The sequence below is a fragment of the Manis pentadactyla genome, chromosome 8, assembly GCF_030020395.1.
Source record: "Manis pentadactyla isolate mManPen7 chromosome 8, mManPen7.hap1, whole genome shotgun sequence".
NCBI lineage: Eukaryota > Metazoa > Chordata > Mammalia > Pholidota > Manidae > Manis > Manis pentadactyla.
In genome coordinates, this window is record NC_080026.1 from 127,494,089 (window position 1) to 127,782,446 (window position 288,358).

Below are 288,358 nucleotides of genomic sequence, written 5' to 3' on the forward strand. Positions count from 1 at the left end.
AAGCAGGGTCTCAAAGAGATATCTGTATGCCCATGTTCATAGTAGCATTATTCTCAATAGCCAAAAGATGGAAGCAATCCAAATAACTACTGAGAAATGGATAAGCAAATGTGGTAGATACATATGCAATGGAATATTATTTAGTCTTAAAAAGGAAGAAAATATTGATACATGGAACAACATGGATAAACCTTGAGGACATTATGCTAAGTGAAATAAACCAGTCACAAAAGGACAAAATATTGTATGACTCCACTTATATGTGGGTACCTGGAGTAGTCAAATCACTGAGACAGAAAGTAGAATGGTAGCTGCCACAGGCTGGGGGAGGAGGGAATGGGGAGAGGCTTAATGAGAACAGAGTTACGGTTTTGCAAGATGAAGAGGTTCTGAAGATTGGCTACACGACAATATGAACATACATAACACTACGGAATTGTACACTTAGAAATCGTTAAGATGTTAAATTTTATGTTCTGTGCATTTGACCACTATTAAAAATAAAATAAAACAAATCACCATTGAGTGGGTTCAAATGTGAGTTAAGAACTTGGAAGAGAAGAAGAGTTCTCTCTGATGGTTGTGCAAGCTGTCTTACACAAGGGCACCTAGCCATGGGTTTGAAATCCAACCCACCCAGTTCTCCAAGCCAAGCAATCTAACTTGTTAAAAGGAAGGATAAAGGGTAGGAGAAAAGGAAGAGAGGGAAGGAGATACTAAGAGTGTAAAGTGGGTGGACGAAATAGGTGAGAGGGATAAAGAGGTATGAGATCTCAAACATAATATAAATTAGTCACAGGGAAGAAAGTACAGCATAGAGACTATAGTCAATTCTGTAACATCTGTGTATGTTGACAGATAGGAACTACACTATACAAATGGGGTGAGCATTTAATTATGTAGATAACTGTGGAGTCACAACGTTATAAACTTGGAACCAATATAATACGGTGCATCAACTATACTTCAATAAGAAAAAAAGAAAGTAAAAAATAGGGTTGGGAAGGGAGGAAAAGAGCAAGAGCAAGACAGTAGAGCCGGAGGTTAGGGGTCAGGGGTCGAGGGAAGAAAATGTCTGCCCAGTGGGGTGAATTTGTTCTCAGGACATATGCTCTAAAAGCGTCTGACTTCGTGAGAGAATAGCACAGGCTGGCTCTGAATAACTAGGCTCTGTGCTTCCCTTTCAAACTGCGGTAGGTACAGTAGGGCTGAATTTCACTTTAGAAGATTGAACAGAAAGAACTGGATCACCTTTTCCTAATTCTCTCACTCACCTCTGTTTCCAAATAGCAAATAACATCTGCTGGAAAATTCCACCATTTATCTCAGTTAAATCCTGAAGCCTTCTGAATGGAGACACTCTGGGACAGGCGAATTCATCAATATTAATATTTATTGAGCTTTTTCTTTGAGCCAGGGACTGTTTCAAGCACTTCATGTGTATAATATCACTTAATCCTGAAATATCCCAGATGAGGTAAATACTATTATTATCCAAATTTTCGATTTTATAGGTGAAGAATTTGAGATACAAGTTAAATAATAGCACAAGGTCAGACGGTGGGTAAGGAAAGTTCTGGAAATCCATGTCTGACTCTTTCTTAAATGACAGGCATGACTTTTCCCCATAAATAACCTTACCTTTCAGAACAGAAGTTAAATTAGAGTTGACATTCTTAAGACCACATCACTTTCTAAAGGAAGCTGGAGCCTCCTGAGCTCCCTAAGCCTGAAGGAAGTAAAACCAAAGAAAGGCAAAAACAGGGCCAGCCCACTTCCCAGCAGCCTCTCCCACAGGTTAAATCCACCCCAAGGCTTTCACATTCCTAATAACACTGAGATTCTTTCCGTCTCTGGCATATACCATGTTTTCTTCACTGTACATTTGCCCATACTTCCCTTCCACCGGGAAAACTTGGTCCTTGCCCTCCTTCTCCTGAATGCCCCTGCGTCATCCATCAAGCTAAATGTAAGTACCATCTTCTCCAGGAAGCCTTCCTGAAGTCACTTCTTCCCACCCTGCCAGAATGAAATTGATCCCTTTTTTGTGTCTGTCTCCTCCATTTAGGAAAGAGACTGTCTGCTAATGACTACCATTTAATAAGTGGTCACTGTTTCCATAAATTATTTCATTTAATCCTAAAAACAATCCGGTGATGTTGATATTCTCCCCTTCTTTTACAAATGAGGAAAAAGCCTTAGAGCAGGTATCTTCTCTAAGCTAATAAGGGATAACAAAAGATATAACTTATCTATATGGGACTGCAAAGCCAGTACACATAATCACCAGAGTGCAGAGTACTTCCCATGTCCAGATTTGTATTCCCTACAAACAACACAGTTGTTTGCAAATAACTGCTGTTTAGGACATGTTTGCTGAACTAATTTGAAGCTATTTGCTTACATGATAAATAAGTAAACCAACACACACAAATGAAAGCACAGTGTCTAAAAATTGTGAAACTTTACCCCTTTGGGGGCAAATTAAACTAATAAAAACAAAAGGGAAGAAGAGGGTATTTTCTAGGCCCATCTGGCTGCACCTAGTGCGTAAGGATCTGCTGATCATGAGGCAACAGTTCCCAGATGGTTTAGGTCATTGAGAGAAAAGGATGCAGACAGTTCATATACTGGAATAAATCAAGATGAGCAAATAGCATTGTCTGGAGAAGCTTGGACTTATTTCACACTGTTGCTATTTTTAGAGAAGAGAATTTGTTTTTAAAGTGATGGAGAGACTGAGGCTAAAGGGTTTAAAAGAAAGGAGGATGGGTTCATATGTAATACTTTCTCAGCCTCATAGATATGAAATTGGTTGAAGAACTGTTTCACCAGTGTCCCCTAACAATGATACACGAAGAATCTGGCAGAGCTGAAATTCTCCCAACAACTCTGAGAGCTTCACAATAAACATAACATAACAGCTAATATTTATAAAGTCCTTATTTTTTTTCCAGACTGTGTGTAATACACATTAAATGAGATAATGCGTGTTGAAAACAAAAACAAAAAACCTAGCATAGTGCCTGGCACTGAGTCCTCCTTCAATGAATGTCAGTAGTAGTCATCACATCTATTATTAACATTACCACCAGCAGTTCACTTACTCCTCACAACACTGAGGTACATACTATCATCCCCACTTTACATCTGAGGAACTAAGATTAGACAGACTGGATAACAAATTTAGGAACCTGGAAGGGCCAGAGCCCAAGGCCTATAAACCCTAGAGCGCAATAGGGGCTATTGTAGTAATAATGGTACCATTAATAGCACAGCTACTATAGGTGATCCTGAAGCCGAGCACTTCACAATCATTATCTTTAAATCTCATACCAACCCTACAAGGCATTATTACACTTTTTAATATGAGAAAATTGCATTTCAGCAAGATCATGCCCAAAGGCTCTCTGCTAATGAGTAGCAGACACCAGTGCTAAACTCAAATCTCCCTGACCCGAAAGACTTTTCCATGGCACTAGACTCTCTTTGGCCCCAAGCCGTGCTGTAGCACATCCCCTATGAAACCACTGTGGACTCTGTATCAGACCCCCACATGTTGGGCATCCACCATGTGGATTACACTTCGCAGGTGTTGTTGTGAAGAAGGCATACAGGAAGCCAGACACTCAGCGATATAATTTTCTATGCACGACTCCAAGTTCAAAAACTAATGCTTCCTATCAGGGATAGTCATGTGTTCAAGTGGCAAGCCTGGATAATAAAAGGTTCAGAGGAAAACTTGAGGCTCCCAAGAGAAACTATTCTGGGGAGGCTAATTTTTCAAAGAGGTTACTTTGAGGAATCAAATTTGATACATTTTCAACTCAGTGTGGACCTCCAGATAATGTGGGCTTCCCTAACTCAAAAGCTTCATAGACAACATACAAATCGCAGAGGATCTCCTCTCCTGGACACAGCTCTGTTGCGCTGCCCAGACTCAGGTATTGCATGGCTCAGATGAAAAACGTGTACTGCCCAGAAAAGAGCTAAAAAATACCAAAAGGATCAGAAGCCACAGTATCTGCCTTGACTTATTTTGGGGTCACCTATGTTACTGCGCTGTGCACGCTGCATGATAATATTTGCTGATTACAAGAACAAGTCACATGTTTCATTTGGGATTGATGTATCATCAGCATTGTAGGAAACAGGGCTGACCTTGCAAAAAAAATGTTTAATTTCAGTACAGTCTGTCAGTTCTTCCCAGGGTTTCACTGTCCCCAGTTTTCCCTTCCTCAGGAAAAAAAAAAATCTTTAAAACCATTTCATAGATAAAAATCGGTTTGGAGTTTTCCAGGGGTAACCTTGTCATTTTGGGCTTATTGGCTCTTACCCTGTTTCTTCAGAGCACTTGGGTCAGCTGTCTAATTTGGAAGGCTCTGCTGACACCTCAATGTATTAGTTCTAATTATTGCTTAAACCCCTCAAAAGAAGGTTCCTAGAAGGTAAGCCGACTTTCACAATCATTTCCCTGGTTTGAACTCAAAAAGAGATGTAAATATATGTTATTGGTAAATGAGTTGTGATTTTAATTACTGAAAAATGTTATTAATTCTGATAAGAATTATTCCAAAGATAACCAAGATAAAAGCTGTCAAAATTAATTAAGCACATATTCATTAAGTCCAAGGTAGCTTCAGTTTCTTTATTGCACAAATACAATTAACACTTAATCTGAATCTCGATAAGTTACATAATCATGTGACTCAAAATAAAGGGAGGATACAACCTTGGCCTTCTCCGTTTTACATGGGAAAACATTAATGACGCTGACATCGGAGACAATTAGACGGTGTCAGCCAATTGTTTTTAGCCAGCTTTCTCTCACATCTGTGGTGTCTACAAGCAAGAAGGCTCATTGTTTCCACGGGCCTCCTTCGGGCCTTGGCTTTTTGTGTAAACCGTCAATCTTTTGGCGAATATCAAAGCCGTGAGGAAATTAGAACAGACCAGCTCTGCTGCCCCACACTAAAGCTTAGCAGGGTGCATCCACTATGCTACTAATTAGGCAGTGACCAACAAAATAACCTGTCAATGTCCGCTAGCCATTTCCCACACACCTGCATTTCATACCCTAATAAGCATAGAGCACGAGAGAAAAAAGGATAACTGCTGAAGTGTGAAAAATGAACAAAATATAACAATGTTGCCATCCCCACCTATACTTCTGGCAATTACCACTTAACATTAGGGGGACTCAACATGTCTGAAGACTCACAATACAGTATCTGAAACTAAAACCCAGGGGGGAAGCCACACATTGAGACTATATTAAGGTTTGCTTCGAAAATATCACACTAAGAAGAAACTACAGTTGTGTACAAAACCCAGGAAACTGAAAATGACCATGATTTAGATTAGGGACCAGGAAGCTGACTTTTTAAAGACATTTTCCATTCAAACCATTGAAAGAGAAATGCGTACTATTCTCTTCATCATTTCCATCCGTTAGACAAAAATATATCATAGGACGGGGAATAGATTACTAGGTTGTCGTACTTTCCCTTATACCTCCTGACTCAGCAAATCTGTGAACACTGCCATTCGTTTGACCTACCATCTATTAATTAATTTCTTTTCCAGGTCTCTATTTTTTCCCATGGATTCTCACTGTAAATTCTGAAAGCAGCATTTATTTTTTCTAGTATTTTCAATCACACAGAAGGCTACGTGCCCTGCAGCTGAGCATATAAAAAGGTATGACATTAAATGGGTTGAAAACATTCCTACTTTGCCCTTGAGTTTTAAAATGTGTTTGAAAACTGTTATCATCCAAGTGTAGAAACAGGTTCCATTATGTCTTTAGCAACATTATTCTTAATAGATTTCAACTAGATCTCTTAAGACTCTTTCCAATTACTTGGGTCACAAAATCTCTTTAACATCTTTATTGATTCCAGTAATTCTGGACTCAAAAATATGTATTACCTCAAAAAACATTATTAAGGTACCAAACAAGAACAACAATTTAGTTATTGTGATTAAAATGAAAACAAAAATAACTTGACCCCTCTCAAATTAAAGGGTTAAGAAACAAACAAACTTGGCACAATACCTTTCTCCACTTTATTTTGCCTTAAACAAAGATTTTGTGGTACAGGTATCCATATGAGAGATTTCTTATGAAAAGGCTCCTGGCTTTTAAGACCATATATCCTTTGGAGCAGCTCCTTTTTGTGCCTAGGGATCCAGCTGAACTTTTTTTAAACAGAGAACAAGAGAAATGTAAGGACAAAACTGTTATGTGAAGAAACATCACCATCTCAATATGTGCCAAGGAATAGGCTATATTGTGAGAGCATCTTGATAGAACTACATACAATATAGACCAACATTCAAATGGTATTTGTTAGATACTTCTGAACACTACTTTCCTTTTCATTAGACTTTATCCAAAACCAGCATTTTCAATTATAAATAAAAACTTTCTCCACCTCTTCCTACTTGAACTCAAGTACAGAAGGCCCCTATTTAAAATGCAGCTCCGGAGCCGCCACCAGGCTGCCTGTTCAGCTGCCAGTGGCTTTTGTGTACAAAGATGTTAATTGGTCCTAATCCCCTCCTAGAAGCTGTTTTGGTAGCCTGACCTGGCACCCTGAAGAAGGACACCTTGGTGTGAAAAACTAAAGGGTCCATTGAGGAGGGAGTGAAAGGCAGCCAAGCATTCCAACACATTTTAATTTCAGGAATTAAAAAAGAGGAACATCATCATGGAGATCCTGGAGAAATCTTACAAAGCTTTAATAACAGTGAAGTAAGTCCTACAAACACCCAAGCTGCACGCACACACACACACGCACACACACACACACACACACACACGCACACACGCACACACACACAAAGAGAGAAGGAAGCTCCAGAGTGGCGGCAAAAGGAAATTCAGATTCTCAAATTCTCCATTTTATTACTTCAGTTTATAAGCTGGTTCTCTGAAATTGAAAGACCCGGACTTGACTAGCTGAGATATTTATTTTTTACATCCCAGTTTACCAAACTGATACGCTTGTGAAAAACGCTGCTCTGTTCAACCCCCACAAAGATTCTGCTAGAATATATGGTTGCGTTTGGTTGAAGTACAGTATGTATCTCAATAACTTCATTTAGATTTGTATTACAACTCTCAGTTTCTGGAAGAAAACGTGAGGCACAAGAGTAGTAATTCTTATGGCAAACTTTTAATTCACTGTACTACATGTCAAATAAACAATCTTTTCTTAACACGCTGTGAAATAGTATCTACACTAGGTACCAATTTAGAGAACATACATCTACACCCTGGGTGGCAAATTATGCTAATGGCATGCATGATCTACAGCTGTGGGGTTTTGAATTTTTTGACAGAGTTCACAGATCAACTTCATGGGTCAAAGGAGTTTGCCTTTCATCGGATAAAAGCAGAAAAATATGAAGGTTATGGATTACTAAAATTGTACCAAATGACAAACTTTCAGCCATGACCTAGTTTATATTTTAATCTCTCACACTGATTTTGAAGATAGTTGTGGTTTTGTTTTTTTTTTTTCCATTAGCACAACTGACACAGATAAGGGCAAGAGAGTCAGAGGGCTGCCTCTAGTTAGGACATTTGTGAGGTGTGTCATATAAATTGGAGTAGAATGTCACCAAAGCAGCTGAAGAGGCACAGAGAGGGAAGGGAAAGCTTTTCGGGCAGCGAGTGGTTATTCTTGGAGCAGAAGGAAGCATCCTGGTATGCTTTGGAAAAGCTGAAATTTGAGATGATCTAGCCTATGGAATAAGAGATTCCAATCACTGAGATGGAGTTTGTATAATATAATCAGAAATCAAGACAATCCTCAAAGTTTCAGCAGTCCTATTTGGATCATGAACGTCTTCCCCACAGACCACTTAACTTCTCCCGCTACATCTTTTTAGATATTCACCAACTGTAATAACTGTTGACCAGGCCAGAGCCCACTCTGAAGATGAGTGTTACACATGACCAAAATGTGGGCCTTACTAGTCACTGTCCCAAATGATGCCTTTGTCACTTAGCAAATAAGGGAGAACAAAGGCAGGACTTGAAAAGTCATGCACTTTCAAACTCAGTATCTATATTCTTGAATCTCCTCCAACTTCTTTTTCGTATTGGTGGAGACAGTCAATTAACATTCCATCACATCAGCCAACTTCTTAAAGACAGACCAGCCCTGAATAGCTGCCTCCTTTATATCCCTATTTTTACAAGTCTTAAAATCCATAAAGACTAGATCAATACCTAGTAGAGAAAAATCTGAGGAATATAAATAAAAACTGCAATGTCCCTTCCAATATAAAATCTCATTTAAAAGTTATTTCAGGGAGGCCTGCCATCAACCAGTGTCACTTCATCTGATTCACTGATACTTAGGTCAGAACGTAAATAACGTCTGCAAGTTCACAGAGTTCTTAAGTAGTGAAGTTTAAGTCATGTCTGTTTCCAAAACTCCCTTTCTTTTCACCACACCATGATGCCTCCCTAAATCATTTTAAAATCATACTAGGTAATCAGAGAGAAGTGAAGTATAAAGATGCTGGTCTCTTCAAATGTCTAGCATTCCCATAATCATATGGTAGGTGCTCAACAAATATTTGTTGAATTCAACGTTATAGGTCATTTCCCTTTCCTTATCTTCGAAGCCCAGGATAGAATTGTAATTATTTCCCATACTAAGCTAGGTGGCTCTAGACAAGTTCTTCACCCTATGAGCTTGTGAAATGGATAAATAACTGCCTTTCAGATTGTCATAAAAAGTAAATATGTGTAAAACATCTTGTACATATGAGGTCAGGGCCTGGGAAACAATAATCAGCAGTCTACCACCACCTGTTTCTGTAACTGAAGGTTTATTGGAGCACTGCCATACTCATTCATTTATACCCTATCTATGGTTGCATTCAGGCTGTAACAGCAGAGGTGAGTCCAACAGACACTGCATGGCCCACAAAGCCTAAAACATTTACTACCTGACCCTTGTACAGAAAAAGTTTCTCAAACCCTGAAGTAAGTAATCAATACATGTATGCTTCTTCACCCTTCCTTTCCTCTACATAGTGTGGTCACTTCCAGCTGAGTGAACTATATTTTTAAAATATGTTTTAAAGACCCAGGTAGCATAGTGTCAGCACCCAGTCCTACATATCCAGCCTGCATGTAATGGGACTTGCTTATAATACAAATCAGCAGAAGGAACCACCACAAGAGTTGGACACCCCTTAAAAGCACAGGCTGAAGGGGTGGCTTGTGCTTATATCTAAGATATAGGACTCAATTTGGCTGCCATTCATTTATCTAGGGCATTTCTTCCAAGTTACAGAAGAACTTCTTGAAGAAATGATATCTGAACTGAAATCTAGAGATGAAGAGTTAGCAGGGGAGAATAGAGGGAATAAGCATCTGAGGAAGTGGAAACAGCTTATACGAAGATTCTGAGGTGGGATGAATCCTACGAAATGGCCAGTGAGCCTGAAGCATAATGAACAATATAGAAAAAGGGAAAAATGAAGCTGGGAGGTAGTCAGGATGGAGTCACATGAGGCAGGAGCTTGTAAGCCTCAGTGAAGATTTTGCATTTTTGGCTAAGGCCTATGTGAGTTTAGAACCCCTTAAAGGATTTTAAGTAACATAATCCAATTCATATTTTAAGATCACTTTGGCTATTGCATAATGATTAAATGAATAGATGGGAAGGAATTGAAATAGGGAGCCTCTGTGACCGAGAAAAGGCTAAATTCCAGGTCTTCTAATTCTCAGTTAATTTTCTTTCACTACTCTGGGCTGTTATGGAGAAAGCAGCTCACATGTCATTGTATCTGGGTCTCCTCCAAGCTTGGACTAGTTACCCTGAAAGGGGCTTCAGGGATACTTAGCTATACGGACCAGTAATCTGAGTATGAAGATTTACAGGGCAAGGTGCTGGATAAAGATCTATCATAAGCCTCAGAAAATGAACCAAATGGGGGAAATATGGTTCAGATGTCCAAGGAATAAGAGAAAAGCTGGAGAATGTGTAGCTAAAACTCTGGCCTCAGAGAGTGAAATGTGGTTGCATCAAAAATAAGAGGAGGAGAAAGGCAGGCCAATGCAATGGCTCAATTCTTAATGCTGACAAACAAGTGAAGAATTTTCAAGTGGCGGAGAGAGCAGTTGTGTTCTCTAAAGTCCCAAGAGGACATAACAAGGGCCAGTGGTGGAAAGAAGAGAACAATATCCAAAGGGTGAAAGAAAGCAAGTGGAAGACATATTTTTAGCTCACTTTCTAACACAAAGTTTCCCAAAGAGACAACAGCCTGTTCCTGACAGGTTGATTCAAATCCCTCCTCTGTGTTCCAGATACCAAGCAGAGTGCTCGAGTAGGCTCCTTAGCACTGGATGTTTTTGGACCACTTGGCTAAATCAGGTGACTATACAAGTCCCCTCCAACAGGGGACTGGATGGTTGCCACAACACCTGAAAGTACCCATGTGTCAAGGTAAACCTTTCTTCTACTACTAACTACAAAAAGAAACAACCATAGCTATTTGTCAATGGTAGAAGTAAAGCCATCGGGAAAGTCAACCTTTGTTCTTTTTCACTATGAAATGTTTTTAAAAAATGACCTGTGTATACAGCCAGACTAGGAGGCTGACTTCCCATCTCCAGCTAAGGAACAGGTGCTGATATAGCTCAGGGATCAGGATGACCTGCTATGGCCTAGTCAGAGCCCCTAGTGTCACAGATGAATGTGACAGGGCTTACTTTCCAATAAGGATGCTAATACAGCTGTCCTTTTAGATTCCTGTAAAAATCTCAAATACCAAGGTTTTCAAAAACTTTGTGAAGTCTTAGGCAGAGACTACGATTAATTCTTTATTAGGCTTCACAAAGACTTAGGCATTGCTACTCAAACCTTACAGGTTAAAATTAATTCAGTCAAAATGTTCAGGGACTTATTTTCCTCTCACTTCAAATACCTGAGGAAACGGGCTGCCAGTGGAAAGCCCTGCATTGTTAGAGAATCCGAACCACGACATGCTTCCTGGGATCTGAAAATTAGCAGGAGCTCACCTTCCAGCTTCCTGTCCCAGTGTTTGCTTGCATTTTTTTCTCTCAAACAAGTGGATCTAGTTACATTTGTTTCACCTCTCAGATATTTTGGCAATTTTCCTTTTTGAACAGAAGAATTCAGTTCCTTTCTTAAGAGTCCAAGCAGGAAAGGGAGGTGAAAAAGTTAACTGAAAAAACTAACAGTGCTGGTACCATAATTACCCAAGGAATATAAAGCTCTATTCTCTCAGTGATGAAAAAGGGGAATTACACATGTAACTTCCATTAACATTAATGGGACTCACCTCCATAAATCCCTTAAGTATCAATGGGCGGAATGGACTCAGCATAGCTGTCAGCTCGGCGCTTTTACTCTTTCACGCATTTCTGTTATTTGATTAAAAGGCAAAAAGACGGGTGCTCTGCAAACTAGAAGCAGGTGAAGCTTCACTCTACTGAGTTCATTGTCACCTGCCTCTTCAGAGCCATTTTGGTGGAATGATTATAAAAATGGAGACCTTTATTTCATTCTTTCCTTGCTCATATTTTACCTGATGGAAACAGAACCTAACACACCGCATGGGTTTTTCTTACATGAGTTTTTCCTTAGTGTTGTGGGTTTGAGAGTTACTTCTGTTTCTGTCCTAGAATGCACTTATCAGCAAACCTCTGCTGAGAAACAGTTCTTAGCTGGATGTATTGCTGAGAACAGCCTAATGGTAGGAGACACTCTCATACCCAAATAATTAAGACACAAAGCAGCAAGTGTGAAGTATTGCTGCACCAGCACAAACTAAAATGTGGAGAAAGAAAAAGCTTCTTACCAGGGATGAGGGGAAATGTTATGGAAGAGGTGGTAATTGAACTAGGCCTTGAAGGCCAAGTTAAATAATCACTAACACAACCTTAGGACCAGAGATGAGTGCAGGAAACACTTAAAGAACAAACAAGGAGGCACAAAATAATGGTAAAGATGGTGGGTTTAATGCCAAATAAACCTGGCCTTGACTCCTGGGTCTGATTAGCTGTGTGACCACATCAAGCCTCAGTTTCCTCATCTATAAGGTGGGTATAATTACACCTACCTCATATATAAGGTTGTTGAGAAATGTAAATGAGGCAATTGTGGAATTTACTGAAAGTCTCAGCCTTACATTTGGTAATATTAGTAACTGACCATTAATTTGTTACTCTTAACATTGAAGTTTTTTGTCTTGAATAGCCTCCAAATTATTTAGCATTAATTGCCTCCGTAGAAGAAGTCTGCTGTGTTTCTGAGCCTCCCTGGGAATGATGTGAGTTGGACTAGATTCTAGTGAGGCTCATCTCCCCTCCCTTCAACATGCCCTGTTTCTAGCACTACCTCTCCCACCTTGATCACTACACCTCTCCTTACCTCAGATGCACATCCCTCTTCACAACCAATTTTCCCCATCCTGCTTAGCCCCGATCCACAGCTCCTGCCCAAAAAGCTGCTCTGAACCACCTGAACCCTAAGTGATCTCTGAAACTTCCCTGGTGAAAACCCTACTAAGTAAGTAGATTAGGAATCCTTATTGTCATTTATAGAGGAAATCACCAAGGTCCAGAGAGGTCAAATCATATGCCAACAATCCCCTGGCTAATATCGGGCAGAGGTGAGGCCAGAATCTTGGTGTTTTGATGCCTAGTCGCCATTTCTGGTGAGCACAATGCCTTAGTCCAATGACAAACCAACTATGATTATAGTATAATTTTTAAACAAGGTGAGAACGGTTAGGCACGGGACTGCTTTTCAGTCTTTTGGGCTTGGGCTTATCACTAAAAAATGACCATGGTTTTAAAACACCAGCTCAATGAACTGAATTAAATAACAAAACAGTTCTATCGATGCCCTACATTGAGCCACTGAGGGACAGCAGAAACAGAGCCATTCCTAGGACTCTACTTCTTGTACACAAATCTTTAGGATCAGCAACTAGGGAGACAGCTGGGAGTAGACCAGAAGCAGCTGCTGCTATAAAACATAGTTAAGGCTTCCTAAACTGAACTCCAAATCAAAGAAAAACAAGCTCCCAGATGCCTTTTAAACCTCACCTTTACTACTCCCTTTCAATTCTGGAGGGTAAGTTGGGCAGTTAAAAATTACCATGGATACCCTGCGTTAGGTTAGAAGATATTAGCTATGTGGCACTAATAGGGAGGGAAATAGACAGGTGGGAAGAGTCTGACCCTGTACAGACCTGGGTTCATATCTGGGCACTACAAATTTTTCACTATACGCCTTCGGGAAAGTTACATAATCTGAGCTCATTTTTCTCACCTCACCAGTAAAATGGTGTGTATATAATCTCCCTTAGAGATTCCCAAATTGGACCACAGCGTCAGCATCACCTGGGAACTTGATAGAACTATAAATCTTCAGACCCATCAAATGAGGATTCAATCCTCATGTAGTGGGCAATCTGTTTTCACAAGTTCTCCTAGTGATACTGAGGACTAATGGTTGACCTTACAGCAACTTTTTAGCCCTGGCTGTGCACTCTAATCATCTCAATGACCTTTAAAAATACTGATCCCTTGGTCCTACTCCCCAGAGATTCTGATATAATTAGTCTGAGACATGGGCCCCAGGTTCCTAAAATCCACCCCAACCACTGCTCTGGGTGATTCTAATAAGTAGTCAAGCTTTAAAACCTTTGCCTTAAATCAGTAACAATTAACTGATTTAAAATATCATTAGTAATTAGAATGCTTTGCACACAATAGACACTCAATACATGCAAGCTTCCCTCAATAGAAAATATCTTTTGATTCCATTTTGTTTTTGTTACAGTATCAGATGAGAAGGAAATAAACTAAAACACTCACAGTAGTTTTCCCTGAGGGACAGGATTACGGGTAACTTTAAAATTTTCTTTTCTGTATGCTTCCAAATTTTCCAAAGGTATTAATATGCATTACATTCATAACCATAAAATGAATGAAACTAAATTTTAATAGAGAAAGGAATCTTTCTTCTGAGGCTTCTGACTTATAAACGTGATCCTACAATTATCCCATCTCTGTCAATTAATCAATGGTGAAAGCACATCATTTTCACTTAAGAGATGGGAAAACTGAGTCATAGAAACAGGGGCTACCTGAGTGTATACTGAAGTCTGATGATAGTTAAGGTGAAATAACTAATATCAATGATCACAACTAATTTCTCTTTTCTGGACATCTTTCATATGTCTTGGAGAACAGTATTCTCTCTTAGGTGACACAGATGGGCACCTGAAGTTGCCAGTGCTGAAGCTGTTCAGATCTACTTCATTCCTAAGAACTATGATGAGCCTCCACTTCCAACTGATCCATGTAACACACCCTCACCCTTTCAAAAACAATTCCAACTGCACTCACAGATTGCTCCCACAACCAAAGAGGTGATCATTCACTACCTTGCAAACTTGGATTTGTAAGGACCACTGCAAAATGTGGTGTCATGGAAAAAGCAGCAGCCAGGAAGTCTGACTTTTGTTCTAGTCCCAACTCTATAGATAAGAGAGCAACGTAGCAACACCTACTATACATGCACTGTTTACTATGTACTAGGCACTAGGTTCAGCATTTGACGCACATGTACAAAATGCACCTAGGCTATAGTGGAGGTTCTCAAACTGTAGAATGCATCAAAATCACCTAGAGGACTTGTTAAAACACAGATTACTAAGCCTCAGCCCAGGGTTTCTGATTCATCAAGTTTGGGATGGGACCCAGGATTTGTATTTGTAACAAGTTCCCTAGTAATGCTGAAGCTACAACTCAACCAAACTTTGAGGACCACTGATTAGATCATCAATAGAGTGTTTTCCAGCTCTGACACCATGTCTGAACTCAAACCCCAATTCTTTCCCTATGGCCGCACAGTGAGACTGAGAACTGAACCCTGAACATTCTCAGTGTCCTAATCACAATCCCCTAGACCTCCACTTGGCCCAAGTGAGAGGTTTCTCTTTAGATGTGAATTCAGCAGTCAGTACAACAGCACCTGAGGCATGTGCCGTTGGGAAGGCACAAACCCAGGCCTATCTCCCCACACACATAGCAATTTTCTTAATAATAAATTCCTGATCATGAGAAGCAGAGCCACTAGTCAATCACAGACACACTCAACAAAGCACCCTAGCCCTTCATTAACGTCTGTCTTTTCAAACTACACAAAGGCTAATATTGTACATTAAAGCCTTTTCCTCCCACCACCGACAGAGGGCCTGGCCTGCTATGATAAAAAAAAAGAAAGCACAATACTGAAATGTGTTAGGACCTTAGAGTGCTTTAAAATTTACAAAGCATTACCACACCCACAGTTTCATTAGGGCCTCATAACAATACTCTAAAGTAACCATTATTATTCTGCTTTATAGCTGAGGAAACAAAGGCTCAGATAGGTTTAGTGATTTGGCTAAAGCCCCACAGTTACTAAGAAATAGAACTGGGGCTAGAACTCAGTTTTCCAGTCTCCCAGCCTAGGCATATTTCCACTGCCTCTTGATCCAAATTAGGGAAAAGTTCAAATTAAAATTTCTTTTCCTGACTCCCTTCTCCCTCAGCGTATTAGCAAGAATGAGTCACTATGGGTAACTAGACGAAGAACTCTTAATTGCAGGTCTCTGGAAGTGGAGAAGTTTAATTACATAGTTACTTATGTGATTTATCAACCAGTTTTGATCGTTGACAATTCTCTTTAAAGAATTCTTTTCCTCTAAATATTAAAATAATATATTTTTTAATCTGCCCTGGGATGCTTTGTTTTCATTCAAATAAAGAGATGACTGTTTCTTTTAAGTGTCATGATTTCTAGGCAATTGGTCTAATGTCAGACAGGCATTAATTCCTGGTAGATTTATCATAATCAGGTTTGAAACTACAGAGGACTTATCTAGAAACAAAATTCATTCTCTGGACAAAGCTAAGTAACAGAAACTTATCTGGAGAGATGGGGCCTTTCCTTAAGAAACCCTAAACCTTTCATCCACAACTCTCTTTGGGCAGGAATCTCATCCAAATACTACCCATCCTGAATGATGCTGGTATCAATTTGGTTTTTCCCTGGAGAGGGAAAAGCTGAAGGGCCATCATATCAAAGGAGAAGAAAATGTCAAAGTTCCCTGGTGTTACTGAGGCAGGCCAGGAATGAGGAATGAGCCTGATGTTCACAAAAGCAACATTGAGGGTTTGAATCCAGACTGGGTCTCCAGGACTCTGACCAACCTCTGGTGCGTGCTGGAGCAATGGTGCCGGTCTGCCTCCACATTCCCCAGGAGGGTCAGTTCCTGCTGTGCCTTGCCCCCCAGCCCCAGGAGGACCTGCTTGACATCATCGAGACTTCCTTCTATTTTCCACTTTACCAGGAAGCCATAGGTGTTATTGCTCAGAGAGGTTATTTACTTGTTAGAATAACACTGCTTATAAGTGGTGGACTCAAGATTCAAATCCAAGAAGAACCTTATTCCTTTATTTAGTCAATAAATACTGGTTAAAACTTTCCAAGTGCCAGGTGCTGAGCTAGATAGTGGGTAAAATAAAATGAGCTTTAAAAGTGCAGTGAGGAAAGGGGGAAAATTGGCTATGATTTCAGGCTCAGAAGAAGGTGGGGCTACATACAAACCTTCACAGAAAGATTGAACACAGAGGGCATATGAATACCAATTTCACTTCTAATTTATTTATTTATTTAGTCATCATTAATATTCAACTACATGAGAAACATTGTGGTTACTAGATTTCCCCCCATTATCAAGTCCCCATTACATACCCCATTACAGTCACTCTCCATCAGCGTAGTAAGATGCTGTAGAGTCACTACTTGTCTTCTCTGGGCTATACTGCCTTCCCCGTGCCCCCCCTACATTATGTGTGCTAATTGTAATGTCCCTATTCCCCTTAACAATTTCACTTCTTTATGCTAAAGCTACACCTACATGCAGAAAAGTTTCTGCTGGTGCAGCAAACAGCTTGTCCTTTCTCCTTTCTACTTCAGCCTCCTCAAAGGAGGCTGGGTTTGCCACAGCCCAAGCAGGGCATCCTCTACCTGGGGAGGAAAGTATACCCTAGGAAAGAATCAGGCTCTGGGATAGGTGGGTTGCTCTTCTGTACTCCAGAGCTCGCTTTAGAGCAGTCACTAATGGCATCCTGTAAAGCGGCAATTTACCAAATAGCAATTTAGGAAGTGGTCCTTGAAGAGTTAACACACCTCACTCCAGAGGTGCCTAACTGACTCCTTGCCCAGACAGTCTAAAAGGAGATCTGGTCCAGTGCACTACAGTTCTTGCAAGCTGCTCAAGGCATCTGCTGTCTTCATGTCTGGTACCAAAAAAGGAGATGCAGTGGCCTGGGGGACAAGGAGACAGAGTAGTAGCACTGGCTCTGACACTACAGTCAATCTGTAATAAATCCTTTCCCCTTCCTGTGCTTCAGTTTGCCCAGTTTACTCTGAAAGGAGGGCAATGAGACTTTAATTTCTAAGGATCCTTCTAACTCTAACAGCCTAAGACAATTGTTCTATTTGGGGGTCATAGATTCCTTTAAAAATCTGCTAAATGATTATCTCCTCACAAAACTGTGCCTGCAATTTTTTTAAATTCATGGAATTCCTAAAGTTCAAACTGATATTCCTAGACCAGTATGGGCTCTGGAGTCAGACATGTTTGAGATTAAACCCTGGAGATTTCCACCTTTCTCTCTCTTTCTCTTTCTCTCCTTTCCATGCAAAAGTCTCCTACCTTAGAGCCTCATCCAGAAAAATGGCACCCATAACACCTACCTTGCATTATTGCTTTGAGAATGAGAAATAATCATAGACCAGCATCTGCCCATAGAGGATGCTCAATAAAGGGCAACTAAGAAAAGATAATGGCACCTGTCACGAGTTAGCTTTCTTTCCTTCCCATTACTAGCACATACCTGTGTACTTCAGGTGTTGCATAAATGTTGTTATTCAACTCTCAATGCTCTCTTAAAATTCCCTTCTCCAGCCTCATACTCGACTGGACTCTTCCAAGTCTCCAAACATCTTGTTGTGCCCATATCCTACCCTACTCAACACTGTCACATTAATATTCCAGAAAACAACACTTACATTGTGATTTGTGCCACAGTTCACAAACTTTTAACAATCTACCACGTTTCTAAGCATTTCACTAAGGATTTTGTAAGTGAAATAACAATGGCAGCTCACTTTATCAAGCTCTTGGCTTATACCTAGCACTGATCAAGTGAATATGTTATTTCATTTAACCCTCTCAGTGGCTCTATAGGCAATTTAATATATAGAAGGCTGAGAGTATAATCTCTAAGGTTTGCTTGAATTTGACTCTGATTTTACCATTTACTAGCTATATAATCTTGGACAAACCATTTAATATCTCTGTTCCTCAGTCCTCATATGTGAAATGTCCTCACATGAAAATGGCTTATAAACATAGGCAAAAATCTCATGGACATAAACATGAGTAACTTCTTCATGAACATATCTCCCTGGGCAAGGGAAACAAAAGCAAAAATGAGCAAGTGGAACTATATCAAACTAAAAAGCTTCTGTACAGCAAAGGACACCATCAGTAGAACAAAAAGACACCCTACAGTATGGGAGAATATATTCATAAATGACATATCCGATAAAGGATTGACATCCAAAATATAAAAAGAGCTCACGTACCTCAACAAACCAAAAGCAAATAATCCAATTAAGAAATGGGCAGAGAAGCTGAACAGACAGTTCTCCAAAGAAGAAATCCAGATGGCCAACAGACACATGAAAAGATGCTCCACATCACTAATTATCAGAGAAATGCAAATTAAAACCACAATGAGATATCACCTCACACCAGTAAGGATGGCCACCATCCAAAAGACAAACAACAACAAATGTTGGCGAGGTTGCAGAGAAAGGGGAACCCTCCTACACTGCTGGTGGGAATGTAAATTAGTTCAACCACTGTGGAAAGCAATATGGAGGTTCCTCAAAATGCTCAAAATAGACTTACCATTTGACCCAGGAATTCCACTTCTAGGAATTTACCCTAAGAATGCAGCACTCAAGTTTGAAAAAGACAGATGCACCCCTATGTTTATCGCAGCACTATTTACAATAGCCAAGAAATGGAAGCAACCTAAGTGTCCATTAGTAGATGAATGGATAAAGAAGATGTGGTACATATACACAATGGAATATTATTCAGCCATAAGAAGAAAACAAATCCTACCATTTGTAACTACATGGATGGTTCTACAGGGTATTATGCTCAGTGAAATAAGCCAAGTGGAAAAAGACAAATACCAAATGATTTCACTCATCTGTGGAGTATAAGAACAAAAGAAAAACTGAAGGAACAAATCAGCAGCAGAATCACAGAACCCAAGAATGGACTAAAAGTTACCAAAGGGAAAGAGACTGGGGAGAATGGGAGGGTAGGAAGGGATAAGGGTGGGGAAGAAGAAAGGGGGAATTATGATTAGCATGTATAATGTGGGGGTTGGGGGACAGGGGAGGGCTGTGCAACACAGAGAAGACAAGTAGTGATTCTACATCTTACTATGCTGATGGACAGTGACTGTAATGGCGTTTGTGGGGGGGACTTGGGGTAGGGGAGAGCCTAGTAAACATAATGTTTCTCAAAAAATAAAAATAAAAAATAGATAAATATATAAAAATATGTGAAACCAAAAAAAAAAAAAAAAAAGTAATGGGCAGAGTAGCTGAACAGATAGTTCTCCAAAGAAGAAATTCAGATGGCCAACAGACATATGAAAAGATGCTCCACATCGCCAGTCATCAGAGAAATGAAAATTAAAACCACAATGAGATATCACCTCACACCAGTTAGGATGGCCAACATCCAAAAGACAAGCAACAACAAATGTTGGTGAGGATGTGGAGAAAGGGGAACTCTCCTACACAGTTGGTGGGAATGTAAATTAGTTCAACCATTGTGGAAAGCAGTATGGAGGTTCCTCAAAAAACTAAAAATAGAAATACCATTTGACCCAGGAATTCCACTCCTAGAAATTCACCCTAAGAATGCAGGAGCCCAGTTTGAAAAAGACATATGCACCCCTATGTTTATTGCAGCATTATTTACAATAGCCAAGAAATGGAAGCAACCTAAGTGTCCATCAGTAGATGAATGGATAAAGAAGATGTGGTACATATACACAATGGAATATTATGCAGCTGTAAGAAGAAAACAAATGCTACCTACTAGGAATTCAATAGATGTGTGATGATTATAAAATTGAACCATTCTCCTCCTCAGACATCATGAAAAGACAATTGCAACTGAACATCACCTATGAAGTATTCTAGTTAAACAGGTCTAATCTCTAGTTCACAGAAAATATGGAGGAGAGAAAAACAAGTTAAATGAAAGCATAAGGAAATAAACAAATCCACAATGCATTTCATTCAACAAGGCAGTTGGCCTGGACTTCCAACCAACATCATGGGGTGGAGGGGTGGGGAAAGAAATCAGACACTGCTTTAGATTAAAAGTAGCAAAAGTGATATAATAACCAAATATAATGCATGAACCCAGATTTGACCTGGATTAAAAAATAAAAAAATTCTAAGACATTACTGGGACAATTGGGGAAATTTAATACATAGTGGGTATTAAGTAATATTACAAAATTATTATTAATTTTCTTAGATGTGCTAATTGTATTGTAGTTGTGTAGGAGAATGTCCTGAGGACATTCTGAAGTATATGGTGAGTAAGTGTTATGATTTGTGCAACACAGTTTCAAATGGTTCAGGAGAGGGCAAATGGATAATGAAGTACGTAGAGAAAGTAAGAGTGATAAAACATATAAGAAAATGTTTTATAAAAGGTTTATTTTTGTGAGATGACTTATGAAATCAAAGGGACTCAAATACTCGGCCTTAATGAACTAACTTTGTGACTTAAGTAAGTCAACAAAATGTTAAAGTGCCTACTACATACCAAACCTAGGAATAACAATCCAGTTAAGACAAATTCAAAAGAACAGTCAGAACTCTCAATCTTTCTATATATTGTTAAATCTAAGAATAATAATTAAGGCACTTTAGTACATTTTTTTCATTTTGATATCCTTAATATACAATTACTTGAACAACATTATGGTTACTAGACTCCCCCCATTATCAAGTCCCCCCCACAAACCCCATTACAGTCACTGTCCATCAGCGTAGTAAGATGCTATAGAATCATTACAAGTCTTCTCTTGTATATACTGCCTTCCCCATGTCCCCAACCCCCTATATTATGTGTGCTAATGGTAATACATATTTTTTAAAATGCAGCTCAGCCAATCGTTCAGGCAAAAGGGCTGGGAATGGTGATCTTTAACTCTCACAACTCGAGAGAAAAGTTAGAAGCGAATCCAAGTGGTGAACATTAATAGTCATGGGATCACTATGTGGGCACCTTAAAATGTGAGGATACCATCCCTCTCCACTTCTTCTACTTTCTCTGCTGGCACCTGGATGGATCAATTTAATTCCAGGTGGGAAAAAGGAGACAACTTCGAGAGTCACTTGCTGCCATTTAAATTTGGGATCCTCTTTGGCACCTTGTTTTCAGTTGATTTAAGCAGGAGTAGTGAGTGATCAGCGCTCCATAACCTCCAATGCTGACATAAATGGCCTATGAGGTTAGGGCCATTCAGCATCTCCCTGCATCCCAACGTATCTCTACCTTATTCTTCATGTCTGATTACTGTTCCACATGCACCATCAGAGTACTGACTTAAAAGAACTGCTAAAGCTTCAAATGTTGCACTTAAGGTCCTGGCTCCAACCAGGGTTAATAGACTTCAGGCAATGAAAGAAAAGGACCCCAACTCAGGAAGAAAGCTGGAGGGTATAGCACATTTGACAATGGAGCAAAACTCAATAGTTAAATATAATATTCAGAGTGGTACTTCAGGGTTCAGGAGAAAAAATGTTTAACTTACAATCCTCAAATTCTGCATCTTTAAAATGGCTACGCTTTGCTTTCCTCATTGAATTCTTCTATTTCTCCTCATTTACTTATACATTGTTCAAAGAACAGAATGTGGGTGAAAACTGGGAAAAAGTGAGTTAACAGCAAAACACACTCCAGACACAAGGAGCAGTTTGTGGATAATCTGAAAATTATTTTAACATCCATGAAGATTGAACCATAAAGTATACACAATAAGATAAGACAAAGTCTGTTCATGAAAAGCCTTGTAAGCAATGCTAAGGAAATTGAGTTTGATCCTAGAGTCAATGGGATATCACTGGAGACTTTAGGCAGCAGCATAACTTGGACTACATCTACATTTGAGAAATAGCTCTGTGGCTGAAATATGGAGAATAGGTCCAAGGGGAGAAAAACTAGAGATAAATGAGACTTTCACAGTGATCTAGACACTGAGACAACGGTGGCCTACACTGGAGTGGAAATAATTGGAACAAGAAATAAATACCCTCTCCTCAGAGATTTAGAAGGTATATTTTAAAACCTACTATTGTCCCATTTTCACTGAGTTCTGTGCTGCCGCTTCTCACCCTGCAGGGAGAATTTCCCTTAGTCATGCAACATTTTCCTCTGAGAAACAGCTTGCTGATCTAAGAAGACCCTGGCTCCTAGATCACAGTCACAATATTATAACCACAGAGCTATGAGCTACTTGTCTCTAGCCTAGGTTTCCATGGTCTTAGGGAAGCTAGGTCAGCAGCTTTCATTAAATAACTAGAAAATGGAGCATTTCACATTAAACTTCAGTAGTTTTTGCTCCATTTGAAAATAGCATTTCTACATTCTAGGGAGGGAGGGAAAGTAAGCTCATTTCATTCTTTGGTAAATCCCAACTATTCTGTTCTTCATGAAGTGCCAAAACTCATCTTGAAAAACTAATAAATGACTCTCCAATACACAAACACTATTGGAACTAATAAATAAGTTGATCAGAGTTACAGAATGCAAGATCAATATAGAAAAGAAGCAGTTGGGTTCCTAGGTCAACTCCATCCCCAGCCCTGATAGAAGACCACCCTTCTGCCACCTCAACAGAAAGCTAGAGGGTTTTCCTTTTGTCTTCTGGATATAGTGAACCAGAAGGACTCTGAATTGGAAGACACAAGACACAACTAAAGGCAAAAAAGAATAAGTGAAAGTCTACATACTTGCCAGTGAGACTCCTACCCCTCCTTCCATAATTTACCACCAAAAATATCAGCCCATACCCCTTAGTTAGAAGAAGAAAACTTTTCTGTGAAGAATCTGACATAAAAGAAAGGACCTAACTATACTGATACTCAGGGGTCCCTAACAAAACATCCTTACCAGTGGTAAATCTTGATAGTCAACAAGCCCCAGCTATGCACAGAAAGCTTTTATTCAGGTTTTTCTGAAATATTAACAATCTAACAGAATAAAAGAGTTTAGAAAAAATTTCAAGTTATCATTATTATCCTCAGAGAGATAAGAAAAGACAGTCTATTCTTAAATAATTAAAAGATATTATATAAGCATTTAGAGCAACGCTGTCCAATAGAACATTCTGTGATGAAGGAAATTTCTCGATCTGTATTGTCCAATATGATAGCCTTTGGCTACATCTGACCACTGAGCACTTGAAATGCAGCTAATGTAGCTAAGGAACTGACTTTTAGTTACATTTAATTTTAATTTAAACAGCCACATGTTAATAGTGGATACCATACTGGACAGCACAGATTTAGAAAATTAAACACAGCTCTTAGATATTAAAAATCTAATAGCCAAAATGAAAGTCTTAGTGGTATATTAGAAGATAAAGTTGGCTGGACACTTTCTTAAATGCTTTGTAACATATTAATTCACCTAAGACACCAAGTAATTGAATAGGAAAGGAAGGATTTAAAAAAAATTAGATCAGCCAAGGAGATCTGATATACAGATAGTAAGAATTCCAGGAAAAAGAGGGAAAGAAATTATCAAAGACATAATTCAGGATAACTTCCCAATAAGGAATGAGTTTCAAACTGAAAAGGCCCACTGAGTACCATCACAATGGATATAAAAAGACCTATCCCAAGTGCATTTTTGTGAAATTTCAGAATAGCAGGACAAAGAAAAGATCCTAAAAACTTCCAGAAAAAATAACAGTCACATACGAAGGATCACAAATCAGAAGAGCATTGGATTTAACTGCAATACTGGAGGCTAGATGACAATAAAGCAGTATCTTCAAAATTCTGAGGAAAAAGCACTCCCAAACTAGAATTCTATATTCAGGTAAATAATCATGTAAGTATATGGGTAGAACAGAAGTACTTTCAGACATGCAAACTCTTAAAAAAAAAAAAACGGAAAGAAAGAAAAACCTCCAGGTACCATGTCTCCCGTAAGTGCTCTATTAAAACAAGGGCATAAATCATCAAAGAGGAAGACACAGAATAACAATAATGTTAAGTTTAACAGAGTATTGGAGGAGAGGAGCTTCGAGTGTGTAAAGATAAGTGGGAGGAATTAAGAAGTAAAGGAAAACATTCAAAAGAATAGGGGGCTTACTGCTTGGGAATGAGGGCTGGGGACTGCTGTTCCATGAAATAAGCCTTCAAAATGTACCTTTTCTTGCTTTGACAATAAATATTTAATTTTAAAGGTTAATCAATCCAGGAAAGAGAAGAAAAAACTGTGTTTTTGCAGTAACTTTGGGGAATTTATAACAATTTAAAATATAACTACTGCTTAACCCAGTAGTTCCACTTTTAGGAATATCAGTATAGATGTGCAAAGGCACAGGAATGTTCTTGGAAATGTGTTTGTAAAGTCAAAAAAAAAAGGAGGAAGAATACAAATTTCCATCAATAAGCAAATGGTTAAATAAGTTATGATACATCCATACTATGAACTATATACAGTCTTACGAAATAGGAGACCTAAGAGTAGTGACATAACAGATACACTCCAAGATACACTGTTAAAGAAGTCACAAAACAATATGTATACTATGAACCTAGTTATGTCGAGGAAAAAAAGGACCTTCACAAAATCTATGAGTAAGTGTGTGTGTTTCTTTAAATGTATTTTTAAAATGCTGTGGAGACACCAAACTGTTGAAAATGTGTCTCCTTCACTCTACCAATTTACAAGGCAGGTTCCCCTTTCTTATCCTGTCATGTACTCCACATCCAATATGTCAGTGAATTGTCCCAAAAAATCGCAGTTCTATAATTCTGCCCAGATGAAACTTACTCAGAAGTTGATATTACGGGCTAAAGACAAGATTCAGTTCAAAATGGAAAGTAAGGAGATAATCAACATGTGTTGAATTCATAGTTGAGCAGTTTGCGTCTATTGAAAAAGTAATATTTGTGTTTACAGATGAGTATCCTGATATTTGAAAGGGGTTGAGTAATCTAAGCTTACATGGCTAATAAAAAGCAGAGATAGAATCTAAAGTCCAAGTCTTCTTGGTGTGGCCATATTGTGGGAATATATGTGATGACTGGAGGCCTATTGTCCAAACCTTCCCTGAAGTCCTTGAAACAGCTCCCTGCTCTGCCACGATCTTTCCAGGCTAAGAAAACCTGCTGAGACAAAACTGGACCATTTCTTACTCAGAACCTAGAGTAGTGGCCACAAAGTCACTTATATTTGTCTCAGAAAACCTCTCCTATGACTATGACAGATATCACTGATCATCAGTACACTTTTCCACTGAGCTTGGATGAGGTCTCAGAATCTTTTCAACTTAGTACCCCTGGCTGCCACCACCAGTCAATCCAATTTAGCCCCAGAGCAGCAACTAATTTGCCATCCTCCCATTTGCCTCTGAACAGAGAAGTTCATTGTCTCTGAATAGGGATAGGAAGCTCTGAAAGAGAACCTTAAAGTGAAATACTGCTTCTGTTTACAAAGGAGTGCTGGCGTCCATGTGCTAACTTCCCCCTAGCCTCCATCACTTACCCACCTCCCATTCTCCCTACCTAGAACCTAATTTCAGACCTCAACCCCCTAACCTCAAGGTTCACTAACCTTTTACCCACTAACCTTTTACCCTGTCTGCAGCTCTCTGATGCAGTAACTCAGTTTTCCTCCCATCACCGACTCACCCCAAACTTCCTCTTTGCCTACAGAATAATGACTTTCAGCTTGGTATTCAAGACCTTTCTTGTTCTGGCTACTTCTCCAGCCTCATCTTTCACGGCTGCTCATTGTGTACCCCTACTTTCTTTCACTCCATTTATTTTTCCCTCTCGCCTCCCACTCCTCCCTGGGATGCCCTCGCTAAGGCCTGAAATACCTTCCTGATCATCTCACAATCCTACATTCCTTCTCTAAGGCTCTCTGCCCATCCCAGACAATAGGGCCCTCTCAGTCCCCTGTGCCTGCTCTCCAGAGCATCAGCTGGCACCTGGGACAGAAACTTAAACTAGCATTTAGCTCTTGCCTGGAATGGACTAAGTCTCACCCTTGGTGAAATAAACTGGATAACTTATTGGCTGCCTAGCTAACAAAGGGCAGTCATATCTAACAGATGAGAAGAAAGGAAAACAAAACTAAAACCTGGGCACTCACATCCCTCACATCCCTGTTCTCTCCGTCCAAGAGGTGGCCCCAGCCGGTGCTGTTTTCCAGAGCCCAGAGCTCTGGCCTGGAGGATGGACAGGCAGCCTCTGGCCCACCTCTCTGTCCTTTCTGGCCAGCCGAGCAGCTGGCATGAGAACCCCGGCAGGGCAGGCTGGGGTGCGGGAAGGGGGCTCCCGGGGTCGTGGCCGCCCCTGTCGGTGCCCGCTGCCCCATACACCTGGGTCACTGCTGACCCCTCCAGAGCCCGCCCTTCGAGGAAGGCATTTCCAGCGCTTACCTCGCTCGTGCCGGGCCACGGGCGCCACGGCTGTGCGGGCTCACCTTAGGTAGAAGCCGGTTGCCGGTTTTCCGCCTCACGCGACTGCGTCCCGGGCGGGCGTGGCTGGGGCGAACGGCGTGAGGCGCGGGGTTCTAGCGCTGGGCACGCGAAGCCCAGTCGTCCAGGGAGCGCAGCAGCCTCTGACGGCCGCAGGCTCCGCGCGCGCGGAGAGGGGCCGCGAGCACCTGCCGGCTCCCGCGGAGGCGCATGCTCCGTGGGCTCCTGGCGGGGGCCTTCCTGCCTCCGTCCAAGGCCTCCGCGGTGCTCACCGCTGCCGCCCCACCCTTGGAGCCAGTTCAGCCCCAACCCTTTTCCCTGTCTGGCTCAAGGAACATGGTTTCAAGGTTCCACTTGGACCCGATCTGAAAATTAGTGCCACCACCTGTCACCTCCAGTTGATTACTAAGGTCTGTTGATTTTATCTCAGAAAATGCCATGAACCCATCCTCTCTTCTTTTCTGCTGCTTAAGTGTCAACTGACACCCACCCATCTCGCCCCGCCCCTCCCCTCCACACAGACACACACACACACACACACACACACACACACACACACACACACACACACACACCTGTCATACTATCTTGTCCCTATTGGAATGAACTCACCAACTGATGTCTGCCTCAAAATCCTTGAGCTCTTGTTCTCATTATTACCTTCCCTGGGATTCTCCCCAAACTGCCAGAAAGATCTTTCACAATGCAGATCTTCAAAGATTCCATCATCTCCTTGGGAGAACCTTTCAGTGGCTTCCCATCAGCTTGGTAAGTCCAAGTGTCATTAACACGGCATACCAGGTCCTGCCTGCATTCCTACCTCTTCATCCACCACTGTCCTCAGTCATCCTATGCTGTAGCTCCACAGTCCTTCCTCTCCATTTCCATCTTTCAGCACGCTCTTTCCCATAACATTTGATCCAAGACGAATTCCCTGAAAATCAGGGAGATGAGCATGCAGGAGGTTTATTATGGAGTGCTCCAAGTTCAACAAGAGTGGAAGGGAAAGGAAGGAAACAGCACGGGGCAGGAGGAGAAGTCAAGCTCCCTGGAGTCTCAGCAGCACCTCAAGCAACAATTCAGGGAGTTTGGAAGATGGAATGGCCCTTCAAAACTATCCAAAGTTGGGGTGCAAGGGCCAGGTTTATCCCCATGTCTCTCAGTTATTGCAAGCACGAGGCATGAACTGGGGTGAGGTGGCTATCTTCAACTGAGGCAATTCCCAAAGGAGACTGACAGCTGGCTATCTACAAAGCCTTCAAAATAATAATGCATCATTTTAGGCTAAAAATGCTCTGCTTACTGATGGCTGTGGTGTCCAGAATAAAGGCAGAGAGAATAAATTCCAAAGACTGAATTCAACCATGATGCCAAGTCCTTCCTCAGCAAAGGACTCTAGACCAACCCCCTTACTCTATAAATAGGGAAACTGAGGCCAAAGAGAGTCTCAGATCATCAGCTACCACAGTTACAGTCTTATAATAAACAGCTACTGTTTGAATGTTTATACTAGGTGTGCCAGATGCTTTTCATGCTTTACCTAATTAGCTAATCATGAAAATTCTGTGAGGGAGCTGCTATTATTATCTTCATTTGACATATATGGAAGCAGGTGTGTACAGCAGCCCACTGAGTAATTTGTCCAAATTATGCAGCTATTAAGTGGTGACTAGGATTTGACAAAGTCACTCTGACTATAGAACCTGTAACAAGTAGCCACTGAGATGAATCACTTTTTCTTAGTGCAGCAAACCACTGTCCTGGGCCTTGTGAGACTCAGGAATGTGGGTGTGCTCTTGTTATTTCTAAGAATGGATACATTGCCACATAAAGTTTGCATTTATTTTCTATTTTTCAGGATAAGGGGATAAGTAAATGTGCTTCCAGACAGAAAACAAGTTTCCTATCAACAATAAATCAGAGAATGTGGAAGTAATCTTCAGCATCCATGAACATTCCATGCCAGTTTCTCTGGAATGGTGGCCATGCTTCCTTCCATGGCTCTGATGTCTCTCCAACAGAAACTTTCAGTTCTAACAGAGAAAGGTGAGGGCTTTCAACAAATCTGGAGGCCTCTTCTCCTGCCCTTCCCAAACTCCCAGGTCTGAAGGGGAGCAGCCTGCCCAGCAAAGTGGTCCCAGTTGGATTTATAAAAGACCTTCCCTGACACCTGAGAAACCACCAAAATCTATCCATCTTTCCTCTCCTGCTTCATCAAAATGAAACCTATTCATGTAAAAAGACCCCAAAATGTAAAGATTTCCCATTGTAGAAGTGGTGTTGAATTACAACGGCATGATGTGAAACTCTAAACTGTGTCAGAAAATGTGGATTAATTTGTTTAACAAACATTGTGTTCCCACCAAACAGCAGGCTCTGGGCCAGATGCTTGAGGTTGCAGTGTTTGAAGAGTTTGCCATTTAGCAGAGTAGTTCTCAAATGTTAGTGTGCATAAGAATCACTTGGGAAACTTGTTAATAATGCACATTCCTGAGCACCACCCTCAGAGTTTCTGATTCCTCAGATGGGGCTGAGGTTTAACAATCTGCATTTCAGTCAATCCCCAGTGATTCTGAAGCAAGTGGTCTTCAGTTGTATCTTGAGAAGCCCAGACTTGGATTTTAAGTTTTGATACTGATGCTTAACTTAAGTCACTTGAACTCAGGACTGCAGGGGGTTTGGAAGAAATGCTTGATTTCTAATTCCTTCAAGAAGCCTTAAAAAGATTTCTTGGAAAGGTTATCTGTGCAACTACAGCACACCAGTATGACACCACTTCTTTTCAAACAGGAGAAAAACATCGTGTCATCATGTGGCCTAAGGAGAGAAGAGTTTCACTGGGACAATTCAAGAAGTGTGTGTGTGTGCAAAAATTCATCAGCTGTATATTTAAGCTTGGTGTACTTTACCATATAGATGTTTACTTTCTAGATAGAAAATAAGTTTCAGATCAACTGTAAATCAGAGAATACGGAAGTAATTTCCAGCTTCCATGGCCATTCTATGCCAGTTTCTCTGGAATGATGGCCGTGCTCCTTCCATGGCTCTGATGTTTCTCTAACAGAAGCTTTCCATTCTGTTGGAACTGAAATGAATGTTATACCTCGAGTTTTTTAAATTAAGGAAGTGTAAGGTAAAGAGGGTGAGAGGTTTAAAGATGTCCTATGGAGGAGGAAGGAGTTGGGAACCGGAAGGAAAGAAAACAGGAAGAAATTCAGACTTCTTGATGAAGTCACCAAGTAAACCCTCAGCAGCTGGAGGAGAAAGAGGGCTGGAAATTGAAGTTGGCAGATGTGGATGCAAAGGGGCTTAAGAGTTCAGGCACCATGAGCCAGACAATTTGTGGTAGGAAAGAAGGAAGGAAGGGAGGAAGGGAGGAAGGGAAGGAGGGAGGGCGGAGAAGGAGAAAGAAGCAGAAAGAAGAGGGCCCTGGCCCTGAGGGGAGCTTATAGTCCTGTGGCTCTGACTAGCTATATAGCCTTCAGCAAGTCATTGATGGCACCAAGCTTGTAGGTGGCCATCTAAAATGAGCTGGACCACTGAAGTGAGGAGTGTAATAGGAATGGTGTGTGTGAAAGGCTACTTATAAACTATAAAGGGCTGTGAAATGCTATGTATTATGAATTATGAATACACTTTGGCTCAGGGCCAGGTGAAATGCAAGTGTTGGTATGAGTGTGTGTGTCCCAGTTCAGCTGCCCAAGTCACTTCCCACATCTTCCTGACACTTGACCACCAAACTCCGAGGACTTTGGTGAGAGGTTTTCTTTCTTTTTTTGTCTTCTCTGAGCTAACTTGGATGTTGCTTTGTGCAGGCCTGAGCATGAGATTCCTTTCAGCTCTCCCCCACCCAACACCCCACCCCAGCTGTTTTCCTTGACCTCAGGAGCCCCTTCCACCTTCTCCCAAGCAAGGCCAGCGTTTGTCACAGAGGCCACCTGCCTCCTCCTTGGCCCACCAGTGACCAGTTAGAGGCCAGAGGCCTCATCAGAGGCCTCCAGGGACCAAGGCAGCTTGCTCCAGGCCCTTGGAGAAGGAGGGGAAACTAGACAGGCAGTAAAATTAAATGGATTGTCTATAAATGTTTTTTTAATTAAGATTGTGATCTTTGTTCTATGCAGAAGAGTCTCTTTAAGAACAATTGCTTTGCCTGAGTGGCGGCCGAAGAGCTCAGCAGCTCTTTACCCAAAGCCAGTGAGGAAAGGGAGGGAAGAGCAGAGAGGAGACTGGGGTAACTGGCTCTTTCCCCTTTTGGGGAAAGTAAATCAAAAAGGAAAAAAAGGGATGCTGTTAAGAGATCTGCCTGGTGACTCCCCAGGCTGAGGCTTCTGGGGGAGGGGCGCTGAGCTTGTTGGGCACCTTGGAGCTGGAATTTTGTGTTTTGTTCCATAAAATTATGCCACCTTCTCACTCCCTTCTCCCCCTTGCTGCCCCAGCCAGCAGCTGTGAAACCACAGCCAGAGCCACCTACGTAGACCTTGGGGCCACCAGGACTGAGGAATCCAAAATACACAGAGGGGGAGAGAGAGAGAGAGAGTATGGAAGTCTCTAGATAGACAGAAAAGACAGAAAGGAAGGGGGAGGGAGAGGGTACAGGTAGGGGGAATGAGAGAGAAGCAGAGACAGAGACAGTCTGGGAAAAAGCGATGAAAGAGGGGAGAGACAAGGGGCCAAGCTGGAGAGCTGCAGGGCAGAGACTTTCAGAGGGTCTTTGAGAGAGAAACGAAGAAGAAAGGGGAAGAGGAGGGTAAGCAGCTTCCAGCAAAAGAAAGAAGGGAACAAGGACAGGGAGGGGAAGAGCCCGGAGGTGGTGTAGCTAAGGGATGTGTAGTGACTTTGAGAAACAAAAGTGGACCGTCTGGGGGCTGTAGTTGCCTCCAGCAAACTGCCAAGCTCTTGGCGAAGGTCCTAAACCCCGTAGCGCAGCAACCCACCCTCAGCTCGGAAACTCCGCTGTCCAGTCCTGCCGCCGCCGCCTCATTTCAGAAGCCTCAAACTTGTGATTCAGGCACAACACACTCAGACAGGATCAAGGGGCCGGGCTGTGTGGCCTCAAGGGAACTGTGGGTCCCTGCATCCCCCAGGTGTGTGCGCACTACGAAAAGGAGCGGCTGGGCCACTGGGCCTGGGGTGCAGCTGTGCCCGGGCCGCACGCTTTCAGAGGGTATGTCCTGGAGCATCCTCGCCAGCCCTCCTAGCTCCCCCAGTTTCTGTTTGCATCGAATACATCCATCACCACCGCAGAGGTACTGGGGGGCTGTGCAGGGAAGTTCTACAGGAATTAGTATCTATGTCATTCTCTTGCTTCCTCAAAGTTTCTCTCTGTCGGCGGAGAAACTTGTTCTAAATCGAAAGGAAGGAAAATCTTGCGCTGTGATTACCCAAATCCAAAAGACTGCTGATATTGAGATGCACCTGGAAAAGTCTAGAAACTAGGAGCGTTAGGAGGCAGGAACTTTAGAGTGTGTAGAGACGAGTTCCTAAATAAACCAAGAAACGAAGTGGGAGATCTAGGGGCAGGAACCTGAAGGTCTGACACCCACGAGACAAGAGTCGGCGAGTGAGGTAACTCAGAGAAGAGGAACCTACATTGGAGTCAGGCCTCTCTCGCGCGCGCGAAATACTCCCCAAACCTCACCCCAGGCGCTCAGGATACCAGCTGCAAGGCCCGGCACTGCCGGGGCTGCTACCCTCTAGCCCCAGGAGTCCCTGCGCCCACATTCATCATTTGCTTGGTTCTTCTTTTTCTTCTTTTGTTTTTGTTTTTTTATCCTTCAAATATAAGACAAAAATACACTCATTTATCATCATAGATATATATATTTCACTCTCACCACATAAATACAAAACATCCAAATATCCAAAACATTCAGAACAAAGTTAGTAGCCAGGATTCAGTGACACCTACCCCCGTTTGAATCGTTCATTATTTTCTTCACTATTTCCTTAAAAAAAAAAAAAAGGAAAAGGAAAGGAGCTTTTGACGTAAATAATTTACAATAAAATTACTATTTTAAAAATGCTCTGCGCTCGCTTCAGGTGGGAGAATACATTCTAGACACTGCGGCACCTCGCCGTCTGGGTCTGTGGTTTTGGTTAAATTGCGGGTGGCGGTGGCTGCGGGGACGACGGTGGTCGCTGCGCCGGTGAGGGCTGAGGCCGTGATTGCGTGGCGGTGCGGGGTTACCGACTTGGGCCCATGGAAAAGAAACCCTGGGGTTTGCTTTGGAGGAGGGTTGCAGAGGTGCGCCTTTCCTATCCACGCAGGGCGCTGATCTGGACACCGAGACGGCCGGCAGAGGAGGCTGGGTCGTCCTGCTGTCCCCAGCTGCGTCCCTACCTTCCAGTCCGCCGAGAATTGCCCTGAAATCCGGGCGTTTCCTGCGTGCTGGAACGGTTCTGTGAATCCGGGAGTCGGGGAAAGGATCAAATGGTCACGATTCATTTCCAAACCCAACACTGTGCCCGGAGCCACGCGTCTGGGAGACGCGCCGCCGACCGCAACACCGCCGGGAAGACCCTGTGGGCTCTTTCTCCTGGAGGAGCGTGGGGCTGCCGGCCACCGCCCGGAACAGCCTCGGAGAAAAGGTTTTAAATTTTCTTTCATTAGCGGCGCTGGGTTTCTTTTGTTTTTCCCTTTTGAATTCCTGTTTAAAGTCGTAACACCCAGAACTTTAATTTTGCATTGCCCTGCGGCTCATTCTTTATCCTGAATTTTCTCAAACCTTCCAAACTCCATTTTTTGAATATTTAAAAACTGGTTCCACTTCATCTTGTTTTACGTAGTAGCTGTTACTCTGGTTTTTTTGCTCGTTAGATCAACTTTATTACCACTATTGCCTACCCTGATGTTTGGTTTATTGTCTGCTGAGCTCGGGATGGTTGTGCTTGGAGTTGGTGTAAAGAAGAGACAACGCCGCAGGATTTGTCCAGCCAGCAAGCTGCGCGCGCACCGGCTCTCCCGAGAGGCCCGCAAAGTGGGGCCCAGGGGCTTCCAAAAGCCCTGGTTTTTCTGGCGAGAGGAAGGAACGTCCTTCTTTTTGGGCTAATGAAACCTGCCAGCCTTTTCAGCCCCTGGGGTCTGCGTGAAACTTTCCTCTTTCAAATATTCATAGGAATCAGTGGCAGCAGCAGCCGATCTAGAGCAGCTGTCCTGTGCTTTGGATTTATAACCAGTCTTTGCCCTCCAGGGCCAGGCATTGGTTGGGACATCAGGTTGGTTAACTCGGGCATTTCCCCCAATTCTTTGGATTCTCCTGCGTTCAGAAGGAAGTTGGGGCAGAGGGTTGACACGGAGGAAGGGTAGGGAAAAAAATAGCCCAAATGAAATATATTGGTAGCAGAGTCTGGTAGGGAAGGAGAACTGTCAGAGACCTCGAGGGAGGCTGGGCGTTGGGACTCCAGCGCAGGAGACTCGGGGCCTAAAGCGCATGAGTCCATAAATATCACCACAATAGATACTATAAATATAAATACAGGGAAATACTTAAAATCAGTCCAGCGCTTTTTTCTCGGCCCCTTCTTTATTGTTGGTCCTGGTGTAAGGCTCGAAGGCCGAGGAGCTCAGGTATCGCGCGGAGAGTTCTTGCAAATTCCCGGCCAACGAACCGGCCATTGTCAAAGGGGCGGAGGATAGGCGACTTGCGACCGAGCCAAGCAGTGAGGGCACCGGCAGGCTGAAGAGGCCGTGGCCGGCCGCCGGCGCGCCTGCATGCAGTCCCCCTGGCCCAGCCGGCCCGGCACCCGGGGCGCCACCCACGGGCGGCGGGTGCGGGGACGCGGCGCCGGCGGGACCTGGGGCAGCGGCAGCGGCTGCCGCTGCTGAGCCTGCGGCGGCGCCAGCGCCCAGGGCCGGCAAGCTGGGCCCGCGCAGCGCTGAGCCGAGAGCGCTGGTGGCACAAGGCGGCAGCAGCGCGGGCAGGCCAGGCGGCGACAGTAGGCGGCCCTGCTCCAGCAGCCGCAGCACGCTGCACGTGGCCGCGGTCTCCGAAACCACCGAGCGCAGCTCCGAGTCCTTGCCCTGGTCCTTCTTCTGCTTTGTGCGCCGATTCTGGAACCAGACCTTCACCTGCGCGCCCGTGCGCCGGGGAGGATGGGAGAGACAGGGGAAGACGGGCGTCAAAGGGTGCGGGCTCCGGGACCCTTCCCCAACCCCAGCCCTAGCCCCAGGGCAGTCCCACCCCGCAGAGGGAGAGATCCTCGCCTAGGAGTTGCCGAGCTAATCAGGACCACCATAAGGGGGACACAACTACGCTAGGCTACGAGTCCCCATCCTGGAAGCAGGTCCAAGCTGCCGAGGTTATAAATCACAAAGTACTAAAAATTATCACGACCCTAACTCAAGGAAGACCAAAAGGGATTACACTACGGGCCGCACTACCCGCAGTCCGACAATGGATCAGCGAGGCTAGAGAGCCCACATTTGCAGAAGAGACTGTGAAGCCTGGAGGATGCTATGTGGGGAGTGGGGAGTGGGAATGGGAAATACGGGTGAGTGGGAGGAGTGTTGCTCTGCCTTTCTGGACCCAGGTCCCTGGCCCAACGGGCTTGATTTTAGCTCCTGCAGCACTAGCCCTGCTGAAGGCTTCAAGAGGCTGCTTCTTTCTTGTTAGACTTGACCATCAACTAGCAGCAAGCAGGGATAGTGGGTGTGGAAGGAATAATTTGTGCAGGATGGACTTTATAGACAGAACTTTCCCCACCTCCTCTCACTGCCAGCCAGATTGGAGGGTCTGAGTGATACTCTTAATTTATTACTCTGCTGCTTTCTATCATGAACTGTAAAATCATGGGAGGAAGTCAGGAGACTGGGGTGGACTAAATTCTCTCCACCAACTTCCTCTTCTCCCTCTGCTCCTCTTCAGACCTAATTGGTGGCTCAGAATGAAATTTAGTAGCTATAAAGAAAGGTTATGCTGTCTAGACTTTGTAAACTAAGATGGGTAGTAACAGAGAGAATGGGGAAAAGCTACTATGCCAATTCAAACTCAAAAAGAACATCCAGTATGTTCTGTCCTCAGTTCTCAGCTTTCTACCCAGATATCACACCTAAAATTCTCCCCACCTGTTTCATGGTTGGCACAGGGAAAGGGACAGACCCTCAGAAAGTCTGCCTCACATGGGCCAAGTTAGTGCCATGCCCTGGCCAGGCCCAGGGCCTCCCCAAGGCAAAGCTCTCAGACCCTAAATGCCTCTGGGCCCAGAGCCCACATGGCCAGCTCCAGTAACATCTTATGGATTTCATGTAAGGGAAAAGACCTTAAGTACAGTTGGCAGCGCAAGCTCCCAGGGCCTCACATCTGCTTCCCATCCATACCTGACATCATTGGCACAGAAGACAGGGCCTTCTAGGAACCCAGAGTGGGTGTTTAGGTCTGGGACCCCCTCAGGGCATGGGAAGCCTTAAGGGGTAGGGCAGGCTGGTACGCACAGACAGATCTTGAGAATTTGCACCTTTCTAACCCCTAATTGTCACCCACAGCACTGAAGCAGGGGGCTTTGGCCCTTAGCCCTGGTCTTGCAGAATGGCCCTGGATGTTGTGTAAGGCTGGAATCCCTAAAAGGGGTGTGCCCAGAAACCTGGCCAAAATGGGGTGGCCAAAACAGGGGTAAACATCAGTTCCTTGTAGAGGCAAACATGGAATTCTCAATACTGGGGTCCAAAAATAATCCTGAAAGGACAGGGTTTGGGGCCTTCTGGGCTAGGCCAAGGTGGGCAGAGCATGGACCCTGGAAGATTAGGAAATGCAGGGGGATAGAGATGAGTTATGGAAGGAGAGAGAGCCTTAGGCCTCTCTTCCCCACCCTCCCTATCTTCTCCACCTCCTCTGGGAGAGGCTCTTTCCAGAGCCAAGCTAGTTGATGAGAAAGAGCTGGCTGGGGTGGTGGGAAGAGATGCTGGTGCAGAGTGTGTGCAGCCTGGCCACCTGGTACCTGGGTCTCGGAGAGGTTGAGCTGTCGGGCGAGCTCGGTCCTCTCGCGGCCTACCACGTATTGGCAGCGCTGGAACTCCATCTCCAACCGGTAGAGCTGCTCCGCGGTGAAGGACGTGCGTGTCCTCTTGGGCCGATCCAGGTCCAGGCCCTTGGGCAGGATGATCTCTCTGATGGACCCCTTGGCATCTGGGGAATGGGAGATGTCAGCCTCCAGAACCCTTCCGTCGCCCTCCACCCCCTGGTTGAAGCTGGCTTTGGGGACACAGTCGCCAGCAGCCTGCAGTCCAGAGGTGTCAGGGTGGGGGTGAGGGTGCAGCTGGGAAGCAAAGACTGTTTGAGAAGCGAGTGGGCTAACTCCACACTGCTGACGGGAAGGGGAACCAGATTTTGCCTTTGCAGAGCTCTCTGAACAGGGGAGGAGGGAAAAATCAATTCCAAATCTGCTGATGTTCCTTCTGGCCTGGGAGCTGCCTGGTGCGGGTCCTCTGTAGCTTGAGAATCTCAGAATGGACCAGTCCGGGGCCTGCGGGCCCGACCTTTGGTGCGTGAGAACCAGACCACGCTCCAGTGATCCCCACTCCCACCCCGGGGTCCCTCCAGAGCCCCGGCAGCGAAAATAGAGGAGACCGAGTCGGGCCTCCAGACCCCGGCGATCTGCTAGCGGGGGCAGTGCCCGGCCGCGGCCCGGCCTCGCCCTTGCTGCGGCCAGAGCCAAGCGCACACAGCGGAACGGAGCGGGGCCGAGCACCAAGGCGGCATCCACGGCCCCGCAACTCAGTATGGCTTCTCCCGGCGGCAGCGGCCAGCCGCGAGCGCGCGCCCGGGCCCTGGGCCCAGCGCGCCAACTGGCCAGGCCGACAGCTCACGATCAGCTGCTGCTCCCTGGCACCCACGCTCGCCTTGGGTGCGCTCGACCCCCAGGGCCCGGGACCCCGCACAAGCAGCCTCCCGGCAGGTCCTCCGGCCCGCAGGGCGCGCGCACATCCTCCGGGGTTCCCTGCTCTTTCCCCGTGTCGGAGGCCGCAGCCTTGAGCCTGGGCCCTCCCGACCAGCCCCGCGGCTCCCCCAGCCGCCCAGCCGGCGGGGCCCCTCGGGGTTTGGGGGGCCGGGACGCCTGGAGAGTGCGCGCCCCGAGTGCGAGTCCCCAGAGTCCGGCCAATCGCGGCAGACAGGGCGGTGGGGTGGGGGCGATAGCAACTTTCTCCGAAGTCCCACCTGCACCCCCTCCCCGCCAGCCTGGGTCAAGGCAGCGCGCGGGTCGGGCCCCGGAGTCAGCCCCAAACAACGCGCCCCGCAGCCCTGCCCCGTCCCTACCTCGGACCAGGATCCGGCGGCAGTAATCCGGGTCGGCGGCGGAATTTGATTTACTTTTGTTACAGTCTTCCACAGGGCCTGACGCCGAAAAGGCGCCCTGCGGCTCCTTCAGGAAGGCAGCGGGGAGGCTCCCCTCCGCGCCCTTGCCGTCCCGGCTCTCCCTGTGGGCGTTCTTCGACACCCGGGCAGCCTCTGCGTCCGAGTGGCACCGAACGTCCATTTTGTCTGGTTTCCCGAACATAGGATAGGCAAGAGCAACAACAACAAAAAAAAAAAAAAGAAGAAGAAAGAAAAAAAGAAAAAGAAAAAAGAGAGGGGAAAAAAGAGGGGGGAAAAGAGGCAGAGGGGGGAAACCCCCCTACAATGCAGCCTCTGCCGCCCAGCCCGAAGAGAGGCAGGCGGCAAGAATGAATGTCCCCGCGGGGAGGCTGCGGCGGCCGCGGGCGGGTCACAGGCGACCGGCGAGTGGCGCGCTCGCGGAGAGGCAGAGGGTCTGGTCCAGGATCCCGGTGGAGCAGCGGCGAGGCCACCTCGTCAGCGCCCGCGTCCTCTGAGCACGTCCAGTGTCCCCAGCCAGGCGATCAGGTAGCGAGCAGCGCAACTCCAAAATGCTGCGGCTCCCGCCTGTTACTGAGACGCGAGTTGTAGTTGTCCGACACCCGGGGGGACGCACACTCGCTGTTGCAATTGATTACGGGTAATTTCGCAGCCCCCACGTTTCGGTTACCTCATGAATACACTAAATTGTTTGGATAATATATCAGATCGTAATGGATGGTTTCTGTCCTTGTCCCCAATCAAGTAGGGGTTTAGCCAGTGAATAAACGGAAATGATTGGTCTTGCTTTCAGGAAACACACAATCAAAGACCACACTTCCATAAAAACTTTTGACAAGATTCATCCTGAATTGTTAGTACCATTAGCAGGCATTATTAACTTTCCCTTTGCCTTTGACCCTCCTGCTCACATACTGGCTAGAGGGGTTTTCTCCACACTCGACAGACAGAGCTGAATGGGGGTGGGGGGGGAATGAGGGTGGAGGGGACACACACACAGAAAAAAAAAAAACCTCACACACCCTGCAGCTGAAGAAAGCAGTAGCCTCTAGGGGGAAAAAAAGAAGGGAGGGAAGAGAAAAGTTTTCCCAAAAAGTATCTCCCCCACACTCTAAAACGCCAAGCCTTCCTCCCAAACAAGTCCTTCTGAACACACCTCGACGCTGACAGCCATCTTAAACTGCCACCTCTCTTCATTTAGTTCCAGTTGGATTTTTTCATGCCTGCACCTCCAGCAGCCCTGAGGCAGCCCATTCAAAGGGCAGCTTTGTACTCAGAGTCCAGAAGGAGAGAGAGGGGGGAGAGGGAGAGCCGAGAAAATCTCAACTGTGAGATCTGCTTCAAAAAAAAAAAAAAAAGTTTTCCCCTAGCTATTTCATTGTCTCTGCTACAATATCTTTGAGAAAAGCAACAGCCAGTAATCCAATAAGAGCATTGATTAGGCTACAATGATTCAATTCAAGCGCATGGCCTTGTGCAAGGAGCATGCTCCAGCCCTTCTCGTCACCTTGCCGGGGCAGAAGCCCTCTCCACGCCGCTCTCCCCATTCATTCCTTTATGGGAAATGCGGAGCAAAAGGAGTGAAAGATGGCAATTATCTAATTGGACTATTAACAAACAGTCCTCTGAGTGCGGCGGTCTGGCGTGGCTCCTGGGCGGGGGAAGGGCCGTGTTCCCTGCCCTCATTCACAAAGAGTGCAGGGGCTGGGGAGGAAAGGGGTTTTTTTTTTTTAAAGGGAGTTGGGGGAGATGAGAGAGGTGGGAGGTTTGGCTGAGAATTTTTCCACACAATTCCAAGAATGGGGGCGGAGGCGGGAGGGGAAGAGGAGGGGCTGCGGCAGGGGTCGCGGCGAACGGGTAGGAGGGAGAGAGGGAGAGAGGCAGCGGAGGGGTGGGGGCGAGTGTGTGCGGTGGGCTCCGAGGGGCCCCCGCTTGCGGCGCAGAGCGCTACGCCCGCCCCAAGCCCCTCCGCCGCCGCCCCAGCCCTGGCCGCCTCGCGCGACCCCGTCGAACCTGCCGGGACCGGAGGGCCCCCAGCCCAGCCGCCTGCCCTCCCACCCCCACCCCCACCCCGGAGACCCCCAGAAGAACCCCCTCTCAGTGCGATTCCGGAGGGCGACTCTGGCCCTGGAGGCAGATTTTGGGGTTTTACTTAATTTCCTTGTGTGTGTGTGTGTGTGTGTGTGTGTGTGTGTGTGTGTGTGTGTGTGTGTCCTGACTGCTGTCTGCAGGGCGGTGGGTTTCCCGTGTCCCTGGCAAACGGGTGGCCCTCCTCGCTCTGGGCCCACTGGTGGAGGGCACATTTGATTGCCCTTCTCCCGGACGGCGTGGTGGGGGCGGGTGCAGTGGAGAGGGAGAACGGTCCTCGAGGCCACCCTGTTCTGGGGATGTAGAGTGGGATTTAAACAAAATCCAGCCGACTCTTTCGCCAGTTGCTTCCTGCAGCTCTCAAACGCCCAGGCTGGCGCCTGAGGACCCTCTGCCCGGTCTTGGCTCCCATTCCGCTGCAGCCGGTGCGGATCCCTGGGCCAGGCAGCGTGTGGGGCCCTAGGTTCCCCGCAGTGCTTGGCCCTGGGGCCGCCGCGGATCCCAAATCCCGGTCCACCGGCTCTTCCCTGCCACCTGGCAGTGTGAGGGTCATACTCTTGGACAGCTGGCCCTAGTTGGGCCCTTGCCCCAACCGTTCTGGGTACCCAGCTCAGGAGGAATTGGGGTCCCTTCGCCCCCTCAGGAGACCTGCGGGTCGCAGAGAGTCCCAGACCTCAGCCATGGCCAGAATGGGGCCACCTCAGAGTGGCTCTTGGTCCCTGGCCGCACCCTCCACCTCAAAGCTCCTGCTGACACCTGTGGCACTGGGTCAAAGACCCAGAGGAAAGTTCTTAAAAACTGCTCAACCCATGACCTCTTTTTTTAAGTTGAGAAGGGGAACTGGCCAGGGAGGAAATTGCTGCCCTTAGAAAGGACTCACAGGTGGGCAGTAGAGGCCCCAGGTTGTCAGGGGCCTGCAAATCCCTGGCACCACAGGATATTCCCACCTGTGGACAAATCCCTAAGACTGATTTGAATTTGGGCCTCAGAGATGCTTGCCTCTCCCCTCTCTTGTAGAGGAATAACTGATACATTTTGTTGTAAGTGAGCAGTCACTTACTGGGCACATACTCATTTAATTTTCTTCCCAGGTTTGTTGACGAAAAAACAGGGGCTCAGGGAGGTTCAATAACTTGCCCAAGTCATAGAGTCAGCACCTGCAGAATATGAACTCAGTTCTGCCTGATTTCAAATCCTAGTCATGCTCTTCTTTAGCAGCCCTATAGGGCTCTGCCCCTTTCTGGTTCAAAACCTATCCCTGCTTCAAGTTTTTAGAATATCCAGGTCATCAGGATGTGTATCAGAGATACAAAGTAATGACCTCGATGATAATGCCAGGAATCCTGATTATTAGGCATCAATTTTCATGACTTTTATCCAAACAACACTAAATACAAATGGAAATATGAAATTCTTGTTTCTGATCATGCTATTTATTTCTAGCCATGGGCATTTCCTAGGAGTCTATCACCCTCTGGTATTAAACTGTCCTGGGCTAAGTAAAATGCAGTTTCCTGGGTCCAAACCTAATGAATGAATGTCTGAGAGCATGCATGTCTAGCCGCCACCCCAGGGGATCATTCCACAAGTTAAAGTTGAAGACCTTACCTTTTGAAAGTTGGATAAAGTTGGGGGAATCTGCCAACCTTACTGAGGGACCTTTTCTCCCCCACTTACTGGAAATGCAAATACTTACTGGAGAAGGGGGAAAAATGAGATGTTATAGGAAAACACCTAATTTAATCAAACAGCCATTTAACAAGAGCCTGGAGGTATCAGGACCTGGGGCAGGACATAGGTGGGTGCTAAAGCATACAGGACTCCTCTCTACAGCTTCAAGGACAAACCTTCACTAAGGGAACTCATTGGCCCTAGTCATGGCTCAAGGTTAGCAGCACAAGCCGTGTTGGAAACCAATGGCCCTCTATGTTCCAAGCCCTTGAAATAACCAAATTCAGTAAAGAAACCGCCACCCCATAACCTGGCTTTGGTTTTGCTTTTTGTTATGCATAGTACTGTGTGTGTGTGTGTGTGTGTGTGTGTGTGTGTGACTGGATTAAAATTCTATGGGCATCCATCCAGAAAAACCATGACAGGTTTCTGAGGGCACAGTGGAGGATGAAAGCCCTGGGATAGAAATTTCAGAAAAACAGCTGCTGCTCCCAGAAAAACTAAAGCTGTGTGTCCACTGGCAAAGAAAGGAAGGAGCTCAGTCAATTATCTGGATAATCTGAGACAATCCTGTACTACACAACATGTTTGGACACAGGGCTGCTCTAGGTAAAGTGTTTTATTCCCTTGACTAAATTTGCCTCCCTCCCCAGTACCCTTCCTGCCCCCATATCACTATGTGCAGGTGCACACAGACCCAGAATAGAACTGTAGAGCTGGAAGGTTTTATAGAGACCATCTATTCCATAACCTTCATTTGACTTGTCAGATGAGGAAAACGAGCCTAGAAAGACAAAGCAACTTGTTAAGGATTAGACAACTAGTTAGTGGGGGATTCTGTGCTACAACCTTGGTCTCCTGACTTAAAGCTAGATCCCCACCATCACCCAGTCTTCCCAGAACCTGAACAAGATGAATTCTCTCTTGGGGATTGGGTAAAATCACACCGTATAAATTAACTCAATCACAATCAGTGTCAGAGGTGTTTTTCATATTCCCTGCCTGTGCCCTGTCACTGCAACAGAAATCAGGATCAGAGACAGTACATGATGCTTTCCTTTTCCATCATCATTTTTATTTCAGAAAGATGTAGGAGGGGAAAACATGCCAGCAGAAAATTTGAGATCCTCTTAGATTATGAATGGTTTGGGGACAGCATAACTTAATTACCTGAGACATCATTTTGAAAAGAGCTGCATCAGAAAAGATGATACAACCAGAAATTAATTTTCTGTAACAATGAATCAGGGCACCTTTTAATAATGACTAATTAAAAACAAGAATATCTAGCCTTTATATAAAGATTTTCAACCCAATCAAGTTGCATATGGTGATGGGTTCAATCTCATCTAAATGCTGTTATCTCCATTTTATAGGAGGTAGTCTGGGCACTAGAGAAGCAAGTGAATTAGAACTGATACTGAATATTCAAGATGAAAAATAGTCATGCATCAAGACATTTCCTCCCCATTAGCTAAAGATAGAGTATTAACCAATGTGCAGAGAGGTAAATTCTGAATTAATCTGACTTCATTTCAAGGAAACAATCCCATTGGGCTCCATTTCAATTTTTGTATTTTGTACCTAGAAGCCAAGTTCCTTCGATTACTTTGTATATTTTGTACATAGTAGCAAAATACAATTTTTGATTTGGAAGGGACCTTGGAGTGATGTAATGAACAAACAGGGTTTTGGGGTCAGCCTGGCTTCTGCTTCGTACATTGCTATCCCAGCCCCACTATTTACTAGGTGTATGGCTTTAGGCTGATTGCTTTTTTTGTGACTTAGTAGCCTATCTGCAAAATAAGGTTAGGCCTAGTACCCACAAGGTTATTATGTAATATACACAAAGTGCTTAGAACATTGTTGACATATAATGAACACTATCAATAAATATCTACTATTAGTATCTTTCTTTGAGCATCTTTGAGCTAGCCCAGCACTGTATTAGATAGGAATCAAAAATAGCAAGAAGGAAGGGACAGCCAGGTAACTGAAAGGTCCATATAGTAGATGGCAAATCTGATTGGCTTCATACTGATTCAATACAGTATAACAGTAATCAATAGTATTTATTAAGGACTTACTGGCTGCTATCATCTCATTTAATTCTTATAACAGCCCTTTGAGAAAAGAAAAATTATGTATACCCATTGTGTTGGATTAAAAATGGCCATAAATCCTTTGCCATTCCTTCTTTCAAGAAGTGAAGTCTATTTCCACTTGATATATTTGGCTGGCTTCATGACATTCTTAGATCAGTTTGCCATCATAAAAATAGCAGAAGTGACACTGTGCCAGTTCTGGGGCTGGGTAACCTCTATTCTTGCTCTCTTAGAATTTAGCTGCCATGCCTTAAGAAAGCCAGTCTTCTCTGCTAGAAAATTGGGTTGTCCCAGCTGATAGCACCAACTTCCAGTTCTGGGACTAAGGCCATCTTGAATGTTCCAGCCAGGCTGAACTTGCAGCTAAATGCAACCTTATAAGGAATTCCCAACAATACCATGTGAGACAGGTATAAGCTATCCATGTTGAACCCTGTTCAAACAGAATCTTTAAAACATATATGGTTGTTGTTGTTTTAAGCTACTAAGCTTTGGATGTTTGTTATGCAGCAATGGTAACTGAAATACCCATATTATGGATGAGAAAGTGAGGACCAGTGAGGCTAAACAACTTGTCCATGATTTCACAGCTAGGAAGTGGTACAGTCTAGATTCAAGCCCAGGACCATCTCATACCCAAGTCCATGATCTTGACCAATGAGCTATATAGTGCCTCTTATGGAATTAACCGAATTTAAAAGAATAATTGATGTTTGTTTTTGTCCTTTGTCTATTTCAGGCATTACACAGTATAGGCTGGGCTAATAAGAGACATAGCATGTTACTCTTCAGACCACACAGAATAAAAGTGTTAGAGCTGGAAATGGGATAAAGGTGACCTTTGCCAAGATCTTCATTACTTTTTCAAAATCAAATGAGACCACTTCCCTGGAAGGTGAGTACAGAACCCTGAGTTTCTTTCTTTAAAAAAAAAAAAAATCCTAATGAACATGTTCTGCTCTCACCCTTAAAAAAACAGATACAGTAACACTTAGGGTAATGAATGGAAAATGACAACAGGTAGTTGTTTGGCTCTGAAATTCTGCAGGTAAGGCATTCTAAGAGAACAAAAAGAAAGGCTGATTTTATTACAGCGTTTTCTGGGTCACAGAGAACTTTGAGGTTTTTCCAGGAAACATGGCTTATAAATTTGTATCTTAATAATAGCAGTATATTTGTGTTTCAAAGCATCTTTAACCCCATCATTTTCTAAAATTCCTCACTTCCTGAAAAGCTGCTGGAGCCATTTATTCAGCAGGCTGGTACTGGCACCTACTCTGTGCAGGGCTCTAAGAACTCCCTGTATCAAAGCCGTGAGGTGTTTTGGTTTCAGTGTGCAGGAATGTTTGCGCATAAGTCATTTATTCTATAAACCTTACCCCATCTAGAAGAAAGCCACAACTGAAAAGGGATGGAGACAGGGCCATTGAGAAGTGAAAATGGTATATCACAGACTCTGTAAATTACAACTGGGGTGCTTTGCTCATAGGAGACCTTCTCAGTCCCTCATTCAGAGCCTACTTACTTTTATTTTAGACCTTCTTCCAATGAGCCTAATGCTCCTATTTCCTAGCTTGCAAAAGGTTAAGGGTAGCAAACGAGAAAGGAAAGTACTGCTTGAGGTACGAATCTTGGTGAGAGAGAGAGAAAACAAGCCAGTAACTCAAAAAATATCACAATCTCAGGGGACTTAGCTTGGACACAAGTAACTGCAAACTCAAGTGCTCTTGATGGAGGGCATGAGAGCCATAGAATGCAATGTGACACCGGATATTCAGGGAAGTGAGCTTCAAAAGATTAAAGTACATTTTTGTTTAAGAAGGCAGAGAAGCACATAAAATCTTTGAGAAACATTTGAATATAAAATAAACTTAGAAAAGCTACATATGTGTCACACCATGTCCCTTTACAATGAGAGAGAAGTCACTGTCATTTTGCAAGGCAAAAACCACACCTGTGTGGAAGCAGGGCAAGCAACATAGACTTCTTTCATTCACTACTTAAAGGTGGCTGAGGTGAGATATATTGAACAGGAATCTAGAGCTGAGTGTGAGCTCTATCAACCCCAGATAGTTTGTTAGATCCCTTCAACACAGGTGCAGACAGATGAAATGACTCATCCTAGGTCACTCAGCAAACCATTAGCTCAGGCAAGAAAAGGGAACCAAGAGGAAGAGAGTGCCTGGTACATGCTGAGCGTTCATTAGTATTTGCCAAAGGAGGAAAACAAAGTGTGAAGACTTTTAACTATTTGCTAGAAACATTTGTTCTAAGAGATGGCCAAGACTCTCAGCTAAGAAGAAGCAGAGAACTGTGGTAACGGGGCCACAGATAACTGTAGTTGACCCTGGAGCCCAACAGGATCCCAGGAGGCAGAAACTCTCTCCATGGAATGAAACAGTGGTCAGAACTAACACTCACCCGATGAGACGGTCAGGGATGACATTTACAAGAGGAAGATGTTAGAGTCAGATTGCGGAGCACCTCCTAATACTACAATTGCTTCTACAGCACTTTCCCTCTTCAAAAGCACTTTACAAACATTAATTAAACCAGCATGACTTCTGGAAGGGAAAATTGAGCCTTTGTAATCTGTCTGAATTCTTTGGAAAAGCTAATAAAATTAAGATACAGTGTTTGTGAAGAGGAACACAGAACTATAAACAGCTTTTGCTAAGGATTAAATGTCCAAGTGTGGTGGCGGCATTTGATAGCGTCAGAAGCTGTTTATAGCAACGTTATGCTATGCCACAATTCTTCCAACTGAAGACCAAGAAGGGGACACCCGAAGGAGCGGAGGCTTTCTCTGCAAGCAGCCGGGGTGTCTGCGGCTGGCTGTGGTCTCTTCCCCCAGGTTCCTTCTTCGCAGGCTTTTCTGAACCCTCGAGTACATGGAAAGAAGAGGAAACCTACTACCTACACCCACCAAGCTCTGTCTACCATCTCTATAGAAAAGGCCTTTTAGAGAGATGCAGGGGGCAGACACCCTTCCGGTGCCCTGTGCCAACCAGGGAACAAATATTGATGTTTAGGACAGTCAGCCCTCCATTCAAATATTTGGTCCTGCTGCCCAATAAACAAGCACTTAAAAAGATCCAGTTTTGAGGGTACAGTACCGCTCCCACTGCATTCTTAATCTAGACAAATTATTTTGCTTGTTTTTACATTTTGCCACATTTGTCATAAAAGGGAGATGTTTCTCTTGGTAAAGAAAAAAGAAGCAATCAGATGAAAATATACATAAGAGTGTTTTAATTTGCCATATAAGAAAGCGGATTCTCTGCTGGCCCTGATTTTGTCCTCTGCCATTAAGAGCAGACCCCAGTACTGGCTGCTCATTCAACCTACCCTTCATTCTTCAGTGGCTTGAAATCCCAGTGGCTCAAATGAGTGGGCCCACACCACTTCTCAGATGAATATATTTAGGGTTGAAGCAAAGACAATTATTTTATAGCTAGAGATGGAACCTCTAGGAAAAGCGGAATAAAATAAGTTCAGAGTTTGGGAGGCTGTGCTATTGCTCCAATACGGTCACTAAAAAGCTGAGTGACCACAGACAAGACCCTACTCCGTCTGGCCTTCACTTTCTTTTTTGCTGAAGAACCAGCAGGAGCTGGTGATCCCAGCTCTAACATTCTCAGATTCTGAGGCCAAACATGCTAAGCCTGGGAGAGTTGGGTCCTTAAACAGAGGCTACTTGTTTTACAGAGTCATCAGGCTGTCCGAATTATTTGACTGCTGCTGGGTATCTAGACAAGGTCCTAGGAAAGATGCAAATGAGTCGTAGGGAATGGTAACGCTGAGTATTTACCAATTTGCCAACATGGATTCCTTCAAGCAGAGATTGAAAACCTGAGCCAAATCCAGTCTGTGGTTTGTGCTTTGTTTGGTCCACATTGTGTTTCTTTTTTCAATTTCAGTTCATTTTCAGTGTTTTAAAAATAAGCGTATTTCATCTTAACACGTGAATGCCCAGTTTCTTTTAAAAAGTTAGATGCCCTGGTTGTACCTGGCTGATTTTTCCACATCAACAATTAGCTGGAGATAAGAAATGACCTCCCTACAGGATAGGGCCCATGCTCCCCAGTTCCCCACCAGGGTGGCCCCTTCATTCAGTTTACACTCTTGGGCTGGGAGGCATCCGAATCTAAGATGATGCAGGTAGTCTAGATGTGTCTGTCAAGCACCAGAAGCTGGGGGTGTGGGCTGCCATTTCTCCCAGGAGCTAACAAAGTTGGGGGGCCTCAGGGGCAGTCTCAGATTCTTACTTCTTGCTGTTCCTAGAAAACATCACACAAAACCGCCCGTTGGGGTTTGCGCCATCAGTGGAGTACTTAGAAACCTGGGTCACATCAGGGAAGCCCCAAGCTGGGGGAAGGGCCCTGAAACCCACTGAGTCTCATCCCTCTTCCTCCCCAATTTAGAGATGGTGCCATCAGGAGGCCAGGAAATATGAGAGAGCACGTGGAAGGCAGGCAGTGAAAACAGTGGGAATGGCCGCATCCACCCAGTGACTATGAGTTGATAAGAGCTTTTGCATTGACCCTCCCCGCTATCGAAGCCATTTTACAGATGAGGAAACTGAGGATCTGGCTGCCCAGAGTGACAGGGTTGTAGGAAGCAGAAATAGTCAGAAGACTTGCCCTTTTTTGTTGTTGTTCCTAGGCCTTTGTTCCCTCTCCTGCCCCCACAGAGTCTGGGGCAGAGACTGCAGCTGGTGTTTACTCTCCCAGATGGATGGCAGTGAGAGAACCCTGCGCCATGTCCGGGTTGCAAAGGCCAGTTCTTCAGCTCTGGGAGAAGAGCATAGAAGAAAGATAACGGCAATGAGTGACCTGAAGGCTCCCACCTCAGCCCTGCTTCAGCTCTGTGGGAAAGGAGGATTGAAAACAGTGAAACCAAATAAAAATGATTCTGGTTGTCTTCCCAGACCAACTTACTTGACTGGAAATTGAGCATTAGAGTTAGATGCTCTTTACAAAAAACATCTTTACTTGCCAGAAAGGGAAGGAGGGAAACAGTAGCATACTTGGGGCTGTATAGCACGGTGGCTAAAAAATGAAGAGGTGCCCAGATGCACCAGGACATTTGCTCTGGTGGGCATTTGGAGAACAGGAGAAGCGGAGTGTGCTGACAGCTGGAAAAAGCATGGTGCCAGGGAGGGAGAGAGGTGACAGCTGATCATGGGCAGCCCGGCAGGGCCTGTTGACAAACCTGAGGAGGTGGATAAGGGGAATGCAATCACAGCGACAAAAAAGAAGCTCAGAACATCTGCTGGCCTCTCCCTTGCCTCAGAACACTGGTGTTTTTGTGCAAATGAAAATGGGAGCCTCTCTGCTACAGACTCTCTGGCCAAGCCAGACTCCCCTCCCTGTCGCCCCTGAGTATATCACTTAGTCCCTCCTTCTTGCCTGTCTCCCCCTGAATCTGCCTATTTGCCTAGCACTCCTTCAAGCGATCTCTTTCCTCAGGTGACATTTTGTTTTCAGATATCCTACTTGGGAGTTCTAAAATTTTGCATTTTTGCCATCACTCACGATTTTAACTGAGCCTGCTATTACAAATACAAATAGCTAACACTAATACAGTATCCTAATGGCCTTATGTATATTAATTCACTTAAGCTTCACCATAACTCTATGAGGCAGGCCCATTTTATAGAGGGGGGAACTAAGACACGCTGACTCATCCGAGGCCAGCCAGCTAGTTAGTGATGATGTGTATGTTAGTCAGCTTGGGCTGCCAAACAAAATACCACAGACTGGGGCGCTTAAACAGCAGGAATTTATTTTCCCAGAGCCCTGGAGGATAAAAGTCTGAGCTCCAAGTGCCATCAAGGCTAGATTCTGGTGAGACCCCCCCTTCTTGGCATGTAAGCAGCCACATTCTTGCTATGTCCTCATATGGTCTTTCCTCTGTGCTCTTTAAGAAAGAGAGAAAGCTCTAGTGTCTCTTTTTCTTCTTATAAGGACACCAATCCTGTTGGATTAGAGCCCTACCCTATCACTTCATTTTAATTACCTCCCCTAAAGGCTCCATTTCCAAATATAGTCTCACTGGGGTTAGGGATTCAAAATATGAATTCGCGGATGGGGTGGGGTGGGGGGGACACAATTCAGTCCATAACAGTATGATGCGGGTTTTTTTTCCTCACTCATTCATTTCCAGACACTCTGTTGGGTGTTAAGTGGTTAGAGACACAGCAGTGAAAAAGGCAAACAGAGGCCTTGCTCATTAGACTATAAGCTCCTATAGTTTGTGGGAGAAAGGGGCAACACAAAAGGAACATGAAAACTCATTAATCAACTAGACGATTTTAGACAGTGGTAAGTGCTGTAAGGAAATAGTAATAGGATGAGTTATTGGAGCTATTTTGGCCAAGTATGTACACAACCAGGGTAAGAGTATCCCAGGTAGGAGGAAGACAGTGCAAATGTCCTGAGGTAGGACTGCACAGTGTGTTAGAGGAGCAGAAGGAAGGCTGGTAGGCCGAGCCAGGAGGAGGGTAGGAGACAAATTAGAAAGGACAATGGACCCAGTTCATAGGGAGCTTCACAGACTGTAGGAGTTTTGTATTTATTCTGAGCAATGGGCAGCCTTTTGAAGGTCTGCATTCTGATTTATGTTTAAAAAGACCCTTCAGCAGTGTAAAGAATGATTCATTGAAGTGTAAGAGTGCAGAGACCCCAACAAGGATACTCTTCACTGTTCACCCAACAAATATTTCCTGAACATCTGCATGCTAGGTAGTGTGCTGGCACCTGTTCTCAGGGAGCTTAAAGCCTCCTGCATTGCAGGAAGAGATTCCAGGACATGGTGGTCCCAGCCCTGGGAACTTCCAAACTTGCATTAAAATGTCAAATGAGTCAAGACGTCCCTGAGGGCTGAACTTTGTGGCCCAAGCTGCAAATGGGGAAGGAGTTCAGAAAAAAAGGAGGGCTGAGTGAGGAGAACTGGTGTGGAGCATGGCTTCTTAGATGTGGGACTCACCCAGCACTGAAGGATGGGTGTACCAGAGAAGGGGTGCCTTCCATCCAGGGGGTTAGGAGGAAAAACACACAGGTGCAGTGGAAAGATCAGTAGCAATAGCACCAGCTTATTTTGTGTGAAGGTTCATGCAACACCTATTCAGCAGAGCAGATCCCTGTCCCTGCAGAGCCCCAGGCTCTCAGTGGATGTGAATCCGACTAGACTCAGCTCCTACCATGGAGGGAATCCATCTAGCAAGGAGGATAAGACAGGCCCATGATGATCTACTACATGCCAGCAAGTGAGATGTTCCATTAGAAATTGGGGGAAAACTTTGAGGGACATGAGAGGAGTGTATATGGCTGTTACATATAGCAGTAACTGTGGACACATGGATGTATACCTCCTAGCTATATATGCATATAGAAAGAACACCTCATACTCCCCGAGTACCTCTGATTTATCCACATAAGGGTCTTTTGCAGTAGGAAGTATAACAGGTGTGATGGTTACTTATGTTTTCTATGTGAATAAATGCAGCTCTTTGTCAGTTAGGACCCAGCCAGGAAACCTGGAGCCACAGTCATGTGCATCCGTCTACCTGTGTTGCTCCTCCACTGTCTGGGAAGAGCTGCTGGGGAAATGCACCATAATATGGGCAATGGCAATGGAGAGAAGTGGCCAGACTCAGGACATAGTTACAAGGAATTGCTCTTGGACTGAATATGGATATGAAGGAAAGAGTGGAATCCAGAATGTTAAGATTTACAGAGGATAGAGGAAGCACAGGTCAAGGGGGAGGAGAAACAATTAGGATACAGCACAGTTTAGCTATCCAGGGGCTGCTTGATTCCAGGTATGCATTTCCTTCTCTAGGCCTCACTTTTCTCATCTATGAAATGAATATATTTAGACCCAATAATATTTAAAGTCCTTTGTGTCTCTAGCAACCTTTTAAGGTTGATAATAACATGTTATGCTCATGCATCTTATGATTTTGTAATGCCTCTCACTTTTTTTTTTTGTATAATTGAATTGTGGTTGACAGAATGCTTACACATAGACCACCTCCTCTGTTTTTGACTGAAGTCCTGCAGGAGAGGCTAATCATGGGGGATTAGCTCCAGCTCAGATGAGTAAATGGAGGTCCAGAGTGGAATATGCCATAGCTCTTATCATCTGGACCACATTTTGATCATATTTTATGTCTTGCCTTCTTCTGTTAGTTATCTTTCCCTGCACATTTGTACCCATAACTAGACTATACGTTCTTGAGAGCAGGGATCTCTTCCTTGAAGCTGTGACCAGTGTGGTGAGGTTATAGAGCTCAGGCTTCAGTCAAAGAAATAGCGACAGAAGGAAAGCAGCCCACATGATGGAGAAGCCACATTACGGCTTCTAAAGCCATAGGTAACTCTGATAAGGGATGTCGGAATTGGATATAAAGAGAGGAATGGGGCAAATAATGCCCAGTGCAACAATCAAGAAAGAGCTTAACTGATCAGAACCCATGACAGAGCATGCTAGGCACAATTTTTCTCTTACATGCCAAAGCTCTGATATTTGAAAACAAAATAAATGAAGCTTCCCTTGTCCATGATGACAAGTCTCCAGTGATTTAGGAGTAAAACATGACTGCAATATCCAGAGTGGACATTCTTTCCAATGACAGGGACAAGACTACACGGTTGGGTCCTGGATGGGCAGTGCTGCTTATTGTATATACTAACAGCAATGGTGACCACTAATGTTGAGGACTGAATATTTTACGTGCATCTTGTCATTTAAGCTTTCTAACACATAATAGAGCACTATTACTTCTATTTCCTGTGTTCCCACAAGTAAGGCAACAGCAGCTCAAGAGTGGTTAGCAGCTTGCTCAGAATCACTAAGAGAGCATGTGAGAGACTTGGTATTCAAACACAGGTCTGTCTGTCTCCAGAGCCCCAACTCTTGAGCATTTTGCCATCTCATCTCCTACAGTACCTTGCTTATTCTCTAATAGGACCTGTGCTCTAAACTGCTTCTCTACTAGCCCTGTTGAGGGTAGGTTTGCACAGATCCCATCAGTGGCACTGATAGAGACAAGAACTATTCATTCCCAACTGGAGTAAAGCAAATCAACATATGACCTTGGCCTCATTAACATGAGGCTTAATCGCCTCAGGTAGCCAGTCTTGGCCAATTACATTTTTATTATGAGCAACTGCTATATTTGTGCTACCTAGGTTACTCATAGCTAAATAGGACTAATAAGGTGATAGCAACTACTGGGAGCCAGGCTCTTGCCTTAAGTCCAAGGGCAAAACACAGTTTTCAGCATCCTAAATACTCCTTAGCTCTAGAATGAAAAAGTTTTTCTTCTAAATCCTTAAGACCTGCTTTAAGCTGCATAATATTTTCCAAGTGAAAACCCTTAGGACTGGTGGCCTGTGTAGGTGTATGTAAAGAGAGAGGCTTCTTATGGCAGATCAGCTTCCTTCCTGTTCTGTGGGCTTGTTGTACTTTTCTGGAAGATCTCAAGTATGACACAATAGCTCCAGAGAGTTAATGTTCATCAACATTTGTCATAAATGTTAGAAATCTTGACATGTCATAACATACATTATATATATTTACACACATACAAAATTTACATATATATTTAAAAAGAAGTAAACAGGAAACACCAGGGCCCAATTGAGAATAACAGATCTTGTGGTTTCTAACCTTTTGGTGTTTGATATTCAACAACACAATACTGCAAAACCTTTTAGGGTGTGCTATTCAATAGTACAAAACAAAAAAATAAGACAACTATAAATAAATCCTTTCTAACTAATTTAAATTATAGAGCTCATGCAGCTTGAGCAAACCCTCTTCCCTTAGCCATGGTGTGATTCTTCTTGATTGAGAATCTAGTTTCTGGGCTATTTCTCAAAGAATGAAATTACAAAACACAAGATAGCAGATTTTTTAAAAACTGTCGCCAGGTATCCCTGCTGGTTATGCAGTGGCTGGGTCAGAAACTCAGTCGGAAACTCTGCATAAGGAAGAGCAGAACAAATCCTCCTCGCCTAGGAGGCCAAACACAGCATTGTTTTAGTTCCGTAGGAGATAATGACAATAGAACAGAACATTGTCCCGGGTAATGGTCTCCTGCTGGTGGGGAAATGGGGAGGCAAAGTCGAGGTGCTCAGCAAAAATAAACAAGGGGCTGAACTACTACTACCTTCTTTTTAAAGCAAAAACTGTTCTCCGGGAACTGAGCCCCTCCCAGCAGCTTCCATTCTATCATAGGAGCCTTGGGTTTGGGGTGTTGCTGGGTGGGGGCAGGGTGCAGAGGCTAACTGAGCCGCAGGCTTCAGAGATGGGCTTTGGGGACCAGTTTGAATGTCCCCAGCCGCTGGGCAAAACAGGCTTTCCCTGAAAGCACTCCCTGCATCCTGCTTTAGGACCAGCAGAGCTCTCCCTCCCCCACGCCCTACCCTCACCCCGACCCATGTTATTACTGCTCTTCACACTGACAGACTTTCATTGGTAAAATTCTGCATTTGTTGAAGAGTAACCTTTATTTTGTAAGTGTTCATTGGGGATGCCTGAAGAATGAAACCGATAATCCATTTATTTGACACAGGAGGTTGGTACCTTCCATTTTTTTCTTTTTTCCTTGGGAAATAATATTAAGTGAAGGGGCTCTTTAATGGGTATCTTGAAGCAGAGTTTAAATCAGATAAAAATTTAAATACAATAAACATTTAAATAGAAATGATCTAAAATTTGAAAATTTGGAAAATAACAAATATCCTTTCATATTTGAAACAAATGAAAATTCAGGACCAAAGTCGTCCTTCGGCCAACTGAAGCCTTTGTAGAACACACAGCTCAAACTCTGCCACACAGATGGAAAACGGTCCGAATGCAAGCTGGCAGTATTCTTTTATTCCACAAACTTCTACAATCTCCATTAGGGCTGCATGGCATTGAAAAGTTGAGGTTCAATTCATCTTTGCTGTTAATGAGACATTTTACAATTGTATTTTCTTCTTGGGAAAAAATTTGAATTGGGTAAAACAAATGGGAAGTGGATATTTAAGAAAAAAACAAACTACTGCCTGGACTGGTGATTGATTTGCTTAGAATTCACTGGGCGAGCATTTAATTTCTTGATAACTGCCATCTCCCCTCCCATTCTAAATTTTCTCTCCTTGGGGCTGACATAGGACATAGAAACACAATCTGTGTTGCTGGAGTTCTCTTCATGTATTTCAACAAGAGAATTATTTATCAGCTGTGAGGTTGTCCCTCTAACTTTTCCTTTTCCTCTAAGACCAGGTTTTCCTACAAGGAAGGGTGCCAGATAAATTGTTACTAACAAGAACCAGGCATGTAGTGTTAGACACACAACTTTCTGATGTTTTGCACGGCCACTATATGTGCTTTTTAGTGTAACAGCAGAAAAGGATCTGGGCCTGAATACTTCTTGGAGGATGGCAATTCATATTTTTATTAGAGCAAATAATCAAATCAGATATTTCAAATTTAAAAGTATTCATTTGGGGAAAAAAACCCCAACTCGAGTTGTTTTGTCTTTAGTTCCTGGTATGTGATTATCTCATTTTTCTCCCTTACCTTTCTAGGTTGATAAGAGCTCCTTGGTTAACCGCTCCTCCAGTGGGTGATAAAAGGCATTCGTTAATTTTGAAGGTGCTTTGGAAATTTTGTCGGTAATGTAAATCACCATCATAGAAACCTCAAGTGGCCAAGAGAATCAATGGGGAGAGTAATAAGGAAGGAGAGCTAGTTTGAAGCACAGGAATAAAGTCCGGGGGTTGGGGAATAAAAAGTAGATAAGGACAGAAAAACTTTAATTTGAAGATTTAGTCTCTAAAGAACAAAATTAAAGTATAAGAATTTGGATGAGGCAGGCTCAGTTCCCGTTGTGACTAACAGTATGGGGAGAAACCAAAGCAAACGGTTAAGTCTCCAGGTACTCAGCGCTGGCCAAACAAAACGAGCTACAGAAAAGGGATGATATTTAGTAATAAATGGAAAGGTACATAGATACTTTGGACAATTCCTATTTCAGTGCCTCCTATTCCTCAACTTCTGAGTGAATTCATGCAAAATAAGGGACTGTTTTGAATTTTGGCCCCATAATCCATGAATCTGACCAGTAGTTTGTGCGTCTCCCTCACCTTGTAAGCATGCCCAGAATATTTGCTGAGTATTTGGATCCCAAGCCCAAAATCCAGTCCACCCAGATTTGGTGAGGGGTGCCTAAACTTGCATCACTTCAGGACTTGCCACAGAGCAGAGTTCTCCGGGAATGCAAATTTTCCAGCCAGACGAAGTTCTAGGCACCCAGAGATATGCTCAGCTCAAAGAACCTGGCAGGGAAACTGGTTGTGAAGGTCATGTTCCAACTCTTATTTTTCAGAGTCCCAGAAACTTAATGTTCAGTGTGAAATTTCTCTAAGAAAAAGTTCATGGGAATTATTTTAAAGTTTAAGGGAAGTCTGTTTGGTAAGGGTGGAAAGTTTTCAACTTCAGAGACAATTTCTTAAAAGGAAACACATTTCAATCACTTTAATATACACTTTAAAGGCAGTTTATGATAACTGCAGACCTCCAATGACTCAGGCTACCCTGAACTTGACAACTTGAAACATTCATCCCTGTATTCAGGAGAAGTCCTCCCAACAATTTTGAAAAATATTAAAAGTATGGAAGCAATTGTAAAATCACTTTCACCTGCGCAATATCCTTTTTCTAACTGTCTCCCAATTACATTGCTAGGGTTACAGACTTTCACAAACGCAGTTTCACTCCTGATAGTTGTGTGGCTGTAATTCCAGGCTGCTATTTATTTCACTCTATTGAAAGGTTACAGAGCTATCTTTCTCCCCTCTTCTTCCTGTTGCTTAAACCATCCAAGAAAATGTCAGGAAATTAAGTAAGAGGAAGGGAAAACAGGAGGTAGAATTTTCAAAGGACTGAAACCCACCACATGAGAAAAATTAAATTGACAATAGTTGTGGTTACCTCCCTGCTCCATGTCTTCCATCTGTGCAATGGGCTAACGTCCCTGCGCTGGGGATGTCTGAGGATGGAGGAAGAAGTTCTCAGCCGCTGCAGAGATGCTAATAGCCAGCTGTCTCCTGACTTAACCATATTTGAAAGCTTCCTAGCCTGTCTGAGAAAGCAGATCCAAATCACCCGGTGTCAATTTACCTTCCAGAAGCGACAGGACATGCACATGGGTCTGGGCAATGCTTACGTTTTTGGCTTATTGGCTTTATGGGGGTTCTTTGGGGAGCTCTCTGCGATAAACTGTAGAAGAGTAGAGGGCGGGAGGCCAGGAGAGGAGAGTCGCAGAGATAAGCAGGGTGACAGAAACCCTGGGAGGGAAAGGAAATGTCGGAGGCAGAGAACACAGCCAGACTTGGGATGGGGAAAGGCTGTGTCCTGAGCGAAAGGGTCCGGGCTGGGCTCTATTTGAGGGCGCTAGCGAGCCTGGGACGCGCGCTCCTCAGCCAAGCTGGGTCCCTTCGCCGCCGGTCACTGTTCCCTGTCTCCCCTTCTCTCCATTCCTTTCGGCAGACTTAGCCGGCGATCCTCACCTAGTCAGACTGAACCAGCGGGGACAGCCTGGGCCGGGTGGCACACCAGGTTGGGTAGGCTGGGTGCGTTTTACCGGAGGAGGCATTTGCAGGAGGGGAGGACACAGCGCCACCGGGGGCCTCCCTGAGCACCGCGGGCCGGGTACGGCGGGGCTGGTGCCCGGGAGTGAGACTGCAAGTCGGGCTTTGGGTTTTGTCTCTTGCTGCTGGCGGCCGAGCGCGAAACTCAATCGCGCTGGCCCGCCTGTCCCCTCGGTCGCGGCAGCCCATCCTCGGTGCAGGGGAAGCGCCCCCAGGCCTGGAGGCGAGGCGTTCCCCTGGTCCAGGCGCGGACCTGCACGTGCGGCCTGCCGCCAAGCCGGGGGAGAGGCTGGCTCCGCGCCTGGACTTTCCGCGCGCCGACGGCCCGGAGCGCAGAGGCCCTGCGGAGGGCTGGGATCCCCGCCTGCCCCGCGACCTCACCTCCGCGTCCAGCCCCGCCTCGGGCCGCGAGGCTGAAGGCGGAGCGCGGACTCCGTAGCGGCCGCGTCCCCCAGAGCCCAGAAGGGTCTTCTCGCCTTTTCTTCCCCCACCGGCGCCCTAAACTCCCGGAACCCCGCGAGGGAGGGGCGGAGAAGACAAAACAGTCGAAGCTCTCCCGCCCATGGCACCGGAGCAGCATCTCGGCGGAGCGCCAGTCCGGGAGGTGTCGTCCCCACCCCCGCCCCCGCCCGCGCCTTGCGGGGGTGGATGCCAGGCTGGGCCTCTTGACAGTTTCACGCCTACTTTATCATTTCTCCTTAGCTTTGCTCAGAGGTGGCTGCCTCCTCCCCGTGGATAAAAAAGGCCGCTCCTGCACCCAAAGGTAACCCTTGGGTGACCCTGGGAGAGGGGCGATCCAGCCTTGGTGCATGTCTGGGGCCAAGAGTTAGAGGTTTCTGTTGCATGAGAGAAACTCGGCGGCATTAAGGAGAATAAACTTCCAATAGGACTGGGCCTAAAATTAACTTAAAAAAATTGTAAAGAAAGGTTTCAAATTGTCCGGTTTGCCCGGTTTGCCTTTTTGCTTCAATTAAACATGTTAGGTAGGAATGATTTGTCTGTGGTACAGAGGGGATAAAAGGTGGCGATCGGATCGCTCTATATCGGCATCTAGTTTGCCTTCATTTCCTTCGTTTTTCCCACAGTTGTCTCAGAAGTGTCCATATAAAATATTTTCTGTAGACCCTTGCAATAAAATCGGGTTTTTCTATTTGGATGGTTCTACGTCACAGAAGGTCGACAGCGGCGCCCGGCTTTGCCAATGATTAACGGGAGGACATTTCCTACAATAAGGTTAGAGTCGTGCAGTGCCTACAAGCCACTAATTTCCATTCCTGTGTCATCAGCCTGTTGTTCAGTTTCTCCTAAGATACGACAATCATCATCACCACCATCATAAATAACAGGATGCAAACAGCTCTTTGCAAGTGGTAACTACCTCTTTTTGGAGGTGAGAAGCACACACGCGCGCGCGTGCGCGCCTACACACACACACCCTATGGACTTATGTTTTATTTTTGCCAGAGGAGCGCAGATAGCACAAGTTTAAAGAAAAAATGATCTATTTACAGACTTGTTAATGCCTCCCCAGAAATCCTGTTTATCGGCCCAATAGTTGTGACAGGGTTAGAAAAACCAGTTTAAACTGTTAATCGGCCACAGAAAGGGTCCCAGATTGACGCCTTTCACTTACCTTTGAAAAGCTATAAAAGCGAGACCGTACACTGGGATGAAATTAGCGACAAAATCATTACCTTGACTTCCCACAATAAATACAGCCTTAAAGAGGGGCATTGATGGTTTCAAATTACATAACGGTGGTTACAAGTTCTTCCACTGGGCTCACCGAAAGCAATTTTAAAGTGTGAATTCTTCAAAGAACAAACAGCTACTGGGATTCAAACACCGACGTGCAGCTGCCTTTTTATTTTATTTATGGTGAAGCGGGTATGAGGAAAAAAGGAAAAACAAAAACAAAAATCCCAGCAAAAGCAGGCCGAGCCCGTGAAGAATCATGTTCGGTTCACATTTCACCAAGGTTCCTGGGCTCACACTTGGCCCCAGAGCACGGAGGGCGCGACCGAAATTTCCTCCCGGGCGCGACTGGCCGTAGAGTTCCTAGTCCCGCGGGTGGGAATAGCCCCGCGCGTGTCACCTGGTCCTGGAACTTGGGATTTTAAACCCAGACACAGCCTCCTCTAGGCTGGGGATAAGGCATTTCCCAAACACAGCGCCGATTCCGGGGGGCTGGCCCTGGGGCTGGGTGCCAGCGGAAAAGGTCAGCCTCTTCCACCCCCACCCCTCTGGGATGGCGCCAACCTGGCTGAGGACCGGCCTCCGCCTTAGACGTTTCCTGGGACGGATTTCTACGTAAATCCGCTAGGCGACCGAATGCGGACGGCGCCCGTGGGGTGCTTTCCTTTGCTGTAAAAGACGGCGTTTTGGCCGGCTGAGGAGCTCCCCTTCAAACCGCATCTTCCAGGTAACCCCACCTTTGTGCGCACGGCCTGCAGAAAACTGACAGAACGCCCAGCAGCCCCAGTTTCCACGTCTCTAGGGCCAAGTCAATGATCGAAAAACAACCAGGTGGCGGCTGTCTTTACTCAGCAAAGACATTCAGGACTCCGCACAGACTGCTTCGCGCGGAAGGAAGGGAGAGTGCCCCCTTTAGCGTGTTAGGGAACGAGGGGTCTTTTGGGGGTTAGGAACACGCTAGGAGCAACTTTGCAGCGTACCCGAGAGGCTGGAGGGGAACGTGCTAGTCTGGTCGGCTGGCTGCGGCTCGGCCACATTCGCTGCGCAGCACTGCCCCCTGGCATCCGGCGCCGGAACTGCTCCTCCTGGGCTGCCAGGACAAACCTTTTTTCCTTTCCAGCCCGGCCCCTCCTATCCCTGAGGCCTTAAGAAAGACCTCAAGATAGCCCACAGCCTTCCTCCGCCCCTTCTAAGCACTCACCTCCCCAAAGAGGACCCAGGGCTCCAGCTGCCTGAGGCAGGCCTCCAGCGTGGCCCACGCCCTTCTTGATTCCAGCTCCCAAGTCCTGACTGGTGAGGGGACTAGAGATTTGGCGGGCTGCAAAGAGGCCTCGACTACAGGGCCAGGCTAGGGTCGGGGAGGTTTTTGCACACAGCGATTCATTTGGGCCTGCGAGCTGTCATTCTTTGAGGAAAACCAGCTCCCAGGGCATCTTTCCTTGACTGGGCTTTCTGGAAAAGAAAAGGAGACAAGTGGCAGAGCCCTGCCCCTCCTCGCACCCCGCAGTGGGAAGGGTAGGCAAGGTACCTGGTGCCTCACTCCAAGGTCGGAATCAGCAGGGTCGCTACCGCGGAAGGGCCCAGGGCCCAATCCAGCCCACCCCTTCCCATGGGTCGCGTCTCCTGCTGACTTCCTGCAGGTGCCTGAAGGAGGACTGCCCCCTTCATCAGCCAACCCCGGGCACTAGATTACAGTGTGGACAGATGAGCCCCAGCCTCAGGACACCTCCTGCCTTTCCCTCCCCAACTGGATGATTAGTCAAGCTTGGGGGCTGGGCTTGATGGAGAGAGAGGTATTAGAGCACTAGACTCCAGGGAAGCTCTTGGACTCCGGAACCAGATGGAGTTGGGGCTCCAACTTGGCCAATGGCTGTGTGACCTTTGAGTTAGTTGGCCTCTCTGTGCATCATTTTACTTGTTTGTTTATTAAGGGATGTTGTGAGAATTGAGGGAATGTCCTCATGGTGCTGGCATGTGCTCAGCCAAGTCATTGATGATTGTAGAAAGCCCCCAGCAAGCATCCTAGAGGGTAGGGCGTGTTGACCTCCAATTTTCAGGAAAGGCAGATACAGATCTGTCAGTCCCGCAGGCTGTGCAGGAGAGGCCCCAGCTGCTTCCACTTCCTGCGTCTTTGACAGAGGCTCCGACTAAGCAGGAGGGGAGGACTTGGCACACTTCCTTTACCTCTGGGACACTAGTCATCCTCACTTTCGATTGCGTCTGGCCAGGACAGAGATGAGAACCCTGGGCCTAACTAAGCCTTAACTGGCACAAGACACAGGGCTAAGAGCTCTGCTTTCACTATACCATTTCCTCTTCACAACACACGACAGAGTAGCTGTTTGTTTTAAAATAAACTTTTTATAGAACAGGGAATTGAGACTCAAGAGAGATTAGGTAACTTGCCCAAGATCGCACAACTAATAAGTGGCAGAGGAAGGATTTGAACCTCTTCTGGCTTCAGAGGTCAAGCTCTGAGCCACCGAAGATGTGTGGCATCAGAAAGGGCAAACTTTTCCTCACCGGTTTCCATCCATTCTAAGTGCTCTAAATTGCCATTTCCTCTTCCCTGCATTGTGCACCGGGGAGAAGCGGAGATGCGCTTCCGGAAATCAGAAATCAGGAGCCGTGGCGTGCATTTCCACTCGACCAAATAGTTCCAGGGGCGTCCTGAGACTCTTTGGTCGAATCCCATTTGATTTCTGGTTCCCTTGGCAGCTTCAGATCGAACTGACCCACCCAGGCACTGGGCCGGGCGCCGGGACAAGGTCGCGGGAAGAAACCTCTATTCTCCGCTTCTTGGAGGCTCAGCTCGCCATTTAAGATTGCAGTTGAGGCCACGCCTGCTGAGTCCCCGCGGAGACGTGGAGGGACCCAGAGCCGGGATACTTCGGGGCCCCTCCGAAGCCCACTCCGCGCAGCGACTCCCTTGCTTTTTTATATTAGACCGAAGCTGGCAAGGAAGGACCTGAGCCGAGTCTGCTGCGTGCTACTCCTGGGTTCGCGGTGCAGGGCACCCTCACAAGTAGGCCGTCAGTGCGTAGACTTGGCTTTGGGAATTCCGAGCCAGCTGCTCCCTAGAGCGGAGCTCCCCAGCCTTAAATACTTGGTGAGCGTCTACTGGGTGCCAGGCCTGCACCAGCCCTCTCCCCCAGTCACTGTCAATTTCGAGGCCTAGCCCAGGGCCCCCACTCTGTGCCCTAACCCCTGCCCTTCCTTGGGGTCGAGCGGAGGGCGCCCCAGCGCTTCCGGCAGTGAGCCTTCGGGTGGGGCGCCTGCATCAGCTCCTAGCTGGGGCGCAACATGCCGGCCCTGCACAGCCACGTCCACTGGCCGCAGGCGCCCCCTGGCGACAGGAAGCCGAGAACACGCCTCCCGTCTGTAGTCGCCCGCGCCAGCCAGGGCGCCCTCCCCTGCCTCGCCCACCCTCTCAGCTTCCACCAAGATGGCCAGACTTGTCCCCAGAGACCGTCAGAGAGTCGCTTGAGGCTTCCCATGCCTCAGGCGTGCCGCGTTCCAGCAGCGGGCCTGGGTCTCCCTGATCAAGGACCGCCCATGCCAGGTAATCATCCTCTTGCTCTGCCCGGCTTCAATCCTACACGGGGCCGTTGGCTGAGAGGCCAGCACTGTGGTTGAAAAAAAGAAAGAAAAACCACAAACCACCCACACAAGTTTAGAGGTGAAAGAGAAATGTAGACATCCGGATTAAAAAAAAATCCCCCACCTAAACCACCACAAACACTCGTGTCCACCACCTCTTGCCCGTATCTATGAACCAGAAGGGCAGGGATGCCTCAGCCTTCGCGGTTGTCACACTTCCGTGCCCACAGGCCATCAGTCCGCCTCTCTGTGTGAAGCAGCCTCTCTCCCTTGAAAACCCCGCTGGGCGGACGGGATGGAGAGAGAGGGGCTCCTCTGGAGCAGAATCAGGAGAAGGCTTCAAAAACCCAGCAAGCAGGCGGGAAGCCAGCACCACCCAAACACGCGCAGTTGTAGACCTGACACCTGCTGGGCTAAAGCTCTCAGCGACCCTTTGAGGGGTAATTGTTACCACACCCTCCTCCCCACTTTTTTTTTTTTTTTTTTTTTTTTTGCATCTGAGGAGACTGAGGAGCCGTTAATTAACTGGACCATAGTTGTAGAGCTACTAAATCAGAGCCTTGGAATTGGAATTCTGCTTTCTGGCCTTTAGCGGGATCTTAACTGGCCTGCTGGTCTGAGCCTCGGTGGGAGTGGGTTTCCGTCCAGAGGAAAGCGCCTGCGGGACGTGCTGGGTACTATTTATGGCTGGCTAGTCGGGTGCTAGGAACTCCATTATATCTTTGATGGTTAAAATTCTTGTAGCAGATCCATACAGCTTCTGATCCTGGAGGAACATGCAATTGTGACATTTTAGGGAATGTGGAGATGAAGGAGTTGGGACCCAGGACCCAGGACAGGCCCAGGAATATACTTGTTCTGTAAAACATTTTATAGAAAATTTCGAAAGTATACAATGGAAGAGACAATTTGATAATGATCCACCATGTACCCACCCCCAACCTGCGAGTAATAAACTGTTGGCCAATCTCTTTCCTCCCAACCCCCAACAGGCTCCTCCTCCTTCACCTCCCCCACCCCCACACCACATTCAGAAAGATTAGAGATTTGGAAGCAAAACCTGGACATCACAGTATTCAATCTGCAAGCATTTTCAGCATGTATTGCCAAAAGACCACCACACGCAAACCACGATGCCATCGACACAACAGCAATACCAAGATACTCGGAAAATTCACATTCCTAAATGTGGAACATCGAGTCATTTAGAATTTCATTTTAACCAAAATCCCTGATTAGAGCTTCCTGGTTTTCATGTCTGCTTCAGCTTTAGGGTCGAATGACCTGGATTGAATCTTGATTATGTTACTTAATAGCTGAATGGTGTAAATTACTAACCTCCTCTCTGAGCATCAGTTTTCTCTCCTGTTAGACTACTGTTACCGCACTCATTGTTTTAAAGATAAAAATAACATGTGTAAAGAGTTTGGCACAGGCCAGGGAACGGTGTCTTGATGATTTCTCGTAAAGGTAGATTTCAGTGAGACTTTAGCTAATTAAGGTTTGAAACTTGGGTTTGAGTTGGAGCATCACAGGTTTTCAAATAGCTCAATGACATGACTGGAGATGGAGACATTACTATGAGGTCAGCTTTGAATCCTGGGATGGCTGAACGCAAACTGAACCTTAGGTATGGAGGAAGCCCACATTGGTGAGAATAAGTAAGGCACTGGAGTTAGGAGCACAAGGTTCTCCCAGCCTAATAGTTTTCTTGTACTGGTCTTTCTCCCCTGTATTCCTGCACCCAGCATGGGCCCAGGCACTTGGGGGGTAGTGCTGCCTGCCAAATGAATGGTTGATTGGAACATCCCATTGTAACCTTACACAGGTTATTCCCTCTCCTGGGACATTTATACCTTTTCCCTTTGCTTATTAGCTCTGACCCTCTGAATAGGTCAAATTCCCATGTCATATGCTCTCAAAGGACCACACACCTTCTCTTCAAAGGACTTATCACCGTTAAAGCTGCATTTCTTCATGTGGTCATCAGATGGTCTTCCTGTACAGTCAGCCCCAGTAGGGCATGGGCCACGGCTCTTTTCTCATCACTGTATCCTCGGTACTTGCCACAGTGGATAATTGTTGAATGGCTACAAAATGGCTTTTTTTGTAGATAGATTCAGAAAGTAGTGTACCCCTACCACTTAAGCTAACTAGCAGTCATAGTAGGTCATTCACAATGCACTATTTCAGTGTGATCCCCAGGAAATCAGCCTTCAACAGTACGGCCAGGCAAGCTCTTCTGGAGGTGACAGACTAGAAAGCCGTACAGACGGATTTAAGATGCTTGAATCTGACAGATTATAGAATACATTGGAATCACACAGCAAGAAGGAAGAGGAAGGAGATAGGGCAGGTTAGCACAGATCTGATTAGGTGTAAGCAGGTGGGAGGGCCACCCCTGAATCCTGGGTTATGTAATACACAATGCTCACATGTTTCTCTCTCTCTTTCCATGCTAGCCTTCCCCCTTAATGATGTGGTTACAAGGAACCAAGGAAGAGTAACAGGACCCAACAGACGGAAGGTGCCTGAGGCAATGACCCACACTTTTACTGGTAGAGAGCCACAGGGGCCTGGCCCCAGCAGGAGCTCATCCATTAGCCTGCAGAACAGCTGTGGGTTTAGCTGTGCTCTTGGGCAGAACGCAATCAGGGCCATAATAGGTGTCATCAATGGGTGGCTGATTTAGGGGATAACAGCTGCCAGCCCTGGGGTGGCATTGCACCTTAGAACTTGGTCTTTTTATCTGTTTCTTTCTGTATTCTGCATTCTGGTTTGTGCTATCATACATTCCATTTATTCTATCCATCTTTAATATGTCATGCAGGTTACTGATTTACTCTCTGTCCACGTGAATTCTGCCTGTTTCACAAGCTCCTCGTTACTTATCATCTGGACTCAAGACAACCTGTGAATTTTGCTTCCTTTCTATAGTCTACTGACTTACTGTCTATACCTCACACTTAATGAGTTGAATCCATCCCCTTTGTTTTTCTTGTCTTCCATAACATGCCTTGAATAGTCTCAAATAACACAGCACTTACATATCACCTAACACATTTGTTAAATGCCCACTATTGCTAAGCATTATGCTAGGAGCCTTCGTAATGGAAAGTCACAGTCATATAATTCTCACAGTCATGTGAAATGTGATAAATGCCAGGAAGGGATGGGGGAAATGCACTGTCCTAAGAATGTGGGCTGAAACAATCAGGGAGAGCTTCCCAAAGGAAGTGGCATTTGAGCTGAGATCTGAAAGGCCAGCTCCATAGTGCTGGGTTGTCCGAAGTTCCTAATAAATAAATATCAAGGTAAATTGCTCCCGCCCCACTCCCAGCTTTGAGTCACATTTAGTCTATTTTCCATCTGACTTTCCCAGGGAACACTAACCCGTTCTAGTCCCCCAAATGCGCAAATGTTATGTTTTACCCAACAATAAAAACGAAATACACCTATTGGCAAAAGACACTGCAGAATAATGTTTAGGCTTATAAGTGGTTCTAACTGGAATGAACAGCCTATAATTAGACTTTAACAATCCAAGAGAGGAGTAATACGCACCCCATGGGACAGATTGGCGTCTTTTTCTTTAGTTCTGCAGGTTTGGTGGGTAGATTGGCCCCCGACTTGCCTCCTACAATAACTGTCCTACCGAGGTAAACATGTCACAGACAAGAACAATGAGATCACCAATAATATAACACTAATACTATAAACAAAAGAAACGCCACCTTCGGCTCTGGTGGAATGAAAAACACAACGTGGACCAACTAACAGAGCTATTTAAAAAACAAATTACTCACGGCCAAGCTTCTTAGCTCTCCGAACACAATTTTCCAGGAACCTTGGTGCAGGAGAAGTTTCTCCTGAAAGGGACCCACCTCTGCTGCTTCTTGCACGGCGCTTGCTTACAGATCTGAAGCTGTGGACAAAGAAGAAAATGCCCCACACAGACCCGCCTCAATGCTTATTCTCATTTATTCTTCCTAATTTTCTCCCAAATTGAGACATTTCTAGGGTCATAGGTCACTGTACATGGACAGTCTAAACACATCCCCATCACATTTTCCTGAGACCTCAGGCTTTGCCCAAATGCCAATGTCCTCTGACCACAGGCCACGCTTCTGTGATAAGGCCATTTTTCTTGAAGAATCGATAAATGGTAACAGGCTGTTAGTTGGAGTGGATTTTTAGAGATTACTCGGTCTATCTGCTTCATTTGTGGATGAGGACATAAACTCCAAGTGCAGCCTAGAAGATATGGAAAGCCTTGCCATAAAGAAAGTATAACACATCCTGTCAAATAAATAAAGGATGCAGACTGGGGTTTCAAGTAAGATCCTGGGCATTGTAATTGGCCTTTACTGCACAAATAACTCACCTGACCAAGGGACGAGGCCTCAGTTTGCTTAGAGGTGGTTTGACAAGAGGGACAGAGATAAAGATCAAGGCCAGTGTCTAGAAGTGGAATGAATATGTTTATAATAGGATGACGGGTGTTTATGGTTGAAGAGATATTACACTGGATAGGACATTTAAGCCAACCCCAACTGGCCCAAGAAATAGAAGGCCTTTATTGAATCACAGAACAAAAAAGTCCAGAGGAACGCTGATAGCAGGCACATCATCAGCTAGCCACTCTCCATCTCTTGGGTTTCTCATGGTGACAATACTGCTGCTAGACACTCCAGGCCAGCATCCTCCCAGGCTCAAGTGTTGTGAAAGAGGGTACCTATCTCCTAATGATCATAGCAGGACTCTCAGAGCTTCTGATGGGGCCATGTGCTCATGCCTCAACGAGTCACTGTGCCCAAGAGAAGACAAGGCTCCAAATGGTAGAGTCTGAGTCACACGGCCATTCCTGAGGCAGGTGAAACATGCAGACTGTATGTAGGGGAACATGATTCCTCTTAGGAAAACTGGGGTACCAGGAGAAAGCATACTGGGTGCTGGGTGGAAAAACAAAGACATCGACCACAAATGATAATCTGGACACAAGGTACTACTTCGAGCATCTGCCTTCCAGTGGCAGCACCAGGTCCTGTGGGTTCTAGAATCCAGAGGTTATCCAGAGATCCCCATATTCAGGCACAGTTACTTGATCAATATCAATGTCAAAGTGCCTTGGATTAACATTCTCCCTCCCTGAGCTAGTCTTGTAAAATAAATAGTTTGATTTCGGGACTATCAATTCTATAGATTTGTAATCTGGTTCTTGCTTCATCATAGACTTTTGGATGCTGGCAAGCCTCAGTTTCCTCATTTGTCTAATGGGAATAATATAACAAAAGTGAAAGCTTTTTATAAAACATCAAATACCACTAAGAGGACATGAAGGTTGCTGGGGAAGCTGGGGAGGGCAGGTTCCATGACCACGAAGCCCTTGGCATGGAGGTTCTAGGCCATTTCAGACGTGGCACCAGCTGATGTGAGGGTGAAAACCACAGTTGAAGGGGCCTGCTCATCTCTGAACCAAAATGCTGTATATGCACACCTCAAAGAGAATCTGAGTTTTTGACCAGGTGTGTGAAGAAAGAGAATGTAGAAGCACTCTTAATTCACAGCCTAGAACCCGGATGCCTCAGAGGGTGTCACCCACCCACCTTAGGTTTGAGTCCTGAATGCCCCATGAGGCCTGGGGAAAGGAGATGAGAGGCGGGGCAGCAGGTCCCTGTTGGTCCCTGTCACCTAACTGGTAAGTACTCGCAAGGCACCACCTCGGGACACCTGCCAGTGCTGGCCGGGGTGGGGGGCGCTGAGGCGCGGACTCAGAGCAGTGGTTGGTGTCACCTATCCACCCACCCATCAGACCCAAGGGATGTCTGTCTTTGGAAGCCTCTAGACTTTTCCAGGAGCAGCTGCCACTACTGAGCGGCCACATACTCTGCTGTTGTTCTCTGAGTGCAGGAACAGTGCACCCGGCCATGCTGTCAGGTCCACTTCTATGTTGACCTCCTGGCCTCCTTCAAGTCTGCAGCCCTCAATAGCAGCAGTCCGTGCTGAACCCCCAGACTGGAAAGTCTGGGCCAGTTCCCTCTGCCTCCCCGCTTGATATCTCCCTGGGTTCTGCTCATGGGCAGAATCAAATTAAATCAAAGACTCATGGCAGCAACCTTCTCTGCAGTCTGTCTCCACACACATTAAAAAAGAAAAAAAAAGGAAATTTCTGGAGGGGCAAAATAATCGTGAGAAGAAGGACTAAGTCACTGTGACATCCTTCATCTCCCGCCTGGAGAATCTGGTCACTTCATCCTTGCAGCAGAACTCCACATGGCCACATCCCCAACCCACACCGAGATGAGGGTCTGTAGTAAAATGGAAACACATGGAATCTAGTGGCGGGAAGTAATTTCCACTTTAATCCCCATGGCTGTACAACACAGTCTGTCACATATGTCTGTACATGCTCACCGGTAGCTTGGGGACTGTTGAAGAGGGTCTGCTTTTGGTTCTGGTTGGAAGAGCAGTTCCTGAGGCTATGAACCAGGCAGCGAGCATGCTGAGGCTCACCTTCGGGAGGGACCGCTCTCCGTGGAGTGTAAAGGCAGGTCTTCTGCTTTGGGAAACATTCGAATCTGAAATATTCATGGGAAACTCGCGGTGGAGGGTAGCTCTTCTGTAAATCTGCAAGTGCAGCATCATTCAGTCACTTTTCACAAAATAGGAGTGCAGCGAAGGTGCGAGGGGTTTTTATCTGATCCTTGGCCTTGGGGGAGGCAGAGAGCAGCATGCCCCTCCACCCTCCTCTGGTCAAATCCACGGAAGCCAACTCCAGCCTTGTTCTGTGCGCTCCCTCTGGTGGCAGTTACCAAAAGTAATCCAGCTCTGGGTTCTGCAGGGGGTGTGTGTGGGGTGTTAGTGATACAGAGACCTCCGCTGGAATTCAGTAGGAGGAAAGAACCTCCGTCCTTTCAGGGGTGGGCCAAAGGGTCTGCTGTTCCCCTTTGCAAGGTTTGGATTCTGAGAATTGGAATTTCTCCAGATGTCCTTGCCTTCTGATGTGCACATGTGTCATGGGATGAATGATTTGTGCAGAGGACTTGGAAATCTGCTCTGTGTCGCTTTGGCATTGGTATGCCTGTTTACCCTTTTCTAGATTGGTCTCAGCTTCTCAACCAGATTAGCGGCTTCTCTAGCACTGAGATGGCATTTCAGCCACATTTGAGGGATGCCCCTCCCTCCAGAATCTAGCAGGGGCTTTTCTGACTGGAGTGCTTCCCGAAGGAACTCTAGAGCTGGGGCAGGTCACGAGGTGAACCGCAGTGGGCCTCTGAGGCTGGCGCTGGGTGACTGACTGCATCAGCTGCCGGGCCTGCCCTGAATCTTTGTGCATTTTCATAGGTCTTGACAGAAGGTGACAGTTTTGACAGCTCATCAGCCCTGCCTGGACGCTCGTCCCCAGTCACTGCTCTCGGATCGCCAGCTCTGATTCCAAGTGCTGAGTTTTTCCGCTAATGCTTTTGGCTTGGGAGATGCGGGCCCGGAGCCGCTGGGTGGGAGCCTGAAGGCGGCAGGGGGCTTGGCAGAGAGACCTGCCCCAGGAGTAACCGAAACACACTCATGTCAACACAGATATGATTTACACTGAACACTTAAGAAATGCTCACAAAAGCAGGCTGTGGCACCAAGAGCACCAGACATGACAACACTAGGCCCGGGTGCCAGGCCTGGCTCTATGGCTGTGGGCTGGCCGCTGAAACTCTGAACCAACCCAGTTTTTGTTTTTGTATAATAATCTTGCTGGACATGTTTTCCAAAGATCCTTTTCCAGATCCACTATTATCTTCAGTATTTGTATATGTGTAAGTGGTTGATGATGTGTTCAGTAGCCTTGGGGCTACTTGTTACCACTTTCAAAGTGAGTTTCAAAACTCAAGAACCGGCACCTCAAGATTTCGGCCAATTTGTCTGTACCTTCGCTGTTGAGGCCATCGCCTGGACACCACTGCCCCCTTGTGGCAGCTAATCTAACTTTGCAGTTGGCGATGAATTCAATAGTTCACAAGGAACGCATGCCTGCAACTAGATCAGGTGATTTAATCATTCACTGCCTTAATGGCTTGCCTTTACCTGAAGACAGCAATTTAGAGGCAATCTTTAAATGGAATTATAGTCAGATTACCTAAATCCACTGGTAAATTGACTCACAGATTAAAATTTGCAAGCTTCTGAGAACTGGTATGCTCTTATCAGAATGGATTCGTTAAAAGAGGAAATGACATTAAGCCCAGGTGACACATGTAGGTATTAAAGATCCTGTTTGTGTGAATGAATGTTTTCTCTTTCTTCTTTTTATTGTGGTAAAAGTTACATAACATTAAAACCAACCATTTTAAATTGAACAATTCAGTGGCATTTAGTCCATTCACAGTGTTATGTAAACATATACTTCTGAAACACTACCATCATCATCATTCCAAAGAACATTCTTATAGCCATGTAGTTAGTCCCCAGTCCTCAACCCCCCTGGCACCAAGAAACTACCAATTTACTTTCTTGGACTGACTTATTATAGATATTACATAGAAATGTAATCATACAATATTTGTTCTTTTGTATCTGGCTTCTTTGCCACTTAGCATAAGGTTTTGGAGGTTAGTACTCATTATAACATGTATCAGTACTTCATTCCTTTTTATGGCTGAATAATATTCCATTCACCCATTGATGAACACTTGGGTTACTTCCATTCTTTGGCTACTGTGAATAGTGCTGCTATGAACATTCATGCACAACTATTTATTTGAGTCCCTGCTTTCAGTTCTTTTGAATATATACCTAGGAGTGGAATTTTGGGCCATAGAGTAACTCTGTTTCACTTTTTGATGCACCAGATCTTTAGAATGATGTATCATTAGGAGAGGAAGACAACATGCTCCAGGATCCACACTTCCTTGTTTTTTCTCCTTGGTCTGCTGCAAGCTTGTGGGCTGGATGCAGTGGCTTTGCTTGGGCTGGGGTGGGGGAATCTAGGTGACTCCACATGTCTCAGATAAACAGCTTCCAGAGAATGCTCTTTTTAAGGTGCATAGCAGAAGCCCAGGAGGTCAAACCAATCCATGCAAATACATTAAAATATTTCTCTGACATCACATTTGCTACCTTTTCATTGGTCAAGGTCACATGGCCAAGCCCAGTTTTAATGGAGAGGGGCTTGCTGCCTCTTTTGGGAGGCGCTGGAATGTCACATGATGGACGGTGTAAATGTATCATGGTATTACAAGCAAGGAGTAAGGGTCCTGAAGAAATTATATCCCCCACCATCCTGAATGAGGCTTGTTACCTCTTTGCAAGAGGTTGGGGTTATTTTAAATACTTAATTTACTTTTTCTATGGCATAGTTGCATTGTGTCAAAGGCATTCATGATCTTGATGCAAATGTGAACCCTCAAACTGCAGGGCCAGGCAGCCAAGCATCTCACCTGCCGGAAATGCCTCTGGGGAAGCTGGCTTGCACTGGGTGGAAGCCTTCAGCTTCCCTTAACCCAGGCTTTTTAAAGAACGTAAATCGATTAAGTGGCATAAATTATTCACCTCAAGGAACATTCTCAGAAATGAATAACAGGCTGGAGAAATCCCCAGCAGGGTGTTCATTCTTTTCAGTGTTTGGACCTTTGCTCACCTTCTGAATGGCTGGGCATTTCTAACTATTAAAAATTCAGATCTCAGCAAAGAATGAATCTAAGTTGTGCAGAGATTTCTATGCGACTCTAAGTTTCATTTCCAGCTATGATGAACTGGTATATGAGGCCTTTTCTGCAGGGCCAAGGGAAGGAGTGTGTGGACAACGTCTTGCTTGGTGTGAAGTACAGCAGGCCTCCTCCGTGGTGTGATCTCAGGGCTGTCAAAGGAGTCTATCCTCTGTTCAAAAAGGTCTTTTCTATCTGTTGGCTGAGATGTCAGAAATTCATTCCATTTCTAACAACCATTCTGAGGGCTTTGCTTCTTCGGAAGACTCTGTTCAGAATGCAAAATCTCAGGAGGGGGTTAAACAATACTTACAAACACCTATTACCTGGATGCATCCTCCCCCACAAGATAACTAATGCCTTACAAACTTGCTTTATTACTTTTTCCCTTTAAATAATTAATACATTTCAGAAATATATAACATTAGAAAAAAAGCATGAGTGCTTGCATTCCAGCCGTCAGAGATAATCTCTGGTAATGGGGTGGTGTACAGTCCTCCAGGTTTTTCTTTGGGCTCATGCTCACATGTATTGGCATCTTCTTTGTCAGCAGCATTTGACTGGGTTGACTGCTTGAGTTGTCCGCCTGACTTCTGATAGGACACCTCCCGTGATTTCCCACCCACAGCTCTGCTGCCCTACTTCGTGGCTTCTGCAGGATTCTCCTCTTTGCCCTGGTTTGTTGGAGTTCTCAGGGCTAAGCCATGGACCACCTTCTCTGCTCACTCCTTTACCACCCTGTGGGCCATCATGTGCCATCCACCTAACTATGGGTCTCCAGCCCCCTTCCCTCTTCCGAGCTCCAACCTAAATACCCAACTGCCTCCTGTGTTTTCACTTACGTGTCTTACAGGAAACCCAAACTTACTTTGAATGAAGCTGAGATATTGATCTCTGTCTTTCAAAATCTGCCACTTGGACCCAAAATGTCAAAAGGATCATAAGGCCCCACTTTCACATTCTATATTTGTATTGAAAATCAGGATGAAGTGAGCTTGGCCCTCTGTGCCCCCTGAGCTCACCTTAGGACACCTGTGTTACCATTTGACAGGTGTACTGCCCCAGTCAGACTTCCCACCTGGCACTGTCCCTGGAGCAGGTCACCTGGCACCAGAAGTGAGACCCCCTCAGGGCTCACTTCCTCCCCCAGCGGGTCAGTGAAAAGACAGCCAGTGGTGGTATTTCCTGTGGCCCAGTTCAGAACTGGGAGCCTCTATCCCCTGAATTGTGATTTGATATCTTCCTCTCCTTGCTCCACTCATTCAATTATCATATGCTGTCAATTCTGCCTGCAAATATAGCCTCATGTTATGATATCCACCTTTTATCCAATCTAAGATGTATGGCTGCCAGTAAATTGTTCATCTTACTAGAAAGTGCCAGTGGAATGTTTTCACCATGCAATTGCCTCACAATTGTTCCATGATTGATGGCAATTGTAAAGTGCTATCGATTGAAGAATACCTCTTGATTTCAAACAAGTATAAATGTGGAAAAAGATGTGGATCTTAGAGTCTGTGAAATAGAGAATCTTAAATCCATCTATTACCATCTCTGTCACCTCTGTTCTAGCATAAGCCTTCTTCCATCTGGATTTCCTATTTCCTTTCTCAGACCTCTCACATTTACCCCTCCTCAAGCCTGCTGTTCTCCCATTTATTTGTTAGGATGTCCTATTTACCTCCAATATATATCTGGATTCCAGTGACTACTCAGTATCTTCCTTGCTATGACCTTAGTTCAGGCCCCACCATCTCACCTGGACAACTGGTCTCCTTGCCCGCTCCGCCAAGCCAGAAGGCTCTTTCTAAAGAGTCAACCAGCCACATCACCCCTCGTCTCAAAACTCTCCAGACGTTTCCAGTTACACCCAGAATACATTTAATGGCTATCAAGGTCCTGCCCGATGGTCCCCTGTCTGCGGCTCCCCACCTGTCAACCTGCTCACTGTGTTCCAGCCACCTGGACATTTTGCCCTGCCTCAGGCATGCCAAGCTCATTTCCACCTCAGGGCTTTTGCACTTGCCATTCTGTGGGCTTCAAAAGCTCTCACCCCCGATCTTGCTCAGCTACCTCCTTCTCATCAGTGGGGGGTCGGCTGAAGTGTCGCTTCTGGGGGAAAGTTCTCCTCGAGACCAGCCTCCCTAAAGCTCCCTTCCCACCTCCATCCCCATTCCCCCTCCTACCAATTCACATTCTACTACAGTGAGTACCTGACAGTACCTGATTGATGTACGTATTTCTCTTTCTCCCCTCGCTAGAGCTCCTTCAGGACAGGAACTCTGTCTTGTCCACTGCTGCCACCTCAGTACCTACCTTAGTGCTTAGCACAGAGTAGGCAGTCAATAAATATTGATGAAATATTTGGTACATGGAATGTCTTATACCTATTTTCTCTTTTGTCCTGTATTGTTCCTCCTAAACGTGATCGCCAGACTTACCTTTTAAAAATGAAACTCCTGACCACATCCCTCCTCTATTTAAAGCCCATAACTTCCCACTCCGACACTGCTGTAATGCCTCAGCAGCATTCTATTATATCTCATCTTTTGTATTTTCATTTTCATTCATTTCAAAATGCTTTCTAATTCCCCTTGTGATTTCTTCCTTGACTTATAGATTATTTGGAAGTGTGTTATTTAGTTCCATATATTTGGGGATTTTCCAGATAGCTTGCTGTTACTGATTTTTAATTTAATTCAATGGTGACCAAAAACATACTTTGTATGACTTGGATCCTTTTACATTCATTGAGACTTGTTTTATGACCCCAAATATGATCGATCTCCATAAACATTCCATGTGCATGTGAAAAGAATATATTCTGCAAATATGGGGAGTACTGTTACAAATGTCAATCAATTTCATTGGTAGTGTTGTTCAAGTCTACTATACCCTTGTTATTTTTTGCATATTTATGTCAATTATTTAGAGAGGGATTTTAAGGCTTCCAACTATAGTACTGGATTTATTTACTTCTTGAATTTTATCAGTTTTTATTTCATGTATTTTGAAGCTCTGTCATTAGGGGCAGACCATTGAAGATTGTATATCATTCTGATTAATTGACCCATTTATCATTATGAAATGGCCTTCATTATCTCTGGTAATGTTCTTTGCTCTGAAATGTACTTTGTCTGACATTAACGTGGCACTGATAGAGTTTTCTTATGACCTGTGGTAACATGGTGCTCTTTCTCCATTCTCTTATCCTAACTATGTCTTTGTTTCAAGTGTGTTTTTTGTAGAGAGCATTCTAGTTAGGTCTTGCTTTTTAATGCAATCTGACAATCTATGTCACTTAATTGAGATTTTTAAACCATATATGTTTAATGATTAGGTTTAAGTCTATTATCTTGCTATTTATTTTTCATTTGTCTCATCTGTTGTTTTCTTTGTAGATCATGATCCTGATGCCCAATGTTGAATAAAATGCTGTCTAATTTTATTTTCTAGAGAGAGGATAAATCTTATCCCTTTTATTCCATCTTGAATGAACCTATTGACTGTCTTTGAGTTCATTAATTCTATCTTCTGTTGTGTCCATGACTTCAGTTAAAACCACCCAATAAGTTTTTTAAAAAACAACTATTTTTCAGGGCAATTTTAGGTTCACAGCACAACTGAATAGAATGTACAGAGGGTTCCCGTATGCCTTCTGCCCTAACACATGCACAGCCTCCCCTGCTATCAACATCCTGCACCAGAGTGGTATGTTTGTTACAATCAGTGAGCCTACATTGACACATCATTATCATCCAAAGTCCACAGTTTAACTTAGGGTTCACACTTGATGTTATATACATTCCATGGTTTTTGATAAATGTAAAATGACATGTATCCACCAAAAGTGTATGCTACAGAATAAATTCATTGTCCTAAAAATTGTGCTCTGCCTTTTCATCCATCCCTACCCCCTAACCTGCTGATCTGGGTAACCACTGATCTTTATACTGTTGCCATAGTTTTGCCTTTTCCAGAATGTCATGTAGTTGGTATTACATAGTCTGTAGCCATTTCAGATTGGCTTCTTTCACCCAGTGATATGCATTTAAGGCTTCTCCATGTCTTCATGGTTTTAGAGCTCATTTCTTTTTTTAATGCTGAATAGTATTCCATTGTCTAGATATACCAGCTTACTTATCCATTCACATACCAAAGGACATCTTGGCTGCTTCCAAGTTTTGGCAGTTATGAATAAAGCTGCTTAAAACATCCATGTGCAGTTTTTGTGTGGACATAAGTTTTCAGTTTCCCTGGGTAAGTACCAAGGAATGTGATTGCTGGATCATGTGGTGAGAGTATGTCTACTTTTGTAAGATAGCACCAAACCGTCTTCCCAAGTGGCTGTACCATTTTGCATTCCTCACAGCAATGACTGAGAGTTCCTGTTGCTCCACATTCTCATCAGCATTTGGTGTTGTCCGTGTTTCAGATTTTGGCCATTCTAAAAGGTGGTAGTGGTATCTCATTGTTTTAATTTACACTTTCCTAATGACAGTTGATGCTGAGCATCTTTTCATTGTGCTTGTTATCTGTATATACTCTTTGATGTGTCTATTCAGACCTTTTGCCCATTTTAAAAATCAGGCTTTCTTTTTCTTTTTCAAAAATTAAAAACATGTGTTTTATTTCATTTTCCAGCTTTATGGAGATACAATTGACATATAACATTGTATAACTTTAAGGTGTACAATATGTTGATTTGATATGTTTGCATTTTGCAAAATGACGTTCTTTTCTTATTGTTGAGTTTTAATCATTCTTTGTATATTTTGGATAACAGTGCTTTCTCAGATATGTTTTCTGTGAATGTTTTCTCCCAGTCTGTGGCTTGTCTTTTCATTTTCTTGGCCATCCAGTAAGTTTTTCATTTCACATATTTTAATTTTAAATTCTAGAAAATCCTTTTGGTTGGCTTTGATAGACTTATAGTTTTGCTGTTAAAATTTTTCACTCACCCATTTGTCAACTTTTTCTTCTATTTTCTTTGACAGATTACTTATATTTATGTTAATGTTCTTGTCTGCTAACTCAAACATCTGGATTATCAGTGGGTCTACTTTTTGTTTTTTTTTTTTCCCACTTGATTATGTCTATTAGTTTGTTACTGTGTGCGGAACCCACAGAATGGAAAGGGTGGCAAACTCCACACCCCAACATGCTAATAATAAAAACAACCACTGCCACAAAAAATAAGATCACCCCTTGAATTTGCACCATGCTTTAGAATCCCCAAAGCATTTTCATATGTATTTTATCTCTTGGCTTTCCTCACTCTGTCCCCCACCAGCCATGATAACTAATCACGGGCAATAATAAGAAGTCATCTCTACAGAGAGATTTTATGAAAGCTTTTGCCAAAGACTCAGAGACGTGAGTCTGTCTGCAAGGGGGTGACCTCAGCAGCAATCTCAGGATCTTGCTGCTCTCTCAGTAGGGTTGTGCACAGCTGTGTCCTTATAATCAATTCTACCCTTTGTCCTGGGCAATGGCTACCTGTACCTGCTAGAGGTTACATTTTCCAGCTGCCCTTGTGTCTGGGTAAGGCCACGACAACTTTCTCATCAACTGAATGCAAGCAGAAGTGTTGTGTGCAATTTCCATCTCACTGGCTTAAAAGAAAACCGATTATCCTGGCTCTCTCTCTTTCCCTTCCCTTGGCAGGAACAGAGGTGGGCCCCCAAGTCCAGTTTCAGGTGTGCAGGTGAGGACAGGGCACTACAGTGGTGTTTCTCAAACTTCAGTGTGCTTTACAATCACCTGGGGTTTGCTCAGTCTGCTGGCTCCCACCCCCAGAATTTCAAATTCTGTAGGTGTGGGGTGGGCCCAGGAACTTCCGTTTCTAACAAGTTCCATACTAACAATGTTGTGCTGTTGGTCCTGGGGCCACACTTTGAAAACCACTGCTAAAGGATATGGTGGAGCAATGAGATGGAAAGACTAGCCATGCAGTGACTGGGTGGCGCTGGACTGCTGCAGCCCCAACTCTTGCTTCTGGGATGCTATGTAAGAGATCAGTAAACTTCCGTTCCTTTTAAACCACGGTTATATTTTTGGGTCCTCTTGTTAAAGCAACTTAGCGTTTATCCCATCGAGGATATAGGGTGATTGCCAAGCAGGGAATAGTGATCTATAGACAGGATTCTGGCCAGTGATGGCCTTAAGGCCTTTCTGTTTGATCCGTGTGTCTCCCTTTCTCTGAAGGAATCATCCTTTTCCCTTAGGCCCTTGACCTAAGGAAGTGGCCACCTGACCCTCTGCCCAGCAATGCCACTGGATGAAAAGTGGAGCCCTAACCTAAGAGGTGCCCATCCTGGGGCTGGATGTGTGGGCACAGACACACTGGAGGCCAGGTTTTCATGCCTCTTCCCCACCTCCCCACTTTCTCTCCATCAGGGTCCTTTTGTATTAAGACTTTCTTTCTTCAATTCCCACACTCCCCCCTAAGTGGTTAAGCCTATAGGCTGCAAATATAAAGTGGGCTGTACAACTTGATTGTACCACAGCAGTTTGATTTTAGGAAACCAATGCCATGTTTAATGTAGGAGTGTAATTGGCTCCTCATTATTTTTAGAAGAATTGGTAGGTTCTTTGTGACTGAGAAACCCATCCCCTGAATGCTTGTCCTTTCTCAAGAGAAATAGAAACACACACACACACACACACACAAGGGAGAGAACATGGTGGCCACATCTCCCTGCAGGGCAGCCTGTGGCAGGAAAATTCACATGGGCCGGTGGTGCTGACCCTGCACCTGGAGACACCTTCCCAGGTCATGCGCTTCCTCCTGTGCCTGGATTAGAAGGTCTCGTGCTTGGCTGACAGAGTAACTGTGCACTGTGTCTGTGTACACCACATCTGCCTGGAATCAAGCAGCCCCCTGGGTCTCAGGAAATCAGGAGGTGGCTTGAAAGCTTGATTTTATTTTACTTACACCTTGTGTGCCTGTGTTCTCTACAAAAAAGTCACTCATTTAGAAACAAACAAAAACCCTTGCTGTTATTTCCAACTGCCACTACCTCCGCAACTAGAAAATTTGACCTCAGCCAGACCTATTGCACCGGTCTTCTCTCAGCCGGCCACGATTCTGCTTCTCCTTCGGCACCATCTGAGCTCTTCTCTCTCACGAGGTCTGCCTGGGCTACTCTGGCTCAGAGCCTCCTGCTTTCTTCTGACCACATGAGCCACATCGTATTTGTATCTCACTTCCAAATTCATCTCTTACTATATCTAAATGCATGAATCCATGTATCTACCTCCTGTCCTTCCATGGATTGTGGGGACCTTTACTGCCCTCACGTCATCCAGCCTCTAGTGGGCCTTCTGGGAATGCTTTTTTGGCGGCTTGACTGAAGTCCATCTGATGCCTCATTAGGAGAGGAATTTGGGCTTCAGAAAGAGGCAGGCCTCTCTGTAACCTGTCTCCCTTCCTCCTCAGGAAATGGGGCTGGATATTCTATAGAACTATAGGAAATTCCTCTCTCCTAAAAACAAAAGAAACTCAGATACCCTGGAAGAGGATCATGCAGTGGGGAGGGGTGGCTGGATCTCATGGCCCTGACTTTATGCACAGGAGTCCCCTTCTCTTGGCATCTTACCTGTTCCTGCCACTATCATCACACTGGCCCAAATGTGGACAAATGACTCTTGAGCACTGATAAAAACCCTAACTGAGAAATAGAGACACTGAATCACATACAACTAGATGATCTTGCTAGGGGCTAGAGCTCACTTATCTTTAGTTTGTCGCCCATCATAGGGTCTCTCTCTTTCCAACTTCCCATCTCCCTCCAGATGGTGCACAGCATCAAGGCTGATGAGTACATAGGCAGTTATTGTGTTATTCCCCACATTATTTTAGACATTTGAAATATGTCTTCTAAAAATACTTAAAAAGAGGAGTACAAATTCACTTTCTGACTTCCACCATCTAATACTTTCATCCATTAACACTGCCCCAAGCACAAAAAATAGCACTTAGAATTTAATACATAAAAAATAACAAATGACTCATGCATTTTTATCTTAAAAAGTTGATTTTTGACTTGAGTAAAGAATGATGGGAATACATTTATGTATTGTTCAAAAGTAATGGCCAGGTGAGACATGTCATGTTCATGGACTGGAAGGCTTAACAGAGTAAAGTTAAGCCTCCTCACATTGATCTATGGGTTTAATACAATTCCTATCAAAATCCCAGTAAGGTTTTATATAGACATAGATAAGATTATTAAAAAACTTATATAGAAAGGCCTTAAAGTAGTTAAAACAATCTTGAAAAAGAATAAGGTAGAAGGAATCACTGTACCTGAAACTAAGGCCTACTACCTAGCTTCAGTAATTAGTGTGGCATTAGTGGACATAGACACACTGATCAGTGGAACAGAACAGAGAACCCAGAAGTAGATTCACACAAATACAGTCAACAAATTTTTCACAAATGTGGAAGGAGGAGCCAAGATGGCGGCGTGAGTAGAGCAGCGGAAATCTCCTCCCAAAACCACATATATCTATGAAAATATAACAAAGACAACTCTTCCTAGAATAGAGACCAGAGGACACAGGACAACATCCAGACCACATCCGCACCTGCGAGAACCCAGCGCCTTGTGAAGGGGGTGAGATACAAGCCCCGCCTGGCGGGACCCAAGCGCTCCTCACCGCAGCTCCCTGGTGGGAGGAGAGGAGTCGGAGTGGGGAGGGAGAGGGAGCCCAGGACTGCTGAACACCCAGCCCTAGGCATCCACACTGGGAGTGCAGACACACAGTGCGTGGGGTGCTGGATACTAGGGAAACGGGACAGTAAAACCTGCGAGTGGGTCCCCGCAGCCGGTACCCTGGGGACAAAGAAAAGCGAGTGCCCTTTGAAAGCCTTAAAGGGACAGGGACCCCACAGCTGGACAGAAGCATCTCAGCACACTCAGCCCAGCAGATGGGAATCCCGGGGAACTCTGGGCTCCCTAACCCCCTGGGCGGCAGCGCAGCTCAGAGGCCCCTCAGGGTGATAAACAGCCTCCCACCCATTCCCCCTCCGGGCACGGCCCCATCACAGCAGAGCGGCAGCCTGAGGCCGACCACGCCCACAGCAGCCACCCGGGCCAGACCTAGAGGCCCCGTCTGCGTGCAGCTGCCCAGCACAAGCCGCTAGGGGTCGCCCTTCTCCCAGGAAAGGAGGGCCATAAACTAGCAAGAAGGGACGTTCTCCCAGCCGACACACACGCCAGCTCCCCACAACTACCTCTATCGCCATGAACAGGCAGAAGAATTTGATCCAGACCAGACTAACAGAGACAACCCCTGAGGAGCTTGGGGAGATAGATCTAACCAATCCTCCTGAAAAAGAATTCAAAATAAAGGTCATGACCATGCTGATGGAGCTGCAGAGAAAAATACAAGAGCTAACAAAGTAGGGAGGGAGACTACAGAAACAAATTTTTCACAAATGTGGAAAAAAATCCAACGGAGTAAAGATGGCCTTTTCAACAAATAGTGCTGGAGCAACTGAGTATCTATAGACAAATAAATGAACCTTGATCTAAATATCACCGCTTATGCAAAAAATTAACTCAAATGGATCACAGACTTACATGTAAACATAAAAGTATAAAACCTTTAGAAGAAAACCTTGGGGACCTAGAGTTCTTAGATTTGACCCTATCAAGGAAGCTGATACAGATGGGGGATCCAGGGAGACACAAGAAAATTGGCTTGTTCTAGGCTTGGAGATCTTGCCTTCTCTTTCTTTAGGTGAGTTAAAGAAGCAATGAAGCATCAGTTGCTTTCCCTTTCAAACTGAGAATTACATGGCCACATGCCTTCCCATCCCCACAACTCTGGGCTCTGCAGGATTAGAGGTCCTCCCTGAGGACACTTACCAGGGAAGCCAGCAAGGAGCCCACTGAATCATACCTTATGGCTGCTGCCTGGTATTTCAGGATCCTTGTATCCAGCAGCCAGCATGCAAGGAAAGGGGGTGACCATCTTGTTGAGGGCAATTGACTGGTCAGCAGAAGTAGGCAGGGCTGCTTTCATGCAATGCGAGCAGGGAAGAATGTGGGTGGAACCCAGATGACCCACTTGGGTGACTCTTGTAGTTCTTATCCAAATGCACCTGTGAATGGACAGACATGAGCAGCTCCAACCTGAAAAGGATATGGTTACCACGGCTCAGAGCCCCCCAGGAATGAGAACCTGGGTCATGCCATTGGGTAAGGCCCTGAGAGTGGTAGAAGAGGTAGCAGAAGGCTGGAGGAATTTCAGAGAGTGAAGGAAGGAGACAATGAGTACCAGCTGCAGCCCTGAGGCCAACTGCAGCAGAGCCTGTAATTTGCGCTACTGACCTCCCTCTTCAAGTTTGCCTTCAGGGATCAATGCCATTTGTAAGAACCAAGCAAGCTTATTATCCTTTTATTTATCATTCCTCAAATATATTTTAAATTGTTGCACTAGTCAACACATTGCCTTCTACTTGCATACCATCTCAGGTCACCACTGGCCAAAGTTGAACAATTGGACGGCCACCATGGGCCAAGATGTCTGCATACCATCTCCATACCAGCTGGGAACTGAGCAACTGTCTTGCCAATGGGTTTCAGGCCCAGGCATGTTCGCTATGGATTCAGTGTGACCAAAGGAATCAACAGCAAAACGTTCTTGGGGTGAAAGGGTTTATTACTCAGCTTGTTCTCTGGCAGTACATCGAGCACTATCATCTCTGCCTCCATGCCCCTCTGTCCACCCAGCCGTCCTCTGGGCCTCTGTCCTCAGCGCTGCCGTCACTCCAGCCTCTGCTCTGCTCTCCTGCAGCCTTGCAGCCCTGTCACGGTGTCGTGCCCAGGGCACTGGGCGGAGCTCTTTTTATAGAGTCAAATTGCCCATAGATGTGCAGTGGGCTAGTCAACCAGGGCCAGGTGAGAATCCTGACCACAGGAACTCTCATTTTATCCACACTTCACCCCTCCAGGGTTCTCTCCTCTCAATCTATGTGCCCTCAGTCCTCTGTAATGGTCCCTATGCAAGGAAGTTCAAACATCATTCTCCAGCCTCTCCAGCAAAAAGTCTTGCAGACATACAGGCTGGACTCGTGGCTCTGTCTCTGACCTCTGCCTCTTTGGTCTTAATGGCTGGAACTGCTGCTCTGGTTTCAGCTGTTGCCATAGCTCCAGTAAGATCCTATTGGACTTTCCATCTAATTTCCTTCCATCTACTCCTGCCCGTATTAAATCAACCCACATCTGGGTCCTTGTATCCCTCACGAGGCCCCTCAAATTCCTCCTGTGAGTAACAGTTCTTATTTCTTTCCAGACTCGTGTTGCTTCTGCCTCTCCTAAGTCTGCCACTGTACATGTCACCTCGCTTATGGGCTGCCCTAAGTGAGGGGAAAGAATGGCCACTAGAGACCCAAAGAGGGATGTGGGAGCCATTTGAAGCACATTATTTCTCATCCCAGTAGTGAAAATCTCTTCATGTGGGCCATAATTCTCTGGACTATTGATGACATTTCTTATGCCTAGTTCTTGTAACACCTGTTGGAGCTCAGCATACGTCTGCCATCTAACAGGAGAGGATGGTAGATCACCCGGATTGGGCCACACAGCAAGAAGTGCAGCAATAAGCCAATCGAGGAGGGGGTGACTCCGTGGGGTCTGATGCACATTTTGTAATCACTGCCTCAAGGCAGGCTGCACTGTCAGGGAAGCCAGCTTTCCCATCTCTGATCCCGACAGAACAATTCCATCCACCCCTAAGTCCCACAGACGTAGGAGCCAAGCTGATATTGACTCCGAGGGCTTCTACCTAAACCGGGAGCCCAAATCCACCGGCTCAGCCTGAGTATAGGGGCAAACCATAGAGTCCTCCACAACCTGGGGAAGGGACTGCTCCTCTCCTTGGGGAACTTTCAGCTGCTGGGTCTATTTTCTTTATAACCCCTGGGCGTGCTTTCAGTACAGGAGGAGCCAGTGCCTCCGGCACCATCCCTTCATCCTTCCCCAGCTCCTCCATTTCTGGGGCTGATGGCACCTTCCTCTCCACTCCCCCAAGTGCCTCCTCTGCTACTGTGCCTTGCAGCAATGCCAGCTCAGTCTTCAGAAGGTCTCTCACCTTCAGCTCAATGCTTCGCAGCTGATATTCTCATGCCACCTCCGCCTGTGCTTCCTTCAGGAGTGCGTCCTTTTCCTTGATGGCCTCTTCCTCCTTCAGAACACCTGGCAGCGCTGCCGTCTCATCTCCAATGGCACCTTGCTGCCAGCGCTCTCGGGCGGCATCCTCCTGCATCAAGGCCATCTCCGTCCTCAGGGAATCCACAAAGGTTTGCAGCTCGCATTCTGGTGCCGCTCCTCCCACATCAAGGCCACTTCCCTCCTCAGGGAATCTACTGAAGTTTGCAGCTCGCGTTCTCGCGCCGCCATTCCTTGGGTCTCCTCTGTAGACTTTTTTAATACTGTGAGAAGCAGGAAACCCACGGTCCCTGCTGCCTCACGGGCACCTCTGCTTCTCAAAGGACCTGCTTACTATATAAAGAGCCACCCCTACTGCCTCAGGTGTCACCTCCACTTGCCTCCAGTCCTGGGGTGGGGCCCAGTCCTCTAGGAGGCAAGCCACCTCAGACCACATACCCACTGGGGGACGATCCACTGTCTCCCCATTCACAGGGGCAGCCCGCTGAAGCACCCCTGCCATAAGGGCAGCCTGTCTTTTCCCTTGGTCAACAGTGAACCCTGCCAACTTTCGTCAATTGTCTTGCCAATGGGTTTCAGCCCCGGGCAAGTTCGCTATGGATTCAGTGTGACCACAGAAATCAACAGCAAAATGTTCTTGGGGTGAAAGGGTTTATTACCTGGCTTGTTCTCTGGTGGTAGGTCGAGCACTAGCATCTCTGCCTCTGCACCCCTCTGTCCGCACAGCCATCCTCTGGGCCTCTGTCCTCGGCGCTGCCACCACTCCAGCCTCTGCTCTGCTCTCCTGCAGCCTTGCAGCCCTGTCACGGTGTCGTGCCCAGGGCACTGGGCGGAGCTCTTTTTATAGAGTCAAATTGCCCACAGACGTGCAGTGGGCTAGTCAACCAGGGCCAGGTGAGAATCCTGGCCACAGGAACTCTCATTTTATCCACAGCAGCCCATCTGAAAGCCATCTGAAACTCTCTTAGAGCACTCCCGGTGCCCGCTCCTGTGGGCTGGATCCTCTGCAAAGCAGACATGCAGGTAGGGTCGGAAGAGCAAAAGCTTTACTGGGAAGTAAAGGAGAAGGAAGGAGCAGATGCGACGGGAGCCTGCAGATCGTGACGCAGAGCTGACAAAAGCTCCGGAAGGCCAGCGGGGAGCTCTGGAAGGAAGACTGCACGCTGCAAGAGTCCCGCACCGAGGGGAAATGGGGACGCTCTGTACCCCCACGTTGCCCAGTCATTGGACAGGGGTTTCCAGGACAAGAGGGCTTGAAAACTGAGGTAAACCCTGAAAGAAGGCAGAGCTGGTGGCCGCCAGGAACCATGCTCTTTGAAGCTGCACGGAGAATCCACGAAGGGGGATTCAAAGGTGCTCACATCTCCACATCTGCCCTGTGGGGCATGCTTTTCTCAGGGCAGAGAGATGGCACAGAAGGGGGTCCAACCGCATAAGCACATGTCAAACCCTACATATGCCGCATCTGCTAACAGCAGGGTGGCTCAGGTAAATCACGTGGCCTGGCCAAGGGGCGGGGGGCAGGAAGTATGCTCCACCCCCTTGAGGCCCTGGCCAAGGCGGGTATGCCCCAGGGGGTGAAGAGCAGGGACCAATAATTAGATCCAGATCGGATAAAGGCCCTTTGTGAACTGAGGTCCGGCCATTCTCGTTACCATTATTACTACCAGTCCCAGAGACTAGGTACACAGGAAGTGTCCTCAGGAAGGACAGTCACTTGACTAAAAAACAGAAGTTTGGTTTAGTCCCTGGAAGTCAAAACCGCAGCTTCAGGATGGGAAAAGCCAGAGCACAAAGCAGCCAGCGCATCTTCCCCGGGGTCCTGCAAGGGCAGCTCCCTGCTGACGGGGCAGCTGGCCGGGCACACATGGGCCTGTCGGATCAATAGCAATTTGGGGTGCTAGGCGGGGGCGTCATCTGAGTAACTCGGAAGTACTGAGCGCGCTGAGTGCAGGCTGCTTCCCGGGTCCTCGGGGGAGCGCACGCACCACCACTTAGCCTTGGAGCCCGGCCAAGGTCGGGCGCTCCTCAGCCCCCTCCTGGCGGGGCCTCCGAGCTCCTGCCTCCTGCGCCCGGGGCGCCAGTCCAGCGCTCCTGGGAGCATGGAGGCTGCGGGGCCGCCCCAGGCCGGCAGGTGCTACAGGGAAGCCCTGGAGAAGCTCTTCCCTCGCCTCTGCTTCCTCTGCTCCCTGGTGGCCTATGCGCTGATGGGTGCCGTGCTCTTCTCAGCCGTCGAGGGCGGCCAGGAGCTGGGGTCCGAGGACCCGGAGTTTGAGGAGTTCTTGGAGGAGCTCTGCGGCATCCTGAAATGCAACCGAACAGGTAGGCAGCTCACCGGGACACCAGGGGCCTTCTCCGTGGGCGGAGGCAGCCCCGGGGAGCAGAGGGCTGCCTGCCTTGCTGGGGGCTGGGCTGGGGGCGCCCTGCATGTATCCTCTGCATTCCTGGGCGACCTTAGGCAAGTGACTTCTCTCTGAGACTCATTCTGCTCCTCTGTCAAAAGAGGTAGAACAAGGACCTCTCAGGGTTGCTGTGAAGAATTTGGGAAAAGCACTGAGCATCCAATGGGTGCTCTGGAAAGACCGGCACCCTTTCGTTTGCCTCAGCTCCCAGCCCCACCCAGACCAGCAGTCTCCAGGGAGGATGGATTGCTGGAGATTTGGTGAGGTGGGCTAGGTGGGTGGGTGACCAGATCTGGGGCCAGGGGTTCCTAGGCTGGTCTCAGAACTATGCCTGCTTGGCCCCTGATTCGGTTTACAGGGACTAGAATTCAGCGAACAATCCCAACTGGGCTCGAAGCCCCAGAAGGAGCAGCCTGTCCCCCTACTCTCTCACTTCCGGTTTCAAACAGCCTTTCTATGGTCAGACTCAGGGAGGGGGAGGGATAGGTTGTAAGAAGCACTTGGGGGACTGGTTCTGCTCCCAGTTGCTCTCCCAACTTGCTGTGTGATCTGAGGCAGAGCCATTGCCTTCTCTGGGTCTTAGTGCACCAGACAGAAGGTGCCCACAATCTCAGGCCAATCACAGCGACCCTGTGGGAAGTAGATAGGACATATAGCCTCTTGGAAGACACAGGCACTTTATTCCTTAATACACTTCATTTGTATTTAGTTACTTATTTGTACTCTGCCATGTTCTTCAGAGTTGCAAAGATGTATTCAACAGAACAAAATAAAATAATAGAGTAAATAAATAAAAAACAGAAGAAAAACAGTCAAGCTCTGTCCCCCTGTACCGTGGGTCCTCAGTCAGGCTGCTCTCAGCCCCTGCCCCAGGCCCCAGCTTGCTTTGGAAGCAGGTGCTTTCAGCTGGGGCGACTGGAGGCTGGTCGTGGAGGCAGCGTCTCTCCTCTGTAGATGGTTCTCCTCCCCCTGCACCTGTACCAGGCAGACACAGGCCTACTCAGCGGACCCGGCAGCCGCCCTCTGCCATGGCGGCCGCTGGGGCCCTCTGAGCCATCACAGGGCTTAGGGTGTCAGCAAGTTCAGGGCTCTCCAAACCGGACCACAGGTGAGAATCACCCAGCAAGCTTGTCCAAAACACACATTTCCGGGCTCTTCTCCAAACCCACTTAGTCAGGATCCCTGGGCCTGGGTTGGGAATCTTATTTTTAAAGTTTCGCAGGTGATTCTGAGGCACAGAATAGTATGGGAACTCAGGGTGGTCCAGCCCCATTCTGTCCCAATTTCGTTGAAGATTGAAGTGCTCAGTGAGTAGCAGCTAAGGGCAGACCCTGTGCTGAATGCTTTCCACGTGTTCTCTCACCTAATCCTCACACCAACCCTACGAGGGTGATAGGAATTGTTCCCTTTTTACAGATTAGGAAACTGAGGCAGTGGGCATCAGGTGAAGCAACTTGCTCAAGGTCACAAACTAGAAAATGGAGCCAGGGATTCAACCCCAGGCATGCGGATTCCAGAGCCTGAGCTTTTCAACACCATGTCAAGTTGCCTCCCCAATGGGGAAACTGAGGTTCAGAAAGAAGTGTCTTGTTCATGGCTAGAGAAACTAGTCAGAGTCAGAGTTGGGCCTGTTACTAGTATGCTCGTTTGCAGGGTGAAGGAAATGGAGGCTCAGAAAGCCCCCTAAGGCTGCACAACGACTCCATGACTAAGCTTGGGCCAGACTCCAGGGGGCCTCTCCTTTGGGTGCTTGTCTCATGGGGTAATGGGGCCCCCTAATCTCCACAGGCCAGAGTAGGACCTAAACTGCAGAGACATTTAAAGCAGGGCTCCAAGAGCCAAGTGTGGTGCCAATGGGGGACACAGGGCAGGGGGCGTGCTGGTCCTGGGGAAGACTCCCCTGCACCTGGGTAGGCTGGTCTGGAGCGGCGGAACCCTCCCCCTCTCCCTGGTTGTCTCTTTTTCCAGTTGGGGAAGGCAGGAAACGGGATCTCGGGCTGGCCCTGCGGAAGGTGAAGCCCCAGTGGTTTAGCCCAGACTGGTCCTTCTTGAGCTCACTCTTTTTCTGCTGCACAGTGATCAGCACGGTGGGTAAGTCCAAGGGCAAGGGCGGGCCTGGGAGAGAGGCCTGGGGATGGGGAGGGGGAGGCTGGGGACTCTGGGTGGGGATGGTGCAACACTCAACTGATGTGGTATCAGAGATGGTTGGGCATGCCTACCCTGTGCCAGGCCTACCTTGGGTGGGCTGGCACTGTTCTCTGCTCAGGGGACACAGCAGAGAGCAGGCCCACCACTGGCTCATCAGTCACCTCTGTGTGAGTCATGATAACTCTGAGGTAACTGCTGTTTTTATTCCCACACTCCAGTGGGGTAACTGGGCAGAGGTAGGTCCACAATCTTTGCAAGGTCACGCAGCTCTTGGGCATCTGAGCCCAGCCTGTCAGGGTGTTAACCTGAAACTCCATTGCCACTCTCTATACACAATGTTTTGAGTGCGTGGCACGGGGGCTGAACTAGCTGGATGCCTCCCTGCCCTCACGGGGCTCCTAGTCTAATGGAGGGGAGGGGCGATGAGCAGCATGCCTCGCCTCCCCCTGAGGTGTGCTATGGTGCGTGCTAGAGGGGAGAGGCCTGGGGCTGTGGGGATGGGGATGCTGGGGAGTGGCTCCCCAATGCAAGTGACTTTTTTTTTAATTTTTAATTTTTATTCTTTATTAAGGTATCATTGATATACATACACTCTTATGAAGGTTTTACAAGAAAAATAATGTGGTTACTGGATTCACCCATATTTTCAAGTCCCCCTATACTTGTTCCTTTCTTATGGCCAAATAGTATTCCATTGTGTATATGTACCACATCTTCTTTATCCACCCATCTACTGATGGACACTTAGGGTGCTTCCAAATCTTGGCTATTGTAAATAGTGCTGCAATAAACATAGGGGTGCATCTGTCTTTTTGAATCTGAGAACTTGTTTTCTTTGGGTAAATTTCTAAGAGTAGAATTCCCAGGTCAAATGGTATTTCTATTTTTAGTTTTTTGGGGAACCCCCATACTGCTTTCCACAATGGGTGAACTCGCTTCCATTCCCACCCGCGGTGTAGGAGGGTTCCGGGGCAGAAGAGGAGGGAAACGCTGCAGAAGCAGTGGGCCTCCTGGGCTATGAGGTGGTACCAGGGCTGGTCCGGCACTTGGGCGCTGTGTCCCTGGGCCAGCATCAGAGGCCCCTGTGGTAACTAAGGCCCCCTGCTTCCCTCTCTGGTGGTAAAGCAGGGTGCTCCAGGTTGGAGGGGCCAAGCAAGGGCCAGCAGGAGCCTCCCCTGCTGGGGGAGGGGTCACAGGCATAGAGGGGGTAGACCTGCCCTCAGACACAGCCCATGAGCTCCAGGGTCAGTGTCTACCTGGGGTGTGGCCCATTGCTCAGCCCTTGCCCCTCCTGGACAGCAGAAAGGACTGTGGCCCTGTCTTCATTCAAGCGAGTACCAATCCCAGGGACAGCAGGGCCCACAAGAGTCACAAAGCCTGGGCCATGGCTGGACACACATCCTGAGGTCCTTAACACTTGGGGAACACAGTGGCTAGCTGTAGACTTGAGGCTGTCCACCTGGGGTCAGAGCCACGTGACCTCCAGTGAGCAATGTAGCCTTTCTGAGCCGTGTTCCCTCACCTGTAATTCCTCCCAGGCCTGCCTTTCACGGTCAGCATGAGGATCCGTTGACCACCATACACGTAAGTGGCAGTCAGGATGCCCTCAGCTGCCTCTAGCGAAAACCCATCCCAGCTGGCTTAAACTGCAAGGAAAACGTGTCATCTCCCAAGTACGATGTCCAGTGGAGGGCAACTCCAGGGCTGGTGCATGTGCAGCTCAGCCATGGCCTTGAGCCTCAGGTCCTCTCCGCCCTGCTTAGCAGATCACAAGATGGCCACCAAGCTCCACTTCCTGTCTGGGCATAATCGCATCTCACAGATGAGGAAGGGTAGGCCATCACAGTCAGCGAGGAGACTCTTCCTAGAAGCCCCCCACCAGTCCCAGGCATGGGGAATGAATTACCTGGATGACCTAGACCAATTGGGTCTGTCTTTAAATCAGGTGGGGAGAAGTGGCATTCCAGAAAGATGGGGGAATTGCTGCTGGGTGGACGAGTGTCCGCTGCATCAGTCTTTACAAATGAGCACATGTGTGTGTCCCAGGGCACCCCCATGGGGTTTCTTTTGGAACTGGCCTCATTCACCTGAATGCTGATCCAGGCTGGGACAGATAATGGGCAGAAAGAACAACAATAGCAGCTACACTACTGAGCATGTTCAAGTGCTGGTGGCAGCATGCTTTATATGCACTGCCTTGTTTAATTCTCTTGACAACCCTGCAAGATAGGTGCTGTGACCATCCCACTCCGCAGTGAACAAAGGCCCCCCGAGGGATGTCACGGCCAGAGAGGCGGAGGCAGGGCACAGGGGCCTTTTCATGGGAATGCACAGCTCGAGGGAATACTTTGGGGGAGCAACAGTTACAGGGGAGCGTCAACCATAAGGAAGATCCGGCAGAAGTGCAAGGGGAGGAGAATAGGGCTTAGTTTATTTGTTTTTCAAGAACTTTAGGGGATTGATCTAATGTGGAGTTTCTCAGCCTCGGCACTCCTGTCACCTTGGACGGGCTGATTCTGTGGGGTGGGGGCTGTCCTGGGCATCATAGGCTGTTAGCGGCACTCCTCGTCTCTACCCTCCCGATGCCCCCACCTCTTCCCCTGCTGTCTGTGGGGTGGGGGCTGTCCTGGGCATCATAAGCTGTTAGCGGCACTCCTTGTCTCTACCCTTCCGATGCCCCCACCTCTTCCCCTGCTGTCTCTACCAGTTTCAACAGCCAAAAATATCTCCAGACATTGCCTACTGTCCCCCAGGGGACAGAATTGCCCCCTGCTGAGAACCACTGATCTAATGCAATGGTTATCAAAGTGTGGTCCCCGGACCAGTGGAATGAACATCACCCAAGAACTTGTCAGAAATGCAGATTAATTCTCAGGCACCATCTTAGACCTACTGAGTGAGAACGGATGGATGTGGGGCCCAGAAATCTGTAATTTAACAAGTTCTCCCGGTGATTCTGAGGCATGGTAACGTTTAAGAAGCACTGACCTGATGCAAGGATTCTCAGCCTGGGCTGCGCATTAGAAAACTGGGCATCTTTTGCAAGCTCCCATGTGTGGACCCCACACCAATCAAGCCGGAATCTCTTGGGAGAGTCCCAGGCATCAGTATTTTCCAGTTTTCCAGATGATCCTAATGGGAGTCTCCAATGATCTAATGGAAATGAATTAGCTTGGTTTAAACCCCAAGAAAGCAATGCTATACTCACAGTACAGTCAACTGGGACATCAGGCTGTCTAGTAATTACAGCTGGAAGAGGATGCTGGGGAGGTGCTGTGTTGCCCATAATCGGTAATGGTGTTTGAGGTCCTGCTGGTAATACTCCCTCCTGCCCTCCATCTCTGGGTTACCTGATGCACCTGGCCTTGATGCTGACAAAGGGCGGTCTGGCAGGTGGGAGGCTGGTCAGTCCCCAGGCATTTCCACTGGGTCACACCCTTGGATTAGAAAGCAAAGTGCAGGGCTATTAAATGCTTGCAGGCTAAGTGGAGTGGATGATTGTATTGGAATATATGAATGCATTATAAGAAATGACATGATTGTCCATTATGCACTTCAGCATTCAGTAATTGGAATAGTTCGTACATTTCCTTTGTAGGGGCTGTGTGCTCTCTGACACTCTTCCTTGATCCATTTCTCAGGAATGGGGCATACCTTCTGGATAGTAAATACATACCACCCAGAGGCAGCTACAAAAATTGTGTTTATCCACTAAACTCACCTTTGCCAAGGAGGGCACTGGGGGGTGGGCAGGTACATTAGGGGAGGTCTTCAGGTGAGGGGTGCACACCCTTGTTGGCTGTGGGCTGTGTGACCTCACCCACCTGACTTCTCTGTTCCTTGTCCATTAAATATAGTAATAATGGTAGTTGCCAGAATTAGGGGTTTTGCTATGCAGAAAATTTTGATGCTGAAAGGTACAATACTCTAGAAATCCTGTAAGCAATGTGATATTCCTGGAGGCTGAGGGATTCCTACTGGGGAGCCTCTCCTGACTTTCCTAAGGATGCACAAGAACTGGGGGACTTATGCATTGTCTGGAAAACAAAGAGGCCCCCTGCCTGTAGACTCCTGTGGCGGCTGCTGACATCCCAGAGGGCTGACAACTCTGTCAGGCCCATGGCAAGCGTGGGCACAGGAATCTTTGCTGACACCCCGGGCCTGGCCTGCCTGGCCTCCTCTGGGACCCCATGGCCTCTCTGAGCTGCTGCCCCTGCAGGTGCCCTCCTCCCTCCTCTCTCCTACTCCACAGAATCTCTCTGCGCCCTCCTTCATGGCTAGAGTGACCGACTACTGCTATGGTCTTAGTACTGAAAGTCTCATGTTCTGGGAAATCCTTCAGTCCTGCGAAAATTGGGTGATTGGTCATCCTGTTCATGGCCCACCTCTGTCCCACCCCTGTCCTCCCCCTCTTCCTGAAGTTCCTGCCTCCGCAACTTCTCAGTGGTTCTGGGCTTTCACTGAAGCCTGGACAAGAGGCTAAGGCCACTTCTGTAATCTCCTTTCCCTGTGGGCAGGTCCAGAGCTGCGGGATACCTTCAGGGAAGGGGAAATAGAGGCATTGCAAGCCCTCAGCCCTCTTTCAGCTAGTCCCGCCCCACACACCACAGCTGGGTTTCTGATGGGAGGTTCAGCCAGTGCCTCCCACTCCTGTCCCTCCAGACACCTGTTGGTCCTTTCTGCATCCTGCCAGAACAGAGGAGAGCTGAGCTCAAGGCTTTGCTTCCTTGATGACTAGAAGCTCCTAGAGCATGGGATCTCTGCCTGTTTCTCCTTGTCCCCCCAACCCCATCCACAAGCTCCTGGCATAAAGTAGGCGCTCAGTAAATGTCAATCCAGGATGGCTGTCTTGTTCTAATCACTCACAGAACAGCCCTGTTAGTGACCTCCACCTGTAACTGCATGCTCACTAGTGTGGTTATTTGATTCATATCCACTTCTCCCACTAAACCAGAAGCTCAGCAAGGTTGGATTTCATATCTGCTTTGCTCATTGTTGTGTCCTAGTGCATACAGTAGGCACTCAATATGCACATGCAACATGATTGCATATACAGAGTCAACTGCCCCTGCCATCAAGTGGCACCTTGTGGAGCCAGCCAGGGTGGCATGGAGCATGCTGGGGTGGCTGAAAATTTATGAGAGCCTGTGAGGACTACCGGCCTCCCCCAGGACTCTGTGAGGTGGGCAACCGGCACGCTGCCGGCATGTTCCTGGAGGGCAGAGCTGGAGACCACAGTTTGCCACAGGGAGCTGCCGCCGTGGAGGAGGTTGGGGCTTAGCCAGCCTAGAAACTGCCCTCAAATTAATTTACATAAGTGGGCAGGATTTTTCTGTATTAATTATCCTTGATGACATCAAAAATTAAACATAGGCATTAAATATAAAAGCTTTTCCCTGTTTGCTGAAGTCTCTGAGCGTGCCCCTCCAGAAGATTGGACTGCCTGTGCCAGGGGGTTGGTGAGTCCCTGCCGCTGCCCTCTGTGGCACAGAGGTGGGGGTGGGGGCTCCCGACGGGCACGGAGGCCTCAGCCCGCCCTGCCCCGGGCCTGGCTGACCTGCTCTCACGGATTGGAAGGCTCTGCACCCTTCCACGCTCTGACCCAGTGGAGATGGTGCACCGGCCCTGGGGGTTTGACTCGTCCTCTGCTCTTCATCACATCTGCTCTTCATCGACCAGCTTGCTTCATTGCTCTGAGCCGCAGTTTCCCTGTCTGGGAACCATAATAACAATGCCTGCCTGTGCAGGGTGGTTACTACTAGCCCAGAGCAAGCGCTCAGCAGGCAGTTAAGGGCAAGGACACCAGCATTTAAGAGTCGCCTGCTATGTGGCGGGCACTGGTCTCGTGGTCCGTCCAGCTGCTCAGCACACAAAGCAGAGACCGTCAGCCCTTTTCTAAGGATAAGAAGCCTGAAAATGTGAGAGGTTGAGTTGCTTTCCACTAACTGGCAGAACTTGGGTTTGCACCCAGGTCGGTAAGAGTCTAGAGGCGGGGATCCCAGCCACTTCACTGGCATCCGGGAACGTGTTTGCTTAACCCACTAAACCACACTGGCTCTGAGGGCAGCGACTGCATGTGATTCACCTTCCATCTCTCTCCTGTCTCTAACGCTGCGCATGCTGCAGTACACGCTGTGGGCACACAGTAATTGCCCATCCTGTAGATACAAACCAGGAGGAGCAGATATCCCAGGGAGGACCGGGTTGCTTCCTAGAGGATGGGGGTGCCTTGGTGGAGGACAAAGGATGCAGTAGGTGTGACTGCAAAGCCATCCACGCCCTCTCCCTATGCTCCTCCTGTCCTCTAGGTGAGCAAGGCCCAGCCCCAGGTGGTCACTGCAAAATGAAAGGGAGCCAGCCTACACCCAAACATGAGCTTGTCCCCTGCCAAGGACATTTAGGGTCAAAGGTCTGGACATGAGTTGCTCTTTTCCTAAAGAGAAGCTGGGTTATCTGCCCCACCAGAGCAGACCTCACACCACACATGGCATTGGTGAATTCTTTAAGATGAATGTTTGCAAACACATTGTGTAAAATGCCCTGCCAAGGAGTGGAAATGACAGAGGTCTCTTTAAAACTTTTCACTGGGAAGGGGAAGATCAGATGACAGTCTCGGACTCTTGTCTTCTTTTCCAGGTTACGGCCATATCTACCCTGTCACCAGGCTCGGCAAATATTTGTGTATGCTCTACGCTCTCTTTGGCATCCCGTTGATGTTCCTGGTCCTCACAGACACGGGCGACATCCTGGCCACCATCTTATCCATGTGTTACAATCGGTTCAGAAAACTCCTGTTCCTGCCCTGTCCCCTTCCCAGTCGGTGCTCCCGACTGCCCTGCAGGAGAAGGCCTGACGCCACACGGGTGGATGAAGCCGTCCCAAGGATCGTCATCAATGCCCAGGAGCTCCCAGACCCCAAACCTGGCAGGTGTCCAGCCCCAAGCAGCAACACAGAGCTGTTTGAGACACTTCTTGCACAAAAGAAACTTCGTGCACAAAAGAAACAGAATAAACTGCAACCACCCCCGGTTGCTGTGGAGAGGAGTAGCTCCTGTCCTGAGCTGGGGTCCAGGAGACTCTCGTACTCCATCATCAGCAACCTGGATGAGGTGGGGCGGCAGGTGGAGAGGCTGGATGTCCCCCTGCCCATCATCGCCCTCTTCGTCTTTGCCTACATTTCCTGTGCAGCCGCCATCCTCCCCATCTGGGAGAAGCAGCTGGACTTCGAGGATGCTTTTTATTTCTGCTTTGTCACCCTGACCACCATAGGCTTTGGGGATACCGTTTTAGAACACCCTCACTTCTTCTTGTTCTTCTCCATTTATATCATCATCGGCATAGAGATCGTGTACATTGCTTTCAAGCTGGTGCAAAACAGGCTGATTCACATCTATAAAAATCTTATCCTGTTCTTTGCAAAAGGGAGGTTTTAGCACCCTGTTTAAAAGTGAAAGCTGTCCTGTGACTCATGTGACAGAGGCTGGCAGAGCGGGTTTCCTCACTTTGTGTCTTGGGGTAGAGTAGTTAGAACTGGCGGCACAGCAGCCTGTCACCTCACCCCTTGTGACTCGAAGACAAATCCTGCTTGAGGGCTGATTTGAGGTTCCAGGCCCTGCAGAAATGTGGCCAGTGCCTCTCATACCAGGACATTAGACAAAAATTATGACCATCTTGCAAAGCCGCAATTGCTCTGTCTTCAGTTTTCAAAAGCCCCACCTTGTACAGATGAAACCACCTTATGGAGGTCACTGGGTTTCATGCCATGGGGAGAAACATTACCTTTGTTCTTGCAATTTGTACTTTCAGCTAAATTAAAATCTTCCTGAACTGCTCCATTTCCCCTTGATGACAGAGCTAGTTTGAGCTCTGCTTTTTGTTTTCTTGCATGATTCTGTGAATGTGTGCACATGAGCCTAATCCCAGCCCATGAAAATACACTGATGCCACTGAGTGGAATTGTCACCTGTGTTCTCAGGGGCCTGGCTATCTCAGCTGCCAGATTCTCTGTAGACCAGTGTTCTCACGAGGTGGCCCATGATTGGCACCTTCTGAATGAGTTGCATGTGGAAGTGTTGATGTTTAAGTGAATGGTCTGTATGTGAAAGAGTTGGCACTCGGTGGGTGGGTGCACCCTGAGCTGTTCATGAATGAGCTGGGATGTGATTAGGCTGGTCCGTGTGTCAGATATTGTGAGTGCCCCACCCACAAGCCCTGTTACCCCACCTTCTTTTGCGTGGCATTTTCTCTGGTCACTGCAGTGTGGGTATGTGCAGGGCAGGCTAGAAGTGCCAAGGAGTTAATGCTCCTGGGAAGAGCCTTCAACCAGTAACTGATGGGAGTGCTGGCTGTGGCACACAGCTTCATGACCCTCTCGTGGGCTGACTCTGGGCCAAGTTCAAATGGTCTCCCCAGGTTCCTCAGTGGAACTGAGCCTTAGTTGCTCATGAGCACACCCTGCATTGGCCAGCTTCACCCCTGTCTCATTCCTCCACTCTTCTTGAGGTCACCATGAATAACCCACCTTCACACAAATCCTTGCCTCAGAGTCACTCCTGGGGAGTGTTACGTCCTCTCCTAGGTTGATACAGGTCAGTGTATGAACTAGTTGGCACATAGATGGAGCAGTACAAGAGCCTTACTATTTCTCTGGGTGGTTAATGAGAAATGTCTTATTTGACAGAATCGAAGTTTCTTGAATGACCCTTTGAGAGAATCCTGGAAAAATTAACCTGCTTCCTGTGACTAGCAAAATTAGTCCATCCTGGGAAATGGTGAACGTTGCCCCAGGGTATAAAAAAAAAATCGCAGACACCAATGAAAAGTGCCAGAAGGTTCCAATTTGAAAAGAAAGGAAGCCCCTGTCTTTTGAGGCTTCTCTGTTCTGTCCTGGGTTCTGGCCAGTGCCAAGGGCCAGCTTTCAGAGGGGTCTCAGGTCTTCCTTTCTGGAACTTTCCTCCTCTTCCCCACAACTATTAGGTGTTCTGTCCCTTCAGCTCTTTAAGACCTCCCTCAGGAAATGGAATTGATAAGGTGTGAGCAAGAACCACTGAAAGACACAAAGGCCTGTGAGTGTGATCTCAGGCAGCAGCCACCAGGACTAGGGTTTTGATGGAGTTTCTTGACACCCTTGAAGTCACAGTAGCCCATGTGGGTGCAGCAAAGCCCTGCAACCCAAAGGTCATCAAGGCTGACCCCACCCTCCCCAAGTGAGAGCAGGTGAGCAGATTGGAGGGCTATTAGAGATTCAGTCCAACAAATATTCAGTGAGTGCTTGCCATTTCCAGGCTCAGAGAGGATTCTCAAGGTGAGTCAGGTCCATTTGCAGAGACACAGAGGCCATTACAGGTGGTATTGAATCTCTCAGCCACTCTGTTCTTGAGGCAATGGCAAGTCCTGCTCAAAACCAGATGTAGAGTTTGTCCTGGATACATATTATGCAAGTTTAAGGTCATGGTCATTTGCTCATTTCATTGCTAGATGGGTATTCTGCAGTCCTGAGAAAATGGCCCAGCTGTCTTCCCACTCCTTATTTCTTGCCCCTCTACTCCACACACCCCATAATCTAGCCACCTTGAGCCATTTACTTTCACATCCCTGTGCAGGCATGTGACTCCATTCCCCCAAGCCTTTGCTGATGGTTCTCAACCTTGCCTGTAAAATTGTCCCCATTTTACAGATGAGGACACCGAGGCCACTGACACCCAAGGGGGCTTCATGAATTCATGTGTTGCCCTCCCCTCTTCCCCCCACAATTCAGAAGTCATTGATCTGAGGTGCCATCTGGAGGCACTGGGGTTCTTAAAAGGCCCCTAGGTGACCCCAGTGTGTGGTCAGATTTGAGAACCGGGTCCCTGGCTGCTCCCCCGGCCTGAATGCCCCTCTCCCTTCTAGGGTGGACAAAGACTTCCCTGTGACATTGAGGCCACATGTTGCCTCATCTGGGTAGTGCTCCCTGCCTCCTGGAAGCGGGCACTCCAGTCTCTCCCAGGTTCCCACCGCATCCCCTGTAACCCTGTCCTCTGTGACAGGACACATCCAGTTCCTCTCCCAACTCTGAGCTGTCCACATAAACTGTGCCTTTGCCACCACTGTTCTCGCTCCCTTTTAATCCTCCCAGTTCTGCTCCACACATGGGAGAGTATGTGCCACATGTGGGAGAGCTGCGGGCAGAACTTAGGTGCACAGAGATGCCAAGGAGAGCAGCCACCACTTACTGCACCTGCCTTCCTTACTGAGCACTCTTACTACACACCTACCACATCCAGGCCATGAGCCACGTCCTTTATGCAGACTCCATCTCACCGAATGCTCTCTGCAGCACTGAGGATTGTCCCCATTTTACAGATGAGGACACCGAGGCCAAGTAACTAGCTCAAGGACCCACTGCTGCTAAGTGAGGGAACCAGGATTCACACCCATGTCTAGTCTGACTCTAAATCAGTGGTTCTCAGTGGACCATCAGCCTCAGCACCCCTTGGGAATTTATTGGAAGTACAGATTCTCAGGCTCGACCCAAGACCTCCTTGATCAAAATGATGGAGAATGGGTGGGTAAGCAATATTTTAACAAGTCCTCCAGATGTTTCCGATGTTCGATTCTCAAGCCTGAAAGCCGCTGCTCTACCTCTGTATTCTCAGCCTCCCCGCCCATGGGTTCAGCCGCCTGCAGGAAGACAGGAGTAGAAGCCTTCGGCGGGGAGGCCTCCTGCAGACTGGAACGGACCCTGCCCCATTAAGAGCTAACCCTCTGTATTCTCCAGATTCAGGGTTTCCCACGGTGGTCAGAGGAGGTGCTTCCGGTCTGGCTGGTCAAAGTCCCCAGCGGGACTCAGCTCCATGAGACAGGCTCTGTCTCAGCCTGACCTGGGGAATTAGAGGACCTAGGGGTCGCCCAGGAACTCCTGGACTGGAGCCGGCAGAAAGCGACTGCATCTCCCAGTCACGGGGGCAGAAATGCCCTGCCCCCCACCCCCTCCCCACCCGCCGCAGTCTCTAACCTGGAGCCCAGCTTCGGTGGGAGCTGCTGATCGGCTGCTGTGATCCTGTCCAGTTGTTCACCAGCCCGGCACATGGTATTGTTAGGCCCTCTCTCCCTTTTCTAAACAGAAGAAACGGAAATTCAGGGCCATTAAGCTATTGCCTCAAGATAACACAGCAAAGAGATGGGGGAAGTCCTGGATGAAGAGGCCGCTGGAAAGCCCCAGTCCCATGGAGCCCGGGGGCTGCGAAAGCGGGCGCTGTCAAAGGGAGGGGCCTGGCCAGCGCTGCCATGTGAGTGGGGAGCTCGCGGGGTCGGGGAGCCCATGGAGGACTCGCTACTGCCTGGGCGCTAGGATGCTGTGGGGCAGCGAGGCTGCCCCGGGCCGACCAGCCGGACGCGCTTCTCCCAAGTGGCCACCAGGTGGCGCCACCAGACCGCGAGGGCTCGCTGCCCGAGGCCAGCAGGTGGCGCTCCGCTGCTCCGCGCCCTTGCAGCTCCTGGCCGCGCCGCTCCGGGGAAGAGCCCGGGAGCGGATGGATCCCGCCGTGGTCCGCCGGCAGGGACGCCTCTGAGAAAGGGCCTCGGGTCTCCGTTCCCCGCGGACACCCGAGAGAGCGGTACTGCGGACCCACGTCCTAGGAGCAGCCCTCTCGAGGGACACCCAGGACCCTTGTCCTCTCCATGGCCGTCCTAAAGGGGGCGCCTCGGGCCGCTGTCCCTTGTCCCTGACCCTCAAATCACGTCCTGCCAAGCTCATGGCAGTGCCCGAAATGTGACCACTTGAGTCCCAGCCACCTGACAGGTGGTGTCCTGTCAATAGCTCCGCTCTCAGCCTCCTTCCCTGACCCACCAGCCTCACCCGCAGAGCACCTTCCGGCAGATGGCCTGGGGCTTGCAAGAAAGACACCTGGAAGGTTCTGCGATGTGCAGATGCTCTGTTCCGCCTGAAATCCGCTGGGTTGGAGGCCCTGGGAGTGAAGCCCAGGAATGTCTGTGTTGTTGGGATGTGTTTGCTTTATGTTTTTAACGCTGCTGCCCAGTATTTCCCACCCGGTGGAGCTGAGAATCACTGTCCTGAGGTGGGGGGCAAGGGAGTGTTGAACCTCAGGCCACTGTGTGCCAGGCACTAGCGCCATAGCTGTAAGGAGAGCGCTTCTGATGTGCTGGGTGAAGGTACATCCATTCGAGGTGGTGACCCAGACCCTCTCCTTCCAACAGGAAACCAGTACGACAGCCGCATGACAAAGAGGCTGGGCTGGCCAGGTCCTCAGACTCCCACCCCCTCAGCCCCTGCCACCTCCCCACACCCAGCTGCCTTGAAGCCAGGATGCACCCTGGCTGTCAGTGGGCTGTGCAGGGTTGGGAGGTAGAGCAGCTTTGTTGTTACCACGGTGACTGATGCACGTCTGTTCAACAGAGAACTTTGGAAGTGACCTGGATGCAGGACAACAAAGGGCACCTCCATCTTGGATGCAAATTGTGGCTTCTTTTCATCTTCTTTGGCCCTTTATTGCTCTGCTTTTGTTCTTGCCATTTAGATCAGGGAATAAAACCCTTTCATTGCTATAAATTCAAAGCATAGGCAATTAAGGGACCTCTCTCAGTTTCAAGCCCCGTTAGTCTCTTTAAAAAGCAACTGTAGAAAAACAGAGATACCCACGCAAAGGTGGTGGTCAGCATCGCCCGTATGTTATTACCCAGCCAAGATTTATTGAGCCCCTACTATGTCCCAGGACCCAGGGGGGCACTGGGGATTCAGTGTGGCACAAAGCCAACCACGTCCATTCTCTCCCAGAGCTTCTGGTCAGGACCCCTGCTACATGCCTCAGTCTCCCCAGTGCACAACAAGGAGGCTGAAGTAGCCCAGGGGTTTTCACATGGTGCTTCCTGGAACCCAGTGAAGATCCCAATAACTTACCTCTGTTTTGGCCTGAGTAACTTTGCTTTGCTTTATATATTCTGCTTTCCTGTAACACTCTGTTGGAAGAAAGAAGTCCGTAACTTAAAAAACAACAAACAAAAAAGAGGGTGCGCTGGGGATGAGAACCGCTGGCCAAGGATCCCCTAAGGCTTTTGCAGGTGGGGTGTTCCATACAGCCAAGGAGACTGCGGAGTGTCTGGGTGCTGGGCCATGTGGAGACTGATTCACACCTCATACGGTAAGTTGCATTTAGGATGTACCCCTTCCTGGATGAAGCACATCCTGCCTGCATTTGAAATAAAGCAATAAACATTAAAATGAGGAAAGGGAGAAAATCCTCCTTTTAGACCCAGGGCTTCACTTCTGAGGCATCTGCTCTTCTCTGACTCTGGACCCCACCTGGCCTCCAGGCCCTGCCCTCACCCTGTCTCCTCACGGAAGTTCGGCTCAGCTAGCAGCCTGCAGGGACAGTGCTGTCCTCTGAGCCCCCTGCCCCACCGTGGCCTCCGCACAGCTGCCCTGTGATGACTGGGAGCCTGTTTCTGCCCAGCTGGACTGTGCGATCTCAGAAGGTGATGTTTGTTGGGGAAATGGTATTAGATGAGGTGCCGGGAGCCCAGCTGGGCCTGGCTCCTGCCCCCCACCCTGTGCCTTTCCTGGGCTTCTCCTGAGATGCAGCAGCTCCTAGTGGGTGGCATGCGGAGTGAGCCTCCTGCCCCTTTGTCCCCCCACCGGCAGCACAGGTGCCTTCCTTCCCCAACCAGTGACCAATGACAGCAGGCCCTGATTCCCAAGGCAACCTGAGTCTTTCCCAAAAACCATTTATACACTGTCTGGGAAGCAGATGGAGAGAGGGTGTGTTATTGACTGTCCCTTGTCTTGAGCAGCTGCAGGCATGGCAAAACCAGACAGTCTCCTTTAGAGCCACTGCCCCGCCTGAGCCCACTCAGGGCTCCAGCCAACATTTTCACAGCTAGCCTGAGGGTTCTTGTGTTTACTTCTTTAGGACGCTCGTTACCTTTCTCCCTGGGAGTCAGACTGATGCACAGCACAGAGATTCTGGACTGGGGAACAGCTTCCATCAGGACCCCAGGCCTTGGTAAGGTCGCCCCCATTGGGCGGTGCTGTTGGAACTTTGCTCTCTTGCTTCAACATCATGGGTTCCGGCCGGAGATCAGAGGCTCCCAGGGAGCGGAGGCCACATCTCCCACTGAGATCCGCATTGCCCCGGTGCACAGTGGGCCTGCAGTAGAGACAGGAGGGTGGACCAGCTGCTACTGGGTGGGTAGGATCAGTAGCCTCTTGGTCTCACCACAGCTGGGGAGCCCCATACTTCTGGGGACATGTGGAGTTGGGTGTCACAAGCATTCCAGGGCTGCCTTCCCAGCGCTCCCCCCTGGGGTGATGTGAGCTGCGGGTGGGGTGGGGGGAAGGACGCTGGTGGGTGGGCACGCCTTTTACAGCCCAACTCACCTTCTCATCCAGCTGCCACGGCCCAAGGATGCGCCCCAGAAGCTGGAACTGCTGGTGACACATTTGGAGGAAGTGCATCTTTGCCTATGAATCTCATCACAAATGGTTTTCATCAGGGGCCACGTTTGCCCCTGAGAAGTCTTCAAACAACCAGTGAAAGGGCAGGTTGCTGTGAAGCCCACACCCACAGGGCCTTTTCAGGTGTCAGTTCCTCCTGGAACTCCCCAGCTTCAGAGGGGAGCAGACACCATCCTCCAGATGCAGGCGGTCCTGCTGAGGGGGTGGCCACCCGGACGGGTCCCCAGGGTGCTGGTGGCTGGGGCAGGGTGCTGTGCAAGGCAGACAGCTCTGCCCTTCTGCGTGGGTGGGCGGTGGGCCCCCTTGCTGCAGGGTGTCCCTGTGCCTCAGGCCACTGTGGCCCGGCTTCCCTTGGTGCTGCACCGTTTCACTAAGGCCGAGGCCGGACAGTCACCCTTTCACACCCTCCATGAGTCCATCCCCGTCCTCCTCAAGCCTAGGCTTTGTCGTGGCAGCTGATTCTCCTTCCCTGGCTCTGACTGGCCCACCCTGCCTCGTCATGCCCCCACATCACAGCATCCCATCCTTTGCTCAGAGGCATCTCACATGTGCCCAGACCACCGTGGAGCTCTGTGGACTTGGATGTGGGATTTCTCCCAGTTCCAATGGTATACTGACTGGTGCCCAGCCCCCACTGAACTGCCGTCCCCACGAGGACAGCAGCAGAGGACGACTGGCTTGCCCCCGTTGCGTCCTCAGAGCCCAGCATGACCCCGGGCACGCAGCGGGTACCCAGTAAAAATGAATGCATGAACACAAGATGGGCCTTAATTATGGGCCCAGACGACAGGACGCAGGAAGGCCTACCAGAGGGGAGAGGAGACTTCAGTCAGGAGAGCCCTCGCTCTGTGCCAGGCACTCTGTCATCTGGGGAAGGTGCTGTTATTCTCCCCATTTCACTGATGAGGAAACTGAGGGGCCAGGAGGTGAAGTGACTTACACATCTGAGGTCAGGGCAGAGTGAGTGGCAGAGCCAGAAGGGATGCATCAGACAGTTTGTCTTTGGAGCTTTGTTGTGACTTGAGTACCCGGCACAGGTACTGCTCTGTCTTCTGCGGCCACAGGGCTTGGCTGCAGGTGCTGCTGTGATGGGGCCGAGCACCTGCGTCCTTAGGTGGACAAGGCATCAGTCTGTTATCGCTGTGTCCTCACTGTCTTCTTTCAGAAATCAAGGAAAGCAGTCCTGCTGGCTGTAATCGCACATGCCTTTGGCCTTTGCCTGTGATCTGGGCCCTGCTGCAGAGTCAGCCTCCGACACGCAGGGCCCAGGCTTGCCTCGTGGACTCTGCCACACAGTGTCGTCACTGAGGCCAGCACGCAGGAGCCCCTAGGCTAGTATTTGCTGAGGGAGACTCAGAGGGACTGACCTGCTCTCTCCCCACCTGCTGCCCAGACACCAGTAGGATCAGGCCCTGGGGTAGGGGTCAGAGGCCTGGTTGGTTGGCCCCCCACTATCTCTGCCCCGGCTTGGTGGTCATGTGGACGGGGGCTGCCTGGGGTCCCAGGTGGAGGGTTAGTGTGGATGTTCTCCCCACCCCACAAGAAAAACCCGCAGATGACCCCAGCGGCTTTGCAGAGCAGTGGATGCGGCGTGCAGTTCTCTCTAATGGAACTAGGAGCCTGCGGTCGAGTGTCACTGCCAGGCACACTGTAGTTCAGCAGACATTTGTTTTGCAGCACAGGGCATTGACTGAGGTTAAAGAAAAGAATATTCTGGCAATTGGCAAAACAGTAAGAAAGACTTATTCGAGACTATTGCAATAGGAGAGAGAGATCCACCTCCATCCCAAATACTGCACAGAGAGCCGAGGATTTATAGCCAAGGAGCAGAGTGAGTGGTCCGTGAACGGAAAGTCACTTAGACGAGATATGGGTGGAGGGATTCTTGATAAACCTACTTGACAGGATTTCTGCTGGAAGCGGATCAGGCTGATCAGTTTTCAAGAAAGAAGGGTGAGGAATTTGATCAGATAACAAGGATGGGGGAAGTTTTTGTTAACCTGACTTAGATTCTTGCCACAGCTTTACTAGACAGGTCCAAAAGCAATGCATCATTGCGAAGAGGGCTCCGAGGAACCTGCCTGAAGCCTGGGCAAGGGGCGTCTTCTCGCCGCCGTCCAGGCTGATTCCACTACTCTGAGTAGCGCCACGCCCAATGGTCTCGTCCTGCTTTCTCTCGTTTCTTCAAAGGTTTCTTCCTTTTGTCTCTCCTAGACAGACTTCTAGACGACACTGGCTGCTTCTGAATTGGAGCAAAGTTCAATGGAGGGCAGAAAATAAAAACATGTTTCTCTCTGAGGAAAACAACAATATTTTGGATTTTTAAAAGAAACAAAATTTATTTTCTAAGGAGAAAGGGGTGTTCCAGGCCAAGTTCTGAGTCTGTGAGACAACAGCAGAGTGTGGGGTTAGAGGCAGGAGTGGATGGGGTGCAGACTGGAGGAGAACGGGGTGATTATACATCTACCGTTTCTGTTCACCTAGGGTCCTTCCAGAACCTTCGAGGCCATGCTGACCAAGCCTTATGACCCCGGACAGGTGGTCAGGACACTCAAGGTGGGAACCAGCCCTATTGCTGTGAGGATTCTAGTACCTTCTCCTGGGCACTGTACCGGTTGAGGCAGGACAGTGGGAGTTATCACCTCTTGTTTAGGGGAAGAAGCACCCAGACTCAGGGGACAAGGGGTAGTGGCCACGGTCTTACAGCCGATGAATGGAAGAGGTGAATCCATCGAAACCCTCCCAACCACTGCCCTCTGTAGGAAACCCCTATGGAATGTTGAAATGGGATTTACCAACAAGGGAAAACTTGCTGTTCTTGGTCCCACTGTGCTGCTCCTAAGGGTTTCCTGAAGGTGGTAACTGCACAGGTATGAGAAGGTGTGAGGCAGGGACTGTTCCCGGTGGCGTTAGTTATCATGGACCAACAACACACATGTCCATCGAAAGGCCACACTCTCGTCTCCCTTCCCTTCCTTCCTTTTTATGTGCATGAAGGCCTTTGAAAAACCTCCAGAATAAGCAATAGATACTCACACAACTATATTGGAAAGCATTTTGGCATTGCCTGGGAAGGGTGAAGTTGTGTGTACCCCATGACCTGGCAGTTCCCCACCTATATGCGGACCCTGGAGGGGTTGGGATGCCCATCTTCATGGCAGAATTGCTAATAATAGCCCCAAATGGGACATAGCCCACTCTCCATCCATAGAATGAACATAGAAATTGTGATACAGTCACAGAAGGGAATACTAGGCAGCAGTGAACATGAATGACCATCAATTGTACATAATATGAATGAATCCCACCAATATTGTATAAAAGGAACCAGATAGAGAAAGAACGCCCACAGAATGAGTCCACTTACAAAAAGAAATAGGCAGACCTCAACTGTACTTTTAGGAGAGTACCATAGTGGTAAAATTATAAAGAAGAACGAGGAAAAGATAATCAGAGAAGCCAGGAGAAGGGAGGGTATCGTGACTGGGGAGGGGCACCCTGGGGCTCAGGGGCTTCTGGCGGGATTTTTGATCTTGACCTGGGTCAGGGCCAGTACAGGGCTAGTGCTGGAGGTTACTGTACAATTATTCTTTACACCTTAAAAGTATGTTTTGCACCCTCTTCTGTATGTACATTTCAGAATAAAAATATGAGAAAGCAGCAATAGAACCGTGTGGTAAATAACACTTCAAAAAATATGGAAAGGCATACAATTACTGGTGGAAAATAATCTTCAGTCTCCTATGCTCCCTTCTCCCCTATTGTTTTCACACCCTGGAACTGATTACTGTCAACACCCTTGTGGGTTAACCAACATACAACCAGAAGTGATTTGTCTGCATTTCACATCAACACATGTATGTGTAGCTTTTTAAATAAATTTGCTTGTTTTCCTAAATTGGATCAAAAGAGACCTGCTGTCCTATGAGCTTTGATTTCACTAAAGAATAATATTTCTTGGATATTTCTCTGTGGGAAACATTATACCATTTAATTTTCTAAAGCAGGTACTTGCTTTTCATTGCAAGGGTGACCACCACTTACTTTCACAGACCCCAGTGTGCAGACACTCAGGAGGTTTCCAGACTTTTCCTATTGCAGTTCTGAAGTCACGCAAGTGACTTGATATACAAATGTCTCAACTGATTTCCAACTGATTTCTCGTCCTTGCGGCTCTCCTCCCACATGGTGGGGTGGGGGTGGGGGGAGGGGCGGTGGCAAATGTCTGGGGTTGCAGATGACACTCTCTCCATCCTACCATTTTAAAGGAGTTCATTTTCTGCTCTCTGCAGAGGAATTAGGGGTGCAAAATCTGCACTTCAAAAATAAGACCCAGAAATCATCCTGGTGATAGACACTCAGCCTACCTGTGTGAAAAGGATGGACCAGAACCTTCTCAAAGGCTGCTAGAAAGGGGAAAGCTCTCCTATGTGTGTGTGTGTGTGTGTGTGTGTGCGCGCGCACATGTGCGTGAATGCACGCCTCTCCCTAAGGCATCCAAACACTTGTTTTGTAAGGAGACAGCATCTTCTACAACAAGACAAGAGTCAATAGAAATCCAATTGGAGATAATGACTGGATTTCTCTCCCGCCATAGAGATGGTGACAATGATTTCTCAGATGCTTTTTAGTTACAGACAAGTTTCTGAACAAAATAATTAGGTTTGGGTCTTTGCAGCCTGCCCTATTGGGCTATTGATTATCCACTAACATCTGCCTTGAGGATGTCTGGGTTTGTGGTTGGCATAGCAAGTGGGCGAAGACAGCTCTAAGCAGGGGATTATGGGAACCTCCACAGAACTGTACCCCAAGCATCCTCTGCTGCTGAGGACCACCATGGGCATCCCCAGAGTTCAAGTCCTCACACCTGTGTGACCTTGGGCAAAGCTCTGTCCCTCTCTGGGTGCTTTCTTATGTGAAAAACGCAATAGACTCAACAACCTCCAGGGCCCCTTCCAGCGCTGATGTTGTATCCTAGTGCTGTCCAATGGGGATACAGTGAGAGCTGCAACCTTGAGCCACACAGACAATTTAAAACTTTCTAGCAGCCACATTAAAAAAAAAGTAAAAAGCAACAGATGGAATTAGTTTTAATAACATATTTTATTTAACCCAATGTATCTAAAGTAGCATTATTGCAGCATGTAAAAAATACAGAAAATATTTAGTGAAATATTTCACATTTTTTGCACTAAGCCTTCAAAATTCAGTGTGCATTTTATACTTTACAGTGCACCCCAACTTGTCCAGGTTGCATTTCAAGGGCTCCAGGGCCACATGGGGCCAGTGACTACTGGATTGGACAGCACAGGTCTGCTTGGCCTATCCACTGTCCATCCAGAGGAGGCAACTGAGGCCCAGCCGACTGAGGCAGGATTGGCCTGGGGCTCCTTACTGTAAATCTGATGCTAGTTCTGTGGACCTACTCTGAGTAGTACTGTGCAAACTGCCTTGGGGAGACGGGGGAGGAATAAATCACTGCCTTTGCCATTAGGGGGATGGTCCAGTTGGAAAAAAATAAAAGAATGAGCCCTGGTAATGAACCTACTGGGGGAGTGTGCAGGCTGGCAGATGCTTAAGTTCCCACTTGGGTAATCATTCATTTGGGCATGAATCCGGTTAGTCGAGGAAGACCTCCGAGTGATAGTAGAATTAGAAGTGTGAGAACCGTAATTAGTGGTATTTTGTTTGATAGGTGGGACAGGGATAGAGTTGTTGTTAATGAGTTGTATAATAGTACTGTGAATATAGATAGTGTTATTATGATGTACATTAGGAGGTTTAGGATGGCAATGTCCGGGTTGTATACTATAATTATTGTTATTCAACCTATGTGAGCAATTGAGGAATATGCTTTAATTTTTCGGGACTATCCGGGACTTCTGGGCTCTTGGAGGTAGAAAAACCCAGTGTGGGCTGCAGTGGTTATGCTGGGCCTGAGAGAGCTTGAGATGGGTTCTGGGGCCAGGAACAAGACTTGGCAAGTCAGAGGGATGAGGAAAATGTGAATAATGTCTGTTGCTGGGGCACTAAGGAGGCCAGTCTTATTAGAGCAGAGGGCAGGAACTGGATTTTAGATGACCCTAAAAGCTAGGTAGGAGGGTTTAGATGTGGGCAGTAGGGAGCCACCTTGGATTCTTGAGCTGGGGAGGGGCTCACTGGAAGCAGCAGTTCATGGAGAGTCACTGTGGGTTGGAGGCAGCTCCTGGCACCAGGCAGGATGGTGAGGAGGCTGTTGGCGCAGGCGGTGGCGATGGGGATTAGAGAGGAAGGAGGAGCCAGTCTATGGAACTGGGGGAAGCCTGTGCTGTGGCCGTGGGCCTGCAGCTTTGATGGCGAAAACCTGGCCATATGATGACATCTCGGCATTTTCTTTTTGCTGGACCCCCCTGCCCAGGAGCTGGAAGGTCATTCTAGGTGGATGGATCTGCCTAAGGAAAGACTGCTCCAGGAAGGAGCAGAGCCGGGGCTGGGGCACTGGGATGGCTACAGGTAGCCGCTGGGGGAAGGGGCATGAATGATCCCATTATTTGAGGCTTTGACATGCAGAGACAGCAATCCCTTACGGCATCATGAACTAAGTGGGTATTTTAGTGAGCGGAATGGTAGGAAAATGTGTTTCAAGCCAGACCAGGTAGGAGGCTCAGACAGGTAGAAGGAAGAGGGTGGACACTGCAGGTGGAGGGAGTCACTTTTGTCAAGGCATGGAGGCCAGGCTGGTCATATAACACCATGAGGCTGGAGAGGAGACAGCCTGTTAGGGTGCAGGGCAACTCAGTGAGCTACCCTTGGATGCCGCCCACTGCTTACGTGGCCAGGGAACTTGAGTCAACCACAGCATTATTCAGTACTTACTCTGTGCCAGGGAGTATGAGGCTCTGGGGGGATGACATTGTGAGAAGACCCCAGAGGCCCTGCCCCGGCCTCAGGTTGCATGGGGGAAAGATGCAGAAGTCAGACATTAATCACAGTCACTTTAGTAAAATTGTGATTACAATGGTGCACCATGTTGCCCTTGCCTCTTATCTAAAACTGAGTTCCCTATTCTTATCTGGGCTCTCACATGGTTTCAGATGCCTCTATGCATTCCCAGGGTCCCAGCATTACAGCCTGAGGGGCCTTGGCCTGGAAGGCCCTGCCCAGCCTGGGCCAGGCAGTGGCCACACTCTGAGGTCACAGAGCCCCTGCCTTCCTCCTCCGGCCGCAGAGGGCTCCTTCCAGCCCAGGTTTTCTGCCTGGGGGCCCCTCATGCTCTATTCCTTCTGCCCATGGAGCTGTTCCTCTCCCTCTTTGGTTATCTTTCTCCTTCCTAGTCTCCCGTCTGTTCATACAAATGGAGCCTCACCCTGGAGGCAGGTTTAGGGACCTATCAATACAGTATGGGGGACATATGTACAGGCATCAGAGAAGAGTTGCTTAAGAATAAATATTTTTCCATCCATTTACTTTCAACCTTCCTGTGTCTTAGCCTGAGATACACAGACTAAGGGGGAATTCACTAGATACAGGGAGCAAGGGAAGGGAATTCGGGGCAGCAGCAACGGCCTGAGCAAAGGCTCCTGGCTGAGGAGCACAGGGTGTACGAACAGATGGGAGACTAGGAAGGAGAAAGATAACCAAAGAGGAGGAGGAATAGCTCCGCAGAGCAGGGGGTGCCCCCAGGCAGAGCACCTGGGCTGGAAGGAGCCCTATGTGGCTGGAGGAGGAAGGCAGGAGCTGAGTGGCCTCAGAGTGTGGCCACTGCCTGACCCAGGCTGTGACCCTGGGAATGCACACAGACATACAAAACCCTATGAGAGCCCAGATAAAAATAAGGGAACCCGGCTACCCAGAAAACGAATTAAGATACTATATGAAGAAGAACTTCCAATATCAACATCCTCTGGAAGAGTCATTCCAGAAGATGATCATGAAAAAACTTCAACAAAGATCTGGTGCTGTTGCAGTTGTAGCTGCATTCATCCCACTGGTTCCTGGACTTGCCATTGGAATGAAGAAGGAGATATCTAAGCTGGCCTGTGCATACAGTAAAATAACAAATTTGACTGGATCTATACTGTTGGAACTCAACCAAGAATTAGGAGAAGTGCAAGTTGCAGTGCTCCAAAATCTTGCTACTATAGACTATCTACTGTTAAAAGAACATATGGGATGTGAACAGTTCCCAGGAATGTGTTGTTTTAATTTGTCTGATTTTTTTCAAACTATTCAAATTCAGTTAGACAATATCCATCATATCATTGATAAGTTTTCACAAATGCCTAGGGTGCCTAACTGGTTTTCTTGGTTTCACTGGATATGGCTGGTAATTGTAGGTCTGCTTTTGTTATGTAGCTGTATTCCTATTATGTTAATGTGTGTAAGCAATTTAATCAGTAGTTTGTTAAAACCTATACATGCTTATGTTACTCTACAAGAAGATATGGCAAAGAAATCATCAATCTTCCCATGTTTTCTTCTGTCTGCTACTTCTATAGCTTTTCTTCTTCCTTCCTAATTACAACCCTTTAGTAGAATTCGTGCCTCATATAGAAAATTACTGAGTATCATAATTCTTCCAAGTGGTAAAGATACCTCAAGACAAATGCTGGGCATAGAAGCCACAGGGCATAAATCTGCAAAGAAGTAAAAAGCTAACCTTTTCAAACAATATTGCTTCTCTCTCACTTACCAACTTTACATTTCCCTGATGGCCCCGGAAGATGACTGGTTAGCCAGAGACGGGTAAGATTCCTCAAGGGAGGAACAACCTAAGACAGGCACAGTCGCAGGGGGGCCATCAGGTGAGAAATTGGGGATCAACAGAGGTGAAGCTTAGAACCTCACCCCCCGCTGTTTTGAGAGAAATCTTTTGCATCCGTGGATGTTCTGTTGCCCTTGTCTAGCTTGGATTAACACATAGTCTACAGGCACACACCTGATCATCTACATTTGCCCTCTTATAGCACTAAACTGTTTTCTACCTTTATCTTGCATCTACCTACCACTTCAGCATTTTATTAAAAAATAATAATAATAATAATAAGGGAGAAATGTGGGATTCACATATAAATCAAGTATAAAAATCAAACGAATAACACTTGAAACTCATGTAATGTAATACTGTGTGTCAACTACCCTTCAATAAAAAATAATAATTAAATTAAAAAAAAAAAAAATCAAACGAATAATCATAATTGACCTGATTGTTTATAGTTCATGATGCGTGATCAAAACCGAAAGTTTCTGTGATGACTGCCCTTGTACTGTTCACCATGTAAGAACTTATTCACTATGTAAGAACTTGTTCGTTATGCTTCAGAAGATCGGAGACTATTGAGAATTAGGCTTGGGGTTGATTAATGATTGTGCATTGAGTCCCCTATACAGAATTTTATTGTTGTTAACAACCGTATGATCGATAAATATGAGAGATGCCCTCTCAAAGAAAAACAAAAAAAAGCAAAAAAACAAAACAAAACAAAAAAAATAAGTGATGGAAATTGTGATGGAATCTTTACAATTTATCAAAGTGTGTTTGGACTCATAGACATAGAATCTTTGGCAAAAAAAAAACCCTCATTTTTTCCATGTTTGTTTTCATCTTTAATAGAGGTAGTCATTCTTATTAAAAAAAATAAGGGAACCCAATTGTACATCAGAGGCAAGGGCAACATGGCAAATGAGGATGGAGGGAGTGGTTGAGGCTGCACCAGGTGGGTCACATTGGGCCACACTGAAGACATGTGATGTCATCCCAGGTCATTGGAGGGTTCTAGACCAGGGAGTGGCATGACCACACTAGTGTTTTGGAGCTCTCTCCAGATGGTGACCTGGTGGACTGTGGGGGCCTGGGTGGCTGTTGGAGTAGCCATTGGGGGCGCCTGCATTAGTCCAGGTGAGAGTGGAGAATGAAGGCAGAAAGCTACAAAATGCTGCTCTTCACAGCTGGTGGGTTCCTCCGCAGCCTTCAATCACAGCAAAGGTCCTCAGACAGGCCGGTGATTCTGTTAAAGTGGCCAAACCCGGAGACCCACATTTCACAGATAATGCTGTATGAAGCCAGTTAATTCAGTGATTGAATTATTAAGTTAGAGCATCTGTGACTTAATTTCATTGGTGGTCAGCAAGGCATCCTTCAAGTAAATTGACATTTGCCTTGCCCCTCCCTTCTTAAGACCAGAACAGTAGATTTGGTTAAATTTTATACAGAAAATGTCCTTTTGCAGCATACAGAAGAACTCAGAAAAGAATGAAAATGGCATGCATTCTCCTCCTAATTGTAGCCTCCTTCTTTATATGTATGTTCAACAACTGATAGAACTGACTTCAAGGGAAAAATAAAACCCTCTCACTGAATGGGATAGATCCTGGCTCAGACCTTCCAGGGGCACTTGGAAAGAATGAAGTCTGCTACTGTTCAGGGTAAATAAACATCAGTTAAGCCGAGGTGGTTGATGGTATTGTTTTGATCTATGTCCACTGATTTTTTTTGGTCTAGGTGTTCAATGAATTGTTGAGAAAAAGGTGCTAAATCCCCCAATTTGGACTATAAAATTGTAATTTTTCTCCCATTAATTCTGTCTGGTTTTTGTTTCATATATTTTGAATCTTTGTTATCAGATGCATATATGTTATGATTCTTATGCCTGCCTATTGAATTGATTACTTTTATCATTATGAAAGCTCCTTATTTATATCCCTGTTTAAAGTTTTGTTGTGAAATCTGTTTGATCTGGTATTAACATAGTCACTTCAGCCTTCCGACATGGTTTTCATGGTTTATGTTTCCATCCATTTACTTTAAATCTTTGTATTTAAAGAGTGTCTCTTACAGAAAGCAAAGAGTTCAGACTATTATTTTAACCCATTCTGATAATTTCTATCTTTTAATTGTAGTGTCCAGTAACACTTAATATAGTTTTTGATATAGCTGGATTTCATCTGTCATTTTATTTTTTGTATTTTTTTGTTCAATTTCTCTGTTTTTCTGCTCATCAGTTTCTTCCTTTCTGCTTTTTAAAATAATCTGAATACCTTATAGAACCTCATTTAATTTTAATTTTCTTGTTATCTAATTCCTCTTTTTAGTACTTCTACTGTGGCTGTTCTAGTGATTACATGTATAAATGTTCATATACCTCCTTACTTTTTTACACTACATTTACAATTAATAATTGGTTTATTATTATTATCTTTCTCCTTCCTAGTCTCCCGTCTGTTCATACACATGGAGCCTCACCCTGGAGGCAGGTTTAGGGACCTATCAATACAGTATGGGGGACATATGTACAGGCATCAGGGAAGAGTTGCTTAAGAATAAATATTTTTCCATCCATTTACTTTCAACCTTCCTGTGTCTTAGCCTGAGACACACAGACTAAGGGGGAATTCACTAGATACAGGGAGCAAGGGAAGGGAATTCGGGGCAGCAGCAACAGCCTGAGCAAAGGCTCCTGGCTGAGGAGCACAGGGTGTACGAACAGATGGGAGACTAGGAAGGAGAAAGATAACCAAAGAGGAGGAGGAATAGCTCCGCAGAGCATGGGGGGCCCCCAGGCAGAGCACCTGGGCTGGAAGGAGCCCTATGTGGCTGGAGGAGGAAGGCAGGAGCTGAGTGGCCTCAGAGTGTGGCTGCTGCCTGACCCAGGCTGGGCAGGGCCTTCCAGGCCAAGGCCCCTCAGGCTGTAATGCTGCGACCCTGGGAATGCACACAGACATACACACCCAAGAAAAGGGTCTCCAATTCTTGAGATTCTGAGGATCTGGGATTCCATCTGCTCTCATTCCCATTCAGTCTGGCCTGAGACTGAGCACAGCCCGGCCTGCACTGGGGACACTGGCCCACGGATGGCCTAGGGGCTTAGCTCAGCCAGCTGTGTATTGAAAGCCTTTGCCTTTTCCAGGTGATCCATGGCTGACAGCCCCTTTGGGGAGGAACCTCATGTACAGATTGCTGAGTTGATCATCTGTCTCAGTTCTGAGCATACTATGTCACTGGTCCCTCTAGGTCATACTGCGACATACTATGTCAAGGCCCATCTCATGGTTTATTTCCACTTTTTTCACTTCTCCCTTCATCCCAGATCCCCATTCCCAGATGCTCCCCCACAAAGGCATCCACTCTGATGTGCTTAATAAGTCCCCTTGAACAGGAATGAAGCCTCCCAAACATGTAGTGGTGCTCTGTGTGCTGTTACTGAACCCACATGGAATCATTCGATAGAACGTTCTCTTTTCTTTCTCCTTTTGTGCTCAAGACTTTGTGGCATCTGTGTACAGAATGCAGGTAACCCAGTGGGTAGCTTCTAATGGCTGCATGGTGCCCCTCCACATGTCACTTACTCATCCCCTAGTCATGAGAACCGAGGTTGCCTCCACCTTGTTACTGCAGCGCATTTGCCTGACACCCAGACAGGGAGAGAGACCGCCGTATCAGAGGGTGCACTCGCTCAGTGCCACCAAGCACTCCCGGGTGTTTTCTGGAAAGGCTGCACCAGCCGCACTCCACCCCCAAGGAAAGGGGTTCCAATTCTTGAGATCTTGACCAGTAAGTGGCATTTACCCAGCTTTCTAATTCCTGCCAGTCTGGAGGATGCAGGGCTGTGTCTCACTGTTGTTTGAACTGGGATTCCTCTGATCACCAGCGTGTGAGACACTGAATGTCTCTTCCTGTGCTTGGGAGCCATTCAGCCGCCGCCTCTATGAGTGGCCTGCTCCACCCCGTGCCCGGCTGCCCACTGGCTGCTCCAGCTCCTTTCTCTACCTATGTATTAACTAGTATATCAGGTTTTACTAGTCTAGGAACCACTGTACATCTTCAGGATGCCTTTGTTTATTTCTGTTCTATTATTTTCATTTCATAAACTTAATGCCTGCGGGGGTTTGTTTTCTTTACTTCCAAGTTCTCCAGTCGGGGGCAGCACCTGAGAATTATCCTCAGGAACCACCTATGCCTTCCATGTCTTCAGCACTTGCGTTTTCCCAATGCCGGAGAACGCTTATAGAGTGGAGCATCTGCTATGTGAGGATCATTGCCCTTAACCCCCATAATGAATCTGTGAGGGGTGCCCCTTAGCACGCTTGAGTGACAGATGGGAAACTGAGGAACAAAGATGTAGTGTAACATGCATGCCCAAAGTCACATAACTTGTAAACGTGACTGAATCAGGATGATGTCTATAGCTTAAACCCATGATAGTTTGTCTCAAATAATGCCTGTTTCAAATGACTGCTATGTTCTAGATGGCTCCATGCCTTATCATTCCTAAATACTGAAATTCAGTGAAAAAAGTCAATGTTGGTGGTACCTTTGTATTTTCCCAGGCCCCAGTGTTTGAAAAGCGTGGGAGCAGGGCAAGGCACAGGGCTGGGTGGCTGAGCTTACCAGTGTGAGTCCCAGGGTGACAGATAAATATTGTGTTCACTGGGGGGCTTCCTTAAAGCTTGGTGGCCCCCTGCTGGGAAAAGAGACAGAACAGGACCTTCCTCTCCCGGCAAAGGTGGTTTTCTCTCTGGCTCCCATGGCTCTGTATCAGAAGGGACCCCTACTTGCCAGAGCACATCCTCTTCGCAGGTATTTAATGGGCACCGACTGTGTTGTGGAATCCCAGGGATGAGCAAAAGGAGTATCCCACTGCTGACACCTGAAGAGGTAGAAATAACTGACCACACTCACGGAGTGTTGTTCCTCTGGGATAGACATGTTCTGGAGGAAGTAATGGCTCCATGAGAGTTTATAACAGAAGGGCCTGTCTTACACTGGGAGTGGGGTCCACAAAGGATGGCTATCCCTAAGGAGTGACAAGGCTGGTAATGAAGAATGAGAAGGACATAAGCAGAGAGGAGGAAAAACTTTTCAGGCATGAGCACATTCCTAGAGCATGAAAAGGCCCTGAGGCAGAGAAAACTGGCTGGGGAGTGGGGAAGGAGGAAGGCAGGGGCTGAGGAGGGTGCGAGAAGGCTGTGGAATCCCGAAGACCCAGACCAGGCAGGGCCTCCCGGGCTGGCTCTTCAACCTGGAACACGGGACACTGCATACAGATGACTTCCCAAGCCAATGGAGAACCTCCATTTCTCTACGTCCTCCATTTAAAAATCAGTCTGGCTGAGATGGACCCAGGTACAGACATGAGGAAGCTCTTTTATCATCTCCCCTTTCAACAGTCTCCTGTCTCTCACTGGACAGAGGAGAGGCTCACCTCTCACTCAATCTGACTTTTATCATCTTACTGTATTACATTGTCCTGAGGCATAAAACATCCAGAGGTGATATTGGTGTCTTCTATAAAGACCCCCAAAATCTTCTCCCACCCATATAATTAAAGAATGTACTCCTAATATAATTTTTCTTTTTTATTTAATAATTATTTACCAAAATTCATATATGTATGATGCCTTTATCATATATATACTAATGATAATCATAACACAATCTTAAAGAGAATTTTAAAACTTAGAACCTTACAGCCATAAGAAAATTTTAAAAAGCTAATGCATATTGATATATTTGTTGCAATTCATATAACAGATAAACCACTAAATAAAGAATTTAAATGGTAAAAACATTACAGTGGGATAAAATTCTGTTGGAAGTGGAATGAAAACATAATTTGGAGGCATGAAGGGAACAATGTGAATTTTCTGGCTGTTAAAGAGAAACGAGTATGTATTTTTAAGTGTAATATGGTGGCTTTACATTCTTATATTCCACTGGGTACATTAAAAAGAGACTTATAATGGTTTTATATATAAAAGTCAATATACCCAAACTATTTAAATTTATAATAAAAAAACATTTTTCACGTCAACTTGAACACATAAGAAGGCAAAAATATTTTTAAAAAATTCTTCCTGGGGGTGTCAACAGACAGCTGGAAGATACTGCTGAAGGCCATGGTGCTCCAGGAGTGGTGGCAGAGATCAGGATGAAACACAGGAACTGGCAATTTCCCTGGCGCCATACTCAACTCACTGGCTGAGCCTGAGTTGTGTGGTTTCCTCTGGTCACTACTGTGGCTTTGCTACACGAATGTACAACTGCCCCGAGGGCGAGATTTTGTTTGGATCATTACTGTCCCCCTAGCATCAAGCATAGCTCCTGGCATGTAGGAAGCCCTCAACAGGTGTTTGTTGGGTGAGTGAATGGTGGACACTCACTGAGCTTTCACTTTGTGCCAGGCGCTGTGCTAAGGGATACCTGTGTCTCTTCCCTTTGAATCCTTGCAGCAATCCTGGCGTAAGTCCAATCAGCATCCCCATTTCAGAGATGGGGAAACTCAGGCACAGAGAGGATACATGATCTGCCCAAGTTCACCGATGCAGGAAGAAGCCGACTGGGTGCAAGCATCCTGACAAGAGCCCTCAACCATGATGCCTCTGGACCCCGGGGAGCACAGGAGCAGGGCCTGTGTCCTTGGGCCATGAAACTCCAGGCACTCTGGGGCATTCGGAAGGTGACACCCTTCACAGCCATCTGAAACAGCTCCCTGCCATCTGCTCTCTCCTAAGTGGCCTTCCTTCTCTCCTCCCTGCTTAATATTTAAGTTGCACACATCCTGGGACATCCTGGAGACCCCGTGTTACTGGCCAGCTTACGTATCCAACCATCTTTCTCACACATCAGGGGCAGCAATGGGAAGCACAGCGGGTGTCTGGAGGGAGTAAGGAGGTGGAGGGAGTGGGCACCCCACACATCATCCCCCTGCTCTAAGCAGCCTTCAGCCTGACAAAAAGCAAATATTAATGAAACAAGGCTGGCTGGCCTTCACTGCTAAGAGACTGAAGCAGGAACACATTTATTCTAAGCGACTTTTCAAGAAAATAGCTTCTGTTCCTCCCACCCACTAGAAAGGTCTCTAAAGCTCCAGTTATATCAGGGGCACATCTGTTTCTCTTTTGCTTAAAAAAAGGAAGGGATTTGGAAATCAAAGGCAGGCTCTTGCCCCTTGGTAGTGAGGATTATGGTGTAGATCAGCACAAACAGGCACTCTGTTTAAATTGTCTCTTAACCAGACTCCCCATGCAGCAGGCAGGGGAGAAGACTGCGGCACTCACGGCCTGGGGGGCTGCCCCCTGAGCCCTTTTACTAAGGCACCAAAGCATTCATCTAGTCTCCAGCGTCCCTTGCCCAGGGTGATGGGCTCCTGGTGGCTCCAAAGACCCAGGCCCATAGCTCTTACTTTCTGGGTCCTGCACTCAAGGGCCTGGGACCCTCACATCCCTTCTCCCACCGTGGGGTGACACTGAGATGTGTCTCCCTGTTGCCTGTTTCCACATCATCAGCTTGAGGGTACCTAAGGACCTGAGAGTCAGGGACTCCAAGTGGCACCCTGCAATCAGGCTTCAGAGGTGGGAGCAGGTAGGGGTGGCGGCCGTAGAGTGGCTTCCCTGGGAAAGAGAGGTCTGTCCCTGCGGCCCAACACCCTACGACCCTTTTCCAGTATCCTGATCCCAGAGCCAATTTCAGGGTCGGGAGGCTCAAAGAGCAGCCCCAGCCCCTCCTTGGACCCAGATGAAAGCACTAATCCCTGACTGTTCACGTCCGTCCCTGACCCTTAACCGCGGGACCCTTAACCCCTCACCCTGGAGCCTCTAGCTCCATCCTCTGCACCCGCGCTCTACAGGCACCCAGATCTCCAGGGCGTGCGGCCAAGTGCACGGGCGGTGAGGCGCTGAGCTGTGCCCCGCGGCTTTGGACGGGGCCACCCGGGGTGGCACGCAGGGCGGGGCAGGCCGGCGCGCCGATGGCCCCTCCCGCGGCGTGGGCGCTCCAGCGCCCCCACCCCACCCCACCCCGCGCCGGCCGTGACGTCAGAGCCGGACCCGCTAAACAGCGGCGGCTGCGGGCGCTGGGGTGGAGACTGCAACCCGGAGCCGCCCGGACGGCGGAGCCCCAGCGGCCAGGGCAGGCGGCCTCGGCGACCCCGAGGTAGGGCCGGGCACGGAGCTGGGGCAGAGCGGGGACCGGCGGGAGGCTGCGGCGCCCCCAAAGCACCGCGCGGGGCTTCGGGGCGGCCGGGGAACCCGGGGTGCGGGACGCGCAGTGCGCGGGGCGGCGCCTTCCGAGCGCCCAGTCGGAGAAGTGGGATTCTGGGGGCGGTGGAGAGCGGAGCAGCACCCCGCGGGCCCCAGGTCTGCGCCCCGACGGCGCTCGGCGGAGTTACCAGGGCCCAGGTGCTCACGAGGACGCCCCCGCCGCAGGTGAGCCTAGGGCGGGCCGCCGGGTCCTTCCTCCGCTTCCCGGGCGCGCGGCGGACAGACCGCCCCTTCTGCGGCCGGGCGCACACGGAGCTCTGCGGGCCGCGGAGCCCGCGCCCGCGCCGAGCCCGGAGCCATGGCCCTGGGCGAGCTTGCGCTGTGCCGCCGGCTGCTGGACAGCCGCCACTCGCGGAAGCTCATCCTGTTCATCGTGTTCCTCGCGCTGCTGCTGGACAACATGCTGCTCACCGTGGTGGGTACGTACGACTGGGCGTCCCCCCTCCCTAGGCACCCCGTCCCCGGGCGCCCCACTTTCCTGAGCGCGTCCAGGGGAGTAAACAAATACACTTTGCAACCGCCCCGCACCACCCGCCCCCACCCCAAGACGGCCGTGCCGGGGCTAGTAGGAGCCGCATTTGTGGCTTCGTCAAAAAATGTGACATCCGGTAAGACCCACAACTTGTGTTTCCTCCTGATAATTTCCTGCTTCCCCTGCCCTGTTTCACCGAGATGAAAAAGATTTGTATTAAAGACTAGCAATTCCGAGGGTTCAAAATAATGTTATAATAATCATTATGCTCCCAGAAAAGGTGGGGTAATAACTGAGTGTAACATCTAAAGGAGCAAGTCAACGTACCTCTCTCCAAAAATAAATAAATAAATGAATGACATTGAATATATTGTATCAGTGAATGACTTGAGATGGAAATATGTCAGGACCATTTCAAGAGCAATTTGAACAGCGTTGGTTTTAGCCTTTTTCCTGTAATTAATGAGTTTTTAAAAAACGAAATAATTGAAACCCACGTCTCTTAATTAGCCCTTTAACAGCAAAGTATTTGGCATACTTTTCCTTAAACATATCCAAATTTTTGATGAATACAATTTTTTTTTTAACTTGACCCATCAGAGGTGGGTTCCCTTTCCTCCATTTGCAGATCTCTCTCTCTGCCAGTTTTCCGAGCAGCAAATAGGTTTTCAGCCCAGGATTATCAGAGTTGGGTTCATCAGAGTTCAGTAATAAGGGCCTCACTTCTCCTTTCTGTTGAATGCTCTATTGTTACACACATGTCCAATGCTTCTATTACATTAAACAGGTTTTCTTTGCCTGTATGAACATCTCAGGAGTTCTTGATCTTCCAGGTTGTATGGAACAGTGTGCCTTCCCCTTCGATAGAAAAATGAAGTGGGTCTGTTGCAGGGTTTCCAAATTATTACTTCCTGCAGGTATATTTTTTTCTAAGACATGTAATGAAATTGAGCTGTTTCCTTGATTCATTCGTTTAAAGGTCTGAGTCTCTGAGAAGCCCTGGTTTGACCCCAGATCAGCAATGACTATGCTTCAGATCATATTTTGTTTTCCTGAAATATTCCTGCAAAGGACAAGGGTCTGGGGCTGGTCAGTTCTGAACAGGAGCTGACCTTGAGAGCGGGTGGAGCTCTCACAGCCTCCTGGGGCTTTGTTCTCTCTAGTGAGCTGAGCAATATGAAATTGTTCCAGTGTCAGTGTGGACATATGGCGCAGGGCTCCCACTCCTAGGGTAGACACACCATCTCTCTGGGCTTTGTTTGGCACTGATGTGACCATCAATTTGTTAGTATTTGTCCTGGGGAGGGTTTCAGTGCAACCACGACCTTCTGTCTGCTCTTGTCTGCAGTCCCCATCATCCCAAGTTACTTGTACAGCATTGAGCATGAGAAAAATGCTACAGAAACTCAGACTGCCACGCTAGGGCTCACAGCCTCCCCTTCAGGCAGCTTCCAGAGCATCTTCTCCTATTATGACAACTCCACCATGGTCACCGGGAACACCACCAGAGACCTTCGGGAGGGGCTGCTGCAGAAGGCCACCACACAGCACATGGTCACTAACGTGTCCTCTGCACCTCCTGACTGTCCCAGTGAGGACAAAGACCTCCTGAATGAAAATGTGCAGGTTGGCCTGCTGTTTGCCTCTAAAGCCACCGTCCAGCTCCTTACCAACCCATTCATAGGACTCTTGACCAACAGGTAGGTTGTATTATTTTGGCCAAAGAGTTTTATATTTAAATTGTTCCAAAGTCACTTCCCCCTGGGGTTTTATTTCTCATGCATCTATCAGAAACTGGAAAAACAAGGGTGGGTGAGCTGGGGAAAATCTGATTTCCTTCTCCTATCGTTTCTGCCCTTTGTTAATCATGGTTTCCCATTTGTTCCACCTTTTCATTGCCTCTGTTGCTTAAAAAGTAAGGAGATACTAAAAAAAAAACCCGAAGAGGGAGAACTTGGATTCTGTCTAAATACCAGATTTCCTAAGTACATTTGTCAGCATCATCCTCGGGCAGCAAGCCCGCTGCAGCCACCGGGGCCTTCATCACTGGCTTCCATGGGCCTTGTTGCTTCCTCTCCTCTTCCACCCCTGGTTGTGCAGTCCCGGAGGGAAACCCGTGCAGTTTCCTTTAGAACTGGTGCAGTAAAGGCTCAGGTAGATGGCTGGGCGGGGGACATGGGAAAAGACCCGTTGCCCTGCTGTGCAGAAGAAACTCTTAGCTGATGCTCAGGTCATGGGCAGTAGAACAGTTCTTCTCCAGCCAGTTAGGGATCTGGGCCCATATGCACAAAAGGAGAATTGAAACTTTTCTGGGTAATTCAAACTAGCCAATAGTGCCCAAACTAGTTTTATGTCTATCTGGATGTTGTGGGTATTTTTGGGCACACATTATTTTAAATGATTGTCTACATCTCCATTTTGGTGGCCATCCAACAAGTATTTGTTGTTCTACAGCTCAGGTGACCCAGCGTTGCCTGGTGTGTGGGGGCTCAAAGCATGGGACAGGGGGCTTGCAGTGAAGGGGAAGGGGCAGTCCCCGAAGGTGTCAGCTGCAAAGGGGAGCTGGAGCAGGGTGAGCGGCGGCAGTGAGTTGCCATACCAACGGTGTAGCCCCAAAGGCAGAAGTGGAAAAAAAGGGAGAGAGGAGAGCCAGAGTCCTACTAGCAAACAAGCCTAGAAGCATGAACAGAGACAAGGATTAGAGATGGAAGAGAGGATGTAGGAGGGGGCCAGGGCAGGGGGCTGGACAGGGCTAGGCTGCAAGAGGCTCCAAATGCTAGGCCGAGAGAGGAGTGGGGTTCTGTTGCAGGAGCAGTTGGGAGCCACTAGAGGTTCCAAAGCCAGGTTGAAGGTCAGGGAGTCAACCAGTTATAAGCAGGTTATTGTAGGCTGGGAGCAGGGACATCTTTATCTTTATGCAGGCTTTGGCCTTAGGAAAGGCCAACAGGTCTGGCTTCCTAACTTGTGGGGGCCCTTTGTTCAAATGTCATTAAGCATTTCAAGACGGTGACAACAGAATATAAAACTGAGCATGGAATGCTTCCCGGGCTGGGGGTCCAGAGTGATGAGGCCTAGGGAGGTGGCCGAGGCTTGGAGGGCACAGCAGACCAAGCCCTCCTCCAGTACCAGCTGCCCTCGGACACCCAGAGATTGCTGGTAATTGTACCTGTGGAAGTTCAAGCCCATTTTAAACTTTGCAATTTGATTTTCTATACTTAATAATGCCACAAGGTCAGTTTTAACAATCTAGCCTTCCAGTTCTGTATCAGGCAATATTATAAAGTGGCTGCATGAGATATGCTAAGCAAATTAACCCAGCAATGATGGGCTGACTGTGAGCCCACCCAGGAGCACCACTGTCAAGGTGACATTCAGCAGTTCCTCTGTTCTTAAAGAGGAAAACTAAACAAACCTCAATAGCTGCAGGGTTTTTTTTCTTTTTTCAGATTAAGAGAGCTTCCTAAAGTGCATCTGGTATAATTACAGAAAACGGCTCAGGGTTTTGTCTTCTGAGAAAGCCAACGGCTCAACTACTACATGGGAAAATTGAAGACATTATTGTAATAATGCCTTGCCAATCTGTTGAGTGTTAATTTACTAGGTGTATACAGTTGAAATACTTAGAAACTCAGCTGAAATGATGTTGAGTATCCCAAGCTTCCAAAAGCACATGGCAAATGAAAAGCTTTCAAGAAATCCCATCCTTGTTTTTAATGTTTTGCTTACATCACAGGGAAGACACTTGTTCAAAGCCAGTGTGACCTCGTCCCTCTTAAATACTCTGAAAGCTTTGATGTTGCGGCCACCCAAGAGTCATGTTTGGGGGTCTCCCAAAAAAGTCATCTTCCAAGAGAAACCTACTTTTGTTTTGTGGTTTGTGAAATTTAGTCTGTCCTTATGATGAGTAATCCACTTGGGAACTTACCTAGAATGAAATTTTAATCCCTCTTTGGTCCCCCCAGCTACCTAGCAAATTTCAAAATCATCTTCATCTTTTAGTGTGGCCTTGTAACGTGGAAATTCGAACTTTGATACCAATGTAGGTAGAATAATGGAGTGAACTCTGTTGTTCTAAATTATCATGGTTTGTAATTTTTCTAGTATTTCCCAAGCCTAGGACATATGAACTTGGGGACTGAACAGCATTTCTGGGTACTCCACAGCTCTGCTCAGAGAAACGACAAATACATTCCATTTCCCTCTACAGAATCTTCCCTTGTAAGCTATCGTCAAATGGTCTTTTGATGTAATTTGTGCCAATCACATCTTCAATTAACAAGATGTGTGACTCACATTTTCAGTGTTGTAAACAAGCCACAGTTTAAAAACAGCATTTTACAGTTGGTTAATATGTTTCTGATCAAAGAGTAGTTAAAAACCTCACATGACTCAGGTTTTCAGTGTTGTAAACAAGTGTGTTTAAAGCAGCATTTACAGCTGGTTAATATGTTTCTGATCAAACAGTAGTTAAGAATACGGAGCATGAGCACTTGAAAAGACTTTAGCAAAGGCTTTTGGGCCAGTCCTAGTATTTTGTAGGCAAAGGCGTTTGCTGCTCAGGAGGAGAATACACTTATTTGCCGACAGCAGCGGCAGGACTAAAGCTGTGCCTATAGACTCTCCGTCCAGTGTCTTCCTCCCTTTCCAAAACACAGTTTTTACCTCTGGCTACTAGGAATCAATAATGGAAGTCAAATCTGCCTTTCTTGCACCTACCTGGCTCTCTCTGGTTGTACCTGGCTGAGCAAGGAAAGGTCCAAACAGTGACTTGTTGATGGCTATTTCTAATCAGTGGGCAGGGAGTTTAAAAAAAAACAAAACAGTCTGGTGGTTTGGACATGGACCCTCCTTCACCTCCGTAGCCCCCCAAAAATGTCTTTCTCCAGCCCCTGATGTGAGCTGGTCTAGCTTCCCAGCATCTCTGTGGTGCTTCTGACAGTGGGAAACAGGAAGGCCTCTCATGCCTCCCAGAGTCATGGCGTAGCTTCCAAAGACAGGCGTGTTGGAGCCACTCCTTTCTAAGATCTCTTGCCATAAGGGGGACCACTTTGAAGTGGGCCATCCCACATTTCGGCGTCTGAACCCCCATAAGTCCAACCCGGACCCTCCTATTCATGGTCACAGTGCTGCAGTGTGAGAGGATGATTGACACAGGCTGCCTGTCTGTTGTTTTAAATATCTGATAAGAGATCTCATGCCAAATCCTGAAAATGAACATAATTCTTACGAAGTATGTACATGCTCATTTGGCTGCTAATGTGACACAAACAATTCCTGTTTCATTTACTCCTCTGGTACTACATTTTTACTGAAAAAGAAAAGTGAAAAACCAAGTAAGGGGCAAAGGACTCTTGATTTTGGCAAGTATGGTGATCAGTACCCAGATAACAGTTTCCAAAGCCTGTGGGGCACCATCATCAACTTGCTTTCTGTCTTTGAGGCTTGTGTGTCTTTATAATTCGAGTTTATCGGTTTCCTGACTGCACTTGCATGTAAAAGGGAGTAGAAGAAAAGACTGGCTGGCAATACCTGTTACTATTTGATCCAGGAAGGGAATTTTAGACAAATGTACACAGAAAAGGAATGTTCCAGGCAGGTAAACAAAGTGAAAACACCCTTACACGTAAAGAATGTGGCATCTTCGCTTAATGTGAGGCTCACATAGTAGTTGCATCGCTAAGAACCAAAAGATATTCCAAGCAAATGGGATGGCTGGGGAGAGGGTTCAGTCTGGGTGCTGGGGGCTGGCTCCCCTGGCTTCCTCCTTTGCTTGTCATTGTCTCAGTGGTCTGCTTTGTATCAAGCCAGTGTCAGTGGCTTAATTTATTTCCATAGTTACCTAGCATATTTGAAAGCCAATTATTTTCTCTCACAAATCTTAGCTAACATCTGAATGACAAGGAGGAAGCCACAGGGCATGAAATCTCTACAGAATCTACTGTGGTTATTTTTTCCTCAAGCTTCAGTGGGTTGGGCTTTGTAGGAAAAAGCAGTGACCTTTTCAGCTTCTCTGGGAACAGGGAAACCAGCTCTTGTGGGAAGGGGTCACTCGTCCTAGATGAGGCTGGGATGGTGTGACACAGTCTTCACTTATGAAATTAAAAGAAACTGGCTGTGGAAATGGTCATGTCTCCTGGGAGCAAAGTCCCTACTTGAGCTGTGTGTCAGAGAACAGGGGTCACACCCAGGAAAGTAAGAAATCCATTGGTTATGTGATGCCCTGCATGCAGGTGACTGCTAAAGAATACAGATGTAAGGGCTAAACCTATGCATTTTGTTTTATTTATGAAATGATCGACAACAAACTTCCTAGTATATTCTGGTAAATTTAAAATATGCCATTCACCGATGTTCACTTACTGTGCCACCTTTTAGGGATGTGTTGAGATAATTGAAAAAGGAGATGTCACCTCTTACCTGGTGAAAGTTTGTACCCTACTGGATCCGCTATTCTGTTCCTTGCTTTCATCATTTACTAGGCAGAGGGAACTGAGGTCTTAACAAGCTTGAGAGTGGAGCTTGCATTCATCTCTGTGGCAAAGATAAATGAGCTATTAGCATTAAAGAGAAAGTATGGCTTGTCAGTGATGATTTAGGGACACGGGGTTTCTCCACTGACTTTGTAGGTAAATATAATGAACATAACTTTTACGGCTTTGCACTTTTTTCTAGGGATTCAATATATGATTTTCTAAATCTTATTCTAATCGGATTAACTGTTCCCTGATGTTCTTTGGAGGAGGACCGTGGGCTGGGATGACTCACAAGAGGATGATAATGGGTGGTTAAAGGTTTGCCACCCCATATCTAGCTCTGCTTAGCAATACTTTAAGTCAGATGGCATTGTATTGAGACAAGAGGCCAACTCAGACTGTTGGGCAGGAGAAAGGGTGTTGGTGACCTGCCCACCACTCAGTGACCCTGAGCACGGAACATCCTCCTCCTGAGGTGGGTGTTCAGGAGCCAGAAGCTGCCCTTGTGCCGTCCTTGCCTGCCGTGGGGCTGAGCCCCAGGGGAAGGTGCTGCCCAAGGGTGTGGTGGGCACTGGAAAGTGCAGGGCACCCAGGTCTGGTAATGCGGGAGGAAGCAAGCTGCATGAGCCCAGTGGTATCCAAAGCGATGGGCTTGCCCTGCAACCATGGCTGAGCCTGTTCATCTCTCAGCCTCAGCTCCTTCGTCCAGCATGAGGGTTCGGACTGGCCAGCTTTTGAGTTTCCTTCCAGCTTTGCCACTTGGTTATTCTATATATGTTTTTTTCCAAATCTCAAAGGAATTAAACCGTGGCTGCATTGCTTTTAAAGAAAACACAGCACTTGGGTTTGATCCAAAAAGAATTTTCCATAAGCACACAGTCCTCTGGGTATGGAGCCCTCTGGCTTTAAATGAAATTGTAGACCATTCATTGCACTCACCCCATGTGAACCTCTGCTCCTGTGACTGGCATCCCTGCCAAGGTGTGCGCTAGCAGGACCTGGCACATGTTCAGCACTGAGGATATGCCCATTACCCTGAATTTAGGGAAAGTTAAATTCCCTGAGTCTCAGTGCAGCCATCTGAAAAATAGGGATAAAGCCGCTACCTCATGGAGGTGCCATGAGAATTGCAGGTGTCCCTGCATACTAGTTTCCTACTGACAATCTCAGGGAAAGCCAGAGCCTCTTGGCAAGAAGAGACCCACCCCAGCTGTGTCCTACCAGGTGACCTTGGCCAGTGGCTGGGCTGCAGACTGGGCACAGTGTTGCTGGTATTCTAAGAGCTTGGCAAATGCATTGTCTTCCAAGTAGTATGTTAAAAGGGGTGAGACGCCTATGCTTATTCCAGGATAGCTACAAGTTTGTTATATGTCTGTTCTTCCCCTACATGTATGTGCCATAGTTGCTGAGAAAAATAAACTGCCTGTGGCTTCTCTTTTCTGGGCCTTCTGGAAGTTTCCCCATTCAGTATCCAGCAGTGCTGTGCAGGACCTGGTGTTGTGAATGGATTTCTTTTGCCTAAATGAAGGAAAAGCATAGAGCAGTCAGCTCCAAGCTAGTTGAGACAAGAGAAGCTGCCATTTGAGGGCTGTCTTAGAGCCCTGGTATCTTTCCTAGCTTACCTGGTTGGCTTTGAGTCCCACGTGAATTACAAGCTCATCTCAGGTCACAGAAGAGGAATCTTTGCCTGGGTTTGTGGGAAAGCGACTGCCTGCAGAGTCTCATGATTTTGAGATGCTGTCTGTATCTTTGGTTCTTGATTTCTGGATACACTTGAAGCAGTTTAAAAACAAAGAGAATGACCAGTATGGAAAAGTTCTACTGAAAGCCACCTGGACTGCACAGAGGGGTCCCAAGTGAAATTAGCCCTAGGACTTTTGACATGTTAATTTCGTACCTTACTTTCCTCATCTGTAAAATGGGGAGGTGGTTGTGTGCCCTCATGAAATCATTGAGCTGATGGATGGAAGTGCTTGGAGAATTGAGTGTAACTTTAAATGAAGGTATTGTTGTGGTTTTTTAAAATTCAAGCCTGGAATACCAGAGCCCTTTCAGGCTGAACGACGGGGACTGTGGTTCTCACTTCTCTCTCTCCAGGATCCAGAGGATCTAGGGCTGCAGGGAGACAAAACCTGGAGATAATCAGAAGTGCTCTGGGTTGACGCAGCCCTCCTAGAGGGCAATAGCTCAGCCAGCATCGTGGGGGCGGGAAGTTGCCTTTATTCTCATGTCCCATCCCTATGACAGGGACCAATCTGTCTCTTTAAGCTGCAGAAACAGGAAAGAAGGTTCAGAGGAGGGAGGAAATGCAATTTCTGAACTACATTCTATGTTATAGGTACCCTGGTCATAGTTCACCATCCGATCTCATTTTATACTCACTCCAGTTCTGGGAGGTGGGCAGTGATCTCTCTGGGGGGTGAAGGAGAAACTTGCTCAGATTAAGGGCAGGGCTGGGTGTTCAGCCAGAAGGCCAGGGTCTTCCCACCACCCCTGTCTGCTTGGTGGCAGATCCCTGTATGCACAGTGGCCTTAGCATATTGAATTTTTGCACAGAAAAAGGGGTCTCTCTAGGCTGGCCTCGTTGGGGTCAACAAGACAAACTCGAAATCTTGCTTCCTAATGCGTCTTAGATGTAGTGTAGTGGGCTCTGCTGCCGGTTCAGTCACTGGATGACCTTTTACTAGAATCACTGGATTGCAGCTATCCCTTTGGGGAAGCTCTTGTGAAGACTATAATTAAAGAAATAATCTTTAAAAAATGATAGAAACAGGGACCATGCGTCTTGGATGTGTTCTGGGTTATTTGCCAATATTGTGTTAACATTTATTGCAGGGAAATTTCCGTTCAGAATGGCAATCCATAATTGTATTCACTTTCTAAGACAGTCAAACACCAAAAGGTCATGTAGGAAGCACCAACTATATGAATTTTTAGAAAAGCTGACCAAATACTAATCCGCCTAATCCCAAAAGGTAATCGAGAGACACGCAGCAGAAAGCCTTGGGAAAATAGAAAGCAGTCACCAGATTTTCCACGTGGTTCTGTTTTGCAGAATTGGCTATCCAATTCCAATGTTTACAGGATTCTGCATCATGTTTATATCGACAATTAGTAAGTGTCTGATGTTTTCCTTCTGCATGTAGATCGTGGGGTGGGCTCTAATGACCCTGAGCTGGCAATTGAGAATACAGTCTGAGCAGGGGGATTGGGCGGGGGAGGGGTTGTGTATTGGCAACAACGACAGGAAGGAGTCTACAGAGATCTTCATGGTTAATATGGAAATGCTCCACTGAGTTAAAGGAGGGCTTCAGGAACGCCCCGGGTTCAGTCACAGTGGCAGCAGACCTGCACTCATGCGGCCCGGGCCCTGTTCTCTCTGCAGTGTTCGCCTTCTCCAGCAGTTACGCGTTCCTGCTGATCGCCAGGTCACTGCAGGGCATTGGTTCCTCCTGCTCGTCCGTGGCTGGTAGGTGTGGAAATACCCGAGTTAAGTCAGTCTGCTGGGGGCTTCGGTCTGTCGGAGCAGCTGCCAGCATTACCCTGGCCGGTTACACAGTAAGATGGAATAATTTAGGGAATCTGGGGATTGTTAATGGTCGCTGGTGGTGGGTTCTTGGAGCAGATGCCACCTTCTTGGATTCTGCTTGGTCTTATATTTTTGTTCATTTGACAGGTTTGGAAGATCATGGGCCTCGGCTGGGGAGGGAAGATGGGTCCTGCATTATTCCTTTGGTGCTCCTGGAGCTTGGCTCTCCACCGTTTCTTTTCCTGTTTAGGGATGGGCATGCTGGCCAGCGTGTACACGGATGACCAAGAGCGAGGCCATGCCATGGGGATCGCCCTGGGAGGCCTGGCCATGGGGGTCTTAGGTGGGTGAGGTCCGCCGTGGAGGCAAACTGGGAGGAGGAGCCAGTTTGGAGAGGGATTGTCTTCCCTGCGTCCACTTCATGCCCACAGACCCCTCAGCTCTACCCCCAACACCACCTGCTTTCATGGAGCCTTTGAAAAGTGGTGGGACCTTCCTGATGGGGGAGGAGGTGGGCCCCGCCTGTACCCCCCCAACATGCTGGGTGACCCTGGACAGACAAACCCCAGGCCTCCCCAGGCCCAGATGTAAAATGAAGGCCTGAACAGGACAGTCTGCCAAGATGTCCCTCTCAAAGATTCTCTGAGCTGCCGTAACACCCAGGCACCTTCCCTCGTGCGGGTTGGCCCCCCCGCCCTGCTCACCTCCCGGCCAGGGGGCAGATATCTTGCCGAGAGGAGACTCCGGTGCTCTCCCTTCTGCGTTCCATCCCTGGCCTTCGTCTGGGCCAGCTGGTAGGGAATGAAGTCCTCACTGACCCGCTTTCCTGCACTCCATGTGCAGTTCTGGGGCCTGGGGCCTGGGGCCTATTTCTCTCTGATTCTTACTTTTGGGGTGACCCGTAGGGACTCTTAACCATGTCTCTGGGTGTAAAATGGCCTGGAGGTGCCAGGGTGACTTAGCACTACTGCATAGAATGGCTACCCCAACAAAGTAGAGAAATGTGAGAAGCACCTGGGCACCTCCAGTGGGGAGGGGGCACTTAGTCCTGGGGCCTGGCACTGGCCCTTCTGTCTCTGTTGTGCAGTGGGCCCCCCCTTTGGGAGTGTGCTGTATGAGTTCGTTGGGAAGACAGCTCCGTTCCTGGTGCTCGCTGCCCTGGTGCTCTTGGATGGAGGTGAGTGTCCACGTGGGCACCTGGGCTGTGGCCTCAGCTGGGGCCTCGGCATCCGTGCCGGCAGGTGTTCAAGGCCTTTTTTCTCTCTTGCAGCCATTCAGCTCTTTGTGCTCCAGCCGTCCCGCATACAGCCCGAGGTAAGCCACGGGAGAGGAGGGAGCTTGCTCGGTGGCCACGTGGACTCTTCTAATCCCTGTTTTTCACTGGACAGAGCCAGAAGGGGACGCCGCTCACCACCCTGCTGAAGGACCCATACATCCTCATTGCTGCAGGTGGGGCTCCTTCCAGGCTTCTGGTTCTTCTTAGCCAGGGGTTGTTGAGGTGGGTGGTGAGGGGCAACGTTCATTTTGCTGCTGGAAGCCCTGGGCTGTAGAAAAACATAAAGACAAAGAAGTTACCTGTCGTGAGAAATGGTTTCCTTCCTTTGGTAGTTTCTGACTCTCAACCATCCCTTTGTTGTGTTTCATTTGGGACAAAGCAGTCCGGGCCATGGAGATGCCCCGCTGCAGAGGTTTGTTCTGGGCTGAGCTTGTCCTCTGTGTTTGTGTCAGAGAACACCACTGTTTGGTCTTGAACTTCTGGGAAGATCTGTGGCCTCACTGCCGGCATCTTAGTTGGGCAGGCTGAGTCACCTTGGTGTGTATGAATAGGGACTGACAGAAGAGGGCCAGGGGCCGGAAGGGTGCCTCCCTTCCTGTGGAGAGGGCATTTTCTGCAGCAGCAGAAAGGCCAGCTGGAAAATACCCTTCAGCTAAAGGAGTCATTCCTTTGGGTTCTTGGCCTAGATGGGCTCCAAGGGAGCCCTGAGGTCCTGTAGTCCTTGGGGAGGGAAATGGCCTACGTTCATCCCAGGGACTGGCACCCCCAACACGGTTCCAGAGTCATAGGCCTGAGGCTGCCCAACAGGACCAGCCTTGTGCTGCCTGGGCCCGGAGGTTATGGTCAGACTGGAAGAGGGCAGCCCTGAAGTGTGGCATCAGACCCAGCTAGGGTTAGATTTGTCTAAGCGGGGTCACCGACCCTAGGAGGGCAGGGGAGCCTGAGGGAGCTGGGCTCATGCGCTGCCTGAGAGCATTCAGATTCACTCCTCCAAACCCAAGGCTGGTTTTGTTTAAGCCTCCGCTGCTGGATCTGCCCAGGAAAGCTCCTGTGTAGCCCTGGTCTAGACTCCTGCCTGTTGGCCAAAGGATTGTAAACCCCCTTCATGCAGGGACCTCTCTGTGCCCCCAGCGAGATGCAAGGAGCCTCCCAGAGCCTTCCAGAGCCTTCCAGAGCTGTGCGAGGTGGGTGTGAGGAGAGGCCCAGTGAGAGATGCGCCTCCCTGCCCCACAGGGCAGACATTTGGGCAAGCTGGGCAGCCCGGCCCTCCTGCTCAGGCTTTCTTGGACCCTCACTCTCTCACCCTGACTCCTGGGGGGAAATATGAAGACCCACCCAGCCCTGAAGGCCAGGCCATCAGCAGTTCCAGGTAGCCTCCACTTGGAGAGTTGGGGACCAGGCAGTGTCTCATTTGTTCTGGTGGGACCATAATTTATGAAGGTGACTGAGTGATGACATGAAGGCGTCAATGCTTTTGAAAGATTTTGTTATATTTCCCAAGAAAAGGGGCATGCCACGTCACCCAGGGCCCCACGGGGAAGCACCAGGTTTGGTCAGGAGGCAGAAAGGGTCCCGGGGAAGGCTTAGGCCAGAGTCTTTGTTGGGGTTTCCATGGAAAGGCCAGGCAGGGCAGGATGAACAGCTGACGACCGGCTAGTTTAAGGAATTCCGGCAGGCTTGGGGCCTGGGGCTTGTGCCCCTTGCTAGTACCTGGCCCTGCATGGACCCAGAGCCAAGGGGTACTGGGTGGCACTGAGAGTTAGAGAAGGAGGGAGTCCAGAGTACGGATCCTTGATTGCAGGGGAAGCGTAAGCCACCTTGGTTGTTTGGCCCTAATTAATAGATGGCAAATAGACAAACTCCAGAGTTAAGAAAACAGCAGGTGGGTGAGGGGACCCCAGGCATTTCAGCGCCATTTCTCTATTCTACCTTTAAATGTCACAGGGAATGAAGAGACCTTTCTTCACTACATGGGCCCCTTAATCATGATTCATTATGTTCCTCAAATGAGAGCACAGCACAGGAAGCTCCCAGATCAATGGGGAACAACTGTGTGTCATTTTCCAGATAGTTCTCCTTTTACTGAGGGTTCTGGTTAACAGAGTGATCATGGATATTTGCAAAGATGCCCTATATGTATAGTTGATAAAAAAAAAAATCCCTCAACAGAACATCTGTGCTGAATGCCCTGGATCTGGGGGCATCCCGGGGCATCATCAGAATGTGTGTTCACAGCACAGTAAGACAGAGGGGCAGGAGCCTCACCCCAGTCTGTGTGCAGCCTGGAAGTGGCCTGTGTGGCTGGGTGGCCCGGAGAAAGTTACTTTATTAATAAACTGGAAAGGTTAAAGCAAACGATCCTAAGACTCCCTCTAGTTCCAAACTTTATGACTCTGGGGTTCTGGTGGTTCAAATAATACTAAGAACAATAATCACAAAGAAAACCCCAACCCTCCTCACAGCCCCCTTGACCTGTTATTAATCTTTTTCTTACAGAAGTAGAAACTCTGGGTGTCTGAGCTGATCGTTCTGGCTGTGGGCACTTGGGGTTTAGCCGTGTTTGACAATGGTAGGGGACACTCGAGACCCAAACCAGAAGCACACTAACCCTCTGCCTCCCTTGAAGGATCCATCTGCTTTGCAAACATGGGGATTGCCATGCTGGAGCCAGCCCTGCCCATCTGGATGATGGAGACCATGTGTTCCCGCAAGTGGCAGCTGGGTAAGGACTGGGGCAGGTGCTTCTGATTCTGGAACTTTTCTTCCCAGGACGGGGTTCGTCTTTGGAGACTTGCCAAGCTGTAGGTATTGGGATGATAAAGTGATCATTTCTGTTTGACACTTCAAGGGTCAATGGTGAGCGTAGCAATGAGCTTTGGGGTCTATTTCGGCTCCAGTTTTCCTATCCTTCCTCAGGGACGCAGAATTAGCTGTCTAGGCGTCAGACCTGGACAGCAACGAGAAAGGAAAAACGCAGTCAGCATCTCCCCATGTTTCTGAACTGGACTAGTTACATTAAGTATCTGTGGATAGCAATTACCTTTATGTGAAAGAGGCTAACAACAAACTTAGTTTTTAAGAGAATGAGTTTTTAAAAGTATTTTTCATTTAGAAAATAGTACATGCTTATTATAAACAAAGGAAAGTATACAGATTGAGGAAGTAAACATTTAAAAACTCTCATGCTCATCTTTTCTCCTCTCCCAGCCCAGTCCTCTCTGATGTTCATTGTTAACAGCTCTGTGTGTCTTTTTCCAGATGGTTCTGCATTTATCATTCTGTGAGAAAGGCTTGAAAACCCAACAAGTGGAAACATGCTATTTACATCATTGTGTAACCTCTTGGTTTTCCGTGTTTCCATGTCAGAATGGGTAGATTTAGTTTTCAAAATTAATTAAATTTTAAATATTTTTTATCAAAGTTACATTTAATTTTTAACTTAAACAGCATCATAAGAATCATAATGGAAAAAAAGAAGTTCTTGCCTCTTACCTCCCACCTCCAGCACCCTTCCTCAGACTTGATCACTTTCAATTCTTTGTTATTTTTCTGCTAATCTTTTTATGTCTCTAAATAATATGTTTAATTTAAAATTTTCCAATTTCCAATATTGGCCACCAGCTTCCTAATGTAGTAGCTGAGGATTTAATGCCACTAGGACTCCACCTGAAAATGTCAAACAGACAGCTCACATGACTTTTCACCTGTTTTCCTAAACCTCTTTTACTGGGGGTCTGGTTGGTTGGAGGTTAGACCTGTACATTTTATCCTTTCAATTTCTTATCTGGCCTTTTCTTAGTTTCATTGATTTCGCCATTTTCTAAAATGTCTGTTGAATTTTTATCATCGCTGTCATCATATCTCAAATTTCAAGAGCCCCTTCCTATTTACTCTGAGTGGTTTTGTGTGTTTCTGGAGGGGGCCTGGGGGCTGTTGAAATAACACCCTCCCACACTAAGTAGGAAGACTCCGGTTCACTCCCCATTTCAGCCTCTCAGTCCTCCCTGGTCTTCACGCTGCCTTTGGTGCCTGGGCCTTTTCAGTTTAGTTTCTGTAAGGAAACTCTTCTGCAGGGGTGAGCAACCGAGGGCTGGGGGTGCAGTTGCCTGTCAGCGCTCTTCCCTGTTGACAACCTCAGCCCTCTGCCTGACATCCTGCGGACCTGCAGCCTTCAGTCCCCAGACCTTCTGGGGTGTGAGGCACAGAAGGTCTTGCCTCCTGCTGCCCTGTCCATGTGCAGGTGTCCCCGCTGCATCCCCACTGCTCTCCCTTGCCTTGCTCCTCCCTCCCTCTTACTGCTTTTGCTCTCATTTTGTCTGTCTTTGGCACAGAGGAGAGGGTCTGCAGTTTTCTTCTTTTATTAAAATTTAAGTGAAATGTGAGGTAGGAATGGAGAAAAACCTATAGATTCAAACCACCCTGTTGAACTGGAAGCATTCATTTAATTATTGTACATTGTTCTACTTTTAGGTTATACCACAAACTTTCAACCAGTCCCTATTAATGGACATTTGGGTTAGTTCCAGTTTTTGCCATTAGAAACCACACTGCAGTGAAATACCCTTTACATGTATTCCCACTCATGTTCAGAAGTATATCTGTAGGGCAAATTCCTAAAATTTAAGTGGGTGTTTGGTATTTCATAGCATTGCACCAATACAGCTATTATTGGTTTCTCAGTCTTTCCCTACTGAGTGTGGAAAAGGGAGTCTCATTTTGATTTATTTTTATAAGTTATTTATGAGTGAAATTGAGCATCTTTTCATATGTTTATTAGCCATAACTATTTCCTGTACTATGAATTTCTTACTAATATGCTTGACCCATTTTTTTTCTATGGAGTTCTTTTCTTGTTGATTTTAAGTGTTCTTTGTATATTAAGGCATTAATCATTTTATCAGATGTTCTGCAAATATTGTTGTTGCTTTATGTCTTTTGATTTTTTTTTTCTGCTACTCAGAACACCAAAATGCCACTGGCCAGGATTAGTGGTCTTCCTTTATGTCATTGTCCTATCAGGTCAAGCTCAGAAAGGCCTTTCCCATGCCAAGATTACTTTTTCACCTGTGTTCTCATCTTAAGAAATTTATGATTTGTTGTTTACATTAAAATCTTGGATTTACATGGAGTTATTTTTGTTCTAAGGCATATGGCAGGGATCTGGGTTCTGTATGCCAAGCCACTTGTCCTCAGACCTGTAGTCCTACGAGTCCATCTGATTTTCCCCACCTCCATCATGCTTGGGGTGACTGTGTGTCCTTGAGTCTATTTCTGGGTTTTTCTTTTCTGGTCCATTCGTCTGCTTGCATTCCTGGGTCGATACCCTCCTGTTCACTTAGTGTCACGTTAGAACAATGTTGTTTAATATCTGGGAAGCTAGTCCCTGCACACACACCTTATTCTTTTTGAGGATTTATTGATTATGCTTCCTAGAGATTTATTTTCTTTCCATAGTTCTTTCAACTTACATATTGATGTCTTCAGATGGAGACTGTCAGTTCTGAATTAAGCTGCCATTCTTAGTGCCCCATCCTTCCTTGGGTGGCGTTATAGTCCCTGTGTGGTGGCGTCTTTCCGACGCAGCTTCCGGGTTCAGATTTGTCCTCTTAGTCCTGCCTCGGTGTGGTTGGCCTGGCCTGGACCCCAGTCCTTTTGGTTCTGCATGGAATTGCTCTGCTCTTTCACCAAGTAATCCTTCATTAAAAGCCCCTGACAGTGGTTGGGGGTAAAGGGTATGAGTTTTCTTTCTGGGGAGATGAAGCATTCTGGAATTAGATAGTGGTGATGGATGCACAGCCCCGTGAATCTATGAAAAGCCACTGGGCAGTGCTAAAGACCTCAAAAGGCCAAATTCTATGTTTTGTGAATTAGGTCACAAAACAAAAAGCAAGAGCAAGCCCCATACAACGAAAGTCATTCAGGGGAGGAGGGAAGATTCTTGGAACTAAACTAAGGCTAGTTCTTAGAGAATTTAGCTCTGAGCCTCCTCTCAGTGGGGACAACAGAGGCAACCCACAGGCTCTCAAAGTCCTAAAGAAAGCATACCAAGTGACAGGAGGGATGGACTTTCTCTAACCCTGAGTTAGGGGGAGAGGAGATGCTCTTAGCCCTGCAGAAGCTGTTTTTTTCAGACTCTTTCCTGCTGGCCCCTGTGGAGATTGGGGCTTTGAGATGTTTTCAGGAGGTGCCTGGTCCCAATGTGCTACGAGGGAGCTCCTGGGCTGAGACGTGCCTCTGGCATTTCTGGTGTCTGCACAGTGCTAACTGCATGCGTCCTGGTGTGTGCAGGGCACTGAAAGTCATCTTTTTCTTCCTCTCCAGACATAGCCTGAGGCTTTCTTTGTAAGTCTTCACAGCCTGTCAGAGACTGTGGGCCATCTGAGTTAGAGAGGAGGCCTCAGGCTGCCTAGATTTCCTCAGATCATCTTCTGAGGCTTATCACCCCAGCCAGGTGTTAACCCAACCCCCTAACCATACCACCGGTGAGGACGTCCTTCCTTACCTCAAAGGCAGACTGGTGTTTCTTCAAGAGAATCACATTTCTATACCTATTTGCTGTGTTATCTCCAGTGTGGGGGAGACCCCCTACCTTCTGTGGTCTCTGCAGCCCAGGGCCCACTTCTCCCGGAGCCCTGCAGCCCCCTCCGAGCCTCAGTGAGAGGGTGCTGTGGATGACGCTGGAAGGCCTCGCCCGGTGGGGACCACAGCCTTTCCCCAGAGGCTTCCTGCTTGGTCCAGCGTGAGCTCTGTCCATGGAGAAAAACCATAAAATTTGACATCAAAGCAAAACAGCCTCATTTACTTTGGGTGACACGTGATTGCTCTTGTTGAACGCATTATTTTTTACCATAACCATTAGGGGAGGTGGAGGACGGCACATCATATTACAGAGGGTTTCCTTGTAAGCCCATCTCCCCAAACTCACTGTTTTGCCACTTGGGGGGAGGGGGTCCCTGCATTCCGGTTGGTGGAGAATCAAGTCTCTCTTTACCTCAAGTCCTGGGTCACATGACCTCTCCATGATGCCTGGAGGCACAGGGACTCAGAGTTCATGGTGAGGCCTACAAACCCCAAAAGGGAGGCTTCGACTCTGGGGGAACAGGCCCCCAACAAGAGTGAAGCAACACTCTTTCTTCTGGTTCTTTTTTTTTTTTTTTTTTTTGAGAGGGCATCTCTCATATTTATTGATCATACGGTTGTTAACAACAATAAAATTCTGTACAGGAGACTCAATGCACAATCATTAATCAACCCCAAGCCTAATTCTCAACAGTCTCCATTCTGAGGCATAACGAACAAGTTCTTACATGATGAACAAGTTCTTACATAGTGAATAAGTTCTTACATGGTGAACAGTGCAAGGGCAGTCATATCACAGAAACTTTCAGTTTTGATCACGCACCATGAACTATAAACAATCAGGTCAATTATGATTATTCGTTTGATTTTTATACTTGATTTATATGTGAATCCCACATTTCTCCCTTAGTATTATTATTTTTTTTTCAATAAAATGCTGAAGTGGTAGGTAGATGCAAGATAAAGGTATAAAACATAGTTTAGTGTTGTAAGAGAGCACATGTAGATGATCAGGTGTGTGCCTGTAGATTATGTGTTAATCCAAGCTAGACAAGGGCAACGAAACATCCACGGATGCAGAAGATTTCTCTCAAAACGGTGGGTGAGGTTTTAAGCCTCACCTCTGTTGATCCCCAATTTCTCACCTGATGACCCCCCTGCGACTGTGCCTGTCTTAGGTTGTTCCTCCCTTGAGGAATCTTACCCGTCTCTGGCTAACCAGTCATCTTCCGGGGCCATACAGGGAAATGTGAAGTTGGTAAGTGAGAGAGAAGCAATATTGTTTGAAAAGGTTAGCTTTTTTTTGCAGATTTATGCCCTGTGGCTTCTATGCCCAGCATTTGTCTTGAGGTATCTTTACCACTTGGAAGAATTATGATACTCGGTAATTTCGATATGAGGCACGAATTCTACTTAGGGGTTATAATTATGAAGGAAGAAGAGAAGCTATAGAAGTAGCAGGCAGAAGAAAACATGGGAAGATTGATTATTTCTTTGACATATCTTCTTGTAGTGTAACATAAGCGTGTATAGGTTTTAAATTACTAATTGTGTGCACACATCAACATAATAGGAATACAGCTACATAACCAAAGCAGACCTACAATTACCAGCCATCTCCAGTGAAACCAAGAAAACCACTTAGGCACCCTAGGCATTTGTGAAAACTTATCAATGATATGATGGATATTGTCTAACTGAATTTGAATATTTTGAGTCTTCTGGTTCTTTAATGGGATGTGGTAACACAGTGCAGGTGGAGGACAGGACACTACCTGCTTGGCAGGGGACCATTCTGTTCCCAGCCAGCTGTGACCCGGGGCGTGTCCTGTGTCAGCCTGGCTGGGTACCAAATGACAAGATGTGGTTGCGGGATGTGAGGCCTGCAGCCCTCGAGCTCCCCTAGGACAGGACACACAGGGACCATTGTCCCATGCGGGTTCCTGGCCAGCCCTGGTGGGGCTTCATCCGGAACTGGGAGGAGCCCAGGGACTTCCCACAGCTCCCATTTGCAGGTGATATGAATTTGGTGGGGGATAGTCATTTAGTTTATTGCAGATTCTAAAAGCTTCCCAGAGGCAGAAACGAGGCCTGAGAGGATAGGGTGAAATGGCTCTGGTGAGGATGTACAGCTCTGCCCTAGGATTGAAAATGGCTCGGTGAAGATGAGGTGGGGATCATGGTAGAAGCACAGGTCCAGCCCTCCAAGGCCTGTGAGGTTCAGTGGGAACTGAGGCTCCAGAGATGCTGGCTCGGGTGTGGATTGTCCTGGGAGCAGAGGTGTGGCTGACAGGCTGGACTGGAGCAAGTCCTTCAGAGTCATTCCACCCTTCTTTCCTTCCAGAAGCCAGTGGTCACGTGCTCTGCACCCAGCATGGAGCTGGACGAGGCCACTTCTGGGCACCATGTTTCAAGAGAGAAATAAGTTGAACTTGTACAGAGGGGTGACAGTAGGCGCCTTATCACTGGGGACCACCCAGGCCCTGGCAGTGCTGTGAGTGGGATGAGTCTTGCTATTGTCATGCTGGTTGCTGGGCTAGGGGAGGGGGTTGAAGCCAGCTGTTCTTGGCTGCTAAATGCAAACCAGGATTAGTGGGAGGCAGTGACGGGGAGGCCTAGAGCTTTGTGTAGACACCTGCCCTGTAGGAGGGGCCATCCCCAAAAGGGCACTCTGGCAGAGTGGTGGGCTTCCCAGTCCCGGGTCTCTGAGCAAAGGTAGATGGTCTCCTCTTGGGGCACCAGGTGGGCTGGTATGTAAGACAGGCTGAGGCTGAGTTCCGCTCTTGGCTCCATAGGTGGCATGAGGCCCAGGTAAGGCAGAGGGCATGGAAGCAGTGTCTGACTAGGAATTGGTAACTCAGAGTCTGAGGTCTGAAGAGCTCGTGGCCCTGTGTCCACCTTGGAAGTCAAAAGAGGAGGACTCTGGGCTCTGGACCGCACTGCCGTCTTTACCCCATGGGGCCACCTGCTGGACGGTAGGGCCTGCCTTCTTGGGATGGTAGCTTACCGCAACACTTGTAGTTCTGTGAGATGAATGTTCTCACCCAGATCTTTTATCTATAGAACAGCCAGCCACGTTCTCGGCACCTTCTGTGTGCCACCAGGCTGTGGGGAGGCAGATGGGCTGGCCTGTGTCCGCTTGGAGCTTACTGTGATTTGGGGATGGCTAGCGGGCCAGGTAAGAAGAGAGAGTCAGGTGGGGCTTGCATGAGGGACAGGGCATAGGTCAGCCTGGGAGGGCTATTTGCCAAGAGCCCCCTGTGTGCATGCAGAGTGCCATGTGAGCCTCAAAGCCTGCCTGTGAGGTGGGTCATAGGAACTGTCCTTCTTTCTTTGGCTCTGAGAGGTTAAAGTGACCCACGCCAGCCTCAGCCAGTAAGTGAAGCTGATGTGTATCCCTTATTTCATGCCTCGTAATCCAGTGCTTTTTGCTTGACGATCGTGAAATTGGAGACTGCTGCCTGAGGATATTTCCTGTCCATAGAAAATAAGGTGCACTGCCTCCCGGGTCACACGTGAGCTCGGCACCCCACTCGTGGGTCAGAGGACATGGCTGACCCATGGTTTCCTCTGGAGCACGTACGCACTCCCACTTTGAAGCTTTGCCCTCAGAGACGCATCACCCCATGCTTGGCTCCTGGAGTGAGGGCTCTCAGGGAGCAGGAATCTGGCCAGGTCCTCAGTGACCCCTTCCTTTGTCCCAAGATTATAATGGGAATCTGGGTAGAGTTCAGCCCATGAATAGGTTTTGGTTGGCTGGCACAGGGTTGGCCTGCAGGGGGTTTATGTTAAAAATTTTTTAATTGCCAATATTTAAAAGTCAAGAGAATTCACATAAGACTCTGGAGTTCAGCTTTTCTAGAAAAACTAGATCTTCCAATCTGAGACCTCCCTCCTATAGGGCCATAACTGTCTTGGAGAATGGCAGCTGCCTTCTTAGATGGGGTCTGGACCTCCCTCTCCATTTTCCTTGGTTTTTGTGACACTGAGGGTCAACTTCGATGGCTGTTTGTTATGGTGCTTGTGCTGTTATTTTATATCACACACACCACACACACACACACACACACACACACGTGCACACTTTGCTTGCTTCATTCATTTATGCCTCCCTGGCTCCCCCATAGACACTCATCCTGAGACAAGGTGTTCATGATTTCTTATGTCTTCAGACTGACTTCCAAGGTCAGGCTTAAATACCAGCTGCTTTGAGGAGCTTTGCCAACTGTAGGCTCTGGGTTCCCAGAGCACTTGAGCCTTTGTCACCTCCCTCACGTGGCCATGCCACCGGTCAGACGTCATCCATCCAAGTCCTTCCTTTGAAGACACTCTCAAGACCAGAACCACGATGTGGTCATTGTCTCTACTGCAGCGCAGAGCTGTGCTCCTCCTGTTACATCTGCTGAGTCTGATTACACTCACCAATTATTTGGCCAGTGATATTGCTAAGTGTGACAGACATGGTTTCCTAGAACATGAAATGAGATTATTCTTTATTATTATTTCCCAGATCAACAGTCAAGAATAATTTGGTTTTAGATTTAGCTCCTGGAGCCAGTCATTTTGAAGTCTCTGTTGTGCTGGAAGGCTCAGACTTTCTGGAGTTGGATGGCTTGCATTAGTGTTGACAGGGTGCAGTGGAAGGCTAGCCTGTCCTTGAAGAAGCAAGATCATGCTGTCTGTGTGCTGGTGACCTGCCTGGACAAGACAGGCCCCTGGGCCTGTGCATCTGAGTGGAGGGCACACCTGCTTGACCACCTAGCCCCTGCCACGCCTGTCTGACTTACCCAGTCATGTGATTGAGAACAAAGCAATTTTCACCATTCGTGGGCAAGCTTAGAATCCAACCTGGGTGATTTCAAGAAAAAAACACGAAAAGCATTGAAAGTATGAAAAGCTGTCTTTCAAAGAGATTGTCCTGTTGTCCTCGGAATGGGTGGGGACCAGAGAGAGCCAATGTGGGCAGACCCCTGATCCTGCCCTGACTCAGAGCAGTCAGAAGGTCAAGCAAGCACTTGCCACCAAGACCTGGAAATCAGCTCAGGCTTTTCCTGGGGCTTACAAGCTCCCTCTCCTGGGAGAACTTTACACCGGACAGGAACGTGTCAGTCACGTATGACTTGACCACAAAAAATAGCCACATAGACTTTTTTTTAACATAGAGAGATGTTTATAAAGCTCATTGAAAAAAGCAGGATGTAGAACAGTGGGTATAATCCCATTTTTGGGAAAAAACAAAACCCTGTGCGTACACATTAATTATGTGTATATATAAGCTTACAGCATAGACTGGTCATTATCTGAAGGGTGGGATTTGGGATAATTTTAACTTTTTTCTTTGTCTTTTTCAATGCCTTTGTCTTACTTCTGTCATACAAAATAGCGAAGGGGAGGGGTCGGGGCAGGTGCCCCCTGCTCAGAGCACGTGCGGGATTGCAGTTGCCTGTGTTGGTCCACGTGGGAAGCTTGCCACCAGGCAGAGGTGGAGGCGAGATGACGCAGTCGATAGAGGAATGAATTTCATGCCTGGAGTGTCTGAGCAGCTTTGTGAGGACGGATAAGCCGTGTGGGGTCCAGACGGGATCCATCAGCTGCCGGATATTAGCAGCCTGGGTGCGGGCCGCCCGGCTTCCTTTCCTCTGCTCTGATCACCATTGTGGTGCCTAACAATTATTAGTTTTTCTAACATTTGACTGATGTCAGTCCTGATAAGATGTCCTTTTCATAAATTTACAGGCGTTGCTTTCTTGCCGGCTAGTATCTCTTATCTCATTGGAACCAATGTTTTTGGGATACTCGCACACAAAATGGGGAGGTAAGACAGAATGAAAACAACACTTGTGCTGTTCTAATGATGTAATTCTCTTAAGAAAATTCTAATTAAAAAATTCTAATCCCACTTAGCTATGACAAATAACTGTTTTAGTTTCTGTGGAAAATTGGGGCTGGGAAAAAGATGGAATGGTAATTTATTGAATGTGCTTTTTTTTATATTTTTCGGTAGGTGGCTTTGTTCTCTTCTAGGAATGATAATTGTTGGAATCAGCATTTTATGTGTGAGTAAAAGAAACTATTTCACAAAAGGAAACTTTTGCTTTGGACAAGAATTGCTAAGAAATATTTGGTGGCAGTTTGAGAGTTGTTGATATTTAGTTTTATCACATCTTCCATTGTCCTCTTTGTATCATCTTAAAAATTTGGGACATGACTCTCCAAAGAATATGTATTTTCATTTTACATGAAAGTTATTTAGAATGCTTTACTACATGGTTTAGATTTCAACCCCCCACTGACCTCCATCATATTAAACATTATAATGTTTTGAACACTTTAGGACAACTAGCCTGAAACAGTAGTAAGCTATTTTTCTAGAATAAAACATCTTCTACCATGGCCAGTATCTACCCCAGATGAAGCCTTCTGGCCCTTGTCAAAAAATGGAGTGTGGACTTGGCTGATCCTCCATGATTTTCTGTGGCAGGTGACTAGCTTCTTGGGGAGGGGAGGCTCAGAAAACACATTTCAGCTTCAACTTTTAAAGATTTGGACGGTCCAGTTCTCCTCAAATCCCATTTTCCTCCTTCCTCCTATTACCTTCAGAATGGAACACAAATACCAGGCTAGAGAAAACATATTTTAAGGCTTTCTAAGATGATTTAGAGTTGGATATCATGTTATTTTAGCATAACGTTTATGTTCTCTTACAGATTCCATTTGCAAAAAACATTTATGGGCTCATAGCTCCCAACTTTGGAGTTGGTTTTGCAATTGGTAAGTCACACAGCCTTATGCCTAAATTTAAAACTTTGTTTCCCCATTACTAAGAAAGATTTTCTCTTACTCGAGTAGACTATAGTTACTCAACCTAAGATTCCTAGAAGCTTGAGAGGAGGCTGTGGACAGCCCAGCGCAAGTACAGCCTATATAGATCATTCATGGAAAGATACTGGCTTCCGCATACTAGTCATTTATTTCCCGAAAACTGGTTTTTTAAAAGCCTGATATTTACAGAAGCAAATGGATACTCCACTGCTGCGCTTGGCAAACAGGAGAATCCTACACTCAGAGTACATTTGTTTGGGCTCAGATCTGTGAACAGACCTTCTCATATGAGACCGGGGCACAAGGCTTCACATGAATGTTTTATAAGATTTGGTTCAGAAAAGGTGGGCAGATATACTGATGACTACCTGTGCTGCAGGAATTCTCACAGGCAAACGAGACCAGTCTTTGTAATGTGAGGAACATTAACTCATAATACCTTAGGAACAGTCTTGTTAATATTGGGGATGGATGGTATACACTTATTTCTCATTTATGATATACAGGTTGGTCATAAATACCAAATCTTACCACTGGATAAAGGCAGGAATTTAATTGAGTGGTACAGTAGGATGAAGGGACCTTTTCTGTACCCACCCAGACTGGGTTAGGGTTTCCTAGGATATGTAGGTCCTCTCAGAGCCTTCAAGGTTTCAGTCACAATTGTAATCCATTTTTCAACTCTTTGCTTGCCATCCAACTCTTAATGTTTGTTTTGTTCACCCACGTCCCTAGCACTCTGCACACATTAGATGATCAGCAGATACTAGTTGAGTGAAATACATTTCCCTTAACTTTCCACCTTTGTACTTGAGGTGCAGAGGGTACTGACATTTGGGTGCCCTGCTGCTGTGTTCACAGGCAGTGTCTCATTTTAGCCAGTCATTAGCACCCCCATTTCCTACATGGGAAACTGGTGCTGAGAGAAGGTGTGACTGCTCCCCCAGCCAGGGAATTGAACCCTGAACTCTGAACACAGGTACTCGTCTCTCTGCTACCTGACCTTGACTGTTCAAGAGACTGGACCGGTAATTGGTGATATTTTATCATTTTTCATTTCCTGAGTATGGCCAGGTGGTCCCTCAGATGCCTTCTCGTTCTGGTTCCTTCTGGCCCTCCCTTGTACTTTCCAACTTGAGTTCGCAGAGTCTAAGTGTGAGGCCACGGTGTGGGTGGAAGGAGACTGTGCCTCTCGTTGGGGGCAAGACAGGAGTGAACCAAACCATAGGGAATCAGCAAAGCACCAACAGCAAGCAGGTGAGGGGCCCACACAGCCAGTGACCAGCAACCCGGGGTGGCTGGCGGATGGCAGATGGAGACCAGAGGATGGGGTGCTCCCCCAGAAGGTAGGCCATTCGGACAGCAGAGGAGGCAAGGCAAGGCAGAGAGCGGGAAGATGGTGGCCTGGGCTCCGTTCCCAGCGTCAGCAGCCTTCAGTGTGTCCTCAGTGAAAGGTATGCGGTAGAGGGTCTTCCTCAAGACTTGCAAGTGGCGACAACAAAAGGGAGGAAGCGGCAGGGTTGCGAAATTAGGACGTAGTCCCTGCCATTCAGCCCATGTTTGGTTTCCATCAGTTTTCTATAGACTGTGTTCCCTACCTGTCCACAGGAATGGTAGACTCATCGATGATGCCCATCATGGGCTACCTGGTAGACCTGCGACACGTCTCTGTTTATGGGAGTGTGTATGCCATTGCAGATGTGGCATTTTGTATGGGATATGCTATAGGTAAGGATACTGGTTTTTCACAACAACCTTTTGTCTCAATGCATGATAGATGATGTCTACTGACAAGTATTATACCTTTGCATTTTTCTGCCAATGAGATGTTTGGAGAGAGCTTGATCTTATTCTGTTTCCTGAAAGGTCCTTCCATTGGTGGGGCTATCGCAAAAGCAATTGGATTTCCCTGGCTCATGACAATTATTGGAATAATTGATATTCTTTTTGCTCCTCTCTGCTTTTTTCTTCGAAGTCCACCTGCCAACGAAGAAAAACTGGTAAGAAGATCTTAGATGCAATGAAATGTTTCTTGATCATTGTAGCTTGGTCTTCTGGATAGTTTCTTCGTGGCTTAATTCTAAAATATACCTGCTCCTTTTGGGCAGAACTCTCCAAACATAAATGGTAAGAGTTCCTTTTTAGTTTGTACCACATAGGGCAGCTAACTTCTTTTACTGTATCGAGCATTAGGTTTACAAATGTGAAGAATAAATTATTTTGGTACATAGATGAGTAGTCAGTATTGCTTACATAAACCAAATATAAATGTGGGATAGTTCATTTTAATTTTCTGCAGTTCTTGAAAAATCTTGAACATAAATTTTTTACTTCCTGTGCTTACCTTAAGATTAGCCATTCTGGGTGTTGTTTGCTTTTCTCCCAGTCCTACCAGCTCATGAACATGTGTAACCTTTAAATTCGTAACTTCACAATCAGAGATATAGAATTGAGTGTAAAGTGTTGCTTTTCTGAAGTTTAAACCTATTGATTATAATTTGATTTTTGAAGTGCATCAGTCATTCTAACTTTTCTGATAAGCATTTATACCTCGTGGTGCTGGTGGCAGTGGTGGTGCTGATTTTTAAAACATTAAGTGGTGAGATACTCATCCAGCAGAAAGAAGAGTGCCTTAGATTAAGAACAAATAGGATGCAGAAGGCAAGGGGAAATGGTATTTTTGTGTTTGTGAATGGAACTGAGGTTCCCCTGTGCCGTTCTCTTGGGAATACGTCACAAGTTCTTAACAGTTGAACTGAAATGTACCTTTTTTTGGCATTTCTTACTGCCCTTTATGATTTTCCCCAGAGGGTGGATTTAAAGACAGACACAGACCCTAATGTTATGTGCAGTTTTTGCATTCATTTATTTATTTAATATATTTAAGAACTATATCCAGCATTGAGCACTGGGCTTGTGCCCTTTACTAGATAGGACTGAACTAGATAATCTTGAGTTACTCATGACCCATTTAACTTAGAGGAGTGGAAGGTGCACTGGAAATACTCTGACGGAAGCCACCCCTTCCTTCCTTTCTCTTGCTTGGACACCCTCCAGCCCTGAGCAGCCATAGGACTTTGTCGTGGTGCCTGGTAGGGGCTTTAGCTATTCCCAGCCTGGTGTGTAAATTCCCTGTCCATTGTTGTTTGGCTGACCCCAGAGCAGTACCTTCACCAAATCAGGGTCAGAAAATTCTCGGTGCAGCAGCTGGAAACTGGCAACCTGTTAGCAGCATGTCAATTTGATTAAGGCTGAATGAAGGCTATTTCCAACACTTGTTGACCAAAAAAACTTTTCCAAAACAAACACCCCTCCAAATGCTTCTGTTCCCCAGGAGACTGTTTAGGACCCTGGGGAGATAGAGGAGCTAGCCTGGGCCTCTGAGAGCCGGCCTGACGCTGGGGGAAATGACTGCATCTGCCTCACTGGGTGTTTGTGAAGATTAAAGGGATCCCAGTGCTAAGCCCTGCTGCCGGCTGGCGCACAGGAAATTCCCAGTTGTTACTATTTCCAATACCACCCGCTCTTCTTTCTTGCTTTTACTAACCCTCTGACTTGCTCTGTCAGGCCCCTGGTCCCCCAGCGCCCTCCCTTTCTTCTTTCTGGGAGGCAAGCACTCCCTTTGCCGTTCGGCCCGAGATCTGCTGGCCAGGCTTCCCGCGCTAGCGGCAGGCGGTAACGGCTCCTGTGTTACCCGTCTGTTGGCAGCAGCACGATGGCTTATCTGTGGTGCCAGAGGAACGGGGCGAGGTCGGAGGATGAGCGGGGATGAGCATGGCTGGCTGGCAATGCGATCCCCAAAAGGCCTGGTCGAATGTATAGACCTCAGTCCCTCTTTCCCCATTCAAACCAACGCTTTAATTCATTTTAAAAGAAAAATGCCAAAGGAAGTGGAAGAGATGATCCTGAGAGGCAAAGCAGTGAGAATTACAAGCTTCCCAAAAGCCACTTTGACTATAAAATGTCAAAATACTTAAGTGCCTAGCGAGATGAATCATTTAAAACTTGAGAAATTGTGCACCTCGCTGCCCATAATTGCAGGCATCACGCTGGATGCCATTTGACTGGCAGGGCGGTGATGGGTGGGTGGTGGCCAGCAGCCGCTGCCTCCTTACCACAGGCAGGGCGGGAAGAAACTGGGGCAACGGACCGTTCACGATGATAGGGGGCAGGCCAGTAGTGTGCCATGCTGCTCGTTTGAGAAACCCAGCCCAGACAAGTGCCGGCATCCGAGAGCAACAGGGACCAAATGCAGTGGGACCTGGGAGCCGGAATAAGGCCGACAAACCTTAGCGAATTAGCCTCTCAGCAGGCAGCCTTCTGATACCGAGGTGTTCGGATTTAGCCTATTTTATACCGAAAAATCCAACGCTGTTCTCACAGATCCCAAATCCTAGTCATGAACTTGTGAGTACTTGAACTCTTCTTTCACCTGGTATACTACATTTCTGTTTCTTTCATAATCAGTGTTACGATTCAGCTAGAGAAAAAACCTGTTTGTTACTTGTTTTCGTTGCAAGTATAGGAAATAGCGACACTGTCACTTGAGGAAAACCGTGTTCATTATAATTATATGCAGCCCATAATTCTCAAAATACCCTGTTGAGCATAGTTGTGTTATGGTATGGATGTGTTTTTTTAGGTTGAAGAACTGATTTTAAGAATAGGGCACATTTCTTAGATCTCACTCTTAAAAGAGTTTCCGGTTGTTGCCGACAGGCAAGTAGACGGCTTAGGACTGCAGCTTGCTTTTCCTGGGTGGCTCTGAGCTCTGGGAGTTGCTCTGTAGAGTGCTTTCAGCTACTCTGTTTCTGGATGCCGTGGGTCGGGCAAGGATCCCAGGGCCTCAAGCTAAGGAGACTAATTATGCTCTGCATATTCTAATATTCTCATTTATTAATGGAAACATGTCCCTTTGCAAGGCATTTATGTTGTGAATGTGCAAAACCATCACTTATTATCTTAAAGGTGTGTTAAAACTTCTCTAGCATGCAGGCCTGGTATCTTTCAAAGTCTCAAAGTCTGGAGCTCTTACCTTTAAGTGCTTTTGCTGTTTGAATATCCCAGGTTTGTATTTGCATTACTTTTACATTTCACTTGGTCTGACGTGTTTTCACTTCTTGGGAGATCCTAACTCTGTCTAAAGTGAAAGTAGGCATTTGGCAGGGGCTGGGGTTCAATGCCCAGTAACTGGGCCTTGCTCTGAATTCAGACAGCAGCCCCCTCTTTATCTCCTTTTCAGTGGAGAGTTGAACAAATCGCCCTCTCTGCAGTGCACGGGCTGCTGCTGGCTGCTCTCTGGGCCCCTCTGTGTCCCCATGCACCAGACGTACCCACTTGGTGCTGTTCATGTCTCTTTTCTTGACATGTTTGGAATATTACCGTGCCATCTGGCTTAATCATGTGTAACTTTTTACAAAAGTAAAACAATTGTAAAAAGTAAACCTTTTAAAGGAGGGTCAGAAGCTAGTAAGCTAGGTTTTAAAAGCAGCAAAACAATATTCCAAGAAAAATTATAATGTCAGACAATCGGCCTGACTGCACTTTTTCGAGTCCACATTCCATGTCCAGGGTCTGGTTCGGGGGCGGTGGTTACATCTGCATGTAGGCAGAGTCTGGTGTAATGGTGGATGAACTGAGACAGAAGGCAGTTGTGAACGAGGAGGAGTTGAGGCCATCCTCCCCACCTTGCTGCCCGTGGGCCGAGGGTCACGGCCCCCTAGCTGGTGGTCACGGCCTTGCAGTCTGGCCTATGAGTTGGTCTTTCCAGTTAGTCTCATTGTGCCTCATCCTCAGATCTCTGTGGTGGCCAGGCTGGCTTGCTTAGTGTCCCTGCCTTTCTTACTGTCCCACTTGGTAAATAATCCATGTTGTGCTCTTTCCCAGCTCCCTTACTTTGCAAATCCTTCTATCATCCAACGTTCATCTCAACCCCCGTCTCTTCCATACAGCTTTCCCTGAGCACTTAGCCCATAGTGAGCATTCCTCCTGTGACCCTGTGGTGCCTGTCAGTCCTCAGCAGTAAGGTAACGAAGTTGCTTGTACAGGACCCTAGGGCACTGACACACGCGCCTGGTAGGTGCCCAGGAAGCTGTCGCCAGTTGTGACTCTTGTAATCCTAGCTGATGCCATGTAACTCGGGCAGTGTTTCTTGTAGCACACCGATACCACTGTCAGGTGAGGGTAGGGACCTGGAAGTCCACCTTTCACCTGTGCCCCCTCCAGGTTATGATTCTGGGGCATGTTTCTTTGAGGATCATTAATCTAGGGAGAAGAGATGTTGAGCTCTTTGGGGTTAAGCTTCTGTGCAAGGACATTTCCATATGGGAGAATGGTCCTGGTGTACCATGTCTATTGCTTCAGTTACTTTTTAGAAAGTGTGCTCTTATATATGTGTATCAATTCACTTTGCAAGAAGTATAATACAAAATGGAGTTAAAAATGCCACTGACAATTTGAGCTGGCAGCCTTAGGTCAAGGAAGTCCTTATCTTAACATGTCACACAGGCAGATCATTTTAGAATTTCTTGGAAAATGATAAATGGGTTTAAGCACTGAGTGGAGTCATAGAAGCTTATCAAATCTGTGGGACAAGGACTGGGAGGAATAGCTGACAGACACAAGATAGGTTGCAATGGGCCAACATAAGATAAACTTTAATCCAGATAAATGTTGCCGTTTAGAGTTTCAAATCGCACAAAGTTATTGGGGGAATAGTTTACATGGAGGAAAACTCCAAAGGACATGCTGGATGAGAGAATCCATGCCCTCTGCACTCCTCTGCCTACCCCGTGGCACTCCAGGAGCTGACTTTGGCATAAGGCTGCCTGGCCTCACATCTGCCCCATTCTAGCTGTTGTGCACCCTCTGAGCCTATACAGAGGGTTATCAGCCTACCACCCAGGGCTGTTGGGAAGTTGAGGTACGGCACTGAAAATGCTTTGCATGGTCCTGGCAGTTGTATTATCAGGCTGTGTGCTTGGTCTGCACACTTTCAGGATGAATAATGATTCTGAGTGCTTATCAACTGAGGGTCAATTGGCTTAAAAAATTTTCAGTTTTAATAAGGCAGGGGACAAGATTTCTATGTTCATAGAATGTTTTTTTAAAATACATTTCAGCAAGAATATAGCCAGGATTTGAGGAGGTGCTCTGAAAATGCCACTTATGAAAAGATAAAGGGCCTTGTGGTATTTACTCTGGAAATCTAAGGGGCCAAGGTAATGGTTTTAAACCATTATAAGGGCAGTCAGTCTGTGAGGACAGCAGGAATCAGAGCTGGATCCACAACAGAAACAATGTAGATGGTACAGCCTCAAGTATATTTCTAACAAGAGGGCTTGTCTCATTAAACAGAGAGCACATCCTTATTAAGGCCGTTGCCATAATGAAGTCTATGAATAGAAGTTGGACTGGGTAACCTCCAGGATCCCCCAGCCTGACTCCAAGATTCTAAACACACACACGCACCCTGGCAGTTGCACCAGATGACTGGTTAATAGTGCTTGGTACTATGTATAGCTTTCAAACAAGTAATCATTAAAAATGGTAGGCTAAACCCATCTTATCTTTATGAAACAAGTTAATATATCTGTACTTTGTTCTTTTTTAGGCTATTCTCATGGATCACAACTGCCCTGTTAAAACAAAAATGTACACTCAGAATAACATCCAGTCGTATCCGATAGGTGATGATGAAGAATCTGAAAGTGACTGAGACCCTCAAAAGTCACTTAAGTATTTAATTGTATAAAGGTGTTTCTAGTGAAATGACTCCTCCTGAACTTAGGCATACCATCCATCCATCCCTGGTGAAAAAGTAAACCGACCAAAGTTTATCATTTCTTTTCCAAGGTTATGATCGATTGCCAATAGCCTTATAAAGAAAAAGCAGCTTTTCTAGGGGTTTTGTATAAATAGTGTTTAAAACTTTATTTTATGTATTTGGTTTTATTAATTATACAATATATTTTGAAGAAATAGATATAGTGTAAATCTATAAATATTTGAATCCAAATGAAATATAATTTTTAAACTTACATTCATGAACACTTGGGCAAAAGAGTCTTGTATTTTTTCTGAAGATTGGTAATGAGTGTTTAAAACTAAAGCACACGTTATATCCAAGGCACTTCCAACCATGAGAAAAACTAGAAGGAAGTCTGAAAAACAGAATCAAATTAGACAGCATATATTTTGTAGTGACACTGTTATTTAACTTGTAATTATTATCAATATATTTATGATTTAAAAGCTAGTTATCTCAAATGCAGAGGACGAGAACTTGAGTCAGTCTTTTGGATTTATCTGTAAATCTAGGCTAGCATTAGTTTTCTATGTCATCTTCTATGTCCACCTACCTGGAAACAGACGGTTAAAAATTATGTTTACCTGTCCTGTGGTTGGCAGCAAGCAGTAAAGCCAGTAAGTGAAAAAATAGTAAATGTTCTGAAAGCAGAGAAAAGCACCCAAACATATAGTTATGAACAACTAGCTTTGCCTTTGAAATATATACTTGTCTTACTGGATGAAAGAAACTGGGGATAGATGTACCTTATACTTGTCAAGGTTTAAGCATAAGATATATCAACATCTAGTTTGAGTTTTAGAAATGAAATTTAAGAGGTGAAGAGCTCTTATGAAGTAAAAAATCAGACTTATCTTTGACCTGTCTGGAGGGCATTCGAGTGATTTTTTAGGTATCTATTTTGAGTCGTCTGAAACTATTATTTCATAGACTTCTGTTAAAAGTTCACATCAATGTGAAAACATTTTAAAAGATGAAGGAACAAAATTGTCTTGAATCATGTTAGGAATAACAGGTGAAAATAACAGGGTGGTCAGGACACACCCCTTTGAGGCAGGAAAAAAACCAAATACCTAAAAACTTCTGCTACTCTGTCTCTTGCTGTGCAATGTAGTTTTTCCCAGCATGACAACATTGATGTGCCTTTTAATTTAACAGCAAATACTGTGTTAGTGAACTTTGTCGGTTTTTATCAAGCTTTGTATGAGATATGGAGTGTGAAGATAGTGTGGAATGTCTGAAATACTACTTGTGAATTGTTGATCTGTAATCATAAACAAAAAGTGCCTCATGCCAGTTCTTCAGCAAAATTGTGTTTCTGTTAACTTGGACAAGGAGCAAAGAACTTAAGAATAAGGACTCCTCACCTCATTATTTTCTAGTAGTAGCTAATACTTCTGTTTGTCTTATGAAACTCTTCTGTGGGGCTTTGAATGATTTGCAGCCTGGATTTCAAGTGCAGGGTGTTAGAAACAAGAAGCTTCCTACTCAAGTTATTTGCCCTGGGCAACTTGCCCAAGCCCAGTACTTTGAAAGGTGGCTCTGGAGGTGTTCTTGTATGGCTAAGGTAAAAAGGTGGGATTGTTCTCTACCTTCACAGGGGAGAGCCTTAAAAAATAACATGCTACAAACTCATTCTCTTAAGAGGGTTTGTGGCTCTCCCCGCACCCCCCATATAATTTATTCCTATTTTTGCCTTTAAGGCTTCAGTCTTCAGGAATGACTGGCAAAGGCATGCCTGCTGTTGATCTCTAGACAAAACATCATAGATGGTGTAAGTTTTTCAGAACTGTTTTGGGAGCAAAAGGTATCAGTAATTCTAAGGTCTCCTTTATGACTAATACTCTGGGGTTAGTGAGACTGTGAAAAGATAGGCTTTTTTCTTTTAATGTGTGTATTAGAGCAAAGAACATACAGCTCTCTGAACATTCATTTTTCTGAGCAGAGGTGGGTTTTAAGTCTGTACCTGGTAAAACAGATAAAAAAATTGAATGAGGTAGCAATGAGTATTTAATTCCTTCTGACTGCTAAGTGTATCTGCCTCTATCATGTTTTAGCTAGTTAATAAACCTTCTGAACATTACTGTGCCTGTCTGTATTCCTTTATAAACCAGACATTGTTAGGGTAAAATATATCAGAAGGTACTGTTTTGACTGTGGATCAGGTAAAATCTACTCCAGGTTAGTTTGAACCATACTTCATGGCTTTGCAAAATTTGTTTTAAATTGCAATATGTAACTAGACACATGTCAATGTGGAAAAAACCAGTAAGTTATTCTTGCATCTCCAAAGTTATTTTCCTGGCTGTTGTGAACAAATAACTATGTCTGATGAAACGAACTGTAATATCCAGCCCTTTGACACAGCGAAGGGCCCCTGGAAGTTCCAAAAAACTTACGGTGTGTATGAGTGTTATCTTTCAGAGATTAGAGCCCACATGTTAATCAGATCTTAAAGGAGAACCTCCCTCAGCCTCCTTTTTAGAGGAAAGCTATTACCTGAATTTAGAAATACTTCTTAAAATTAAAATGATTTTAAATTTATTCATTTTTAGGGAACTTAAGACTACTATTTTTATTACCTTACTATTAGTAAGAGCCAAGTATGTTCAGTCTGCTTTTAAAAAAATTGATATATTTAAATTTAGACCTTGACAGTAGCCTCAAATTTTTAGCTTGTGTTTTCTTCTCTCAAAAATCACAAAATGCCCCTATAGTTTTCACTAGTTCTGTTCTAAGCAGTTCTGATATTGAAGAAATCAGGCTTGATTTAAAGAAATGTAGCACATTCTGATTCCAAAACAATGATAGCATGTTGCTCAGCTTGTCTAACCTGGCCATTTACCTAAATAGCAATATAGAAAGTACTCTACATAGTCTAACTGCTAATAGATGGTAGACACAAATCTATAAGTCTTATATTTCACAGCTTAAAACAACAGTAAAAGCAAAATTTAATGTTTAGAAAATTTTCAAAATAGCAATTTTGCTAGCAAAAGTGGACTTTGTTACGCTTATTTGCATGGCCAAACTATACCAGGTAACAGTCCCAATGAAATGTAGTAAACACCTTTTTTAGATGTCATCAAATGAAGATATTCTTGTTTTCTGTGGTAGTGTTTATTTATTCATCTTATTTTTAAGCTATTGATAACATAGCATGGCAGCAGGATTACATCAGGAATGTAATATAATACAGCTGTTTCCATCGAGGCCTCACTGTACCTCAGTCTCCTAGGCTACTGGAGGGCTTCCCACTCACACTAAAGCACAACTCGGACGCCTCTACTGCCTCTCCCAGTATATATAAAAATATTGCACTACATTGAAGGTGTATTTTACAAATATTATTAGCAGCATTACTGAGTTTTCCATCATCGTAGTTCTACAGAGTTAAATACTTTAAAAACATGAGTAGATTTTTATGAAACCAAAGCTTTGCATTATTTCTACAGCTCTTTCAAATGCATCAGTTTCAGCAGCATGCTTGGATGTCACTAAAACGTCCATGGTACAATCCATAACACCAGCCACTTACAGACATTCCGCCTTCCAGGTTATCAATGGTAAGTTATGAAAGTTGGTTATTACAATGGGCAAACTGTTTCAAGCGTATGTTACAGAACATGTTAGCTTTCAGTGAATCTGGTATATAAAGACTTCTATAGCAGTCTGTTTTAAAATGCAAAGCATGCTTAAATAACTAATAAAAAGGGGGATATACACACATATATATTTGTTATAAACTTGGTCAGGAAAGGTATTTGGTTTCCTAGTATTTCACTTAATAAAATAGGAAAGAGAATTGGCTATTAACTTTTCTACCCTCAGAAAATGCTGTTATCACCCAGTAAGTCCTATGATTTATTTGAATAGCTTTTTACTTTTCCGAGGACTTTCACAGCTGCGGTATTGTTTTCCTCACAGTCCTGTGAGGTAGGTAGGTAGTTAGGAATAGGTATTGTTTATTCCTACTTCAGAGCAGGGGAGACGATGGCACACAAGCCCTTTTGTGGCTTGGCCATGGCTACACAGTTCATCAATGGCCAGGGAAAGAGCTTGAATTTAAACACTCTTGTGTAGAATCCTGGCTACAGACCTGGGCCAGAATCCTTACTGTTATACTGTGCCTTTTCCTGCCAGCCATGAAAGCTGTTCCCACTAGTTTAAAATTCGTGTCAGTTTTACTATGTATCAGTTATCATAGCAGTTACCTACAAAAGGGAAAAACATACATATCTATCTTATGGGCATCCACAAGGCCAAAACTTGCACAGTATACTAACAGAGGCCACACATAATTTCCCTCAGTCAGGTGTTACTGGGATCTACAAGATGGACTGAGTATCAGAGTAAAAATCTTCATTTTCACAGAACTGGTCCCAATTCCTATGTACTATACTATTAAAAAAAATTTTTTTTTAACCAGTGAAGATAGTCAGCATACAGAAGCATTCAGAACAATCACCACTCCTTTAAGCTTGCAGGATGTCAGGCAAAGCAGTAAATCCATTTGGCATGTTCCTCTCCTTCACAATATTGTCCTGCATGAAAATGTTTCCAAAACAGCCAAAACCAGTTATCAACATGGGCACTTTAAGAACAGGCCTCTGAAACTGTACCCTTGCACAAGCTTTATTTCCTTTGGGAGAACTAAGATGAATGATCACTGTAATGTTCAGAACTTCCATTTAAAAGGAAAACATCAACATTTTGAAAGATTCTATTTCAAAATTCTACTGATTACATCTTTTTAGTAATCTTGTTATCCTCTATGAAATTCTTGACAAACTGCATTCTTTCTCTAATTCTATTTTGTTTTTCAGTACAAGCTCCTCAAATTAATCATTGGATTCTCATTAAAACTGCACCAAAACTAGAAAGAAATTTCACAGAAGCAGGCAGTATTTTTTTTTCTACTAAGCCAGCATAACTGTCTAGAGCTGCAGCATTGCGTTTGTGTTAGTTACATTTGGCAAAAACACCCCAAAATAACAAAATATCAAGCAAGTAGACACAACTTTTATCACGCAAAGATTCAAAACCTGTTTCCTTGATGCTTGCTTTTGTCAATTTGGGCATGCAGCAAATCTGTTGTTACAACCATGATGGATATGAAATTATTTGACGAGTCTGGGCAGTATCTTATTTAACACTAATTCACAAACTAAGGAAGGAAAATAACACAATGAGACATCACACATAAACATGAAAAGTTAGCTTACCTAATGACATAAATAGAAAAAGTTAAAAATAAATTAGTAAAAATAAATTCCCAGTATAAACCCAAAAGGCATAGCTATCAATGCAATCAGAAACAACCAATCAGTGAGCTGGTCATGATTTTGCTGGAAAATCACCTTTTTCATTCTTGTCTTTACACAAGCAAATCACTGTGGAGAAGCAGGCCAAAGTGCATTCTAAGAGGGCTTAAACATGGTTGTATCTGTGGTACTGTAGGTACAACTCTCCCCAAATCACTTGTAAGTTAAATAGGCTGTTACACAGACTCAGATGGGCCAAATAAGTCATCTGACATGCTGCTGAATGGTTGAGAGTCTATCAGTTGGGTTATTTCATTATCAAGGTCTTCTTCTGTATCATCTGTGTACTTGTTCATTTTTTTGGAGTGGTCTAAAGACAGACTTTCTAAAGATTCGATATCTTCAATGCCTGCTCTGTAATGGATCATAAGAAGGGTTAGAGCTTGTAGTCTTTCACCTGATTTAGCCAAAGCAGCAGAAAGAAGTGATTTTTTCCTCGTATCAGTTGTCTCTTTCTCTTCTCTCACAAGGGAATTATTATGTTCCAACTCCTGATCAATTTCATTCTGTAGTTTATCCAGCATGAACTCTAGTTTCTGGATCCTTTCTTCTGTAGGCAAACCCCTATACAGATCACGACCAATTTCCTTTACTGCAATGAAAACACTGTCATCCAGACCACCCTCTTTTCTCACTAACTTTATTCCTGTGTTGTTTCCCCGCTTAGAAGGACTGTTTGGGCCACAGACCTCTGTGTCACTGCCTTCATTGTCAGATGTGTTAGGCGTGTGTTTTGGTGAAGGTTCTACGAGATCAGTTCCTGGTTCAGAAAGACGAGTTTTAGAGACTTGACGCAAATTTAACAAACGAGAGCTAGTGTTGATAATATGCCTTGTCAAACCTGTTGTTTTATTGACTGACTTGCTAGCTTCGGCATCAACGCGAGGAGGCAGGCCTAAGAAAGTTTCTTGTCCTTCCAGCCTGAAGTTTTTCAGGCTCTGGTCTATCCGCTTGTCAGCTGCTCCACAAAGAGGAGTCTCGGCTAGACACTTTTCCTGACATTTTTTATGGCAAACATAGGCACAGAACATACACTGGGAAGCAGCTTTAGTCCAGACTTTTTTCTTGCAGTAATCACACCAAGTTGGGTTCTGGAACTGAGTATCCTGGAAACTATGTTTATTTTCTGTTAAACTCATCTGTCCAACAAAGTGCTCCTCTTTAGGCAGGGCAGACACCTCTTCGACCAAATGGAGTTCTTTTTCTTTCTCTAAGTTAGTAACTGTATGGTGGTCTGGTTCGCCTTCTTTCAAATATTTGAAGTGAACAGTAATGTCACCAAAGCAAAACTTGTCATTGAATCCCTTTTGCATACTCAGATTGCGCAGCGCGGTTCTCGTGACCATAGCCTTAGGTGACGGGGCTTCCAGTCTGAATTTTGAAAGGTATTCCATATTTGATGTGGCTAGGCATCCTAGAGCCACCTCTTCCAGCTTTAGGCTGACGTGACCCAAACAGATGAGACCCCCTAACTTAAAAGGGTCCCTGCACCACAGTGCAATGTTTAAGTATCGGTGGCAGGCTTCTATGTCAAAGACACAGGTTGCTTTGGTTCTTGTCCATTTTCCTAGCTTATTACGATATGGAATTTCAGATGATTCCCATGTCTGAGGGTCATCCGAATTGTCCTTAGGAGGGCAGGAACTTTCTGAAGTAAAATCTTTTGCAAATTCTTGCTTTGCTAAAAATGGCTTAGATGCAGCTGCATCTTCTATGTGATCCATATTTTTCGCTTGCTTTTCAGCAGGTTTATCTGCAGGAGGAAGAGGCAGCACCTTTTCTGGCTTCTCAACGAGAACATCTAGTTCTGCCTGGTTTGGGACATCAGCAGAAGGCAGAGGAACTTTGACTTGTGGCCGTGGTGGCACGGGTGGTTTGACAGTGGATCCCTGGGTGGGTTTTGACACTGGTGCTGGATCTGTGGCATCAGAAGGTTTTAGGACTGAGGGTTTATTTCCTTCTTTGGGTGGAAGTTTTGGTGGTGGTGGGTGACTGCCTGCAAGTAATTTACGATTTAAAACTGGTGATACAGTTCCAACGGGCTTAAGAGAAAGTGTCGTTGGAGTACGCTTGGGGCTGTGACTTAATGCCTGAGCCTCATCTCTGAACTCATTTTGTACTCTGACATCACTTGCCAAGTCTTCAAATTCAGAATCCAGGTCTCTATTTTCAGCATCTGCTGCCAACCCAGTTGTTTCCTCTTCATAATTTGGCTGGCAGGAGCTGGACAGAAAGTTTTCCTCCAACTGTCCAAAGTTATCTTGCAGCCCTGCACCCTGACTCCTCTGGCCAACGGGCCTTTCATAAAAAACCAGCACCCGGCCACCAGCCTGCTTGATAAGCCTCAACACTTGCAGCGTAGATGTGATTTTCACACCTGTTTAGGATTTTAAAAGGGAAAGCTTGTGAATCACTACAGTAAAAATTACGTAAATTTGCTAAATGTAATTGCCATTAATTCATGATTATTTAACTAATGGAAAAGTAATAGGGAAACCTCCAAAATACATTACTGGCTTTAGGATGCATCAGTGTACTGATTCACAAACCCTGAGTGTGCTAATGTCCTAGAAACAATTACCTTTTCTAGAAACCAAATGATGACACAAAGTCCTGAGAAGGGTGTCAAGCTGCTAACTCCAAATTGCTTCCCGTTCCTTCCTAGGTTTAAATGACATTATTTCTCAGTTTGAATTGAGGAAGTGAGCAGAAATCTATTGAAAAGGAATTAATGGTTAAACCAGACTTAGGGTGATGGGCAAGTGATTCTACCGAAGGAATTTTTAAAGCTTTGTGGTAAAGGATTCAAGTCAAGAGACTAATGCTTAAAGTAAAGTTAGCAAAATACTATATTCTGAATAGTAGATTCTTTGTACAGATTCTTTTTATTAGCCTTATCCATCAACCTAATCCTTTTTAGGATCAGAAAGAACAAGGAAGACATAAACTGGTCAGTTACTATCTACTTCTATGTTGATCACAGTTCAAAACTACAGAAAGATGTACAGTACAAAATCTCTCTTCCACCTCTATCTCCCCCAGCCATACTGTCCCTTCCCAAGGGCAGTCGAGGCTACAGCTTCTAGTGTATTCTTCTAGAGATACTGTAGGTGTATCATTTAAAGGCTTTATTTGTTTCCTGCCCTTTTCCCACCCTCCCCAAACAGTACTTACCCAAGCTATCCCTTTCTGTAGGACTTAGAGATAGGTGAGAAGGGGTCTTTGCTTTCCAAAGGTCTTAGGGCCATCCTAAATAAATCAAAGTAATATCAGCCCCATCTAGTAACCTGACTCCAGAGCTCCCCAACCTATAGCCTCTCCTACTTCAGCTGCCCAAGCAAGGCTATGCTTTAGACCTGGTCATCACTTGGAACTTTTCCACATCAACATTCTTTCACTTGAAATTAATCTCTGACCACGGTCTTCTATTTTCCACCTCTCCCAATCCTGTCAGTAACTAAATCTGTTTGGTGGTGATTTCCAGGTCCAGTCATTCCTCATTTATTCTCATGGTCTGGCTGCTCTGATACCACTTGCTTTTCTCCCCAACCTTAGCCTCAAGATTTCAGTGATGTTCACATGAAGAATTTTAATGCTTTTGCCCCTGCCCTTTCCTCTTCAACTGTACCTACCATGCTTTTGATCACCAGCTTTGCTAGCCCCACCACCTCCCTCTTCTGCTCCTGAGCTCACCAGCTGGCTCTAGCCCCATGCTAGGCTGTCCATCTCCAGCGAAGAGTCAGTGCTCCTGCGGTGCTCCTCTGGTCTCTACAAACAACTAAGTCTCTGCAACACCAGCCTCCAACCTTTCCTATTCCCCGGATACCCACCCTTCCTACTCTTTTATCCTGTAGATGGTATCACCTCGTTTACTGAAAAGATCAACAAGCCACCTTTTCTCCCTGCCAATCATTTCTGGTAGTAACTGATCTCAGGAAGAAGGCCCCCTCACTTGTATTGGACTCTATTTTCCATTTCCTTCAGGACTCTGTTCAAGAAGTTACATTTGCTCATATTTTCATTCCCCTCCTTCTCCTTTAAAATCTTCCTTTTCCTTGGTTTTGTACTAATTTAGTTCTGATCCTCTCTCCTCTGCTTTCTTTTGTCCACCTATACCCGCCCCTGTAGGCAAAAGTTCCCATGGTTCTGTCATTAGTTTTTTCTGCCTTTTTGCTCTCTCCCTGGATGACAACCACTTCAGTAATTTCACCTATGAACTTTCTCCTGGGTTGGTCTCCCCTCTTCACTCTAGTCCTACATTCCCAACAACTTCCACACATGACCACCCAGATGTGCCACACTACAAACTCAGCACAGTAAAAACCGCTCTTTGGCCTTCTTATCCTCCTGTCTTCACCACTATGCCAATCAACTTGCCACCCTCCCTGTTAATCCAATTTGAATCCTGGAAATACCCAACTCCCTAGATATATTCAACTGTCAATTCCATCAGCGTTCCAGTTCATTTTCATCCCTTGTTCAGATACTCCTGATCACCAGCTTCAACTACAGTAATAAATAGCTCTTTACTCTGATCCCTCACTCAGACCTTGCCTGTTTTAATCACCAAACATACTGCTCCCCAGTTTTCCTAAAGCTGCGGCTCAAAAACCTTTAGCCTACAAACTCATCATGCTGAAATCCAGAACTTCCTAATGTGACTTTTCATGATTCATCCAGACTTAACTTCGACTGTTTCCCCCTAACCACATTCATGTCCCAGTAAAACTGTAGTTTGACATATGCATACATGAAAAGTCCATCTAATGATAGGTATAGTAGGCAAAAACTTAATTTTGTGACTTAACACCTGCCCTCATGTCATCTTTTCCCCACCACCAGGCACTTTGTGCAGACGGCCACTGTGTGTCTCTAGGACTGGCTGGACAAATCTGGATCCCTTTTCTTTGGAATACTTCAAATATATGCAAAAGTAGAAGAAACAGTAAAATGAACTCTCATCATAGAGTTCCAAATAGAAAACATTTTGCCAATCTTAACTCAGCTATCACCAATCCCATTACTAAATATTTAAAAAATTACTGTATAACCATATAAATGAATTATACCTATAAAAATGTATTACACCTACCCCTTATCTTAATTAAAAAAAAATTTTTAGATATGAAAGGATGACTTTTGCTTTCTCACTCTGCATATATTTATACTGATTTTTGATAGTAGGTATGTACTACTTGTGTAACTGAAAACAAAAACCTTTCCTTAAAAAACATGAAAAAGAAAAAAATCAATTCTGTTGTGTAGGTAAAACTAATACAGGATATATGTGGATATAAAAGCTTATAATAAATAGTAGTTTTTGGCTGAGGGAGAGTAACTGCTACATTTCTATTAAAACAACCATCTAATAGATGAGGTCTTCTTTTCGGCCTTGCTATCCTAAGTGTCAATGGACCAGCAGTAGCATCTTGGAGCTTGTCAGAAATACAGAATTTGGGACCCCTCTAGTCTACGGAACCAGAACCCACATTCTGAGTGACTGGAAAACACCAGAAAGTTTGAGAAGCACTGTTTATGTGACATGATCCATGTGATTTCCATGTGAAAATACTGACTGAGTTAGGCTGCCAGGTGTTTAACTAAGTAATTTTTATTTTCATGATGGATGTGAATCAAAGGCAGAGTTTCTTTGATATGCAACCAAGCATAACTGCTCCTTGATTTATAAGCTCATCTATCGTGTCATTGCTGTCTTAGCTGTTTTTTAAAACCATATTGCTTTTAAAACCTCAACTGTGACCAACATATGTTCAAGAAGTCTCTTAACAAGCCAAAAATGGGTGTGCAGGTACTAAAAAGGTCTGAAAATATTTCCTTCATTGGTGTGCACAGTGAATCCTACTGCTTATTCAGAAATATCCAAGCAAATAATCTGCCTTCAACAGAGAGTTTCTGTTGTTATCAATCCAACTGATAGGAAGCCAAGTGGGTGACACATTCTTCTGCTAGCCGTAGTCATTTGGCTGCACTCTGAATGACAACATATTAAGAAATGGCTGGCCAATCAGGGACAATATGGAGCCACAGGATAGTTGAGTTACTGAACGAGGATTATTAAGTCTCTCTTCTGTTCATTATCTAACCCTAAGAGATGGGGACACTAGTGCTAACACTGTCAGGTTTAGGCTCAGAGTAGTAATGCTGGTGGTCATACAAAAAAGTAACAGTTGACTGCCCTTTCTATCACATTCAGTAAAAAAACAGGACTAGGTGAGAAGGAAAGGAAAATCAGGTTATAGAAAAATGGTCTACTAGGGATGAAGCATTTTAAAGATCTATAAATTACGATTAAAATGGTATATATGTTTAAAATTTTAAGGCTTCCTTCAGATTTTTATTTACTGTTAAGTTATTTCTCTCCATGATTCAAGTAATGTCTTATAAAGAAAAAGGAAGAGAGGAAAACCCCCACATCCACTCTCTGGTTTCTCAGTAATCGTGAAGTATACTGCACAACAGTGTAGTTACCTCCAATAGCAATCAGTCGATCTCCCCGTTGAAGGTCTGCAATTGCAGCAGGCGAGTTTGGGGCCACAGTCTCAATTACGACATGCCCAGCATACCCGTCAGTTGACTGGACAAGACGAAGTGTAAGTCCAACGCTTTGTAAATTCCCCTTTATTAATTCAACCTTTGATAAAGAGAAGAAAACGAAAACAGGTTCAGTGGGTTCAGAGTAGTGGAGTGAGAAAACATTAAAACACTGAGAAGCACTGATTTTTGTACCATGGTGTCTATTACAGAAAAATAGAGCAGTAGGAAATCATTATTGTGACACAATAGATTAACATGCTCAGGCTGCACGTGTGGGCCATCAGGAGGATCAAGTGATTTCTCATCTGCTGTGTGTCTTACTAACGTCCATGCTCATTGCAGAAGGTTTGAAAACAGAATGGGAATCTGAAGAGAAAACCACTCCTAATGATACTATCTAAACTACTGTCAATGTTCTGTATTTTCTAATATATATATATATTTTAACACAAAATTGAGATCTCACAGTGAATATAATTCTGAATCTTGCTTTTCTGAGATATCATATAAATAATCTTGTATATTATTAGATAAGCTTTGGAACCTCCATTTTATAGTGCATCATTAAATTTTCTTTTTGAGGGAGAGGGAAAAAGTTCACCTTTATGTTTTATTAAGAGTTATTAATGAGATATCCTGTTTTAACTCATAAGGATCATTTTGTTTTCTAGAGGAATGCATCTAATTTACTAGGAGTATGTATCGCAGATTCTTGTCACCTGTGAATTAAAAAAAACAATACATGCTATCCATCCTTATTCAAATCACTGATTTTAAAAAAAAGGATAGCATGGTATATTCCTCTAGCAAGAATTCAACATGTGTTTATTAAGCTGAATTACACATCATTCTGATTATATTATCATTCAGCCCACATTTCTTAGTTCTTCTTCAAGGTTTTTCATGAGGGACTTTGACAAAGAACCTGCTAATATCCAAATATATCACTCTTGGTATTGCTTTAATAAACAAACTCCACTTAAAAATGTGAAATTCAATTCTACCTAAGGATGCTGGCTGGTAAAAGAGCTCTTACTGGAAGCTGTTAATATGGGTGTGAATCAATTTTGTAAAGTTGCTTTTAAATTAAGGGAAAATCTTAATCATAATATGTTCAAGAAATAGGAAAGGTAGTCTAGTCAAGTTTTTGATTTCCTAAATTTCTACAAACAAAAACAACATTTTTCCAAAGAACATTATTTGGGTTTAAACCTCCAAAAACATTTGTCCAACTCTTATCTTACAGTAAATAATCACCTTATAATGTTAAAAGTGTTGTTCAGGTAATAAAAGCTCTTAATAATACATAGCCTCAAATCCATGATCATAAATATATTCTTAATATACAGAATGCCAAAGCTAAAATTTAGAATGTAAACATTTCTTGTATCAGAAAGCTAATGGTAGCAAATGGGCAAAAAAGCTAAACTGTATGAGTCTGAGTCCTACAAATTTGAAAAACTAACACTTAAATTTGGAATGTTTTTTGTATTTTTGTTCCTAAAGTGTAACAGAGGTTGGGGGATGGGGTTGAGAAGGGAACTGAGCTATTTTCGGTCTACCAATCATATTATTTTCTTTGTTTTGCTTATTTCAAAAATAAGCAAAAGCACTTGATCCTTGAGGTGGACATTCCAGAATAGAAAAAGAGGTTTTCAATAGGAGTAATGAATAGGGACAAATACTAAATTACTTCATTTTCCACCCAATTTTTACTATTAGTATTTGCTATTAATTTCATACTTACACAGGGAACAGAACTTAATACACTGTGTCTTTCACCTCTTGTTAAAAGCTTGTTTTGTTTTCCTTTGAACTCACACTGCTGGCCTAATTTTGGAATTATAGTTTCAGCCTTCTCTAAAACAGAAACTTAAAACTTTAAATTCTGACAGTGATTTTAAAAGTTTAAACAGTGTAAGAACACCTATTAATTAAAAACCTGACAAAACAAAGCATTTAAAAATGAGTGTCCTATAAAATTTCATTTTAATGTATAATTTTATATAAGGCTTACAAGACTCTTATTTACTGTAAGTTATTTCACCTTATTTATATTTAACAATATAATATATACACATATATAATATACACTATTGAAGTGGTAAGAGCAAAAAATATAGATAAAATATAAAAGGTACCATAACTTTCGGAACAAACTCACATCTCCACCTATTTTTAAACAATAGTAAAAAATACATTACATTATATAATTCTCCATACACAAGTATCTGTATTTTAAAATTATATATATGACTATTAGATGTACCATGTACTATAAAATGCATGCCAAAACAGAACCTTCTAAAATGAAGAGGTAAAAATAAATAGAAATCCTAAATATTTTCCCTGTGGCTGGTGGAACATCTAACCTAACATGCTCTCCCTAAAATATGACATTATTACCCGAGAGGTTTTGGTTTCATAATAAGATTATGAAAAATTTAAAAATGTTTAATATATACAAAAGCACAGAGAGTGTAAAATGAACCCTGTGGCAGGTAATAAAATATGGTCATAAAATTACTCCTATCCTCATTATGTGAATCTTTTGCAATTATTATTTTTCAAACCTGCCATTAGAGGTAGAACCTGCTCTCTACCCACCTCTCAGCAACCAGTCTAACTAGAAAAAATAAGCAAAGCCACAGACGATCTGAACATTATCAGCCATGACTTAAATGGCATTTATAGAACATTATAAATGTTCTGCCAACCATGGCAGAATACACATTCTTTTGAAGTGCACATGGTAAGTTCATGAGGATGTGCTATGTCATAAAAACAATTGTTACTAAATGTAATGACTGAAATTCAAGATATCTTCTCTGAATGGAATTAAATTAGAAGTGAACAGTAAGATAACCAGGTAAAGCCCAAATATTTGGTAAATGAAACAAAACACTTCTAAATAAATAATGAAGAAATCAGAAGGAAAATTTCAAAATATTCTGAATGGACTAATGATGAAAATTCAAGCTATTGAAAAAATGTGTAGGAGCAACTAAAGCAGTGTTTGGAGAATTCACAGCTTTAAACGCTTATTTTGTGAAGAAACTCTAAAATTAATGATCTTAGTTCCTACCTTAAAAAATCAGAAACCTCAAAGTAGCAGATAAGAATAAAGAACAGAAATCAAATGAAATAGAAAGTAAAACAGAAAAATCATGAAAGCTGACTCAATGAAATGATCAGTAAAACTGATAAGCCTTGAGGCTAGACTGAGGATGAAAAGAAGAAAAGACATGTAGTACCAAAGTCAAAATAAGAGACGAGTATCTCTACAGAAGCTACAGACATGAAAAGAATAAGGCAATATTATGGACAAGTTTGTGCCAATGACATCTGATAACCTACAGGAATGGGACAAATTTCCTTGACAGATACAAATGACAAAAACTGACCCCAAAAGATGAAAACTTTGAATACCTTTGTATCTAATACAGCAAATTTACAAACCTCCTCACCAACCACACACACACACACACACACACACAAAAAAAAAACAAACCTGTAGGTCTAGATTGCTCCATTGGTGAATTCTTAAGGAAGAAATAACAATCTTACCTGGAATCTTTTCAAAATAAAGGAAGAGGGAACACCTCCCATCCAGCAATATATAAAAGGGATAATAATCATAACCAAGGAGATTTGATTCTAAGAATTCAAGATTGATTCAAGCTGCCAGGAATCAATCAATACAATTCACCATATTAAGAAAACAAAGGAAAAAATGACATAAATATTTCAAGAGCTGCAAAAAAGAAAAAAAAATTCAACATCTGCTCATGATAAAAAGGCCTTAGTAAACTACTAATATAAGGAAACATCCTAAGCCTGATTATGGGCATCTACAAAAAATCTACAAGTAACATAAATACTCAAGGAAAATACTCAATGTTTTCTACCTAAGACCCAGAATGAAGCAAGGATTTCTGCTCTTACCACTTCAATAGTGTATATTACAAATATATATGTATATGTATTATATAGTAAAATACAAATAATATATATTGTATAGTATAGTAAGTGTAAAAACATAAGAAAAAGGGAAGGTATAACCACTGGAAGTGAAGTCGAGAGAGACTCAGTTTCTTTGCAGATAACATAATCCTACACATGGATAATCCCAAGAAATCTATAAAACACATATTAAAATTAATAAGTGAAATTAAGTCAGTATAAAAAAGGCAGATGAGTTTCTATATATTAGTAACAAAATAGAAAATTACAAAATGAAACTCATTCTCAAAAGCATAAAAAAATTAGGATTAAATTTAATGAAAGGCCTGTATGCTGAAAACTATAAAATATTGAAAAGGGAAATTAAGAAGATCTAAATGAATGGTGAAAGGTATCATGTTCATGGATTGGAGAACTTACTATCGTTAAGATGCCACTTCTTCCCAAATTTATCTACAGACTCAATGTAGTTGCAACCAAAATTCTTACAGGCCTGTGGAGAGGTGAAGCACCTAGACTAACCCAAACCATCCTTTAATAGAACAGGACTAGAGGACTTACACTACCCGAGTCCAAGGCTTACTATATAATGCTAATCAAGACAGTACAGTATGGGTCTCAGGATGGACATATGGATTAACAGAACAAATCAGATAGACCCACACTTATATGGTCAATTGATTTTCGACAAAGGTGCTAGACTAATTCATAAGGAAAAAGATATGCTGGAATAACTAGATGTTTCGATGGAAAAAAAATGAACATACACCCTTAACTCACACACTATACAAAAATTTACCTAAAAAGGAAAATGTGCCTAAACTTAATGGCTAAAATTATTAAATGTAAAGAAGAAGGCAATATAGATAAAACCTGTCTGACACTGGGTTAGGCAAAGATATTCTTAAGCAGCACACAAGTAGTACAATCTATATAAGAACCAAATTATAAAATGGACTTCATAAAAACTTTGCTTTTTGAAAGATACTTAAAAGACAAGCCATAGACTAGTCCTGGAAAATATTTTCAAAACATTTATCTGAGAAAGGACTTGTATCCATAAATATATAAAGACATTTTATAACTAAACAATAAAAAGACTAACAACCCAATAAAACATGCACAAAATATTAGGGCAGACACTTCACAAAAGAAGATATACAAATGGTTAATAAGTCAGTGAAAGATGCTTAATCATTAGAGGAATATACATTAAAACCACAATGAGATACCACTACTGGATAGTAGATAATACCAGAATGGCTAAAATTAAAGATTCACAATATCAACTGTTGATGAGGATGTAAAGCAGCTGAACCTCTCATATATTGCTGGTGGGAATATAAAATGTTACAGCTACTTTGGAAAACAATTTGGCAATTTATTATCAAGTTAAACATATACTTACCATATGACCCAGCAATCCTCTTTTTAGGCATTTATCAGAGAGAAATGAAAACATGTCTACACAAAAAGGTATATGCAAATATTCACAAAGCATCACTCATAAATGAACTGACCAATCAAGAGATGGTCAACCGGTGAATTGATAATCAAACTGTTGTATATCTATACAATGGAAAACTACTCAACAACAACAAAAAATATCAATACAACATAATTCTCAAAGAAAAGTGAGTGAAAGGAGTCAAACACAAAAGATAATATGCTCTGTGATTCAATTATATGAAATTCTAAGAAAGACAAAATTACAAAAGTGACAGAAAGCAGATTGGTATTTGCCAATGACTGGGGGCCATGAGCTGTAGACCGAAGGCAAGTAGTACAAGGAAAATTTTCAAGGTGATGGGAAAAAAACTCTGTATGTTGATCAGGGTGAAGGTTACAAGGCGGTATACAATTACCAAAATTCACTAACTGTACACTTTGTGAATTTATTACATTTAAGTTATACCTTAATAAAGCAATTAAAAATAGTGAAGACAAAACCTGCAAATATGCCATTTTTGTCTAAAGATACTTAAATATACAGATCACTGATCATTCATTCAGATAGGCCTTAGTTTTCCAATTTACTTAACAATGTGGGATGAATTTTGATGGCCTTTAAATCAATCAGGAAGGAGAGCAGCATTTAGACAGTTTTTCCATTTAACTTATGTCAATGAAATGCATACTGACTCTTAACTACAGGTAACTGGAAACACTAGCCTCAGATAGAGGATTAAACCAGATATAAGAAGCAAGAATGGTGTGTATGAAAGGAAAAAAACACTTGAAAAATGTAACCCAAGTTTTTATTTACTGTTAAATGAAAAAGAATAAGAATAAACTTTAAAATTTTTATGTATTACTTCCATGTGGTTAAAAAAAATCAAATACATAGGACATAAAGAGCAACAATCTTCTGTTTCCAAGCTTCTCACTATAGCAAGCACCTTTAAACTCTTTGTTTTTAGTTGTGCAGGAATTACCTTTTTTCTCTAGATAATAGATCATTATTTCTTAATATATCAAATTTTAGACAATTTGTTGACTTCCAATCAAAATAGACAAGGATGTTAGTCCTTTCTTCTTCTCCCAAACAGTTACACCACTATTTTTAGTTCCTCTGCATCACCTTTTTATAACTTTAATCAATACACATACACACCTATTTCTTATTTCAGCAAATACAGACATCTCTCTTGGTATTAGGACTTCTATCCTTCCCTTCACCTTTTTTCTTTACACCTTCTGCTTTCTGAACTCTACCATCAAAGCTGATAACTATTATTATCTATTTTCTTATAATATTAGGCTATCAAGTTTGATTCTAAAAGCTAAAAATCAGCTTTACAATATTGTGACTATGTAAATATTTATTGCAAACCTGGGCACTGTTACATTTTCTATCTTGTATAGACTTGTTTCTCTTGGAGATTTTTTCTTCTTTCAACAACATACCTTTCACTTTAAATGTAGGATTTATATAAGTACTGCTTCTGCAACTAGCTCTTAAATCCATCTATCCATTTGCTTATCTATTAAATTATTTAGTGCCCAGTTCAGAGAAAGTTTTTCTTATTCCACCCTTTATCTCCTGTCAAAAAGAAGCCAGTTAGAAAATGTAAAATGAATGATTACATTAGAAAAATCTTCCTCTTGTAATTCCCTTAAAAAGAGGGACTGTTTAGATTTAAAAAAAGAAAAAACAAGACAAAGAAAGACTAAAGAAATGTGACAAACCAAGGTAATGCATGAATCTTGATCAGACTGTAGATTAGGAAAAAGGAGATGCTACAAAAAATATCTATGGGACATTAGGGACATTTTAATACAGACTGAAAATTAGGTGAAATTACGCAAATATTAATTTTCTTACATGTGTTAAAGGTCTTGTGTTACGTAAAATGTAAAGTGTTATATAAATGTTCATGTCATACTGAAATATTTAGGAGTGAAATACCCTTGCCTATGACTTTAGGCCATGTTAACTTCTTTGAATGTCATTGTTAAAATGATACCAAACCTAGATGTGGAGCTATGAAAAGGTTCAATTTATTTTTATTGTTATTAGTAAGACTTAGCACTACTGGTTAAAAACAGGGATGAAAAGGAGATTTATAAGCTATTCTTCAGCTGAGGAAACAAGGTAAACATTACAAAACAAGCATCAATTCAGGACATTAGGAGATTTAAATTTGATTACCTTATATCATTTCAACATTAATTTACTTTTACAGGATCAAAACTGAAAAGCTAAAATAATTTTATGATTATATGATTTTAAAAAGGGTACTAGAAAAGACAAAGTGCCTGATGTCAATTCACATTTAGAGAAAGAACAACAGCCAGTTCAAGCCCACCAGAATTATAATGGGCTCAAGCATGGTCTTTACTTCCAGAGTGGAAATTATTTTGATGTGGCAAATATCTACTTTTTCACAAAATTTTAAGTTTTCACAGTTAGAAAGTATCCTCTATGCAGCAGACTAGGCCTATCAAATGAAAGGAAAAAGGAAGGAGCCAAGAAAGAAACAGCAGGGAGAGAACAATTGTTTCTTAAGGACAAATTAAAGCACAGTGAAGAAAAAATGTACATGGAACAACATTATATTTTCCTTTGGGTTGCTGATCATGAAATCTTGGTATTTAAAAAGAAAAAGAGGGAATGAAAGTAGAGGCAAAGTCTGTGATAACATATAGGAGGGGAGGCCTTCAGTCCATTTCAACAATCATCATGTAATAACTTCTCCTTTCTCACAAGAAACTTTCTGGTGATTTCATTGAATACCAGATGCCAGGTCACTCTGTTTATGGTTACATGGCACAAATTGCTGCCAGGCTAGGAAGCACCAGCTTACTGTCCACCTCAATTAGAAGCAACAAGGCTGTTGAAGATATAGGGCCATTTTTCATATTTTTCAATCTATTACCTTTAAAAATCACAACTTAAATCAATGATCCCACTAACTCTGTTATTGCCATGCTAACCACTCACAAGGAGAAGCATATGTTGTTTTACTCATTCCTCCCCTCTCTCTCTTTCTTTCCCACACACACACAAAGACACTTGAGTGTAAAGTAACACAAGAAACATTTAGCTCAATTCTGAAGTGAGTTCTAATAGTGAGAGCACTATTATTCAATTTCTGCTTATAAAACACATTTCAATAAATTATAACTCTGAGACGTTAATAAAACAATCTTTATAGGTTCTAGAAGGAAAAAGGAAACATATGAAAAGAAAGAAAATACTGAGCATCTGAAGGATCACTGTAGAGATCTAACCTACTTTTAAAGGATAGGTAGTTTGGACAGCACAGAAGAAACAAACTGAAGTATTTCATGGGACCCTTACACTACTGATAATCATACATGTTGATTCCAAGGACTCAAACCCTCAATCACCTTCCCTTCAGGTCCATCATTCTAACAGAAAAAAAGAAGGTACTATTATTTATTACCTGTTTTCTTTGAAACTGTCTCACAATTTGGATATACATGATCACATAGTCTTTTTCATAGAAAGTATAACTCTTCAAACAAACATGGTAAATGTCTTGTTTTATCTCTTGACATAAAAATTATCAACTCTCACAGAACTTTTCAAAGACCTGTCATTAAAGTTTAACCAGTTCATAAAGGTCTAAATCAAACAAGTTTAAATCTTAAACATGTAAGCCAGATAAATGAAAAAGCATGTCAGGTTAAGAAAAGAGCTACTGCAGAAGTAAATTTTCACATCTCCCATTCCAAATGATGACAAAATTATTTAAAAAAAAAACCAATTATTAAAGTGTCATATTTGAATATAGGAAGTTAATTCCAAATTCTCCTGCATGGATTTTACATGTAAAGATTTTGTCAGCAGAATGCCTACATTTTCAATCATCACCTCTTAATGGATAGTTAAAAAACAATGATATCAGCCTCTCCTCAGCATGAGGGCATTTTTAAAACTCTTTATTGAAGAAAAAATGCCATAGCTGGGATGCCTTGTCTTCAGTGTTCAGTTTGAATTATGACTATAATGTTTACTAATTTCGTGATCTTAGGCAGGTGGTTTAGCCTCTGTGAGCTTTATCTATAAAAGGGAGATAATACTAATATCTACAACACTGGGTTGTTGTCAAGATTTAATGAAAAATTATAGGAATAAATGTCTACCACAATCCAGGCATTTCTGTTCTTTCTCCTCACGTGGATTAGGAAGACTTCTTGAGTGAAATAAAACTGACGTCTCATAATCTGCAAAAAAGAATGCAGGCCTGGACTTCTGGCCACCTGGTGCCTGAAGCAACTGCATGATAAATTAGGACTGCATCCTTTGGTCGCCTCATCTAAGAGACAACAAAAATCTAGAAATTTTGCTGAAAAAGTAAGGACCATTATATGAATACAACTTAACTAAGAGATCTAAAGAATAAAAAAAAAAGGACCATTGCCCAGGTTCAAAGGCTACTAGGAAAGTAATCATATCTAAATGATTACCCTGCAATACACTTAGGTTTCTTCTTCTCTTTCTCTTCTCAAATCTGATTGAAGTCTCCATTAATGCTTTGATTTGAAACTAATTTAAATTTTATACAACCATTCCAATGAAAAAAAAGCTCTGAAAAGTATGCAAAGTCTGAGGTGGTTGTGGAACACTCCTGCCCTTTTTAATTTGTCAAACAGAAACTGATTCTGAGTCGTGAAGTCAACCCTCCGCTCCATAGATTATCACCACACTTCTACAGGGTGATTTACATTTTACTAAGGAAGTGGGAGACCTTAGGGATAAATTATTTGTTTTTCATAACTTTTTATCTTGAAATAATTTCAAACTTACACAAGTTGCAAAAATAGTACAAAGGATTTCTATGTATCCTGAATCCAGAGTTCTCAACTGTTAACACTTTGCCGTATTTGTTTCTTTCTGTGTGCATAGTTTCCTGAACAACATGAAAACAAGTTGCAGCCACAATACCACCTTACCCCTAAATATCTGTGATTTTTCTAAAAGGACAATTTCTTATATAACTATAGTACAATTATCAAAGTCAGAAAATTAACACTGATATTTATACTATTATCTAATCTACAGACTTTATTCTAGCTGGAATGTAATTATGAAATAGGTACGGACAGACTTACTCTTGCATATTTTGCAAGGACTTAGATCAGCAGGGGTCAGTAAACTATAGCCTGTGGGCTGTTTTTTTTTTTTTATTACTTTTTTTTATTGAAGGGTAGTTGACAACAGTATTACATTACATTAGTTTCAGGTGTACAACACAGTGATTCAACATTTATATACATGATAATGATAATTCTAGGTACCAGCTATCACCATACCAAGTTGTTACAATATTTTGACTATATTCCTTATGCTATACATTACATCCCGGTTACTTATTTATTTTACAATTGGAAGTGTGTTTTTATATATATATATATATATATATATATATATATATATATATATATATATTTTTTTTTTGTGAGGGCATCTCTCATATTTATTGATCAAATAGTTGTTAACAACAATAAATTTCTGTATAGGGGGGTCAATACTCAATGCACAATCATTAATCCACCCCAAGCCTAATTTTCGTCAGTCTCCAATCTTCTGATGCATAACGAACAAATTCTTACATGGAGAACAAATTCTTACATAGTGAATAAGTTACATGGTGAACAGTGCAAGGGCAGTCATCACAGAAGCTTTCGGTTTTGTTCATGCATTATGAACTATACACAGTCAGTTCAAATATGAATATTCATTTGATTTTTAAACTTGATTTATATGTGGATACCACATTTCTCTATTATTATTATTTTTAATAAAATGCTGAAGTGGTAGGTAGATACCAGATAAAGGTAGAAAACAGAGTTTAGTGTTGTAAGAGAGCAAATGTAGATGATCAGGTGTGTGCCTGTAGACTATGTGTTAATCCGAGCTAGATGAGGGCAATAAACATCCATGTATGTAGAAGATTTCTCTCAGAACATGAGGGGGGAGGTCCTAAGCCTCACCTCTGCTGCTCCCCATTTTCTCACCAGATGGCCCCCTGCGACTGTGCCTGTCTTAGGTTGTTCCTCCCTTGAGGAATCTTACCCATCTCTGGCTAACCAGTCATCTTCCGGGGCCATACAGGGAAATGTTAAGTTGGTAAGTGAGAGAGAAGCCTTATTGTTTGAAAAGGTTAGCTTTTTACTTCTTTGCATATTTATGCCCTGTGGCTTCTATGCCCAGCATTTGTCTTGAGGTGTCTTTACCACTTGGAAGAATTATGATACTCGGTAAATTCGACATGTGGCACGAGTTCTATTTAAAGGTTGTGATTAGGTAGGAAGAAGAAAAGCTATAGAAGTAGCAGGCAGAAGAAAACCTGGGAAGACTGATTATTTCTTTGACATATCTTCTTGTAGAGTAACTTCAGCATGGATAGGTTTTAAACTACTAATTAAATTGTGCACACACATTAACATAATAGGTATATAGTTACCTAACCAAAGTATACCTGTAATTACCAGCCATCTCCAGTGAAACCAAGAAAACCAGTTAGGCACCTTAGGCATTTGTGAAAACTTATCTATGATATGGTGGATATTGTCCGACTGAACTTAAGCAGTCTGAGAGAATTCAGATAAACTAGAACACCCCATTCCTGGGGACTGTTCATATCCCATATGTTCTTTTAACAATAAATAGTCTGTGGTTGTAAGATTTTGGAGCGCTACAATTGGCACTTCTCCTAATTCTTAGTTTAGTACCAACAGTATAGATCCAGTCCAATTTTTTGTTTTACTGTATGCACAGGCCAGCTTAGCTATCTCCTTCATCATTCCCATGGCAAGTCCAGGAACTGGTGGGATGAGTGCATCTACATCTGTGGCAGTGCATGGATCTTTGTTGGAGTTTTTTTTTTTGCTGATCATCTTCTGTCATGAGTCTTCCCGACAGTGCTGATGTTGGAAGTTCTTTTTCATATCGTATCTTAGTTCATTTTCGGGGTAGCCAAATTAGGCTTTGATCCTCTGTATAAACACAAACAGACCCTTTGCCTACACTTTTATATGCCCTTTATATCATTGTGTAGAACTCATTAGAGGTCACCACATAGGAACTGCTTTTTTTTTTTTTTTTAATCATTAATCTACACTTACATGACGAATACTTTGTTTACTAGGCTCTCCCCTATACCAGGTCCCCCCTATATACTCCTTTACAGTCACTGTCCATCAGCGTAGCAAACTGTTGTAGAATCACTACTTGTCTTCTCTGTGTTGTACAGCCCTCCCCTTTCTCCCACCCCGCTATGGATGCTAATCTTAATACCCCTCTTTTTCTGCCCCCCTTATCCCTCCCTACCCTCCCATCCTCCCCAGTCCCTTTCCCTTTGGTACCAGTTAGTCCATTCTTGAGTTCTGTGATTCTGTTGCTGTTTTGTTCCTTCAGTTTTTCCTTTGTTCTTATATTCCACAGATGAGTGAAATCATTTGGTATTTCTCTTTCTCTGCTTGGCTTGTTTCACTGAGCATAATACCCTCCAGCTCCATCCATGTTGCTGAAAATGGTTGGATTTGCCTTTTTCTTATGGCTGAGTAGGATTCCATTGTGTATATGTACCACATCTTCTTTATCCATTCATCTATCGATGGACATTTAGGTTGCTTCCAATTCTTGGCTATTGTAAATAGTGCTGCGATAAACATAGGGGTACATTGGTCTTTCTCATGCTTGATTGCTGCATTCTTAGGGTAAATTCCTAGGAGTGCAATTCCTGGGTCAAATGGTATGTCTGTTTTGAGCATTTTGATGTACCTCCATACTGCTTTCCACAATGGTTGAACAAGTTTACATTCCCACCAGCAGTGTAGGAGGGTTCCCCTTTCTCCACAGCCTCGCCAACATTTGTTGTTGTTTGTCTTTTGGATGGCAGCCATCCTTACTGGTGTGAGGTGATACCTCATTGTAGTTTTAATTTGCATTTCTCTGATAATTAGCGATGTGGAGCATCTTTTCATGTGTCTGTTGGCCATCTGTATTTCTTTTTTGGAGAACCATCTGTTCAGTTCCTTTGCCCATTTTTTAATTGGGTTATTTGTTTTTTGTTTGTTGAGGCGTGTGAGCTCTTTATATATTCTGGACGTCAAGCCTTTATCGGATGTGTCATTTTCAAATATATTCTCCCATACTGTAGGGTTCCTTTTTGTTCTATTGATGGTGTCTTTTGCTGTACAGAAGCTTTTCAGCTTAATATAGTCCCACTTGTTCATTTTTGCTGTTGTTTTCCTTGCCCGGGGAGATATGTTCAAGAAGAGGTCACTCATGTTTATGTCTAAGAGGTTTTTGCCTATGTTTTCTTCCAAGAGTTTAATGGTTTCGTGACTTACATTCAGGTCTTTGATCCATTTTGAGTTTACTTTTGTATATGGGGTTAGACAATGGTCCAGTTTCATTCTCCTACATGTAACTGTCCAGTTTTGCCAGCACCATCTGTTGAAGAGACTGTCATTTCGCCATTGTATGTCCATGGCTCCTTTATCAAATATTAATTGACCATATATGTCTGGGTTAATGTCTGGATTGTCTAGTCTGTTCCATTGGTCTGTGGCTCTGTTCTTGTGCCAGTACCAAATTGTCTTGATTACTATGGATTTATAGTAGAGCTTGAAGTTGGGGAGTGAGATCCCCCCTACTTTATTCTTCTTTCTGAGGATTGCTTTGGCTATTCGGGGTCTTTGGTGGTTCCATATGAATTTTTGAATTATTTGTTCCAGTTCATTGAAGAATGTTGCTGGTAGTTTCATAGGGATTGCATCAAATCTGTATATTGCTTTGGGCAGGATGGCCATTTTGACGATATTAATTCTTCCTAGCCATGAGCATGGGATGCGTTTCCATCTGTTAGTGTCCCCTTTAATTTCTTTTAAGAGTGACTTGTAGTTCTCAGAATATAAGTCTTTCACTTCTTTGGTTAGGTTTATTCCTAGGTATTTTATTTTTTTTGATGCAATTGTGAATGGAGTTGTTTTCCTGATTTCTCTTTCTGTTGGTTCATTGTTGGTATATAGGAATGCCACAGATTTCTGTGTGTTGATTTTGTATCCTGCAACATTGCTGTATTCCGATATCAGTTCTAGTAGTTCTGGGGTGGAGTCTTTAGGGTTTTTTATGTACAGTGTCATGTCATCTGCAAATAGTGACAGTTTAACTTCTTCTTTGCCAATCTGGATTCCTTGTATTTTTTTGTTTTGTCTGATTGCCGTGGCTAAGACCTCCAGTACTATGTTAAACAACAGTGGGGAGAGTGGGCATCCCTGTCTAGTTCCCGATCTCAGCGGAAATGCTTTCAGCTTCTCGCTGTTCAATATAATGTTGGCTGTGGGTTTTTCATAGATGGCCTTTATTATGTTGAGGTACTTGCCCTCTATTCCCATTTTGCTGAGAGTTTTTATCATGAATGGATGTTGAACTTTGTCAAATGCTTTTTCAGCATCTATGGAGATGATCTTGTGGTTTTTGTCTTTCTTTTTGTTGATGTGGTGGATGATATTGATGGACTTTCGAATGTTGTGCCATCCTTGCATCCCTGGGATGAATCCCACTTGGTCATGGTGTACGATGGTTTTGATGTATTTTTGAATTCGGTTTGCTAAAATTTTGTTGAGTATTTTTGCGTCTACGTTCATCAGGGATATTGGTCTGTAGTTTTCTTTTTTGGTGGGGTCTTTGCCTGGTTTTGGTATTAGGGTGATGTTAGCTTCATAGAATGAGTTTGGGAGTATCCCCTCCTCTTCTATTTCTCGGAAAACTTTAAGGAGAATGGGTATTATGTCTTCCCTGTATGTCTGATAAAATTCCGAGGTAAATCCATCTGGCCCGGGGGTTTTGTTCTTTGGTAGTTTTTTGATTACCTCTTCAATTTCGTTGCTGGTAATTGGTCTGTTTAGATTTTCTGTTTCTTTTTGGGTCAGTCTTGGAAGGTTGTATTTTTCTAGGAAGTTGTCCATTTCTCCTAGGTTTCCCAGCTTGTTAGCATATAGGTTTTCATAGTAGTCTCTAATAATTCTTTGTATTTCTGCGGGGTCCGTCGTGATTTTTCCTTTCTCGTTTCTGATACTGTTGATTTGTGTTGACTCTCTTTTCCTCTTAATAAGTCTGGCTAGAGGCTTATCTATTTTGTTTATTTTCTCCAAGAACCAGCTCTTGGTTTCATTGATTTTTGCTATTGTTTTATTCTTCTCAATTTTATTTATTTCTTCTCTGATCTTTATTATGTCCCTCCTTCTGCTGACCTTAGGCCTCATTTGTTGTTCTTTTTCCAATTTCGATAGTTGTGACATTAGACCGTTCATTTGGGATTGCTCTTCCTTTTTTAAATATGCTTGGATTGCTATATACTTTCCTCTTAAGACTGCTTTTGCTGTGTCCCACAGAAGTTGGGGCTTAGTGTTGTTGTTGTCATTTGTTTCCATATATTGCTGGATCTCCATTTTGATTTGGTCATTGATCCACTGATTATTTAGGAGCGTGTTGTTTAGCCTCCATGTGTTCGTGAGCCTTTTTGCTTTCTTTGAACAGTTTATTTCTAGTTTAATGCCTTTGTGGTCTGAAAAGTTGGTTGGTAGGGTTTCAATCTTTTGGAATTTACTGAGGCTCTTTTTGTGGCCTAGTATGTGGTCTATTCTGGAGAATGTTCCATGTGCACTTGAGAAGAATGTGTATCCTGTTGCTTTTGGATGTAGAGTTCTGTAGATGTCTATTAGGTCCATCTGTTCTAGTGTGTTGTTCAGTGCCTCTGTGTCCTTACTTATTTTCTGTCTGGTGGATCTGTCCTTTGGAGTGAGTGGTGTGTTGAAGTCTCCTAGAATGAATGCATTGCATTCTATTTCCTCCTTTAGTTCTATTAATATTTGTTTCAGGTATGTTGGTGCTCCTGTATTGGGTGCATATATATTTATAATGGTTATATCCTCTTGATGGACTGAGCCCTTTATCATTATGTAATGTCCTTCTTTGTCTTTTGTTACTTTCTTTATTTTGAAGTCTGTTTTGTCTGATACCAGAATTGCAACACCTGCTTTCTTCTCTCTGTTGTTTGCTTGAAATATCTTTTTCCATCCCTTGACTTTAAGTCTGTGCGCGTCTTTGGGTTTGAGGTGAGTCTCTTGTAAGCAGCATATGGATGGATCTTGCTTTTTTATCCATTCTATTACTCTGTGTCTTTTGATTGGTGCATTCAGTCCATTTACATTTAGGGTGATTATTGAAAGGTATGAATTTATTGCCATTGCAGGCTTTAAGTTTGTGGTTACCAAAGGTTTAGGGTTAGCTTCTTTACTATCTTACTGTCTAACTTAACTCGCTTGTTGAGCTATTATAAACACAATCTGATGATTCTTTATTTCTCTCCCTTCTTATTCCTCCTCCTCCCTTCTTCATATGTTGGGTGTTTTGTTGTGTGCTCTTTTTAGGAGTGCTCCCGTCTAGAGCAGTCCCTGTAGGATGCCCTGTAGAGGTGGTTTGTGGTAGGCAAATTCCCTCAACTTTTGCTTGTCTGGGAATTGTTTAATCCCTCCTTCATATTTAAATGATATTCGTGCTGGATACAGTAGTCTTGGTTCGAGGCCCTTCTGTTTCATTGCATTAAGTATATCATGCCATTCTCTTCTGGCCTGTAGGGTTTCTGTTGAGAAGTCTGATGATAGCCTGATGGGTTTTCCTTTGTAGGTAACCTTTTTTTTCTCTCTGGCTGCCTGTAATACTTTGTCCTTGTCTTTGATCTTTGCCATTTTAATTATTATATGTCTTGGTGTTGCCCTCCTTGGATCCCTTGTCATGGGAGTTCTGTGTACCTCTGTGGTCTGAGAGGCCATTTCTTCCCCTAGTTTGGGGAAATTTTCAGCAATTATTTCTTCAAAGACATTTTCTATCCCCTTTTCTCTCTCTACTTCTTCTGGGATACCTATAATTCTTATATTGTTCCTTTTCGTTTGGTCACTCAGCTCTCTTAAAATTCTTTCATTCCTGGATATCCTTTTATCTCTCTCTGCATCAGCTTCTCTGCGTTCCTGTTCTCTGTTTTCTAGTCTATTAATGGTCTCTTGCATCTCATCCATTCTGTTTTGAAGTCCTTCCAGAGCTTGTTTTATTTCTGAATTCTCCTTCCTTAGTTCTTGCATATTTCTCTGCAAGTCCATCAGCATGGTTATGACTTTTGTTTTGAATTCTTTTTCAGGAAGACTGGCTAAATCTATCTCCCCAGATTCCTTCTCAGGGGAAGATGTAGCAGATGCCGAAGCTGTCTGGGTTAGTCTTGTCTGGATCATATTTTTTTGCCTTTTCATGTTGAGAGGTGCTATTGACTGTCAGATGGGAGGGCCAAAATTTTCACTTGCTACTGGCCTTTCTTTACTGGGACAGCTGCGACCTCTAGTGGCTTGTGTTGGGTAATTGCGTGTAGACTGGGTCTTTGTGTCTTGCCTGGCCGGAAGGGAGAAATTTCCCTTTCTGTGGGCGGAATTTGTCTCAGGCTGCTTCTCTGCTTTCGCAGCGCCCGGTGGGGTAATGGATGGGGGGGCTGCTTGACTGTTTGCCTCCGTGAGGGGTCTCAGAGCTGTTGCCCAGGGGGTTAGTGCGCCCGGTTTTCCCTGGAATTTCCAGCTGCTGTACTGTGACCTGGGTTGTTTCCGTCAAGCTGTTAAGTCCCTGCCCCTTTAAGACTTTCAAAAAGCCCCCGCTTTTCTTTGTCACAGGGGCATCAGCTTCGGCACCCGCTCAGAGGTCTTACCCCCTGTTCTCCCAGTATCCAGGGCCCCCTGGACACGTACTGTGTCTGCGCTCTGGCCCGGATGGCTGGGGCTGGGTGCTCGGCAGTCCTGGGCTCCGTCTCCCTCCCGCTCTGCCTATTCTTCTCCCGCCGGGAGCTGGGGGGAGGGGTGCTCGGGTCCCGCGGGGCCGGGGCTTGTATCTCACCCCTTTCACCAGTCGCTGGGTTCTCGCTGGTGTAGCTGCAGTCTGGCCACTGTCCTGCGTCTTCTGGTCTCTCTTTTAGGGCTAGTTGTGTTTGTTGTATTTTCAAAAGTATATATGTTTTTGGGAGGAGATTCCCACTGTCCTACTCACGCCACCATGTTGGCTCCGCCTCTGTGGGCTGTTTTTAAAGAAGTTTTACTGGAAAAGAGTGATGCTCAATTGTTCATGTACTGTCTCTGGCTGCTTTAGAGTTAAAACAGCAGAGTTGAGCAGTTGTGACAGAGACTGGCCCATAAAGTCTAAAATATTTACTTTCTGGCCCTTTATAGAAAAACTGTGCCAACCAGGACTTAATACATGAGCATGAATATACACACACTGACACAGATTTCTTTACATCAAAAAATTGAAAAATGTCTAAATGTTCATTAATGTGATTGGTTAAATAAATTATGCTACATAGTAAAATATCATGCAGATATAAAAACCATGAAATGTATATGGAGATAAAAATATGGCCTTAGTATATTGTTAAGTAGGAAAAAAGGCAGGTTATAAAATACATGACCTCATTTTACTCTGTAAAAAACCATAAAATACCCTATGAATAGTATATATGCTTATGTCTACAAAGTTCTAAAAAGTTAACAGTAGTTTCCCTGGGTTAGGGGAATTAGGGTTGACTTTTGCAGTTTTCTTTATAGCTTTCTGAATTAAAAAAAAATACATAGGCAAAAAAATATATAGCTCACACTAATTTCCAAACATACACCATTTTTATCTTATAACAACTGCTGATTTTATTGTTAAAATATGCACATTCCTTAAATTTCACAAACAATTATATCATCACAAAAATTAAAACTCTGCATGATTATCTACTTTGCACTGGTTTCCTATACTTAGGCTTCTGATAACATTCTTAGTGTTGACCAATTTATAAAAGAGAATTCACACATCATTCATCTAGAAAATAAGCTACCTGTTTATATTCTAAGAACTGCTTGATAACCTTTAATGAAGTAAAATGAATTACCCAGAAGTTGTCTTATTTACAGTGATTAATAAAACATTTTTATCTTTTCCAGTACAGAACATACTATTTATATATAAACAGCTTTCAAATATAACCACCTATTTGTCTAGTACAATCCAGTATCAATGTAAATCAACAATGGGAAACACAGCTGTCCTCAAGCCCACTTTTAACTCTATTCATGTTCAATATTTATGTGGAAAAACACACCTTATAGAAATACTAAATTGATTGATTTAACAGGACATATGAATTGTGTTGTTGCCACTCTTTCCACTTGTCTGTCTGAAGATAATAAAACTTTGAGGCTAGTTTTACTTTTGGCCTATTCATTTTAAAGTACCTTCAGTTTAACTGAATGGGACTTCATTTACAGTAAAATGCAAAAGTGAGTACCCAGAGATCTCAAGTAGTTTAGTACCATGAACTACTTCCTAAATGTTCTGAAACTGTTATTAATTTTTCTGTGCTATGACATTAACATTCTTTATTCCAAAGAAGTTCTTAATTATCTTAAGTGTTCCTGCACTTTAAATGTTTGTCCATGCTTTATCCTCAGATGAGATGGGCAACACCTACCTGATCTCCATCCTTCTTATAATAGCCCTTAATATACTTGCTCATGTACTTAAAAGTCACTATTTGGCCTTCCTGTCTTAAAAAAAACAACAACATCCCATGGCTGAAGAAGCTACTCCCCTGTCGTCCTCACCCGTGTCACAGCATGGATTTAAAAGGGTTTGGGGAACAGGGGATTTATAAGGAAATGCAAAATACCAGATAGCACTGAAAGCCTAGGAGCAAAGGGGGTGGCACCTAGGTCAACTTCAACAGTAATAGTTACCATTAGAGTTATTAGGTGCCAGATACTGTGGGAAGTGTTTTACAGACACTTACCTCTTATGCTGTTATGTTATCTCTGTTTTAGAAATTATGAAGTAACTGGCTTATAGGCAGAGAACGAGAGTGGAAGAACTTTGGATTGAACCCACCAGTGGTGGCAATGATATAGTAATTAAGAACACCAGCTCTGCAGTCACACTGCCTGGATATGTAGACTCTCTTTACCACCTGCAGGCTGGATAAATTAGGTTAAGTTACTTTCCCTCTTTGTGCCTCAGTTTCCTCATCTATGAAATGGAGATGCTAACAGTGCCTCTTCTCATGGGGTTGTTAGGAGAATTAAATGGTTAAAGCATATAAAGTCCTAAAATCATGACTGGCACAAAGAAATTGCTCATTATCTTTGTGCTCCTAAGTACCACTGGACTTGAATGTGTGGGGACAGGTAGTTCTATCTTATTCCAGGATTTCTGATAACACTTCTCTAGCACTTTCCCTGAATTGTGTACTTCCTTGTTCTGCATCCTGCCACTGAATATATGGCTCAGAGAATGAACTAAGTGGGTTTCTATGAGAAGGTGCTACTTTGCCTTGAGTAGGATGTTCCAGTTCACGACAAAGTAAGGATGGAGTGAGTCAGTTTTACTTAGAGTCCTGAGAAACAGAATCCAAAACCAATGCTTAAGTTTTACTAAACATATTTCCCTAACTTGTTCTCAGGAGCTTTTTTTTTTTTTTTGAGAGGGCATCTCTCATATTTATTGATCAAATGGTTGTTAACAACAATAAAATTCTGTACAGGGGACTCAATGCACAATAATTAATCAACCCCAAGCCTAATTCTCAACAGTCTCCAATCTTCTGAAGCATAACGAACAAGTTCTTACATGGTGAACAAATTCTTACATAGTGAATAAGTTCTTACATGGTGAACAGTGCAAGGGTAGTCATCACAGAAACTTTCTCAGAGGCTTCTTTTAAAAAAAAATTATTCTGACTACTTTTTCGTGACAACATTCTGCTTCTCTATCCTATTTGAAGAAAGAGACCTAGAAAACAGAGCATATACCCCAATAAAGTGTTCAACTTATCAGGTAAGATATTAAAACTTTAAATAACAGCACTGCAAATATAAAAGCAAAAACAAAAAGAGTAGATCAAAGCAGCACATGGAAAAAATTCCATCTCTTGCCTGACCTTTGATAATCACTATACCTCAAGCCCAACCTGTCTGGAATGAGATCTCTCTCTTCTTCCTCCCCCCGCCTCACGGCTCTGGTCTTTCTGGCTTTCTCTCTCTCTCTCCAAAACCTCTCCACTTCCAGTGCTATCCAAGCCACAGTGCTTCCATTTTCCATTTTCAGTGACACCACTATAGTTCAGACTTTCTTTACCCTTCATCTCTACTGTTTCAAGTCTTTTTCTTGTCAAATCTTCCTTGTCTTTACCTATTTGCTGCCAGATTTAGTAAACATAATACTACCTATTATATGCTGGGTACTGTGCTAGACATTTTAATATACAGAATCTAATTTATCCTTTAAAGAACCATGTGAAGCACTATTAGTCCCATTTTATAGAGGAATAAAATACTTGTGGATGAGATAGGATCTTGAGTAAGATCATGCTGCCAGTAAGTGACTCAAATTCAGAGCCAAGTTTGCCTAAAGTAAGATTTCTGATGAGATCACTTTCATTCTCGTACTGTTTTGGATAGTAACAGCCACGCTTCTTAGGCCTGTATTTAAAGCATTTTTATTACATGGCCCAACACTTTTATTCTTGTTATGCTTAGTCTTCCTACACTACCATATCCTTGAGCCAACCTGGACAACTCACTTATGCTAAACATACTCAAACATTTCTCACTCTTTATTTGGGTTTACCCCGTATCTTCCACATGGAAATGCCCTCCCTATCATCTTAAAATCCTGCATATACTCTGAGGCTTGGTTCAAATGTTACCTCCTTAACATATCCTTTCCCAGTTTTCCAAAAAGACTGTGATCTTACTTTCAATAGACCCTCACAGTACTTTATTCTGAAACTCTCGTAGAACATTCATATGCCAATAGACTGATGCTCATCATACTGTTGAACTAATTTTCTCACTGTTTATCTTCTTTGAAAGAAAGGACCATCCTCTCATTGCCTTACACTTCATACTCAGTTTCCTCTTTCTCACGAGCACAGTGCCTTACACTGATTTGATTTGGAAAGCTGATGTTTCTATGTTCTAACCTAGGGTCCTGCTCTTTTCACAGTATTTCACAATCATTAATCGCACCTAGAAAATGTGAGACACAGAGCTGCATCCCTTATTTTTAATGAAGATGAACTTTAAGAGTTGAAATGCCACACAGGATTTACTACTAAAACTCAGTTATTTAGCTTAAGAAGCCAAATTATGGAACATTGTTTATGGTTAAAATTCCATTGAGTCCCTACTGTATTTGCAAATATTATCAAATTTAACAAAGCCAGAGCTTTCATAAAAACTGACATTTTCAAAAAAGCTTTAATGTTTTTCTTCCTTTTGATAAGGTTAGGACTGCAAATGGCAAATGGTTAAACAGGAGCACCAAAATATTATCTGCAAGGCATCTGGCCTTAAACAAACACACCTGAATGCCAACTCTGAAGCATCTAGCCTAATGTATTTATAAATTTATCTGCCTCAGATGTTTTTACTGGAAAACACAGGTCTTTAGGGAGCTCTTTTAGATTCTTTGCATCTACATTCAACAATTCATGGATAGATCTTGACAGATAGCATTCAGCAAGACTTCTAAAATTTTCCAAAACTAAAAGGAAAGTGACACAAGCAAAATTTTAGATCAGTCATTTTAGTTAGGAATACTGAACTATGTAAAATAGACTAAGAAGTTCTTTTGGTGTTTTTAATAAGGCCATTATACCACTATGTACCATTCAAACCTGGCTTTTTACAGGAGTATTGAGCAGTAAATCTCATTTTGTGGACCCCTTCAACCTAAACATTTTTATTTGGTTAAAATATACATCAGAGATAGCCCTGAAGGAAGAAAAGAGATGGGCATGTGATTAAGTACACTGCAACCTGCAAGTCTGGAAGAAAAAAGGACTGAAGGTAAATGAAGGTTCATGGCCAGACAGCCAGGTTCAGTCTTCCCAGAAACATCTACTGAATATCCACTAAATGCAAAGGATGTTGTGGGCAAAAACATCCATGGTATCTGCTATTGTAAAGGAAGGTAGGGGTGGAGATAATACCCAGCAAATGATGATGCAAATACAAATGTGAATTCCCAACTGTGATAAATATTTCCAAGGAGTTTCATGCTCATTACAGAAGGTTTCCCCAAAGAATGATGATTGGTTGGTATATCAGTAAGGGTCTGATAAAGAACAGAAAATGCCTAAGTATTTGAAACACAGGGACTTTTAAAACGGGGGAATGGCTACTCAGTGATGGATGGACTGAGAACCAGACAGGAGACAGTAAAGCAACCCAGATATTAGCAACAGTCAGAAGTTACCACCAACCTCAGGCTGAAGGACAGAGGGAAGAAGTGGCTTTCCTAGAAGCCAGGGGCTGGAGCATCAAGCCTAAGTTGGAAGCAGAGTGGGCCTGTCCTGTGAGTAGCATGGAGCCAAGGAGGGGAAATGCTAGCTGCCACACATGTTGTCTAAAGCAGAGAAGAGGAAGAATACCCTGGTTTCCCCAGTCCACTTCCATTTCCCACCAGAGTGTCACACTGGTCAAACCCAGCTACAAGTCAGCTGACACAGAGTCTTGGAAATCCAGCCAGCAAAGGTCAGGCTCTCATGACATAGTGCAGGGGAAGGGCCCAAGAATGTATCTGAGAGCAAATAAGCTAAGGTCTGGCAGGAGCAGAGATGTGAAGAATGGTGACAGGTACAGGTATGCATGGGGAGAAATGTGCTGCGGAAGAGTACACACAGACAAGGTTGTATAGTGAACACAGTATGGCAAGTGTGAAGGACTAAAAGACGGCCAGCCTGAAGTAGGATGGGAAGGTATTAGGGCTTGAGAAACAGACAGAGGCCAGGCCAGAGATGGCTTTGGAGGCCACATCAAGGAATCTGTCCTTATTTTAAGAACTATAAGAAACCATTGAGAGATTTAAGGATGCAATTGATAGGATCAGATTTGTATTTCAAAACCATCACTTATACTCCCTACTCCTCCCAGGACATTGAACGATTGTAACATGCCAGGAATTCTACCAAGTGTAGGAGACAGAGAATGAAAAGAATTTAGCATACATGTGCCCCTGCAGAGTCTAGCACCAAGTATGCAGTGTGCGGCATTACCATTAAAAACCTTTTAATATCCCTCTTTCAGCATTTATCACATTATTGTCAGGGACATAAGATTTATGTTCACAGCCTCACAGACTTAGTTCCTTGCTCAGTGCATTTGTTGACCATCCTATTGTTTACTTTTTGTATTTATATGCTTCCATTAATCATTCACCCACCTTTGTCTTTTCAGCTGAAGAACACTTTATTTTTTCCCATCCATTTATCTTTATATGGCTATCTCACTTCCATGTTAGTTTTAGTTTCTATCTTATCCAGCTGTTATAAACTTCTTATATTATAGAAACTAGAAATGCACAAATAGTGAAGTTTCTCTGTGAGGATTTCATGGTTTTTAAGTAAGTGTATTCTTTTTGTGACATCCACTCTCATGAAAAGCTGAATTTCTTGTTTTGCAGTCACAATGACATATTGTCTATTTCTTTAAGGATCCTACATCTCGTATTGTTTTAAGTATAGTTTGGAATTCTTTTTTATGTACTTTCCTGAGAGCTCTTTATTTTGTTCCTCTTAACTTGGCACAACTTAGAAAAGATTAGTACTGTGTGCAAATCTGAGTATTGTATATTCCTTCTTCTAGGACTGTACTGTATACAGTACCTACCAGCCACCTGTGGCTGCTGAGTACTTCTAATGTGGCTGCATGACTTGTGATGCTGTAACTGTAAAATATGCACCAGATTTCAAAGACTTTATGTGGTTTAAAACCAAAAACTCCTGAATTTTTATGTTGATTACATGTTGAAATGACAGTTTTGGGTATATGGGTCAAATAAAACATTATAAAATTAAGTTCATTTGTGTATTTTTACTCTTCAAAACATGGCTACCATAAAATTTACAATTACCTAAGTGGTGTACATTTTACTTCTACTGGGTAGTGCTGCTTTTAGATTATTCATGGAAACAGATCAAAGTCCTGGACAAAGTCATCCAGGATATTACACCTGGTCATCTTTACCCAGTTTCTCATACCCTATCTGTGACAAAATATTCTAGTAATTAGATGATTTGGGAATGTTTGGTATGACCTTCATCAAAAGCCTTCTGAAAGTTGAAAGTACATTTATACTATTTCCATTTCCTCCATATGCTTGGTTAGCATTGCCACACTAGACGTGAACAATTTCCTTATATACTATATTTTTTTCCAACTGACTACCCTCCTTCTACCAAGTGTTTCCTATATTCAGTTGCTCTAATCTTTACTCTAAAAGTACAAGAAAGTTCACTAGGCTCTATAGTAAGATGGATTGCCTCTGAACCAGGTCTGTGTTGGGCAACTGAACATGGGTGATCTTAATATAAACCAAGCCCTTCCATTCAAATTTCATCTCCCCACAATTTCAGAGCACTCCTTGCCTCTGCTCTAAAATGATTCCACTCTTATTACTCCCAAACTGTCTCTTAATTATTAAAATACCATTCATAGACCAGTTTTTGTTAGAGGTAGTGGAATTTAATGGAGTAATTATAGATTCTATATGCAAAAGACTGGCTCTTTGTATATGGGAAAAGTACTTTGTAGACTCGAAAGCATTACGTAATGTTACATACTTGGTTTGTATGTCTCTTTTCCTACACTGACAGTAGTTCTTAGAGAATAGCCATCATTTCCTCAACTGTCTTTTTAATTGTAAGAGTATGTTTAAAAAGAAAATTGAAGGGCAACTGATAAAAATTATCTTTCAGAACCAAATCCTTTCCAAAAAGGAGATTTCAATTGGGAAGCAGCAGTGAGAGAAGGAAAAGTCCCATTTAAGTCAAACAGAAGGATAAAGTTCAGAATACAGAAGATGAATTTTTCTGACCTCATAATTGTGAGTATGGCTGACCCTACTGAAAGCTCTTCTCCTAGTAGCTGCCGATTCCAAGTTGCCAGCTGACACCATGTAACTCTGGAAGGAATATACTCATTCTGATTAAGAGTTCCAAATTATCATTTATGGATTCTTCCCAACTGTTAGCTGAAAGCTCTTCAGGGATTTATTACTTCTTATTTTCCAGGAAAATCTGAAATACCATGATTCCTTATTCCTTTAACCAGTTCCTTCTGGTACCTGCATATTAGGCTACATAAGACATGATGTGCTTCTGCTTCTATTTATACTGAACACATGACTGTTTCAGCATTTCTCCTGCCCATCTACTATATATCCAGGGTCCCAGAAGATTCTTTTCTAATGCCTTCTCCATTTCAAAACAGAATGCTTCCTCTTACTTCCTCTAATAGTGACATATTTATGCCAATGCACTGACTTAACAGTTACTTGGATTTTTAACCTTCTATCTCAAATTTCAGAAGAAAAGACTTATCTCTTTAGAAGGACAACTGCTATCAAATGTCTGAATGCAGAGTGTGGTAGGCTGGAAGGCGAAGGAGTAGGGTCAGCAACAGAAAATGTACATTAAAAAGCTTGTTTTTAAAATTAAAACTCCTTTCATCCTTCTGTTCAGAATAGAAAACAGGGAGAGGACTTGACAAAACAGCTGGGTGCCAACTGGCCCCACTAACTTTTGCTCTATCCCAGAACTCCCCGGTTCAGAGGTGCCACAGTTCATTTTCCTGGTGCCTCCTCTTCTCCCAAATAACCTCAGCACTCCACGTTGCACAAAGAGTAAACGTGGAGTAGCCAATGTATGGATAAATGATAGAAGAAAAGACATGGATGGCACAGGCAGGATAATTCAAATAGGCAAAGAGAGGGTCACTTACTGATAACCTATTTTGTGTCAGGAAAGTTACAGCCGTGGGTGGTCAGTGGGGAGGAGACTCCTACTGTGGGAGACTGAAACTCCGAAGCTCTCTTTAAAACCATGTGTTTATGTGACACTTATGTGGTCTGTTTGCTTTACAATGTACATAATAATGATTACGTGCACTTTAGTAGGCTTAATATGTCAGATTAATTTCATTGTGAATTTTATTTGATAAGCACTATAAATTCCAGGGATATATCATTGTTTTCATAGTTTCCTACTGAAATATCATGACCTGAAACTTTTTTTAACTCTGAAAACTCCGTAAATGTGTTCCTTAGTGAAGGGGAAGCAAATCATCACATAGCTGCATACTGCAACAGGCTGAAATAAATCACAGACTGTCTTATCTCTGTTGGTGTAGATTAACATAGTTTTAGTGCTGACTCTGTCATCTCTTCCAGACGTTTCCCTAGTTTTTGTTTAAGCCTAATACCTTATTTATTTGCACCTCAGCTATCATATTTCATGAGATTCTCATGAGGAATCTTTCCTTATTTCTTATTTTTAAAGACCACCACCACAAGTACCCAATTTCTCCTATGAGCTCTTTTATTCTGCAAATAAGCTAATAGCAAATAAGCTAATAAGCAAGCACTGATCTGAATGTCTGATTTTGCTCCAAAGTTCCTTGGATCTTTAATAAAGTAGAAAGTAGGCTCTACACAGGCTATTTGTTAAATTATTCTTTTCAATTATTCCCTTATATCCCAATTTAAGAAAACTCCCCCTAAAAATAAAAAGTCATCAAATAGACTTGAATTTTTTCTTGGGACTGGCTGCCTAAAAGGCATTCATAACTCTTTTCCCTTGCCTTTTACTTCTCTAGAGTCTGAAAAACTAAAATGATTCCCCATACTGCCTAGCTATTGGGGGACCATGTGACTCACTTCTAGCTAATGAGATCTTAAGTGGAGGTCCCTGGGAGGAGATTACAGGAAAGCATTCAAAAAGGACAAAACTTGGCTGACATGTGTCTTTGGCATGTCGCAGACCTCACCCTTTTTATTGAGAGGTGGATACTAAGGGTGCATAGACATCTTTCAACTGTAAGGACAAAAACCCCACTCTAAGGATGTGGAGGAGAAAGCAAACAGAAAGCCAGGCTACTTGATTACAGTATTGTTGAGCTGCCATACTGAGACACACAAGGGCTTGTCGACGAGGCAAGTTAAGTCTTATTCGTTAGATTTTGCTAATACTTGCAGTTAAGCATTATAATTATTCCATGCCCATCCCCCAACGTTTGTGTAAATATTACAAATCTAAAGTTTTCTATTATTGATCTTCCCCTATTAACAGCATGATATGGTACATGCTATTACTCAAAGGCACATTTAAAATATGGAAGGAATAAAGTTCATTCTGCATAATCATTGAAATTAGTGGATAACTTCACTGAATGAATTTCAGCATTTAAAAAACAGATTTAAGGCTGGGTTATATTTATACAGATGGCTTCTAAACTCATCAAATATTTTAGCATACTCATTTTTTAATGATGCCTTTTCTATCCAAATTTGCAATATATCCCAAATTATCAAATCCTATTCTGCAATATTTTATGTAGTCTTGAAAAACATTCTTATTCTCTTCCCTAGAGTTATTTCAGACACGCTTAATTCAATGTCTGGAGACACTTCACTGCTGCTGACATTTTTGACACCAGATGTAATTAGTAATGCAGAATTCTTTCTTCAAAACTACCTATGACAAATGCTAATATCTAAAATTATAACTCAAGATTAAAGTCTTACTAACCTTTACTATAAAATATTAAAGCTGTCTAACCTCATATCTTTGCAAATATAATAAAGGAAACTGAAAATGCCAATAGCAATGGCTAGTTATGAACATTTCATAACCAGACAAAACAATGCTTTTTCATGTATTTATGTTTTTCAGAACTATAAAACTTCTTATTTTCTTCCCCTGAGAAGTTGTTTCAAATTGCTTGAGGCTTAACTTAAAAGAAAGGGCACAAACAACCAACAAAGAAAGCGGGGGTCTTTCTTTCTAAAAACCATTATTTTGACATTTTATTCCCATGCTCAAAATCTTCAATAGCTCCTTACTACTTTCATAAATTCAGACTCTCTGGGTTCAACCCATCTTCCCTCTTCAGCTTTACTTCTCCTTATTTTCCCACTCTGATCAAAATTACTCTATTTGAAGAGTTTCACACTGCTCAGTTTTTACGCAATGACAGTCACAACAGTTATTACATAAAGAAATTCAAAAGAATTTAGAAGTCAAAGAAACATCCATAAAAATACCACATAACCATTAAAAGTCATGTTCTTCAAGAGCATGGTGATATGTTAATGAATATACTTTTAAAAGTGAGAATTGTGACTATTTAAAAAATGCTACAGAGAAAAACAGGCTGTTCTAGAAATACCAAAAAGCATGTTACTACTACTTCCCCTGCACTGTCGTGTAAGTACCGCATATTACTACTACTATAGAACAGCTGGGTAGTCGATTTTGAAAGTACCTATTTATCAGTATTATGAAGACATATTAGAGAAATGGTTTTCTTAAATACTGGCTATAAATAATAATCACAAGATCGGCTATACTGCCACCAAGAGTTATATGTGACAGAAACAGCTAAATACCTAAGCTATTAAATACATTTTAAAAGAATACATACAACTATAATTTATTCCTTCAAAACACTAGTAACATGCTATGTAGATCTTATCTTTAAAAGAGCAGAAGTAACTCCAGAGAGGTTTGGAAAGTTCTAGGAAGCACTCTTGGAATTTTATTTATTATTATCAAACCTATAATATTTCAGTATATGCTTAGTAAATGAAATAATTTTTTTTAAATAAAAACAAAAGGTTGTATGTTCCTTTGGGGCATAGGCCTTTTTTTCTATTTCAGCCATAAAATTCTGAGATCCTGTTTCCATTGTGAAACTGCATAGGTTTAATAAAGAAACCCTGTTGACAACATTTTGATACATGATCTAGATCTTTAATGCAATAGATTAATGCAAATTCCAAGAAGCATGTACTAATTGCTATTAAAACTGCTATGCATAATATTCAGAAAATCTCAACTATGGAAACAATAACAACTGACCATTTTTATTCACTTAAGAACCCAAAGAACTCAGCAAGTCCAGTTAAAACATTGAGAGAAGCACTGGTTTTATTTTTAAATGTAGCATTTAAAATATTTTAAAAGTCTTTATGTTTTTTTCCCAAAGTCTTGCAATTTAGATGAGTCTCTTTTGAGACATATCAAAACAAGAAACCAGAATTCTATGTCCTTTAATATCAAAAGTATATCCCAAATCCATTCTTGGTTTTCCATTTCCCTATACACCACCTAGGTAAAGTAATCAACCTTCTCCTAAATGCCTCCTCACTCATCTGTCTTTAGGTTTACTTTTGTCCTCCTATAATCCTTTTTCTATACAGGCAGAAAATTTTTTACAAAATGTTCACAAGATCATGTCACTCTTCACCTTAAAGCTCTCCGACCACAAATAATAAAATTCAAACTCCTTATCATGCCATACAAGATTAAGCATGACACTTGACCTTTATCATGCTCCTGTGACATTAGCTTTCTTGCTGTTCCTCAAACACACCAAGTGCATTCCTCTCACTTGCCTTCACACATCTGCTGTTCTCTTTGCATGAAATGCCTTCCATACCATCAAGTCCCCAAACTCTCCACATGGTTCACTCATCTTCATGATGCAAATGTCATGTCCAGTATAAGGTATCAGATTTAGCAAATAAAAACAGGGGACATTACTTATACTAAAAAAATTATTCACTGCTTATCGGAAATTCAAATTTAACTGGGCATCCTGCTCCAGCATCACAAGCTGACAAGCCTGCTCCAGTGTCCTCTCTTTAGGGGCTTTCCCTATGATCACCAGAACTAAAGTCTCCTTTGCTATAACTTGTAACTTCCTCATCATAACCTTGTTTCTTCATAGCACCTGTCAATCTCTGGAAATTACTTCATTCACTTCTTTGATTTCCTCACTCACTGCTATGTATGTCCAACCTCCATCCTGTAACGTGTAGTTCACCTCCCCCGCCTTCTATCCCTCACACCTAACTTCTATCCCACGTTAGCACCACAAACACAGTCTTTTCTTGTCTTTGAAGTTTCCCCAGCATCTAACACAGTGCCTAGTACAAAGTAAATGCCCATAAAATATCTGTTGAATGAATGAATGCTCTCAATTTAAATACTTTCTAAGGTGTTTAGTATTATTTCATTCTGACTCCGCAACAGAAATAATGTTAAAGTTCTGGAAGGACTAGTCAGACTAGGTTTCTCATGCAAGCAAGCCATCTGAATACTATAGTTTTATGTGATTCATTTAATTATTAATGTTGTACTGCAACAAGACAATGAAGAGCTGTTGGTAATTATTTGCACACGGCCAAAAATAACTCTAGGAATATAGAAGTATTAATAAAAACATGCTTATAGAATAAAAACATTATATAGATATAAAACTGCAAATCCATTTTACCGTCTTAATAGAACTTCGCTGTTTTTCTTCCCAAACACCACTGCTCAACTCAAGTGTACAATGAATAGTTGCCTCTCTGTCATAGGATCCAAAAATGAGTAACCTGCAGTATAAAAACAAAACAAGGAGACTATTACATCAGTTATATGCACTAAATTTTTCTTTCTGGTCATTATACCAAGAAGTAGTAAATTTTTACATTACTATTATAATTTTGGTAACAGAAAAAAAAAATTAAACACTTGGTACACCCTCTAGTGGAAAAGTGAAGTAAAGCTAAAATTACGTGAAGTTCAAGAACAAGCTATTTTTCAGCAGCTAAATCAAATAAAAGTAATACCTATTCATAAGTTAAACAAATTGATCAGATATCCATACATAGTATAGTATCAAGAGCTAGAGCTTCAAATCAGACTACTGAATTTAAAAAATAAGCTGCAGAGTGATACACTATAAAAAGCACATGATGGGCATAGAAGCTACAGGGCATAAATATGCAAAGAAATAAAAAGCTAACCATTTCAAACAATAAGGCTTCTCTCTCACTTACCAACTTTACATTTCCCTGTATGGCCCCGGAAGATGACTGGTTAGCCAGAGACGGGTAAGATTCCTCAAGGGAGGAACAACCTAAGACAGGCACAGTCGCAGGGGGGTCATCAGGTGAGAAACTGGGGATCAGCAGAGGTGAGGCTTAGAACCTCACCCCCCCGTTCTGAGAGAAATCTTCTGCATACGTAGATGTTTTATTGCCCTTGTCTAGCTTGGATTAACACATAGTCTACAGACACACACCTGATCATCTACATTTGCTCTCTTACAACACTAAACTATGTTTTCTACCTTTATCTTGTATCTACCTACCACTTCAGCATTTTATTAAAAATAATAATAATAAAGAGAGAAATATGGTATCCACATATAAATCAAGTATAAAAACCAAATGAGTATTCATATTTGAACTGACTGTTTATAGTTCATAATGCATGAGCAAAACCGAAAGTTTCTGTGATGACTGCCCTTGTACTACTGTTCACTATGTAACTTATTCATTATGTAAGAATTCGTTCTCCATGTAAGAACTTGTTTGTTATGCCTCAGAAGATTGGAGACTGACAAAAATTAGGCTTGGGGTGGATTAATGATTGTGCATTGAGCATTGACTCCCCTATACAGAATTTTATTGTTGTTAACAACCATTTGATCAATAAATATGTGAGATGCCCTCACAAAAAAAAAAAAGGACAGACTTCCAATGGTAAAATAAATAAGTAACCGGGATGTAATGTATAGCATAAGGAATATAGTCAAGATATTGTAACAGCTTGGTAGGGTGATAGCTGTAACCTAGAATTATGTATATAAATGTTTTATCACTGTGTTGTACACTTGAAACTAATGTAATGTAATACTGTGCGTCAACTACCCTTCAATAAAAATTATCTAAAAAAAAAAAAAGCACATGAACATAAAATAGTACAAGACAGTTGCTTATGAATACACACACACTTCTCATCTACTAATGTGACTTTAGGCAAATTATTTAACTTCTCTAAACCTATCTCTTCCTTTGGAAAATTCACAGCAAAAATAGTACTTACCTCTTAGAGCTGTTGTGAAAAGACAATACATACACGTCACTTAGCACAGTACCTAGCAAACGGTAAGTGCTCAATATCTGTTATTTCTACTGTCTGAAAACGATTGTCAAGGAATAACTGCATCACCTTATTTTGCTGTTTAACTGAAAAGGAAACTTCAGATGCCATCTTAAGATGATATAAAGCAGTTATATCACTGAAGGGAAAAAATGTTGCCCACATGTCCAACTTTTATATTACCTATCTTCTAAATTGAAACACAAGTCTGCCAGTATGTTTTATTTAGGAGGGGTAAGCTTAGGAATAGCTTTAATATTAATCAACATTTTTGACTGCTACTCTATTATCTCTATGGGAAGATTATGGGTGTAGGAGTGAGATAATGAAAGAAAAGTAGATAAACCATATTAGACTAATATGAGAAAATTATGCCCTAAGGTTGGAGACCTCAAGCAAATCATGTCCATATCTCACAAACTGAAAATCCTGAATAAACTGACGGTAAGAAAAATCCTCAAGCTTAAATAATTTTTAATGTCAAAAGGAAATTTTCTTTTTATTTTGGTATCATTAGTCTACAATTACATCAGGAACATTATGTTTACTAGACTCCCCCATCACTAAGTTCCCCCCACATACCCCATTGCAGTCACTGTCCATCAGCGTAGTAAGGTGCTGTAGAATCACTACTTGTCTTCTCTGTGTTGCACAGCCCTCCCCGTGCCCCCTCCCCCACATTATACATGCTAATCATAATGCCCCGTTTCTTTCCCCCCAACCTTATCCCTCCCTTTCCACCCATCCTCTCCAGTCCTTTTCCCCTTGGTAACTGTTAGTCCATTCTTGGGTTCTGTGAGTCTGCTGCTGTTTTGTTCCTTCAGTTTTTTCTTTGTTCTTATACTCCACAGATGAGTGAAATCATTTGATACTTATCTTTCTCCGCCTGGCTTATTTCACTGAGCATAATACCCTCTAGCTCCATCCATGTTGTTGCAAATGGTCGGATTTGTTTTCTTCTTATGGCTGAATAATATTCCAGTGTGTATATGTACCACCTCTTCTTTATCCATTCATCTACTGATGGACACTTAGGTTGCTTCCATTTCTTGGCTATTGTAAATAGTGCTGCGATAAACATAGGGGTGCATCTGTCTTTTTCAAACTGGGTTGCTGCATTCTTAAGGTAAATTCCTAGGAGTGGAATTCCTGGGTCAAATAGTATTTCTATTTTGAATTTTTTGAGGAACCTCCATATTGATTTCCACAATGGTTGAACTAATTTACATTCCCACCAGCAGTATAGGAAGGAGGGTTCCCCTTTCTCCACAACCTCGCCAACATTTGTTGTTGTTTGCCTTTTGGATGGTGGTGATCCTTACTGGTGTGAGGTGATATCTCATTGTGGTTTTATTAAAAGGAAATTTAATCTTAGTGCTTAACAACCTGTTGCCAAAAACATTAGAAGATTCATACTTATAAAATACTAGGTTTAGATAGAATTTTCATTCATCAAAGCTCTGCTGCCACCATCTGTTCAAAAGAGCAAACTACTTAGGGCCTTTACTGTCACGCAGAAAAGGCTAAAAACTAACTAGTGTTCCCAAACTCCTAACAGATACACACTCTCAGGATTTAGGAATAAGAAAGCACAATTCTTAAAATCCTCCCCTGAGATCATAAGTTATTCTATATTTTTCATAACAACTCTTCTATGTTGTTAAAAAACATTAAGTAAGATTTAACAAAACTTAATTCACAATGAATGAGTCACACACCTAAATCTAAGAGAAGAGAACATCAAAGCAAACTTTTGTGACCTTGGATTAGGCAACAGTTTCTAAGGACAGGACATACCAAAGCGTAAGTACCAAAAGAAAAAAAAAAAAAAACAGATAAATGGGACTTCACTGACAATACAACCTTTGTGTTTCAAAGGACACCATCAGGTAATTGAAAAGACATCATAGAATGCGAGAGAATATTTGCAAATCATATATCCCCTGAGGGTCTAGTATATCCAATTTAAAAATGGACAAAGGATATGAGCAGACGTTTCTCCAAAGAAGATATGCAAAGATCCAATAAGCACATGAAAATATGCTCAATGTCATTAGCCATCAGGGAAATGCAAATCAAAACTACAATGAGGTACAGATAATACTTCACACCCACTAGATGGTTAATAAAAAAAGAGGCAGTATATTATACTCCTGTCTATATTCCTCCCCCTCAGAAACCATCCCCACCCAGGACTCAGCTCTCTGCCCATGACAAAGACTTCCAAACTTAATCTCTAGTTCTGCTCTAGTTCTGAAAGCCCAAGTTCCCAGAACACTTCTACAGGGAAATCTAACCATGCCCTACTACTTAAGAAACATGAATCAAATAAATCCATCTCCCTCTGCAACAAGCACCTCTATTTCTTCCTTTAGTCCTGAAAGGCAGAAGCTATGTTTTACCCTTTCTATCCTCCAATATATAAAAAATAATCAGTACTTGATGACCAAAGGCAATGATACCACAATTCTCCTAGACTCAAATCCTTAACATCCTTTGCCTCCCCCACCTACACCCAGCCACATACTCCGTCACTCACAGAACCTTGTCCTACTTACCATTTGTGCCTTCCTTCCTGTTCCTACTAATTCATGCCTTTCAAGCACTTAATCTCCTCTTACCTCCTTACCTTTAACCTACAATAATTAGTCTCTGGGGCTTCACTCTTTCTTGGTGAATCCACTCTATAAATAGCAATCTTCTGAAAACAAGTGTTTCTTAATGTCACCTTCAGACACTTTCAACAACTTCCCTCTGATTAAAAGAATCTTGTCTTCTGCCAGCAAATTTAAATTTGGCTCTAAATTTTCACATACACAGCTACACTTCATTCAGATAAGGTCCCTGAAAATACCTGACAAATTCTCAGGTTAATCTTACTGGCTCTTTTTCTAATTCTCTAAAGCCTGCCACTCATCTGTGTACCTGTACTGGAGGACACACTCCTATTCATGAGGCGTCCACAGCAGCTTCATCTCCAAAACACTCTCTCCTCACACTGATTCCCGCAGTACTGCCGACCTTGAACAACATGTCTGAACTGTGGGTCTACTTTTACACAAATTTTTTCTGATAAATGCAAGTCTCCAAAAAATTCTCTGATGTAACAATTTGAAAAACCATTTTATTTTCTCTAGCTCACTTGGCTGTAAGAACACAGTATATAACACACACATAAATGTGTGCTGACTCTTTGGTATTGGTAAGGCTTCGGTCAATGCAGGCTACCAGCGGTTAGTTTGGGGAACCAGAAATTACACATGCATTTCAAGTGCAGCCTAAGCCCTGGGTTATTCAAGGCTCAACTCTACTTACTAAGTCTCATTGCAAATCAGACACCCCTGCACAGCTGGCTTGTCGATGCATTTGCTTTCGTCTGTTAGCCCCAAGTACATTGAAGCCTAAAGCACAGGTGTTGGACACCACACTCCTCTGCTTGCCACAGCACAGACTGCCTTTGCTGTCGGAGGCTGCAGGATGGTCGGGTGGCAGTGGCTGCAGCAGAGGTAGCAGCGGCGGCGGCAGCAGCAGTAGCAGCGGTGACAGTAGCAGCAGCAGCGGCAGTGACAGCAGCAGCGGCAGGGGCAGCTGACATTTCCCACCCGGTGGCTCTACATTTATTACCTCCCTCAATTCTCACAAGTACTCTGAGACACAGGGAATATTACCCTAGTTTATAGACCAGAAAACTGGTTGGGTCATCTGCCCAGGATCACAGAAGTAATGAACGAAGAGTCTGGGCTGCATAAACTGAGACAATGAGTTCACGAAGTTTGACAGGAAAAGGAAAAAGGCAGCTACGTTTTGGTTAAAATCAGGAGTCCCACCTCCACCTACAGATAAAATGCCCAAGAAGCCTGCCTGGCAAGCTACAGCATAATGGAGCAAATGGGGAAACTTAAAGATACAGTAAGGTTTTTGAATGCTTACCTTCTGACCACAGTTCATTTCACAGTTCACTTTGTTGCGGGCATTATATGTAAGTATGTAACATGCCAACATCACACGGAAAACATTTCGGAGTTTGACATTTTAAAGCAGAGCTTTGGTTTTATGTCAGCTCGGTTCCTACTTAATTTGTTTTAATTCTTTTTACAATTCAAACACCAGGAGAATTGAACCAGTTGTGCTGCTTTGTGAAATGGCAGTGGAGGTGCATAATTACAAAAGAAACAGTACTATATGCCAGATGACGACCTTAGGGAAGAGGGGCTGACCCTATTTACTGCAACAATTTGAAAAAAACTGTTGCATTTAGTCATCAAAATGATACTTCATTATTAATTTCTACATCCCAAGATTCATGTTTAAAAGAATGACTCACCTTCAAATAGGTAAAAAACAATTTCCAGTATGTATATAATTCTAACATAGTATGAAACCTTTCAGAAACAAAATTTTCTTCATATTAAAAAAGTAAAAAAAAAAAGAGGATATGAAGATTTAAAAAAGAAACAAAAGACAAAGAAAACCACCTGTAGGCATAGCCAAAGAGCCAAAAGTCAGAGATAAAGTCAGAACTTGGAAAGCAGCTACAGAATAATGACATGCTACACCTGGACGAGGAATAATGAGACTAACTGTTCACTTCCCAACAGAATACGGGATTAACATAATAAAGTGCTGGTGGAAAATAACTTGTCAACTTAGACTTCTCCGTCAGGAAAACTATCCTTCAAAACTAAAAGAAAAATAAATTTCCAGATAAACAAAAACTGATTTTGTTGCCAGCAGACCTAAATAACAAGAAATGCTAAAGGAAGGTCTTTAGGCTGAAGGGAAAGGATACCAGACGACAATTTTGAATTATGGGAAGGAATGAAGAGCAACAGAAATGGAGAATATACAGTAAACTAACCAGACCAAAAAAAATCAGTAAAGGTCCAGAAGATTTTTGGCAAGGCAGACTTTACTTTGTGTCAACTGTTTACCAGTATCATGTCCCAACTTTGCACTGTTCTGATATGCAAGGTTTTGGTTAGCACAGTGCATTGGGGAGTAAGAACTGCCTGTATTTATTTTGTACAGTCTTGGGTTTTGGAAGCATGTTAATGCTGTGCATAGTCAAAAATAAAATTCAATAAGGACGGAAAGGCAGGGGTGGTAGGGAGACTGACACTGAAAATGAAGTAAAACAAAGCCAACTATAATTCAGATGAGTCATGTAATCACACAGAGGACAAATTAATCTAATTTATGAATGTAGTACTTGACCATATGCCCTCAGTGTTAGGTAGAGCGGGAGGGAACTGCAAATAAATCCTGAATTCCCTTTAGTCAGTATGTTTTATGTACTTGTATGGACAATTCTGAAACTGAGATGCATTACAGGATTGAGCAAATGATTAAAAAAGCTGATGTTATTGGGAGGCAGGGTCCAAGGGACATAAAACTATGAAAGGGGAAAGAACCAAGGCAAGGAACAACCCTAGGAAGATGGATTTGAATTGGAAGAATTGGGTGAACTTGTGATTTCTAAATTATGTATGTGTTGTATGTATGTATATATGTATAAATGCCTATACATACATGTATTTCCTAACTGTACACTGGAGGGGCCTATAAATATATGAAGAAGCAATGGACACATCCAAAACACAGATCTTAATTTCTAGTATCATTTTCTACTAAAAGGAACCAGGGCCCTTTAGAAAAGCAGCTGATGCTAGGACTGTGGCAGAGAAGGTACAAAATCAACCTGGAACAGCCTGTTATAGGTTCATTAGTGAACCTATGATAAGGATGAAGACCTCAAAAAAAAAAAGAAAAGGAAGGCAAGGTTACATCCCAAGCATATAGGAGTCAGTTTGAAGGGGTTCCTAGTGGCCAAATCAGGGACAATTTAGGCAACAAAATAATTGAGGATAATAAAGAATTATAACCATTGGAAAAAAATAGGAATCCAAGAGTCCATGTTGATAACAGACAATTGGGGAATAAGAAGACTTTCGGTAATAGAGTAGGATGTAGGAGATCAACTGCTGTGGCTTTCTGTATTTTTGTTAACATTTAAAAATGTTTTGAGTGAGATATTTTTGGAACCCAGGAAAGCAAAACAACACACCAAAAGCTGCTGAGAAAACACAGACTTTAGAACAGTGTGACTCAGTGAAGAAATGACCTTAATTTGAATCTCCTTCCATCTGTATTTAGGACAGGCTATCCTAAATATACTATTTAGGGTACGGAACTCTCACACAACAAAACTTTATGAACTTTGCCTTCACTGACCATAATCTTTGTTTTCTTATGTAACTGGAAGATAAAACCAGCCATACACACACACAAAAGAAAATTCATCCATGACACCATTTAGGGTCTTTTATATAAAGATGTATATAACAAATCCCAATTTGGTACCAGAATTTCTCTCCCACTGAAGACCATGTACAGTTTATCAGAAAATAAAAGCTAAGTAATCTATCAAGTTTCCTTTGCTGCTAGAAAACTGATCTTTTCTTTATATAGTTGTTTTTGATCTAATTTATCTTCTCTTTAACTGTATATGGGCATATATTTTCCTCAAAATACCTCAAATCCTTTACGACAGAAGATGGACTATATAAATTTAAAAATAGTAATCTTAATGTGTTCACAACACTAATGTGAAATAATTTAGTCTTTTAATGGCAGTACTACAAATACAACAATTGAGTTCATCCATGGTTAAAAAATCAGCTTTAGTCAATGCAAAAGAAAATGCAACTGTCCAGAATGACTGTGTTTTTAAAAAATGTGACAAAAGTGTTAGAACCAATTTTAAAAAATGAAATCATGTCTTCACCCCCAAGCTTTTAACTGGGAGATTCAAGATTGGATTTCAGATAATTAGAAAAGACAGACATATAATCAAATACATAGCCTCACCAGCAACACTAAGGCAAAATAATTAGTTTTTTAAATTCCTAGCACAAGTACCTCTTTATTAACATCATAAATATCCTATTAAACAAATATCTGTTTGAAGGAACGAATCAATGAATCTCTCAAGGCTACCTTTGCAGGTTTGGGGATGAATGGACGAGTAGGTGGATAGGAATTAACAAGAGGAGAGTCAAGAAATTTTGCCTAAAGCTGCCCTTCAAAAGTTTAAAAGTTGCTATGATTATTTTGGAAAAGGCAATTCAACAGCATGATTCTGATACCTGTGAATCTACAAAAAAATTCACTGAAAGAAAGAAAGAAAGCATCAGTTCAAGATTTCCTTAGGCACAGGCCATCTGAAAAATATCCTTCTAAATATTAATATGACAAGCCCAAATTATAATTAGATATTTAATACTCATGTTTACCATAGCATATTAGCTTAGCCATGTCAAATTTATACTTGTGTAGAGCCATGTTTTATTTTATATGTCATTTTACTGGACAATACCTTCTATAAAATTTATAGTACATTTAATCTTTCTTTGGTAAAATAATTCCTTTTCAACCAGACTTTCTGACATAATGGTGCACAATATTGAGTCACTCCAAGACTTAAAAAAATATTTATCATATTATAAATATACTCAAAATTAACCTATTAGCAAAGACACAAATATATTAGGTATAATATATAACCTGTCTACTTCGGCACTTTTATTATGAGCTAGAAATGATAAGTACCTAATAAGTGGTACAAACAAGTGTCGCAGAAATGAAGCCTAAGGACAATATACTTGTACTTGGAATGATGATGAGGCATGTTAAGGAGGTAGCTTTTGAGGTAAACCAGAAGGCTGGGTTTAAGGAGCAGAAAATGGGATAGGGCCTTCGGCCTGGAGAACAGTGGGTGATAAACACAAAGAGCTTGGTACTTTAACACAGTGAAGGTAGGGAATGGTGAACTGCGGTCCATGGTCCAAATCCAGCCCACTGCTTGTTTTCGTACGACCCATCAGCTACTGATAGTTTTTACATTTTTAAATAGTTGAAAAAAATAAAAAGAAGAGTACTTCATGACACAGGAAAATTATGAAATTCATATTGTCTAAGTTTTATGGGCACATAGCCATGCCCATTCATTTACCTATTGTCTATCTACAATTGCCTTCACACTAGGAGACAGAGTTGAGTAGCCGCAATGCAGATGATGTGATTCATAAAGCCTGAAACATTTACTATCTGGCCCTTCGGAGAGAAAGTTTGCCAGCTTCTTCCCTTACGAAGGCCTAAGTGGCTGAAGCACTGAGTGAGGGGCTGGACCGAGAAAGAAGCTAGAGAGGTAAGCGTGGCATGTAGCCATAGCAAGGATTTGGGTCCTAAGAGTAGTGGGAAGGCCCTTAAAGAATTTAGAGTAGGCTAGGAAAGTGACAAATAGGTTTACAGTTTGAAAAGCTCATTATGGTTGTTATGTTGGTAATAGTTTTAGGAGGGAAGTAAACAGTTCAAGGAAAGTACGAACACAGCTTAGACTACGGGGGGCTGGCAAACTAAAATGAGGAGGATGGGCAATATGATTTCTGAGGTCCTTTCCAGCTCTAAAATCTGAAGAACCACAGGGGTTTCCAAGCCTGGTTTTGCAACTTTCCAGTTATTTCCAATTACCACAAACAATTCTCAAAAATGTTGCTATGATATGAACATCTCTCTAATAGGTAGTAAACCAGAAATATGCCCAACAGAACATCATGCATCTAAAAAGTTTGGGAATCACTGAAGTAAATCTCACACAAACATACACATGCACACACCCCATCCCCACCATTAGAATGTTTTGCAAGCTGGAAAGAACTATTTTATGAAATTTACTATTAAAAAACTTACAGAACAATATAAATTAATACAAAGTGAGAACACACACAAATATTGATTGAGTGTGCTTCACTGCACTTTCTTTCCCATAATGTAGTAATGAAAAAAACAAAGAACATACCTGCTACATTCTAACAACGTAACTTTAAGGCGACCTTCAGTAAGTGCCCATTGTTGTATATGGATATGCTCTTCTTCATCTTCTTCAAATCCTTGCAAGGTTTGGAATGGAAAAAATGGCTTAAACCTGACAAAAGTAAAAATAAGTCTAAATTTCTGAATGATAAGCAACATAGCTTAAAGCATAATAACAAAATTAGCTACAGAAAAACACCACAAAACAAAAACACCTAATACTGCATGTGCCCTATACAACCAAAGCTTACCACACTCCCACATGACTGGCAGCAAATGGCACCTTCTCTACGACACCCACACCTCCTGTTTCTTTGGCATGCCCTCACTGACAAGGCAGGACACTTAGAACAAAGAAAACGAAAACCTGGAGACCACAAGTATGCCCTGAAATGGGTGGGACAGGACACAGAATCTTTCTGGACAATATGGGAAAGAGTGTTCCTACAGTACAAGATCAAATGCAGATGTACTTTTTATGGAAACAATCTAATTGACAGTGATTAGGGCATGATAATGATAATAATAATAGCACTAACATCAATAACAATTAACATCAGCAAATATTCATCAGAGTTATTTACTTTTTGCTGGACAGTGTGCTGAAAGGTTTATACCGCTTTGTAGTATTTAACGCTCACAATCCTGAGAGGGCAGTATTTACTAGCTTCCCTTTCCAGATTAAGAGAATGAGGCTTAGAAATGTTAAAGAATTTGTTTAACTTGACACAGTGAGTGGCAAAACCTGAATTCAAGCTAGTCTGACTCCATCAAAGCCCAAACTACATAACACTTTGGTTACCTATGAATTATTCAGGTCTTTATGTGCTCATCGTTAATACCCTGGTCTTCATAGAAAAGCTTGCGTTGACTGTCAACTGCAAGCTTTAAAAAGTTTTAATATGAGCCACAATTCATATCCTCCATTAAAGCAAAGGACAAAGAAAATGAGAGAAAATTGGGCCTGAAGGCCTACAGTTTTCAATTCATTGTATATACTGTCACTAGACATAACATTTGTCTGCTCAAAGAGCTTTAAAGGTTTCTCACTAACCACACACACAAAAAGATAGTCATAAGTTCTTGATTTCACATTAAGGTCCACCATAATTAATTTTCCAATGGTATTTTTTTCTTGTCAGAAACCTTCCTAAGATGTATACACAGTAACCTCATGTACCAAGAAGATATCATGCATGTTCCTGCTTTCAGGCCTTTTGCACCAATTGGAGGTTTACCCTACTCCTCAAAGCCAACCCAAATCCTGAACACTTTACATATTGGACTTTAGGTCCTACATCATAGCAGACCACACACACTGCTTTCACTCCTCTTTATCTTGTAGTCACTTAAATTCCTGTGCATGTATGCTTTTGAAATCTCAAATGTGACTAGGTCCCACAACTGACTGAACCCCTCACACACACTAACAGGACTGAAGTATGTGTTGAGATGATTTATAAAAATCCAACACTAAAAATGAAATATTCACTTAGAAAATACTAACAGCCGACTACAATTTATACTAATAGACAGAAATACTGTTTTTGGTTTCCCAGTGAACAGGATGAAAGGAAAAACCTTTAGGGAAAGATAAGCAGATATACAGATAAAACTCACTGCTTTTTCCAGCTTCTGAACTAGATGGAAAACAGAAAGCCCCCTTCAGTTCCTTAGTTTGTATTTAAAGTCATTTGATCTCAGACAAATTGGCACCACATTTTTGAAAAGAAAAAAATTAGGAAATAAATCTGCCATGCTAATACAATGAATGTTGTAGCTGAGTGCTTATAACAGACACACCTTTATGGCTCCTGAAGAATATATAACTGTCACTCTGTAAAAAATTACAAATATCACTATACTATATATACAAGCAACTTTGAGAAGAAGAATCTAAGTTTGCTAAATCACAGCTGCTCTCTGATCAACTCCTGTTAAGTATAAAGTTAAAATTCACTAAAAAAAAGTCTCACAGGTGTGTGACTCCCACGTTATGGAACAGATCTAACTTGGTTTATTAATGCTTTGAAGGGAGGTTGCTAAAAGTGTTTATGCCCAAAAATATGTTAAAATCAGGAAAATGTGTTCCACTGAAAAATAACACATGAAACAGAGGGATAAGGCTATTTGTTCAGCAAGCTAATAAATAGAACCCACACATTCACATTCTCTAAGAACACTTGGTTTTTCAAAACTTCCAAATCCAAGCCTTTAAGTATGCCCAACCCATAAATGAATCCAAACAATGAAGCAGTGTATTTTTATCCCTTCCTTTTATCTTCCTGTCCTACCACATTATCCTTCCTCAGAATTTATTAGCCTTTACCGTCTGCTAGCCTATCAACTTAGAAATGTTATGTTTTCTCATTCAAATTCCCAGAAAACTAGGCTTCTTTAACAAGCTACCTATACTTTCAACCATAGAAAACTTAAAAAAAACCAATCCAGGAAGATTGAATTCTAGGATGACAGCATGAGGAACTCCACTGATTCACACTCCCTGGGGAAGCTGGTGAAAAATATTAGAACAAAAACAAAACAGAAATACATTTAAAGCTTGTGAAATGGTCCTAAGGACAAACAGCATATGAAGAAACTTCTAATCAAGAAAATCTATAAACATTTGGTAAGAAAGGTAAGAGTCTGTGGTATGTGAACCAAGATCACTCCCTCCAACAAGGTCACCAAGGAAGAGATTTCACTCCAGCCTGCTGCTTCTAGGAACACCGGCTGCCTTACTCTCAGTTCCCAGTCAGAGGGGTTTCTTTTCCTTGGGAGGAAAAGGACATCAGTGTTTCTCATTCAGCCCTCAGCTACCCATCACTGAGTCTAAATTCTGGGTAAGTGCAGTCAAGAGATGAGAACTCCCAGCCTCCACTCGTGGAACCTCAGGCACAGAGCACTAGAATCCTGGGGCCCGGATCATCCTGGCTCATGGTGCAGCGGTTCTATGCCAAGAGAGGCAAGCCAAGAGGACCTCAGGCTGCTGCCACTTCCTATCCCACCTACTGCCCAGCTCCCGGAGTAGGAGTGACTCACAGAGAAGCTAGCCAATGTCCCCACCCCTAGCCCTGGCTCCAAGATTTTGTTAAGAGGGTGGAAACAGAGGAAAAGTCAGGCCATAAAACAGCTCCTAATCTCTTCCCACCCAAAGGAATGAACTTCATTTACAACAGAATATGAGAAGCTCAAATCCAAGGGTGCTCTTGGGAACAGTGGAGGTTGTGCTAGAAGCCAACTGGAGGAGAGTCATGATAAAATGAAGATACAGCCTACAATAAAGGCAGCCTAGTTTACAACAGAGAACCAGGACATAAGGCAAGTGGGAGGAACTCTCCTAGTGTTAGAACAAATATTAAACACTGACTTCAGAAACTCTTCCTTCAAAATGAGCCATAATTTAATTGGAATAGTTGGGAGAACAATATGGGCCCCAGGGACTTGCTGAAAACCACAGATACAATGTCAGGGAGGTAGACTTCACTGAAATAATCTGGACAATCACTAAAAAACAAAAAAATAATAAGCCCTGGGAGAGGGGGACGAGTAACCAGAGTTACCATATATTAACTAAAATATCTGGATTCCAACAAAAATTATGAGTGACAGAAAGAAACAGGAAAGCATGACCCAAAGAGCAGAAAGAAAGCAGGCAGCATGCTGCCAGTGAGAGTGACCAGGTGCCAATTTAACAGAACAGATTTTAAAATTATCAATATATTCACAAAAAACTGTTTAAAAGCATGATTAAAGAAGTAAAAGGAGGTATTATGGCAATGTCATATCAAATTGAGAATAAGGGTAAAGATACAGGATTATAAAAAGAGAACCAAGTGGGAATTCTGTAGTTGAAAAGTATAACTGAAATAACAAATTCACCAAAAGGGCTCTCAACTGTAGGTAGGAAACAGCAGAAGAAAAAAGTTAGTGAATTTTTGAAGACAGAGTAACAGAGGTCATGCCAGCCAAAAAAACAGAGAGGAAAAAGAATGAAGAAAAATGAATTGGGCCTTAGAGAAACGTGGGATTCTCTTATGTTTACCAACACACACATAATGGGAAAGTCAGTGGAAGGAGAAAGAAGGGATGAGAGAAAAAGGAGCAAAAATATTCAAAGAAATAATTGAAACCCCCAAACCACAAATTATATGATTCTATTCTTAAGATATCCAGAATAGAGAAATGTACAGAGACAGAAAGTAGATTAGTGGCTGCTGCTTGGGTTTGGAGGCAGTACATGGGTTAGGAAGATGATAGAAGGGTATATAGGGTTTTCTTCCACCTCTCCCAGAAATGCAGTCATAACAGGTCAGACAGGAATTTTCTGGTCAGTGCGAATGAGGTAATCTGTCACATGGGCCCTTCTCCATCCTGCCCCCCAACCCTAAAAAGAAGATGAGATAATCTCATGATAAAACCACTTGCTCTTCCCACTAAAGGAAGGTGACTGGGCCTGAAACAATTCTTTGTTTTCTTTTGCTAATAATATTCCTTCCCCCACTCTCCAGCCTACAAAAATCTTCCATTTTGTGCAACTCCTTGTGGCATCTCTCTACTTGCTAGTGGGATGCTGGGTAGATTCAAGAATCCCTTAATAAAGCCAATTAGATCTTCAAATTTTCTGTTAAATTTTGTTTTTAACATAACTATAAAGCACTTCTTTGTTTTTGTAATACTTAGAATAACCCCAAAGCTGGGCATTAGCACACCGTACATAGACAGTCTTAGAAGTCTCACAAGTACTATAAACTGAAGCCAAAATTGGAACCTGTGTTAGTCTGCTGGGGCTGCCATAACAGAGTACCACAGACTGGGTGGTCAAAAAATGAATTTTATTTTCACACAGTTCATTTCACACAGATAAGGAAATAAGTTCAAAGAGAACAAAGAGCCTGTTGGAGACTGCATCCATTATTACACAGTCACATGGAGATATATGCCAACAAAATGAGGGCATAAAGCAAGAAAGAAAAAGGGAGCCAGAAAACAGTGGATTCAAGTCACAGAGGCAATACAGGTGTGTGGCAAGCCAAGAGAGGGGTCTAGTTTAGAGCAGGTGATGAAAGAGACCTCCAAGAAATAAGGTGATAATAGGATAAGCATAAGGAATGAGAAGGGAGAGGTAATTTTTCAATTAAATCTTGAAAATTTGGTTAAGGCAACTAGGTAAGCAAATAAAAAATAATTCAAACTTGACTCTAGGGACATACTGCTTTGAATGGCACAAAAATTTTGAAACTAGAATCTAGAGAAGGAAACATAAACCTGCATATTAGGGAGCTCTGCAATAAAAAAATATGTATACATAATAACAATGTAAATACACAGACCAATCAAGGAAGACTTAACTCTGAATAGAACATGAATGTTATCAATTATATATAAATAAGGAAGTGGTTCAATGAATGGATTGAAAGTGATATAGGGAGATTGAGAGAGATTGAGAAAAAGCAAACGGTAAAGTGAGAGAAGGTATCACTTTGCTAAAGCCTCATCTAGTTGAGTAGGAAGTCATCAATAAACGGTATGTAAAATAGCTGAATCAAGAACAGACAGCTGTAGGACACTGTTGAGAAATACAGAGGTAACACCATAATTTATTAGCATAGCTTGATTGTGTTCTTACCCTGTAAAAGGTATTACATTTATTAATTCTAACAATTCTATGAGACAGGTACTGTAATTAATCTCCATTTTGAAGATGGGGAAACTGAGACACAGAGAGGTTAAATAACTTGCTCAGGTTACACAGCTTAGTTAAATGGTAGACCCAAGATAAGAATCTAAACTGTCAGTCTCCAAAATTTGTGTTCTTAAATCACTGCATCTTAAAAATGGTTAAAAGCAAGGATTTATAAATGGTTGCTTCTGAACAGTGTGACTTATGGGAGGAAAAGTAGAAGGTCTAGGAAAGTAACTGCTAATTTTCACTAAAATCCTTCTGTTATAGTTGATTTTTAAATTATGTACATTAACTAAAATGAAAAGACAGACAATATCAAATATTGAAGAGGATGTAAAACTACTAGTGTGGACTATTATAATTACTCTGAAAACTGTGACCATTTATAAATCCTTGCTTTTAACCATTTTTAAGAGGCAGTGATTAAGAACACAAATTTTGGAGACTGACAGTTTAGATTCTTATCTTGGGTCTACCACTTAACTAAGCTGTTAACCTGAGCAAGTTATTTAACCTCTCTCTGTCTCAGTTTCCTCATCTTCAAAATGGAGATTAATTACAGTACCTATCTCATAGAATTGTTAGAATTAATAAATGTAATGCCTTTTACAGGGTAAGAACACAATCAAGCTATGCTAATAAATTATGGTGTTACCTCTGTATTTACTAAACCTGAACAGATGTGTAATCTATGACCTAGCAATCCTACTCTTAGACATAGCCAATAGAAATGTGCATAAGCATTCACCAAAAGACGTGTGTAAGAATATTCATAACAGCACTATCCAACTGCCCATCAATAGAAGGGATAAATGAGGTATGTTTACATGGTGGAATATTCCACAGCAAACACGATGAACTACAACTATACACAGTAACATGGATTAATCTCACAAACATACTGTTAGGTCAAAACAACGAGTGTCATACTGTATGGCTCAATTTATACAAAGTTCAAAGAAGGGCAAAAATTCCCAAAACACAATGGTGGTAGAAGTCAGGATGGTAGTTACTGTTATGCAGAGCAGGGAGGGTGGTGACTGGGTGACACAAAAGGGACTTCCTTGTTGCTGGTATTCTATTGCTTGTTCTGAATGCTGTTCTGTCACTTTGTAAAAATTCACTGAACTGAATTTTTATGCTTAGTACACTTTTTAAGTGGTGAGTTATATTTGGTAGAAGCTTTAAAAAAATGTTTAACTTAAAAATGTGCATTACTTTGGTAATATTTTAAATAGATATATTTAAATTTCACACCTACAAGAGAAGCCAAGCCTTCTTCTCATATGCGGATCTGAGCAAATCTTTTTTAGCATCTAAAATATGTTTTGCTCTGACTGAGATGTTTCTTCAAGACTGCTCTATAAGCACCCTGAATGCCAGCTGGTGACATCTCTATCACATGACAGCAGTAAAACTGTTTGCAAACACTGTGATCTTTAGAGAAAAAGGGTTTACTACAAACCCAATGGAAAAATATTCTGAGTCAAAATGTACTCTTGACTTCAGCACTGGCTTATGTGTTGTCAACAAAGTAATACATCTGCTAGAGTTTTCATCAATGAAAGGGAAAGCTTTCTAACAATTACATGTGGTAAAAAAAGGACATAGCCATCTCAGTCATTGCCCTCTACCTGTACAAATACTCAGGCAGAGGTTAGGTGAGGCTTTGTCAAGGAAAGGGTAGTTTTGTAAAAAGAACACAAAATTGAGAATTATACAGATTATCCCAATTCCTAGAGATCTGTTTCAAAATAATCAGGGGAGGGGAGTGTGGGGAGATACAGATGCTCAAAAGTGGCCACAAGTTAATGACTATCTGGCTACAGATAATGGGGTTTCACTGACTATTCTCTTCAGAGTAAGTTTGAAATTTTCCCTAATGAAGAATTAGAAGAAGAGGTTTGTTCTCTACAAAAACAACTTCGGTTCTCTCTTCCTGTTTCCTTTCTCTTCTATACTTTCTTTAGCAACATCATTTGCTCTCACTGCTTCTGTAAGTCCCATATATTGATGCCTAAAAGTAAATTAAACACCTTTTCTTCAAACTGGCTCCTCCTCTCCTGTATTCTCTTATTGGCACCACCAATTTCATAGACACTTGGAACCCAAAGTTAACCTTTTATGCCTCCCCTTCCCATAAGCTGTCAGTCCTACCTTCATTCCCCTCCATCATAGTGCAAAAATGTCTCTTTTTCTGTTCTTTTGTGTTTCTCTATTGGCCTGGCTCAGGTTTTCATTGATTATGAGAGTGCTGTGATTTCTGAAATAGTTTCCTCAAGAAGAGTCTTTAAATGAAAAAAGCCTCTGTCTTGGCTTTTCTTTAATAAAAAGTTACCTCTCAGGACTATTACAAAGATAGAATTCGCATGTGTGAAGCACCTAGTAGAGTTCCTGGAATGTAATAGGCACACACATCGTGACTGGCTTCCTCTGTACAATCAAGTCTTATCAAACTGGCTTCCTCATTGAATCCCTAAAGATATCACACAATGTAATGTCCTAGTTCTGTTCCTTTACTACTTTTTCTACCTATTCTGTACTTCCTTCTCATCCCCCTGTGTCTAAAGCCACACTGCCCTTTAGCTGTCACCTCAAATGTCATCTTAATTTTCTATATTGGTGAACCATGAACCTAAATTTCAAATTTTCAATTTTACTCAAACCAATTAGTATTACATTAAAAAGACAATTCATTCACCAAGCTCCTCCACACTTAACCAAGGTTAGTAATGCCTTATTATTTCTCCTGAGAGCCTGCTGGTAATGTTCTGATCTCAGAAGCAGCCCCACCTGGTTAAGTTCCTTCTCACTATTTAAGTTCTACCGCAAAGTCACCTCCTCTCTAACCTGTTCCCCTTCCTCCACCATCTGGTATTCCTTCCTCATTTGGGAATATGTATAAAGCACTTTATACGTATTTCTATTATGCCACTAATCACACTGTTTACTTAGCTGTCTCTCTCTAGTTCTCCGCACACCATGCCTTTCTCCCAACTAAATTGTGAGTTGCCTGAGGAAAAGAATACACATGACAGGTAGTATAGCGGTGTGCTTTAGAGCAGAGTATGCCTCTCTACCTTAGGTATCACTTTTCTACCTGTCTGCGTCATTAAGCTTTATAACTAAGGTTTGCATTAAACTAAATAAAATAAGAAGCTGACCTAAGGAAACCCATAGAGAATTGTTCTGTTTATGGAATTCCTTGGTATGCACTATGCTGACAAAGTCTATCCTTGAGAAAATGATTTTAATTTCTGTATTCCAAAGGAGAAAAAAGGATTCCTGAATAGTTACTAAAAAGAATAAGAATAACCAATACTGTTAACAAACTTTCACCCTCATCTATATGCCCTCTACCTAATATGAAATGTTCACTTTTATCTAAACCCCTAATTCTGCATAGAATAATCAAGATCCAAAATGCTTCATGGTTTTCTGAAGCAGTTCTATATATCCACTGAACAGAAGAGTGATAGTAGAGGTTGCAGGCCCTTCATAATAGAACTCAATAGCTGGTGGCTCAAAGGTGAGTCAATGTTAATTGATACATTATACACCAGAGAGAAAGTATCGAATAAGACAAGATGCTCTAGGAACCAACGTACAATCTTGACCATGTCAAATAAATCTCTTATCTTTCTATGTTCATCACAACTCACAACATGAGAGTCCCTTATATTGTGAGAGGCCTATAATCAATCAAATCGAAATTCTCAGCTTCTACAAAGCTTAAAAAAAGTTTAAGCTATCCACAAATCCAAACACCTATTCCTCTCTACCAGTTCCCCCAATACATGCCTTTGAAAAAGAGAATGTAAAAATTACTTTATATGTTTCTAGCACATCTGTAAATTACAATACTTTCATATACAGCCTTGACTCTCATGACTCAAAACCATGTATGGCATTATTAAGTCTTATTGTATACATGAAGAATTAAGGATGAGTAAGTTCAAGTGACTATCTATGATCACATGGTAAATGGTACAATCAAAACTGCAACAGATCCACTTAACCCTATGCCCCTTACAACACCAAGGTGTACAAGCAATACTATAAATCAACTGTAAATAATGTATGTATCTGATATTCAATAAAGTTGACTCAGAAAGTGAGGCAATAGGGTTACCTCCTTTACATGTGGTAAAAATAAATAAACTTCAGGTTAGAGAAGCAGTTCTCAAATATTTTGTTCATAGGACCCCTATACATTTTTAAAAGTCATTAAGGACTCCAAAGAGTTGTTGGTTATGTGTGTTATATCTATTGATAGTTACCATGTTAGAGATTAAAAATGGTAACACTTTTATACAGAAGAATACAGGAGCTCACATTTCTTTAACAGCCAGGGTGGTGATGTCATCACACATCATGTAACTCCAGGAAAACACCATTATACATGCATGAGACAATGAGAGTGAAAAAGGCAAATAACATTTATGTAATATTTTGAAAATAGTTTTGACTTGGTAGATATATCCTCCAAGGGTCTTGGAGATCCAAAGGAATCCCCAGATCACAGTTTGAAAACTGAGTTAGACAATAACAAATCTCATGGCAATTTTAAAATTCTAAGTTGTAACCCATTATTTTACTCTAAGCACACTCTTTCTCAGTATGAACTTTTAAAAATCTTGAATGAAGGACTTTTATTTATTCCCTCTTAGCACTAATTCTCTTTGCAGTACATAGTGCCCTGGTCAGAGATGGCATCAAACATTTACTGAGTAAACTGAATCTCTTCTGAGGTCTAGTGGATGGGGGAAGAGAAAATATCTTAAGGCAAAATCATCACCTCCCTACTATGGTAAAGAGCTAACAAGGGAATATATAATACAGAGGTCTAGTCTATAATTGTTAATTATGCACCAGATCAGTGAGATTAAGTTTTAATGTTTTCTTTTTCAGTCCAAGGAAAAGGATAATCAGTTAGATGTATTAGACAGACAAAAAATCCACAGCAGACGCAAAGTAAGGAACAGCAAAAGATCATGAACAAGAGAAATGAGGAGAAAGTTAATACTTTAAGGTTGTAACTGTCTAGCTTTCTCCTTGTTTTTCTCTATCCAGATAAAAGGAACAATGTATCTTAAGTTCAAATTATTTTAATATTATTTGTGTCTCTGCTTCTCTCAGTTCATAATTACTTAACTGAAACTGGAACGTATTAAATGAAAATATTTTCAAGATGATTTATGCCTGCACATTTTAAAGAAATTCCTACATTAGGTCTTAGGTCTATGCAGAAAGATCAGAGAAGTTAATAATAATGCTACCTTACATTTACATAATTCTTTTCCAAGAACTTTAAAAACTTTAATTTTTATTTCACTCAGTTTCAAAAATAACAATTTACATGACTTACCCAAGGATATACTAAATCAACAAAGCAATAATAATTCCAAAAATAAGAAAAATTCCTCACCATTTAATCGTATTATTTCAGGGCAAGAGGCTGAGTTACTTTCAAGAGAAACCTTATGAGCACAGAGTATCCTCAAGGCTGCAAAACTATTACGATAGAGTCTGGTCTAACCCATGCTTGTTGGCTGGCATGAATTATCAGAATAACTGAGTCCAAATTCTAACTCTACAGTACTAAAAAATTCAAATATTTTGAATAATTTACTCAAATATTTTAAGTAAGCAATTTACTTAAAATTGGCCTATAATTTAGATAAATCATATTCATGGGCTTTATTCACAGACTAACACTGTCATGAACTACACTTCACTCATCTCAAAATATCTAAACTGATTTCATTTGTACTATCTACAACTTCAACATTGTTAAACAAACGGACATACATTTTGCTACAAACATTTAAACTCTTCCCATGTCAAGTTTGCAAATCTAGTCCTGATTAAAATCCAAAGTTAAATATTGAGAACAATAACATCTCTAAATGTTAAAAGACCAGACATCACCTGTCCTAGATTTTCCACAAATATTATACTTAATAATGGTGAGACAAAAATAAGATTTTTATTGCATTATAAAAATAATTACCATACAATGAAATTAACTATAAGAGAATAGCTCTTATTTCGGCCATACAAAGTTTCACAGAACTGAAAGTTGTGAATTATTTATTTGCTTGCCCAAATAACGAGGGTAGGAAGACACTGTAGTCAGCAATCACAATCCTCAGTAATAAGTATGATATAATCTAGTATGCATGAAGGACTATTATGTGAAAAGGACAAGTTAGCATACAACACAAACTCCAGATGCACTATTTAGTAGATACTGATGTCTGCATGAAACAGTCAAATCTATAAACAGAACATTTTTCAAAATAACAGATTCCTGCAGCCAGCTACTAAGCAGAAATTGGTACCTTAAGAAATAATATTGCTACTTAAAAATTTGCCACAAAAAATAATAGTCACTTATAATTGCAGATTACACAGGTAGGCTATGGAGTTGATCCTAGCAGAAACACCATTTCTAAACATACTTAGACAACAAATTCTTGTTTAACTGGCACATACCTTACTAATGAACCAAGTACACTTAACGGGTACTTAACACAAAAGAACCCAACTAAAACATTTTTACTGTGCTAATCACAGCATTTTTGTTGTGCAGTACATACCAACAAGAACTAATTGTGCTGCCCAATGGGAAATTTTCTAGCTCTTTTGTTAAGTTATGCAAATCAAAGCACAGATATTTCAGTACTCCACCCACCATATCATCTGCTCCATTCTTCCTACAATACATGAAGAATTCATGGGCATAAATATCCAATGTGCTGGTTAGAGAAGAAAGAAACACATGTTCTAAAGCACTCTGCTGATTTCACAAAAATTGTTAATTATGCACCAGATCAGTGAGATTAAGTTTTAATGTTTTCTATTTCAGTCCAAGGAAAAGGATAATCTAGTTGATTGACACTGGCCTTTCCATGTGAAATTAAAAACCTTCTCTGACACTCCAGAGAAGATATAGTAAGTAAAAGCAAAAAAAACAAGATGCTAACAGAGGGGTAACCACCTATGATTCTGTTCTTATAAATAACAAGAATACATTTAGAAAACAAAAAAATGAAAGAATAGTCCCCAAATTTAATACTTTTCTGTAAGAAAAAGATATTACAGGAGATTTTTCACTTTGATATTTCATATTTTGTTCGAATTTTTAAAATGAGCTTACTGATCATGTGAAAGGCTTAAAAATTTTATTGGGTCACCGAGCAAATATCTGACATACATCAAGTAATGTATGTGACATAACTCTAGCAAAATGTCTAATTGTAAGATAATCACTAAGCATGCATATTCAATTAGTTACCAAAGGAAAGATGCATTTATTCAATAGGTATCATACATGTGACACTTATTATCTCCTATTAAATAGATAATACTTCCATTTCCATTTTACAGATATGGAAACTAGGAAGCTCTACTTAGCACCTACAATTCTACTAATCTAAAGATATATTAATTAACACATACCTCCTTTTTCCCTGGGACAAATATAGTAAGTATGTGGTTTTATTCAAGTCTGAGTTATTTGGCATGAGAGATTTTGAGACCACCCTGTAAAACCTATGCTAACTACCAGGTAGTTGCTTTATGACTTTGCAGTGAAGTATGATGTCTTTTAAAGTCATACCAAAAGCACTCGGAGGTCATATGACTCTAAGAAGGAAAAAAAGGGAATTAAGAGCACTTGTTTCCTAGGGCCACTGTTTTCTGAGAAAATGAAGCCCATGATGAGAAGAAATGTTGGGTCAGTATTTAACTTCTAAACAATATATTTAGTGGTAGAAACTCTAACTTGAAATGTCAGATATTAGTGAACAACAGATTCAGTAAGTCTCAGCCTGCTGTAGGGAATCTTACTAAAAGAAAAAGAGAGAGGGAGAGAGAGATAGGTTATGAGAGGTTTTTTAGAAATGTCTTTGAGCCATGCAAATCCTACATACATTCTAAGAAGGCCAGCAACATTATAAACCACTTAATATTTATTTTAGCATATTAAGATTCGTTATATTTATGGCAACAAAGTTGTATCCTTCTGTCTGTGTTTACTAGTCAATCTGTAGTCTAAGGACTCTAAGAAGGGTTTTGAGGGGGCTGTAAATTTTAAGAAACTAAAGGAAAATTTGTTCACGCATTTTTCTGCATAGCTTTCAAAAAAGGTAAGACCCTCAAAGAAAGTTTAGAAGTACTTTGAATGTAAATTTATACATGCTCCTTTTTTGGTAGGCATTTAAGCATAGTTTTCTGTTTTTTTATTTAACAGTTTAGAGCAGGGGCTAGCAAACCTTTTTTATAATGGGACAGATAATAAATACTTTAGAATCTGTGGATGCAGATAGTGTGCTGCATATTTTTTTTTAAAAACTTTAAAGTTTACAAATATAAAAACCATTCTTATATTATAGGATGGACACCAGCTTGTTTGCAAACCCCTGGGTTAGAGTAATTGTTGGTTTATCTCTGCAGAAATAACACAGCATAGGCTTTGGGAGTTTTTTTTTTTTTTAAGGACTTAGACAAACTGACTAACCCCCTCTGAATCTCAAGTTTTCACATATGCAACAATGAGATGCCAACCTCTCCCACACAATAGTTTTAACCATTAAGTGAGATAGCAAGTGTATGGAACTGCCCATACAGTACCTGGCATATATAGTCAGCAAACTGAGTTTATTATCCTTGCCTCTGCCTCATATGACACATCGTTAGTATCTGTAAGTCAATATTAAGTGTGTGTTTGATCAGGCATGCTCCTCCAATACAATCTACATTATAATGATCTGCTTTGGCTATTTCCAGTAACAAACTGGGTCTCTCCCTGATAGCCAACAGACCTGTACATTACTGATTAGAATCTAACAGTCTCTGGCACAAGAACAGACCCATAGATAAATGGAACAGAACAGAGAGCTCAGAAATAAACTCACACACATATGATCAATTTATATAAATAAAAATGAACATGAAGCAATATAAGTATAAATATATAATGATAAAGGAGCCATGAATATACAATGGGGAAAAGATAATCTCTTCAATAAATGGTGTTAGGAAAACTGAACAGCTACATGCAAGAGAATGAAATTGGATCACTGTTTAACTCCACATATAAAAGTAAACTCGAAATGGATTAAATACCTAAATATAAGAATGAAACCATAAAACTCTTAGGAGAAAAGATAGGCAAAAATCTCTAGACCATAAGCACAAGCAATTGTTTTCTGGATATCTGCCCTGGCAAGGGAAACAAAAAAAATGAACTAGTGGGATTATATCAAACTAAAAAGCTTCTGTACAGCAAAAGACACAATCAACAAAACAAAAAGGCAAGCTACAGTGTGGGAAAATATGTTTATAAATGATTTATCCAATAAGGGGTTAACATCCAAAATATATAAAGAACTCATATGCCTCAACACCAAAAACAACCCAATTAATAAACAGGCAGAGGATCCAAATAGACATTTTTCCAAAAAAGAAATATAGATGGCTAACAGGCAGATGAAAAGATGCTCCACATTGTTAATCATCAGGAAAATGCAAATGAAAACCACAATGAGATATCACCTCATACCAGTCAGAATGGCCACTATGCAAAAAACAAGAAATAACAAGTGTTGGTGAGGATGTGGAGAAAAGGGAACCCTCTATACTGTTGATGGGAATGTAAATTGGTGTAGCCACCGTGGAAAGCAGTATGGAGGTTCGTCAAAAAACTAAAAACAGAAATACCATACAACCCAGTAATTCCACTTCAAGGAATTTACCCAAAGAAAACAGAATCAATAATTTGAAAAGATATATGCACCCCTACGTTTACTGCCATATTGTTCACAATAGCCAAGATATGGAAACAACCAAAATGTCCAGCTATAAATGAATAGAAAAAGAAGATGTGATACATATACACAATGGAATATTATTCGGCCGCAAAAAAGAATTCCTGCCATTTGTAACAACATGGACGGACCTACAGAGTATTAAGCTAGGTGAAATAAGTCAGGTGAAGAAAGAAATACCATATAATTTCACTTATATGTGGAATCTAAAAACAAAATAGCAGCAGACTCACAAACATTGGGAAGTGACTGGTGGTTACCATGCAGAAGTGGTTGGGGTGGGTGGGTAATTGTTAAACCACTGTGTTGTATACTTGAAACCAATATAATATTATGTATCAACTATACTTCGGTAAAAAAATACACCTTAAAAAGAAAAGGAATCTTCACTATGTAAGAATTTGTTCACCATGTAAGAACTTGTTCGTTATGCTTCAGAAGATTGGAGACTGATGAGAATTAGGCTTGGGGTGGATTAATGATTGTGCATTGAGCATTGAGTCCCCTATACAGAATTTTATTGTTGTTAACAACCATTTGATCAATAAATATGAGAGATGCCCTCTCAAAAAAAATTTAAAAAAAGGAATCTTAACAGTCTGCTCATAATTAGACTCTTCTCCCTTCAATATGTAAATTGAACTTCTAGAGCAAAAGTTTAATTTACCAACACATCTAAAGTGTTTTAAATGCCAAAACCACAGTAATTCAAAGCAACATAAGAAAACCCAACTTGAAATAGAACTAGCACTAAACTGGAGTATACTTAAGTGTACCAAGGAACCTAAGGTCAAAAATGCTACACAACACAAAGTAATCAGGTGTTTGCCTTAGCAGATACACTGATCTCTTTTCCTGCTTCTCACAAAACTGGTTTTAAATATATCCAAATGTCATATAATGAGTTTTAACTGTTCTTCCCCAGAAAGATGAAGCAGCTTGAACTATGTTTTAAGTATTTTTATCACCTTCACCATACTTCCACAAGACTAGGGATGACAGTCTTCAGAAAACAGTTATTGAAAATAAATGACTATTTAAAAAATAACTTATTTATCTTAGCTACTTTATTACATTGTTACTCCAAAACAACTAGAGACATACACTAATGTCCCTGTCTCTACTCTCCTGAAGTATCAAAGGTTACATTTCATACTAACATCAGTAAGTCAAACTGATTCCTACAGTCACTAAGGAATTCTAGTAGCTCTTTTAAAGTATTTCCCAGCTAAGTAAAGTCAGCTTTTAAAAGATGTCCACGTATAGAAAGAGAGGTATAAAAAAATAAGTGAATACAGTGTATTACATTTAATTTTACAAATGATTTTGTCACCTTTCAGCAGATATACTTTTAAAGTTTTTAAGACATGGATTACTCAAAACCATCTTTACCTCAAATAATCAGTAAAATTAAAAAGCTATAATATAATTAACATTACGAGTAAATGTTAAACTCCATCTCTCATCTCAGAAGACGAAGGAAGAAATAACTCACTAACAAACCACAGTACAGAGTATAAGATTTTCCAGACAAAGCCTAAGTTAGTTTTCTGAAAATAATGGTATATCTAGAGAAGATAGAGATAAACATGAAGATGTTAAAAGGCTCTACCTAACTAAATACATCCCTGTCCTTGTCTTTAGTAGGAATGAATAGTGATCCTCCTTGATCTCCAGGCACTAATGATATTGAAAATCTCCATGAATATATATCAGAATGTTTTTCAGGAGTAAAAGAATAAAACAGTTATGACAAAAATAGTCATGTTCAGAAGACATTCCATGAAACTGAAAAGTGAACTTTCCCCCAAATATTTCCATACTCACTCATAAATTCAAATAGTGTCAATAAGCAGATGATCCCTTATTTGCAGATGAGAGAAGTAAATGTTCAGTTAATTAATGACCCACCTCACACTAAAGCAAAAATCCACCAAACTGAAGTGGAAAGCAGCCACTATTTACTTACTATCACTATACTGCAGAGAAATGGAAAACGTTTCAAGGGTTTTTAAAAATTTTTCTGGTAAAGAATGTTTTTGTAAAATTCAATGTTATCTTGACAATGTCTTTCAGAAAATAAAGTTGCTTAATTAAAGTCCCTTCAAAGATACAATATTTAAAGAGGGTTAAAAATTATCACCCTCTACTACCCAGCTATGAATTCTTCCTATTTTCAATGATTACAGTAATGCTCCCCACATAGTAAGGGTCTCTGAAATTCATATGCTGCCAGACAGGCAAATACCATTAGGAAGTGTAGCAAGTAGATGCAGACTATAAACTATGCCTAAGAGCTTCCTGCAGCTGCTACTAGACTCCATCTCTTCATCCTATTACTGCTATGAAGAAATGCAGGCCTGGTAATACAAGATCTTCCAATTTTTCCTAAAAGAAGTCAGAAACCCAAATCATGCAAAATCTTCTGTTTTAAATGTTGGCAGCTAAAAGACAAACAAACAAAAGAACAACCCACAGTGTGGGCCAAATAAAAAGTACCTGCAAACTGAATTTGGCCTTTTAGTTTGTAACCAGTGCTAGCTACACATCAGTTAACACTCCAGAAACAGCAGGATTAGTAAGAGTCTCAAACCTAACCCACCAGGACTATTAAATATATTTCATGCTGATGATGGATTCTCCATGTAGTCAATAACATTAGTGCTACTCTTGGAGACTAATTTTGGGGCTAAATTTTTAAAAATACTCTTAGTTTGCTATTTTAAAGTATACATTTTAAGAAAAAAATCAAAACAACATTGAGGTGGCCAAATTTAGAATTACATTAGTAAAATTAGAATAATAATATGTAGAAAATGCATACATATTATACTTCATTTAAAAAATATATTGTAATGTTTTTACAAACTGTGTTCATTGGAGAAAATGAAATGTCAGTCAGCTGGATCCTTAGAAAGCAAACAGCTGAACTGCAAATCCCTAGATGAGACATCAGGCAGTCCTGACTGGTCACCTTCATTTTAGCAACAAGAAAATGGAAAAACAAATGAAGGGAGAAGGAAGTGACAATGTAAATTGGCAAAATATTTGTTATATAATAATCAAAAGTGCCAAAGGATCCCAAGGCTCAGTACAATTTTCTTTACTGCTTTTGCCCTACTAAGCAGCGTAGATGGCTAAAAGGGACAAATTAACAAGACCTACTAGGGAACACAATCTGCTGGATTAAAAATGAAATGGTATGGAAGGCAGCACCGAAAGATTTAACCTTATGATTTAACTTCAAAGGATCCTCTCTCACAATTCCCAATTTAAGAAAAAAAAAAAATCTGTCTAGTCACATTCTTCTCAGAGTTCTCAGTTAATTTGGAAAGATAACTCCACACACACACACACACACACACACACACACATATATATATATATATATATATATATCGATGGCATACTTAAAAAAAAAATCCCTTAAGAACAAGGTATAGTTTAAGAAAAAGGCTAGCTTGGCTTTATCAGAGCAGTATTTAACCACTTGAGAGCTGTGTGACATTAAGCAAGTTATTTAACTCCTCTGAGCACTACTCCCTCTTCTATAAAAAAGGGTAAACTACTTTCTCTTTATGAGAATTGTTGATACATCTTAAATGTATTTTAATTCACTTTCTTAGCTGAAACCTGAATCTACCCTACAACTTCAGTAGTTTAAAACTCTTGTGGCAGAACAGCTACACCGACAAGAGAACTCAACACTTTGCAAAGCAGCCCTTTTCATCCTCACATTTCCACCACTAAACTAAAATCAGCTTCCTAGTTACGTCAATCCCACTGACGACATCCTACTTTAAATCTTACTAAGTACAGGTAACTCAATTCTCACTGCACTCTAAGGTCCAAGAGGGTTAGGACTGTTAGTATTGAAGTTCCAAAGCATGGAAGGATGATAAGCACATAGTAGGTGTACAACAGATATTTGAATATTGAGTGCTACATTGTGTGAAATATTTACTGACCGATCATTGAAATGCCCTCTAATATGAAGAGCACAAATGTGTACATTTATAGAGGTGATCATTTATGTTTAAGGTTTAAAGGCTGAAATAGCATACATAAACCCATGCTATGTTATTTTAAAAATTCCTTGGTATATAGTAAATGAAAGCAATTTTGCTGTATTTTAAATGGTGGTGATGGTCAGTGATACAGATGATAAATTTCCTTCAAAGAAATAAACCTATTAATTCCTCCATAACTCCTACGCATGCTTTCGTTCAGATTTGCCTGAATTTCAAGTCTACATTAAAAAAAAAAAACTCTCAAAGTGATCTGCAACCTCACTGCCACTAGCTATTCTGCAAACAACGCCCCCAAATTAACTTGGCCACTTTTTTTAAATCTGAAAGTTACCCCAAAAACATCAGAATTGAAGTTATGACAGAATATCAAAATCTGTAACAACTTTTTTTCATGACTTTCTAACACACTGCTATAAATAAATATCTCACTGCTAAAACACTGGATCTCATTTATAATTTAGTCACTTATAGTCCAGAGCTTAAACAGTAGGTTTCATAAAGTATGTTCTACTTCACAGAACAGGAAACCAAACACAGTGAACAACCAGGTCATCATCCTCTGCAAATCTATGGAAATATTTCCATTATAAAGTAAAATTCTCCTGCCACTCAGCAGTTTTAAGCTGTCACTCTGTGCTGTTAGCCTAAATGAAACATAATTAGGAAGGTAAATCTGCCACATACCCAAGTCAATAATCCATCCCAAATCCAAACGTAAAACATTTCTGGATTATCTGGGTCACTGATGCCTGAGACTATGGTAGAAAAGAGTGATCTAGAAATAAACAACTTCCACTAAAGGGCACTAGGTAAGGCAAATACCAGATTGACATAATTTTATAATAAAGGACAAAATTCAAAAGGGTCAAACATTTTAAGGAACACAAAATTAAAAGCAGGCAGGGAAGTGAAGTTAAAAATTCAGCTGTTTTAGAAGAAATAGCCATGTATGACCCTTTCCACTGCAACAAGCCTTCCCAGATCAAAGTGGCTGATGCCTCTAGCCTTTCCTTTCCCTTTCCACTTCTTCTGTGATATTAAAAAAAAATCCTGTATTAATCAAAACAGTACATATCATTAAAATACTATTTGCAGGGCGATTTCAGGTACTGTGTGATGATCTTACAGCCACAGAGGGTTGACACATGAGGGACAGGGTCTGGGGCTGTGCTACAGAACCCACCCCCAAAGGGCAGATGACATTAACACAAAATGTATAGAGAACTACAGTATGTATAGGCTCCCAACTCCTTCCCTTTATACTTAATACTTTGCTGTGGGGAAGTATTCCTCTGCAACAGATATTACCTTTGCTCTGAAAGTTGCCAAGGCAACACAGCAAAAGTAGCCGGCAGCTGCGAAACAGAACAGCTCTGGGCTATTAGCACTTTCCATGCCTGTACTTTGAGTCAGGAACAATTTCTCAACGTGGCCAAGGTGATGCGGCAGAGCCGTCCTCAATGCAGCAACCATATGTAGGAATAGTTTCTCAACAGTCCCAGAGCCGACTGCTGGGGATTAGTGTGGACTTCCCTTCCATTTTCAATGCGGTTTCTACCCAGGCTGACAGCACCTTGAGAGCCCCCAACATACGAAAAGGTTTGTAGCTCATGTTAATGCCCTTTGGAAGCAAAGAAGGTGTGCACTACTTGCCTGTATCTAGAGCCCTGTCCAGGGTTGGGAGAGCCCTGGACAAGCGGGGGCTGGGGATAAGCCTTTGCCCTTCCCACTCCACGCAGGCTGCAGCATCCCGCCCAGGCCCGGATTCCCAGCACCTAGGCCCCTGCGCCTGTGGGATACCCTTCCCCCACCTCCCTCTCACCTGATCTTGTAACTCGGGAGGGTGTGCTTGCGCTTGATGACTTTCTTGAGCTGGTTGACAATGATGGAGGTGAGCTGGGGCATGGGTCGTCCTTCAAACTGGGAGCGCACTTCGAAGTCAATCAGCGGGTCCTCCACGAAGGAGAAGAACCAGTGGGTGAAGGGCACACGAGTGAAGACCAAACGCAGCCTCCCCACCACCCGGGACAGCTTGACGAACAGGTAGGCGGACTTGCCGAAGACCAAGTCCACGTCTATGGCCAAGTGGAAGCCCCCGTTGTATTCCACCTCCGCTTCGAAGGCCAGCTCCTCCGGGGAGGTGGCGGGCAGCGCCTCCCCCTCGGGGCCGTCGGGCTCCCCGTTGGCCGAGGGCACCACCGGCCGAACGAGCCGGACGGTCTTGATAAAGGGCACAGCCTCGCCCAGGAACACGTCCCGCAGGCTCAGCCCCTCCAGCAGGCGCCCGGCCGTCTTGGTCTGCAGCAGCTCCTCGAATTCCACCTTGATCTTCTTGGTGACCCAGCGGCGGGCCAGCGCGGTGTCCCGCAGCTCCCGGAACAGGAACAGGATGGTGGCGTTGAGGAAGTAGCAGGTCTCCCGCGTCGGCGGGGTGGGAGTCTCGGGGGCCGGGGTCGGAGTCGCACCGCCCTCGGGGGACCCGCCTGAGGGTTCCTCACCCCCGCCGCCGCCATAAAGGTACTCCCTCAGCGCCAGGCCCGGCACCGGCTTGATGTAGCGGAAGTCGTCGCCCGAGCTGGCTGCCTCTTCTAGCGGCGGCTCCGGCTGTTTGCGGTAGAGCAGCAAGAACTGGGCGAGGAGCGTGAGGAAGGAGCCCAGCACCGCCGACGCCAGGATCATGAGCAGCAGCCCCATCCCGCCACCGCCTCCGCCCGGGCCGCCCCGACCCCTGCACCCTAGCCTACGGCGCCGCTTTCTTCACGCCGTCGCCTCCGCTGCCTCCATCTTGAGGACATCGGGCGACGGGATCACGGCGAGCGGCACCCCGGGCCTGGTCTGGCTGCTCCGGCCGGTGCGATTCGGCACCCGAGCCTGCGGCGGCCCGAAGCTCCACCGACACTCGCGGAGGTAGCTGCTGTGGCGGCAGCGGCGGCGGCTGCCGAGGGGGCGGAACGGCGCGTCTCTCACTCACTCTGGCCTTCGCTCATTGGACGAACGGCAAGTGACGTCACGAGCGTACTCGCTCCCGACGGCGACGCCTGGCAGCCGAGGCCCGAGCGCGCGTACGCGGGTCCTCATTCACCTGGGCGCCCTTCCAGCCCCGCCCCCCACGCCTATATTCCACTCTCCGGCGGTCCACGTGGCTGTCACTTCTGTTGGGATCTGGGAGGATAACTGGGGACACCGGGAGGAGAGAGCGTGGCGCGTTCTTGATCCCAGTCATCCCGTTACCTTCTAGTGCGCCCACCCGCCCTCGCTGGCCGCCGTCGGCGTCTGTTACCTCTGCTGCAGTGTGGCTCCTCCACCGCGCCCCTGAGAGATGGGCGGGCGGCGGCTTTCCCCGCGGGGCAGCGCGGCAGAGGACAAGAGCTGGCCGTTCGGTGACTTCCCAAGCTGAGACAGGACTGAACTGCCTCAGAGACCGCCGTTGCCGACCATCCACCCGACAGACAGAGGCTCTGCTTCCGCGGAGGGTGGGCCCTGGGAAGGAGGGACAGAGAAAAAAGGCCTTAAAATGCGGACTAACTTTACCACCTACGTGGGTATTCGAGATTTAAATGAGAAGTAAGTAAAAGAGCCGGGTCAAGGAATGATGAGTGAAATGAATTTGCCAAATTATCCTAAGATGAATAGTGGCTCACTGTAAAAACTCTTAAGTGAGTTAAGTCCCTGTATTACCACATAACGTCTGAAAGGCAGTTATTGTTAGTTCCCACCCATTTTACAGATGCAAACAGTGGCGCAGAGAGGCAAAGGAAGTTGTCTAGGGTCACACCGTGGAGCCTGATTTGTCTAAAACGAAGCCCCAAGCTCTGGGTCACTGCCCTGTACCATGATTCCTAGATTGCTAGAGTTGGAAGGGGGCCTACTGGTGCCCTGGTGCACAAGAAAGAGGAGTTGGAAAGGGCAGTCAGGAAAGGCTTCAGGGAATTTTGCACAGCGTAGCACCTTAACCAAAGCTATAGCATTAAGTAGGCCAGGCTGCCCAGCAACAATGCTACTCCTCATGCCCTCTTGATACTTGGTTGATACGTCATAAATGCTATGTCCCATCAACCACATGGACACCACAACAGTTCTGTCCCCAGCATTACAGAGGTCACATATTCCCCAAGTCAAAGTCAGGCTGATTCTGGCTGGCCCTAAGGGACCAAGGCAGGGCTCCTCTTTAGCCCTGAAAGACCTGCAAACCAGTGATCGTCTTGAATCTGGGTGATTCTAGAACAAAAACAGTTTGGCCCCATTCTGACCCTCCTGGAGCAGGTGCAGAACTTTGCAACCAGGTCTATCTGATCTTACTTACCCATGCCCAGACCAGAATGGCTCTGCCTTATGAAAACATAAGACAGATGCCTGCTGAGGAACCAGGCTCAAACCCCATATTCTACATCCTGTGGAAGACCAAAGCCTGGCCAGGATTTCTGGCAATCCTGGAAACTTTTCTTGTGATCCCCTCTGGCTCCTGGCCTCTGCTTCTGGGGCTCAGTACCACACTATTTCAACCCAAATGGGAAATGGAGAGCCTTTCTGAATTTTCCCCAAAAACCTTTACATAACTCGCATGCACCATTATAGTAAATGTCACAGAAGCTGGAAGTGAGGTGCAGCAAAGGAATAGCTCCTCACATTACTGATACAATTCCTCAAACTGTATATTGACCCATCCTTTCTCTTAAAATAATGTTCAACCAACTCTCCTCCCCACAAGGAAGAGTGATCTTTACGGGAGTGAGTCCTCAGTGTCATGCTCCACCTTGAGGCCTCCTCCCTCTGGGGCTGTCCTCATGCCTTTTCCCCACTCCTCAGATCACTCTAGGAATCACAAATCTTCTCAATTCATTATACAGTCCTTCGGTTCCCCAGAGAAGCCCATCCTTTCAGCCACACACCCCAAATCCACGAAAGATAACCAGCACACCTTTTTGGGAAGATAAAAATATTTTCCCTTATGTTAAAAATAGCTAACATTTATTGAACACTTACAATAATAACAGTAATATTTAGAGAGAATTGATTATGTGCCAGACACAGCATTAAGCATTTTGTGTGCTTATCCCATTTAAAAACCAAAATGTCTGTGAGTGTTAGTTCTGTCCCTCCACCCTGCCCAGGCCTGGGGTAGCTGTTCCAGCCCCCAGCTGGCTGACCCCATCACAGCCCCCTTGACCAATTCACTCTGAGTTTCAACCTGCAAATATCCCTGGGCCTGGGGGATTTGCTTCTGCCTTTCTCTGGGTCACTGAGCTAACCCAGGCTTCTTCCTCAGCACTATAGCCAATTGGAGTTGGAAAATTCCTTGATATGGGGGTGGGGGGTGGGGGGAGGCTGTGCACTGAAGGGGGTGATTCTGTGTTAATAGAAGCTTATTGTTTTTAATGGCATTTCCTGGAAGAATATAAATTCAGCAACCTTTAAAAAATTATTAGTGCTGCTTCATAGAAACTCAAAAGTCTGTGAACCTTTGACCCCAGCTATGAAAATCCATGATTTTGCAAGGTTTCAGAAGGAAGAAGTTGTACTTAGCCTGCCTGTTGACCTTTTAATGAGTTTTAAGTGACATCATCAAAACTAAGCTGCCCCAACAGTCTTCATGGGAAGTACCCATTTCAAGGGAAAAGACAGTTAACTACTGCAAGATGGGGTGCATGTAAGACTAGCATTCTCACCAACCAAAGAGAGGCATGGACCACTTCTTCAGTTAAAGTCTGAATCTTTCTTGGTGACCACCAAATAAGAGGAGATAGCCAAAAGCCATGTGAATTTGGAGAGTTTGTGAGTACCATGAAACAAATTTGATAAAAATTATATGCAATGATGCAAATATCACAAAATATGGAGAAAAGTAGGGAGAATTTTAGAATGATTGCCTAACTATTTTGTGAATTGTCAGAATTCAAGTCCAACAACTAGTTTTGAGCATCCAGTGTGTGCCAGGCTCCAGGGATACTGAATGAATAGCACAGAGTTCCTGCCCTCAGGAGTGCCAGGCACAGGTAGAGACAGACACATAACTTCAAGTCCAACAACTAGTTTTGAGCATCCAGTGTGTGCCAGGCTCCAGGGATACTGAATGAATAGCACAGAGTTCCTGCCCTCAGGAGTGCCAGGCACAGGTGGAGACAGACACATACCTACGTGATTGATGTTAAGATAATACCTGATGTATTGTGGGAACAGAGCCTGGTTCGGGGGCAGGGACAGTTGATTACAAGGAACAGAAACTGCTTCAAGTGAATTTAACTGAAATTGGACTCATGTTAAGGACACTGGGCTATTTCCAGGAACTCAGCTGCGGAACTTTCGGAAGCCTGTAACTGGGGGGACTGTTTCTCTCTCATTCCCTCTGGCCCTGCTCCCACCCAGTATCCTGTTACTACCTCTCTCTGCAAAACTGCCATTTTCCTCCATAAGGCTCTTGGTTCCTATAGCCCTGTAACCTCAGCATGCAGGCAGCTTTGGAAGGCATCAACTCTGCACCCAAATCTCGAGTCCCATGTTTCTGGGGCCTAATGTGACCTGCTATTTCAATTGCAAGTGCTGGGAGAGAAACCCAGGACCGACTCGACTAATCTAATCATTTGCGCCCAAAGAGCTTGCCTCTTGTGGCTGCTAGTGGGTGAGGCAACCTCTCCAAGGAAGGGGAGAGGATTGAGAAAGAGCACAGATGGCCAATTCTAGTTCAACAGGGCCTGAAGGATTCATTCTGACTGGAGAAGGCTGGAAGCTTCTTGGGGCAAATGCAATTTTTCATTGGCCTTTGACGATTAGAACAGCATTCTAATCAGGAGGAGGCCAAAGCTTAGAAGTTAGAAATCTAATAGTTTACCAAAATATGAGGGGACTAGGATGACATAAAGGTGGTATAAATAGGGTCAGTGCAGGGAGGAGGGAAGAGAGATGAAGGGAAGGCAGTAAAGTAGGCTTGAATTCACATCCTCAAAGGAGGGTCTGAATGTCTAGGCACGTTAGGATTCTATTTTGTAGTTGTTGTAGAGTCTCCAAAGGTTTTAAGCCAAGACCAGGCATGGCATTAACCCTTTTGCTTCCATTAACACCTCCTACAAAACCTAAGCCCTGGATGAGTCCAGCTATCTACCTCCTCCCTTCCGCTTTTATAAATTCATGGTCTTTGTTTTCACTTGGGCCCTCAAGGAGAAACATTTTTCTTCATCACCGTAGCCAGTATCTACTGATGCCAATGCTGTCTTAATTGGTTCAGAACTCAGATAAGGAAGAGGAATGTTACTGATTAATCTCTAAAAAACTCTACATTATTTTGTATGCCTAAGTAACTAAACAGTATTAAAACAATTTATTCTTTGTGTTTCCCTTTCTTGTTTTTATTTGGTTTTTTTCTGGCTAGTATTCCTCTACTAGTCCATACAACTTGGAGTGATTCCATGATTCTTGGCCCTTCTCTTTTTTTACTTTACATCCTTTACCTGGATAATGACATCCATTCCAAAGGCTTCAACACACACCTCTCCAGCATTCTCACCTTCTTCCTTAATAAGAGAACTCCCATTTTGTGACAAACAGCAATGAACCTAGATAAAATACTCTTATCCTCCAGTCTCCCTTACGCTTAGGTGAGTCCACATGATGGCTTTCTGATTTATAAGAAGTACTGTATAAGACCTTTAGAAAGTCTGTTAAAGGAAATGGACTCAGCTGGCAGCTACACTATTTTGCTCTCCCCTCTTGTTCCTCCTTCCAGCTGTCTGGAATACAGTCCAGATTTTTGGAGCTCCAGCAGCTATTTTGGGCTTTGAGGTAACTTTGATGATGGAAGTCATATGCTGAAGATGGGCAGAACAGACAGACACCTGGATCCCTGATGACTTCTTAGAGCTACCATAGGAGTCCTGGGTTTTCTGGTATATTTAGTCAAATCTAATCCTAATTGTTTCACTGTACAACCATCCTTATCAAACTGGCTCCTCCTCTCTGTATTCCCAATTGTTCTCCCAGCTCTCCAAACTTTGCTTGCCCTTCTTACTTCTCCACATTCTTTTAATGCTATCCCTATCACTTAAAGCCTTATTTCAGGCCCTCTTCTTTTCTCTTGCAATGACTTAAATCTTCAGTTACCTCCTACCTAGTCACTCTGCCTGTCTTGCCTCTATTATCATTCTCTACACTGTTGATAGAGTGATCTTTCTTTAGTACAAATCTGATCTTTTCACTTCATTGCTAAAAATTCTTCAATGGCACCCACAACCCTATCAATAATAATGGCTATCATACATCAAGAGCACAGTAAATGGGAAGCACTGTGGTAAGTACTTCATAAGCATTTACATTCTCACAGTTGTCCTTTGGGGTAGGTACTATCCTCTCCATTTTATAGATAAGGAAATAGACATTTAATGCAGATAAATAACCTGCCACAGGCCACTGAGTTAATAAGTGGAGGAGAAGCCATTGAAAAAGCTCTAACCCCAAAGCCTCTCATTTCAGAACAATATTCCTTTAAGATATCATCCAAACTGCTAATCATGGCAAACTATACCTTTTGTGATCTGGGCTTTGCTTACAATTCAGCCTCTTCTCTCACTACTCCAGAAGTAGATTTTGATGATATTATTGATGATTTGCTCCCATTAAAACCAGGGAAGTAAAATTACAGTAAACCCTATTTGGGATACGAAAAATATTTAAACTAAAGGTGAACTTGAATGTACTTATTTTTCAAATTTTCAACTACCTTAATGTTCTGAAATAAATTAGGCACTAAAAAATATTAAAATGTAGATACAGGGATTCAGTGTTCCTTTCTGTCTCAGGTTCTAATATTTCTTGGCATGGCACTGTCAGAACCTGTCTTTGTTTAAAATCTTGGTATTTTGTTTATCATATATTTTATGTTAATTTTTTTAGACATTACATTAAATGTTGTTCTGATAATGGGGCTTTTGGCGCCCCCTTAAATTTTGTGCCTAGGGTAAGAGCCTTACTCACTTTACCCTAATCCCAGCTCTGCCCAGCAACCATATGGAACCATTTGCAGCTCCCTGAACACAAAATGAGCTGTCTTACTTCCCTTGTTTTTGTTATTCTTGCCTAGCACACAGTGGGTACTCCATAAATATCTGTGGATTTTTGTTAATGAATGCTTTCCTTCAGACCTTGACACCCTTTGGTCCCTCCCCCTCCCCCCATCATGGCCTGAACAGCTACTACTTGTTTTTTTTTAAAGACTGGAGTGTCACCTCTACCAGGAAGCTTCCCCTGACTGTCCATGCCCTTGTCTCTCCTGACCTCCTCTAAGCTTGGGTTAGGAGCTTCTCCATTGTTCTCTGGGACCTCTCAGGTCACCTTGGAAATAGCATTTCTTACCATGTGCTAAGGTTCCCTGTTACTTTCTCTGAATCACAAGTCCTAAGAGCTCTTCGACAGCAAAGACCATGGATTTCTTGTCTGATTCCTCAGTCCCCAAAGCACCTGCTAGGGAGCATGTGCATAGGATGGCTGGATGGAGGAGTGGATGAGACCTGTGTTAAGGCAGTCAACTGCAAAGGGAGTCTGCAGAGAAGAAGAGCAAGACTTCTGAGGAAATTGCTAGAATCCAGACAAGAGCTGCTCAGGGACTAAACTAAGGCAGTGGCTGTAGGTTGGATTTAAGAGATATTTAGAGGAAAAAAATCAATGAAATTTGTTGGAAATTAAATGGATGGTGAAGAACTCAAAGGCAACTGAGGCTTTGCAGTGAGCAGGAAGATAGGGGTTCTGTGAACAAAGAGAAGAGAGCAAACTGTAGGCCCATCACCCACCCCTGGGCATTGACCCAAAGAAGGTAGAGTATACCCATATCTGATTCTAACTAGACAGGTGAGGCCTTAATTAGCATTTCCATTCCTCCCTAATTGTTCTCTAAGCCATTCCACTTCCTCTGTACCCCTGACCTTACTCTAGTCTTCTTCAAAGTCATCTCTTACTAATTACTGCCACTGCCTCCTAACTAGTCTACCCACCTCCAACTTTCCTCTTCTTACTTTTCACCACTCTGCAGCCAAGGCAAATTAAGCCACTTCCTGCTTGAAATCTTTCAACAGATCCCTATTGGCTTGTGGATAAAGTGAACAATCCCTCTGCCTTTGACATCTAACCCTTGCCTAACTCTCACTCCATCATTCAATGCTCTTGCTGCTCATGGCTGAGCTCCAAGCTTCCTGAACTTCTTGTGGTTCCTCCTTTGCCTTCCTATTTCTCTTATCTTCAGACCTGTGCACCTGCAATGTCTTCCACCTGAAATTCCCCCTGCCTTCTCTTTGCAGCAACCACTATCCTTCAGAAGAATCTGAGAAAAGCAAGTTATTGAGCCTAAAGAAAAGCGACATTTCCCAACCAGACTTGCAGAAGGAAGTTGCCAATGAAATATAAGTGGAAGTTGTTGTGTGGGAGCTCTCTAAAGGATTCTATCATGCTCCATTTCTTTGTTGTCCTTTCCTCACCCTCCTCTCTTCCTGGAATACAGATGTGATTGCTGGAGCTACACTGGCCATCTTATAATCATGTGATAATATTGAGGATAGATGTCACACAATAAAGACGGTTATTTAGAAAAAAAAAAGAAGCTTGGGATGCTGATGACATTGTAGGTGCCCACAACCTTGCAATCCCCACCTCTGGAGTTATTTTACATTAGAGAAAAATGTCTCTTAAGCTGTCAAGCTATTTCTCAGGTCTCTGTTACTAGCAGCTGAATGCAGTCCTGATACAGATTCATCACACTTTTTGTCATTACTTGAACAACATGTGTCTTGTAAACTACAGTGTTTCTCAGTCCTCAGCACAGGTCTTGGCACATAGTAAACCCAACTGAAATTTATTCCATGAATGAATATATTTACATGACATATTCTCCACTTTTGATGAGAAAGAGGCACCTTATTCTTCTCCTGCACCTTTGAGATTATGTGTTTGAAGAGCCTAAGGAAGAGGGATAGCTGGCGCCAGAATGCCCCTGGGCTGGGGGAAGAGGCACTCCTGTTGTCTGTGCTCCCAATGAAGCAGGAAAAGGTAAGTGTGGGGGAGAATAACAAATTTCAGCAGCAAGGGGCTTGGACACGGTAAGATCTGCTAGTGATCCGGACCTACTCTGTGGACATCAGTTATCTGCTGGGGTCTCTGCACACTCACTACTTCTCTTCTCCATTTATACACACTTCTTAGGTGATCTAATCCAGTTTCATGGCTTTAAATACTATCCATATGCTTATGCTTCCAAATGTATTCAGTCTGGACCTCTCCCCTGAGCTCCTCCAGGAAACCCATATATTCAACAACTGATCAGACCTCTCCACTTGGGTGTAAAAGGACTTCACCATGGTCAAAACTGAGCTAATATTCGCCCCGCCCTAGTTTCCAGGGCAGTTCTCTGCATTAATTAATGGCGCCTCTGGTCTTCCAGTTGCTTGTTCTGTCCTTGACTCCTTCCTTTCTCTCTTATCTACATTCATTCTGTCAACAAATCCTGTTGTCTCTATGTTTTAAATATATTTGGAATTTACTTCTTACCATATTCACCATCCTGCTTCGGCCTGGATTAGTTGAGTGGTCTCTTAATTAGCCTGTCTGCTTCTGCCCTTGCTGCCACAGTGTCTTTTCTGACACAGAAACCACAGAGGTTGTGTTAAAGCCCAAGTCTGATCATGTCAGTCATCTGCCCAAAACCACCAGGGGTTCCTGTGGAGAGCAGAATAGTGTCCCCTTCCCAAGATGTCCATGTCCTAATCCCAGAATTTATGAGTATGTTATGTTACACGTCAGAGGGGGATTAATATTCAGATGGAAATAAGGTTGCTAATCAACTGACCTTAAGATAGGAAGATTATTCTGGATTATCCAGTTGTGCCCAATACAGGTACTAGAGTACTTGAAAGTGGAGGAGGAAGGCAGAGGATGATCAGAGAGATGCGATGTGAGACTCAATCCACTGTTGCAGGCTCTGAAGATGGAGGGGCTAAGAGCAAGTAATGTGGGCAGCCTCTAGAAGCTGGTGAAGGCCAAGAGATGAATTCTCCCCTAGAGTGTCTAGAAAGGGATGCAGCCCTGCCAACACCTTGATTTCAATCTAGTAAGATCTGCTAGAAGTTGGGCTTTTGACCTCCAGAACTGTAGTATAATAAATGTGTGTTGTTTTTAAGCCACTAAGTAATTTGGTAAATCTGATAATTTGGTAATTTGTTATAGAAGCCACAGCGACTAATGCAGGTCCTCCTCTTAGGCAAGACAAAAGCCAAAGTTCAGCAGTGAAGTACAAGGTTCCAAATGGCCTGTTACTTCTCAGGCCTCATTCCCACTTTCTGCCTCATTCACTCTTCAGCCACATCACTCTCCTGCTTCAGCCACACAGGTTTGTAGAATGAATGCATGATTTCAAAACTTAATTTTCCAGATGGAAGAGAAGAGAGGTGACTTGTCCCTGACCCTCCAGCAGGGACTTGAATCCAGGCCTTCTGCCCCCCAGCTACCAGTAGGTTCCTATTTCTATAGTGCTGAGCTTTCCCTTCAGCTTCCTTCCCCAATGAAGTCTTGTGGTTAAATCTGGCCACCTACCAGAGTGTTTAAATTCCCTTCCAGTGAGGAAACTTCACGTTGACCACATTATTCCATCACCATGTGAAACGCAGTGACAGGAACATTTTCCCCTTAAAAGGCAGAGGCAGAAATTTCCAGGACATCAGATTGTACTGATCAAGACAGGCAAATTCCTCAGGGGGAAGAACAGGCCTGGCTTTCCTTCATCAAGGAGATTTACTCTTTGGATTCCTGTTTATAACTTGGGTAGTAGAGCAAGCTACACCCAAACCTGGACACACTGCTAAGCACTGTTGGCAACATCAATCTGAGTGCAAATGGCCTCCCATTCCTTGCTGACCTGGCATTTATGTTTCCAGATGAGAAGGTTTGATTGGTTAGCTTTCAGCCACTCAGTGGAGGGCCTCCACTGGACATCTGCACTGAGTCACCTCAGAGCCGCTTAGCTTCCCTTGTGTTCAGCTGATATGTGCTCTAGGCTGCTCTGGGACTGATAGCTGCTCCTGTCAGCTCTGACGGCCACTATGAGCACAGAGATGGCATCCTCCACAAAGCTGTGGGTATTAGCCTGGCAGGTAAAGCAGGCCTAAGAGGTTGTTGGGACTTTTTGTCTGCCTACCAGTCCTTTCTTTTGGGAACTCCCCCTCTGAGTTATTCTCCTGGGGTTCTCAATTCCAGGTGCCAACCCCAGGCCTCACAGATATGTGCGTGCCCCCTGCCTGGCCAATTTATAGTAACCAATAGTTTTGACAACGATTGTTCTAGAAAGAGCGGACATGACACTGAATAGGGCGCATCAGAATCCAACCCCAAGAAGAATACATGGACTGTAGGAAGTAAACTGTCTTTCTGCTGGAGTGGTTAACCTTGGGAGAACATGAATCTGGAGTTGCCCAGTGGAGAATGCTTGTTTGTGTAGGACACTAAGCAGAATCAAGCAAAGATGAGAAGTGAACAGAGATGGTTCTTGAAGTGGTGAGGCCCTAGTTCAAGGGCTGCAGAAGCTTAAGATATGTGGGGTCAGAGCCAGAGTACAGTCTAAATGTTTAAAAATTATAAATGAAGATGTTAAACAAAATTTGTCTTCTGCTTCTACACTGACAAACGTAGCTTCTTAATGGCAAAAATGTTTTGAATTGGAAAACTACAGCTTTTTACGACTGAAAATTGGCAAAATATCAGACAATTGAATTTAATTATTATTGTGTATGTGCTACTGATGGCCCAGAAACATTTGGATGAGTGACAAAATAAAGGCTTATGTTATAAATTATCATATATTCCATAAAATTTATTTTTTGCTTTCATGCCAGCAAAAAACCACCAGTTATGTGATTATAATCAAAACGTACACATAATTTATGTGCCACTGATAATAATGATCTAAAGGGTTAAAAATAACATGTAATTATATTCAAAGAATATCAAACTTGAATATAGGTCCTTCAAAAATGTAAATGGAAGTAAATGTATAAATTAAGAATGGACTATTTCAGAAGAAAATTTACTTTTTAAAGCACGAAGAATGTTAACATTAAATAAAATTGTTTAAATAAAGTAGCAGTTTTTATTTGACATTTCAAAAATGGAATTAAATCTTAATATTTTTACAAAAATAAAACTTTGCAATTCTAGTATATCAACTTAGTTGCTGATATAAATAATCAGTATCACACTTCATTCATGTTATGCCTAGACTTATAAATACATTTAAGATAGTAAGAGTTGTTTAAAATTATAGGGTGTTTCTCACTGCCCATGTGCACTTTTTTTTATAATTATGCTGATTTATGAGTACTTTAGGAGCTAGAAATGGAACACAAAGAAAAAAGATGTTCAGCATTAGAAGGAATGGTGCTGTGCTATACAAAAATCCAATTCATGTTGAGAAGGAATTGACAAGTTAATTAACTCACCTTTTCTGTTCCTAAGGGCTCCTACCGCTTCAGTCCTCTCTGCGCTCTGAAGCAGTGTCCATCTCTGATGTTGGCAGCAGCAACTTAGAAACCTTCATGCATTTGGGACCCATAGCCTTCAGTTTGAGGATACAAGGCAAAAAAAAAAAATGTGGAAAAGATTTCCTTGGGACCTGAGCAGTGTTGGTCCCAAGAGTAGATATTTAGGATTAGGGGTAGTGATATGCCAGTGCTGAGCATCAGATCTCAAGTGACAGAGGCACACATGTTCGTTAATGTGTGTGTGTGCACATTCACACACACACACACGTGATAATGTGAGGTCCTCTAGGGCAGGGGACTCTCTTCGCTCTCTCAGGTCTAAGAACAGTATGGAAAGAAGTCCCTGGATGATTGACTGATGCTTAATTGGGGTATTTGCACTGTGACATGAACTTCTGCTTAACTCCCAAATAATCCCTGGGATGAATGGGAACTTAGAAGGCAATTTTGAGCTAAGGAAATGTACAACGCCTCTTTACTATACTGTCCCTTCATCAAAAGAGTGGGGTTCCTTAGCTAGACATATGCATTCCGACTATACACTTTTGCTAAGCAGCGGTACAACCATAATCGTTAAATAGCAAAATACTTAGCAATCAAATATTTTAATTCTTTATTTCCCAATTGATAGCAGAGTTTCAGGGACGTACTTTGCCAAGTAACCTGACAATAAACATATCAAAATAAAACAGAATAATGAAAGAAGAATAAGATACAGAACTGCAGAAAATGCCAACACTATTCTTTAAACATCAGGAAAAATATCACCAGGATATATTGCTCATAAGTGTTACCTCTTTTTAAAATAGAGGTATAATTAATGGGCACCCTATTATGGGATAAGCCCTCAAATAAAAATGGAGGCAGGCATAAAATTCCCATTTTACAGAGAGGAATTGGAGGCACAGAAAGGCTAAGCAGCTTGCACAGGGTTACATAGCTGCTAAGTAGTGTGTATTCCAAGCCAGGTTCATCTGTGTCCAGATTCTGACCTGGTGAGCACCATGGCTTACTGGCCCTTTGCTTCCTACCACCTCGTATCCAGAGAACCATATATTCAACATTAGCAAAGAAAAACTTAGTAGGATCCCTGGCTGAATATCTTTCTTCTTCTTACTCTTCAGGTTCCTCCAAAATACAAGCCTTATTACAACTGTGCAGTTAATAAGCATGTGTTAAGTGTTGGGTTATAAGATGTTGCAAAGCAACACTTACTGACCTACCACTTCCTATTGGGTAAAGGCCTGACCACTGAAATTTGGAGTCCTTCTTCCCCCTAATTACGAAATGCAGACTTGCTTCATCTTACTTTTGAAGACGATAAAGTTTTACAAGATTATTGCAAGCTGAAAAAGTGCCAGCAGGGCTTTGACACAACATATCGTAGTGCTATGAAGATACTGGCAATATCTTTGTTTTGTGAATGTCTTTATAATTAATGAGATTTTTAAAGAATTTATTGAGATATTTTTCACACGCCATAAAATTCCATTCCATTCCATTCCATAACATTAAAAAAAATATACTGTTGACTAGTTTTTAGTATATTCAAAGTTGTGTCACCATCATCACCATCTAATTCTAGAACATTTTCAACACCCTAAAAAGAAACCCATACCCATTAGCAGTCGCTCCCCATTTCCTCCCACCCTACCTCAGGTAAGCACTGATCACTGTCTGTCTCTGTATTTGCCCTATCTGGATATTTTGTGTAAAAAGAATCACATAATATGTGATCTTTTGTTACTGACTTCTTGCACGTTGCATGTTTTCCAGGTTCATCATGTTATAATATGTATCAATACTTGTTTGTGGCCAAATAATGTTCTATTGTATGGATCTATAATTTGTTTATGCCTTTATCAGTGTTAGACATTTAGGTGGTTTCCACTTTTTAGCTATGATGAATACTGCTGCTATGAACATTTGTGTACAAGTTTTCATGTGGACATATGTTTTCACTTCTCTTGGATATATATCTAGGTGTACAATTGCTGGGTCATGTGGTAACCCGTGTTTAACCTTTTGAGGAAACTGCTAGAGTTGTTTCAAAGCAGTTGCACCATTTTACATTCCCAACAGCAGTGTATGAGGGTTCCAATTTTTCCATTTGTTCACCAACCCTCGTCTTGATTTTAGTCATCCTAATGGGTGTGAAGTAGTATCTCAGTGTGTTGTTGATGTGCATTTCCCTAATATCTAATGATGATCTTCTTTGGAGAAATGTCTATTCAATTACTTTGCCTGTTTTCAAATTGGGCCATTTGTCTTTTTATGACTAAATTCTAAGTGTTCTTTGTATATTCCAAAGTCCTTTCTCAGGTATATGATTTGCAAGTATTTTCTCCCATTCTGTGAGTTGTCTTTTCACTTTCTTGATGGTGTCTTTTGAAGCACAAAAGTTTTTAATTTTGATGAAGTCAAATGTATCTGTTTTTCTTTTGTTGCTTGTGCTTTTGGTGTCATAGCTAAGAAACCATTGCCTAACCCAAGTTCATAAAGACTTACACTTGTTTTCTTCCATGAATTTTATAGTTTGAGCTCTTAGTTTAGGTCTACAATCCATCTTGAATTGATTTTTGTGTATGGTGTGACAACTTTGTTCTTTTGCATGCAGATATCCAATTGTCAGACCATTTGTTGAAAAGATTGTCCTTTCCCACAGAATTCTCTTTTGCTCTTTTCAAAAATCAATTGACTACAAATGTGTGAATTTATTTCTGGACTCTAAATTCTATTCTATCAATCTATTTGTCCATCCTTATGCTCATACAACCCTGTCTTAATTACTGTAGCTTTGCAGTAGATTTTGAAATCAGGAAGTGTGAGTCCTCCAGCTTTGATCTCTTTCAAGATCGTTTTGGCTATTCTGGGTCCCTGGCATTTTCATGTGAATTTTAGGATCGGCTTATCAATTTCTGCCAAAAAGGCAACTGGGATCTTGATAGGGATTTCACTGAATTTGTAGATCAATTTGGGGAGAATTGACACCTTTTCAATGTTAAGTCTATTGATCCATGGATATGGGATGGTTTCCCATTTATTTAGATATTTGATTTCTTTCAGTAATGCTTTGTACTTTTCAGGGTATGAGTCTTGTTCTTTGTTGAAATTTTCCTAAGTATTTTATTACTTCTGTGCTATTATAAATGGAATTGTTTTCTTCATTTCACTTTGAGGTTACTCATTACTAGCATACAGAGATACAACTGTATTTTTTTGATTGTAGTATCATTGATACACAATTTTATGATGGTTTCACATACACAAAGCAGTGGTTCAACATTCACCCATATCATCAAGACTTCACCCCCTCCACTGCGGTCGCTGTCTATCAACGTTATAGAGTCATTAGCTATATTCTCCATGTTGTATTACCATCCCAATGACCAACCTGTGTTGTGATTGCGAATTATAGTGCCTCTTAATCCCCTTCTCCCTCTCCAGCCATCCTCCCCAACCCTTCCCCTTTGGTAACCACTAGTCCCCTCTTGGTGTCTATGAGTCTACTGCTTTTTTCGTCCCTCCTGTTTCACTTTGTTTTTATACTCCACAAATGAGTGAAATCATTTGGTATTTTTCTTTCTCTATGTGACTTATTTCACTAAGCATAATACCCTCTAGATCCATCTATGCTGTTGTAAATGGCAGGATTTATTTTCTTTTTATGGCTGAATAATATCCCATTTTGTATATGTACCACATCTTCTTTATCCATTCCTCTATTGATGGGCATTTAGGTTGTTCCATATCTTGGCTATTGTAAGTAGTGCAGCAATAAACATAAGGGTGCATATGTCTTTTCAAATCAGAGATCTTGTTTTCTTCGGGTAAATTCCTAGGAGTGAAATACCTGGGTCAAATGTTATTTCTATTTTTAGTTTTTTGAGGAACTTCCATGTTGCTTTCCACAATGGTTGAACAAATTTACATTCCCACCAATAGTGTAGGAGGGTTCCCCTTTCTCTGCATCCTCATTGGTATTTGTTGTTTCTTGTCTTTTGGAAAGTGGCCATACTAACAGGTGTGACTCTCATTGTGGTTTTAATTTGCATTTCCCTGATGATTAGTGATGTGGATCATCTTTTCATGTGCCTGATGGCCATCCGTATTTCTTCTTTGGAGAAGTGTCTGTTCAGGTCCTCTGCCCGTTTTCTAATTGGGTTATTTGTTTTTTGGGTGTTGAGGCATATGAATTCTTTATATATTTTAGATGTTAATCCCTTATCAGATAAATCATTGACAAATATATTCTCCCATACTGTAGGATGCCTTTTTGTCCTGCTAATGGTGTCCTTTGCTGTACAGAAACTTTTTAGTTTGACATAGCACCACTTAATTCATTTTTAATTTTGTTTCCCTTGTCCAAAGAGATGTGTTCAGGAAAAAGTTGCTCATGTTTATATTCAAGAGATTTTTTGCCTATGTTTTTTATGGTTTCATGACTTACATTCACGTATTTAATCCATTTTGAGTTTACTTTTGTATATGGAGTTAGACAATAATCCAGTTTCATTCTCTTACATGTAGCTGTCCAGTTTTGCCAACACCAGTTGTTGAAGACGCTGTCATTTCCGCATTGTATATTCATGGCTCTTTTATTGTATATTAATTAACCATATATATGTGGGTTTATATTTGGGCTCTCTATTCTGTTTCATTGATCTATGGTTCTTGTGCCAGTGCCAAATTGTTTTGATTACGGTGGCTTTGTAGCAGTGCTTGAATTCAGGGAGGTAACTCATGTTTAACCTTTTGAGGAAACTGCTAGAATTGTTTCAAAGCAGTTGCACTATTTTACATTTCCAACAGCAGTGTATGAGGGTTCCAATTTTTCCATTTGTTCACCAATACTCGTCTTGATTTTAGTCATCCTAATGAGTGTGTAGTATCTCAGTGTGTTGTTGATGTGCATTTCCCTAATATCTAATGATGATCTTCTTTGGAGAAATGTCTATTCAATTACTTTGCCCCTCCCAGCCCCAACTTTGTTCTTCTTTCTCGGGATTGCTTTGGCTATTTGGGGTCTTTTGTGGTTCCATAAAAATTTTAGAACTATTTGTTCTAGTTCATTGAAGAATGCTGTTGGTATTTTGATGGGGATTGCACTGAATCTGTAGATTGCTTCGGGGAGGATGACCATTTTGACAATAGTATTCCTCCTATCCATGAGCATGGGATGTTAAAGTGTTATAGAGTCATTAGCTGTATTCTCTGTGCTGTACTACCATCCCAATGATGGTGTCTTCTGATTTTTCTATATTGATTTTGTATCCTCCTAAACTGATTAACTTGTTTATTAATTCAAATGGTTTTTAGTACATTCATTGTGATTTGCTATATATGCAATCATGTCAGTTACAAATAGGGATAGTTTTACTTCTTCCTTTCCAGTCTTGATGGCTTTTATTACTTTTTGTTGCCTACTTGCTTGGGCTAGAATATCTAGTACACTGTTGAGTAGATGTGACAAGAGCAGACATCCTTTTTTTCTTTCTGATCTTTGGAGAAAGCAGTTAGTCTTTCCCCATTAAATATGTTAGTTGTGGGTTTTTGGTAGCTTCCCTTTATCAGACTGAGGAAGTTCATTTTTATTACTAGTGTGTTTAAACCTTTAGTATTCACTTCCATATCTCTAGGAATGTGTTTGTACTGCTACTTTTAATTTTTTCAGTTAGGCATTATCCTTTAAGGTCTTAATATGCAAGAAGAGGAATTAGCTCTTTTCTTCCCCCACATTCCTGTTGACACATTAAAGTTACATTCTACTTTTGATTAGGTCAATATTCAGTTTTAATATTACTGAGATCATGTGTAACTGTTCAGAGTTGTGTAGTAAACTAAGATCATTTTTCCTTTTCTGTATAACTTTTATGTTCTTTAGAGGTAATTGTCTTTGTTTTATCATTTTCTTGGTTTTCTAAGTGTTTAATACTAATACAACCCCAATCTCCCTGCCAGTTTTCTCCATTGCCTCTCAGTACATTCATTCCCATTGTCTCCTTGCAAGTATCTCTTCCAGAGTCTTCTGATGACCTCTGATCTGAACTAGTCACTCACTGCCTCTGGTACTTGGGTATCCAGACCCTCCCTCCACCACCATCTTGGAATCCCTTCACCTCTCTCCTACTTTGGATCTCCATTTTCCTATCTTTCATGTATTCCTTTTTCTTATTTATTCCCCCATTTTGATGAAGCATTTTCTAGTATCTTCCAAAAAAGAGTGTGTGGGAGGTAAAAATTTTGAGCACTTGCTTGTATGAAAATGTCCTTATTTTGTTGTCATACTTGATTAATAATTCCACTGGGTAGAGAAATATTCCTTCAGAATTTTGAAGATATTGCTCCACTGCCTTGTAGTGATATTTAGAAGTCTGAGGTCATTTTTATTCTGTCCCTTTGCATGTGGCCTGCATGCCCCACTTACTAGCTTGTAGTATCATCTCATTGTTCCTGAAGTTCTGGAATGTCACAGTGACGGTCCTCAGTAAGAGTGTTTTCACCCTGTGCTCGTCACTCACAGGCTTTCAACCAAAAGCATAGCCTTCAGTTGGCTGCTTCTTCACCTTCTGTTTTCTCTTCCTGGAACTCCGATTAATCCGAGGTTGGATCACCTTGTTTGCTCTGCTAATTTTCTTCCCCCTTTTTTATAAGTTTCCAATTTTTTTTTTTTTGCTTTGTTTCCTAGGAGTTGTTCCTTAAAATTTTATTTTACAAACATTCTGCTAAGTTTTTAATTTCTGATGCAATGCTTTAAATTTCCCAGAGATTTTCTTTTTTTGTTCTTGGAATGTTCCTCCTCCCCTATTGTAACAGAATCCGGTTCTTGTATCATGGATTCAGTATCTGCTAACTCTCTGAGTTAGGATAATTTTTTTTTTTTTTTTATTGAAGGGTAGTTGACAACAGTATTACATTACATTAGTTTCAGGTGTACAACACAGTGATTCAACATGTATATACATGATAATTCTAGGTACCAGCTATCACCATACCAAGTTGTTACAATATTTTGACTATATTCCTTATGCTATACATTACATCCCGGTTACTTATTTACTTTACAATTGGAAGTGTGTTTATATATATATATTTTGTGAGGGCATCTCTCATATTTATTGATCAAATAGGTGTTAACCACAATAAATTTCTGTATAGGGGGGTCAATACTCAATGCACAATCATTAATCCACCCCAAGCCTAATTTTCGTCAGTCTCCAATCTTCTGATGCATAACGAACAAATTCTTACATGGAGAACAAATTCTTACATAGTGAATAAGTTACATGGTGAACAGTGCAAGGGCAGTCATCACAGAAGCTTTCGGTTTTGTTCATGCATTATGAACTTTACACAATAATTTTTGATATTGTCTTCTCTTTGCATAGTTTCTTCTCAGCTGCTTTTTTACTGATTTTTGTTTTGGTCTCTACTTTTATATGAAAGTAGTCAGTTATTTGCACATATTTAAGAGAGGTGGGCCAAAATCATAAGAAATCCACTAAAAGAGCCCCCAAATGGGATCTTTCTGTATGTTGGTGGGCTTGTAGATTTTGAGCTTTGCTATAGAATGGTCTGAGTCTTAGGGTAATTGCTTATCTTGTACCTTTAGATATTTCCTCTTGAACAAGTCAGATTTGTCACAGAACGCCTTTGATTCTCCTGCCTTGAAGGTAAAGACCAGAATGTCAGGGTTCTGGAAACTGTATGAGGACAGAAATCAGGAAGAGTCTCATACACTGGTAGGCAAACATTTATGAATTTTCCATGTTTTTGCTGCAGCACTTCTGCCCTCAGCTGTTTTGTTTATTAGAATACATGAATGGAATATGAAATGTCATGGCGGGAAATTGTCCTTGGTCAGAGACAACTGGCTCTTCTTCCTTAAGAAAGGGATCCAGCCCAGACCTCTGAGGTGACTGAAGAACATGGAAGAAGCATTTGCTCAGCTAAGCAATTTTGTGGATTAAACTTCTCATCTTCTGCCAGGGGGAGAGAGGGGCAGTCACCGGGAATGTGGAGTGGGAGAAGGGAATCTATTTCACAAACAGCTTTCAACCAGTCCTCATTTCCATCTCCTCCCTCCTCCCTCATTTTAAAGGTACTTGGTGCCTCCATGTCCTGACTCTTTAGAATTTTCTCCACATCCCGCTATATCATGTTGGCTCTCACCTTTACCCATTGCCAGTTTAGGATTTGGCTTCCTTGTGTCTCTTAAATCAATTAACGCTCATCCATCTGCTTTCTAGAATTTTGATGCTGTCCCCTACCCTAGTTTCCCAGTCCTTGTGGGCTTAGGTCTTACAAAAAATTCCCTTAATGTAGTTTTGAGTGAGGCTTTAAGGGGAGGGGAAATTAGAATCTTAGACTATTCATCCACTATTGTTACCTGGGAATCGATAACCATCTATTTTAAAAATACCAAATTACAAGGTGAATGGATGTCTTCTCAGATTCCTTTTTGCTTTGGATGCCAATACTCTGTCTTCTCCCAACTTATATCTTAAATCTCTATTTATTTTGGTTTTCTTTTCTGCCTCTTCTTTTCCTCCCTGGCCCCTAAATGATAGGAACCTCCAGATTTTGGCCCTCAGTCCTCATCTCTGGCCTTTTCATCCTTCAGGTCTTCAAAAGCTATTATCTCAGAGTGGCCTTCCCACACCAGGGTTTCGAAGATGCTCTCCAAAGCCATTTCTCTGTCTTACCTCCCTGATTATTTCTTTCATAGCACTCATCACTATCTGAAATTATGTTTATTAATTTGTTTTTCTCTGTCTCTTCTACCAGACTGAAAACTCCATGAGGGCAGGAACAGTATCTGTCTTGTTCACTGCTGTATCAAACACCCCCTGCCTGAAACATAACAGGTTCTCAGGAATACTATCTGAATTAATGAGTGAGATCTGACCTCTCCCTATATTTCCTCCCCTTCATCTTACATGTCTTCCCTCTCTGTTCTTATACTCACCATGCCTAACGTTACATCAGCAGTCCCCTGAATACTGAGACTTTATGCTACAGGGCCTTGGCATAAGCAGTTTTCATAATGGAATGCCCTTGCCTTCCTGCCAGACTCCCCCTTGTTCTTGAAGACTCTGTAAGAGTTCCTAAGAGCTCTGACACTCCTTCCTTGGACCTCACTGTTCTAGTACGTAATTCCATTCTTGACTCTGTGACTCCACAGGGTCCTTTGCTAATATGTCTGTCCCTCCAACTAGACAGTAACTCTTGAGGGCAGGGACTGCATCTTATCTGTTTTTAGAACTCCAGGCCCAGAAAGTCAAAGAATCCAAAGGAATGATTTGACTGCATTTGGTATAGTGAACTCCCATGGATAAAAGAGCACATTCAAAGTTTACAACCATTAACCCTGGAAAGCACAGCTGTGGGCATGTTTTCCTTACACAGACTGAAGAGCCACTTTGACAATTATTGAATTTATTGACAAGTACTGGTATTTTAAGAGCCTTCTTGGGCTTTATACATACCTATTTAAAACAAATTCATTTGCATGCCTGAATGCATTGATCAAATAAACCAATGGTTGTCAAAATTCCCCTTTTCCTGGAGCTCTATAGGAATTGACCAAAATGCTCATTCAACCCCCAGGAAATTCTGTTCTCATTTGCACTAAGCCTGCTTGCCTCACACCACACTTGCGCTCATTACATCCTCGGACACCTTTGGATCAATAGGTGGAAGACGCTCATGTGTTTCAGATGTTTTTACTCTCATTGTCTCACTTACTGGCCCAGACCAAAATATCTTTGGGCTGAAAACAATTCGAGAGTTGGCTACGAACATCAATCTTGCCTGTATTTAGTAATTCCCATCAGAGTGAGAGTATTTAAGATATAGGCTGATGAGTGTACAGTCCTTTCCACAAAACTGCTTAGCTGGGCAGACCTTTCTTCTCTCATGTTCTTCAGTTACCTTAAAGGTCTCGGGGAGGAGAGGGTGTCCGGGCTGGATCCCTTTCTTAAAGCAGAGCCAGGTGTCTTTGACCAAGGACAATTTCCCACCATGACATTTCATACTCCATTCATATATTCTAATAAACAAACCTGACACATTTCCAATGCAATATGAAGGTTAGGAATCTTCTGCTTTGAAACTATTCCATGCCTCTCTACTTTGCAAAAGATCCTTCAAAAGATTTCATATTACTTTTAATCACAAAGCCACTAAATGAACTTGCATTACGTGCCCTCTCCCCCATTTCACAGTTCAGAGGTCACAAGTAAAGCTTGAATGAACTGCACTTAATTTGTGAAATCAAGAATCCTCTTACCTTCTACTTTAGTCATAAACCTTAGCTTTCCTAACTGTTTTTTCTACTCTCAAAACAGCAAAATTTCAGAAGAGACTTTAGAGATACAATCTTTTAGAAGGAACAGAAAGGAACAAAGATCCATTTAGGAAAATCCTAGTTGAAGAGAAGGAGAGGAAGGGCCTGAGCTGAACGCCCTCCATTCTGCAACACGAAGTCACCTCTTCCTCCTCCCAGATCTTCCTTTCTGCCCCAGACGATGCCCTTCTAATCTTCTGTCTCCTCAGACTCCTCTCTCTGGTGTAACTGCTTCATATTACTGAGGAGGAAAAGCAGGTAAAAAGCTGTCCATTAGATTCTCTTTCTGTTCTAAACATGAAGTTAATCTATTGGAACAAAAACATTATTGATTTTTTTTTATTCTAGTCTTCTCCTGAAACAACAAATGTGTGCTACTATTCGTAAAATATTTGCCTTATTTTGGACTCAGATCTTAATTTTTTAAAATTCCTGTTTATTATGGTTTCATAACAAGGGGCTGCTTTTGGCCAAGTGGCACAGGAGATATTTGGAGGCTGAAGGACGTTGCCTATGCTTTTGATCAGCAAAGCAAAGCCTTAAACCAAACAGAAATCCAAGCCAGGCAAGGGTGCGACAGAGCAAGACAAATGGATTCTGGGGACAGTCTCATTCCTTGAACTTCACTCAACAGTCAAGAAGAATTTGTTCAGTGCGTACTAAGAACTGGTCATTGAGCTTGAGCTAGAACCAGAAGGGAATAAGCCGGGCACTGCACTTCACATGTGGAGCCTATGGTTGAGGGAGAGGCAGGCAGAGATAAAAGAAAGTGATGCAAATGAATGTATAATCACAAGCGATACTGAAGGTTACAGTGGAGAGGTACCTGGCATGATGAGGGCGAATAACTCAAGCAATTAGGCCCAGGGGCCAGAGAAGGCTTCTCTGGGGAAGGCATATTTTCCCAGGAAATGAAGGGTGAGTAGGTGTTTAACTAGATGAAGCTGATGGGAATGGGGACATGGGGGATATTCCAGGCAAAGGGAACATTGCATGTACATGTTCATTATGCCATCTAGGCAGAAACCCATAAAATGTAAATTACAGGCATATAGACACACGAAGACTGCAGACTCATTGAAGAATGAGTTGTTAGGCAGTATGGTCTTCTGTTTTGGCATCTGTAGGTACGAGAGGCTGCATGAGGCTTTCCCCCTGGGCTCCAACCCCATGACTCTCCCTAAGAGGCTCCTGGACTCCCAGGCCTTGTGGTGTGCCCTCAGGGACCTCCCTGGGTCAGCATCCCCTGGGGTGCATGAGGGTGCTCTAAGCAAACAAAAAGGAGCCTAAGCAGGCAGAAAACAGTAGATTTTGTCAGAAAGAAAATCCATTCTGTAAAGGAGAGCTATGTTGTTTTCTTTTACCTTGTCTCTAAAGGGAAAAGGTGGGGTGCTTGAGACACCAGGAAACGCCCACCTGAGATCTTCCCATCTGAGGTCTGCCAGTCCTCCTGTGAAGGCCACCTGGAGGAGTAAGTTTACCACCCAGGAGCCACTATCAATGTGGGGAAAAATAGAGGACATGAGTTGGGGGCACTTGGCTTCTCCCCAGGACACTTTCTAGCCATTCCCGATGGGCCACTCCTTCCTGTGTGTCCCTGGAGCCCGGGGTGCCCCCCCCCCCCACAGCCTGCTGTGTAATGCTTTGCCCACCTGTCTCCCCCTCTGGTCATTGGCTCCTCAAGGGACGGTGTGTTTTCAGTTTTTGTTCTGTGCCTAGCACCTGGCATTTACGTGAGAAACATTCCATAAATATTGACTAAAGGAATGAGTATGTGGACCTTATAAATTTACACTCTGCTTTAGTCGCCATGTTGAGGCTGAACCATGCTGCTTAGAAATAGGTGAGTGGAATTAAATGAAGGAACTGTTCACACTGCCTTGAACACAGTAGGTGCTCAATGGTGACTTATCAAATGGGTGGTTATAAATGTCTCCACATTAATGCCCTGGTACGTCTATGCAGCACAATTTATTTCTTAATGGCATTGATTTTGTAACAAAGCAGCACTTGGGGTAGCATTCATGCATCTCTAAGCCAGTTATTTCAGTAAGGCAGAGATCTTCCAGCTACCATTCTCTTTGTATGAAAGAGTATATACTTTTGCCCTTCGATTAGAGATAGGATATAGGTTTTTTTTGTCCTATCCCCGACCCTTGTAGGATAACTGGTTCCCCTATTTGTGCATGTGTGTGTGTGTGTGTGTGTGTGTGTGTGTGTGTGTGTGTGTGTGTTGTGGAAACAAAGGCTGAAAGTCGTTCAGTAGGGGCAGCTGATGTCCTGTATCTCTTTCTTGCATAATGAGTCCTGTCAGTTAAAGCTTCATAGGGTGGGAGAGGATGGCTGCTTGCCAGGATGGTCTGTGACATTTGGATAAACAAATATCAATATTTATCAGAGCCGCTCTGGTGCACTTCCTCAGCTGCTGGAACAGGGAGCCCTCCCTGTGCTTCTGTACAGTTTTCTCTGTATGAGATAAATGTTTGGGGCCATTAAGGGAAAAAAAATGTTTGTACTCCGCTCCCTAGTTACCTAGGCTAATTTACTTCACTAGGAGGCCTTGTAGTTCTTTAATAATATACAAACACAAACCAAGGGAAGAAATTGCCTTGTTAATTGACTTTTGTGATGCTAATCTAGGGCTCACTGGCTTTAAACATTACCCAGCAACTGTGCTTGTCCCACACACTTTAGACAAAGGAGAAAGCCACCCAGCACAAATGCTTGAAATATTGCCTCTGGGCTTTATAAATAGACTTTCACCTCCGCTGGTTCTCTTTAGGAATCTGGAGGTAGAGGATCCAAAGAAAAGAGACAAAGAGATGGAGACAGATTCACCTATCCTACATTCAACAGCCAGACATGATACATATGAAGCCAGGCTATGCTCGCCCCGCTGGGCTGTGTATGACGTTGCCAGGCTCCCTACCCCAGCCCAGATGGCCCCCAGAGCTTGATTATAAACAGTACTATCAGGCTGAATTGACTGTCCAATTAGGAGCAAAGTTCAACAGTCTTTAGAAACCAAAATCTCCCCTTCTGACATCCCTAGACTAGGCTTCTGTCCCGTTATCTCTGATCATTGCCTATGTAGAAGACATGGAAGGTAGGTCAGTTCATTCAGAATGAACTGGGAGGTAGTAGAGTTGAGTGATGAGGTTTCCCAGGAGAGCCTTGATGGTCCAATGGCTCTGAATTTGAATCCTACTCATTCTCTCTCCCCCTGCAATCACCAGTCACTCACCCTCTACAAGTTCGGAGCTGGAATTTCAAGTTCGGGTATGTGACCTTGGCATTAGCAAGCTCATCCTCCTCCTTTGAGGCTACTGAGTTTGCCTGGATGACAAACCTGGCCCCTCCTTGAAGAAGCCACTCACCCATGGCGTGGGCAGCCATGTATATTTTACTACAGATTTCACAGGGTAAACAAACAGGAGACTTTAGTTGCCCCACAGTATACACCTTAATGTTCCTGCTTAATTTTTCTATTCTCCCCACGGTCCTCATTGATTGCTTTGCTTCTGGGACTTTACCTCTCCGACCTTGCCCTTTGGGGTCTTCTAATTCCTCTTATTCTTGCCTTTCTTGATTAAAAGTATAAAAGAAAGAAAATCTGATCTGGTGTGTAAAGCTTGAGGTTTTGTTTTTCTGTTTCTGTAAAATGGGGATGATAATTCCTACCTCATACTGTGAGAGGGAGAATTAAATGGTAGGTAAGTAAATATAACTTGAAAGCACTGTTTTTCCAACATGCCCCATGAAATCAGTTTAATAGGATGCCACTATAATTTTAAAAATGAAGTAAGATAAAACAGAATAGAAAATATTGGACAACATTGCTTTTAGTAAGGGCATGCTTTGTTCTGTGAATCTTTTCTTTCAATTATATATGTATGTACACAGGTATGTGACCACTGGTGGATCTAAAATGGGTGTTTTATTATAGGTTATGGTAAACAATGTTTGAAGTATTTGTCATAAAAATTCATCTTCATGGGCCTGGGAAGGTCATCTCTGAAGTAGTCACAAAAATCCTAGTGTTGAAAAGATCAGAAACCCCTGATCTGGCCCCCAGCCAGGAGGCAATGACATCTCACCATGGACACGTTCTGGCTGCCCAGGGACTTAACTTCTGTTCACAGATATTTTTGTTAGGCTCCCATCGCATTTGTAAAAAATTTTGAAGTATTATTATGATTTGAAAATCAGGGGAGCAGACATCACAATCTAGATTTTCTGCTTCTCTGGCAATTAGATTTGGCCATGCCCGGGTATCTCCCTTGCAGTCTCTGTCCCACCTGCACCCTCATTTGTCTCGTGCCTGGGCCGCGGAAGCACAGTAGCCTTACTCCTTGAACTGGAGCTCTTTCCATCTAAGGCTGAATGTTTATTTTAAAGAATCACAAAGCTGGAACGTATCGAAGGTTCCTTTGGTCCAAACCGTCATTTGTGGACAGAGGACAAGGGCCAGGGAGGAAGAAGTGATTCACAGGGATCATCAGTCACATGACTGGGAAAAGCACCTTGGTCTCCACCCCTTTGGGTCAGTACCCTTATTCAGCTCTTGGGAAAAAATGACCACTGTCCTCATAAAAATGGGGACTTCCTTAAAGGATGTGTTTGATTCACCTCAAAGCTCATGGGCCCTCGCTTTTCCCTTCTGTCTCAGCCAAGGCAAATGTTTACTTTGCAGAAGCGAAATTAGATCCAGGGTGGTTCCTGCTTGTTTTCAAAGTATTTAAGTGCTTCTCTCTTTGCCCTCCGTAACTTTTCTGTGTGGCCTTGCTATGGCTGCAGCCACTCTGAGTGCAACTTTTGCTGGCAGAAGACACCCTGACAAAGTCACCTGAGTGGACATTTGGAAGGGACACGTAACTCCAATGTTGTCTGACTATTTGTTTCACCCCGTTTTAGCTGAAGGACAGAGAAAACCAGCTTGGGGTGCATTTTTTGTTAAGCGTGGCCATAAGCAATGCCAGCATCATCAGGCTGACATCTGTGCAGTTGCCCGATCACCTGAGAGAAGGTGCAGGGTGGCCCTCATAGGGCCGTTCTCAGAGGGCAAAGATACCCTGCACTGGGCACAGAGCCAGGAGCTTGACAGATATTTTAGTTGTTTTTAATTTTTAAAAATTTATTTTGCATTATAAAACTAGTCAAACATACACAAAAGCACAAGAATAGTATAATGCACCTCCATCATTCAGATTCAACATTTATCAAGATCTTGCTATGTATGCTTCCTAACCCCCCTTAACTTTTACTTTGACATCTAATTTATATACAGTAAAATATATGGATCTTAAGTGTATAGTTTGATGAGTTTTTGAATTTGTAATATTTTGAAATAATTTCATATTTAGAAAAAGTTGCACAAAGAATTCCCTTGTACTCTTCAATAACACTCCCCAAATGCTGACAAATTTCCACATTTGTTTTATCATACTGTACACACACACACACACAATTATTTTTCTGAACACCCACATTATTATTAGTTTTCTGAACCACTGCAGGCTGATGAGTTTTGCCAAATATGTTTGCCCCTGTAATCATCACTCACATCAAGTTATGCAACATTTCAGTAATTCCAGAAAGTTCCTGGTATTCTTTTCCACTTCTCACTTTCTTTCATTTCATTTTCATTTCAATTCTCATTCTCATTTTCATCACCAGACATTAATTTTACTTACTCTTGAACTTGATGTAAATGGAATCATCCCCCACTTTACTCTTGCTAAATTACTTTAAAGCCACTCTCAGATCCCATGTTATTTCATCTCTACATCCTTTGTAAATATCTCTAAAAATTATGGGCATTTTCTTAGATAATCACAATGCCAACGGGATTGTGCAAAAAGTCTTCATAACAAGCTACTGTGATTATCTCCATTTTCCAGGTGAGTGTACAGCCTCAGGAAGGTGGAAATCCTTGCCCTAGGTCACCCAGGAAGTTGCTGGTAGAGAAGGCAGTCTTCCTTCAGAGCCTGTACTTTGCTCTGATCTCTGCTGTTAACCCCAGTGCAGGGCCCCTGAAGAGTTTCACTGACTCTGGGGACTGGAAGGGCTGGCACCTCTGTGGACCCTTTCTTGCAGTTCCTCTCAGCTGGGCCCCCACAGCACATGACAGTCCAGAAATGCACTCACGGTGACCCCTGGAGCACCCTGCCCACATGCACATTCACACTGGCAAGTGTTAGGAATGCTGCCTGCAGTCTCTGGCTGCCTGTCTTAAAAGACAGAAGAAAGGAAATATTTGGTCATACCAGTGACTGAACAGACTAGATGGCAGATGTGTTTTGAAGGCCGTTTGAAGCTCTCCTTTCATCAAGATCTAGACCTGGGATAGGTGCTGAGTCAAGTTAAACAATCAAAATGCAGAAAAGATACATGTCTTTATATTTGCAAACGAGTTCTAATCATACACAAATTCAAACTTATAGAAAAAAAAAGCAATCTGTTCTTCCAGGAAACAGGTAGAAACAAATCTAAAGGAATATTCCCCTCCAGGTCCCCTGCTGTGCTCACAGAACTCACCTGGGATGAGTGATTTATGAACCTGAATCAACTGCTAGTAATCACAATTTTATCCAATCTCATAAATTATAGGGTCCTTGTAGCAACTAGGTAAGTCAAATACTTAAGTATGTTCACAAATCAAACCTCATAGCCTTCCCAGAGAACATATTTGTTTGGTAAAAAAAAAAATCCTTCTTGCTTGTTTCTAAAACAGAGCTGGATGGAGCTATTTAACCGGAAATAGAGTTTCAGCAAAAATGTATTTCCCATTTACCTAGAAATAGAATCCTCCCCCTTTCCCACTAGCTTCTCTGCTCTGCACATGATGGGGCCATTGACTCTTACAAGGTTTTCAAGCAGTGCTTCCTTTCTAGCCACAGAGATCACAAGAAGGCCCTCATGGATAGAGGCACGGGGGTGGGGGACTCCAGCATCCCTCCCTCGCTCCTAATCTGGTCCCTTTGTAACCTGTTGTATGTACCAAACTTCTGTGTAAGTTTGCCTTTGGAAACAGCTGGCCTCATCGATCTTCTCTTTCCTTATCATGTAAGATACTGAGAAGTCACCAGGAGCATGAGGGCAGTTCCCTAGATTCTCAGCGTCCCTCCCAGACCTGGGAGGGGGCCTTGGGGTTCTGCAGCTGTGGATTCTGGTTTATGCCTGTGGACTTGTCACAATGGTGCTGTTTTCTCCCCTCTTCCTTCCCCAAAGACTTCTTGGTGTTCCAAGAAGGAAAGTGTGATTTTAAGTGGGATACAGCAATACATGCAGGTTTGAGAGGACTTTAAAAGTTCTTTATCTGCTCCTCCTCATCTTTATTATTATTGCAAAGATATGTGCTTATTGGAAAAATTATTTAAAAAACACAGCAAAGCAGGAAGAAGACAAAGCCTTTATCAGCTATTTCCTGGAGACAAGAATATATTTTAACATAGTTTAGATCATACAGTACGCACAACTTTGTGTCCTACTTTTTTTTTTCTACTTTTTTTTTTACAGAACATTTCCCACACATTTTTGCTGACTGTATAATATCCCGTTGCAGGATTGTACCAAAATTTCCAAGCAGTGGGACTCTGCCAGACAATTTTCTTTTCTATGAAAATTGCTTTAAACTTTGCCTGACCTTTTCCCAGGGAACCACTCTTTTCTCTCTCTCTCTCTGCGACATGAATGAAGGAATTCTTCATTTTGCACAGAGTCCTTGCTCATGATGAAGCCTACCACAAAGAAGACCAGCTAAGAATGGATTATTAATCTGAACACAAAGACTGTTCATGTGGAGCAGGGCGAGTACAAGTCTGAGGTCTGTGGCCCAGTGAAGTGCTCTGAGTTCTCCCTGTTAGTGGTGCAGGAGCGCCGCTGAACTCCTGCTTCTTGGCAATAAACCACTTCCTCGAAGCAGTTTCAGGAGAGCTCACTGCCTCTCATCTCATCAGTCGTATGTGTGTTTCAGGCTCTCGATGCCTTCCCCAGACCTTTCTTATTCCCTCCAAAGGACCCTGAGAAAGTTCCCTTCCTCTCCCTGGGCCATCAGAAACCACCTCTAATATACAGCACTATAGGATGTGATGCCCAGAAAGAATGACAGAAACATTTGTTGGATGCCATCTGCACCAGGCAGTGTGCCAGGGAATTATACATATGAGATTTCATTTAATCCTCGTGGTCGCCTTGTGAGGCAGGAATTGTTTTCTTTGCTTTGCAAATGAGGAAAACGAGACTCAGAGAGAGAACTTGAATTACTTGCTCAAGGTCCCCTAGCAGCGGGAGCAAAAGTAGGACTAGAACCCAGGAGCCTGCCTTGACCCCCTTGTCTTGCACCCCAGACCTTTGGCCATGATTTCAGTTGCATGACTTCTCCTCTCTGACCTGGCAGGGATCTCTTCCTCCACCCTCGCCATGCTTCTGCCCCCACTAAAGGCAGGAAGGCCTTCATCTGCCCGCCCCTGGCAGGAGGGACCAGCAAGGCCTCCTCCCAGGCCTTCTCAGCACAAAGCAGCAGAGCACCTTGGCCCTGCAAGAGGCCTCGTGATCTCCCCAGAACCTGATGGTGCTCAGAGAAATGGGGCAGGGAGAACTCTGTGGATACAGGGCCTTTTTATTTTATATCATTTCACAAACACAATGAAAAAAAAATCCTGCTGATAAGACTGCCAGCTCAGCAGGCCTAGGCAAGCAGCTCCAAGGAAATGTAAAGCATCGTGGCATACCTTGAGATTGATGACAACTCAGGAACAATGACAGGCCAGCAGAAATTAATCAGGAGAGTTGCCTTTTACTAAAGGAAGCGGATCAGGAGAGAAAGCAAGTGCAAAGTCACAGCCTTGTGGATCACTCCTGTTGGCTTTGTGCTTGTTTCTCTTGGGGCCCCCATGGCTCCCTGGAATGGAGGAAACAGCCAAGTGGTTCCCCAGGACGCTTAAGTGCTCGCAGCATAAATTCATAAATTAAAACAAAACCCTTCGACTCTCAGCATTATTAAGTAGTAAGACAGAAATGGGCTAAATGACCTCCCAAGACCCCGCCAACGCCTTTCCTCCCCCACGGGGAATTGCACTGTCTGCCAAGTGCCAAGGAGGGCCTTCCTCTGGTCCAGGGGTGATAAACACTCTACGGTCCTATGCCCTGCCCTCCAGGCCTCCCTGGAAAGGCACAGTGCCTTCTGGCCAGAAGAGGCCCCTTCCTTTCTAATCTTGGCCTGGCACTGGCAGCTCGAACCTGGGCTGATGGACCATGGCCAGCCTCTGAATCACTATCTGTCATCTCCCAGAATGGGCTGACCTCATGCTGATCTGCACATCGTGGCCTTATTATCTCTCCCCTTGCCAGGCAGCTGCCTGCAGTGAGGCACCTGGTGAGTGAGTGGGCTGCCGTCCACAGCGGGGGTGCAGCAGCAAAGCCAGGCTCGGCCCAGCGCTGCATCTGCAGGCCACTAGCTTCCTCCTGCGGGTCCCAACACAACAGAGTTTCATCCTCTCCAGCCATGTTTATTCTCCAGCTGCACTAGGCTCTCTGGGAACTTGCCTCTTGGGTTGTAGTAGAGAGCAGAGGGATGGTCAGGTTTGGTGAGAATATTGGGACTGCAGAGAAATTGCCATCCTGAAACCACAGACGGGTAGGAGTTGGCAGGGACATCAGCCCACTTCTGTCTTACCACTTAATGCTGAAAGCTGGAGGGTTTTGTTTTAATTTATGAAGGGTATGAACCTCTTAGTACCATGAGAGTAACTGAAGAGGCAACATGGCAACCAAATTATCAGGCGCCAAACTAGTAGTTACAGATTGGGTGTGTTGACTGAACAATAGCTTGAGTAGGGAAAAAAATGCCCACTCTGAGCTCATGTTGCCTTCACTTCCTTCCTTTGGCATTTCTTTGCTATAGATTATATCTTGAAACTTTTCCAGTTCAAGACTGATTGGCATCAGTTTTTTTCTTGGACAAATGGGCCCCACTTAGTCTGGGGCCCAACATTTTGGAGTTTCCTGTTGCTGACATCTTGGGAAAAGACTTTCACAATTGGGTTTTTTAATTCTTCTGTAAGGATTCTAAATACTAGGATGAAGGTACTAAAGCCTTAGACAGTGTGCTCAGCACTCTATATCGTTTAATCCTTATAGGACTGAGCTTGGCAAAGTTGTGTGACCCTAGGTCACTATCCTAGTTACAAACTGATCATGCCTACCTCTAAGTCCTGGGTCAGTCACTCCACCACCTGGCCTCTCAGCTTTACCAGTAACTCACAGTCCACAAATGACTGCTAGCCTTGTATAACATGCTTTAAACAAAACCATTTTATAGAAGTTTTTTGCACAGATTATCAATTGATCTGCACAACAGCTCTGTGGGGTATTGTGGACATTTTTATTATGACTTGTCAGCATCCTTTACCCTCTTTCTCAGCTCTGCTTCCCTTTTGCAAGGAACTGCACTTTTTCATTCCCAAGAATTGGGTCCAGGGGCATACCAATAGATCCTGCCCCCCAACAAAAGAAAAAACAAATCAAACAAACAAACAAGAAAACAGGACCAATCCCAAGGATGTATATGTGAACCAAGCTGAACTAACCAGAGTTCTCAGGGACATTTGCACTCTGAGCTGGAGGAACAAACCTTTTCCTCTTGGGTGGTAACTGCGCATGTGTGAGCCCAGAGCTGAGGGGTAGCATGTTCAAGCCTTGTGGAGAAAGCAGGTTTGGGGAATGAGTCCAGAGGCCGAGGGGAGATAAAGAATCTTGAGGTGTTGGAGACCATGCTTTGATTCCTCCCGCCCTTCCTGCTAATATGATTCTTGCTTTTGTTTAAGTCAGTTTGAGTTAACTTTCTAAGACAGACATTCAAAGAGCTCTCACTGAGAGGCCAGCAAGAGCAGTTTCTGGGGCAGTGACCAGGAGCATATTGGTTGTTTTTAGATGATATGTAAGGGAAATGCCCCTGTGGGTGATATGCAAAAAATCATCTATCTCTGCTTGATGCAAATGACAGAAAACTCCAACTGAAACTTGTTTAGACAACAAAGTAGATACAATAGCTAATGTAATTAAGAAGTCCAGAGGAAAGGCCGCCTTCCTCTGATGCTTGATCCAGACTCTAATGGTATCCCTGGAGTCATTTCTTTACCCCTCCACCCTGCCTTCCTGGGGTTTCACAGAAAGACCTCAGTAGGCTTTAGGCTCCAGCCTTCCCCTTCTGGTAGCAGCATGCCTCAGTTTCAGACCATCAGAGAAAGACAGGATGTTTTTTACCACAGATTTTTGCACAAGTGCTGGCATTTACTCTTCCTTGCTGGCTCAGGCTGCATCAGATGCCCATCCTTGAATCAGCCACTGGTCCGGGGGGTGGATGTGTTGTGGGGGAGAGGGTGGGAAGCAATTCTGTTCACATTCCATGGCAGAGAATGGAGGAGGGAGAATTCTCTAAAGGAAGATCGAATACTTTTGGGGAGAGAAGCAGGGATTAGATGTGATGGACACGTCAACACGTGTCCACTGCAGCCCTTCTTGCTGAGGCCACTGTGTATACGGACTTAGGCTGGGACTGGCTGAGATGCTGCGCACAGGTCAGCTCACGCAGAGACAAGCTGAAATGGTTTTAAAAACAACTGCAGAGGAATGGCACTTTGGGGTGATCTGTAGCAGCTGGTGCTCACTTTGCCAAGGGATGCTCCGTGTCCTAGGTGGCCATCTGGGGACCTTGCAGATGATGTGTGACCCAGCCTTACTCCTGACCCCACGTATGCATGTGGTAGAGCAGTTTACTTAACTTGAGCTCTCTGACATGCCTGACTGCATTGCCCGTGGAAGTCAAGGCCATGTCTTCTCTCCTGCTCTCCTCACCCTCTGCACTTCACCTCCCTGAGCCGGGCACTAACTAGCTGTACCCAGGCCTGTCTGTTCTCGGTAGATGGTGGGCCCCTCGGGGACAGGTGTCAGGGACCATGTTTGTGAACCCTGCCTGCTAACAGCTGAGGCTCCTTCAATGTCTGTTGAGTCAAAATCTTTTTGGGCTTAAGCTAATTATTTGTCTTAAATTCTGGCCAGCTAAACTGAGTCCCCTGACTGTGTGATAATTAGGAAGATACAGCTCCAAAATATGGTTCAGGGTTCTCCCTTCCGGAAATCTGACCTTTCCAAATGCCTGAACAGCTGTTTCTTTTGCATTATGTATAACAGTGAATAATCAGAGGCAACCTAATATCCATTAGTAGGGTACCTCTCTGATTCAACATTAGGCAGCTTTTTTAAAAATATGAGTTAGAATCACATGTTTTCTCATGGAAAGATGTCCAGGATACATGTTCAAGTGACAAAACAAATTACAAAACAGTATGTAGCACAACCCCCCTCACTCCCCAACCCCGACTGACAGGCTACACTCCAAACTGAGCAGTGATTCCCTTTGGAGAATGGGGATGGGGAAGGGTACTTTGATTTTTTACTTCATTTCTATGCTGTTTGTTATCTTTCAGTCAGTATGTATTATCTTTGCAATTAAAAAAGATTAAAATTTAAAAACTAAAATAACTCTAAAATAAATATAAGCATTGTAGTGGGCGTGGTGGATGGGTGCTCACCACTTCTGACTCTCCCAGTGTCCCTTCCCAACTGAAGAAGCCAGAAACTGAAAAACTACATTTCCCAGAATCCCTAGTAGATAGGATTCTGGGTATGACTTAGATTTAGTCCATCAGAGGCAGCTGGAAGGTAGATGTGAAGCAGAGGCTGCTCTGAGGCTGCTTGTGTGACAAGTGCATGGGGCTCGATGGGGACAGTGTCAGCAGCAGTCTCCACGTGCCTTCCCCTGCTGTGTTGGCGGTAGGGTGCAGAGCATTGTTTGTTGGTCTCGATTCAGGCGGCCGTGGTGCAGTTCAGCAGGTAGCTTCCTGGTGGTAGAAGTCAGCTGCTCCCTTGTGGCCTGCTGCTGCTCTGTGACTGGGAATCGTAGCTTTTTTTTCAGTCCATCCTGTAATTCTATCAACTGTAATAAAACCCTTTCTGGGGATACAGTGGGATTTTTCCCTTGACAGACATATGGAAACCAGGAAAAAGCAGCACAACCTTTCTTTGGGTTCAAAGCCCACTGATACCTTTGGGAAGCATGAGAGAATTGGTCGTTTCTTTCAAATTAAGCTCACTAGGGAGGCTGGACTAAACTTCTGAAAATTTCATCCTCATAATTTATGACATCTAATGGCACAATCTTGAAGAGTCAGGAGTGTGGTTTTTGAGCCTCCCAAATCACCTCTTTTCTCTCCTACGGATACACCGTTTCTCTATCTCTGGTCATCTCATGATTATCACGAAGAGCCACTTTGCAAGACTAGTCCTTTTAGGCAAAACCCTAGGCCAAATACAAATGGAAACACAAGAAACAAACCCTAAGGAAATGAGCAAGGGTGTAGTCTACTTGTCTAGGTGGTATTAGCAATAGTTCCCTTTGACATGAGAATGAAGGGTGCCTCATATTTTTCCTTTGCTCTGTCTCTTTTTTTGAATACCCATTTGATATACAATTTTTGAAGATAGCCCTAGAAGTTACCAAAGTTTATCTCAGAGACTTGAGCCCAGAATGCTGTTTTCTGATGGGGTTCCCCTGGCAGCCCTAGGCTGAGTCCCAAAGCTTGAATGAAATTGGAAATGGGAAGTATCACTTGTCATCTGGCCAAGTCCCCAGAGTCATAGTACTTCCTAGTACCCTCTTACCAGCTCCACTTCGCCTTGCCCTGTCCACCACCACCTTCATCCTATCAGCTCTGTTTCCTACAACCCTGTGAGGCTGACTGAGCAGGTAACATCAGCCTCACTTCAAAGATGGGGAAGCTAAAGCACAGAGAGTTTAAGGGACTTGCTCAGGGTAACTCAGAAGCAGCAGGTCTTCAATTAAAGTTTCTAATTTAAAAGCTGGTGTGTTTTCTAAAGGCCATATGGCCACTTGCATTTTATTCTTTATGGTCTTACCACATTGTCCCCACTTCTCCCTATGATTCTGGGGTCAGTATTTAAGTAACCCATGGGCATTTTGCAAACAGGCATGGCCTCAGCCTGGGCTGCTTGGCCTCTGGCTGCAAATCGGGCAACTCTCCAAAGTTAATAGCACCCATTGGTAGCTGTCACTCTCTGCCACTCCTCCCTTCTCTGGGTGAACACCCACTGGATTCTGGGGTGAGAGAGATAGAGAGCTTCAGGCAGATAACTCTCTGTGACCACTGGATGTCAGTACTGATCTATGCCTGATAACTAAACCTTCCTGGGTGGGCACAGCCACCAGCACCAGGATTTAAAATGGAACAGGAGAGGCATGTTGATGAAAAGCATAGTGTACGGTGACTACTTACTGCAATAAACAGTTGGGATTCTGCAGCCCCATCTCTGATGGGCTCTTGGGTTCCTCCTTTAGCTAAGTTGCTGGATCTACCTCTTCTGGACTTGATCTATCAAGAGCGAGTGAACAGCCAGCCCACTAAGCAGAGGCTATCTGCTTAGTACAAAGACTGTGCAACTGCAGGTGTTATCAAGAGTGTGTGAAGGAAAGAGATTAAGTGGTTGTCTTTGAAGTGAGGAAAATTGGGAAGGGGGAGCCTTGTAGAACCATGTGATTCTTTAATCTATGTGAATGTGTAGACTGAATAAAAATAAAAGCAGAAAAGAGTTATGAAGAAGCCATTAACTGTAGAGGAAGGGGAAGGAAGGGAATGTAGGCTGGATGTCTGGCCTGGCCACAGTGGCCTTGGCTGTGATTGTTAGCAACTTAGCAACAGGGACCAGCGGCTTTCCTTGTATTAACTCAATCTCTCCTCTTTGGGTCCCACAGCAGCCCACGAGGTGCTACTAGATGAGGAAATGAAGTATAGAGAGGTTAAGTGACCTGTCCAAGGGGCCCATGGTGGAAGTGGGCTCCCTGCCCAGGCCTGTCTGATTCCAGAGCTTGTGCTCTTAACTGCTGTTATGTTGCCTCCCTCACCTTCACCCCAAGGTCTAGAGGTGTCTTGTCCAAGATCACGCAGTGTTCGGGGCTAGGAAAGTGGAATAAGACTAAGAACTAGGTTTCCTGACTGTCTCAAATGTTTTTCCCATGGTGCCTCTGGGTCTAATCCAGATGTCTGTGTCAGAACTGGGGAAGGTGGGCCTAGGACCTTGCATCCTGGGGCATGGCCCAGATGGCTGAGCAGCCTTGTAGAGGGAGAGGAGGGGGGATCAACAGCCCACATGGCACAGCTCTGAACCAGCCCCAACATATAACTCACACTTCCTGGCATCATCCCTGCTTTTCTTCATGTAGCCTATACCCCTCAACTTATTCTGATCCCCAAACAGATGGTCCTTGTTTCCCCATCCCTCCTCCTCTGCCCCAGGGAGCTGCTTTTGATCAAAGCAGCCTCCCAGGCCCCTCAATCTGGTGCACCTATTGTCAGGGACCTTTTTCTCATAGACGGAATCCTAGAACAAGGGCCGCACAGACGGAAGGACCCCTGCGACTGATAGCCAAGCACATGTTGGCCTAGCCACTCGGGGCACAGACATGACACAAGAAAGTCCTGAGGGATATATAATGTTTTGGAGCCCAGAAACCTTTGCTGTGGGTCATCTCCAGACTAAGCATAACCAAGAGGGTACATTTAGGTACCTTTGTGGGCTTTGGAAATATAAGGAAAAATAGAAATATTTATTTAAAATGTATTTTTAATAGAATTTAATTTTTAGAGCAATTTTAAGTTCACAGCAAAATTGAGTATAAAGTATAGAGAGTTCCCATTTACCCCCTGGCCCCACACACACATAGTCTCCACCACAAACAACCGTCCACAGCAGAGCGAGCATACCTTTGTTACTTACAACCTATGAATCTATATCGACACCTCATTGACACCCCAAGTCCATAGTTCACACTAAGAATCACTCATGGTGGTGTGCATTCTATGGGTTTGGACAAATGTATAATGATGTGTATCTCCATCATATACCATACAGAGTAGTTTCACTGTCCTAAATATCCTCTGCATTCTGCCTACTTTTCCCTCCCTCCTAACTCCTGGCAACCACATTCAACAACTCATTTGGATAAACACCATTTGGATAAACATTACTGGCTAAGAATACATTTAGTTTTGTGAGACACTTCCAGACTGTCCTCCAAAGGGGCTGTACTCTGTTCATTCCCACCAGTAATGGATGAGAGTTTCTGTTGCTTCACATCATTCCCAGCATTGGGTGTTGCCAGTGTTTTGGATTTCATCCATTTCAACAGGTGTGTAGTGGTAGCTCACTGTTGTTTTAATTTGCATTTCCCTGGTGACATATGACGTGGAGCATGGTTTCATAGGCTTTTTTACTATTTCTATCTTCTTTGGTGAGGTCATTCAGATCTCTTTCCAATTTTTAAATCAGGTTGTTTGTTTCCTTGTTGAATGTGTACTGTAGGTAACAGTCCTTTACTGGATATGTTTTTTTGCAACTACTTTATCCCAGCCTGTGGCTTGTCTGCTCATTCTCTTGGCATTGTCTTTTGCAGTTTTTAATTTCGATGAAATCCAGTTTGAAAATTATTTCTTTTATGGGTCATGTCTTTGGTGTACCTAAACAGAAATCACCAACCCGAAGTCATCTCTGTTTTCTCCTATGTTATCTTCTAGAAGTTTCATAGTTTTGCATTTATAGTTAGATCTATGATCCACTTAGGGCTAATTTTTGTGTAAGGTCTGCGTCTACACTCTTTTTGTTTTTGTTTTTTTGCATATGGATGTCCAGTTGTTCCAGCACCGTTTATTGAAAAGACTGCTTTTTCTGTTCCATTGGTTCCATATGCCTTTATTCCTTTGTCATAAGATATTTTTTTTTTGGATACTACTATCTAGGTTCTAGAAATAAAGCACAGCAGAAAATGGGCTTTCTCCCTGTCCATGGGAGTTGATGTCTGGTGCTTAAGCCTAGCAGGAAGGTGCTTGGAGTAGTGACTCTGGATATGTAAGTTCCTGTCACCATTTTTGTGTCCCCAGGCTGGTAAGGCCTGGGCCACTTGGGGTTATAGCCATAAGAAACCAAGGACCTCACCTTCAGCTGTAGGTAGGGGCTAATTTGCTGGGGTCCTCTGCTGACATTTGACCCCAGGCCCCTGTGATTGCTGGGTGAGTGTGGGGGCTTTCTCACTGTTTATATGGGAAGCTCTGGGATTCTTAGAAAGAAGGAAGACCCTGGAGCAAAGCCTCCTAGGGGTTGTTTGCCCACCATCTTGGGCGTGGAAGAAGCCATGCTGGAATCTGTTCTCCACCTGTCAGGGGTTGAAGGCCAGGCTGGAGCGGAGCACATGATTCAAGTGGTGGGTCCCAGAGGGAAGAGGAGCCCCTCAGTCCCCCAGCTGGTGATAGGTGGAAGGCCCAGTTTTCCTTACCTGTTGAATGGCCAGTTGATGCTGGAGCACCTCGTCTGTCAAGCTCTAGGCTCTGGTTCCTAAGGGAAGCTGTGTTTGGGGTGTGGCCTGAGCAGCAGCATTGGCTGACCTCATTCCAGTGAGTGAGGTGGGCAGCCCCTCAGCTCACCTTTGATGGGATGCCAGTGATTTAAAGAAGTCCCAGACAGCAGATGGGCGAGGTCCTGGGGGAAGGAGAGGTTACTTTTATCTTTAAGCAAACAAAAATCTCTGCCCAAATTACAGCTTTGAATCCGGAGGTGTGAAAACACCGCTGAGGTAAGTGACAAGATTTATAGAGAGGCTGGGCACCTTGTAAATTCCCCCTCATCCCAGGAGAAGCTCTTAGGACGTGGTGAAGAGGACCTTATGGGAGTATAAGTATGTGGATATGGATGTGGTTGAGTGTTAAGTGTGTGTGGCAGGTGGACTGAGAAAGGCATACAGGGATGAACCCAATGAGTTGAGAAAGACGTAAAAGGCCACGTAACACTACAGCATGTGTGCATGTTACACTACATAATATCTTGCTGTGATAAGGACATTGTCCCCAGCCCACGTGCCTGAATTGGCTTTAAAGGGCTCCAGCCGGTGTCTCAGCCTCCCCACTGTAGCCACCATCCTTCCTGCACAGACTCATCGGCCTACAGCACTACCTCCGTCTCAGAACTCCCAGATCTTCCGGGACGGACTTCTTCCCCGCAAGGACCACAGGCCTTGTGCACGTGGCCACAGCCTCCCTTGCCACCTTTCCGGTTTTCTTCTTCCAGCCACACGTACACGCCGTCCCCCCACCCCCGACTCATGCTCACTTCAGTCCCCACACTTTGGCTCCTGTTTCTGCCGGTCTGCAATTCTCTCACCTTCCTGTCAACCTATCCACATTCTCCTGTCTTTTTTTTTAAAACAGCTTTATTGAGATATAATTCACACCATACGATTCATCTATTTAAGTGTAAGGTTCATTGGTTTCGGTGTATGCACAGATATATGCAACCGTTTCACAGTTAGTTTGTTAATGTTTTCATCACTCTGAAAAGAAACCCCGCACGTACCCTTTAGCTGTCACCTCCTAATCCCCAGCCCCATGCTGCCAGACCTAGGCGGCCAGTAATCTACTTCCTTTCTCTATAGATTGCCTTGATCTGGATATTTCACATGGATAGAATTGTATATGTGACCTTCTATGACTGGCCTCTTTGACTTAACGTAATATTTTTGAGGTTCCATATTGTAGCACAGATCAATACTTCATTCCTTTTAGTGACCGAATAATATTCTAATTCTCCCTATCTTTCAAGGCTCAGCTTAATCCTCACCTGTGCTGGGAAGCCTCTGTAACTCCTCAAGCCTTCCCGAGCTCTCCCTGGGGTGTTTACAGTGTAGCATGGGATCATTCCTAAGTCCTGTATGAGAGCTTTACTTTCCCACTGGACTGTCACGGCCAGCTCCCAGGGAATTAGGCTCTGGGACGGGGACTTGCATGCTGGCTGTTCATTGAGAAGTCTCTGGGGGGTCGCCCTCATGGGGAGTGACAGCTGCAGGAAGAGGCAGAGAGAGGAGCTGGGCTGCAAGGCCGTCACAGCCAAGGTCTCAGCTAACCTCCGGGAGCTCCAGAACTGGAAGGGCCTCCAGAGTTGGACAAGGGCCTGGACCTTTTATCCCCAAGTCGATAGTCATTAGAAGCTGCTGCTTGAGAAAGAGGGCATGACCTTGGACAAATGGATTTTCTTCAGCCAAGGACAAGTCTTGGAGAGGGACTCAGCCGAGAGCTGCTTTATGTAAATCACATCAGAGTGTATCGTCCTTCTGCTTTTTCCACTCAACACAGTGCTTGACATCAAATTTGAGATTCTCCCCTGTTTTTATGTGTGGCTCTGGGTCACTTGTTATGCCTGCAGTTTAAGAATGAAGATGCTGCTCCCAAGGTGTAAGAAGCGGTGGAGAGAGAGAGGGAGGCTCTTTCCAACTGAGCTGCTCAGCCCCAACTATTTTTCAGCCTCCTCATCCAGCAGGGTAATGTAGCCTAGAGATTAAAACCCCTAGAGCCAGATTCTGTGGGGTTGAATCCCAAGGCTGCCATTTGCTAGCTGGAAACCTCGGGTAAGCTACTTAACCACTCTGTGCCTCAGTTTCCTCATCTGTAACATGAGACCAATAATACCTACTGCAAAGGCTTGTTTATAAGGGCACCATGCAGGAGGCAGTATATAGTACAGTACTAGTAGGGTTAAGTAGTACTCTTCTCCTTGGGTCGTTTCTGTGTAGACAGTATGGAACGCAACTCCTCAAAACATTATTCCAATCACTAGGCCCTGATCCCTGCCATGCAGGAATGAGCAGCTACCCAGCCTGGGATTTTCACATTTGAGAAAGTTGGGAAGCTGACATTTGCAAACTTGACTGTCTGATTGTCCTGTGTCATATTCTGCCAGTGGCATCTGGCACGGCTGTGAAGAGAGGGCTCCCAGTTTCCTGTCCATCACTGCCTTTGAACTGTTCAGCTCCCTCAAAGCCACTATTATCATTGTGCCCTGGCCCAGATGAGTAAATGGGCTCAAAGATATAAGGTGACCTGCTAATACAGCAAGTGGCATCCCTGAGACCTGAACCCAAGTCTCCTCATTCCAAATCCCGTGGCCTCTAGCCACGGAGTGGGCTTCCCCCGCTTCTATCAGCTGTTTTCACTGTGGTTTCTTGGCTTGAGGACAGCAGTGGGACCCTGGGGGTGAGAAAGGAGGAGAAACAATTTCCAGGGCCACACACCCTGGGGAAGGTGTGACTGGCTGCTGGCCTCGAATCTTTAACACTCAGGAGGCAGAAAGCCCTGTAGAGGTGGTTTTGTGCTTTATATTCTGCCTTGCCTCAGGGACTTTAGTTGACAGTCAAAATGTGTTTTCCAAATTCCCCAAACACTGAATAGCCTGTAGGTGGGGTGTGAGGGGAATCTCCAGGTGGGTGACGTCAGATGGTGGTCAGCCAGAGCGACTTGAGTTCATCCAGATATGCAAGTTTGACTTGCCTCACCTTGAAATGGAGTTTTCAAGGAAGAAAATATGTCAAGGGAAACAGGTTTTCTCCTTTATGAGATGTCATATCACTGTTCTTGCATGCAATTATTTTCTTTTAAAATAATTTGTAATTGCCTAGCTCACTATCATAATCAGTTTCTGTTTCCATTATAAATCCAATTTTGGAGGGTGATGGCATCTGCCATTTCATCTTCCTCAGGATTTAAACTTTATATTTTTCTCTTTAAAAAACAGGAAGCAATTTGTGCATGTGGTTTAAGAAACTAACGGCCTGGGCTTTGCGGGGATGGTTTAGCAACAGGAATTTAGGCAAGAACAAAAATTGCAAATAGGTTCCAACTCCTTTGCAACTTTGATCAAATAGTCAGTGACTGGGTGCTGTGTTGAGAAGGATTCTGAGACCATGTCCAGCATTAGTGGAAAAGAACTATGACTGATTAAGGATGTCTGTCATGAATCTCAGGTGAGGGAAGAGAGAGCCCAGAGGGGACCCTGCAAACATTCTGTTTATAAACGAGAGTAAACTTGGTACATTTTCTGCTAACAGGAACCCCTTATCTCTTTATGGCATCTGATAGTTTCAAAAGTATTTTTCATGTGACTTATTTTCATTTAACTATTACATCAACCGTGTGAACTCAGTACTGCTGATCTGTCATGATATTAATTAATTTATCCATTAAATATTTGTTGAGCCGTGTACTAGACTGTGGTAGATAATCTCTAAGGATGACCACTACCAATTTCTTCCCTTTCTGCTCGTGCATTCTCCCCCTCCCCAGGAGCTGGAATTGAACTGAATCTGGGAAATCCTTAGAGACCAACGACTCACAGGATGTAGCTGAAATGATGTTCTGGGATTTCTCAGGATAGGTCTGAAGAGACTTTCAGTTTCTAGCCGTATCTTCTTGAAACATTTGCTTTTAGATCCCTGATGTGCTACATAAGAAATGTAACTACCCTTCTTGAAAGACCATGTGGAGAGGCCCCGAAACTGGAGTGGCAGCTTTCCGGCTGTCCCACTAAGGTACAGGTTATGTGAGAAACTATCCTGGGCCCCCTGGACCAGCCCCACTGCCTGGTGAACACCATGAGTTACCCTGGTGGAAGATATGTGCAAGACAAAACCACCAGGTTGAGTCCTGCCTAAATTCCTGACTCCCAGGATCATGAGGTGAAATGGTTGTTATTTTAAGTGACTAAATATTGGGGTACTTCGTTATGTAGCAATAGATAACTAGAACATTCACACTGGGCTTCTAGAGTTGAGTAAGACTCAGTTTCAATCCATAGAGAACTCAAAGTCTCTTGGGAGAGATGGACACATGAACAAATATGATTTGAATGAACCCAGGGAAACCAAATGGGTAGAGGGGGAAGCCTAGTGGGCAGGGGAACAACTCTGTCTTAAAGTGGGCAGGAAGGTCTCCCAAAGGGATCATGTTTGTCTGGGTACTGGTCCCATTGCTCTTGGGATGCATGGCACACAATAGGTCATTTTTTCTGGGAGTACCACCAATACAGAAAGAAGGGTCCCCAGTGGCCAAGTCTGTATTGGCTGACTCTGTTTCCCTGGCCATACGTGATGGGTCCAGGGGTGGACAAGCACTCAGGGTGGGCCAATCAAGTTTCCTCTCCCAGCAAACTGAAATTTGTCATGGAGAGTCTCCAAGGTTGGGAGTCTTTGGAGCCAAATCATGGTATTAGCAGCCCTCTAGAGCAAGGTTTTCAACCTTGGCACTATTGACATCTGGGGCTGATTAATTCTTTGTTGCAGTGAGGGGAGCTGTCCTGTGCATTGAAAGTGTTTAGCAGCATCCCTGGCCTCCACCTAGCAGGTGCCTCTAGCACCCCACCTCCAGTCATAACAACCAAAAATGTCTCCAGACATTGCTAAATGCCCCCTGGGGGGTATCATCCCCAGTTGAAAACCAGTTCTCTAGGATGATAGCCCCAAGTTCATGAGCTGTGCTTTCCATGTCCTTATGGAAATATGGTCGTTAAACTCTTCCTTTGAATCTGTGACGCCTCTCAGAGCCATCTAATAAATCAGTGTCGGTTTCCCAAATAATCCAAGTTCCTACAGTATGGAAGGTTGGAAGGGAGTTTGTTACACAACTCCACAATGAGAGGGCATTTAGGATAGAAGAACTGTTTGTGTGGAGGCCTACAGTAGCACTATGGATGCCCTGGGGGTGGCTAGAGCCGCTCACGGAAGCTGGGGAGTGGGCTGGAGGGCACCAGGGCCAGCCCTTGCTTTGCAGACCACCCTCAGGTTAGGAGGCCAGGTGAGTGTGGCTCTGAGAACCTCCGTAACTTAGCTCAGGTCAGTGCTTTCTGCTGGACCAAAGGCCTCCTACCATCTTCCATTGTCTCAGGATGGAAAGAAGATTCTTTCTCCTCTCCCTCCAAGATTCAGCTCCTGTCAGCTTCCAATTCCACTGTTTTTGTTACTTCCTAGTAACAGATTTTCTGCAAGTCTCAATTTCAAGTTTCCCCAGGAGAGGGCCTGGTTGATTAGGTTTTGCTCTAGGATGAAGTCCTGTCAACTACAAATCCCCCTTTGGGGGCTGCATCCATCCCCAGGAGAACTAGGTACAAAGCATGGTGGACTTCCTTCTCGTTGGAAAGAAGGTCTAAGAAGAGGCTTGTGAGGAAGCAGAATCCCTAAGCTGCCCCAGAAGGGGAAATGCCCTCGGCAGGCACAATTTTGAGCACTGGAGTCAGGGCTAAACTGTGCTACCAATCTCCCCTCACAGATTACAGGCCTTGGCTCAGTCCTGAAGTCCCGGTGTCCAGCCAATTGGTCAAATCCAGTAGTCCTGGACCAGGGGCACCAGGGGAAGCCACTCTAGTGAAGTTAGCTTCCAGGAATAAATTCCCTTGGGAAACTCTGCAGGCGGCATAAACTTCAAGAAAACTACTCATTAGGAGCTTGGGGAGCTGTTAATTGCCCTGTCCAGCCAAGAAGCAGAGCTGCCCGCACCAGCTGGATGGAAAATACTGAAGTCACTAGAAGTCCCAGCCTCCTCCCTGCCTGCCCAGGTTTCCTCCTGCTTCATTTTCCTCCTTCATCTCAGGCCCTGCAGCCCCCTGCTGCCCCACTGCCCGGAGACCCTTGCTGTGGTGTTCAGAGGCCTGTCGCTGGGGCAATCGGTTTCTCAGAAAGAACATACAGAACCTGGCAAAGCACTGCTTTGATGAACTGTAAATATTCATCTGAAAGTTATGTCTACAAAGGTATAAAGACTAAATCACACAGAGCAACTACTCATCTCAGCCCTTCTTCGAACAGTATGATCGCTCAAGAAATTCATCCAGTCTCGAAAAAGCTGTGAGTTATGGTTGTCATGGCAACGCGCACTCCTCTTGGTCCTGATCCTCCCCCAGAGGGAGCCAATTGCAGGCATGGGGACATTGCCCTGGGGCAGGAAGAGCACTGGAGGGGGAGCTGAAGCCTGTGTTCTAGTCCCAGCTTCAGTGCTAACCAGTTCTTGTGAGCTTCTGAAACAGGCGTCTTGAACTCCAGATCTCAGAAGTCTCCTTGGATTTACCTAGGCTATCCTGGGCATTTCATACTAATGTAATCACAGAATACGGGGCCTTTCACGTCTGGCTTCTTTGACTTAGCATGTTTTCGAGGTTCAATGCCTTGCCACCTGGCTTCTGTGGACCTGCCCCATGTGTCACTTGCTGAGCTCCCCAGGACATCATCCACTATGTGGTTCCCAAGTCCCACAGCCTTTCCCAGCCCGCAGTCAGTCAGTGGCGGTTCCTCTTCCTCAGGGACTTCATCCTTGGCCTCTGCCATGATGCCTCTTCTTGCTTCTCCTTCTACCTCTGTGGTTTTGCTGCTTCTCCTCTGACCCTAATCTCCTTTTGCCTTCTGAAAGAAACTCCTCACAGTGGTCAATGCCGGGCTCTCTGCTGTTCCCTGTATCCCAGGGATTCCGTAGTCCACGGGCTGGCTTTTGGTGGGACCTCCCCGAGACTGTAGATGACATTTTGTGCATGCCTCTGTAGCTTTCATCAGCTTCTCAAATGGGTCTACAAATAATGAAGTGTTAAAAGTCACAGCTTGGTCATCTCTCTGCCTTTGATAGCTCAGCTAGCCAGGACTCTTTGGTTGTAAGTGACAGACACCCAACTTAAGCTGAGTTGAACAAAAGGAAATTTAATGACTTACATGCCTGGAGCAGCTCCAAGAACTGAAGGAAGCACAGCACTTTGGGGTTTTCTGGGACTGGAATCAGGAGCATATGGCTTGTCAAGATTCTCCCTCCCTTTCTCAATTCTTGCCTCTGCATGGTTTGTTCTTTCCAGAAAATTAGCTTTCTTCACATACTGCAGAAGATGGCATCTGGCAGCCCTCAATTCCTTCCCAATAGGGACTTGAATCCCTTCTCCAGCTCCAAATTACAAATCCTGAGGGAGGACTCCTAGGGCCCTGTGTGGAGTCATATACTCACCATTGGAGCAATCATGGTGATAGGGAAAAATTTACAAGGACAGCAATCTAGTCCGGGTGGCTCCCTTCTGCTGCTCTTCTTAGCAAGGACAACAGAAAGTCCCTTAACTTCCTGCTCTGCCGGGCACTCACTTCCTAAACTTACTCCCCCTTGGTTGCTCCTTTGCTGTGCACATAGAAATGTTGAAGATATGGAGGCAGAAAGATATATATTGCTCCCCTTGCCTTTGCTCAGGGCTCAGACCTTGGGAGATGACTCCCCTCTGAGCCCGCCCATGTAAAAATAAAACCTCAACACTCCGAGACCTCTGAGTGCCGCTTGGTTCCTCCGTCAGCGGTCCAGTCCAGGATTTTCGTGGGTTTTCTGTAACAATGGGACCAAAGGAGTCTTGTGCCACCCCGACAGCTCTCCCAGCTCCTCCCAGTTCCTTACCCTTATGAATGGCTGTCCCCACTCCTATCTAGTTGCTAAGTCCCGCTAACCTTCTCTCTTCAATTTCTTTCCCAGCCATTGTTTCTATCCAGTGCCCTCTCTCTGGGTCTACTCTCAGTGCCTCTGGCCTAAGCCACCCCTCACCCCCAATCCCTTAGTGGGTCTCCCTGCCTCAAGGCAGATTTAGCGCCACATATGGTACCCTCACTCTATGCCAGAAATGTGTTAAGCAACATTAAAAAATATATATTCATAATAGTTCCATGATAAAAAGACAGATGCACCCCTATTTTTACGCAGCACTTTTTACAATAGCCAAGATATGGAAGCAACCTAAGTGTCCATCAGTAGATGAATGGATAAAGAAGATGTGGTACATATACACAATGGAATACTATTCAGCCATAAGAAAGAAACAAATCCTACCATTTGCAACAATATGGATGGAGCTGGAGGACATTATGCTCAGTGAAATAAGCCAGGCAGAGAAAGACAAATGGCAAATGATTTCCCTCATTTGTGGAGTATAGCAATGAAGCAACACTGAAGGACCAAACTGGCAGCAGACTCAGAGACTCCACGAATGAACTAGTGGTTACCAAAGGGGAGGGGTGTAGGAGGGCAGGTGGGGAGGGAGGGAGAAGGGGATGGAGGGGTATTATGTTTAGTACACATGGTGTGGGGGATCACGGGGGGAACAGTGTAGCACAGAGAAGGCACATAGTGAATCTGCGGCATCTTGCTGCACTGATGGACAGTCAATCCTGGGGTGTGGGTGGGGACTTGATACTATGGGTAAATGTAGTAACCACATTGTTTTTTCATGTGAAACCTTCATAAGAGTGTATATCAATCACACCTTAATAAAAAAAAAAAGAATAGTTCCATGAGTGTTATCGCCATTTAACAGGTTAGGCAAGTGAGCCTCAGTAAATTAAGAGCTTGCCAAAGGAGGCAGGGGTAGAGGAAGAAGGATTTGAATTTGGGCCTCCAATTCCAAGGAGTGTCTATGTTGGTTCCTGTCTATTGTCTTTTCAAATATTGCCTAATGAATTTATGAAAGATTTTGCATTAGGCCGATTTCTTTATTTGGGCTCACACAGCTATTCTGAAAGCTTTGCAGTTTGCAAATGAGAGTCTGTAAGCAGCCGGGGCCTTGCCCGTTTCTCACAAGGTGGGGTGCTGCTGAGCTCACCCTGATGTCCGAGCTAGTGGGGCCCCTCTCTCCCACTGGTGCCTTCGGGATTAGGAAAAGCCAAAAAGCTTGTTTCCAAAAAGAGTTATGAGAAGAATCCAGTGTTAAGCGTTTAACACCTGGCCCTTGATAACAAATGCAAGTCTGATGCTTACTTATCAGAGAGCTTACAGGATAGTTATACGACAGGTAATCAAAGCTCTGAATCAGAGCCTCAGTGTTGGGGGGAGGGGACGGCTGCAGGCCCTGATTGCGCCTGGGGCGGGTGCGCTGTGGCATCCTCCGGGCTGCTTCCTCAGGCTCCGGCATTTATCTGCTTGTTTACATACTTTTTTTGTTTTCAGTCTCTCCCCATCCCTCCAAATAAGTTCTAGTGGGGCCCTTGCCTGTCTTGTTCTGGACTAGTTCTAGACACTGATGGCTAGGTGCTCAATAAATATTTGTTAGATGGATTAATAAAAGGAGGTTATGAGGATAAGAGTTTCTCATTAAAGTCCTAGAATGAGATATTCTAAATTGTTGTTATATCTGGTTATTCCACAGAAGTGGCTATTTTTAACTGAGTAGACCAACTGTGCCCAAGCCGGGAAAATCAGCAAGACCAGTGCCTCCAAAGGCAGAAACACTCTCCCCTCTGCATCCCTCCAGCTAACCTCCTGTTATTGATTGCTGGGCTGCTCTAATTGACCTTGAACTGGGGTGGTGTTTACCGCTGCAACTTAGCAGCCATTGATCTTGAATTGATAGAGCCAGCATTCTGAAAAAGAGAACTACATGAACAGCACAAAGAACTCCATGTATTGAGGATTTCACACCATCCATTCACCGGCTTTGCTCCACACATCTAGTGTGTGTGTGTGCTTTAAAAAAAATAAACAAACAATTAATGAATTACTGTAGTCAGAGAAGAATAGGTCCAGTTTCTCTCAGCAGGAGGGCAGACTGGCTGCCCAGGGCCCTGAAAGGGCATTCCTGTATTCGTTTTAACTGGAGGGCCTGTCCACTCCCCCTAGAGCAGGCAGCTGATTCGGGCTTGGTGGGCGGGGGCTCCCTCAGCTATTGTAAACCTTTGGATCTGCTTTTCTTTTTGTGGCAGTTCCAGCACTTGGCCCCCGGAAAGAGCAGAAAACTTGGGTTCTCCTCTTGAGCTTGACTGGGCAAGGGACCTCACTTTGGGACTTCAGATCACTCATCTGTAAAATGAGGGGGTTGGACAAGAACAGTAGCTTCCAAACCTTTTATTTTCTCACCCTGAAATCTATTCTTTAAACAAAAGCTAACTGGGCCACCTCTCCCCCTACAATATAATAAAACAAAGTTGGGAAAAAAGATGGGTTAGGGAGAGGCATGGTCTCATGGTCCCATACTATCTCACCTCCAATCTCTAGCCTGAGGTGGGGGGGTTCCAAGTGTTAGGGGGGGTGTTGCTTATTTCCCTTGGTTCTTGTTCCTGCTGCAGCAAAGAACTGAAGGGCAGAGACACAGTAGTGAAGCAGAGTAAAAGTTTTATTTAAAGTTACGCACTCAAAGAGAGAGACAGTGTGGGCATCCTCAGAGAGGAGGTGCACTGAAAGATTGGGGGTCCCCCTTTTAAGGATTTTTCAGGAATGTGACAAAGGCCTAGGGGGTGTAGACTTGTTAAGTGGTCTCAAGATGTTTATCTTTGATGAGAGACATTATGTCTCTTCTCTTCTATTATCAGTCCTCTAGGGTTCTGCAAAATTAACTTAACCCAAGAAATTTACTGATCCAGTTCCTCCCCAGGTGTGGGGAAGTTGGGGTTCCCATGGCCAGGGTCCTCACTGAACTTAAACCACCTGATGATGTAACTGGCCTGTTGCTAGGCTACCGCTTCCACACCTTTAGGCAATGAGCTATTATTGCACTGTATAGATAGCTTGGCCCAGAGCTCTGGGTGGAGGCAGAGATGCTAGTGCTCGACCTACCATCCGGAGAACCAGCTGGGTAATAAACCCTTTCACCCCAAAGAGCGTTTTGATGTCAATTTCTTTGGTCACATTGAATCCATAGCGAACTTGCCTGGGGCTAAAACCCATTGGCAAGACAATTGGCATAGTCAGCAGGATTCATTGTTGAACAAGGAGAAAGACAAGCTGCCCTTATGGGAGGGGTGCTTCAGCCGGCTGCCCCTGTGAATGAGGAGACAGTGGATTGTCCCTCAATGGGTATGTGGTGTGAGGTGGCTTGCCTCCTAGAGGGCTGGGCCCCACCCCAGGACTGGAGGCAAGTGGAGATGATACCTGGGGGCAGTAGGGGTGGCCCTTGGTATAGTAAGTAGGTCTTTTGAGAGACAGAGTGCCCATGAGGCAGCAGGAACTGTGGGTTGGTTGCTTCTCACAGTATTAAAAAAGTCCATAGAAGAGAAGAACAGGCTCCTGAAAAGATCCAAGAAATGGCAGCACGAGAATGCGAGCTGCAAACTTCTGTGGATTCCCTGAAGAAGGAAATGGCATTGATGCGAGAGGAGGCAGCACAAGAACGCCGGCAGCAAGGTGCCATTGAAGAGGTAAAAGATTCCTTACAGAATGAGATAACAGTGCTGCCAGGTGCTGTGGAGGAAGAGGCCATCAAGGGAAAAGATGAACTCCTGAGGGAAGCACAGGTAGAGGTGGCATGAGAACACCAGCTGTGAAGCATTGAGGTGAAGGTAAGAGACCTTCTGAAGACTGAGCTAGCATTGCTGTGAGGCACGGTTAGAGAAGGCAAAGGTTGTAGCAGAGGAGGCACTCGGGGGTGGGGAGAGAAAGGTGCCATCAGCCCTGGAAATGGAGGAGCTGGGGAAGGATTAAGGGGTGGTGCTGGAGGCATTGACTCCCCCTGTATTGAAAACATGCCCAGTGGTTGTAAAGAAAATAAAGACCCAGCAGCTGAAAGTTCCCCAAGGAGAGGAGCAGCCCCCTCCCCAGGTCATGGAGCACTCTATGCTCCACCCCTATACTCAGGCTGAGCCGGTGGATTTGGGCTCCTGGTTTAGGCAGAAGCCCTTGGAGTCAATATCAGCTTGGCTCCTGTGTCTGTGGGACTTAGGGTGGATGGAATTGTTCTGTCGGGATCAGAGATGGGAAAGCTGGCTTCCCTGACAGTGCAGTCTGCCTTGAGGCAGTGATTACAAAATGTGCATCAGACCATCAGACCCCAAGGAGTCACTCCCTCCTTGATTGGCTTATGGCTGCACTTTGTGCTGTGTGGCCCAATCCGGGTGATCTGCCATCCTCTCCTGTTAGATGGCAGACATGCTGAGCTCCAACAGGTGCTACGAGAGCTAGGCATAAGAAATGGCATTTATAGTCCAGAGAATTATAACCCAGATGAAGAGATTTTCACTACTGGAATGAGAAATGTTGTACTTCAAATGGCTCCTACATCCCTCTTTGGGTCTCTAGTGGCCATTCTTTCCTCTCACTTAGGGCAGCCCATAAGCGAGGTGACACATACAGTAGCAGACTTAGGAGAGGCAGAAGCAATGAGAATCTGGAAAGAAATAAGACCTGTTATGCACAGGAGGAATTTGAGGGGCCTCGTGAGGGATACGAGGACCCAGATGTGGGTTGATTTAATATGGGCAGGAGCAGATGGAAGGAAATTAGATGGGAAGTTAAATAGGATCTTACTGGAGCTATGGCAACAGCTGAAACCAGAGCAGCAGTTCCAGCCATTAAGACCAAAGAGGCAGAGGTCAGAGACAGAGCCACAACTCCAGCCTGTGTGTTTGCAGGACTTCTTGCTGGAGAGTGAGCCAACATCACTTGAGCCCACACAGGAAGCTGATTGGGGAACATGGTTTGACTGAGGGGAAGGTCAAGGTATCTGCCCTGAGGGACCGGGGGGGACCGGAGGCCACATGTTGAAATAGGTATCCATTGGTCCCCAGTGAACATACAACATGTTCTGGCTCTGGTGGACACAGGGGCTGAATGTTCACTGATTCATGGTAACCCTGAGCAGTTTTCCGGGACCCCCACTATCCTAGATGGAATTGGGGGTAAAGCTATCAGAATGAAACAAGCCCAAATCCCTTTGGGAATAGGGCGTCTACCCCCAAAAGAGTATACTATGTATATATCTCCTATCCCTGAGTATATTTTTGGGATTGATATCCTCCAGGGTCTATGGTTGCAGACCACTGCAGGTGAGGTCAGACTGAGAGTACGTGTGGTGAAGGCAGTTCTGAGGGGACATGCTAGGCACCCACCATAGCTTTGCCTGTACCTTGGTGGGTGACCAATACCAAACAATACAAACTGCCTGGAGCGCATAAAGAGATTGGGGAAACTCTCCAGGAGCTGGAAAAGGTGGGAATTCTAAAGCCCACCCATAGTCCTTTCAATTCCCCAGTGTGGCCAGTAAAAAAGCCAGATGGCTCCTGGCATATGACTATGGACTTCAGAGAGCTGAATAAAGTCATACCCCCTATGCATGCTGCTGTCCCCTTTTATTGCAGCCTTGATGGATACCCTCAGCCATGAACTAGGAACATATCATTATGCGGTAGATCTTGTTAATGCCTTCTTTTCCATTGACATTGAACAGGAAAGTCAGGAACTGTTTGCCTTCAGGTGGGAAGGACAGCAATGGACTTTCACTGTCCTCCCACAGGGATACCTCCACAGCCCCACCATGGACTTGTAGCCCGGGACTTGGCTACATGGGAGAAACCGCCAATGGAGCAGCTGTACCATTATATTGATGATGCCATGCTGATGTCTGATTCTCTTTCAGATCTAGAAGGTGCAGCCCTTAGACTACTGCAACATTTACAGGAGAAAGGATTGGCTGTTCAGGTTCAGGGACTGGGTTTGTCTGTCAAATTCTTGGGGTTCGTCTGGTCGGGTAAGACCAAAGTTATACCAGAAGCAGTTACAGATAAAGTCCAGGCCTTTCCTACCCCTACAACTGTAGCATTGCTACAGGAGTTTTGGGTCTTCTAGGCTACTGGGGAGTGTTTATCTCACACTTGGCACAAATTCTGAAGCCCTTTTACCGGTTGGTGCAAAGGGTGTCAGATGGGACTGGGATGAGACATGTGCATCTGCCTTTACTACAGCAAAACAGGCAGTCAAGGCTATGCAGGCCTTGAGTGTGATAGACCCATCAAGGTCTTGTGGGCTGGATGTTCATCTTGACTGAAGACGGTTATGGCTGGAGTCTCTGGCGGCGGCTTGAACAAGCACACCAACTTATTGAATTCTGGTCACAACTCTGGAAAGGGGCAAAGGTATGATACACTTTGATAGAAAAACACCTGGATGCCATGTATCATGCCTTGCTGGCCACAGAACCCATCACTGGAATGGCCTCAATAAAGGTAATAACCATCTATCCCATCTTGGAGTAGGTACGAGACTGTACCCAAAAGCCAAGGAGTGACTTCAGCATTTTATTAAAAATAATAATAATAAAGAAAGAAATGTGGTATCCACATACAAATCAAATATAAAAATAAAATGAGTATTCATATTTGAACTGACTGTTTATAGTTCATAATGCATGAGCAAAACCGAAAGTTTCTGTGATGACTGCCCTTGTACTGTTCACCATGTAACTTATTCACTATGTAAGAATTTGTTCTCCATGTAAGAACTTGTTTGTTATGCCTCAGAAGATTGGAGACTGACGAAAATTAGGCTTGGGGTGGATTAATGATTGTGCATTGAGCATTGACTCCCCTATACAGAATTTTATTGTTGTTAACAACCATTTGATCAATAAATATGAGAGATGCCCTCACAAAAAATATATATATATATACACACTTCCAATTGTAAAATAAATAAGTAACCGGGATGTAATGTATAGCATAAGGAATATAGTCAAAATATTGTAACAACTTGGTGTGGTGATAGCTGGTACCTAGAATTATCATGTATATAAATGTTGAATCACTATGTTGTACACCTGAAACTAATGTAATGTAATACTGTGTGTCAACTACCCTTCAATAAAAAATAATTATCTAAAAAAAAAAAAAAGCCAAGGAGTGGTGTGGCACAAATGCCCACACTGGCCAAGTGGGGTGCTTACCTACAGCAATGTAGTACCCTCTCTAGTAGCCCCTTGAGTGAAGAACTCCAATGTTTATTGGGGCTAGTGACATATACTAGTGAAAAGCAAGAAGAACTTGCTTTTGAACCATTAGTAGCAGAGAGTCCCTATCGGTAGGGAAGAGCCCCTATACCCAAAGATGCATCGTACACAGACAGCTCCAGCCATGGGCAGCCTCCATAATGTAGGGCCATAGTTTTCCATCCTAAGACTGAGACAATATGGATGGAAGATGGTGAGGGGAAGAGCAGCCAATGGGCAGAGTTGTGGGCTGTGTGGCTTGTGATCAGCCAGGTGCCCTCCTCTATAGTTGTCTGCACTGACAGCTGGGTGGTCTGTCGGGGCTTGACCCTGTGGCTACCAACCTGGTACCATGCCAACTGGCTGGCTGATCACTGACCCCTTTGGGGGCAAGAATTGTGGCAAGACTTATGGGCCTGTGGTCAGACTAAAATAATTACAGTATACCATGTGACAGGTCATTTGCCACTGGCATCCCCAGGAAATGATAACACAGATAAATTGGCCCAGATATGTTGGTTAGAAGGAAAGCCTGCCTCTGATGTAGCCCAATGGTTACATCAGCATTTGTTGCATGCAGGGCAAAAGACAATCTGGGCTGTAGCCCATCAGTGGGCTTGCCTTTGACCTTCAAAGAAGTTAGTAGAGCCCGGCAGGAGTGTGTTGTGTGCTCCCAAAGGGACTTACACTGAGTTCCACAACAACATGGGACAATAGCTAAGGGGCCAATACCCCTAGTCAGGTGGCAAATAGACTATATTGGGCCTCTACCTGTATCAGAAGGATATTGATATGCCATGACTTATGTGGACACAGCTACTGGACTTCTGGTTGCTTTTCCTACCCATTGTGCAGACCAGCAAATGACCAAAAGAGGCCTGGAGCATCTCTTTGCCGCCTATGGCTGACTACAGGTAATTGAGAGTGATCAGGGCACCCATTTTACTGGACATACACTATAAGAATGGGTGCGACAGCTGGGAATCAAATGGAAGTTTCATGTGCCATACAATCCTACTGCAGCAGGCATGGTAGAGAGGCACAATGGCTTGTTAAAATCCGGACTAAAGTCAGATACCAATAGTCTGCGGGGATGATCAGTCGGCTTATGGATCATGGTATGGCATTTGAATGAGAGACCCCGAAAGGGAGCCCTGAGCCCCATAGACATGTTAACACATATGGCTGTCTCCCCTATACAACTGCAAGTACAAACCAAGGAAGAATCACTGAAGCTGAGGTTCAGCCACCAGAATAATATCTTGCTGCCAGCACCAACTGTACAGAACCCTGGAGACTCCATTGAGTGGACGTGGCCTTGGACCTTTCAAAACATGGACCAACGATGGCTGGCTCTCCTGGCACCTTGGGGACAAGGTCTGGAAGCTGGTCTCCTGTGTATTCCTGGAATAACAGCAGAGTGGCCCTCAAAGGTCACAGTAGTATATCCTGAACAGCCCAAAGGTAGGAGCATCTTACTGGTGAGTTTTGTTTTATCGTTATGGCTATTGCATGCACATCCAGTAGCACTATATATAGACCCTTCAGTAACCCCCATGGGGAAAGGAATAAAAGTATGGTATAGTAGACCTGGATGGGACCCACTTCCTGCTACCGTCCTGTCACAGGACCACTCTCTTGCATACATCCTACCTGATGGACAAGATTTGCCTATGTTGGTGTCATTAAAACATGTGTCTTATCGCCCCTAAGGTCTTTGTGGATTGGGAACTTCCTCTGGCTTATTACAATTTTTGTTATTATAAACCTTGGGGATTATTATAATTTTTGTTATCTGTATCAAAATCTTGTAACTTAATTTTTGTTATTATCTCTAAGTTGTTGTTATCCTCTGTTGTTATGGTGGAATCTGGTTACAGTGTTCCAGCTTTCTCACACAGGGACCATTGCAGAAGATTGAAAGCATGTAGATTGTAGGTGAGAATCCTGGAGGGGTGGAGTGTGGAGAAGTTGGGGTTCCTGTGGCCAGAATCCTCACTGAACTTAAACCACCTGATGATGTAACTGGCCTGTTGCTGGGCTGCCGCTTCCACACCTGTAGGCAGTGAGTTATTATTGCTCTATAGAGAGAGCTCAGCCCAGTGCTCTGGGCAGAGGCAGAGACGCTAGTGCTCAACCTATCGCCAGAGAACAAGCTGGGTAATAAACCCTTTCACCCCAAAGAACGTTTTGATGTCAATTTCTTTGGTCACATTAAATCCATAGTGAACTTGCCTGGGGCTGAAACCCACTGGCAAGACACCAGGATGGTAGCTTCCCTCTGGGAACATATCCATCAAGACCACCTGCCCTGCCCCAAAGGTGGGTTGAGTTATTGTCTGTTTGCTAATGAATTTGTTAAGAATCTTACTCCTTAACTTTCTGGGTTTTAAAATGTAATCTTAGTTTTAAGATGCAAACTTTCCTGTTTTTACTATGTTATTTATATCTGGGCTTGTTTGCTAAATTAATCATGATGATTGTCTCCAGCCCAGGTTGCAAATTACTTCATTAGGGGCTGGAGGAACCAAAAACAGCATATAGGTTAACTTAAAGAATAAACTGGCCTTTTAGCAGACTAAAGTACATCTTACAATGGCATGATCTAATTGGTGCGATGAAGACATGGGCTGTGCTGGGATACTTTTCTTTATCTGGGAAATACCTGGACATTCCAAGTTACTCCTGGCCTTTGGAACTTCAGCTGATGAACTCATTAACTCTGTGAGTCTTTTCTGGCTCTAGTTTTACCTGGTTAACTCTTTGAGTCCTTTTAGTGGGTTTTACTGGCCCTGTTCTCTCTCCACCCTGCTCATGTCTATTTTTCTGCCTAGCACATGGAACCGCCCAGCTTCTGTGGTACAGTTTAAAACCCACTTCAGGCTCCTCCTACCCAGGTCTAATTGGAGTTGCTCCTCCCCAGAAGGAGCCTAATGCTTGTAGCAGCTAGGAATTGTGTATGGCTGCCAGTAACAGGAACCTGACAAATGAGGGCATAAGGAGATTGGGGGGTTATTAATTTATTCATCTATTTGTGTTAAAGTAGGCAGTTAGTTAGACATAAGCAGGAGGAAAGGGCCAGCCCATCACCAAGGAAGACTCCTCCCTGGCCAACCCCTAAGCCTTCCTTAGTTCCCAGTTCCACAGTCAAGGATGCCTAGCTTATCAGGAGGCCCGGAGAGTCAAGGACCCCTAGATTG

At 43.8% G+C, this 288,358-nt stretch overlaps 4 protein-coding genes across 8 annotated transcripts; 2 read left to right on the forward strand and 2 right to left on the reverse strand.

The window, feature by feature from the left end:
• Positions 1–34,357: 34,357 nt before the first annotated feature.
• VAX1 (ventral anterior homeobox 1) lies at positions 34,358–39,113 on the reverse strand. Its single transcript, XM_036898814.2, has 3 exons — positions 38,146–39,113; positions 36,830–37,017; positions 34,358–34,964 (listed from the first exon to the last, which is right to left on the reverse strand). The coding sequence occupies exons 1-3, from the start codon at positions 38,384–38,386 to the stop codon at positions 34,389–34,391; spliced, it is 1,005 nt and encodes a 334-aa protein (XP_036754709.1). The 5' UTR covers positions 38,387–39,113; the 3' UTR covers positions 34,358–34,388.
• A 47,876-nt stretch (positions 39,114–86,989) lies between these two features.
• KCNK18 (potassium two pore domain channel subfamily K member 18) lies at positions 86,990–96,870 on the forward strand. Its single transcript, XM_036898973.2, has 3 exons — positions 86,990–87,209; positions 89,258–89,380; positions 96,074–96,870. The coding sequence occupies exons 1-3, from the start codon at positions 86,990–86,992 to the stop codon at positions 96,868–96,870; spliced, it is 1,140 nt and encodes a 379-aa protein (XP_036754868.2).
• A 24,191-nt stretch (positions 96,871–121,061) lies between these two features.
• Positions 121,062–153,999, forward strand: SLC18A2 (solute carrier family 18 member A2). Of its 3 annotated transcripts, XM_036898473.2 has the most exons (15): positions 121,062–121,324; positions 122,726–123,077; positions 130,906–130,964; positions 131,236–131,319; positions 131,630–131,722; positions 132,467–132,556; positions 132,650–132,693; positions 132,768–132,828; positions 135,282–135,377; positions 144,971–145,049; positions 145,239–145,290; positions 145,942–146,005; positions 147,665–147,784; positions 147,923–148,056; positions 153,669–153,999. In XM_036898473.2, the coding sequence occupies exons 1-15, from the start codon at positions 121,204–121,206 to the stop codon at positions 153,771–153,773; spliced, it is 1,554 nt and encodes a 517-aa protein (XP_036754368.1). In that variant the 5' UTR covers positions 121,062–121,203; the 3' UTR covers positions 153,774–153,999. The 3 variants fall into 3 exon arrangements, with proteins under 3 accessions (XP_036754368.1, XP_057362364.1, XP_057362365.1); XM_057506381.1 differs by lacking the exon at positions 132,467–132,556; XM_057506382.1 differs by lacking the exons at positions 131,630–131,722; positions 132,467–132,556.
• A 102-nt stretch (positions 154,000–154,101) lies between these two features.
• Positions 154,102–230,631, reverse strand: PDZD8 (PDZ domain containing 8). Of its 3 annotated transcripts, XR_005027350.2 has the most exons (6): positions 229,498–230,631; positions 208,112–208,237; positions 197,597–197,699; positions 165,677–165,839; positions 159,224–161,564; positions 154,102–154,218 (listed from the first exon to the last, which is right to left on the reverse strand). XR_005027350.2 is itself a non-coding variant. In XM_036898472.2 (5 exons), exons 1-5 carry the CDS (start codon positions 230,367–230,369, stop codon positions 159,364–159,366), a joined length of 3,465 nt encoding a protein of 1,154 aa, XP_036754367.1. In that variant the 5' UTR covers positions 230,370–230,631; the 3' UTR covers positions 158,485–159,363. The 3 variants fall into 3 exon arrangements, 2 of the variants coding, with proteins under 2 accessions (XP_036754367.1, XP_057362363.1); XM_036898472.2 differs by lacking the exon at positions 154,102–154,218 and having other exon boundaries at positions 158,485–161,564; XM_057506380.1 differs by lacking the exons at positions 154,102–154,218; positions 208,112–208,237 and having other exon boundaries at positions 158,485–161,564.
• Between the last annotated feature and the right edge of the window lie 57,727 nt (positions 230,632–288,358).

Bases quoted from the DNA above. Each gene is read 5' to 3' on its own strand.
- SLC18A2 (XM_036898473.2), top strand. From the start codon at position 121,204: ATGGCCCTGGGCGAGCTTGCGCTGTGCCGCCGGCTGCTGGACAGCCGC. The intron at 121,325-122,725 runs GTACGTACGACT...TCTTGTCTGCAG, and splicing joins CATGCTGCTCACCGTGGTGG to TCCCCATCATCCCAAGTTAC. The intron at 132,557-132,649 runs GTGAGTGTCCAC...TCTCTCTTGCAG, and splicing joins CCTGGTGCTCTTGGATGGAG to CCATTCAGCTCTTTGTGCTC.
- KCNK18 (XM_036898973.2), top strand. From the start codon at position 86,990: ATGGAGGCTGCGGGGCCGCCCCAGGCCGGCAGGTGCTACAGGGAAGCC. The intron at 87,210-89,257 runs GTAGGCAGCTCA...CTCTTTTTCCAG, and splicing joins CCTGAAATGCAACCGAACAG to TTGGGGAAGGCAGGAAACGG. The intron at 89,381-96,073 runs GTAAGTCCAAGG...CTTCTTTTCCAG, and splicing joins CACAGTGATCAGCACGGTGG to GTTACGGCCATATCTACCCT.
- VAX1 (XM_036898814.2), bottom strand. From the start codon at position 38,386: ATGTTCGGGAAACCAGACAAAATGGACGTTCGGTGCCACTCGGACGCA. The intron at 37,018-38,145 runs GTAGGGACGGGG...CCCATTCCCCAG, and splicing joins CCGCCGGATCCTGGTCCGAG to ATGCCAAGGGGTCCATCAGA. The intron at 34,965-36,829 runs GTACCAGGTGGC...ACGGGCGCGCAG, and splicing joins TCAACCTCTCCGAGACCCAG to GTGAAGGTCTGGTTCCAGAA.
- PDZD8 (XM_036898472.2), bottom strand. From the start codon at position 230,369: ATGGGGCTGCTGCTCATGATCCTGGCGTCGGCGGTGCTGGGCTCCTTC. The intron at 208,238-229,497 runs GTGAGAGGGAGG...TACTTTTGTCAG, and splicing joins CTCCCGAGTTACAAGATCAG to GTTTAAGCCATTTTTTCCAT. The intron at 161,565-165,676 runs GTAACTACACTG...AATCCTAAACAG, and splicing joins TCGACTGATTGCTATTGGAG to GTGTGAAAATCACATCTACG.